Source organism: Micromys minutus, assembly GCF_963924665.1.
Source record: "Micromys minutus genome assembly, chromosome: 21".
In the NCBI taxonomy this organism is placed as follows: Eukaryota; Metazoa; Chordata; class Mammalia; order Rodentia; family Muridae; genus Micromys; species Micromys minutus.
Window position 1 is genome coordinate 15,369,093 of NC_137956.1, and position 288,358 is coordinate 15,657,450.

Here is a 288,358-nt window from a genome sequence, read left to right on the forward strand (position 1 = left end):
GCAAATCCTGTCTATGATGCTTAAGTTCTGTTTCACATCTGTGCATGGTTGAGGGATGCATAGAGAATTCAAGTGGGAGAGGAAGAGATTATGATGAATGGGCCAAAAATAAGTCTGTGTGACATGATCCAGTGAATGTTCATGCATACGCAACAACAGTAGAACTCATGCAAAATTTAGAACTTTTTGTTTCTGTTAACACCTGACACCATGGTCAGTTCTCTTACATGCAAGTTGCACAATCAAATAAATATTATTCCTACTAACTTTCTGTGATCTTGATCTGATAACAAGCACAGAAATAAGCATTCCAGATAAATGAGTTACAGTTTGAGGCCTCAAGATGAACCATACCTTACCTTTTTAACTCTACCGCATTGCGCATGGATACCTGCCAAGGAATTTGGACTTTGGGGAAGATATACCTACAATTCATGCAAGTCTCATGTGGAAATTTACTAGGTGATTTACTACATAATCTGTAGATTTATGTTAAGTCAATACATGATGAGACACGGAAAGGAGGTGGGGAAGAGGAGAGGAAACAGAGGGGAGGAGTCAGGAAGTGAAAGAGAAGAGGAGAAGTGAGAGGAGGAGGAGAGGAGGAACAGGAACAGGAGGATAGTTAATGGCAAATGATAAGGGATCTCCTAGGAGGGGAATAGACAGTGTAGTGGTAAATCTGCCCAAAATAGACGTGCAGCTTGATTTCCTAATTACTGAGCTGTGTTTTCATTGAATGGATTTATTAGGGTTGAAGAGGATAATGCAACAAATTGGAGATTTGGGTTGAAAAGGATATTGGAACAGGAATCCATTTATTTGACTATAAAGCAAAGTACATTTTAATCATATTTCAGCTTCTGTTATTATATACGCTGGTCAAAACAACTTATAGGAAAAAATACTTTGCTTCCAATGACAGGTTGCAATACCATGTTCTGATGGGAGGTCAAGGCAGGAACTCAAGAATCTTGTCATAGCTACAGTCAAGAGTAGAAAGAGAATAAATGAGCCCAGGCTGCCTGATTGCATCAACCTTCCTCCTACCCAATATGGTTTAAATCCCAACCCGAGGAAAACAGCACCCACAGTGAACTGAGCTTCTCTGCATCAGTTAATCAAGAGGAAACCCAATAATTGTCTCCATTTGTCAACATGACCTAAACAGTCCTTCAATTAAAACTCCTTTCTCAGACGATTCTAGCTTATGGTAAGTTAATATTTGAAATTAACCATGACAGGTTTGATAAAGCAAATTCTATTTTTACTTAAAGGTTTTTTTTTTAAATATTTAATTACATAGCATCTTCTCACTGAGAATAAATATTAACAAGCAATGAGATAGTGTTTGGAAAGCCAAAAAATGTTTTCATGTTCTCTATATAAACATCATCAAATTCTTGGTAAAAATGATCATATCTATCCCTTGAGTACCCACAATAAAATGGTACATTCTTATTCAAATAAATGTGAGAATATTACATACATTAAAAACATGAATAGAAATACTTAGGCATTTCTGTACTTCTGATTGTTTTAACAATTTTACTTAATATAAGAGTATTTTATACTTCTTGTATTATTTTGATTACTTTATAGTCTGTGATCAAGCTTGTCATTAACACAGTGACTTCAGATGACAAGAAGCACCATCTAAAACAAAACATTAATAGGATTAGTACTTGCCCACAGTGGAACTTCTGAATAGCACATTCTGAGAAACACATTTTTTCTGCTTTTTGGCTTTTTGTTTTGTTTTGTTTACAACACTCTAAGGTTAAATGCCACTTGATTGTTTATACAATTGATCAGAATCTCTTTTACATTTGAGGCACTGGTAATCCAGTTAAATATATCAAGATTCTGGTCATTTCCAGATACTTCAGGACGCATAAAGATCTCAGTAATATATAAAGCCTAGTTAGCCTTCTCAGCTGTGTGTGTGTGTATGTGTGTGTGTGTTTAAGCCTAACTAGACCCCTCAGCTGTGTGTGTGTGTGTGTGTGTGTGTGTGTGTGCATGTGCCTGTGTGTGCTTGTGTGTGTGTGTGTGCATGCATTGCTATTATGTGTGTTGGAGGATATGTATGAATCTCACGATGATTCTGTGATAAATTTCTGGAGTCTCTTCTTTCCCTCTCCTTTTTAAGGGCTCTAGGAACTGAACTGTGGATCCCAGGATTCAGGTGCAATGACCAAGCTCTCACCCACTTAATCAAACTTCTAGCCTCTCACTTTTCCTTGTACGGAACACCTTTGTTTGAGAATTAACTTTTGTTGAAATATAAAGGAGTAAATGTAAACACAGAATCAACATCCCAGCTTATGCCCCCTTTCAGCATTCCACGACGGTTTCTATTACCATCTCTTTTCAGGTTTTACATGATCTAGTCTAGGGCGTCCACCAGTGACAGCCTCACACTGGAGAGGTTGTGGCTCTGACAGTTACTCATTACACAAGACTGGATATCTCACTTGTTCCAAAATAGTGTCAAAGCGTTGAGGATTCCAGAAGAGCTGCTGATCCTCGGTCATAAATGGAAGCCCAAAGAAGCTGGTTTCAGTATGTGCTGAGAAATGCCTTGACAACAAGATAGATGAATGTGCCATAAAGGACTGAAACAAAACAACAGAAGTACCACCAAGACCAAGGTTGAGTCTCTGCACTCCAAGAAATATGATTAAGAAAGTGCTTCATGGGTGTGGCCAGTCACTCAAGTTTCAGTAGATTCCAGATCCAGATGACAACCCTGCTTAGCCATCATAGTTAGACTAATATTATTTTCTTAGCAATAAGCTGTTATCGTGAAAGTGGATCTGGACCTTTCCTGATTTATATAAACCCATAAAATATTTCTATAACTCATTTCTCCCCCATTTGTCATTTTTGAGTACTTACCTCACGTCATGAAATGGTGCAGCAAAGGAAATCATACCAGATACAGAAAGCATTCTTCCACATTCTGCTCCCTCATGCCAAGCCAAATAAACCTCCTCTTTAAAAAAAAATAAATGATGCAGTCTCCAGAAATCTGTAAATAAATCAAAGGATGGAATGAACCGAGTCAACTGGATTTAACCATTTCAAATGTCTAAAAGTCTTCAAAAGATTAATTTGTAAAAAAAAAAAAAATTACCACTTATTGTACTTTCCAGTTACACCAACACTCTAGATTTTGAATGGCTTTTTTTTTATGTTTTTTGCCTTGATCAATATGTTTGTTGTCTTTATGAAAAAAATCTTCATAGAAAACTGCTTTATCTTTCAGCAGCCAGTTCCTGAGCGCTGAGGAAGCTTGCCTTTTTTTGAGCAACCAGGTCTTTCTTCTGGGCAAGAGACATTTTGGGACAATTCTACCTCTTCTTCTTCACTTCTCTCTTGGGCTTCTCATAGACTGGATGCTCTCAGACAGCAGCATGAGCTTTTTATCCATCTCCTCCATCATGTCTGGAGTTATGTTGTTCTTGATATACTGAGAGAACTGTTTCTCATACACAACTTCACCTTCATTAGGTAGCTCATGTAGTCAGCCACATTCTGACCTGTGATGTGCTTCCAATTTTTGCTTCTGCATGGAACTCCTCGCTTTCAGAGCCATAACCAGGGAATCATTTGGTCCTATGGGGGATATACAAGCATCCGTCCACAGCACCCTTCAGGGCCCCAAAACCTTTATGGCCAGTTGGAGATCAGGCAAGATCTGCATCCAAATAGCAAGTAAAGGCTCCAGGCTGGCCGTCAATGCTTTCCACATGGTGTTTGTCTCCAGTCACCTCCACTTGGCCTTCACAGATCCTGTCCATGCCAAACCTGTTCAGAAGCCTGTGGGCCAGCAGCAGGCCAGTACAATAGGCCAACTTTCACACCTTATTTTTGAAGTTCATGTGCATATGCTGCGCAGACAATCATATCCCCTTCTATGCGGGTGTATGCAATCTGGCAGATGATATTCTGTTTGTTACACGAATTATCATCCCGTATTTGGGTGTTTGTACTTATTTTTGTCTGAGATCACCAATCTCTTTCGTGCGTAGTAGTCAGTTTTACCCTCTCACTGCCTTCTGAATCTCACTTGGTATATTTTAAAGTAGGCATTATTCTTGACAACTTTCACAAACCCCATCCTGTGGAACATAGACCCACAACCGTGGCTCCACACAGACTTGCCGAATGTTTTATTTTTAATATTTGTATTCTAGTCTTTGTGACTTCTCAGGAAATTGATCAAGGGATTATAGTCATCAGAATAATCCATCAAAGTAATTTCCACAGTTTGTTGAATTTAGCCTTTTCTGCCTACCTTATTTATAGGTTGTAGTAAACTAACTGAATAATGAAGTCCTCTGGCTGGTTCTGGCTGTAGGACTTTGGGCCCAGGAGTAACAGAGATTAACTAAGGGCAGATTTGCTTCTCCTAGGAATATTGAAGCAAGGCAGTGCCTCCCAGATTGCACATGGTAAGATTGGCTGATGAAACACCCCATGGGTTTTGGTGTCCTCTTTATCCCCCCCAATTAGGTTATGTGATTGACTGCACTCATTTCCAGTCAGCAGATGATGCTCAATCTAACAAAGATCTGTGTTCAATCTAAGTTGAACTGCAGCAGTTCATAACATCAGACAGGTTGTCCTGTTCTTGGTTCTGTCACTCATGGTGTTGTGACAAATGTACTTTTGACAGTAACATAAGATCCAGACTCTTCTGTCTGCCAGTGAGCCAAGAACTGAAAACTTCACGAACACCAGTTTTGTAATGAAGCTCTCTAGTAAGCCACTGCAGCTGGCCGTGACATTCCTTGCAATGCTCAGTTCTTCAAATTTGTTTTTATAGAAGTATAATTTTAGATTTATATAAATTAGGAAAAGTCCATCAGGGAGGGGGGATAATTCTGGAGTTGAATTACCAGGAGAGTGACATCATACAAATGCTATTCTGGAAGATAATATCTTAACAAGTTTAGTGATGACTGGAGACTATAAACTGAAAGTTTATTGTTTTATGATTATGTTAGCTTTAAAGTCCAGAGGGTATGATAGTAACCTCCCAACAAGGATACTATACCTGTGTTAAGATATCATAGTGAAGCAGAGGAGGAACAGGCTACATGTAAGGACAGAACTTGTAAGGATTCACTAACTACCCTATAACATGTTTAGAGAAAATAATACCTCAATCATTACAAATGTTTCTACTTCACATGGGTAACTAGTTCTTTGTAATTTTGTTAGTTCTTTGAGAATTTTATAAAGTGTGTTTTAGCCATATTAACCCCTCCCCTAACTCCTCTCAGATCTAAGTTCTCTTCCATAAAAATAATAAAACAAAACACATAAAACAAAAAAATAACATCATATCATTTTAATTGTTGGTTTTGTTTTAAACAATGGAGTACAATTTGAGCAGCTCACATTCCAGTTGACACACTTGACAGGAAAAAGCTTTCCTGCAATGGACTCCCTTTGCAAACCTTGTATAATTTATAAACTTTGTATATTTTGTATGCTTTGTATACTTTGGAATCTCTGTTAACCCTTAAGGCAGGAAAGTGGCAAGGTTCTGACTTAAAAGCTCCAAAAGCAAGGCCCCTCCCCAGATCTGTCTAACTGTCCCAATGGAGTTTACAACCTCTGGAATTGTCCAAAGATCATCTCCATCTTCTCAATAGGACCCTTCCCAGATTATGCTAATCTTAGATGAAAATGTCTGCACAAGATCCCACTAGTGACCATGAAACCCTACCAATCCCTGAACCTGAAAATCCACCAATCCCTGAGCTCCCCCAAGCTCAGGACTTGAAGTTTTACCAATTCTCACCCTGAAAACCTCTGCCCTAAAAGCTCCAAACTCACTCCATTCCCATAAACTCTGTATAAAGGCTGTGTCTTTCATCTCCTAGGAGCAGAGATGGGCATTCCTGAATTTGTCCCTCCACGCCCTGAACTGTCCTAATAAATCACTTTTATGAGATTTGATGCCTGATGTGACTCATCAAAAGAAGCCATCAAGAAAAGAAGGGAAAAGAAGTCGCACAGGCTGAGGTTCCTGAGCTCTTCAGCCCAGATACCCTCCACTGGGAGCTTCAAACACTCTGCAGATGATGCTTCTATTCAGAGGTATTGGGTTTCTGGTGTCTGAGAATGCCCTACCCTTAGGAAGTTATTGTACCTCAGAGCTATGCATTTTCTGGACCCTGTGTCTCAGGAAGCCTTTCCATTGGAGTAATTCCCATCTCATAGCCTTGCAGTTTCTGAGCTCCAACATCTCAGGATAGTTTTCCATTGGGATATCTCCTCCCTTAAGATTTGTGTTATTCCTGGTTTTCTGAGGTCCAGGACATCTTCTCATCATTCCAGGAAGGCCAACTGACATACTTGTAGATATGTGGCCATCAATGAAGCATGGTCAGCCTATTGTGGGCCTCAGTACCAGTGAAACCTGACTCTATCAGCCGCTATGAGCTGAGAATAGCTCTAAAGTTAGAATGGGAATTCATGTCTATTTCTGTCTTCATGCTGGGGTTTTGACAGGCTTGAGCATTCAAGGGGCTTGTGCATGATTGCCTCAGATATTATGAAGTCATATTGTAATTTTCCTGTTATATTCCCAAAGTACTGTTTCCTAAACTGCTTTTTACAAGCTTTACACCCCAATCTTCTGCCATGATATCTGAGTCTTGGGAGGAGAGATGTAGCATTGGGACAGGAAATCCGTACTTGCTTCTTCAGTTCACCTTGACCAGTGTGGGTCTCTGTGCTAGCTGTCCTCACCATCTAACACAAAGAGAAACTTTTCTGATGAGGTTTGAGAGATAAACTGATCTATTGCTATGGAATGGAATACTGATTTACTGTCTTATTTTGCTGTGGAATGGCATACCGACTTTATGTTTGGATGCCAGGATTTTCCAAAATTAATTCTTTCCACCTCTTGAAAAAAAAAATACATCTCATATTCTGAGACCATGTTCCAAACAAAAGCAAATTCTATTTAGAATAAAGTAGTCCATGCCTTGATCCAAGTAAATTTTCTAACCTTTATGTATTGAAAGCACTTTGGTAAATAGCTTAGATATTAAGATAGTGGCTTCAAATAACATTCCTTTGAGCACTATTTTTAATACTTAATATGACAGATAACATCTAGACAACAAAATTCTAAAAATAATAAATTAAAGTAAGTAAAGAACTATAAACTAAAATGCACTAATTTCCAGTTAAATGATGTCAGGTTCAAATGTATTTAAAATGTATTCACTGGTAGGATCTAGGAAAGCATGTTGAAAACCCATACAAAGAGTGATTTATAACTGACTGTTCTTGGACAGTCTATTCAATAAATCATAAGCTAGTGGGGGTTTTTAGTGAGCACCATGTCGGGGGTAGATAGTAGTAGTCTGTCAGGTCCCAAATACGATGTTGCTTTAAGGTAAAGCCATGTGTCAAACTCACTCTTGTATATGTTCTATAACAGTTTCTTAAAGATTACCTGGGACCTGTCATAATGTGTGCTCCTGTACTGTTAAGACTTAGAAAACTTATATAAGAATGCAAATATAGGGGAGATTAATAAATTTTCTCTCAAAACAGCATCGGTACCATTCATAGAATAACAAACATTTGTGGCAAGTAGGATGGAAGAAGAGTTTATCATTTGCAATTTAGTCTTTTAACAAGGTTTTAGTATAGAAGCTTAAGAATAATTAAAATAAGGTTTGCAATGAATTTTTTCCCAATAAGAAAATAACTCTAGAAGGCATGTGACATTAAGGGACAAATCTATGAGTTAGAAATAACATATTTTATTTTGGAAATAAAAGATTAGCTTACTGTCTGCTGCAAAGAGAAGCAAATTTAATGTGTGGGTGAGAACCCCACTTATCTGTGAGTGTGATGATGATTATTGAAATTGTAGTAGGGAATTAGCTCGACCTAGTAATATGGCAGTACAAATTTCTTCTCAAGATGCAGGAGATCACTATACATTGTGTTTCTAGTACCCAGAATCATTTTCCTTTTATTGGGTAGGTCTTAAATGCAATTAGAGAGCTGTTGGTTACCTCCAAGATGTGAGTGCCACTGGTGATGCAATGATTTATAAGCATCACAGCTGTGTATGACTACTGATTGTCTCTTCCTTGGATGTTGCATGGCACATTCAAATATTATGAAAACTGGTTTATGGGAAGAGGTGTGAACATAAGCTATAGATCTAATATTCTGATTTCTGTACATAGTGCCCTCCTCTAGACAAAGAATTAAAGGGAACTATGGGGAACTATTAATGTAGAAGGAGTGGAAGTGGGCGAATATCTATGGGAAGAGGAAGCTGCCATTTGATCACATACTTAGTAAGAACAGATCAAAAGAAAATATGAGAAAAGTCACTTCAAGTATATTTGCAAAGTCCCCGCAGCAAGAACGTGTTTGAGAGCTCTTTTTTTTTAACGACTTTATTTTGCAAAACGAAGATAAATGTACAGATTTTAAACATTTTTTGCTTAAAATTATACATTTTTGTCAGTACTGTTTTTTCAACATTAAAATAAATTTTACATAAAACCATGTGAATATGTTTTTTAGTCAGTACTTGATTTTTTTAAAGGGCTTGACATTATGCATTGAAAACATACTAGTTGCAATAAGCGTAAAGTACATGCAAAACAAAACGCAACATGGAAATAGTCAAAGTCTTCTTGTTTTGTGAATATATGCATATTTTTTGTTTTCTTTATTTCTTGGACTTCATACAGTCTGTGAGTTGTTTCTGGGGGAGTGCAAGCCTCTGGGGTTAGCATCCCACTATCAGTGACTGCATATTATGTCTGTTCTTTTGTGACTGGGTTATCTCACTCAGGATGATCTTCTCTAGATGTAGCCATTTTCTTAAGAATTTGGTTAAGTCATTGTTTCTGGTGGCTGAGTAGTATTCCATTGTGTATATGTACCACAATTTTTGTATCCATTCGTCTTCTGAAGGACATCTGGGTTCCTTCCAGCTTCTGGCTATTATAAATAGAGCCGGTATGAACATTGTGGTGAATATATCTTTGTTGTGTATTAAAGTGTCTCTGGGGTATATGCCCAGAAGTGGAATAGCTGGGTCTTCAGGTAGTACTATATCCAATTTTCTAGGGTATCGCCAGACAGATTTCCAGAGTGGTTGTATTAGCTTGCAACCCCACCAACAGTGGAGAAGTGTTCCTCTTTCTCCACAGCCTCGCCAGCATCTGCTGTCATCTGAGTTTTGGATCTTGGCCAATCTGACTGGTGTGAGGTGGAATCTTAGGGTTGTTTTGATTTGCATTTCCCTGATGGCTAAGGATGTTGAGCACTTCCTCAGATGTTTCTCGGCCATTCGGTGTTCCTCAACTGAAAATGATCTGTTTAGCTCTGGACCCCATTTTTTAATAGGGTTATTTGATTCTCTGGTGTCTAGCTTTTTGAGTTCCTTGTACACCTTGGATATTAGGCCTCTATCTGATGTGGTGTTGGTAAAGATCTTTTCCCATTCTGTTGGTTGCTGTTTTGTTTTCTTGACGATGTCCTTAGCCTTACAGAAACTTTGCAATCTCATTAAGACCCATTTGTTAATCTTTGACCTTAGAGCTTGAGCCATTGGTGTTTTGTTCAGGAAATTTTCTCCTGTGCCTATGTGTTCTAAGGTTTTCCCTACTTTCTCATCTAATAGTTTCAGTGTATCTGGTTTAATGTGGAGATCTTTAATCCACTTACACTTGAGCTTTGTACAAGAAGATAGGAACGGGTCTATTTTCATTCTTTCGCATGTTGAGTGCCAGTTGGACCAGCACCATTTGTTGAATAGGCTGTCCTTTTTCCATTGAATGTTTACTGCTCCTTTGTCAAAAATCAGGTGACCATATACATGAGGGCTCATTTCTGGATCTTCTATTCTATTCCATTGATCCACTTGCCTATTTCTGTACCAGTACCATGCAGTTTTCAGCACAATTGCCTTGTAATATAGCTTGAGGTCAGGGATAGTGATTCCCGCAGATGTTTTTTTGTTGTTGAGGATGGATTTCGCTATTCTAGGTCTTTTGTTATTCCATATGAAATTGCACATTATTCTTTCCAATTCCATGAAGAACTGGGTTGGAATTTTGATGGGGATTGCATTGAATCTGTAGATTGCTTTTGGTAGGATGGCTAATTTAAGATGTTGATCTTTCAAATCCATGAGCATGGGAGATCTTTCCATTTTCTGAGATCCTCCTCAATTTCTTTCTTTAGAGGTTTGAAGTTCTTGTCATACAGGTTCTTCACTTCCTTAGTTAGAGTCACACCAAGGTATTTCATAGTTTTTGTAACGATTGTGAAGGGTACCTTTTCCCTAATTTCTTTCTCCACATGTTTGTCCTTTGAGTATAGGAAGGCTACTGATTTGTTTGAGTTAATTTTGTATCCGGCCACTTTGCTGAACTTGATTATCAGCTGTAGGAGTTCTCTAGTGGAATTTTTGGGGTAACTCAAGTACACTATCATGTCATCGGCAAAGAGTGATGTTTTTATCTCTTCCTTTCCGATTTGTATCCCCTTGATCTCCTTTTGCTGTCTAATTGCTCCAGCCAGGACTTCCAGTACTATGTTGAATAGGTAGGGAGAGAGTGGGCAGCCTTGTCGAGTCCCTGATTTTGGTGGGATTGCTTCAAGTTTCTCGCCATTAAGTTTGATGTTGGCTGTTGGTTTGCTGTATATTGCTTTTATTATGTTTAAATATGGGCCTTGGATTCCTGTTCTTTCCAGGACTTTTAACATGAAGGGGTGTTGGATTTTGTCCAATGCTTTCTCAGCGTCTAGTGAGATGACCATGTGGTTTTGGTCTTTAAGTTTGTTTATATGGTGGATTACATTGATGGATTTCCTTATGTTAAACCATCCCTGCATCCCAGGGATGAAGCCTACTTGGTCATGATGAATGATGGTTTTGATGTGTTCTTGGATTGGGTTTGCAAGGATTTTGTTAAGTATTTTTGCATCAATGTTCATAAGTGAGATTGGTCTGAAGTTCTCTTTCCTTGTAGGGTCTTTGTGTGGCTTAGGTACGAGGGTTATTGTAGCCTCAAAAAATGAGTTGGGTAATATTCCATCTGATTATATCTTTTGGAATAGTTTGGCGAATATTGGTGTTATATCCCCAATAAATGTCTGATAAAATTCTGCACTGAACCTGTCTGGACCTGGGCTTTTTTTGGTTGGGAGGCTTTTGTTGACTTCTTCTATTTCTTTAGGTGTTATAGAGTTATTTAGATGGTTTACTTGGTCCTGGTTAAATTTTGGGACCTTGTATCTATCTAGGAATTCGTCCATTTCCTCCAGATTTTCCAATTTTGTGGAGTATAATTTTTTGTAGTAGGATCTGATGATTTCTTGAATTTCCTTAGTTTCAGTTGTTATGTCACCACTTTCCTTTCTGATTTTGTTAATTTGGATACTCTCTCTTTGCCCTTTAGTTAGTCTGGCTAGGGGTTTATCAATCTTGTTGATTTTCTCAAAGAACCAACTCTTTGTTTTTTTGATTTTTTCAATGGTTGTTTTGGTTTTTATTTGGTCTATTTCTGCCCTAATTTTGATTATTTCTTGCCGTCTACTCTTTTTGGGTATATCTGCTTCCTTTTGTTCTAGGGCTTTTAGCTGTGCTGTCAGGTTGCTGAAGTGAGCTCTCTCCAGTTTCTTTTTGGAAGCACTTAGGGCTATGAGTTTTCCTCTCAATACTGCTTTCATTGCATCCCATAGGTTTGGGTATGTTGTGGTATCGTTTTCGTTGAATTCTAGAAAGTCCTTAATTTCTTTCTTTACTTCTTCTTTGACCCTGCTATCCTTTAACAGAGCGTTGTTTAGTTTCCATGTGTATGTGGGCATTTTGTTGTCTTTTTTGTTGTTAAAGACCAGCCGTAGACCATGGTGATCTGAGAGGATGCATGGGAGTATTTCAATCTTCTTATATCGATGGAGGCTCGTTCTGTGTCCAATTATGTGGTCAATTTTCGAGAAGGTGCCATGGGGTGGTGAGAAGAAGGTGTATTCTTTTACTTTAGGATAGTATGTTCTGTATATATCTATTAATTCTAGTTGTTTCAAAGTCTCTGTTAGTTTTGCAGTGTCCTTGTTCAGTTTCTGTTTCCCTGATCTGTCCATTGGTGAGAGTGGGGTATTAAAGTCTCCCACTATTATTGTGTGGGGTGAAATGTATTTTTTGAGCTTTAGTAGAGTTTCTTTTATGAATGTGGGTGATTTTTTATTTGGAGCATATATGTTAAGGATTGAGAGTTCCTCCTGACAGATTTCCCCTCTAATGAGTAAAAAGTGTCCTTCTTTATCTTTTTTAATAACTTTTGGTTGGAAGTTTACTTTATTCAATATTAGAATAGCCACTCCAGCTTGCTTCTTGGAGCTGTTTGCTTGGAAGTTTTTTTCCCACCCTTTTACTCTGAGATAGTGTCTGTCTCTGTCTCTGAGATGAGTTTCCTGTATGCAGCAAAAGGCTGGATTTTGTTTATGTATCCAGTCTTATAGTCTATGTCTCTTTATTGGGGAGTTGAGACCATTTATGTTAATAGATATCAAGGAATAATTGTTTCTGTTTCCTGCCATTTTTGCTATTTTGGGTTGAGTTGTGTCTGTGTTTTTTTCTTCTTTTAGTTTTCTTGTTTAGGAGTTTTTTTGTTTTTACTAGGCTGTATTTTCCCTCCTTGTATTGGGTTTTTCACCTATAATTCGTTGTAGTGCTGGGTTTGTGGTCAGATATTGTGTGAATTTTGATTTGTCTTAAAATATCTTTGTCTCTCCATCGATGGTGATTGATAGTTTTGCTGGGTATAGCAGCTTGGGCTGGCACTTGTGCTCTCTTAAGGAATGCATGATATCTGTCCAGGCTCTTCTAGCTTTCATAGTCTCTGTTGAGAAATCGGGTGTGAGTCTGATTTGTCTGCCTTTATATGTTACCTGACCTTTTTCCCTTACTGCTTTTAGTATTCTTTCTTTACTTTGGGCACTTGATTTTTTTACTATTATGTGTCGGGAGGTATTTCTTTTCTGGTCCAACCTATTTGGAGTTCTGAAGGCCTCTTTTTTGCTCGTGGTCATCTCATTCTTGAGGGTAGGGAAGTTTTCTTCTACAATTTTTTTGAAGATATTTACTGTGCCTCTTAGTTGATATTCTTCTCCCTCTTCTATTCCTATTATCCTTAGGTTCGGTCTTCTCATTGTGTCTTGTATTTCCTGGACATTTTGGGTTAGGAGCTTTTTGTTTTTTGCATCTTCTCTGGCTGTTTTGTCTATGTTTGCAATGTTGTCTTCTGCCCCCGAAATTTTCTCCTCGATCTCTTGTAATCTGTTGGAAATGCTTGCTTCTGTGACTCCTGATTTCTTTTTTTGGTGTTCTGACTCTAGGGTTATCTCTCTTAGCGCTTTCTTTATTGTGTCAATTTCTGTTTTAATTTCCCTCTTCTATTCCTTTATTTCTTTGGTTCTGTTTTCCGCTCGTTCTTTGAGTTCTTTGAGTGTTTTTCTTGTTTCTTCTTTAACAGCTTCTGAATCTTTTTGCTTTTCCTTCCTTTCTTGTTTAAGTAACTCTATCAGCGTCTTGAGGCATGATTTCAGGTCTGTGTCTTCTTTCTCTGGAGTGTTTGGAATTCCGATGTTTGCTACTATCGGAGAGCTGGGTTCTGGTGTTGCTAGATTGTCTTGGTTTCCTTGGGATATACTCTTTCTCTTTCCTCTTGCCATTTTGTTGTCAGTGATATGTTCTTGCCTTTCCCTTGTATCTGGTCTGTGTCCCTGGTACACTTTCCGTGTGCACTCCGCAGAGATCTCTCTACTCCTCGGCAGCCCAGGTTCCGGGTGGCAGCTGGGCCAGGCTCCGCTCTGTGTCCTGAAGTCGCCTCCTGGTGGGAACAGAATTTTCTAAGATCTGTTCCAGGTCACTGGATCGGGGAGGACAGGGCAGGTCAGGGCAGGGGGTGCCCTTTCCGTGTGCACTCTGCAGAGATCACTCTGCTCCCCAGCAGCCTAGGTCTCCCACTCACCAGTTGCTCAGCCTGTACGAGCCGCCTTTCCGGCTGGCAGTTGGACCAGGCTCTGCTCTGCGTCCTGAAGTCGTCTCCGGGTGGGAACAGAAGTTCCTAAGATCTGTTCCAGGTCACAGTTGCTCAGCCTGTACGAGCCGCCTTTCCGGCTGGCCTGTTTGAGAGCTCTTAAGATTAGTATGCTAGATCCACTGTGATGTTGGGAACATCAATCAAAGACCTGAGGTGAGTCATGTAGAATTTTTCTATGTCTGGGCTCCACTTTGGAAAAGAGTTAGGAATTTGGATGTGCTTGGAAGCCATCCAAGGATTTGAACTTGGGAATTACCTGACCTATTCCACGTTTGTACTCTATCTGTCTGTTACATTTAAAATAAAATATAAGATTCAGAAGTACAAGAAGGAAGTTGAATTAGCAGAGTGTTCCATTGAATGATGTTGATTCTTATTTCCCATTAGATTCATTTATGATTTTATTATTAGTTGTAAGTTACTTAATGAAAGACCTTGAAAAACTTAATTTGTTTCTAACTGTCAGACTCCAGAATTGCCAGACACAATAAATGAATACACATTCAATAGGTATTTAATTAAAGATAAAGGGAAGTGATGGAGGGAGAGAGGAAGGGAATGGGGAGGTGACAAAGGAGATTTAGTCACATTGCATCTCTGTGACAAATACCTGATGTCGACAGGTTAAAAGAAGGATTTATTTTAGCTTATGAACTCAGGTTTTATAATTAGCTGGTTCTCCTGAATTCAGTTTATGTTGAGACAGAGAATCATGACAAGCAAAAGGACATAGCAGACAAGAGCTGCTCAGCCTCTCATGGCCTTGAAGCAAAAAGAGATAGAAAAGGTTCAGGGACAATATTTAGGATTTAAATATACACCCAATGACTTAGACCCATTCAGCATGGACCCATTCAATGGACAGACTTTTTAAAAATATGTGTGTATTTATATGGATGTATCTATGTATCTATTATTGTTTGTGTACTGTGTGTATTTGTGTGTGTATACATGTATCCTGACACAAACATAGTAAGTTTGCTGAGTCAGCTTCCTCCTTTCACCTTTACATAGGGTCTGGCAACCAAACTCAAGTCACCTGATTAATATAGGTAATCTATTTATCTTCCGATCCATCTCATTATCCCTGGATAGAAATTTTAATAAAGTTATTGCCTTTGTGGATCCAATTATCTTTCAACAGCTGCACCAACTGGGAACAAAATCTTTAAATAAGAATCTTTTGGGATCACAATTCATATTCAAACCTCAACAAAAGGATTAATGAATGAATGAATAAATGAGTGATAGTTAATTTTAAAATCAATGCATAAGAAACTCAGATAGAGAAACTATTTCTTCCTAAATAATTAGTTATGAAAGAGAATGACAAGGCTTCAGTTTTTGTCTTTGCGGGGAGAGGTACACATGTATTTCCCTTCTTAAAAATTGAAAATGTTGACCTCACCCATGCATCCATAGTAAAGAACAGGCAGCCATAATGAAGCATCCTTCTGCAGACTGACCAACAGGCATTTAATGTTGAAGGACACAGAAAGGAAAACTGTTAAAGTGGAAAGCAGACATTGCCTTTAAGTGAGAAGGAAGAAATGATTTCAGCCCTTTGACTTAGTGGGTGGTGATAAGCTGTTAAAGAAAGTCAGGATTTCTGAGCAGATATTTATTATCCAGGACAGCCAAATGGAATCAGCCTCCCTTATCTGAAATCTATCTTATTTGCACAGAAAATTTTCATGCTCACAGATGTACTTGATGTAAGCACACAAATGAGAGCATGTTGAATTTGAATCAACTGCTTCAAACCTTATGTTTTCTCTTAACTGTTAGTCAACAACCCATCTGTTAACTTTGGCAAAATAGCAATAAATAATGCATTTTAATCTTAAGTAAAATGACTAATCATGAAAGAGGCTATCACGGGACTGGGACTTTTTAAAAAACCTTAATTAACTTCATCCCTAAATGCTTGAGATATGAAAACTCACTGTAAATAGGCATATATAAGGATGTATGAGTCACTTCACTATACTATAAAAAGATGAACAAAAGTATGTAATTTTGCTAATGCAAAACTTAAACAAACTAACACAATAAAAAACAACACAGACAGAAGCTATTGGTTAGCAGTTCCCTGTTGCTGTGAAGTCTTTCATACTGTGAAACTCCATACCAAAAAGGTCACCTTGAACAATTACACCTGTGGAATTTATAAGAAAAAATTCCACATACCTACCCAATCTTTCACCCCAGTATCTCCCACCTTGAGACAGCAGAGTACTGAGCTTCTCATTCCAGCATGTAAAATTCCCAAGTTCCCTGAGACATTTGGAGATGTCTATCTTTTACTTTTTATTTGATTGCCACCGTTATCAATCCTGATCTCACTAAAAAACTGAAACAATCACAGTCAAGGAGAGATGCCTGTTTCTAGGACAAATATAAAAGAAACTTCTGCTCTGATGTCCTTCTCTCTGGACCCCTTCACCCTGACTTTATTTCAACTGTGCTCATGGGATATATTTTAATTCCAGGGTATCTATTGGGAAACAGAAAGTCTGTTAGTCATTCAGATGGAAGTCATGGGAGATCTTGTTGATATCTATTTATTTTTGGATTCTTGTTATCAATAGATCCTGTCAGCTCTATTCTTGAAGCGTCCAGAATCCCCCCCTCTCCTCTTTGCTCAAAGCTTCCATTCTCTCTGTCACCTCCATTCCTGCAAAGGCCTCATAACCACCCACTGTGGTACCACACACCCCTTGAGCATCTACTAAGACATTAAACTGATTGATGCATAAATCCAGCTGCATTCTTATTGATATCCTAAATTTCTGTTGCTTTTTCACATTAAAGTAAAAAACGAAGTTAAAAGGTCGCACGACTGGTAGAAGCTATGGAATCCCATTGTAATTTATTATAGATTTTTAAACTGACTGTAACTAGAATGAATACTAGAAACAAAATGACACACCCAGACACTTAGCACTAATTTGTACTTTTCATCTCTGCTCTTCCTATGTATTAGAATATGGGCTCCTACTCTAAGGGTGTGTCTCTGACTTCATCTTCATAGAAACTGGCGAAATAGCTGACTCCTTGCATTCTTTTCCATAATAGTGCCATACTTACTTTAGTAAGAGTTAGGTACAATGGTAGCACCAGAAAAAGGATGTTTCAACAGTGAAAGAGAGTTTAGAATATTGAATATTTTACAGAAAACAAATAATCCATGGTATAGTATGGAACAAGAACTATGAATTTTAGCATGCACCGCTCATTGCCCTTCCATCGAAATTGAAAAATTAAAAGGAATCAGCATCTGGGTCCACACTTCATGCCCCTTAGATCACCAGAGCTGATTTGTTTACACCATATCATTACATCAGCATTTCCATTATCATCATCATCAATATTTTGAGGTGGGTTTTATCTGTGTTTGGCTAGCTTATAACTCTCAATTCTCCTGTCTTAAAGTCACAAATATTGTGATTACAAAACAGTGCTACACATCTGGTTTTGTGTCACCTCGATGAAACTATATTAAGTGCAAACTTGAGGTTGAGTTTATGTCAATCAACTATGACTAGAGGACCAAGTACTGGATGGAAAGAATATTCTCAGAGAAAGGGAGTTAGCAAGATACCTCCATAATGTCTCCCGGATCTCAGCCCCAGCAAGTATCAACTGAAGTATTTGACATTATGCACAGTTCTACTGTGTGCAGCAAATATCGTTAATCAGATGACACAGCTTTCATTTTTAATAATTGATATTAAGGTTAAAATATTCTACCTAAATTAATATCATTTCCCACTCTCACGATAACTGACCTCAAATTACCATCATCACATTGCCTGTTTAATTACTATAGATCAAGGTAACTTTTACAACATAATTTTAAAAAATTATGACGTATGTATATTTCATCAATTTCCCCACACAATCTAGAGCCCTTGTGAAACATTATATACACTAGATACTCTTCTAGCACACCTGACACACCTGGACCAAACAAGGTAAACATTCCTACACACACAGAAATGTTGCAGTAAATATTAAAAATGGATTGCCTGTCTCTTTATCGGCCGAGGTCTCAGCTTCTAGTATGAAGCCAGCACATGGACTCAGTCACTTAGTCCAAGCCATCCCATGGTCTCACTCCACCAGCAAAACTGCCTCCTTCCTGAATGGAATTTGTGCCCTGCCCAGCACAAACATGACTCTAAGACCTGATAGCTTTTCATACAGGTTTATATATCAAACCCTCAACCCACAAACCCTCTACACAATAAGATTCCATTAAATAGACAAAGATACAAAGATTCCCAACCTCTATCTTGATCCTTCTCTCCCCCTCACTTTCCCTTCCCCTCACCTCTGATTCTTTCTCTCTCCACCTCCCTTCTCCCGTGCAATCACCAGCTTTCGCCTTTATTTTACTAATTAAAATGGGAAGTTTCAGAGGAAGTCACCTGAGTATGTGACTAGACAGCCTTGCTTGGGGAAGTGGAATTAATATCAAAATACAAGCGGCTGCAGGACAATCTACACAAAAGTGTAGTAGTAGACCTAAAGATCAAACCCATGCTGGGCTATAAAACCAGGAAGAAAAAAGAGTAAATGAAGAAAGTTGGGGAGAAAAAAATGAGATAAGAGGAGACAAGGGAGAAATGTATTTGCTAAAGATGCATAATATATTCAAAATTATATAATATTTGTCAAAATGTTGGAAAGTATGGTGAGCACATCATAAATATTATTGTACTTAGTACTATATAACACTTGAAGTAGGTACTATGCTCATGCAACACAGATACATCAACTAGCTACCAGGAAGTCTGAATTTATAGCAAACTTACCCTCATGAGTAACAACCTACAAATTAAATTATTACTATTATACTATAACAGTTAAGTACTGTGAGATGTTTTTGGAGAACAAAACTAAAAGTGAATAACTCCTGGTATTACTTGATTGAAAAATGGTGGGGGTGAGGATATCTTCACAGATGTCATCTAGGCTGTGAAAAAGATGATTAGTAAGAAAGAATCACGTCTCTATGTCTACAAAGGTAATCAGAAAGAGGGTCCAAAGTCATATGAAGAGCCAGAGCACTAAGGTTCTGTGTGCAAAATTTAAAATCTAGACATCTGTAGAGAGAGTCTCTTAAAAGCATCACCTGTCAATAAAACAAGCCAATGGCCAGTGAGCTGAGGAAGAAAACAGAAGGTAGGACACTGGCAGGAAGAGGGAGGATTTGGGGAAATATGAGAGTTAAAATTAGAGTTTCAAAAGAGATGTGTAAGGAAGAAGCCAGCTAAGACTGAAGAAGAGTTACTAACCAAGTGATAAACGCAATAGTTTGGATGGTGTCCCAGGTAAGTCCAAGATCCAGGTATGATGGTACACACCTTTAATCTGGGACACAACTTCTGTTGGAGACCTACATAAGAACATTGGAAGAAGTAAGGCTCTCTCTCTTTTGTTGATTCCCTTGTGGGACTTAGATCCTTGGACTTCCATTTACAGCTTTTGCTGAGCATTACTGGGGAGTTGGACTACAGACTGTAAGTCACCAATAAATTTCCTTACTCTATAGAGACTACCCATAAGTTCTGTGACTCTAGAGAATTTTGACTAACATAAATGGGTTAAATATCTTGCAAGATAGTGGGGAAATGAACCAAAGCTACACCTCTGAAATTAACAATAAATAATTAGTCTCGGTGTTATTGCTGTTGAGAACTAAGTAGCCAGGAGGAGAAAATTTTTTTATTTTACAGACATGCTTATGGATTTGGATATGTACATTCTTTCAAAAGGACTCATGTGTAGACAGTTTTGCTACCAGTTGGTAGTGGTATTTAGAGGTGATTAGATCACTCACTAACCTTATCAATGGATTCACAGAAACCTGAAGGGTCTGTGAGGATGTTTAGCTTAGCTGAAGGATTTATGTTGCTAAGGGTGTACTTTGACAGGTATGTCTTATCCTTGGCCCTTTCTGTCTCTGACTCTGTCTCCCTTTCTCTTGTATACTGGCCACTAGAAAGCAAGCAGTTCTGCTTCAGTAAGCCATCTCTGCCGTGATGCACGGAGCTGGGACCAAATGACGACACCTCCACCTCTGAAACTGTGAGCCAAATAATTTTTTCCTCCTTTATGTTGATTTTCTTAGGTATTTTGCCACAAGTTGCCTTGGATCCCCCAAGATGTTAGAGATGCCAGAGCGTGGGATACCTTCTGAGGGAAGCTGCTAACAAGGAGTGGAACCAGCACAAGAGAAAGAAGGTTTTTGTGGTCATCAACTATGAAAGGATTTGGATATCTGAAGAGCACTTTGACAACAGACATGGAGATACAGAGTTGCACAGCTAGTTTTCTCTTCTACTCTGGTCCAATATTTCCTCACTATTACATTTTGGAATAATATTGTATATCCTGTGACACTAGAAGTATGTGATCTGCGTTTTGATTTTTGTTTTATAGAGAATTGGAGTTAAGAGACTGCATGAATCTCAGAAAAGACTTTGAATTTTGACTTCTAAACAATGTTGATATTGCTATAGACAATGTAGGCTTTTGAATGAAGTTGGAGTAAATGTAATTTGCATTATGCTATAGACAGCTATGGCCCCATAGACTCACATGTTTGAACAAGCCCATGAGAGCCAGAGAACGGACTGTGGTAGATTTAAGTCACTTGACCCATGAGAAGTGGCACTAATAGGAGGTATGGCCTTATTGAAGAAATTTTAGATTTGTTAGAGGAAGTGTGTCACAGTACAGGTGGTTTTAAAGGTCTTCTAGTGGTCAGTCTCCACCCAATACAGAAGAGAATCTTCACGATTGCCAGCAGAAGATAGTCTTCTTCTGGATGCCTTCTGTTCAAGTTGTAGAATGCTTAGCTCTCTACCCCAAGTCTTCCTGATGCTGCCGTGCTTCCTGCCATGACAATAGTAGGCTAAACCTCTGAAACTGTCAGCTAGCACCAACTAAATTTTATTCTTTTTAAGGAAGAGTAGCAGCAGCAGCAGCATTAGTTTCCTCTCCCTTACTTAGCAATGAAGTTGGCACATTCAAATATACTATGCTAACATTGTCCACTGGAATTAGATATTCTGATTCCTGAGCACATCTGGGGATAGTAATATTCCGTACGTTTTTTTATTGTTTCTGATCCCCTACTTTGGACAGTTATGCAAATAAAAGCTCCACAAAATGCCCAGTTAAGGTACTCTTAGACCATATACCCTTGAGTCACATGGCTCTGCTGAATCTCCAGTTTCATATTTTTGACACTGGTGACTAAGGAGGGTAGTGCTTCATGTTTGTCATGTCTAAAAAGTATGAAATGGAGAGAGAGGAGACACACTTGTTAAAATAAAAGACTTAAAATAAAAAAATAATACTTATTTCTTTAATATTGACATAGAAATTTACTAAGGAGTACCATAATAAATAAAGGGTATTATTTTTAACAATATTTATTATACTTATTAAATTATATGAGTACATGTATGTTTATCTGTAAGCAAGTGAATCTATGAATACAGGTGACCAGTAAGTCCCGAAGAAGGTTTTAGATGTCCCGGAGCTGGACTCACTGTAAGTTGGAAGCTTCCTGATGTTGATTCCCCATAAGAGCGATACATGCTCTTATCCTCTGAACTAGTTCTCTAAGCACTCAAGGAGCTTTTAAATCCCCAAGAGATACACATTCTTTTGAGAAGTTCCATTTAATTTATAAATAAAATTAATAAAAATTACAGAAAGCTATATTTGAGAGGAATATTTATATCTTGAAATTCCCAAACCAAAAATTTTTAATCTTTCAGACTGGGGTTCTATGTTCATTTCTAAATTTATTCTACTGATATTTTTCCCCAGTAACACCAGCAGAAATTAAATGTTTCTTAGCTCCTGGGGAAATTTTAGCCTTACTGAGCAGTTTAAATTTGAGGTATTTTTCTTTTCACTTTACCATTATTTCTCCTTGACAAGCTTCAGGCAGAATTTTAGCCAGAAATCACATCCTCCTGTTACAGTAATAAAGCAGAAATAAGCTTTCTACAGAATTTTTACTTGAAATTTACTGCTAAGTAGTACCCTCTTGCATTCCAATGATTTAAATATAAGTTCAGCATTCTTTTCCTAACAGACAACTAAAAAAAATTGAGGAAACATTGAACTCTATATAAATGTCAGCTAAACATCAGTGGTCAGTCACTTAAAAAACATCAGTCTTTCTGAAAAAGGCATATGAAAAACTATTACTGCAGGAGTTTCTATAAATAAACACACACACACACACACACACACACACACACACACATACACACACACACACACAAACAAGTGTTTCTGCTGAAATGGAAGACTATCTTGAGACTCAGAAGCCCAGGAACCTCACAGGTTGGATGTGAGACAGTGGCTTAAGGGAAGGGCATCCTGAGACAGAAGGGCCCAGAAACTACAGGGCTCTGAGTAAGTCTCTTCATCAGAAGCATTGCAGCTTTCAGGGGAGTCTATCACCTGCTGAGCTAAAGAGCTCAGGTGCCTCAACCCTGTTCCTTCTTCTCTTCTTTGTGTCTTTGCTTCTCAGCTTCTTTCAACAAGAGAGTAAAACGTAGTACAGTAACTCTCATAAAGGAGATGTATTGAAGGGAAGAATTCAGAAGGAGGAATGACAAATCTGGAGATGGCTGTCCTCTGCCCCCAGTCGTGGGTAACAGGGAATTGAACAAATGGGCAGCAGTATTTCTATAGGATTTCTAAGGAGGCAGGACTTATCAGAGCAGATATTTCCAGAGTGATAATTGGTAGGATTTCAAGTCCCGAGCGTGGGGGGGCTCAGGGATTGGTAGGCTATTTTGTTCTGGGATTGGTAGGTTGGTGAGATATTTGAGGGAAGGTTAGGGATTGGTGGATTTTAGTGACCAGAAGTTGGTTTTTTTTTGTTTTGTTTTGTTTTGTTTTGTTTTGTTTTGTTTTGTTTTGTTTTGTTTTTGTTTTACCCTTGAACTTTTCCCTTCATCTGAGCCCATAGGTTTGGGTGTGAAGGTTTTTCTGGCTGTAGCTAGCTTTTTCTGAGGCACCATCTATGTGGGGCTGACAGAAAGGCTGGAGGAAAGATGCTGCCCTGCTATTATGGACAGCCTCTAAGTGGTGTTTTACCGAGGCTATAGGCTGAGACAGGAAAGTTGTTACTACCATGAACAGCTTCTGAAAGGGAGCTCCTGCTGAAGTGGAAAAGGAAATCCTCTATCCTGGACAACTCCCTTGACTACTACAGGTTGAGGAGCTGTAGTAGTTGAGTCAACATTTTGACAGGAGCTGCCAATTTGGATAGTTACTGTAGGATATTTCATTGTGCCAAATGTAGGCTGAGGCAAGAAGAAAGGGCCTCCCAGCAGATTGACATTTTACATTGTGTGTGTGTGTGTGTGTGTGTGTGTGTGTGTGTGTGTATGCCCCGGAAGCACAGTAATGAACCTACTAGACATCACAGTCTGACTTATGTTGAGAAATGTGTTGCTTCTCCTGAAGTTGTTGGTCAATGGCTATAGGTCTTAGTAGGTCTAAAATACTCTAATATAGAGCCATAAATCCCAAAGTCCAAATATACTATTAATGGGACTCAATGAGTTTAGAAAAAAGATGACACAGAGTGAGGTAGGTAAAGATTTGGGAGGTGGATTCAGAGGAAACAGAGGTTGGTGGACATGATCAAATCTCAACCAATGTGTGTAATTCTCAAACAATTAATAAAAATATTTAAAATATAAAATATTAATAACTCCAGGAATACTTTTACAAAGGAATGTGGGAATTGTTAATACATGATGTCATAATTCTTAAAGTCAGCTTTTATTCAAACTTTCATTTTCACCTTTCAAGCAATCTGATGTAAGAATTCTACTCATGAAAACCACAAATATAATATGAAGCATGTCAAGGCTTCTAAGAGCCAACGTAAAAGGTAGCAGTTCTAGCTCATAAATAGCCTGAGAGTAAAGATTAGGGTTAGGGTTAGGGCTAGGGCTAGGTTTAGGGTTAGGGTTAGGGCTAGGTTTAGGGCTAGGTTTAGGGTTAGGGTTAGGGTTAGGGTTAGGGCTAGGGCTAGGTTTAGGGTTAGGGTTAGGGTTAGGGCTAGGGCTAGGTTTAGGGTTAGGGTTAGCAAATATTTAATTAGTGGTCTTGTATGCCACTGACCCATTGTCCATCATCACCACAAAGACAATGAGCTAAGATTTTGATTGAAACCTTGAAAACCATGTCTCTGCCTATGATCCAGCCGTAAGTGTGTATTAGCTCACCCAAGAACTTTTATGGAAGATTGTTTCCCATAAAAATCCAGTTACTCTGAGTACTCTTATGTTTATTGACCCCTAATTGGTTTCATTGCACATCAGAGGCAGGGAATCACTGGTGAATGAGGTGGGTAAAGAGAAGTTTTCTATAACATGCACTTTATTCAGCCATATTATGAATTCAATAAATATAATATGTGCATGTCTGCATTTTTCTAAATATGTTACTGCCAAGCTTGTACCCTACTAACAAAGTCATATTAGGCACTGCTTTGTGATTCTAAAAAGGTACAACATTCTATAGTTTAGCTATGAAGTTTGAGTACTGTTTCCTGCTACTCATAAGTGATTATTAATTATAACCAGACCAGCTTCCTAAAATTAATAGTAACAGCAGAGTCTTCAGATTAATCTCTAAGTTATTCTCCTGTCCTTCTGACTATTTTCAGTTTTATCACAATGTTAACCTCCCCAAGATGGGCCACTGGGACCTTATGTATCCACATTTCTAGTTGTAACTTTACCCCTTGGAAATGAGAGTTTGTTCTCAGAAATAAAAACAGGAAAATAAGAGAGCACAAAGCTTCACAAATGGACAAATTAAAATTTCTCTGTGTGCAACTGCCAGCTAATTTCCAAAGCCTTTTCAAGTCAACCCCCTTACCTTGAACACTTACATTCTGGACCTCCAGTGCAGGCAGGATCTGGAATCATATAGACATGTTTTTGGCATTGCTTTAACTCAATCTGCCTCTTGGCATCAAATAAAGTATCTTTACAACCACATATATGGCTCATTGTACCCTGAGGTTTTTTGTCCTTTAGTTAAATCTTAAATAAAAGATTCATTTTATAAACAAACTGAGAAAAGGAATAAGAAAAAAGAACACAGAAAAAAGGTTAAAGGGGTAAATAAAATGAATATTTCTTTTTCCTTTAGCAAAGCAAGCTTCTCTGAAGATGAATTTTTATATGGTTTCCCACCATAAATTACAAAGATCAGGCTTAGCATTAATTCTAACCCTTGTCACAGCTAACACTCTTCCTTCTTTTTCTGACTTTCTAAGACATATACATGAGCTAAAACAACAAAACAAAACAAAACCCCACATATCTCTTGTAACCCTAAACCCCAAGAATGCTACAAAAGTCTATTTAAATAACTTCTAATTGCAGACAATTCCTTTTTAAAGGACAGCTTCCCTACAGAATTTGTAACTTTAGGGCTCTACAATGTAGGTGAGAAACTCTCCAAGCTAGTTAAAAGCAACTCAGTACTAAGAGTACTCACAGCTATGGTCCACTGAGGGATCATTTTTAATAAGGAACTGCTCTAAAACACTCTAGAAATCTAATACAGTTAATCTTTACAGTGTTCTATCACTTAAATGCTCTAATTACCACACATTATAGATGATAAAGCCAAGAAAACAAAAGTTGTCAAAGGTCACTAGCAGGCAATTTACAAAACAGTAATTTTGGGATAGAAAGCAACCATTATAATTAGACAAAGTGACATTAGTGTTAGTGTAATAATTAATTATGCCAGTCAAAAGTGGCTTCCTAACATGAAAATTATGCACCATCTATAGAAAAAATGATCTGGTTTGAGATTTCAAATAGAATAGCCTTGAAGTTAACGGAAAGACTGCAAGGAACTTTTCCAGGGTAAGAAGCAGATTAGCTGAACAATGTCTTCAGTAAACTGAATATTTGGTTCTATTAAGGAAACTTACGAAACCTACCATTCCAGTCTTACCCTGTCTCTCTATAACATTACACAATACCTCTCCTTCTTTGGAGGATCCTCCCTGGGTCCCTCACTAAGTTCTTACTCTTTGTGGTTATATAGATTGTATATCATTGTATCATTGTTTATGTATATCAAATGCTTAAGTGAACAAAAAGCTAAACATATAATAGAAAATACAATATTTGTATTTTTGGATCTTGCTTACCACATACGGGGTTGCTTCGCCTACCTGTATCCATTCTTCTATTAATTTTATGGTTTTTTGTTTTTATTAGCTAAATAATATTCCACTATGCAAGCATTCCTTTTAATAATCATTCATTCATCACTTGACAGATGTATAGGCTGTTTTTAATTTCTAGCTATTATGAGTAGAGTTATGAACAAGTGTCTATGTAGTAGCATGTAGAGTCCTTTGGGCATACGCTCAAGAGTAATACAGCTGAATTTTGAGGTATGTCCATTCTCAGCCTCCTGGAGGGCTGCCAGAGTGATTTCCACAGTGTTTTTACAAATTTTCTGATTCACATATGAATTCATAGAGACTGTGGAAACAGACACATAGAGCTGCAAAGGTTAAAGCCACATGTGGCCCCATTGCTAAAGCAGAAAAGAATACAGACTCTCAGTCTTAACCAAGAAGTTAGCTACAATGGATGGTTTTTTGCAAAGTCAAAAAAATTAGTCATCTCTAAAGGAGTCTTTCTAGGTATGTTAATTGCACTCAGGGTAGGTCACATGACCAAAACTGGGTGGCAATTACAAGTGAACCTAGTGGTGCCGTAGACATTTTGTCTCATATAGTTTTATTTAGGCATTTTTATTCTATTGGCCTTTTGCTTTTATATTTTGGTTTCTGAATTTTTGGTTTTTCTATTTTTTGTGTATTCACATAAATTTATTGCTTTTTTTATTATGGGGAAAGCCAGTAGCAAGCCATCAGATGGATAGGAAGATGTGGAGAATCTGAGAAGCATTGAAGGTGAGGAAGTAAATCAGAATATATTGTTTGAAAACAGGCATTTAATAAAATATGATAAAATTTAATTTAACTTAATTACTCCAAAACTGATTTTGTAACTTTCTGATATGTATAACATGAAGACCTGAGTCAGCATTTAATAAATTTAACTAGATTGTGAAAATTTTTTAAAATTGTTGAAAATGGGGTAGGTATTTTATTATGAAGAATGCCAGCCAACAAGGCTCTCAGATAGTTGCTAAAATCAACCTGAAGGTTTAAGTGAATCACATAAAGAGAGACTGTAGCTAATATGCTTCCAGACTCATTTGAATGAAACAACCTCTTAATACTACAGTTGGAATTAATGCCCTATACCTATTATTCTTCCAAATAGAAATATAGTTTCAATTTTCTAGCTCACTAAATATGCCCTGTTTTTCATTACTGGATTCTATGGCTGAAACTGCAGATGATATGAGAGTATACATAAGTGATCCCAAAAACTGCAACAGAAAACCCCTAAACCTATAAACAACTTCAGCAAAGTGGCTGGATATAAAATTAACTCAAACGAAGCAGTAGCCTTCCTCTACTCAAAGTATAAACAGGCTGAGAAAGAAATTAGGGAAACAATACCACTCACAATCATCACAAACAGTATAAAATACCTTAGTGTGACCCTCACCAAGCAAGTGAAAGATTTGTATGACAAGAACTTCAAATCTCTGAAGAGAGAAATTGAAGAAGACCTCAGAAGATAGAAAGATCTCACATGCTCATGGATTAGCAGGATTAATATAGTAAAAATGGCCATCTTGCCAAAAGCAGTCTACCGATTCAATGCAATCCCTATCAAAATTTCATCTCAATTCTTCATAGAGTTAGAAAGAGCAATTTGCAAATTCATTTGGAGTAATAAAAAACTTAATATAGCAAAATCTATTCTCAACAATAAAAAAAAAAAAAAAAACTGTGGGAAATAACCATTCCTGACCACAAGCTGTATTACAGAGCAATAGTAATAAAAACTGCATGGTATTGGTACAGAGACAGGGAGGTAGATCAATGGTATTCCTGAATTGAAGATCCAGAAATGAACCCACACACCTATGGTCCATTGATCTTTGATAAAGGAACTAAAACTATCCAGTGGGAAAAGGACAGAATTTTCAATAAATGGTGCTGATCCAACTGGCAGTCATCATGCAGAAGAATGCAAATGAATTCATTCTTATCACCTTGAACAAAGCTCAAGTTCAAGTGGATCAAAGACCTCCACATAAAACTTGATTGATACACTGAAATTAATAGAAAAGAAAATGGGGAAAGAGCTTTGTAAACAGAGGCACAGGGGAAATTTTACTGAACAGAACAGCACTGTCTTGTGCTCTAAGATCAAGAATTGACACATGGGACCCCATCGAATTGCAGAGCTTTTATAAAGCATAGAATATTGTCAATAGGACAAAATGGCAAACAACAGATTGGAAAATTTTTTTTGCCAGTCTTATATTTGATAGAGGGCTAATATCCAATATATATATACACATACACACACACACACACACACACACACACACACACACACACACACACACACAAAAACCTCATGGACTCCAGAAAACCAAATAACTCTATTAAAAATGGGGAACAGAGCTAAACAAAGAATTCTCAACTGAAGAATTAAAAAAAAATCCTGAAGCACCTAAAGAAATGTTCAACATTCTTAGTCATTAGAAAAATGAAAATAAAAACAACCCTGAGATCCCACCTCACACTAATCAGAATGGCTAAGATAAAAAACTCAGGTGACAAAGATGCTGGGGTGGTTGTGGAGAAAGAGGTACATTCCTGCATTGTTGGTGGGACTGCAAGGTAGTGCAACCACTCTGAAAACCAGTCTGGAGGTTTCTCAGAAAACTGGGCATAGTACTACCTGTGGAGATACATAGTACAATCAGAGAAGATGCAAAAACCAAAATGCTCCTATCCCAAAATATTGAGGAAATCCAGGACACAATGAAAAGACTAAATTTAAGGATAATAAGTGTAGAAGAGGGTGAAGAATATCACCAAAGAGGCACAGTAAATGTCTTCATCAAAATCATAGAAAACAACTTCCCTAACCTTTAGAATGAGATGAACATGAAGATACAAGAAGCCTACAGAACTCAAAATAGATTGGATTAGAAAAGAAATTCTTCCTGACACATAATAGTCAAAACACCAAATGTTCATATTGAAGAAAGAATACTAAAAGCAGTAAGGGAAAGAGGACATGTAACATATAAAGGCAGACCAATCAGAATTACACCAGACTTCTCAACAGAGACTATGAAACCTAGAAGATCCTGGACAGACATTATAAAAACTGTAAGAGAACACAAATATCTGCCCAGGTGACTATATCCAGCAAAACTTTCATTTACAATAGATGGAGAGACCAAGATATTCCCGGACAAAACTAAATTTACGCAATATCTGACCACAAATCTAACCCTACAAAAGATAATAGATGGAAAATCCTACATAAGGAGGGAAACAAACACAGAATTCTTAACTGAGGAATATTGGATGGCCCAAAAAGCACCTAAAGAAATGTTCAACATCCCTAGTCATCAGGGACATGCAAATCAAAACAACCTTGAGATTCCATCTCACACCAATCAGAATGGCTAAAATCAAAATCTAAGATGACAGCAGATGCTGGCAAGGATGAGGAGAAAGTGGAACACTCCTGCACTGTTGGTAGAGTTGTAAGCTGGTACAACCGCTCTGGAAATAAGTCTGGCATTTCCTCAGTAAACTGGCCATAGTACTTTCTGAAGATCCAGTATTCCACTTTTGGGCATATACCCCAAATATGCTCCAACATATAGCAAGGACACATAATTCACTATGTTTATAGCAGTCTTATTCATTAAATCAAGAAGAAAAAAATCCAGATGTCTTTCGAGAGAGAAATGGATACAGAATGTGTGGTACATTTGCACAATGGAGTACTACTCAGCTATTAGAAACAATAATTTTACAAAATTCCTAGGCAAATGGATGGATCTAGAGAATATAATCCTGAGTGAGGTAACCAGTCATAAAAGAACACACATGATATGCAGTCACTGATAATTGGACACTAGCCCCAGAAAGCCATGAATAACCAAGAAACAATTCACAGACCTTATGAAGCTCAAAAAGAAGAAAGACCAAAATGTGGAAACCTCAGTCCTTAGAAAAATAAATCATGTATTCATCATATATTATTTTGTAACAAATTTTGTGAGTTATATTACATTATAAAATAAATTAATTTATTTAAAAAAGTAACACAAATGGAAAAAAATCAACTGAAATCTTGCTCTCTTTAAAGCTCCTCATTTATTTTCACACTATTAATGGATTGTAGTGTTCATCATTACTAAGGGTTTCCTTGCTATGAAGAGACACGTCACCAAGGCAACTCTTACAGGGGACAGCATTTCATTTGGGTTGGTTATAGGTTCAGATTTTCTGTCAGTTACCATCAAGATGGGAACATGGCAGTATCTAGGTAGGCCTGGTTCTGGAGGAGCTGAGTGTTCTACACGTTATTCTATAGGCAAACAGGAGAAAACTACTGTCTTCCAGGTAGCTAGGAAGAAGGTCTGAAAGCTCATCCCTACAGTGACATACTTCCTCCAACAAGGCCACATCTACTCCAAAAAGACCATATCTCCTAAATATAGATCTCATATCTCATAGTGCCACTCCCTGGGCCAAGCATATTTAAGGCACCACAGTGTTTCATTTAGAAAATACACATGCTATGATGATATTCCATCCTAAATCTCAGTGGTTCAAGACAAAGCTTCAATCTTTAACACTTTTTAATTTTTATTTTTAAAAATTCTAATGTTGCCACAACATTCCCCCTTGCCTTTTTGCCACCCCAAACCTCCCTTATACTCCTCTGTGTGTTTTCCATCAATGCACTGCTTTAGCTCAGAATTCTCTGGGAAGCGCCAGTCACTGCAAAGAAAATGGAATTCAATTTTAACATTCCTGCCTGCTGAATTAGTTTATCAGAAGATTCCAAAACCACCTCAGCACCAAGTCTCAAATGTTTCCTTTCTTAAAGATGACTTCCCAAAGCTTACATTCAAGTATGAAGTTGAGAAAAAAATTGAAGTGTTGTTTCAAAATTGTTAGAGAATTAGCATACATAAAGACCTTAAAGTTAGTAAATTGGTTCATCAGTGCTGTGTTCTATTTATGGTTTTTTACTGATAATTCTTGGGGGAGGGAAGTATATTTTAACAGATGAAGAGGAGTGTACAGGTGCTTTTGTGTCCCCCTCCTCTCCTCCTTCTTTCTTCCCCCTTCTTCTCTACATTTTTTATGTTCTATAATCTTTCCCTCCTGAGTTCTCTGAAAGACAAAAATAAATTATGTAAAAATTTTTCTCTTTCTGTAATTCTTTTATTCAAAACTTTTGATTTCTATTGGGAATTATGAAAACCTTAAATTAGAGAAAACTTTTTCCCTTTACACTATAGATAATTACAGATATTTTAGAGATTTTTTTTTTTTACAAGCTCCATGTTATATTGGTATAACTCTGGTCACAAAACAAACACAGTCAACCTCAGTGAGAGCCAATGCCATATTTCACAATAAAACATGAATAATTAAGTATAATGTGAACATGCTAAATAAAATTATTTCAACAAAGTGCCCCTCACATGGTTTTATTTGCTTTTTTGCCCTCTATAGCACACACCTATCCCATTAATTCCTAGTACATAAACTGAATTTTGAATTAGAGTTCCTGATTCTTTGAGGCTTAATAGTAGACTAACTATTTTGTCTAAAATTCAACTTGTTTTATTTTAACATGTTGTTTTTTGTTATGAGTATGAGTGAGAACAAAACATATATGTGTCTCATTTTTTTACAAAGTATCATATGTTGGTAAAATTTTATATTTTGCATTATTATTCTGAAAATTATGATTTCTTTCCATTAATATTTTTTTAATTATATGGATAACCTTATCCCTAAGATCTGCTAGTCAGTCTCTGTAGTTGGTTAAAGTGTCCACTGGTAATAAATGTGCTAATAATTTGTGACTATGACTCTATTTGGAAACAAGTCACTATTGCTGTGATTAACACAGGTCTCATGGTGAGATGACTGTAGTTTATAGTCAGCCCTATATGCAATGACAAGTGAGTTAAAGGTGATGTGAAGAAGTAGATGTAAACCAGGTTTCTACAGAACCGACTATGCAAATGACCTCGGCAAGAAGCAGGGACAAGCAAAGGAAGATTCCCCTCTAACATCTTTGGAGAGGGTGTTGCTTATTTGACACCTTGATCAGAGATGTCTGACTTTCAGAACTGCAGGGAATAGGTTTTATGTTTTGATCTAATAGATCAATGATCATTTATTATGACAAATATCAGAGCTTCCTATAGTCTTCTTGAAGATATTCCATCCAGAAATGAATTTCTTGAAAAATTTCAGAGAGCTGTGCTATGTTATAATCACAAATGTTAGAAGGTGTTTTAAAAGCATCTTTTATTTAAGCAACCTCAGCTCTCAGTCCTGATACTAATTAACTATATAATCCTTAAATATTTTCTGTTTTTGTTAGAACAATAATGAAAATGCTCTTGTGACTTTCAAAGACTTACATTGGAGAAATCCTTTCTTCTATACTCCCTTGGAAAATGAGTTTTATTGGAGAATATGGTGAAAAGTTACACAACAATGGTTAATATATAAACTTCTTTAATAAATAAAACAATTAAATCCCCCATTATTAATAGTACCCACAAAGAAGACCATCTCCTTTCTGAAGAAAGCGAGACAAGCAAACAAGCTATGAATGTATCATAGAGAAGTTTCTCCTTCTTTTGGGAATAAAAACAACTACTATACAGGAACTATTTTATATGTGTAGAAAATGGACATTGACTGGTGCTCTGAATCTCAGATTTAACCAGGATGGCTTTCCCATTTGGAGAAGCGGATTCCTAGTGACCTGAGACCCCCTACTGTGCCATGAGACTTGAGAACAGAGAACAACTGCACCCTTGTTTCCAAATCCATCATTAACATTTGCAAGGCCCTGAGATCAGAAATAAAGTGGGGCTCAAGGCCTTTCTATGTAATTATTTTGAGTTCAGTCATCAAACTTCATTTGAATTCTTCAGGAAATTTCTCCTTCACAATGCAGTGAGCTGCATTGAGCAGTTTTACAGTCTTAGTGGAATCTAGGCAGGTGATCACGAGAAGAGTTTGTTTTCTACAACTCTCTTCTCATCAAACAGGAGCCTAAACAATCATTTTCTAATACTCATCTCTGGTCTATTCCCCTCCAACTTTCTCTGCTTTATTCTAGTCAGTGTTCTTAACTTACCTTTCTCCCTCCTACAAATACAAAATCACTGATAGCACATGAATCTGTCCTACTTATATGTTGGAGACCTCTATGAAGATCTCTTGTTACTCTATTTTCTGGTAGATGGATTTCAGCTGTTGCTTATTCAGGTGATTTTTCTAATGTTAATTGAGAAAGTGATCAGAAAGACTAAGTCCACATCAGCAATTCTCACTTGTCTACACCTCCAGTATCTCATTTGTAGCCTAAGGAAAATAATAGTTTCTGTTTACAGAATTAGTGTGTGTGTATATATATATATATACATATATATATATATATATATTTGCGTATGCATATGCACATGTATACATACATACGTATGTATAGCATGTGTACATATATATGCATATCCTTATACACAGTATATGTATACTCAAATATATATTATATGTCTAAATGTTGATTAAATGAGTAGCCAAATACAAAGACACACACACGAGGTCATTAGATTTTCACTACCCACCATTCTCCTTCCTTTTCTATTATTCTTTTCCTCTGTCAGGTAATAAATTCTTCCCTCTGGTGGTTCAACAGCACCTTTTCCAAAAACCCTTGTAAGTTATGTGATGTAAGGTTTTATGCTTGTTTCTATTGAATGAGTTATATATTATAAATGCTGGGCCAATTTTCAGTCATTACATTTCAACTTATTCAGAAGTTTCAAGAATTTTTTATTTACCATGAAATTGTAAACATGTTTTTCTTATGTTTTCAGAACACATAGTGAGTAAGAAACAACAAACTAATGTGTGGGAGAGATGTTATTAGTCAGAATTTCAATTACATCAGAAATGCTCTGACAGCCTGCTATTTGGGAAAAGACAGAGAACAAAAATATAATAAGACCTATATTACAACCCAGCACACTAATGATCACTTACATTTCTCCCATGGAAAGTAAAGTGTTAGGTAATAGCAAGAAAGGCATTTCAAATATCTTTAAATAGAACTCCAGACGTTAACTCCAGTAAGAATTACAAAAAAAGGAATAGCTTATCCATATAATATATTTTTGGCAACATAGTTACCTTATCATTCTTTTGTGTGTGTGTGTACTTAAAAAAAAAACCTCATTAAGACTACCTTGTAGTTCAAAGTTATAGAAAAAGTCAAACCATACACTATTAGTCATAGAAGACACCTCTCCCAAAATAGCAAAGAAACTGTAATGCATAGTAGTTTTTAATCTACCTCGTTACTTTATTAGAGGCTGTTATTAGTTACAAATTAAGAAAAGAGGACCAAAAATTCATTAAGATTCCATTTTAAAACTTGACTTTTCATTCCACAAAACAATATAATAGCATTTATAACATACCTTACTGTAATCACTAAATTCATCTTTTGGCTTTTACTTTCATTTCCTCTGAGGTTAAATAAGAGAAGGATGAATAATGACAGGTAAATTCTGCTCCTGTTAGAACAGGGACACTAGAAGTCAGTGTCTCGTGTTAACAGTGTCTGTGAAACTTTTTAGTGTCCAATTTGTCTGCCTATCATGATCTTGAGCTACACATATAGCCTGTGTCCTGGTATTTCCATGAATAAACAGTGAGTGTGTGACTTAAACTAATGAATAAAATGTTAATCTCATGAAACAGGCAGACATTCATGTGAAATTAATGTTTTTCAAGGATTGGAGACAAAGAAAGTCACTGGACCACCATAGGAAAGAATAGAACACTTACAAATAAGAGTTAGGAAGTGGGTGGAAAGAGAAAGATGTCCAACTGAAATCTCCTGGCCCTTGAACGCTCGGCAGCATCAGACATTACTGACAGTTGCAAAGTTTTTGTCTGCTTTGGAGGTCTTATGTAACACTCATTGCTACTTTAACCTAATACACTCCATCTTCATTGTTTACATTTTCAATTCCTGATCTTTTTCTATTTTCTTTCTAAATATAATTTGGTCTTTTAAAAATTATTTTATTAAATATTCTCTCTAATTACAATTCAAATGTTATCTTCTCCCTGCTCCCCAACTTGTTTCCATGAATGTGCGCCCTCTCCCAATCACCCTCTCGACCTCAGTACCTTGGCATTCCCCTACACTGGAAAAATGCACCTTCACTGGATCAAAGACCTCTTCTCTCATTGATGCCAGACAAAAATATACTCAGATACCTATGCAACTGGAGCCATGGGTTTCTCCATGAATGCTCAGTGGTAGACCATGGGAGTTGTAGAGGGTTTGTTTGGTTGATAATGTTGTTCTTCTCATGAGGTTGCAAACCCTTTCAGTCCTTTCTCTAGCACCTTCATTGGGGTCCCTGTGTTCAGTCTGATGGTTAGCCCCAAGCATCTTCAGCTGAGTCTGAATTATTCTGGCAGAGCCTCTGAGGAGGCATCTCTATCTGGTTCCTGCCAGTAAGCACTTCTTGGCACCAGCAATAATGCTTGGGTTTGCTGGTTGCATATGGGATGGATTGCAGGGCGAGGCAGTTTATGATTGATCTTTTCTTCAGAGTCTGCTCTTCTATTTGTCCCTGTATTTCCTCCCATAACTGTTTTGTTCTACCTTCTAAGACGAACTGAGGCATCCACATTCTGGCTTTCCATACTTTTGAGATTCATAAGGTCTATGAATTGATTTTTTTGGTTATTCAGAGCTTTTGGTGGCTAGTATCCACTTATCATATCATGTAGATTCTTTTGTGACTGGATTACCTAACTCAGGATGATAATTTCTAGTTCCATGTGTTTGCCTGGGAATTTCATAAAGTCATTGTTTGTAATGGCTGAGTAGTACTCCATTCTGTAAATGTACCATATTTTCTATATCCATATCTCTGTTGAAGGACATCTGGGTTCTTTCCAGCTTCTGGCTATTACAAATAAGGCTGCTATATTTTGGTCTTTTAAGCTCATTGTCAATATAATGTTTTCAAATGATGAAGTTAATGTTTTTCAATATACTGATATTTCCATTTTGACTAAGCTCTTTCAGAAGAATATTACTATATCATCTTAATAACATGGTACACAACAATATTGATAAATTTTAATACACTTATGAATGATTAGGTATTATTGAATGATGCATAAGCCTCAAAATAGAGAACTAATGTCTCAGAAATGTACAAGAAATATGAAGATCCCTATGAACCAGTAAGGCAAATAAGGACCAAAGGAGAAAATGGACAAATAATAGAAAGGAATCTACTTTTCAAAATATGAAATTCCACTGGCTTGTATACAAAAAGATGTCAAATCTCATTTTAATTAGGAAAATTCAAATTCCACTGGTTTGAAATTGGACAGCTAATTTGTCTTATAAGTGGACATCAAATTGTCTAACAGCAAATGTTGAGAAATGTGAAGCTATAGAACACACATATGTTGATTATGTTACTTCTCTTGGAATGCTCATCAGAGAAAGGCCAACTGCTGGGCAAGAAGTGCTCATTCATTTTGAAATGCAGGTTTTGTCTTTAATATAAAATTGCTATCATATATACCCACCACCTCTACATCAAAGAATAGAGAAAAAGTTGCAAATATGCATAGGAAATAATATACTGTATTTCAAGCTTTATCCTGTTTGACATTTTAAACTGACAACCCAGTGTCATTCTAAACTTGAACCAATGTAGGACACTTACAGTCACACCAAGGCCTTTGCAAAATAAGACAAGTCAACAAGCAATGCTTTCATGAAAAAAATGTTTTGTATGAAAACACAGTTGTCAGCAAGCCTTGGAAGAATGCAAAAGAAAAAAATTAATTTATAAAAAAATTTAAAATCAAGCAAAACTTTATGATATTGCCTTAGGATATGTACAAAAAAGATAAATCTCTAAGAAAGACAGGAATAACTATAGCCAAAGTCAGGATAGCAATTGCTTGCAGTGGAGCTCTTAGTCACTAAAGCTAGGAGAAAGATTCAACCGTTGGGAAGAGGGTGGAGGGTGTGTCTATTGCACCAGTTAGCCTCCAGTATGGCTTTCCAGTGAAGCATACTCAGGGGTAGCCCCTTCCTTTGGAATCTAAGCTTTCACCCACAAAATATAATGAAAATGATGATGTGTGACTACTCATCTATATCATAAGAAATACACTGGTACTTTGTTCTTCTGGAATGTTTGCATTTTAGTTGTTCATATAATCTGGATACAAATCCTTCATTAGATGTGTTACCCCGAAAAAATTCACTCCCATTCTGTGGGCTTCCTCTTCACACAGTATTATTCAGTCTATGTTATTGGCATCTTTGGCAAGCATTAGATGAATGTGTTTATGCAATTTATGTTTGGGTCTACAATTCGTTTAAACTTGATTGAGCTATTTCTTTATATCTTTAACTCCTTGAATACTTGATAAAGTTAGGATTGTTATGTTAATTTCTATGTCATGGATTCACCTAAATGATTTTCATTGGTGAACAATTCTATAGGTATAATGGATTTGGGAGAGAGTGTAGATAATGCTTTTATCATTTGTAGTGGATGAGATATGGGATGTGTGAATTTTTGTTGCCTTAGCTTTGTTTCAGATATGGACAGAGTGGTTGGGGTAGATCACAGTAGAGAAGGAAAAAACAGTCTTATGCAGCTAGACCCTGGGGAAAGATATATAGGATCTAGTTGGACAGAAAGGATATATATCTACTTTTCAAATTTTAACATAAGCATAATTACATAATTACTACCTTCTCCCCCTTTCTCCATCTAGCCCATCCAACATTCTATACTCATTCATTCTCACATTTGATAGGTTTCTTTCTTTATTCTCTCTCTCTCTCTCTCTCTCTCTCTCTCTCTCTCTCTCTCTCTATATATATATATATATATATGTATGTATGTATGTATGTATATATATATATATATATATATATATATATATATATATATATATATATATATCCCTTATTGATTACATATAGTTATTTTTTAATGGGTAAAACTCCTTAAGATTCCTCCCTTCAACAGCATGCCTATTGGAATTTTCATTGATGAGGTTTTGGCTAGGTAATACATTGTTATAGTAGCATGGGTGCATCTTCTCTGTCATTTCTAGAAGACATAATCTTAACGGCAGACTTCCTGGTCCTCTGTCTCTTTTTCTAAATCAATCTGAAAAAAGGGAAACATATTATCCATTTTTAAAATAAACTATTTTTCTAAATTAGTATTTCTGTTCATGCCTGGCTAAACTTGACTCATCTTAGAATCATAATCTGTTTCATTAATTTATGAGATAGACACCAGCTTTCTTCTGTGTCCTTCATCCCTTGATTCATGAGTTCTGATAATAGATATCCACAGAGTCATTATTTGATAAGAATGTTAATGGAATACATTAACTCAAAAAAGAACACAACACCAAGAAAGATGCCAGCATCAATCAAGTTGCCTAGTATAGAAAATGCCATGGTCAAATTCAGGAAACTTGTGCGGACAAAATATGAGCATGGCACATGAGGAGTAACTCGGCATTAATTCACAAGGTGACAAATGAATCATGGTTAGATGGAGGAATGCCACTATTATTTAATAAGCTTTAAATAGATTTTTATAGTTCATTGATTCCAGATGCCTGTTTTCAGCTACAAGCATGTTGTTTGCATCCATATTTCTAGCTATAATGGAATTTTCTCTCAGCAGAAATGTAAGCAAAATAAACTCTTCTTTCCATAAGTTCCCTTGTAAATTGTGTTTCATTACATTTCTAATCCTAAGGATAGTTCGTTGTATCCTATATTTGTGGACATAATTAGGAACAGAAATGTTGCAGTAAATAATAAAAAAAATGGATTTGCTTATCTCTTTATTGGCCCCCGTGGTCTCACTCTGAGGGTGCTGCTTCTAGTATGGAGTCATGTGCACAGATTCTGTCTCTCATTCCCAATAACAATTCTTCTTCACTCTTGAGGTAGTGGTAGAAATGCCTTTCTGTATTGGTAGTGGCATTTTCAACATATAGGTTAATATATTTCCAAATTGTCCTTTCATTAAATTCTTCGGATATTATACAATTTGACAATACACTGTTTTGGGATAAGGCCCTTGTTGTCAGCTTCACAGACAGAAGACAGGGCTATAATGAGGGAGAGAGGTGAGGAGGCAGTAAGGTAGAAAAGGGTTGTATTAAGCACAAAAGGCATACTCCCAGTAACTTAAGTTTTCCAGCTGTCATATATGGAGTTTATCAAGTAATTCACAAGTGAATTAAGTGAAGTTAGATCTCTTATGAGCCAATCACACCCCATTCATCTCTGAATATTGAATTGGGAACACATCTTCAACACATGAGCCATTTTTGGAGAGGCACTTCATATTGAAATTGTAAAACATAACTTTTGCATTTAGGTATTATCCAGGTTATTTTATTTTTGGAAAGTATAATGTAATCAATACATAGATATCTTTCAATTGACTTAAGTAGTTGCATCTCTAACATTTATAAAAATAACTTTTTATTCCACCAAAAAGTTTCTTGGCTTTAAATGCATGGGTTAAAATATATTAAAACTGTATTAGTTAGAGTTTCCATTGCTATGAAGAGACACTATGACAATGGAAACTCTTATAAAGGCAAACATTTAATAGGGACTGGCTTAAAGTTTCAATGGTTTAGTCCATTATCCTTATAGCAAGAAGCATGGCACGTAGCATTCATACAGACATGGTACTGGAGAAGGAGCCGCAACTTGATACTAAGGCAACCAGGAGAGACTGGCATCCTCAGAAAACTACAAAGAAGCTCTCATCTTCAATGTGTAAAGCCTGAGCATAGGAGAAGACCAACAAAGCCCACTCTCAAAATAACACACATCCTCTAACAAGGCCACATCTCCTAACAGTACCACTCCCTATGGGCCAAGCTTATTCAAACCACTACATTCCAATCCTTAGCCCCATAGGCTTGTTAAAACACATGAATATATGGGGGACTATACCTAGCCCTATATTTATCCCTACTTCAAAAATACCCATAGTCTATTACAATCTCATAATTATTTAAAAGTCTGAAGTTCAAAGTCTTTTCAGAGATTCATACAATTATTTAACTGTAATCACCTATAAAATCAAAATAAAAAAGCAGATCACATATCTCAATACATCATGGCACAAGATATACATTACTGCTCCAAAATATCACAGCAAGGAAATACTAGACCAAAGTAAGACCAAAACCTAGCTGGCCAAACTCCAAACTCACCAAGTTCATGTCTTATGTCAATGCACACTTCAGATCTCTAACTCCTTTGTTATTGTTGACTACTGTTGAAAGATCTGGAATTAAGCAGCAACAAACTTTGTTCTCTTAGGCTTGTTCTACTTCCTGTTAGTTTCTTTTCTCATCAAGTATCTCATGCCTTTGACATCTCTAAACTTTAGCCATATCTAAAACAACTTTGACCTCACAGCTTCTTGTTCCTGTGTCTAAGATCCACACATAATTTTTTAGACTTCTCCAAAGGGCTTGTGTCTCTTCTCCAGCTCTGCCCTCTGTCACACTATAGGCTCTGGTTGATGCTACCTCACTGCTTTTTGCTGGAGTTGGAACATGTTCTCCTTGTTCTATTACATTATCACCAGCTTTTTTGATTGCTAACTCCTTCACTGCCAAAACTTCACTGTCCTAGAATATTCTCTGTAGATTGACCTTGAATTTAGAGATCTGGCTCTGCTTCCTAGATTAAAGGTGTGTACCACAAGGCCAGGACCTAAATTTATGAGGCTGGTCTTGAAATAAAAGATCTTCTTGCCTCAGTCTCCTGGGATTGATGGTATGTGCCATTATGCTTCAGCCTAATCTTTACATGGCCACTGTTCCTCAAAATCCAAAAAAAACCAAAAAAACATTATCCCTGATCAAAATCCAGATCAAAAGCCTGTGTCTTTCATCCTCAAAACCTGGATCACAGACATACCCTCCAATTCTGGATTAGATCATTCCAGATATAGTCAAGTTGACAACCAGGGATAGCTATTATGATCCACCTCTTGCCAATTTTATAGACAATCATGTTTCCTTATGTCCAAATGAAAACAATAACTGGGTCATAATCATGCCTAGTTATGATTATCCCTCATTTAACTGCAAACGCATAAACAATAAGCATAGATGATGGGAACTTTCCCAAAGTTGCCATTTCCTTACATTTACCTGTCTAAGATTTTTATGCTCGATCAAAATGCATTCAGCAGAGTAAACCACAGGGCAGTCTTTGCTGGAATTTTCTGAGACTTCCGTTTATCAATGTAATTCATTAAAATCTCTTTAACTTAACCTCAGGCAGACTCCCAGACAAGGGCAAAAATTATCCACACTCTTCACCAAAATATTGTAAGAACAGTCTCTAGGCCACATACTAACTCCATGTAACTTCTGAAACCTCTTGAGCTGGGTCTCCACAGTTCAAAACACCATCAGAAATGCTGTCTTCCATCCTTCTACAACTGTGCCCCATTAAGCCCCACCTACAGCATTCCACTGATTTATAAATTCCTGAAGTCTGCATTCCTCCACTCACAAGCATGGTCAGGCCTATCAAAATATCCCACTGCTGGTAGGAATTCCTATCTTAGTTAGGGATTCTATTGCTGTGGAGAAACATCATGACCCAAGAAACTCTTCAAAAGGACAACATTTAACTGCTGCAGACAGATTCTGAGGTTCGGTCCATTATCATCATGACAAACATGGTGCTGGAAGAGCTGAGAGTTCCACATCTTGTTCTAAAGGCAAAAAGCAGAAGACTGACTCTTCCCCATTTGGCAGAGATTGAGTTTAGGAGCCTCAGAGTTCAGCCGTACCGTGACACATTTTATCTAACAAGATTACACCTCCTCCAATAAGGCCACTCCTAACAGTGCAACTTCCCATGGGAAAAGCATACTTAAGTCACCACAAAAACTCATCATCTTAATTATAGCTCCTCATTCTTTCAGAACCACTGTCTCCAACAGTGTTCTTTAAAGGAATGTTTTTAAAAGTCAACCAAATGTAGCCTAATCCTCCCACTAGAAGCCTTACTGGATTGCAAAACAGACAGGAAAGAGGGAAAGCTGTGGGTGGGATAGAATGTCTGGGAGAAGAATTTATTTTCAATTTTAAGAAATGGATTAAAAAAAAAACAAAAATAAAGTAAAATCTCAAAGCGAGTCTTCAAAGTGCCCACCTTTGTTCTTCAAACTCATGTTTGCTGTTTCTGTTTCCCTGAAGGCTCACATCAATTCTAAAATCTGCTTTTCAATTTTCATTAACAGCCCAGCAGGGACGTTGATATGGACCGTACCGACTCTACAGATCTGCCCAAGGAGAATGGCTGTCCAAACAGAACTACATCCTCCTCATGAAATAACAGGCATCTCGGCAGTCACTTGAGCCTCGAAACATTTCTTTTGAGCTGGAGTTATTCCAGATTCTTTATTCTATGTGTTATGCTAATGAGATTTTTCAAAATTATTAAGTATAGTCTTGATATCAAGTTATATTGTAGTTGTATATACACTGGCCTTTTATATACAAACCAGTGACTGTTAATGGATTTTGATGACTGTTTCCTGTACCGTAAGGCTTTGGTTCTTCAGGAGATTAAAGACATGTGTCTTAAATGATACTTTGCAGAGGATGCCATGTTTTAAAACATATAGAAAGACAGTTTTCTTAAAATACTTTCTTGTCTTCTCTGAGAGTATCCAGTATGATTCCAGAAAGAAGAACCTGCCTCCCTGTCGGTTTCTGACAGATAAACATCACTCCTTGTTGCTACATGTAAATAAAGTAACCAGCAATACTCATGTGCTAAATATTCAAGTAGTTTGATTTCTATTCCATCACACATAATGATAATGAAAACCCAGAGCTTAAGGTCACAGACACTTAGCCAATTCCTTCAGGAATACAGTCCTTTCTTCCATTCTTGTTTGAACAATATAGTTTAAAATAGGCACTATTGCTCTTTAATTGTTAGGAAGGTTTTATATAAAGAAAGGTAATAACGAATACTTTCTAGACATTTAACTGAATTTCTGGAATGAGTGAAACATTACCCTCTGATACTAAGTATCAGGGAAACAAAGGTGTTCCATTCACAGATGGGTGGAATGTACTACAGTGAGGTGGTCCATAACTGAAAAGTGTTAATATGAGAAACCCTCTATTTTCCCATTAACTGAGAGTCCTCATTTACCTTCACAGTACCTATAAGGAGATACTTTATTAAAATACATTCAGTAGTGTAAAGTAGATTAGTAAGTGGTACTTTAATCAAAATATAAGTGCTTTTAAGCATATTTCTGCAGTTTGAAATTACATATTTAAAACCAAGCAACTGAAAGACTAATTAGAACTAATTAGAGCTGAAGCATAAAAACTAATGCGTGTGTTTCAGAATTTTTTCTTTGCATTCATTCATTAATTTATTTACTTTAAACCCCTATACCAGCTTTCCTTCTCTCCTCTACTACCAGTCCCTCCCTCTCATATTGCAGAAGGGGAGCAAGCCCATGCATATAGACCCTCTTTGTTCTATCAAGTTCCAGTAGGATTAAGAGTATCTTCTCCTATTAAAGCTACAAAGGCAGACGAGTTAGAAGAAAGGGATACAAAGAAAGCAGGCAACAGTCAGAGATAGCCCTGCCTGGACAGTACGAATGATATCCTGATATACTAGTAGACAGTGGCCGACTTCATTGTCTCTGTGTTCAGTAAAATTTAGTATATTTTAATGACATCTATTGCATTTTTCTGGGTGATACTTTATTACATTTTAAAGAAAATAAAAAATTCTATTATATCAAATGCTCTGATATTATATAGATAGGAGGCATAAGTTAAATAAAATAAGTTACATTGAAAAGCCCAGTTAAAGTTAGGGTTGGATCAGAAAAGGTCTGCCATTTAATTCCTGATTCTGCCAGGTTCATAAACATCACACTGGGCCTGCCACCTTACACTCAGAACCTGGATTTGCTGTTTATAATTGCATACCATTAAAAATTAACTTCTGTATATTAGAATGTCAGCTACTGAAACTCAACTCTTCACAGAGCCTAGTTATCCCTCCCACCTTTTGTTTTGTATTTGCTTGTTTATCTATTTAATTACATCAGATGGCATTGACTTTGCTATGTAGCCCATGTTGGGCTTGGAAATATGATATTCTTCTATTGCTTCTTCCTCTGGATTGGCACACAATTATGTCAATTCATTATCCAAAGCAAAAAAATTAAATTTCAGATGCACAAAATATGCAAAAGATTCAAATATCAATTTCAATGAGATATATAAACAAATTTGAGACGATTAATTTAACACCTACCATTAGTAGTGACTCATCACAGCCCAATCTTTTTTTTAAATGTCACAAATGTTTGTGTGAGGTGTGTGGTGTGTGTGTCTGCTGTGAGAACAGGATTGGATCTAATAAATCATTTATAAAAAACAGATATGAGCGATCTTTCTTGTTTTCATTGTCTTTCCTTCTTGTATGCACATGAATGCCTGAATTAGACCATGGGAAAGCTTTGCTGTCCTGTGAGTCCTCTGATGATTTTTATGGCAAATTTGTCAGTATATATAAAGAGTATTGTCTTCCCCATTTTATGTGATGAGCTTTTGGATTGTCAGAGAAGAGTAATATTATTTACATTTGTTTTCTTTTAAACGACTTTATTTTACAAAACAAAGATAAATGTACAAATTTTAAACATTTTTTGCTTAAAATTATACATTTTTGTCAGTACTGTTTTTTTAGACATTGAAATCATTTTTACATAAAACCATGTGAATATATTTTTTTAGTCAGTACTTGATTTTTTTCAAGGGCTTGACAGTATGCATTAAAAACCTAATAGTTACTATAAGCGTAGAGTACATGCAAAACAAAACGCAACATGGAAATAGTAAAAGTCTTCTTGTTTTGTTAATATATGTATATTTTTTTTTGTTTTCTTTATTTCTTGGACTTCATACAGTCTGTGAGTTGTTTCTGGGGGAGTGAAAGCCTCTGGGGTTAGCATCCCACTATCAGTGACTGCATATTATGTCTGTTCTTTTGTGACTGGGTTATCTCACTCAGGATGATATTCTCTAGATGCAGCCATTTTCTTAAGAATTTGGTTAAGTCATTGTTTCTGGTGGCTGAGTAGTATTCCATTGTGTATATGTACCATAATTTTTATTTCCATTCATCTTCTGAAGGACATCTGGGTTCCTTCCAGCTTCTGGTTATTATAAATAGAGCCGCTATGAACATTGTGGCGCATATATCTTTGTTGTGTGTTAAAGTGTCCCTGTGGTATATGCCCAGAAGTGGAATAGCTGGGTCTTCAGGTAGTACTATATCCAATTTTCTGAGGTATCGCCAGACAGATTTCCAGAGTGGTTGTACTAGCTTGCAACCCCACGAAAAGTGGAGAAATGTTTCTCTTTCTCCACAGCCTCGCCAGCATCTGCTGTCATCAGAGTTTTGGATCTTGGCCAATCTGACTGGTGTGAGGTGGAATCTCAGGGTTGTTTTGATTTGCATTTCCCTGATGACTAAGGATGACCAGCACTTACTCAGGTGTTTCTCGGCCATTCGGTGTTCCTCAACTGAGAACGTTTTGTTTAGCTCTGTACCCCATTTTTTAATAGGGTTATTTGATTCTCTGGACTAGCTTTTTGAGTTCTTGTACACCTTGGATATTAGGCCTCTATCTGATGTGGGGTTGGTAAAGATTTTTTCCCATTCTGTTGGTTGCCGTTTTCTTTTCTTGACGATGTCTTTAGATTTACAGAAACTTTGCAATCTCATTAAGTCCCATTTGTTAATCTTTGACCTTAGAGCTTGAGCCATTGGTGTTTTGTTCAGGAAATTTTCTCCTGTGCCTATGTGTTCTAAGGTTTTCCCTACTTTCTCATCTAATAGTTTCAGTGTATCTGGTTTAATGTGGAGATCTTTGATCCACTTACACTTGAGCTTTGTACAAGGAGATAAGCACGGGTCTATTTTCATTCTTTTGCATGCTGAGTGCCAGTTGGACCAGCACCATTTGTTGAATAGGTTGTCATTTTTCCATTGAATGTTTACTGCTCCTTTGTCAAAAATCAGGTGACCATATACATGAGGGCTCATTTCTGGATCTTCTATTCAATTCCATTGAACCACATGCTTATTTCTGTACCAGTACCATGCAGTTTTCAGCACAATTGCCTTGTAATATAGCTCGAGGTCAGGGATAGTGATTCCTGCAGATGTTTTTTTGTTGTTGAGGATGGATTTTGCTATTCTAGGTCTTTTGTTATTCCATATGAAATTGCACATTGATCTTTCCAATTCCATGAAGAACTAGGTTGGAATTTTGATGGGGATTGCATTGAATCTGTAGATTGCTTTTGGTAGGATGGCCATTTTTAAGATGTTGATTTTTCCAATCCATGAGCATGGGAGATCTTTCCATTTTCTGAGATCCTCCTCAATTTCTTTCTTTAGTGGTTTGAAGTTCTTGTCATACAGGTCCTTCACTTGCTTAGTTAGAGTCACACCAAGGTATTTCATAGTTTTGTAACGATTGTGAAGGGTACCTTTTCCCTAATTTCTTTCTCCACATGTTTGTCCTTTGAGTACAGGAAGGCTACTGATTTGTTTGAGTTAATTTTGTATCCAGCCACTTTGCTGAACTTCTTTATCAGCTGTAGGAGTTCTCTGGTGGAATTTTTGGGGTCACTCAAGTACACTATCATGTCATCGGCATAGAGTGATGTTTTTATCTCTTCCTTTTTGATTTGTATTCCCTTGATTACCTTTTGCTTTCTAATTGCTCCAGCCAGGACTTCCAGTACTATGTTGAATAGGTAGGGGGAAAGTGGGCAGCCTTGTCGAGTCCCTGATTTTAGTGGGATTGCTTCAAGTTTCTCGCCATTACATTTGATGTTGGCTGTTGGTTTGCTGTATATTGCTTTTATTATGTTTAAGTATGGGCCTTGGATTCCTGTTCTTTCCAGGACTTTTAACATGAAGGGGTGTTGGATTTTGTCGAATGCTTTCTCAGAGTCTAGTGAGATGACCATGTGATTTTGGTCTTTGAGTTTGTTTATATGGTGGATTACGTTGATGGATTTCCTTATGTTAAACCATCCCTGCATCCTAGGGATGAAGCCTACTTGGTCATGATGAATGATCATTTTGATGTGTTCTTGGATTCGGTTTGCAAAAATTTTGTTGAGTATTTTTGCATCGATGTTCATAAGTGAGATTGGTCTGAAGTTCTCTTTCCTTGTAGGGTCTTTGTATGGTTTAGGTACGAGGGTTATTGTAGCCTCAAAAAGTGAGTTGGGTAATATTCCATTTGATTCTATCTTTTGGAATAGTTTGGCAAATATTGGTGTTATATCCTCAATAAAAGTCTGATAAATTCTGCACTGAACCCGTCTGGACCTGGGCTTTTTTTGGTTGGGAGGCTTTTGATGACTTCTTCTATTTCTTTAGGTGTTATAGGGTTATTTAGATGGTTTACTTGGTCCTGGTTTAACTTTGGGACCTTGTATCTGTCTAGGAATTCATCCATTTCCTCTAGATTTTCCAATTTTGTGGAGTATAAGTTTTTGTAGTAGGATCTGATGATTTCTTGAATTTCCTCAGTTTCAGTTGTCATGTTGCCACTTTACTTTCTGATTTTGTTAATTTGGATACTCTCTCTTTGCCCTCTAGTTAGTCTGGCTAAGGGTTTATCAATCTTGTTGATTTTCTTAAAGAACCAACTCTTGGTTTTGTTGATTTTTTTCAATGGTTCTTTTTGTTACTATTTGGTCTATTTCTGCCCTAATTTTGATTATTTCTTGTCGTCTACTCTTTTTGGGTATATCTGCTTCCTTTTGTTCTAGGGCTTTTAGCTGTGCTGTCAGGTTGCTGATGTGAGCTCTCTCCAGTTTCTTTTTGGAAGCACTTAGGGCTATGAGTTTTCCTCTCAATACTGCTTTCATTGAATCCCATAGGTTTGGGTATGTTGTGTTTTCGTTTTCATTGAATTCTAGAAAATCCTTAATTTATTTCTTTATTTCTTCTTTGACCCTGCTATCCATTACCAGAGTATTGTTTAGTTTCCATGTGTATGTGGGCTTTTTGTTGTCTTTGTTGTTGTTAAAGACCAGCCGTAGACCATGGTGATCTGAGAGGATGCATGGGAGTATTTCAATCTTCTTATATCGATGGAGGCTCGTTCTGTGTCCAATTGTGTGGTCAATTTTCGAGAAGGTGCCATGAGGTGGTGAGTAGAAGGTGTATTCTTTTACTTTGGGATAGTATGTTCTGTATATATCTATTAATTCTAGTTGGTTCAAAGTCTCTGCTAGTTTTGCAGTGTCCTTGTTCAGTTTCTGTTTCCCTGATCTGTCCATTGGTGAGAGTGGGGTATTAAAGTCTCCCACTATTATTGTGTGGGGTGAAATGTATTTTTTGAGCTTTAGTAGGGTGATTTTTATTTGGAGCATATATGTTAATGATTGAGAGTTCCTCCTGACAGATTTCCCCGGTAATGAGTAAAAAATGTCCTTCTTTATCTTTTTTGATAACTTTTGGTTGGAAATTTACTTTATTCGATATTAGAATAGCCACTCCAGCTTGCTTCTTAGAACTGTTTGCTTGGAAGTTTTTTTCCCACCCTTTTACTCTGAGATAGTGTCTGTCTTTGTCTCTGAGATGAGTTTCCTGTATGCAGCAAAAGGCTGGATTTTGTTTATGTATCCAGTCTGATAGTCTATGTCTCTTTATTGGGGAATTGAGACCATTTATGTTAATAGATATCAAGGAATAGCTGTTTCTGTTTCCTGCTATTATTGCTTTTTTGGGTTGAGTTGTGTCTTTGTTTTTTTTTTTTCTTTTAGTTTTCTTGTTTAGAAGTTTTCTTGTTTTTACTAGGCTGTATTTTCCCTCATTGTATTGGGTTTTCCACCTATAATTCGTTGTAGTGCTGGGTTTGTGGTCAGATATTGTGTGAATTTTGATTTGCCTTGAAATATTTTCGTCTCTCCATCGATGGTGATTGATAGTTTTGCTGGGTATAGCAGCTTGGGCTGGCACTTGTGCTCTCTTAAGGAGTGCATGATGTCTGTCCAGGCTCTTCTAGCTTTCATAGTCTCTGTTGAGAAATCGGGTGTGAGTCTGATTGGTCTGCCTTTATATGTTACCTGACCTTTTTCCCTTATTGCTTTTAGTATTCTTTCTTTACTTTGGGCGCTTGATGTTTTTACTATTATGTGTCGGGAGGTATTTCTTTTCTGGTCCAACCTATTTGGAGTTGTGAAGGCTTCTTTTATGCTCATGGTCATCTCATTCTTGAGGGTAGGGTAGTTTTCTTCTATGATTTTGTTGAAGATATTTACTGTGGCTCTTAGTTGATACTCTTCTCCCTCTTCTATTCCTATTATCCTTACGTTCGCTCTTCTCATTGTGTCTTGAATTTCCTGGACATTTTGGGTTAGGAGCTTTTTGTTTTTTGCATCTTCTCTGGCTGTTTTGTCTATGTTTGCAATGTTGTCTTCTGCCCCCGAGATTCTCTTTTTGATCTCTTGTAATCTATTGGAAATGCTTGCTTCTGTGACTCCTGATTTCTTTTTTTGGTGTTCTGACTCTAGGGTTATCTCTTTTAGGGTTTTCTTTATTGTGTCAATCTCTGTTTTAATTTCCCTCTTCCATTCCTTTATTTCTTTGATTCTGTTTTCCTCTTGTTCTTTGAGTTCTTTGATTGTTTTTCTTGTTTCTTCTTTAAAAGCTTCTGAATCTTTTTGCTTTTCCTCCCTTTTTTGTTTAATTAACTCTATCAGCATATTGAGGCATGATTTCAGGTCTGTGTCTTCTTTTTCTGGAGTGTTTGGAGTTCCCATGTTTGCTGTTATGGGAGAGCTGGTCTCTGGTGTTGCTAGATTGTCTTGGTTTCCTTGGGATATACTCTTTTTCTTTCCTCTTGCCATTTTGTTGTCAGTGATATGTTCTTACCTTTCCCTTGTATCTGGTCTGTATCCCTGGTTCAACACTGGTTGAGGTGTCAGATGGGTCAAGCCCTGTTTTATGCCTCAGAGTCGTCGGGTCTGAGCAGAAGTTCCAATGTTCTGTTTCTGTTTGCTGGTTCAGGCACAGTTGCTCAGCCTCTATGAGCTGCTGTTTTGTCTGGCAGGTAGGCCAGGCTCCGCTCTGCGTCCGGAAGTCGCCTCCGGGTGGAAGCAGAAGTTCTAATTTTCTGTTCCCAATCACAGTTGCTCAGTCTCTATGAGCTGCCGCTCCGGCTCTAGGTAGGCCAGGCTCCACTCTGCCTTGTTTTTTTTTTTTTTTTATGCAACCAATTCTGAACTTTATTTTTTAACTGAACATCTTCATTTTAAAAAACAAAGATAAATGTACAGATTTTAAAAGCATTTTTGCATAATAATATATGAAGACATTTTTGTCAGTACTTGATTTTTTTAAAGATTTGATAGTATGCCTTAAAATCTTACTAGTTACAATGAGCATAAAGTACATGTAAAACAAGATGTAGCCTCGAAATTGTAAAAGTTTTCTTGGTGTGTAACGATTATGCATAATGATGTTTCATTTATTTAGCCTTTGTTTTTCTTGAACTTCATATAATCTGTAAGTTGTTTCTGGGGATGTTCAGAGCTTTACGGGGTTAGTATCCAATTATCAGTGATTGCATATTATGTCTGTTCTTTTGTGACTGGGTTACCTCACTTAGGATGATATTCTCTAGATGCATCCATTTTCTTAAGAATTTCATAAAGTCATTTTTTTCTGATAACCGAGTAGTACTCCATTGTGTAAATATACCACAATTTTTGCATGCATTCATCCACTGAAGGACATCTGGGTTCTTTCCAACTACTGGCTATTATCAATAGGGCTGCTATGAACATTGTGGTGTGTGTGTCTTTGTTGTATGTTGGAGCTTCTCTGAGGTATATGACCAGAAGTGGAATAAGTGCGTCTTGAGGTAGTACTATGTCAAACTTTCTGAGGAATTGCTAGACTGATTTCCAGAGTGGTTGTAACAGTTTACAACCCCATAAACAGTGGAAAAGTGTTCCTCTTTCTCTACAACCTCGCCAGCATCTACTGTCATCTGAATTTTTGATCTTGGTCAATCTGACTGGTGTGAGGTGAAATCTTAGGGTGGTTTTGAGTTGCATTTCTTTGATGCCTAGAAATGTTGAACATTTCTTTAGATGCTTCACAGCCATTCCATATTCCTCAGTTAAGAACTTTTTGTTTAGCTCTGTACCCCATTTTTAACAGGGTTGTTTGATTCTCTGGTGTATAACTTCTTGAGTTTTTTGACTACCTTGTATATTAGGCTTGTATATTTTGACTACTTTGTATATCTGATGTGGGGTTGGTAAAGATCTTTTCCAAATCTGTTGTCTGCAGTTTTGTTTTCTTGACAGTTTTCCTAGCCTTACAGAAACTTTGCAATCTCATTAAGTCCCATTTGTTGATATTTGACCTTAGAGCATGAGCCATTGGTGTTCTGTTCAGGAAATTTTCTCCTGTGCCTGTGTGTTTGAACGTTTTCCCTACTTTTTCTTCTAATAGTTTCACTGTACCTGGTTTAATGTGAAGATTTTGATCCACTTGCACTTGAGCTTTGTACAAGGATAAGAAAGGGTCTATTTTCATCTTTCTGCATGCTGAGTGCCAGTTGGACCAACACCATTTGTTGAATAGGCTGTCCTTTTTTCATTGCATATTTACAGATCCTTTGTCAAAGATCAAGTGACCATATATGTGAGGGGTCATTTCTGGAACTTCTATTCTATTCCATTGATCCACATGCCTATTTCTGTACCAGTCCCATGTGGTTTTTAACAATATTGCCTTGTAATATAGCTTGAGGTCAGGGATAGTGATTCCTGAAGATGTTTTCTTGTTGTTGAGGATGGATTTAGCTATTCTAGGTCTTTTGTTATTTCAGACGGAATTGCACATTGCTCTTTCCAACTCTATGAATAATTGATGGATTTCTGTATATTAAACCATCCCTGCATCCCAGGGATGAAGCCTACTTGATCATGGTGAAAGATCATTTTGGTGTGTTCTTGGATTTGGTTTGCAAGGATTTTGTTGAATATTTTTGCATCAATGTTCATAGGTGAGATTGGTCTGAAGTTCTCTTTCTTTGTAGGGTATTTGTGTGGTTAAGAACGAGGGTTATTGTTATTTCTTTAGGTGTTATGGGATTATTTGGATGGTTTACCTGGTGCTGGTTCAACTTTAGTATCTGGTATCTGGTATCTGTCTAGTGAGTCATCCATATCCTCCAGATTTTCCATCTTTTTTGTGTATTTGCTTTTGTAGTAGGATCTGATGATTTCTTGAATTTCCTCAGTTTTAGTTGTTATATCTCCACTTTCCTTTCTGATTTTGTTAATTTGGATCCCCTCTCTTTGCCTTCTAGTTATTCTGTCTAAGGGTTGATCACTCTTGTTAATTTTCTCAAAGAATCAGCTTTTGGTTTTGTTGATTCTTTGAATGATTTTTTTTTTGTTTGTTTGTTTGTTTCTATTTGGTCCATGTCTGCTCTGAGTTTGATTATTTCTTGCCGTTTACTCCTCTTGGGTGTATCTGCTTACTTTTTTTCCAGAGCTTTCAACTGTGCTGTCAGGTTGCTAATGTATGCTCTTTCCCGTTTTTTTGGAAGCACTCAGAGCTGTGAGTTATCCTCTTAGTGCTGCTTTCATTGCATCTTATAGTTTTGGGTATGTTGTGTTTTCATTTTCATTAAATTCTCTTTCATTACTTCTTTGACCATGGTATCGTTTAATAAAGCACTGTTTAGTTTCCTTGTGTATATGGGCTTTTTGTTGTCTTTGTTGTTATTAAAGACCAGCCTTAGGCCATGGTGATCTGATAGGATGCATGGGAGTATTTCAGTCTTCTTATATCTACTGAGGCTTGTTCTGTGACTGATTATATGGTCAATTTTGGAGAAGGTGCCATTAGGTGCTGAGAAGAAGGTGTATTCTTTTGTTTTAGGATGCAATGTTTTGTAGATGTCTATTAATTCCAGTTGGTTCATAACCTATGCTAGTTTCATGGCGTCCTTGTTCAGTTTCTGTTTCCATGATCTATCCATTGATGAGAGTGGAGTGTTGAGGTCTCCCACTATTATTGTGTGGGGTGCAATATATTTTTTAAGCTTTAGTAGGGTTTCTTTTCTGAATATGGGTGCTCTTCTGTTTGGAGCATATATGTTAAGTATTGAGAGTTCTTCCTGACAGATTTCCCCTGTAATGAGTAAAAAGTGTCCTTCCTTATCATTTTTGATAACTTTTGGTTGAAAATCTACTTCATTCAATATTAGAATGGACACTCCAGCTTGCTTCTTGGGACTGTTTGCTTGGAAGGTCTTTTTTTTTCAAACCAATTACTCTGAGATAGTGTGTGTCTTTGTCTTTGAGATGAGTTTCCTGTATGCAGCAATATGCTAGATTCTGTTTATGTATCCATACTGATAGCCTATATCTTTTTATTGGACAATTGAGTCCATTTACGTTAACAGATATGAAGGAATAGTGGTTGCTGTTTCTTGCTATTTTTGCTTTTAGAGGTTGAATTGTGCCTGTGTGTCTTCTTTTGGTTTTCTTTCTTATGTACTTTCTTGTTTTTACTAGGATGTAGTTTCCTTCCTTGATTTTCGTTTTCCACCTATAATTCATGTAGTGCTGGGTTGGTGTTCAGATATTGTATAAATTTTTTTTGTCCTCGAATATCTTGGTCTTTCCATCTATGGTAATTGAGAGTTTTGCTGGTTATAGCAGCTTGGTCTGACACTTGTTTTTTCATAGGGTCTGCATGATGTCTGTCCAGGATCTTCTAGCTTTCATAGTCTCTGTTGAGAAGTCAGGTGTGATTTTGATTGGTCTGCCTTTATATGTTCCCGTTGGCAAATGGCCTGGAAACCAAGCCCCTACCTCAGAATTCCTGTTGCCCTAAACCAATCAGGGGATGGGGGGTGCTTTCAGCGCACTTGGTCCAGACATCTCTGTGCTCTGGCTACTCGAAGTGTAATCTCACCAGGCCTCTGTCTGTGGATCTCTGCTGTTTCCAGTGGCAGATGGCCTGACCCTTTGTTCAGCATGCACAGGCCCTCCAGTTGGAAACCGAGTCCCTACAGCAGAGTTCCTGCTCCCCTGAACCAATTGCCGGGGGGGGGTGCTTTCTGTGCGCTCTGCCCAGATCTCTGTGCGCCCCAGCTAATTGTAGTGCAGTCTCACCAGGGCTGAGTCCCTGGATCTGCTGTTACTGGTGATATTTACATTTGTAGATTGTTTGTAAATTCATTTTACATTTGTAAATTTAGGGGACCATCATATTGGGAAATGATACAGTAATTTTTATATTTTTAAAGAGTTTGGTGAGAATCATCCATTGTTACAATAAACATAATAATTAATAATACTAAATGTGTGCTAGTTACTATTCTAAGTATTGCAGATATTGAATTTTTAGCTAAGAAACAATCTTATGGTCACATGTAGTGATACATTCCTTTAATCCCAGTATTTGTGAGGTAGATGATTACAAATTCAAAGCCAATATGACCTATGTAATTAGTAACAAGCCTGAGTTATATAAAACTCAGTGTGTGTGTGTGTGTGTGTGTGTGTGTGTTTGTGTTTGTGTGTGTGTGTGTGTGTGTGTGTGTGTGTGTGTGTGTTCAGGAGGAGCAATAAAATTGATAAAATAATTGATGGAGAATCCCCAACACCTACATAAAAGTTATGTGTAGTTGCATATAGCAAAGCTACTAGTTGAGTACCAGATGTGGTATCTTCAGCAATAGGGTCTCACTATCAGGTTGAGGAGGATAACCAATAGCGCTGCCAATGTAGTATTTGTGATTGTCTAACAGGACCCTCTTGTCCAATGACTTAAAAAGATGTAACATAAACCTAGTACTGTGAGTTTTATTTTATACTTCTGTCACTGAATCTCTCATTGTACAACAACAACATTTAAATTTTTTGTGTATGTGTATGTGTTTTTGGATGTTTCAACAGTAGATTTTTGTAACCTTTTGAAAAATGTTTTGTTTTCCATTCTAAGAAGGACTGAGTCATCCACCTTCTGGCCTTCTCTCTCTTTGAGTTTCTGTGAATTGTTTCTTGGGTATGTGCTTACTAGCAGGAATCTGATAGGTATGCCTCCTCAGAGGTTTTATCAGAGCCATATTGATACAGAGGAAGATGCTCACAGCTAACCAACAGAATAAAGCTGAGGAACCCAATGAAGGAGCTAGAGAAAGGACTAAAGGAGCTGAAAGACTCTGCAACCCCATGGGAAGAACAAAAAGATTGACTAACCAAACTCACCACAGCTCCCAGGGACTAAAACACTGACCAATGAGTTTGTATAGAGAGACCCATGGTCCCAGATACATATGCAGCAGAGTGTAGCATTTTCTGGCATCAGTGGGAGTAGAGGCCTTTGGTCCAGAGAAGGCACATTTTCCAAGTGTAGAGGAATGCCAAGGTACTGAGGTGGGTGAGTATGGTTGGGATAAGGAGCACTTTCATAGAGGCAATAGTAGGGGAGGAGATGTGATTGGGGGAAGGGAATAAAATCTAAAATGTAAATACGGAAAATATCCAATAAAATAAATGTTAATTTCACAGTCTAGATAAGTTGTATGGTTCTGTGCCAGTTGTCCTGAGCAGCCTGCTATCCCCACATGACCTTCATTATCCTGATACCACCACCTCTCATCCCACCTTCATCAGAACTGCTAGATCTAGAACTATACAGGCAAAATTCTCTTCCTGAACCCATTCTTCCTGATCACTGAGTCCTCCAGGACTCATACAGCCCAAGGAGGCCTGCCCCACAGGATCTTTGGGGTTAAACCTTCTTCCAATCCCTACTACAACAGAAACATCCATGGACAGAAGCACTCCACGTGGCTAAAGGCTCTTGAAAGAACATAATAAACAAAAGCCAGCAATTTAATACCTTCAGATCATACCTAGCCCTGCATAGCCTAACACAACCAAAACCAAGAAAATGACCTTACATATAAACTTATAGAGATGACTAAGGTCTTTAAAGAGGAAATAAAGTTCTTTAAATATAGGAAAATACAATTAAACGGGTGAAGAAAATATGTAAAACTATCTACTATCTAAAGGTCGAAATAAATACAGTAAAAAGAATTTAAAACTGAGGACATCCTGGAGATAAAAACTTAGGGAAGAAAACAGAAGCAACAGATGCAGCCATCACCAACAGGATGGGAGAGATGGAAGAGAGAATTTTAGGTGTAAAAGATACCATAAAATAATGTTACTTAGTTTCATTATTTATCTATTTAGTTTTTGTCTGGATGACCTTGTGAATTGGTTAAAAGAAGTGTTAAATCTAAAAAAATAATAATACAAAACAACAAAAATTTGAGATACCTTTAAGAGACCAAAACTAAGAATAATAGAAATGGAAGAAGATAAAGAGTCCCAGACCAAAGGACAAAAATATATTTTCAACAAAATCATACAAGAAAACAATCCCAACCTAATGAAAGTGATGCCTATAAACTTACAAGAAGCTTACAGAATATCAATTAGGCTGGACCATAAAAGAAAGACCTTCCTGCTACATAACAATCAAAACACAAAATCTATGGAAAAATAATATTCAAAACTGCAAGGGAAAAGGCCAGGTAACATAAAAAGACAGGCCTAACAAAATTACATCTGTCTTCTCAAAAACACTCTAAAAGCTAAAGGGTTGCAGATATCTTGCAGCCTCTTAAAAAAGAGATGTCAAATTATATTGCAATACACAGCAAAACTCTCAACCAACATAGATGGAGAAAATCCAAATTTAATGTTTGTCTACAAATGCCGCCCTACAGAAAATACCAGAAGTAAAGTTCCAACCCAAGGAGGATAATTCACTGCATCCATTCAGCATGCAAAAGAATGAAAATAGACCCTTTCTTATCTCCTTGTACAAAGCTCAAGTGTAAGTGGATCAAAGATCTCTACATTAAACCAGATACACTGAAACTATTAGATGAGAATGTAGGGAAAACCTTAGAACACATAGGCACAGGAGAAAATTTTCTGAACAAAACAAAAATGGCTCAAGCTCTAAGGTCAAAGATTAACAAATGGGACTTAATGAGATTGCAAAGTTTCTGAAAGGCTAAGGACATTGTCAAGAAAAGAAAACGACAGCCAACAGAATGGGAAAAGATCTTTACCAACTCCACATCAGATAGAGGCCTAATATCCAAGGTATACAAAGAACTCAAAAAGCTAGACACGAGAGAATCAAACAACCGTATTAAAAAATGGGGTACAGAGCTAAACAAAATGTTCTCAGTTGAGGAACACCGAATGGCCGAGAAATGTCTGAGGAAGTGCTCGACATCCTTAGCCATCAGGGAAATGCAAATCAAAACAACCCTGAGATTCCACCTCACACCAGTCTGATTGGCCAAGATCCAAAACTCAGATGACAACAGATGCTAGCGAGGTTGCGGAGAAAGAGGAACACTTCTCCACTGTTGTTGGGGTTGCAAACTAGTACAACCAGTCTGGAAATCAGTCTGGTGATACCTCAGAAAATTGAACATAATACTTCCTGAAGACCCAGCTATTCCACTTCTGGGCATATACCCCAGAGACACTTTAATATACAACAAAGATACATGCACCGCAATGTTCATAGCAGCCCTATTGATAATAGCCAGAAGTTGGAAAGAACCCAGATGTCCTTCAGTAGATGAATGGATACAAAAATTGTGGTATATTTACACAATGGAGTACTACTCAGCTATCAGAAACAATGACTTTTTGAAATTCCTAAGAAAATGGATGCCTCTAGAGAATATCATCCTGAGTGAGATAACCCAGTCACAAAAGAACAGGCATAATATGCAATCACTGATAGTGGGATGCTAACCCAAGAGGCTCGCACTGCCCCAGAAACAACTCACAGACTGTGTGACGTCCAAGAAATAAAGAAAACAAAATAAAACAAAACAAAACAAAATTTCATGCTCAATCCTTACACACCACGAACACATTGACAAATTCCGGGTTACACCCTGTATTACATATACTATTTGCTCATTGTAAAAAAAAAAAAAAAAAAAAAAAAAAAAGAAGAAGAAGAAGAAAAAAAATTGTATTGATTGGTATTTTCTACAACTTTCTTTTCTTTCTGTTAAACTCTCTAAAATGTTTTTCTAAAGTCTTGGACAACCAGGTGACTATTGCCTGCAAATTTTTCACTGCCTTATTTACCATGTGGAAAGAGTTTGGTTAAATTCTGTGTATTAGAAACACCGTGCTTCTCCTTTAGATGTTTTGTGTACTATTTTTTTTCTAGGAAACCCCATTGTGGTTTTTATTGTTTCTATGTGCCCTTTTACCAATAAAAGATGGTCTATGAAAAAATAAAATTAAATAAATGATTGCTCCAAAAAAAAGATATTCCTTACACAGTAAATACTCACAGACACACACACACACACACACACACACACACACACACACACACACACACCACTAACCCACTAACATCAAAATAACAGAAACTTATAATCACTGATCACTAATATTTCTTAACAACAATGGACTCAATTCTCTAATGAAAAGAAACAGGCTAACAGAACAAATGTGAAAGTGAAAGGATCTATCATTGTTCTACTTTCAAGATACACACTTCAGCAATAAAGAAAGAGCTTACCATAGAGTAAAGGGCTATAAAAGTATTTTCCTAGCAAACAGACCGAAGAAGCAATCTGAAGTAGTCATTTCAATATCTAATAAAATTGACTTTCAACCAAAATTAATCAAAAGAGGCAGGGGTGGACACTTCATACTTATCAAAGGAAAATATCTATCAAGATAATATCTTAATTCTGAACATCTATGCCACAAACACAATGGCACCTCCATTTGTGAGAGAAACATTGCTGCAGCTAATTAATTCGCACATTGAACCCCAACCTTGTTAGCAAGGGGTGGGGATAATATTTGAAATGTAAATACAGAGAATATCCAATCAAAGAAGAAGAAAGCAGAAATGAAGTTTATGGTTTGGCTCCCAGAACAAGCAACTTATGCTGAAGTCCACAGTAGCCCCCAGTTAGATGCTTGATAGGCTAGAAAAACTCAGTCCTTGCCTGCCACTTTGTATAAAACCTATCCTGATGAGTATTCTATGCTTTTTTTCCCACCAGAACCATTCTGTGGTTTGGTGTGAGTTAAGCCCCAATATCAGCTGATAAACAAAGACCCCGGTGTGATTGGACTGGATTTGAATCCGTGGTGGTCTTTTGGAATTAATGAACATATTGTTAGAGAAGATAGAAGGGGAAAGGAGAGAGGGTTCAGGATCAGGATTGTAGAGAAGGAGAAATGGTCAGATGGCCATGAGAATGAATGAAAATCTGCAAATGGTGGGCATTGTGGGGTGAAAGGACACCTCTAGGATGTGCCAGAGAACTGAAAGATGGGAAGTTATCAAGAATCAATGGAGCCTACCTAAGCCAAGACTCACAACAATGGGAATATGAAACCTGAAGAGGCCATCTGTTTGTAGGAAGGCAGGAACTCCAATGGACCATTAGAGACACCAATACAACTACAGAAGTTTGAATCACGCGGGTATAAAATACATTTCAAATAATATAAAGAGATTCATACATTCTATTTTATTGTATACAGAATACATTTATGAATTTTGTACAATGAGTTTTGATCATATTATCCTCTTTCAATTCCTTCTAGATTCAACCTCTATCTATTCCTGTTTCTATCCACTAAACATTGTGCCTTTCGTTTTCTCACCCACAAAGTCTATTTTGTGCTGCCCATGTATTTTGGATGTGTGGCCTGCAGTTGAATCATGTATATCGAACTAAACTGACTCACTTCTCAGAAGTTAACAACACTAATAGCTCCTAGCCTATGGATGGTCCTTTATACCTAATTCTGCTCTTGATTTTCGGACTTGTTCTGGCTTGAACTTGTACAGATCCTGAGTATGCTTGATAACTTCTGTGAGTCATTATGTGCACCTGTGCTATTTATTCTCTTTGAATAATAGTGTTTCATTGTAGTCATTTACCACCTCAGAGCCTTATAAATTTCACCTACCTCTATTTGATAATAAGCACTGGTCTGCAGACACCCTGCTGTATCTGGAGGGCACTGATTCCTTATATTCATCCGCCACCTCTTTTGCTCTTTTCCCTCCTCTTCTGAAATGACCCCTAAGGCTTGACAGAAGTGAGTATAGTGTAGATGTTTTTTATTAGATATTCTGTATTTACATTTGAGATGTTATCCCTTTACCTCATTCAGCTCCCATCTCCCCCTCCCTTCATTTGCCTTTACAAAGGTGCACTCCCTTTTGATCCCCCTTTCCACCACACTCTCTTGGCATTCCCATACATTGGGAAAACCTGCCCTCTCTGGAACAAAAGTCTCTTCTCACATTGATGGCAGACACTGCTATCTTCAGCTACATATGCAACTGGAGCCACAGGTCTCTCAAGTGTGCACAAAGGTTGGTATTTTATTCCATGGGAGTTTTGGAGGGTTTGGTTGATTGATAATGTTGTTATCTTCTCATGAGGTTTCAACCCCTTTCAGCTCCTTAGGTCCTTTCTTATGCAACCTCATTGGGATCCCTGAATTCAGAGCGATGGTTAGTTGCAAGCATGCTCAGCTGTATCTATATGACTCTAACATAGTACCTGAGGGGACATCTCTGTCTGGTTCCTGACAGTAAGTACCTTTTAGGACCACCTATAGTGCTTGGATGTGGTGACTGCATTAGTGCTGATTATTCTTCCTTTTTTATTATCTGCACTTTGAACAGCTATATTAAGCACAACCTACTGCAAATGGAAACTTCTTGAGCTTTTTACATTTAACATTATATATCACCCATGTAAATGTTATAGAGGTAATTTAGCTACTCAAACATCTAGTTTATATAGACAATATTTTTGGTTAATATGTTTAGGAGTCAAGAATATTTTATGATAGAATATAATCTGCATTCCAGGTAAAACACTACATCAACTTTATATATTGATGACATTGTCTCACTATATAGAATCTTGTGTGTCCACATGGATGTCTAAAACGTTCAAGGAAAGGGAAAACAAAAATAACTGTATTAAAAGTCATCAATTAGTTACCACTAAGCACTAATGACAAATGATTAGTGTGCTGCTGTGTCCCTCATTAGCATTAACATACACACATGGCCTGAAGGTCGACATGTAGTCTCTTAGCTCACAAAGAGAAGAAAGAAAATATCTTACTTTATTCTTTATTATTGATAGGGCATAGAGTATTTTGCTGCTAAGGAATATGATACTTTTCCTGGTGATTCTGGCAATATTGCATCTTGTCCAATTAAAAATCTGTCCTTTCCTGTAACTTTAAGAAGTCAGTGCCCACGCTTCACCATGGTGCTTAGCTCTCGGTTATTAATAACTCTCTTGACATCTTATTAATTTGGAGAGGATTTCAGGCTCAGAATCAAATAGAATGTATGAATCTCTTTATATTATTTGAAATGTATTTTATACCTGCGTGAGCGACTATTTTTATTATCTTTATTTCGTATATTGTTATGACTTGTATGAATTATAATCACAAGCATATAATCACTAGGAGAGCCATTTTCCACAAAGAAATTAGTCTGATAAAAATAATCAAAAGTAAAAATTGCAAAATATGTGCATTCCCTGGAAGAATACAATCAAATAATGTCTTATCTCTTTTGTATCAGATCTATGGGGTATGAAGAAATAAATACCCCCCAGCCTCCAATTTCACAAAGTAGACTTATTTTGTCTAAGATTCAGATAAAGCAAGTTAACTCAAAATAAATGTTTGTATTTAAATATTCTGCATTGTGCAAAACTCCAAGCAAGGCACTGAGTAGAAACTACTTTCAGGAGAATAAGGCAAACAAGTTATAAAATTTGTAAGTAGAAGTAGTAACATAATTTGATGTTGGCAACACTCACTCTGTTTTTGTAGTGACTGGAAGTTTTGTTTGTCTCTTCTTTTAACTTGCTATCTTGCAGGCTGTTTTGGAAGAATGCCATAATAGTCTGGGCATGCCCAAAACTAGTTTTATTTTCTTCAAAAGAAAAGTCTACATATGAGATTCAACACATTCCTTTACTGGGGTGTGTCCAAACTTATTATTTACGTAAATTAGTATAGATTCATGGTCATTGCTTCATATGTTTGAGCTATATAAGTAATAAATATATAAATCCACAAATCTACAAATCTATAAATCTATAAACATAAATCTATAAATCTGTAAACATATAAACATAAATATATAAATAAATTAATACTATGCTATTTATTTTTCTGTGTCAATTGTTCAGTTTTGGTGTGTGGAGGTTTTTCAATTGCCTAATCCTTTTCTTTCAGATGTTCCTATAATAAGGGTATTTGTGTGTGAGTATATTTTCTTGTTCTTATATTTTTACATTTCTTTATTCTCTGCCATTGTGAGATGCTTACATTAGGAATACATAATGAGGATTTATCCATGACTTTCATGATCTCAAAGCTCACTCCCTGTTATATATTCAGAGCATGGTATACTATGGTACACTTACACATTCACCTTCTAAAAGTCATCCTGTTTGACTCCAGTTTTTGTCAGCTTTGGAGATTAAAATAACACATATAATTTCAATTTCTATTCCAGATGTTAATCCAATGTTTAACCTTCAAAGAAACAGTCAATATCTTCCTAAATGACTGAACATTTTTCTAACACCAGATACAGCCATCAATTACTTTGTAAGGATTTTGCTGAATCTACATTTTCACATAAAGCATATTTTAATGTCTTTCTCTTTCTTCCCATTTCCCTATCCCCTGCTATATGAACTCCCTTCACATAACCTTCCCTCATTCTACTTAAATTTTACTTATCCTGTGTCATTTTCCACCATCTTCTCTCATCAACTATTATTTTCCTCTCTTAATCTCCTTTCTACTATTTATGCTTTCAATGTTTATGGATATATGTATATACGTTATAGTCCACAAACCACAAAACAGAGAGCACATGTGCTTTTGCCTTTCTGAGTTTTGGTTCTGTTGGATGATATTACAGTTTTGAGATCCATTGCTATCCATCTATTTAATCACATCATTTAAATTTTATTTTCTGTACAATGGCATAAGATTTCTTTGTGTACACATATATTTTTACATATTTATCTGCTGATTGACATCTAGGATCCTTCAATTACTCTATAATTCCATAAAAAGCAGCAGTAAACCTTGATGTTCACATATATCTGTGGAAGGATATGGAGTCTTTATGGTATGTTCCCCGAAATGGTGTATGTCATAGGGTAGTCCTATTTTTAATCTTGTTTTTTTTCCTAGAATGTTTTTAACTGAAAGAAAATGACATCATTCTTACCCCCATCCCCCTTTTGATCCTCTCCCAGCTACATTTCCCAAAACTTCTCTCATGTTTTCCAACTCCCAAATTAGTATGTTTTTGTTCCTATTACACTCATGTGCATGTGAGTGTGCACAAATACCTTTAAACACAACTGGACCAAAGCATTTATTTTACTTTAGTTCTTACATTTTTATATTAAAACAGAACTACTTCACTATTATTGTACTATGCATATGGTTTCAAGATTGCCCTTTCTCATTGGAAAATATAAAGGCTCAATAATGTTATTGCAGTCAGCTGACAAGGGAAGGTAGCAATTAAATATTTCTCTCTATTTTCAGCACCTATGAAGTGATATGGTGTTGAGGGCCGAAGGCTGCGCCCTTACAAGATGGTGCTGGTTTTAGGTGCCATGAATCAGCTAAAGTGTGGTAAATAACCACTGGGCAAATGTGCAAAGAGTGGTGTGAGCCAAGTCACTGCCCATCCTGGGGCGTCATGATCAGACCACTGGTGGGCAGCCAATCACACAGCGACACACCACCCTTGGGGGGGTATAAATTAGGGTGCCTTTTCCTGCTCGGTGTCTTCCTCTTCAACATGCAATAAAGGTTTTTCTGCAGAAGAATCCTGTTGTTGCACGCCTTTTCCTGCCAGCAGGAAGTGGGGCGTGCGACAAGTGGTGCCGAAACCCGGGATCAAACAAGTGGTGCCGAAAATCCCGGGAGTGCCGAGGGGACCCTTCAGTTCACTGAGGTGGATTCAGAACTGCGAAAAGGTAAATGGTAAGCTCCGAGAGACAGGTCTCTCTTTGGAATTTACGGGGTGCCAAAAGAGCGTGCCAAAAACTTAGGCATGTCTCTTCTTGGATTTTCTCCGGAAGTAGAAGGATTATTGATTGCATTTGCGGTAACTGTTGTAACATTACTACTGTGGAAGTTATCTCGACAAAAAGTTGTCACGCAACACCAAAAGGGTGGGTCAGAAACGGGATGTAATGAAGAAGGGAGCGCACAAGAAAAAAGTATAAGAGGTAGTCTCCGAGAGACATGTTCAAAACAAGTCAGAAACGGAGAGATGGCAGAAAAAATTAAAAGAGGTATCTCCGAGAGACATATTCAAAACAAGTCAGAAACGGAGAGATGGTGGAAAATCCGCCGAGAAAAGAAGGGAGCGCACCAGAAAAAACTATAAGTAGTAGTCTCTGAGAGACATGTTCAAAACAAGTCAGAAACGGAGAGATGGTGGAAAAACTGCCGAGAAAAGAGAGGATTGGGTCCAGGGAAACAGAGTACAAGTTTCCTGGAGAGAATGCTTTGTATCTGTTAAAGGAACAAAAAGCCTTAGAGCTGGCAGAACAAGATAGAATCACTGCTAGTTATACAAAAAACCTGGATAGGCTAATGCCCCCTGGATTGCTGGTTGCTGGCCTATTTTCCAGCCAAAGGGTAAATTGTTTATTCCAGCCCAACCTAAGTGGTCACATTTTTGTATAAGAAAAAGAGATTCAACCCTGCATCCTTAGACTGGCTGTCAATCTCCGGGAGTACATTGGGCAGTTAATGGCCTCTTTAATTTTTCTCCTAATATAAAAACTGTTTAATCCTGTTTCAGTGGATGCCCCCAGTAGCTTAGGTTTGTTTAGGGAAAGGAGAGATTTCGGGATTTCTGCCATCATTGTCAGCTTTATTGTCACAGCTGCAGTGGCTGTCTTGGTTATAGCCTCGGCTCTTGCACTCTCAACATCAGTATGAACGGTGGAAACTATCAATGAGCTTTAACAGGCACAGCCTTAAATCAATTGTCAGCCGCAGTGGCAGATGCTGTTGATTTTCATACCTCTGCTAGTGCCCAGTTAAAGGGCAGATTAATGATTGTTAACTAACACCTCGATCTGGTAGAGGAAAGATTAGATTTTCTCTTTCACTTGGGCCAATTGGGATGTGAGAGAAAATTGGGGGCGCTTTGCATTACCAGCGTAAAATATGAAAATTTTACCCAAGCAGCTAATCTGTCTAGATTGTACCTTGCAGGAAATTGGTCAGCAGGATTTGATGAGACTCTCGAGGCTTTGAGGGCAGCAGTGTTGGCTATCAATTCAACACGAGTAGACCTGTCTTTGACAGAAGGCCTCTCCACCTGGATCTATTCGATTTTCTCCTATTTTAAGGAATAGGTGGGGGTGGGTCTTTTTGTGCAATATTTTGCTGTGGGTTGCTGTTCCTGCTGTGGTTGGTTTGCAGACTCTGGTCTCAAAAGAAACGTGACAAGGTCGTTATCACTCAAGCACTTGTGGCCATTGAACAAGGGTCCTCCCCTAAAATTTGGTTATCTATGCTCAAGAATTAGTTGGCTTCTGAGTTCTCTGCTCTTGCACCCCACGGATTTATGGATCCATTGCACTGGGATGAAAGAGACTCAGTGGTCATTGATCAGCCCTTGCACATCACTCAGGTTTCCTCATTGCACGCGATAGGGTGATCATGACTTCCCCACTAATTCATTTTTTGGCTGGCCTCTTTTGTAGAGTTCGCCCTAGGCCATTTAGCAGTTGTTGTCGCACAGCACTGTGGTATCCAGAGACGGGCAACTTTCCTCATGCACAGACCAATCTAAGACACGGGGCCCAGTGGCGATAGGGTCACCCTATGATGGATAAGGCTGCGACATTGGAGGAATGACCTAAGACAGGAGCCACAGCAGATAGACATAACTACAGAGGCCTAGACCAGCCTTGTTCTAGTAAAACAAAAAGGGGGAAATGTTGAGGGCCGAAGGCTGTGCCCTTACAAGATGGTGCTGGTTTCAGGTGCCATGAATCAGCTAAAGTGTGGTAAATAACCACTGGGCAAATGTGCAAAGAGTGGTGTGAGCCAAGTCACCGCCCATCCCGGGGCGTCACAATCAGACCACTGGCAGGCAGCCAATCACACAGAGACACACCACCCTTGGGGGGTATAAATTAGGGTGCCTTTTCCTGCTCAGTGTCTTCCTCTTCAACATGCAATAAAGGTTTATCTGCAGAAGAATCCTGTTGTTGCACGCCTTTTCCTGCTGGCGGGAAGTGGGGCGCGCGACAATATGGTATGACTTTCTTGAAAAGGTTGAAAATCTTATTGCTGCACAGAGATTAAAGAGTGAAAAAGATACTGAGGGTCAGAAAATCAAACAAAGATATGTACAGAGGGGGATGAGGAACTGGGGATAGCCATTGGAGAGTTCCAGACACCAGGGAAATGTGAGGCTCTTGGGACCTAATGGGATGACTTTAGCCAACATGCACAGAAAATGGAGAGATAGATCCTATTGAGACCTCCTTCAGCAGATAGGCACGACCCCCAGTCAGAGGCTGAGGTCACCCACCCATCTCAACGTTTTAAACCCAGAAATGTTCATGTCCAAAAGAAGAACAGGGATAAAATTTGGAACAGAGACTGAAGGAAGGATGAACCAAGGACTGCCCTACCTCGGGATCCAACGTGTCTGCAGACATCAAACCCAACACTGTTGCCATGGGCAAGAGGTGCTCTTTGACAAGATCCTAGTATGGTGATTCCCAAGGAAGTCTGGCCAGCAACTGACCAATGCAGAAGTGAATGCTTGGAGCCAAAAATCAGACTGAACTCAGGGAACCTGGTGGGGGAGCTGTCAGAAGGATTGGAGGATTATTCTCATAAAAGCAAAGGGTACGGGGAAGGCAAGTGTGGGATGGGAAGCTGGTGGGGGCTACCTGGGAAGCAATATATCATTTGAGATGTAAATGAATGGAATGATTAATAAAGAATAAAAAATTACAAAACAAATTTTGGTTAAAATTAGCCAATAATTGCGTAAAAGAAATCAAGGAAGTCTGTCTCATCTGAGCATTCACAGATCATTGGTAACAATGTATATGAAAAGAAATGCATGGTTTTTCATATCCTCTAGAGGACACATTGGAAACGTGACAGAAAAGAAACCAAAACAGTATGAGTTATGAGAAAAGTAGAAACAAGGCACATTTGAAGACCAGGCAAAAGACATATATGTTTGAATCACTAGTATGGATAAGAGTGTCAACTACTGAAACTAAAACTCTAGAGAATAAGATGGCAGTTCACTGGTCATGTTACAAATTTGTGCTAAACTAGGGATTTCATTGGACATGTAGGAAAAAATAGGTGCATTGATTGTCACAAATGTTGATTACATTAAAATAATATACAAGTTTTTCTGAAAATTACACTTAAACACATATTACACAAAAATGATTTATGTTTAATATTTATTTAAACTTTTTTTGAAATATTCTATATGTTTTTAAAACTTGAAATCAAATAAGTATATCTGCCACTAATAAATTTTTCTACAACCATATTTCCTAACAATTTTTAATGAATATGCACCAAAGGCTTAAACTTTAGTCCATTCACATTGAAGAGTAAAGTTCAGAATAGTCTGATGAGACACAATTGCCCTTTACTAATAAATACAGTAGGAGAGGCCTGTAATGATTCTTCAGACCTTTCGACTTATGCTAACCCACTAGACAATACCAGCTCTGCATTTCAGTGGAAGAAAACAAGGACCTAAACACAAACACAATAGGAAAAGAGCAAATCACAGGGAACAAGGCACACAAATATGTGTCCTCTTAGTTCAAATGTCTATAAGCAAGGCTGCAGCTGTGTGTATGAGTTCTCTGTATAACTGCTAACATGGATCCTAATCTATAAAGAAGTGAAATGAATCCTTACAGAGAATTGCTGGTGAACATAGCACTTTTCATTGTCACAATATGTATAGTACTTTAGTTTCTGCAGCACAGGAAAAAGATGAAAATCAAGACCTTGGTTATGACTGGCAAGCCTCCATTGAAGAGAGCTTTAAAAAAAATGAGAAACTGTCATAGAAAGTCAATATATTGTAAAAAACTCAATGCATTATTTATTCTCTGGACATGTAACATTGTCCCTCTTCTTCAGTCCATTGTTAGTCTTCAAGTAAATTCAACTGGTACTTGTTCTAACAGAATTGGATTATCTAGTAAGGTTAAGCCTTTGTGGTACTGTCTGCATGGATAAGTAGGAACATTTGATCTATTGGTTAATAAGCATATTCTTACTGATATTTTGAGAAAGCATTAAATTACATAAGTTAGCACCATTGCAGATTTTATTTTTAGAACTTTAAAGAGCATACTGTATAATTTAATTTTGTTTCTCATGTTTAAAAAATTTAAAACTGTATCAGAATGAATAGTATCCTCAAAACAGAACAGATCTAGATTAAGGAAAGCAAAAAGAAGATCCCTTTGGAAGCTTCGGTATGAGAGCCCAGTGTTGTTTCTCGTTGACTTCTGCAATGGTTGTAGATATTGATTTTGGGGTGCCTGAGACAATCACCATTTTTTTAGAAATCGTAATTTGTCTACTGCAAGAAAAAAGATAGAGGTTGAACTTGCCTTTCCCCTTATGCACAGGAAGCTCAGAGATTACATTTTGCAATCTTCAAGCCTATTTTAAAGAAATACTGAACAAATGAGAAAATCTACAGTTACTTTTTGCTAAGTACTTGCATCTAATTTACAAGCACACATCTCCACACCTACCACATATTTCACAAGTGCAAATGGCTGTTAGGCAGCATTAACATGGCTGATGGTGAATCTGAATATGTGGTACCAATTATGCTGCATGAGAGCAAATGTGTGATCCAGAATTCCAAGTAATGACTTCAACTTGGAATAAACAACTTTATTTAAAAAAAAAAAAACAGAGATAAATGTACAAATTATAACACTCTTTTTTTGAATAAAACTATATGAATACTTTTTTGTCAGTACTTGATTTCTATTTAAAGCTTTGATAGTATGCATTGAAAACTTACTAGTTACAATGAGCATAAAGTATATATAAAATGAAACCTAACATGGAAATAGTTAAAGTTTTCTTCGTGTGTACAGGTTAAACATATGATATTTAAATATCAATGATTTCCACAAGGCTGAATTCTTAGCTCTTTAATTATTAATGATTTAAGGGCTAAGTGTACTACACTCTGAGAGGGTAAAAACACTTTTTTTTCTAAGAAGGACTGAGGCTTCCACATTTTGGCCTTCCTTCTTGTTGAGCTTTATATGATTATGGTCTGTGAGTTGTTTCTTGGTTATTCAGAGCTTTCTGTGGCTAGTATCCAATTATCAGGGACTGTATATTATGTCTTTGTGTTTGTGACTGGGTTACCTCACTCACGATGATATTTCTAGTTTGATCCATTTGCTTAAGAATTTTGTAAAGTCACTGTCTATTTTTAAAAAAAATTAAGTATATTTTCTGTATTTACATTTCAAATGTTATACCCTTCCCTCTACTCCCCTCCCTCCTCCCCCTCAACTTGTTTCCATGAAGGTGCTCCCTCTCCCAATCATGCTCTCCACCTCAGTGTCTTAGTTGATGTTCTTCCAATGAGGGTGCAAATCTTTCAGCTATTTTAGTCCTTTCTCCAACTTTTTCATTGGGGTCCCAGTGTTCAGTCTGATGTTTAGCTGCAAGCATCCTCATCTGTATCTGTATGACTCTAGGAGAGCCTCTGAGGAGGCATCCATGTCTGGGTTCCTGCCAGTAAACACTTCTTGGCATCAGCAATAGTGCTTGGATTTGGTGAATGCACCTGGGGTGGTTCTCAAGGTGAGGCAGTCTCTGTAGATCTTTTCTTGAATTCCTGCTCCTCTATTTGACCTTGTGTTTTCTCTCTAGTTTTGTTGTGCCTTCTAAGAATGACTGAGGCATCCAGAAGAAGTGATGGGTACTACCTTCCCCAAACAAGGATGGTTTAATAATTAATGGAAACACCCAAAAAATTATATGATTATAAATGGTTAACTTATGATTTTATGGAAAATCATTTTGTACATAAATACATTTATGCCCTTTAAAATTGATGTATAATATGGACTTTGAGCATGTAACAGGACATGCATTACCCAGCAAAGGAAATTACAACAGTGAAAACTGTTAATGTACCTACCATTAAAACATAACTCTGAGCATGAATTTGAGAGAGGGAACAAGTGGGTGGTATATAGAAGTTATTAGAAGGAGGAAAAGGAAAGGAAAAATAGTACAATTATGTCATAATTTAAAATATATATTATAAAGAATAACAAAACACTATTTCTTCAAATTCATAATTTATATATAATCAACATTTCTAAAAAATAAAATTTAATCATTTATTAGACCAATATTAAATTTTACTATTGTGATTTTAAATTCAATTTACTTAATAACATTATTTTGTCAGAAGACATCTGGAATCAGTAATGACAGACAATTTGCCTGTTCTTTTTATACTTTTCAGAGGATTTGATTTCTGGCTTCCTACACACTCATCCAGTAATGTTTTTATAGTCAATGAAACAGACATTTTATTATTAAACCTTTTGCTCACACATTATCTAGGTGGTAATGATTATGTTCTGAAAGTTAGTCTGTTGGTGAAGTTCCTGGAAGCCATGGACAAGCCCTGATAATGATTTATAAATAACCCCAGGCGTTTGTCTCTGACTCATAAAATTTCAGCATCCTGTTTCCTTAGCTCTAACTTATAACCATAATTGGCCTGGAATTCAACAGCCTCTTTCAATTAATGCTGTTTTCACCCTCACAATATTCTCTGTTTCTGTTAAATTTGAAGCTTCTTTGTGTTGGAACCCTGGGGCAGAAGGATTCTTGCTTCTTTGCAACATTAGGGACATACCCATTCATCACTTGAGAAACCAATCAACTTTGGGCATACTGTCATTCAGACATTCCAAGCTGTATGATGAATGTTGTTTCTGTAGAAACAAGGGCATAGTTAGTCTGTGTTGTGGAAGAAATTAACCCTGACAAAAAAAATTAGCTGTGTGAAGGAAAATTCCCAGAAAGAACTGGAGCAATCTCTGCACTGGAGGATGACAAGGTTAATCTGATCCATCTTGTGCAGAATGCTGAGTCCTGAGCAGAGTCAAAGCTCAGTAATCAAGCACCGAGGAGAAGTAAATGGCATCAGGCCGAAGGAAGTTCCTGTGAGTGGCCATACTTTCTAGACCTGACTCTTAGCCCACAGTCCATATAATATGTATCTACAAAAGGCTAATGCTTTTTTAAAAAATATATCTGGCTATGCTTTCTGAATATCTGGTTATGGTGACATTCATCTTTAGAAATAGAAAATAAGGATTTGGCAATTAGATTGGACAAGGTACAATCCTTGACCTTACACTAGGAAACAATTTCCTGTGAGCTTCAGAATGTTCCATTGTAAAATGGGAAACCCCGAACCCAGATCATAGAGCTATGATTGAAAAGCAAATGATTTCATGTGGGCATTAGATTATCTGAGCTGTGCTGGGTGCTAAGGTGGCTAATTCAATTGCCAGCTTTGTTACATTAATAAATATCAAGGACAATCCTGAAGCACACCTTTGAGTGTGCCCGTAGAGGCCTTCCCAGAGTGGACTGAGAGCAGAAGGTGTGTGCAGATCGTGTAAAAAGCCTTTCCGTGAGATGGACTAAGGAAAGAGCAAAATTATCTCGGCAGCACTATTTTTAAAAATAATATTTTAAATTATTTCAATTCTAACTTAATTTAAAGGAAAGTTTTCTAGATACAGAAATTTTCCTTAGAAAACAATTGTATATGTAACAATTTTTCTTCATTATTTTATTTATGCATTTGTTTTACAGAAGGAGCATTGCTCCTCCTCCTGTTTTCTCCTTCACAGAGTCTCTCCCCACTTGACCCTATATATCCCCAGTACCCTGGTGCATCAAAGCTCTGCAGGGATTGGCACACCCTTCCCCACTGAGGCCAGAGGAGGCAGCCCAGTTAGGCAATGGATTCACCAGATAGTCAAGAGTTTTAAGGACAACCCCAACTCCAGTTCTTTGGAGACTCACATGGAGTCTGAGCTACATATGTGAGCACTACAATTTTATCTCTCAGTTTCTATTCTGTAGATATCAGGTGACCATGCCGTACCCACCACGAGGGACTCACACTCTCCTAAGTTGGTTTTGCCAGCTTTATTTTCATCACAACAATAAGAGAATTAACTAACTGATAATAAAGCACCCAATAGATCTCAGGGATTACTCTGAAAGTGGACTCATTTTGTGATATCAAGAGCTCATGTGTGACAGAACAATAACAATTAAAACTTTGGAGACTGAGAAAGTTGTTGCCTCGAATCTTATTTGTACGTAGCCTTTGCTTGTGTGATTTGGACAAATCGAACATACTGAGGGCTTCATTTTTGCACCTGTAAAATACTGATAGAAGAATTTATCTTATAGAGCTATTATGAGAAGGCATTTCAAAGTTCGTAGAAAATTTGTGGTAGAATGCCAAGATGCACTGAGTACTCATATTGATTTGCATGAATGTTTTAGTTGTGAGACACACAGTGAATGGAGACACTAGTGGTTGCTTTGCCTGCCAAGTCTCCAGGCTTTGCTCAGCCAGAATTGCTCGAATGAGCATGTGGAAAAGGCCATTTTAGCCATCTGCCTTATACATATTTGGTATTCCGTGTAGAGTTAACTGATACGTTTCACACTACTCCTGATGTCCTTATATGACTGATCAGAAGGCACCTGCTCATCTGTATACATGCCACATGCCGTTCTGCAAGGTTATGTGTCTCTATAGCAATAGAATGGATACAAATGAAAACAGGAGAAATTATCAGGAGCCTTCAGAAGTATTAGTGGTCAATATTAGTGGTATTGATACATAAAATTACAGACTACATTATAGCTAGCTACAGTGATAACACTAGATCCCAGAATAATCAAATATTGATTTATAGGGAATATACATTCCCATGGGTACTGCTCAACTCTCAATGTCACATTCCTCAGAGTCTCCAACCCTATCTACAATTAGCATATGTTCAGTTTTGGGAATGTAAACCATCCTTAACTAATCATCTATTATGGGAAATGTGAGATATGCACAAAACTTCTGATTATCACCACTCCCTATAAGGCAAATACCCTCAATCTTACTCTACACAATGCATGTTAAACTTCAGAAGTATAGAGATACTGGAAGAAAGAGAGGAACTGAAGAGTTAAAGCAGGTCCTTAAGAAGATGATTGAAATGATCAGTAAAGATTCTTCCGAAGAAGTATACGCATCAGTGACTCAACTGGGATGCCAGCTGCCAACACACCATTATCTGCCTGTAATACTTACATAATGTCAGAACTGTCAATTCCTGCCACTGTATCTACACTATAAGTCATCACTAATCTGGTTGAAAACACTTTGAAACTTTGAGTATCAAAGAGCTGCACATATTAAGGAATCTGTTTTCTTTATAAAAACATTCCTTTCTTTACAAAATTTTACAGTGGTTTTTAATGTACTCTGGTGCATTGCAGACAAGCAGAGAGTAATATATGGAAAGGAACCAGACTAAGCTATATATTCTCTAATGCTCTTTGAGTGTTTAGATTTTACATATTAATCCTGAGCAGATTTCTCCAGGTTTTAGACTTGTGTTGTTTATTTGGTTTCAGACATGATCTGCCCATGTAGCCTTAAATTTTCTTTGCTGACACAGATAGACTGACATTAATGATTCTCTGACATCCAATTCCCAAGTACTGGAATCAAAGGTTTGTATTACCACACATGAATGGCTAAATTATTTTTCCTATTTGTGGAGCAACTAAAGTGTTATTGTTTTTATTTGTTCTTTGTTAGCATATGAGAATTCATCTTAGTTTGCATATCAACCTAATAGACCACAGCTTTTTCTTCAACTTTCTTAATTCCAACTTCCTATGCAGGTAGATTATGATTTCATGTAGTTAAAAACACTTCTAATTTATCCTTCTCAACATAGATGCTGTTTGTCTTCATTTTCTTTTTATACTTGATAGTAATTTCTGTATGTTTTGAACAGGGGTCTTGGCTTTGTTGTTGCTGTTTGTTTATTTATTTATGTATTTTTTTCTGTTTTGCAAGAAAGATATCTAGCTTCTCTCTTGCCACTAAGTATGTTGCTCTCTGGTAGGTGTTTTGTACATATTATTTTTTAAATCAAACAATTAGAGAACTACACCTGGAGTGTTAAAGAGTTTTTTTTTCCTAAGGTAAGATTAACTTTGTGAAGTGCCTTTTGTGTCTACTGACAGCATCATTGATTTTTTTAGATGAGGAAGAATGCATTCATTGAATTTCAAATGCTCAATCAGTTTTGTGTACCTGAAATAAGGCTTATTTGTTTGTTGTATGTGATAGTATTTTGTTGAGAATTTTGACATAAATATTTCTGACAAGTACTTATCTGTAGCTGTGCCGTTTTGTGAAATGTTTAGTGCTTTGAACATTATCTGAACAGAGCTTATTTCAACCACTGAGTGAGAGTGTGATAAATTGTTATTTTTGGAAGATATTTTGGAAAATTGGTATTATTTTCTTTTTAGATGTTTGCTGAGATTCACCACTTTGATTTACTTAGATCAGATACATTAGGAAGAGTTTGTATTAATAACTTGATTTTTTTAAATGACATAAACCTATTCAAATGATCAGTTCTTCTACATACAGCCATATATTAAATAAAATTGACCAAACCTTTGTCCATAGACTGTCTCATGATATCTGTTCATCATACCTTTGTGTTCAAAGACTCCTCAATGATGATTCTGTCTTCACTTTTCATACAGGTCATGGGAAATTTGCACCTATTCCATCCTTAGCCTGAATGGATATCCATCATCTCCATGAATCTTCATAATTCTTATTCTTCTCTCATAACAGCACACAACAGAAGCTCCCCTGCCACTCCTGTCAGTTCCCCCCACATCTCTCCTCTCTTCCAGATCCACTTTTCCTCCATTTCCCAGCCTCTTATTGGTTTTGTTACTTTCCACTTCAAATTCCTTTACTTTTGCTTTTGTTTTCATAATTTCTATTGTCTGATCATATTAATATTAAATTTTGTTTTTTTCCATTAGTTCTTTGAGGCGGGTATTTGGATTTGTATATGTGGACTGTATCAAGATGAATACCATGAATATGAATTTTTTTCCAATAGCTTTGTAAGATATGTTCCCTGGGTGAAACAGGGTAATAAATAGATTTGTACTTACATCAAAATAAAGAAAATTTAATAAAACATAAAAATGATGAGGGAATAACAAAGCCTCTTCAAGATTTATAAGAATTGCGACTATCTGTTATTAGCAGCCCTAAAGTATATTGGGACAACAGAAGACAGGTTTACTGAAATTTAGTGATATATATGAAGTGTGTGTGTGTGCGTGTGTGTGTGTGTGTGTGTGTGTGTGTGTGTGTGTGTGTGTGTGTGTGTGTGTGTGTATGTGTATGTGTGTGTGTATGTGTGTGTGTGTGCTAATTCAGAGTCAAATTAGGAGAAAGTAAAAATTGAATCTTATTAATATCTACAAAAATTACTTGAGGCAAAATAAAATGCTTTTTTATAAATAAGCCACATTATAAAATGATGTTTCTAAGATTCAAAGTATAATAGCAAAGCATCAAAGGACACACTGCTCTTGGATTCTGTGATTAAAGGAAACATAGCTGTGCATCATCTGAGATTAATTTAGAACTCATTCGATGCCCTCAAGGCACACGGCAGGATGATATAAGGCCAGAGCTTACAGACAGCAATCACAACCCAGTCCAATTTCTTCATGCTGGCTGCAATTTAGTATTTTTTGCTTTAGAAGCTGCCCCAATTCACAGAGTTAATGGGCAACACATTGTATTTAAACTTTCTAGATTTTATTGCAGACTTCTCATGCCATAAAATATACTAGCAAGATCGTTCTGAAGAAATAACTTAGAAAATAAAAATTGCATTATATAGTCTACATTTAAAATTTTAAAGCAGTGGATATTCGGAGGAGAGCTGTATTTTTATGACATTCACAGCACTCATTTTAAGTTTATATTGAGAAAAACTTGGTTTTACTGTTAAACAAGATCTTCAGTTTTAAAACCAAAAACAAAAAAACGTAAGATGTTAGCCTCTTTATAAATTTTAGGATAGCCTGAGGTTTAAAAATTTGTATTTTAAGAAGACTTTCACTTTAAACTTTGCGAACTTTACTTAAGCAAAGACCAAGGGAGGTGCAAAAATCAAGAAGATTGTTTAATTTATTCAGCAAATATTTATTGAGTAGTGTCTGAAGACATCCATACTTTCAAAGTAAGTAACTATCTTGTGGGAGGTTCAGCAAATAAAGAGGTATTGTAGCACTCCAAAAATCACAGAAGAACTGATTTGAAACATAAAGGAGGTAAACTGAGACAGACATGGAGAGTGTTGTGGTACTTAAAGATTCTTTTGCCTTATCTATCTGTGTGAAGACTGGGACACAAACATGGAGTGTGTGGTGTGGTATTAGAGATGATTTTCTGGTTCATGGCTTCATAAGGACTGAGACACAAACACGAAGTTTTCAACTGTGTCATTTGGGGATTCTTTTTTTTTTTTTTTTTTTTTTTTTTTTTTTTTTTTTTTTTTACTTATCTGGCTGCATGTAAGAAGGGAAGAATGTGGAATGTCATTCCACACTCCAGAGAAGATGGTTTTTCTGAAAGCTTGGGGAATTAGGAAGAGTGGGAATGCTCAGAACAAGTTATAAAACATGAAATCCCAACCACCTAGGCTGTATAGGCAAAACCCTGCCAAAAATGCCTGCTGCAAGGTATCTGTATCAAATCCTAACCGGTGATGGCTGACTTGTGTACATTTGATCAGTGGGACAGGTACTCCATATTCTGAAGGAAAATAAGAAGAGTAACTGAAGATAAGTCTAGATAAGAAGCAAACTATGACTATACATCTCAATACTATCATATTAATTACTTAAAAAGATGGGGAACAATGTGAGCAAAGTTAAAGTCAGTCACTATGTGTGGATCCAGGGGCAGTATCTAGAATGTTTAAAGGTAATAACTATAAAAACAAAGGTGTCAAAATGTTCATATTGTGTACCATGGTCAGTAATAATTTCTGAGAGGTGAGAGAATAATATTGAGGGGTGAGGGAAATCATAAACTCTGTAAAGTGTGCTGGTGCATTCATTGTTTCTAGAAGTTATGTGCAGACGTTCTACTGACTATTCTCAGAAAGTTGAAAATATTAGGAGGTATTATCTATTTTATTCCATGAACCTCATTGATCAACACAATACAACTAATGCAATAGTTGACTGGATTATGACCTAAAATCACACTGTTTGTACACTAAGAAGAAAGCTTTAGTACCTAAACAATTAGAATGAGTCAGACATATGAGGCCACTAAACTCAGATGTGAATATTTTTTAAAAGTTAAAATATTGTCAGTAGTTGGTGGTGTAAGTGTTAAAAATAGGAAACATACATACACACACACACACATATATGTATATGAGAGGTTCTAGCAAAAGAATGCGTTAGTTACATTAGACTCTGTAACAAAAGGAAAGGTTACTCACGACTTCAGAGTTTTCAGTTTGTGTTCATCTGGTTCTATTGCCTTTGGAATTACACAAGAGCATTTGCTGAGGATAGCTGCCACCTGATGGCAGTCAGGATTCAATGAAAGACAGGAAAGAGGAACAAAATTCCCCAGTGACCTACTTCCTCAATCAGGTTCCATCTCCTAAACTCTACCACCTCTGAATAAAACCATCAGTGAATCTATCAGTGATTTAACTCAGTGATTTCATCAGAGCCCGGATGATATAAATACCCATTCTCAGTTCAATGGTTGGCTGTGAGCATCTACCTCTGTATTTCTTTAGGTCTGGCAGAGCCTCTCAAAAATAAGCTATATATGGCCTATGTACATCTTGGTATCACAAATATTGTCTGGGCTTGATGGCTGTATATGGGCTGGATCTCCCAGTGGGGCAGTCTCTGGATGTCCTTTGCTCCATGCACTGCTTCAAACATTGTCTTTCTCTATTTCCTCCTGTGAAGATTATTGTTCCACTTTCTAAGAAGGACTGACATATTTGCACATCTGTCTCCATTCTTGACCTTCATGTGGTTTGTGAATTGCATTTTGGGTGATAAGAGCATTTGAGCTAATATCTAATTTTCAGTGAGTATATACCATGTGTGTTTTTGTGAGGTCAGGGATGGTGATTCCTTCAGAGGTTCTTTTATTGTTGAGAATAGTTTTAGCTATCCTGTGTTTTTTGTTATTTCAAATAAATTTGCAAATTGCTCTTTTTAACTTGATGAAGAATTGAGTTGGAATTTTGATGGGGATTTCATTGAATCTGTAGATTACTTTTGACAAGGTGGCCATTTTTATTGTATTAATTCTGCCAATCCATGAACATGGGAGATCTTTCCATCTTCTGAGATCTTTTTTGATTTCTTTTTTTCAGAGACTTGAAGTTCTTGTCATACAGATCATTCACTTGCTTGGTTAGAGTTACACTAAGGTATTTTATATTATTTGTGACTATTATGAAGGTTGTCATTTGTTGCAGTAAATATTAAAAAGTGGCCATTTTGCACTATGGGGATCTCAATCATGGCACTCTGTTCAACCCCTAAGAATTCAAAATTCACACTACTACCCCTGCTGCTTCTGTCCCGGGTGGATAGACCTGCCCAGCATGTTGTTTTCACTCACTTCCCCTTAGTGTGTTGTTGCCAAGTCTTAGACACATACATCCCTACTCTCTGGTAGGCTTCATGTGTTTTACCACTACATCCTTTAAACTCAATTATGTAGTCACACCAAAGAACACACAAAACTACTCTAATCCAATAGGTAAAATATAATTTGTCAGCCTAGATAAGTAAGATCTTGTACAATTCCATTCTGTATAAAACATTAATAACAACCTTATTTATGAAGAGATGCGCTGAGAGAAACACACACCTGCCTCCATTTTCTTCCATCTAAGAATCTCTGCCTCCCTCAATCTCTTCCACTCTTCCACTCTTTCCCCACCTACACCTCCACTGTCCAAATCATATCACACCTTAGCATCAACCCCCAGTCATTTATTTCCCCAATGTCATTCTCTGCCTATTTATTCTTTGAGTAGAGGAAGACTATTGATTTGTTTGAGTCACATTGCTGAAGTTATTTATCAGCTATAGGAGTTCTCTGGAAGAATTTTTGGAGTCACTTAAGTATACTACCATATTATTTGCAATTAGTAATATTTTGACTTCTTCCTTTCCAATATTTACCCCTTTGACTTCCTTTTGCTGTCTAATTGCTCTATCCAAAACTTCAATTACTATATTGAATAGGTAGGGGGAGGGTGGGCACCTTTACATAGTCACTGATTTTAATGAGATTGCTTCAAGTTTCTCACTGTCTAGTTTGATGTTGGCTACTGGTTTGCTGTATATTGCCTTTACTCTGTTTAGGTATGGGCCTTGAATTCCTGATGTTTCCAAAACTTTTAGCATGAAGGGGTATTGAATTTTTTCAAATGCTTTCTCAGTATCTAATGAGATGATCATGTGTTTTTTTTTCTTTGAATTTGTTTTAATTGAATTATAGAAGAGTATAGAAAGAAAAATTTTATAGAGTACAAAATATTAAACAGATAATATCTACCATAATTAACAAGCTCCATGTGTGCACTGAAAAAGCAGCTCAATGTAACATGTAATCTAAGGATAAGATCATTAATAACACTTGATCATTAAATATTTATTGATCTTCATTCATTTCAAATTAACTTAATTCAATAAGACTGTGTTTACAATTACATTTTTAATAAAGTTTTTAATAGAAATCATGTTATTATAAATACTGATCACCTGTTATATATCACTAATGCTTAGGTCAAAAATATTTAAGAATTGGTCTAATAATTACTTTATCTTACTGAAGTTTTAAAGAGAAAATATTTTTGCAATAAAATTATTTAAGTACAAAAAGGAGAAGAAAAGCAAGGTAGGGGAATAAGTGGAGGTTGGTAAGGCAAGAAAGGGGAGTGGAGCAAAGGGGGAGTAAGGAAAGGAGAGGCGGGAAATAAAAAAAAGTATTTATCTCATGAGAGTTCACAGAGTATGAAGTCATCAGGGCAAAATACATGGTACCTAAATTCTCATACAGGCACACTGTCCCTAAAATTTTCACTATTTTATGTAGAATAGAGTAGGGGAGAGTCACAGAATCTGTAGTAACTAAATCAATTGGTGATGTGTATTTCATGTCAAGAAAGACAGGAATCCCACTTCTATAATTCTTTGCTTAGATGTTATATGAGATTTATTGTAGCATTTCTCTGCAAGCACCCAGGACAGAGATTCACAAAGGATTGGAGATGTTCATTTAGAATGAAAAAGAATAGATACAAAACTTAGATGAGTTTGACAATCATTATCATATCTTAAAACATTGAATCCAAATTGGAAGTAATATTACTGCTATAGAATTTAGAATAAGTTCAATGTTATATTTCTAGTTAGGGGGTATTATGGAAGATGTATCTTCATATGATATATCAATGATATATAGTTCTTGATGAGAGATATTCATTAATGCAAATTAACACACTGACCTCTTAGTTTACAAAAATCATTATATTCATAATCTTAGTCATTCAGGATGGAGTAAAAAGTCTGAAAGTGTCAATTTGTATTTCTATAATTGACAGCCATATTAAACTTTTTGAGAATTTTTTTTCACCCATTTTTGTTTCTTCTGAAATGGAGTAAAGTATATGAGATTGAAAGGTTGGGAATACATCAAGAAAGTCCTTTGACACCATGAGGTTTTTAGTGTTCTCTCTACATGGAGTTTAAAGTCATTGTTATAAATATAGTTAATTAAACTTCACCTAATCATGTTTTGAATTGATGCATAAGATATTTACTTAGGCTAATCTAATTCTGATAGTTTTCATGCTTTCAGTGCCCAAATGCTGAGCTTTTGAAGCACACACCTATGAAAAATCTTAGTTTTAACGTACTCCCCATGGGTTAGAAAGGAGAGGAATCAAAACTACTGCATATATTTAAGCTCTACTTCTCATCTCCCTGTATTGACTTGATGATGTTGATTGAAAGATTTGAGAAAACTCTTTATTGCAGGTTTGGATTGAAGACGAATCTGGATTTGGTCATGATAATATAGTCAATATTATTGACTGGTTGTCAAATAAAATTTTAAATCATGTAGAGAATGTAAAGTGATCATTAACTAGGACATTGATTTAAATGAATTGAAAAATTTGAATTAGGTACAAAATCTGTGGTCTTGATAGTAAAAATTTTGATATGTGGGAGTTAAGAACTAAATAAAAATATTTAAAAGAAATTTAGAAGAAACATTAGAAAGAGCTTTACACAGAGACCCAGCATCCGGAATAATCTAGAATGAAATTTGTAGTTAAAGTGGAAACAATTGCAAAGTTTTGAACATTTCATTTGTTTCTAAGACCATGTAAGACCAGGTAACTTCAGGGTGTTTATGGTTGTCGTCATATGTTTTCACTTGCTATATATAGCACGATAACTGTGAGGCTCAACTAGACCAAGTGAAAATTCATTTTTACTGATGACTTCTGAAATTTGGCTTTAGTCCATAGTTTCTTGGTGCCATTTGTAAGTCCAAGGTAAGACTGAACATCATGGTGAGAACAATGTGCTTCCAGTGACTTATGTGCTTTTACAGTTTGCATTGCTCCTCAATCGCATTCCCTGGCTGGAGACCCAGGCTTTACCACATCACACTTCAGAATACATTTCAAATCCACACTCTAATAAAGATGATAGGACTTTCAGGATACAATAGAGAAACAGGTAATGCGTGAAAATGGACTTGCTTCCAGAGCTATGTGTTTAGAAGGATGAAGGAGAAAAGGATATGGTACTAATTTAGACCAATTATCTGAGCTATAAACAATTGTAGTATCTACAGAAAAGGCTAAGTCTACTGTCTCAGTTACAAATGATTAATGGGAGGTAGAGACATTAGCCAGTTCTTTCACTGTGAAATAAGAAATGTCATCTGCTGGAAATGCAAAGTTATCTCAGTGGTTAAGAGCACTTACTACTAGTGAAGACAATCCATTTTAATTCCCAGCACATGTAATCAGCTCACAATGATCTCTAACTCCAGTCCTAGGAAAATCTACACCTTCTTCTGTCTGCCTTAGGCACTAGGCATGCACATGATACAGTGTGTGTGTGTGTGTATGTGTGTGTGTGTACACAGGCAAAATACTAACACGTAATAGTAAGTAAATTTAAAAAGTTCATAAAAAGAAAATAAGAAATGTCATCTCCCTCCTGAAGATTATTATGGGTGAGGAGTTGTGGGAACTGTAATGTGTGCAAAAAATGAATTGTAATAGTTGCCCTTATCCTGGAGAAGAGTCTAGGTTCTAAGCCTTTTTGATGAGAATTAAGACTATGGATAGAATCAAAGATAATATGTACGTGTTGTAATACCAGAAGACATCATTCTGAGAAAGGAGAGAAAGAAAATTTGCTAAATAAATTCTGGATAGATATCACATAGTGTGTGGATACGCTGAGCAGAAGAGTATAATGTGACATGAATTTGTATTACAATGATGCTTTGTAGAGTTTAATGAATTGTTTGATATAGGAAACCTTAACTTTGGAGATTGTGGCATGATGAACAAACCTCAGGAAGAGAAGGAAACACCTTTTGCTAACAAACTATAGTTCAATAAGATTATGACATTTGATCTTAGCAATGCTTATGAAACTTAACATTACTCTGTATTTAAGAATGAGGTAACCCATTCACAAAAGAACATACATAATATGTAGTCACTGATAGTGGGATGCTAACCCCAGAGGCTCGGACTACCCCAGAAACAACTCACAGACTGTGTGACGTTCAAGAAAAAAACAAAACAAAACAAAACAAATGAACCAAAAAAAAGTCATGCTCAATCCTTACACACCAAGAAAACGTTGACTAATCCCAGGTTACACCCCGTTTTACATGTACTTTTTGCTCATTGTAAATAGTAAGACCTTAATGCAGAGTATCAACCCTTAAAAAAAAGAAAGAAAAAAGCCAAGCACTGACACAATTGTATTTGTATACATTTATGCAAAAATGTTTAAAATTTTTTTTCTTTTATCTTTGTTTTTTAAAATAAAGTTTAAAAAAAAACAAAAAGAAAAAAGAAAAAGTAATTTGGAGCCCCTCAAATAAAACACAAAATATATTAATTTCTGTTGTAAAAAGAAGGAATGAGGTAGTAAATCTAACACAGAATTATGTGGCAGTGCCCCTCAAATAAAACACAAAATATATTAATTTCTGTTGTAAAAAGAAGGAATGAGGTAGTAAATCTAACACAGAATTATGTGGCAGAAGATAGCAGTGTCTGGCATCAATGTGAGAAGAGGCCTTTGGTCCAGTGAGTGCACGTTTTCCCAATGTAGGTAAATGTCAAGGAAGTAGGGGGGGTAGAGGGTAATTGGGAGCAAGTGCACCTTCATGAAGACAAGTGGATGGGGAAGAAGATAACATTTCAAATGTATCTAAAAAAAAGAAAGAGTTATTCTTTCAATACTCCAAATTTATATACTACACTTCTAATTAGGCCTTCCTTACATAGTCACTATGAAACACAGGATAGTGATAATCAAGAGGGAAAATTCTCCTTTAAGAATCCAGATTAATCTTTCTTGTTAACAGCTGTGTTACTCTATTGTAATCACTTTCATATTGAAATTAAGAAATATTATTTTCTTATGCCAAAGATCCTATGTGTAGCTTTGTTGTTGTTGTTTTGTTTCAGAGATGGCTTTTGCCTGCCACTTATAGATATAGAGATACCTTTAATACTGGTACAATAAGCAGCAATTTCTCCAATTGTTAAGTAAAGAGTGTACCCAAAGATGCATAGCTACCAGGTTTGCTGAAGTTCCTTTTTCTTGATGTCCACACTTTAATAAAATCGGTTACTTGAGTATATAATTTACCTCCTCTTAAGGCATTTTCCCAAACACCTTGGGAAAATAACATGCAGTGGTTACATTCATTGTCATGACCCTTTCTGAATCTACTTGATAGAGACAGATCTAAACACTGCTTTTAGCCAGACCTTAAGGTAGTAATTCCTCTGAAGCAAAAACTGCCCTTTTTCCATTTAAATTTTCTACCAACTGACAATTCACAGTGTTCTCTGATATAGATATTAAAGCTGTCTAAAGGTACTCAACTTGAAAATATAAAAAAGTCAATGTGTGTTATTACAATAAAATTTAGTACATTATTTAATATAATATAATTAATATGATACTTTATTGAAATTTGTGTTTTATCTACTTATTTGTATTATCTAAATATACATGATAAACTTTTATAAGTTTTTTTTTCCTCCCAAGGCTATTGACTGTTAGAGAAAAGTTCCGGACTTGTAATTGTAGTACTCAATACACTAATGCAGGGATACTACCCTGCCATGTGATTCTGGCAGGACAGGTTACATGACAAACTATTGACTAGTCTAGAATAATAACAATAAGACAACTGTCTGCTTATTTTCTGTGACTTATATTATGTTTACTTTACTCTTTATTTTAAGATATAATTTGGCCTTTATTTCATATCATTTTCAATATGATTTCTTTATTCTGCTAGATAGGTATAATATTAAACCATCCTACTAATGATATTTGCATGTCACTAGTTCATGGGGCACTCCTCAGAGAAGCCTTTTGTATTATATAAAAGCTAACACTGAAACCCACAACTAGTCAAAATAAATGAAATAGATATTGTAGAATTTTCAGCCCCCTAAAGTGGGCATTTGTATCACAGACCTTCATCCCCTTGCTCATAATTCCTTGTGGAGGAGAGGACAGATAGATTGTAAAAGCCAAAAGTTATGGTTGACTTCAAAAGAAAAAAGTATGAGTACATAGCAGGAAAGTTGTGCACACGGACTCACAGTGGTTATGACATTCTGTGCAAGACCTTTAGAAGCTCAGGAAAGATCTAATCCCACTATAAAGAAGGGAGGTAGGCAGCTTCACCTCTTGAAGAGGAGCCATTAGCAATTGATAGCCTCTGGGAGATGGATAGACAACTCCCTTCCTTCCTTCCTTCCCTCCTTCCTTCCTTCCTTCTTTCTTTCTTTCTTTCATTTTTCTTTGTAAGAGTGCCATCCCTAGTGGGTCAACCATGCTCCAGTGGAAGACAACACATCCAAGAATATAAATGATGGACAAATTGGACTCTTTATATTAAGAAAAAAACAGAGACACAAAGTTGTGTAGGTAGAGAAGGGGAGATGGTGGATCTAGAGTGAGGAAGGCTGGTAAAAAAAGATGAATATTATGATCATAACACATAAAGTGAAATTCTCAAAGAAGTTATAAAAATTAGAACAGGGATTGTTGAAGTAAAATTAGCATAATGGGTACACATAAGCTCCAAAGAGTTAGTGAAATAAAATCCATCCATTTTAAGAAATTCCAAACCATCTAAAATCACATAAAAAATAAAGTGTCAAATGTTACTTTATTTTAAAATGTATAATGATCCATTTTCATACTACAAAGATTGCCAGTTTGATAATATGGTTTCCCATTCTTAACACCCTCATGAGAATGGTACTCATTGCAGAGTTGCTTCATGCATTTAAAGATGAGGAAGCATCATACTTTCAGATCATCTGTTCCATCCCATAGAAACAGTTCCCACTTCCACTATCAGAGAATGCTGACCTTCCTGCACCAGCAGCGATGAGAGAAGTTGGTTGGCTGACATCTTGTAGGCATCACACCAACGTATCTGTTGAAGTGGCCAGTACATTTCTCTTCACTTCCCTTATTTCTTTTTAGAAAACTCAGAGGGAAAAAAAAAAGGTTCTGGCATATTGTCAGTCCTCTGGGGATCTGCTAAGAATTTGCAATGATGCTTGCTAAGCGCTAAGAACCAGGGGAGTAAGTGGAGAGGACAGCATGCAAAATCAGAGGAAGAAGAATCTTTACACTTTGTAAGTTTGTGTTATTGACTTCACTTGTAAAGACGTCTGCAAACAGTAGTTGCTTAATGACATGGTATTTTCTTAATAATATTATCACTCTTCTTAGTGAACTTTTATTCTCTCAGCTCCTTCTCTGATTGCATAGTATCTAATTTCTGCAACAAACTCACTTCCATAAATGTACAAAAGTTCTGCTTTCTTGATGAAGATGCATTTCATTGTACATTTCTCTGTCTTACATTTTATATTTTAGTAATCTATGAATTTACTCAGTAAACATGTAGCAGCCACGTATAATTTTTTCCATCTTTAATCCTCCATTGATTCCTTCACTTTTATCTTACCTTGTTATCAAGCAATCGCCACTAGAGCAGAAACTTCAAATGCTTAGTTTCCCCCATCATACAGCCTGCACCTGTGTCATATCCTCCAACATTTCTGGTAAAATAATAAATTACTGTCGAGTGATTTGAATAAATTCTATTAAGATGGTGATTTAATCATCAAATTATTAGTCCCATGTGTTTTCCTAATGAGCAGTCTGATTAATTATTGAACCAGAGTTCCCTAACACCTTCATTAGTTTTCTTACAGTTAACTGTAAAGCAGTGTTGTGTGACCATAATACAATTTGCCTTCATTTGCAGAGATGTTGATTGCCTCCTGAAAATAATCAATAATGTGATTTTGTAAATAATCATGGGTCTGGAATAATATATAAAAGACTAGATTAAATTAAACTGTCACTATGGTTAGAACATTTGCTCTGTTGTCTTACTTGTAAAATACTTAATTTTCTTAATATTATTTCTCTTTGGATAATATCAAAGTCATTATTCAAGGTTTAAAACCATCTTAAATTTGGATGATGACTTTATTAATGACATTTTAATATTAATAAAAAATAATTTATTTTAAGAAATATGTTTTATTAAAAAGTTTATATGTCTTACCTATATTTACAATTGACTTGTAGAAACCATGCCTCAATGCCCAATTGCATTTTATAGATAATTCCCATGTCAATAGCTAGAATAAGTCTAAAAGAGACATTTAAAAGGAATATGGGAATCTTGCTGCAAGACAAAATCATGTCAAAATGATATATTATGAACCATTAAATGGGCTACTGCAAAGTATGGTTTTAATCCCTTGAGTATATTTTTTGTTCTTTAGAACCCTGTATTACAGGGTTTAATATATATTTTATTTTCTATTTTATATCTCATACCTATTTAATATCTCTTGAGTCATTAGATATATACACTTTTGAAAATACATGAAGTTTTAAATAGATTATATCAAATCTTTGCTTTTGAAATGTAATATAAAGTTATTTCTTTGAACTTTATGAAGTAACTTCACTTTCAGCAAAATAGATGCAATGAAGTTCGTAGCATCATAGAAAATAAGGCTGATGGTGAAAGAAGAATAAAATGAGCTCTCGTGCTTGTAGACCTTAGGTTTTATATAGAAACACAAATTCTTCTGTGACATGAAAGTGCCTGTGAGACTGTCAGTAGGAATGAGAGAAAGCAGCAGGGTGGAGAGGAAGGAAGTTGGGGTGAATATTGTTCAAGCATTTGATATACACCTAAGAAACCATGACAATGTGTAGTAAGTATATGCCAATAAAATCACATGTATGTATGTATATACACACACACATACATACACACACACACACTTACACACAAATTGTGTCACACACACACACACACACACACACACACACACAAATTGTGTCTCTTATTCACATTCAAGCAAAGACCTAGCCAGCCCCATTGTCCTTAGATTAAAAAAAGGAACTGTTTGCTCAGTGGGATAACCTGATATTAGAAAGCTTGAAATGGAACATTTGGAATCAAAGCACAGAGTACATTTTACAATTCATTTTAGGCAAAAATTTAGGCCTATTATTCTCATTTTCTGTTATAGTCTTCCTTACAGCAAACTGTAAAGCAGTGTTTCAGAATCATAAGGCAGATTGCCTTCAGTGCAGAGATGCTGACCACTTTCTGAAAATAAATGATATTATGACTTGTAAATAGTCATGTATCTGTAATAACATAGAGAAATTAATGCTTAAATTAATATCAGATTTTAATCTAGGTACTTAGTGAATGGAGTTGACTGATAAATTAATACTACCAGAAAAGTGACTTTAAAATACCCAGTGTATGCTGGAGTACTCTGCTGCATCCAGTGTAATAACTCGAAGATTTTAAATGTGTATGAAAGTGGAATGAAATGACTCAAAAGGGATGGAGTTATAGAGAGGATGGTATAGAAACAAAAGGGAGATCAAAGGCATCTGAAACATGAGAAGGACTCTGTCTGCCTTTGAAGCTGAATGGAGAAGCCACTGAGGTAAGAAACAGGCATTCTATATGAGCTACAATTATCCCCAGTCAGCTCTGTGTGTGGCTTGATGAACCTGAGTCCTACAAAGATGAGTGACTGCCTGGTGTCAGCAACCTGGATGCACTGGGGAGCAGGTTCATCTCTCAAGACCCTGAGAAGGAATACAGTCCTGTCAATCATGTGGGATCACAGAGCAGAGAGGTATCTGTGCTAAGTCTGCGGAGAATTCTGAATTATAGAACTGTGAGCTAGTTAACATGTGGTGTTTGGAGATGCTAAATTTGTAGCAATTTGTTCCACAAGCAGAAGAAAACTAATCTGTACTTATATGAGCCCAGGAAGAAAAAATACAAAACCAGCAACTGGGGTGAAAAGGACCAGGACTCTTTCCTGAATTTTTAAAAATAATTTTACTAAATGAGGCTTTAAAAACATTCACCAGAATGTCTATATTCAATTATCCAGGTTCATTAATGCAATTTCAAAGTGTCTGGGTTTTGCTTAAGGGAGATCAAGGAGAACACACTATATTATTTGCAAGTGTTTGAACCTGATATCCAACGTTTACTGAAAGCTCATTATTTTATAGTGACGATACAGCTGATTTCTAATCATTTTCACGTGGATTGAAGATGCATGCTATCACAGGTTTAGACTTTGGTTTATAGTTGCATATTGCAAAAGCTTCAAGTCCTTTGATTTTTCTGAAGTAAGACATTCACCTCCATCTGTTGTGGTATAGTGAGGAAATTGCTTTCACTTTTAGTGCAGCTCATTGGAGACAATTCCACACTCATGTCAAAGAATACTTCCTAGATAGACAGGTATTATATGAGAAATAACCAATGTACTTTTAGAAATAGTAGCAGCAGATTAAAGAACAGAATTTAAAATGTCAATTTTTTTATAAGTACATATACATCCATGAATATCTGGTATGAGGAGAGGGGTTCAGGATGCAATAGGAGAACAGTAATGAGTTACTTGGGTCTCAATTTAAACCAGGTTTCTGTCACTTGCTGCTTTTATTGTTCAATGAGCCACCCAAACCCTGGCACTTCTGCAGTTTGTTCTGGGATTACACTTCCCAAAGCAACGATGCGGATTGACCCAAGCTGTAGAGTAGTGTTTATAGCAAAATGAATGCAATTTGCCTAATGGCATATAGTACAAATCTAAGGAAAGTGTACGCATGATAAGTCCACAATTCTTCACATATGTAGAAAAAAAATATTCTTAAATTCATATGGAATAGCAATTGGTACTGGGTATTTAGGAACAATGATGGGGGGATGACCAGACCATTGTTCAATGTATAATACAAATCATAGTAATATTCAATACAAGGTGCCATACCAAAAGAAATACAAAGGCAAAAAATAAACAGAAAAGCCCAGACGTGTAGATCAGTGGAATAAAATTGAAGCTCCAAATATAAGTACATGTATTGCCAAACATCTTATATTTAATATAGATGCAAAATTATGTACTAGAGAAAACAGAACATCTTCCACAAGTGGTGCTGGGTAAACTGAACGTCCACGAACAAAAAGACAGGGGATGAACCTGTATCTTCCACCATTAAAAAATCAACTCCAAATACATCTCAGGTCTCAATGTAAAACCTGAAATCCTGAAATTGCTAGAAGAAAATATAGGCAGTACCTTAGAGGATATTGGTGTTAGAAGGGACTTTCTCAATATGACTCTATTTGCTCAAGAATTAAGGCCAATAATGAAAAAATGATAAGATTTTGTAGAATACAGGAGAAAAAAGGAGGATTAAAAAGCACCGTTTTTTGTTTGTTTGTTTGAAAAAATTAAAAAATTCACATGGAGGCATACTGTTTTATATTTAGTTAATTTAAACACATACAAGTTTATATGTATACAAAAATAAATAATTTAACCATGATTATTCCACTGGAGTATAATCCTTTGAACAGCAATAAACTAGCTAACAAAGTTCCCAGCATTAGGCTGGAAAACTTTCCTTCCAGTTGTTGGTCACACGAGTCAGAGTTTCCTACCAGACCTTGAGAGTAAGACAGGACTACTAAGGACACCACGAGGTTCAAGCACAAGACTTGGAGGAATCAAGTTGACACTGAGCTGGAAGACTTATCCTTAAGACTCATAGTAGCACAGATTCTACAAAAACTTCCAAGGGAGGAGAACAAGTCCAATCCAGTGGTAAAGCCCATGAACCTGAAGGTGAAATAATCTTATTTCTAGCACAAACAACCACAATCCAATTGGACATAAAACCAATTAAATCTCACAGAGAGGGAGACTTTTCTATAAAAATTATATATAGCACTATAAACCTAGCCAACGGCCAGAGAATGATGAAGTCATGGACCCTACTGAAAAAGCCGTCTACTGCTGCTTTTTGAGATAAGTATACCTCACATTCCTCCATTTCTGCCTCTTCTTCCCACTTCTCTTTCTCTGTCTTTCCCTCACTCCCTCCCTACCTTCCTCCCTCCCTCTCTCCCTCTGTCTCTTGCTCCTCCTCCTCCTCTGCCTTCTCCTTCTCCTCTCTCTCTCTCTCTCTCTCTCTCTCTCTCTCTCTCTCTCTCTCTCTCTCTCTCTCTCTCTCTCTCTGATTATGTGTGTACAATAAGTAATAATAACAGTTAAAGAGGAATAGGCCATGGAGTTGAGAGAGAATTGGGGATGGTGGCAAGAATTTTGTAAGGGAAATGTAGTGAAATAACATGAATAACTACTCAAGAATAAAACTCTCATAAACTATTAAAAAATGGAAAGGGTGTTTGTGACCATTCAGAGATTCTAGAGATGAAAAATTATCTTGCACAAGACCTAAAGGCAATCCAAACTTCCCACATAAAAAGTTAACAGAACAGCATTTGGTCAGTGATATAAGCCATTATTAAAATTTGTTTCTAGTTAGTTGAAGCTAGTAGGCCAGTGACTATTTCTTCTGTAGAGTCTGTGGAATGAGCTCAGCCCCACTGATACTTCTGATACCTAGAGTGCAGAACTGTGAGAGAATATACTTTCTGTTCTTTTTTCCATCAGAATTACTTTGTGTGTGTGTGTGTGTGTGTGTGTGATTTGTTATAGAAGCAACTAGAAACACATACAACACAATGTTGTGTAAATATCAATTTGCTCATGTCTTTAAATATGTTTTTCTTTCCTCTGCTTTTTAATCTTCCAATGTGGCTTCTACTCTTAAAACAGAAATGAGTTCTAATGAACTTTGTATTATAACTACATGTAAAGCTATTAAGTTAAAATTGTGTGTGTGCACACTGCCTAATAATGAACTACATGTAGTGTTGCAAATTTGGAAAGACTTAGCTCTAAGGTAAAGACAAAGTTTTATCCTAAAGATAATGGTGGTCTGCTCTGGCAGCCAGGTATGTTAAATGAAATTTATATTAAATCAACATTGTATTTCCCTTAAAAATTGGAAAATTGGGGAGGGAAAGATTATTAAATCTGTAAAAAAGACTTTATGGAAGAACTCATACTTTGATCTGATTCTTCCAAATAGTTGTGCCTTTTATAAATTGGAAGTCATTTCAGGATATAGTAAACATTCACAGAACAATGGGACAGTTTATAAGTAAGGAACATATGAGTTCCAAGAAAGAGTGTAGGGAACAGGAGTTTTAACAATAGGAGTAGAGAGAGATACATGTATTGATAACACATCACTTCTGGATACTCTGTGACTACCCCATGACTTTTGACATTAAGTCTGAGTACTTTAAGATAGTGTAGTATTAACCAAGTGTGATTCACTCTCTTCCTTCTGAGCCATCTCTTCCACCCATAGGACTACATTTAAAAAACAATGGCACCTGGCGTTTCAGTTAGGGTTGGGGCAGGGCAAATATCATGTAGCACTTAATCAGAAATGTCTAAAGAATTAGATAGAAAAATAAAAACAGAAAAGGGATATCTACATGTAGCTGTTTAAAAGTTCATGTTATTTTAATGACAAAATGCCTATGCAAACTTAATAAAATTGAAGTAGATACCAAAATATTCAGTTTTTTATGCATGATTTTGAAAACTGGGTGTTACTACAAAGGCATTGTGGCGTTAAAATATTTACATTGCTATTTTTCTCTTTTAAGAAGATTTGGTGTAGGGTCCAAACCAGACACTTTTTGATATGTTTTTCATTTAAAAGTCTATAAAGCAGGCAGAATTTATACAGCTAAGGTCATGGTTCATAAAGCACAGCTTGCATCTGCTTTCACATTGACCATTTGATTTTTTTTTTTACACCTGATTTTCTCCAACTCAATTCACTGCTGTTCGTGTTATGAGGCTAAATTGGAAGATCAATATTCATTATCCTCTGTGTAGATTATCCCACCTTTTATGCTGATGTAGGCCAGCTCAGGGAAGGAAATGAGAAACAACAAACCCATTCTGGCAGATGAAAGAGAAGAAGCAGATGAGGCCATGGATGAGGACATGGGTGCCAGACAGATTGTCCCTGTACCTCATGTGCATCACCAGTATCTGTAGACGTGAGTACATCTGCTACTCACCCTTCTGATATATTTCTTTAGCACATAGTGATGGAAAGAGAGTATAGAATTATTGTAATCGTCATTATGTCAAGGTAACTGAGAGGCAGGGGAGACCCATTTTGTCAAGGCTTGCCTTGCAAACCTGAGTTTGGATCTGCAGACTCCATATGAAGTAGATGCACGACATAGGACCCATAATCCCAGAGATAGCATTGCGGGATATAGAGACAGATGGATCCTAGGAAACTCAGAATAGCTAACCTGACTTAAGGAGCAAACTCAGACCAATGAGATATACTGTCTTAAACAAATGATGGGAATGACTTCCACATTAATGCACCCATGCATGTGTGTGTGTGCCTGAATGCTCACACGCATGCAAATTTCTCTCTCTCTCTCTCTCTCTCTCTCTCTCTCTCTCTCTCTCTCTCACTCACACACACACACACACACACACACACTCACACGCATGCATGCACGCATGCACTTAAAATATAATTGATTAAAAGGATAGAAGAACTTCATAGGGATTTTAGAGAATTTTATAATTTGCATTCAATAACCATAATCATACTTAACTTCTGTAATGACACAGACAAAGCAGGTGTTGGTCTATTTCCTGGGCAGGAGCCAGACTTATTCACAAGCTAATATTCCTTAATCACTGATTTTCAGATGTTTGACTTAAAGTTAGGTTCAAAACCCTCCGCCTCTTTGTCTCTCTCTGTCTGTCTGTCTGTCTGTCTGTCTGTCTGTCTCTCTCTCTCTCTCTCTCTCTCTCTCTCTCTCTGTCTCCCTCACACACACACACACACTTACACACATACACATATATACACACACACATACACATACACACACTTTTGCTGTTCCAGTCAATAAATCAACAATATTAAAATATAAAGGTGATTTGAGAGACTATAAACACCCAACATAAATCATCAAGATTCTCACCCTTTTTGTTTTGGATAAACCAGATCTCAGTTATTTAAAATCCCTACAAGGCACATCAGGAGTACCTAGAAAACACTATTCTTATGCACAAAGTTAATAGTAAAGAAATAAAATTTCAGATACTCTATGATTACATTTTCAGTCAGTTTTGGCATCTTATTAGCTTGGCTTGCACAGGTCCCATTGTGTCAGAGGGTGAGCCCATGCACAACCTCCAGGGAACATGGCCACCATAGGCAGGCTTAAAACAGACTGGAAAAGTAGCTGAGAGTTTACATCCTGATCAGCAGGTAGAGAGGACAAGAGTGGGCCTGGCCAAAGACTGCCCCCAGTGCCACACTGCCAGCAAGGCCATACCTCTTAATTCTTTCTAAACAGTTCTACTAACAAGGAACAAATATATAAAACTATGAGAGCCATTCATATTTAAACCACTGCAATGGCCAAAGTGATAGAATCCCAAACATTTTTTTAAATAATATTTATCATTTCTTCATTCATGGTAAGGATCCATCAGAAGGCTGTTACCTGGCTCTGTTCCAAGAAATTGTTTGGTATCAAATTTCATCCAGAATTAAAACTGAGGACATGGTTGCTCAGTTTTAAAATGTAGTATTTTAAAACTACAATCCCCCAAACTAAAATAATACTAAAATGACCATAAATTAAGAAGTTTAGATTAGATTACCACTGAGCTCATTGAACCTCTAAAATATACTTCTATATTTCCTCACTCAGAACTTCTATAGCCATATTGACTTTTTTAGTTATTTGTCAGTAGTGAATATTCCAAACTGTGTTGAATATCATGAATAACCTCACATGTTATTAATAAAGCTTGATTTTATTTCTGATCATTTTTAGCATGAATAATTATTCTTCCTTTAGAGAAGACATTTTCATCCTAACATTTACCCTCTAACTCCATTATTGTCATTTTAACAAAATAGATTAAGAGAATTGCAATGGTTATTTTAAGGAAATCAATTAGAAGGGTAAAATATCAAGAATGCCACAAATCTGTGATGAGAAAACACTTTATTATGCTCTTGACAAATGAGAGATTTTACTTAGTTTCCATGAAAAAGAATCACATACATTTCAAAAGAGTTTTACTATGAGTTAGAAAGTGAAAATGAAGCAAATTAAAAGATTATATTAGATCCGAACATTAGATCACCCACAGCATTCACAGTGCTGCAAATGACTTTAGCAACTCTATCACTTCTGTGGTCTGTGCTTTGATATAGCTTGACAACAGCATAATGCACCAAATATACCCCTCAGATATTACAACACAATCTGGAAATGTGAATAGTCTTAAAAATAAACCAAGGATATTTAATATTCTTATGTCTGGGAAAAACAATGGACACAGATTTTTAGAACGGAGCATCAAACTTTTGAAAAAAAAAAGAGTTGCAGTTAGCTTTGTGAACATTCTTAACTAGTAAATTGTCATTTCACACATAACTAACATGTTGTATTTATTGTATGTATTGCTACCAATATATGTAGCTACAAATATATGAATATGCTTATGGGAATGCAAATGTTTACACATGTATTTACCTTCATTTTATTTATATACATATGTTCATTATTTCAGTATGTGATACAGTACTAACCCTAACCCTAACCCTAACCATTGGAAAGATTGCAGACACAGCAGATGTTTCATTACTTTCCAGAACTTCATTTTTTTCTATTTTACAATATCCCCAATATAATATTTTATTAATCAATTGAGAAATTTGAGAATGTCATACAATTCACCATGATCACACACTCTTCCCAAGTCAACCCTTCTCCCATACTATTTCCACAAAACCAAAACAATCAAAACAACCTTACCATGTCCAATTTGTGTTGCCTATGTACTCACTGGAACATTGTCAAAATCCCACTGTCCAGATCCTTGAAGGAAACTGAGTTTTGCCTTACTCCATCCTCCCTTCAGGAGTAATCAACTGTGAAGAGCTACTCTACCACATCTTTACCACAGTTTTTAAGGAATTTCCTCAGTAGCTTACTGTGTAGACTGGTTTTTTGAGGGTGTGTGCCCAGAAGGCTGTGCTGTCTCATTCTTGACTGCAAAAGAAGCTCTAGTGAGCAAAGGGGCTGTGGCATCATGAGTCACCAACTTGCACATGGTTGCCAGCATCTTCTTGGATCATGAACATTAACATGGTTCCCATTGACAGCACATGACACCTTTCATCACAGGACTGTTTAAATAAGTCACCAATATATCGCATTAGAATGATATTCTTTTGTAACAAGGGCAGTGTTTGCTTATTTGTTAACACTCTACATGCACATGTTTTTGTTTGTTTGTTTGCTTGTTTTTACATTTCTTTAAAATGTTTCTTGGCTTCAAGTTCATAGCTTGTTCCATAGCTGGAACATAAATGACAAAGGACATTATCTTGAAAGTGAGGATAGAAATAAAGCACATGGAGGTAGTATCCCTGATGGATTTAAACACTAGCATTGTTTTCTTTTCGTTTTTTTATTGAATGTTCTCTGTATTAATATTTCAGGTGTTTTCCCCTCCCCCTACTCCCATCCCCACTCCTCCTTCCATTGCCTCCATAAAAGTGCCCTCTCTCCCAACCTCCCTCTCCCACATCAGCACCTTGGCACTCCCCTGTACTGGGAAAACAAGCCTTCGCTGGACCAAAAGCCCTTTCTTTCACTGATGCCAGAAAATGCTATGCTCTGCTGCATATGCACCTGGAGCCATGGGCCTTACCAGAAGAACTCATTGGATGATCTTATAGTCCCTGGGAACTGTGGTGGGTTTGGTTAGTTAAACATTTTATTCTTCCCATGGGGTTGCAGACCCTTTCAGGTCCTTCAGTCTTTACTCTAGTTCCTTCATTGGGGTCCCCATATTCAGTCAAATGGTTAGCTGCAAACATCCACCCCTGTATCAGTATGGTTTGGGCAGAGCCTCTGAAGAGGCAACCATATCAGATTCCTGCCAGGAAGCACTGCTTGGCATCAGCAATAGTGCATGGGTTTAGTGGCTGCATATGGGATGGATCTCCAGGTGAGGCACTCTTTGGATGGTATTTTCTTCAATTCCTGTTCCTCTATTTGTCCCTATATTTCCTCCCATGAGTGTCTTGTCCTCCCTTCTAAGAAGGATTGAGGCATCCACCTTCTGACATTTTTTCTATTTGAGCTTAAGTTCTATGAATTATTTCTTAGTTATTCTGAGTTTTTTTTGGGGGGGGGCTAGTATTTGTTTATCAGTGAGTATGTACCATATGCTCTAAGAACAAGAATGGACAAATGAGCACATTTACACAATGAATTACTACTCAGCTATTAAAGACAATGACTTCATCAAATTCCTAGGCAAATGGAGGGAACTTGAAGCTATCATCCTGAGTGAGGTAACCCAGTCACAAGAACACTAGCATTTTTAGGAGGCAATGAAAGTCTGATTTCAAAACTCAAGAGTTGTGCAATTCAAAACCATCAGGTAATACGGTGGTAGGCACAGAAATATGAAAGCCAGTGTGGACACTTCATGATTATAGGGATATTTATAGGCCCTCCAGACAGAGAAGATACCAGAGTCCTTCTTCACCCTGATTTTCCCACAGATAACATAAATGTCTAAATAAAGAAGAACAAGACAAAGCAAAGCCTGTCAATCTCTTAAAAGAAAGAATGTTTAACAAGAAATGGAAGCATTTCAAAGAAATATTTTACGTTAGATCTTAGAAAAACTTCGTGTTTAAGAAGGAAGAAATAAATATAAAAATAAAACATTAAAACCTTTTGAAGTGTTTAAATATGTTTTCTGACTGACCTGATGCAGAAAAGTGGAGCTAAAACAGTGAATTTAAAGCTATCTGTGGAATGAAGTGAAAGAAAAATAGAAAAGGCAGTTGTCAAGAGCTCAGTGTGTGTGTGTGTCTGTGTGTGTGTGTGTGTGTGTGTGTGTGTGTGTGTTGGCCAGAAAAGGAGATCCTTTAGGATGTACACAGTACAAGGAGTTGTTGAAAGGACACATGGACATGGACAGGCTGAGGTGAGAGGTGGAACATGCTGCAATCTCATGCTTTAAGCTGTCCTTTTGTGCAATAACTTAACATAATGACTAGTTTCTTAGCAGAGGATTTTGTTTGTGCTTTCTTCTGTTTCCAATAGTAAATTTAAAAAGATGTGCTTTCCTGTAGAATATAGGGTGTGGATCATATGCCTTCCTAAGGGTCTGCCTATACCCTAAGATGGTTGATCCCTTCTACCAGTAAAACCTGAAATCCTTATTGTCTTCCCTAAAAGGCTTTAGCTACTGATATTACTATTGCACATGACAAAGAACTATTTTTTTATATATATAATCCCTCACCTTCAGTATACAATCCAAGGTTTGTGGGCCCTGGCACTTATTTACTGAAAGATAGCTTTAAGGAACTTAATATAAAACAATAAGGGCAAAATGAAGCAAAGGGCCTTGGGAAGTAAACAACACACCCCAGGATTTATGTTTCATTAACTTTTAGGCAAATTAGCCTTTGTGATGTATTTGCTGCAAATAGCTCCTCTTCTGCCCAAAATTAGGATGTTCTGATTTACAACAGAACATCCTGTGCTAGCCTCATGCCACAGCTAACTTGTCAAAACTGAAGGCAATGCATGACTAATATCTTAAATTCTAACCAGAGTGCTAAGGGATATGCAAGTTTGAACAGAAGGTAGCCTAACTGGTCTGTTTTTCTTTTTTTTTATGCTTTAGAACTCATTTTTTATAAGGGGAAGACAGAAGACTATTGAAGGGAACTTTTTTTTCAGCAAAATCAAAACACAACAAGTTTTCTCTGCATTTCCCCAAAAATAAAAGTATAGGATGTTTATGTGTAAGAGAATAAAGTGATGGAAAATATGCAGATAGTTATCAGATAATGTGTGTCAACAGCTCATAACTTACAGATGGTCAGAATTCTAGACTATTCTGGTCTATGAATTGCACTAGAAAAAATTTTCTAGGCCTGTGTCCTGGAAATTACTCATAAATAAAGAGGGAGGTTATGATTGTTCTCCTTACTAAAGCGCTTAATAGGTCAGGCATGCATGAACTTCAGTGACCTGAACTAAATCAACTTCTTAATGTCTGAACATTAAAATTTAGAGTCATTCTAATGTGACCACCAAAGTCCATGAGCCACAGGCAAGGGAGACTTGGTGCCATGTCATAAGATCATGATAGGAGAAAGAAATTATTTCATTTTGTCTGTGTCAATAAAATTCTTTAAGTTATACTCATTTAAAAGTTGACCTGCATTTGCTTGGGAAAGTCATTCGAGAAAATTAGGCTTATGTATGCATTAGATTGTAACATTGTATACTGTATCTTAAATATTATATTTGTTTTATAATTTCATTTTTGTTGGCTGTGCTAAGCTTTATATCCCTATCAATTATATAATAATGAGAAAAACATTGCTTTTCAGAAAGCTGGTATAGCCTACATCCAGAAGTATTTTTATCTGCTTACTCTGCCCCACTAAACTCTGAGACCTTACATTTAAATCTCTGATTCTTATTTTGTTTGTGCATGCGTGTGTGTGTGTGTGTGTGTGTGTGTGTGTGTGTGTGTGTGTATGCGTGTGTGTGCAATGTTTTGTTTTGATTTGTGAGAAATGAGATGTGTGCATCTATTTTCATTCTTACACATATGTTAATCTAGTTTCACAGTGTGACTTGTTAATGGGGTTGTCTATTGTCAAATGTCTGATTTTTAGCACTTTGTCAAAAGCAGAAGGTGGCAGCTTAGTCCATTTTTTCTTGGTTCTCTGGCCCACATATCTGCACTTTACCAGTGTCATGCTTTATGATACAATTAGAGATCAAGTAATATAGTACCTTCAGCTTTATTCTTTTTGTTGAGGATTATTTTATCTATTAAGAGGCTTTAGTATTTCTACAGATATTATAGAATTATTTTCTTCTTAAGAATCTTATTCGATGAAGAATGCCATTAAATCTGTTATATGGATTATATTGAATGTCTGAATTGCTTTTGTTAATTTAACCATGTTCACATTAATCCTGCCTACTCATGAAGAGAGGACCATGGAAGTTGACAAAATGAGATAAAGGAAGTTAAGACAATTCTGTTCACCAAGGAAACAATCATCAGGGAAAAGAAACATCCCACGCAATGGGGAAAATGTTCACCATGCTTCAGTCAGGAGATTTAAATCTAGGGTATATGAAAAACTACAAAAACTAAACATCAATAGCCAGTTCTCAAATAAGAGAATTATATATTGTCGATAAAAACTAAAACTTGATCAAAATCACCTATCATCTGAGATATACAAGTTAAAACACTGTAGGGCTCCATCTGAATACTGTTTCAGTAAGTTTGGCTGTAATGAAGACAACTGTAGAAAACAGTACCAAAAAGGAGCCTAATTCTTTCTTGTAAGAATAAAATCACAGAGCCTAGATAGGTCTTTCCAGGTACTGCACATACACGTTGTGATTGTTTAAGTTGGGGGGGTTGTTGTGGGACTTCTGGAAATAGTGGCATCTCTGACATTTTTGTCTGATTTTGGACCCTTTCCCTCTTACTATATAGCCTTGTCCAGACTTGATGTGAGGGTATGTGATTCATTATATTGTATATTATTATTTGGTAAGTACCCCTGGAAGTTCTGCTCTTTTCTTAAACTAAACAGAGGAACAGTGGACTTGTGGGAGAGAAGTGGTAGCAGTGAGGACTGTGAAGAGTAGGGGGACTGTAGTTTGGTGCATTGTATGAGAGATGAATAAATAACATAAACCTCGGTGTTTGAAGACAGATCAGCAGTTAAGTGTACAGGTTGATCATACACAGGACTGAGATTGATGCGCAACATCCACATAGCAGCTCACAAAATGTCTGTGAGATCCAGTAACCTCTTCTGGGCCTCTTCAAGGCACAAAGAACATAGTACACACGCATACACTCAGGAAAAAACACTCCCATACATGCAAATGCAAGATTTTGTTTAGTTGGGGTCTTTGTTTGTTTTGTTATGACTACAAACTTTGCAGTCACTATAGAAATCTGTATAGTGGTCTCTTCAAAAAGTTATAATATAACTTCCATGTGATTCAACCACATTATTTTGGGGTCTATACTGGAAGGAATAAATCAACATGCCTCAAATATTTTTGGATGCTCATGTTAATAGCTTTACTGTTGGATCACCATAGTCAGAAAATGGACAAAAAAACCTGAGGTACCATCTATACACCAATATATATTATATAGCCATTAGAAAAAATTAAGTATGATATTTGTAGACTAGTCTCAGAATGACAACTACCATGCTGTTTCTCTTATATGTAGAACCTAACTTTAAAATTGTAGAGGTGTGTGAATTTATGTGTGTGTGTATTTATGTGTGTGTGTACATATGTATGTATGTTTGTATGTATGTGTGTGTGTTTGTGTGTGTGTGTGTCCATGTCTGTTGTATGTACTGATACATCATGAAACTAGAAGGAGAATCAAAACAAGAAAGAAAAATTCTTCAAGGGAGTGAGATATAGAAAGGCTAATGACATACAGTAAAAGGAAAATAGAAGAAGGGTGGCTAGAAGAAGAAAGGAAACCGTCTGGGAGAGAGATGATGAAGGGAGCAATATAGAACAATGTATAATGATGCACACATATGTTGCAATTTAATTAACAAAGATTTAGCAGAAGGAAACCAACACAGCTGACCATATAATTACTATATTATATGTTACTTAATTGAAATAAAGATCATTTCAGAGCCCTGAAAATTAACCATTTATTCAATTCCTTTCAAGTTTTTATTATGGTTTCATATTTGACAATATAATGTAACTACATCATTCTCCCTCACCTTTCCTTCACCTAAATCCTTCCATCTACAATTCTTTGGTCTCATTCAAATTTATGGCCATTTTTCATTAACTGGTATTACATGCATATATGTATATCCAAATGTATATATGACTATATATTCAGAATATATATGTATACATATTCTGAAATATATAAACACAACCAGCTCAGACTTTATAGTATTACTTTTGTGTATGTTTTCAAGTAAGACCATTTGGTATTGGATAACAAAGTAGTGTGTGCTTCCCTGGAGCACAGTTGTATAACAGCACGTAGCCCTCATAATTTAACTATTATTGACCCATGAAACCCAGAGGGATGGAAAGACTAATTTGATTGAGTTTTCTTCTATCCAGTTCCTAAGCATACACTGGAACTGCTGATGTCAGTGCAACCATGTAAAGCCAGCTTTCACTTTTTAGGTAGCACCTGTGAAACTTGACAGTTTCTCTCATTTGTATCAATTATGCTGCTTTTTCATCAAAAGTGGTTGCTTTTGATTAAAGCCAGTGATACTTTAATACATTCAACACACTTTTTAAAGAGATAATTTGGGGCATTAATATAATCATTAAATTACAGTATTAGAGTTACAGTGCATATCAAAAACACTCAGGTGGTCTGGGAAGACCCAATGCATGCAGCTACACGAGGGCTGGATTTTCATTGCTTCTGTGGGCTCTATCCTTATCTCTTCTGCACATGCTTTCATAGTCAGCATTGTCACTACATTATCGTTTCCAATATAAACAAACTGCCCTTTCATCCATCATTGTTAAAAGCGACATTTTGGAATAGAGTATTTGAAGTGCTAGTAAACAGTTATCATACTGATTATTACATAATTATGAGGAATAAACTCAGAAAGTTTCATGGAAACTGATTAAATCAGGGTATCAGTGACTAAAGGCAGAAAAATTGAGAAGAGAATGACCCTATCAGATCTCTAAGTAATAGCATGCTACACTAGAATTAGTTAATTTTAATATCAAGTATTTAAGAAATTAAAAATTGTTATCATTGAATTTGCAAGATAGACATGGTGGTGCACAGCTGTACTCTCAGCACTCAGAAGGCCGAGGAAGGAGAATCTTGAGTCCAGGGTTAACTTGTAATACCTGAATTATAGTCTATCCTAGGCTAGACAGAGAAAGACCCTGTCAAACAAACAGCAAACAACAAAATCACAATGCTTGAATCTGAGCTTCCCTGTATTTTTCTCACTGAACTTTTGCATCACATTATACTCTTGGATATGCCGCAGAATTAGCACCAATTTTTTGTTCTTTGGAAATCAAATTTTTTTTACATTCATGAGCTCAAGTCCAATTTCAGAATGTTAGACATATTTGCAATGTGTACATTCATTCATATGCAAAACAACTGGTCCTTTGGTGGGTAAGACTGCGATCTCATTTGTGGGCATTCCCACAATTCATCATAATAATCTGTTTCTCCATATAATGTGTGCCTTTTCATGCACAAACTGCACCTTCTCTCACCAACCATGAGAGTTTCCATGTTCTTGCATGGGATATTAATAATGTTCTAGGTTCTAGTGCACATGTACACTCCAAAGATCTCGGATAAATCATTCTTGTATCCTCATTGCAATCTAGGGTCTCACTCTGAGATTCTTCCTGTTGGTTCTACAACTGGATAATATCTGTGGTCTTAGCTTCTTCACTTCCATCCTTACTCTTTGTAAAGAGTCTGTCTTCTAGGGAAAGAATATTCTAGATCTTTAACTATAACTTTGCTCTTCAGCCTCCTAGACCCTGGTCTCTTTCACTTTCAAATTCAAGTGGCTAGCTATTTTCTGTCTTCTATGGAAAATAATTATCTTAAAGTTTCAAAACAAGTACTCAAAATCATGCAGAGAACTCTTTCAGATTGGTGTGGTGAATTCTGAAGTAAAACTAAATAGAACTGTATCTACAATGTTCTACAGTCCTGTTAAGAGAACCCATTGGCTTAAGGTGGCAGGTCTATATGTTAAGTTCCAGAATATCTGATTCTCTCTTCTAGATTTTGCAGATAAAATTATGATGCACAGAAGTAGATGCAGACAAAATGCCTAAAGAGACAACAAATTAATACATTTAAAAATGCTTTAAAGTTTCGGAATGAGAGTTTGTGGATTCTGAACAAACTCCCTCATTGTTGAAATAATAAAGTATCCATTGCCAAGAGTGACATTCACACAAATGGTGCTTCTAGTTACATGATGCTTGTCCACATCACAGATACTTAGGTATGAAGTCTTTTACAGAGCTCAATATTCTGTCTGCTGCATATTTGAGTTACTGTGGTATTAAATTAAGCTTTAATGCATGCCTGTCATTCATGAGTAAATCTATGTTTTAAGAAAATTTAGTAATTGATTTAGTAGGAATTGGGTGAAATACTTTAAAAATTACCACATGTAATCCCCATGACAAATCTACAACATAAAGAGTATCACTTTATTTGTTTCAAAAGCGAAGGGACTGAGGAATAAACATGGAGAAGAGAAACATTTTCTGAAATCAGGTATCCTGGCTCCACAGTCCATGCGCTAAACTACTGAAGCAAAGAATTTGCTTTCACCATGAATAAAAGCATTGACAAAAAAATGGATCAGTGCTTTGAATAAATTTACATTGGGTAGGACATGTCTCTGAGTATATGTCATTTATGATCTTTAAAAGGAATAGAAATGCCAGTCACCTCTGAGTGACTGTAATAATCACATGAAAAGTATCTTAGAAAAGTGAGGAAAGAAGTGGATGTAAAATTTAATTATGACAAAGTGCTATTGTCTCATTGTTCTATGCTGCATTTTAGAGGTGAAGAAGCGAGGGTCTTTCTCTTCTGCTCTTACTGCGGGGCTCTCTTCTTTTTACAGCTTCCTTTGTTACTGTCGTTTCTCACATTAAATTTGTGACCCATAAAAGAAAAAAAAAAGAAATTAACTGTACAAATTTTGTGAAATTAACTTATGTGAAATCAATAGTTTTGACATTTTAATAATTCAAAGTTGTCCTTATTAAAACTACTACATAAGTTAGATTAAAATTCTAAGTCATTATATCAGACTCTAAATATTTACATGAAAAGAAAAACTTTTTAAATTAGGAAATATTTAAGTTTAATTTGTGCATAAAAAGTATTGTTAAATCTAGAGGATCTGAATGCAAAATCCTGAAAAATTTATTGATTTGATTCCTAGACTATAAATGCATATCATTTTTTACTAAGTCAAGATACCAAAAGAGTAAAGCACCTGACACAAAAATTGATGCCTAAAATAACTTTCTAACACCAGGCTTCCAATTTTATATGATACAGAAGAGAAACATATTATTTGATAAGAATTGAAGGAGCAGCAGAGTTCTTAGTGGTCCTGGTCTTATGGGAGAAGGCACAGAGGTTCTGAAGTACTACATATAGACAATATGTTCTGCAGATCAACTTCATACATATGACGGCCCTTTTCATTTTCAGGATAAACAAGTTAGCATTTGATTACCATAAACACACATGTGAGTGTGATTAAAATATAGATCATGTGCTGGAGCTAACTCTGCAGACTGTTGGTTTTGTGTTGAATGAATACTTAAATAAATAGATAGATACAGAAGTTATTGGACTGTTGTTAATTATTGGGCAATAGAGATATCACAGGTAATACATTAATTCCCTTTGAACAATGTAAGATGGGAATAAATAAAAATGTGTCTCTTAGTCAGGTACTGTTCATTTTCAGGGTTTACAATTCTTACATTTTTATAACTTGCCTTTCATTACTCTTCCGTCTCGAAGGGAATTGTCAATGAAGTTCTTTTATTCTATCAGCACAGTTCTCTTCAGTTGTTTGAATGTTTATACTAGTTACATTGAAATCTGTTGGGTTTATCTGACACCTTGGTCTTAAAAGCATCTTTTATTACTTGCTTTTCTTCCTTGTGTATGTGTGGATTCTCTCTGCCACTCTATCCACTCCTCCCCTTTGCAAACAACATCACATTTCAAAAAATTTACTGTGGCTACTGTGAATTTGGTCTTCCATTTACCATTTCCTTTATGGAGTGTATTGTTTGCTTTATCATTTATCTAGTGACTGAATGGAATATTTTATTGAATACCATTTTCTTTTAGAATAGAGGCTATGAAGTTGCTTCTCAGAAATAAAATTCTGCTTGTCTAGCTGGCACAGGAGCAGTCAGCTAGCAGTATCGATTCAAAGGAATTCATAACACAAACTAAGATAATCAGAAATCCAATTAAAGCAAAGCAAAGCTTCTGTATATTTTATCAATGCAGATTTAGAGAAATAGGGCAATGTTTCCTTTAAACAGAAATATGTCTGAAGTACCTAAGTCAATATACATCAGATATGTCCAGAGATAGAAAAGTTGCTGGAAAACAAACATGTTCTGTAAAATTTTAAAAACCTTAGGGCTTGAATGCTAAGAATTCTAAGTTACATTCCGTATGTTGAGCTCAAAGTGATGGCTTTGGTGTGGTGACTCTGGGTTATTTATGGAATTCTTATTTATTAAGCTGTTTCAATGTTTCAAGCTCTAGCTATGGGAAAATACCAATGGTGGCACAAACCTATTGACATGAATAAATTCCACTCAAATGAGCATGCATACACATATTTACCCACACACCTGAGGCAGCAAGAATCTCTATTTCACTATTTAGTTGCTTTTTCTTTTATTTTAAACTTTATTTTAAAAAAACATAAAAGAAAAAATTTTTAAACATTTTTTATAAATGTATACAAATACAGTTGTGTCAGTGCTTGGCTTTTTTTTCTTTTTTTAAAGGTTTGATATTCTGCATTAAGGTCTTACTAGTTACAATGAGAAAAAAGTACATGTAAAAGAGGATGTAACCCAGAATTAGTCAACCTTTTCTTGGTGTGTAAGGACTGAGCATGACGGGTTTTTTTTTTTTTTTTTTTTTTTTTTTGTTGTTGTTGTTGTTGTTTTGTTTTTTTCTTGAACTTCACACAGTCTGTGAGTTGTTTCTAGGGCAGTGCGAGTCTCTGGGGTTAGCATCCCAATATCAGTAACTGTATATTATGTCTGTTCTTTTGTGACTGGGTTATCTCACTCAGGATGATATTCTCTAGATGCAACCATTCTCTTTAAGAATTTGGTTAAGTCATTGTTTCTGATGGCTGAGTAGTACTCCATCGTGTAAATGTACCACAATTTTTGTATCCATTCATCTTCTGAAGGACATTTGGGTTCTTTCCAGCTTCTGGCTATTATAAATAGAGCTGCTATGAACATTGTGGTGCATGTATCTTTGTTGTATATTGGAGTGTTTATGGGGTATATGCCTAGAAGTGGAATAGCGTGATCTTCAGGTAGTATTATGTCTAATTTTCTCAGGAAACGCCAGACTGATTTCCAGAGTGGTTATATCAGTTTACAACCCCACCAACCATGGAGAAGTTTTCCTCTTTCTCAGCAACCTCGCCAGCATCTGCTGTCATCTGAGTTTTGGATCTAGGCCAATCTGACTGGTGTGGTGGAAGCTCAGAGTTGGTTTGATTTGCATTTCCCTGATGGCTAAGGATGTCTAGAACTTCCTTAGATGTTTCTCAGACATTCCATATTCCTAAATTGAGAACGATTTGTTGAGCTTTGTAACCCATTTTTAATAGGCTTGTTTAATTCTCTGGTGTCTAGCTTTTTGAGTTCTTTGTATACCTTGGATATTAGGCCTCTATCTGATGTGGAGTTGGTAAAAATCTTTTCCCACTCGGTTGGCTGCCATTTTGTTTTCTTGACAATGTCCTTAGCCTTACAGAAACTTTGCAATCTCATTAAGTCCCATTTGTTAATCTTTGACCTTAGAGCTTGAGCCATTGGTGTTTTGTTCAGGAAATTTTCTCCTGTGCCTATGTGTTCTTAGGTTTTCCCTAATTTCTCATCTAATAGTTTCAGTGTACCTGGTTTAATGTGAAGATCTTTGATCCACTTACACTTGAGCTTTGTACAAGGAGATAAGAAAGGGTCTATTTTCATTCTTCTGCATGCTGAGTGCCAGTTGGACCAGCACCATTTGTTGAATAGGCTGTCCTTTTTCCATTGAATGTTTCCTGCTCCTTTGTCAAAAATCAGGTGACCATATACATGAGGGCTCATTTCTGGATCTTCTATTCTATTCCATTGGTCCATGTGCCTACTTCTGTACCAGTACCATTAATTTTTTAACAATATTGCCTTGTAAGATAGGTTGGGGTCAGGGATAGTGATTCCTGCAGATGTTTTCTTGTGGTTGAGGATGGATTTTGCTATTCTAGGTCTTTTGTTATTCCAGATGAAATTGCACATTGATCTTTCCAACTCAATGAAGAACTCGGTTGGTATTTTGATGGGGATTGCATTGAATCTGTAGATTGCTTTTGGTAGGATGGCCATTCTTAAAATGTTGATCTTTCCGATCCATGAGCATGGAAGATCTATCCATTTTCTGAGATCTTCCTCGATTTCCTTCTTTAGAGGTTTGAAGTTCTTGTCATACAGGTCCTTCACTTGCTTAGTTAGAGTCACACCAAAGTTTTCATAGTTTTTGTGACTATTGTGAAGGAGTCCTTTCCCTAATTTCTTTCTCCACATTTTTGTCCTTTGAATACAGGAAGGCTACTGATTTGTTTGAGTTAATTTTATATCTAGCCACTTTGCTTAACTTGTTTATCAGCTGTAGGAGTTCTCTGGTGGAATTTTTGGGGTCACTCACGTATACTATCATGTCATCGGCAAAGAGTGATGTTTTTCTCTCTTCCTTTCCAATTTGTATCCCCTTGATCTCCTTTTGCTGTCTAATTGCTCCAGCCAGGACTTCCAGTACTATGTTGAATAGGTAGGGGGGGAGTGGGCAGCCTTGTCGAGTTCCTGATTTTAGTGGGATTGTTTCAAGTTTCCCTCGGTTAAGTTTGATGTTGGCTGTTGGTTTGCTGTATATTTCTTTTATTATGTTTATGTATGGACCTTGGATTCCTGTTCTTTCCAGGACTTTTAAGATGAAGGTGTGTTAAATTTTGTCAAATGCTTTCTCAGCATCTAGTTAGATGACCATGTGATTTTTTTCTTTGAGTTTGTTTATATGCTGGATTACATTGATGGATTTCCTTTATTAAACCATCCCTGCATCCCAGGTTTTAAGCCTACTTGGTCACGGTGAATGATCGTTTTGATGTGTTCTTGAATTCGGTTTGCAAGGGTTTTGTTGAGTATTTTTCCATCAATGATCATAACTGAGTTTGGTCTGAAGTACTATTTTCTTGTAGGGTCTTTTTGTGGTTTAGGAACGACGGTTATGGTGGCCTCAAAAAATGAGTTAGGTAATATTCCATCATATTCTATTTTGTGGAATAGTTTGGAGATTATTGGTGTTATGTCCCCAACAAATGTCTGATAAAATTCTGCACTGAACCCATATGGACCTGGGCTTTTTTGTTTGAAAGGCTTATGATTACTTCTTCTATTTCTTTAGGTTTTATGGGATTATTTAGATGGTTTACTTGGTCCTGGTTTAACTTAATATCTTGTATCTGTCTAGGAATTCATCCATTTCCTCCAGATTTTCGAACTTTGTGGAGTATAGGCTTTTGTATTAGGAACTGATGATTTCTTTAATTTCCTCAGTTTCAGTTGTTATGTCTCCAATTTCCTTTCTGATTTTGTTAATTTGTATACTCTCTCTTTGCCCTCTAGTTAGTCTGGCTAGGGGTTTATCAATCTTGTTGATTTTCTTAAAGAACTCGCTCTTGGTTTTGTTGATTTTTTGATGTTTCTTTTTGTTTCTATTTGGTTTATTTCTGCTCTAATTTTGATTATTTCTTCCTGTCTACTCCTCTTGGGTGTGTCTGCTTTTTTTGTTTTAGAGCTTTTACCTCTTCTGTCAAGTTGCTGATGTATGCTCTCTCCAGTTTTTTTTTATTTTTGGAAGTGCTCAGGGCTATGAGTTTTTCTCTCAGTACTACTTTCATTGCATCCCATTGGTTTGGGTATGTTGTATTTTCATTTTCATTGAATTCTAGAAAATCCTTAATTTCTTTCTTTATTTCTTCTTTGACCCTGCTATCACTTAACAGAGCATTGTTTAGTTTCCATGTGTATGTGGGCTTTTTGTTGTCTTTGTTGTTGTTAAAGACCAGCCTTAGAACATGGTGATCTGAGAGGATGCATGGGAGTATTTCAATCTTCTTATATCGATTGAGGTTCGTTCTGTGTCCAATTATGTGCTCAATTTTTGAAAAGGTGCCATGGGGTGGTGAGAAGAAGGTGTATTCTTTTACTTTAGAATGATATGTTCTGTAGATATCTATTAATTCCAGTTGGTTCAAAGTCTCTGCTCATTTTACAGTGTCCTTGTTCAGTTTCTGTTTCCATGTTCTGTGCATTGGAGAGAGTGGGGTATTAAAGTCTCCCACTATTATTATGTGGGTTGAAATTTGTTTTTTGAACTTTATTAGGGTTTCTTTTATGAATGTGGGTACTTTTCTATTTGCAGCATATATATTTTAAGGATTTAGAGTTCCTCTTGACAGATTTATCTTGTAATGTGTAAAAAGCATCCTTCTTTATCTATTTTGATAACTTTTGTTTGGAAATTTACTTTATTTGTTATTAGAATAGCCACTCTAGCTTGCTTCTTTGGGCTGTTTGCTTGGAAGTTTTTTTCCCACCCTTTTACTTTGAGATAGTTTCTGTCTTTGTCTCTGAGATGAGTTTCCTGTATGCAGCAAAATGCTGGATTTTGTTTATATATACAGTCTGATAGCCTATGTCTTTTTATTGGGGAGTTGTGTCCATTTATGTTAATAGATATCAAGGAATAGTGGTTGCTGTTTCCTGTTATTATTGCTTTTGTAGGTTGAATTGTGTCTGTGTCTCTTTCTATTGTTGGTTTTCTTGCTTAGGAGTTTTCTTGTTTTTACTAGGATGTAGTTTGCCACATTGTGTTTGGTTTTCTACCTATAATTATTTGTAGTGCTGGTTTTGTGGTCAGATATTGTGTAAAATTAGATTTGTCTTGAAATATCTTCGTCTCTCCATCTATGGTGATTGATAGTTTTGCTAGGTATAGCAGCTTGGACTGGCACTTTTGCTGTCTTAGGGTCTGCATGATGTCTGTCCAGGCTCTTCTAGCTTTCATAGTCTCTGTTGAGAAACCAGGTGTGATTCTGATTGTTCTGCCTTTATATGTTACCTGACCTTTTTCCCTTACTGCTTTTAGTATTCTTTCTTTGCTTTGGGCACTTGGTGTTTTGATTATTATGTGTTGGGAGGAATTTCTTTTCTGATCCAACCTATTTGGAGTTCTGAAGGCTTCTTTTATGCTTGTGGTCATCTCATTCTTAAGGGTAGGGAAGTTTTCTTCTACAGTTTTGTTAAAGATATTTACTGTGCCTCTTAGTTGATATTCTTCTCCCTCTTCTATTCCTATTATCCTTAGGTTTGGTCTTCTCATTGTGTCCTGGATCTCCTGGACATTTTGGGTTAGGAGCTTTTTGTTTTTTGCATCTTCTCTGGCTTTTTAGTCTGTTTACAATGTTGTCTTATGCCCTTGAGATTCTCTCTTCCATCTCTTGTAGTCTATTGGAAATGCTTGCTTCTGTGACTCTTAATTTCTTTTCTAGGCGTTCTACCTCTAGGGTTATCTCTTTTAGTGTTTTCTTTATTGTGTCTATTTCCGTTTTAAATTTCTTCTTTCATTCCTTCATCTCTTTGGTACTGTTTTCTTCTAGTTCTTTGAGTTCTTTGAGTCATTTTCTTGTTTCCTCTTTAAAACCTTCTGATTCTTTTTGCTTTTCCTCCCATTCTTGTTTAAGGATCTCTATCAGCATCTTGAGGTATGATTTTAGGTCTGCGTCTTCGTTTTCTGGAGTGTTTGGCATTCCAATGTTTGCTGTGATGGGATAGCTGGGTACTGGTGTTGCCAGGTTGTCTTGGTTTCCTTGGGATATGCTCTTTCCCTTTCCTCTTGTCATCTTGTTGTCAGTGATATGTTCTTGACTTTCCCTTGTACCTGGTCTGTGTCCCTGAATCTCCACTGGTTCAGGTGGCAGATGGTCCCAGCCCTGTTCTGTGCCCCAAAGCCTCCGAGTGGTAAAAGAGGTCTCAATGCTGGGTTCCTGGTCCCTGGTCAGGCAGGCCAGGGGCGCGCTTTCCGTGCGCACTCAGCAGAGATCTCTCTGCTCCCTGGCTGCTCAGATCTCCTTCTCACCAGGCATTAAGCTTTGGGAACTGCTAGTCCAGGTGGCAGGTGGTCTGAGCCCTGTTCTGTGCCCCCTAGTTGCTTTTTCTTAAAGCTTTTTTCTGTATATGTTTTTGTGAGTGTGAACATGTATTTTCTCTACAATTCATATTATTACATTTTCCTTGTTATTAATATTCCTTAGATTGCATGTTACTTGATTTTGAATAAAAAGGTTTTCTAATTCTGTACAACAATTTTATTCATCAGTTCCTCCTAATTTCTCCTAATTACCACATCCACCTGGCTATTATTTGTAGATAATGTCTCATGTAGCCACACATGTTCCCTACAACTTACTACATACCATGACCTTGAACTTTTGCTCTCTTGCCTCCACTTTTCAAGTAAGAAGAAAACCGTAGACATGTAGCACTGAGGCCTTTATTACTCTTTTAGAAATTATGATGGCTTGAATATAAAACTGGCTTGCATGGGCTCATATGTGTGAATACTTGGTTCTCAGATAATGAGATCTGTTTGGGAAGGTATGGCCTTATAGGAGCAAGTGTGTCACCGGGGTCTTGCTTTGAGGTTTCAAACACCCATGGCATTCCCAGAGTGCTCTCTTTGCTCCTGACTGTATGTTAAGATGTGAGCCCCAGATCCTGCTTCAGAACCATTTCTAAATTCTGCCATGCTCCACATGTTGGTGATCATGCACCATACTCTTTGAAACTATATACCTCAAATAAACTCTCCTATAATTTGTCTTTTTCACTTGTCATGGTATCTTTTTACAGTAATAGAAAAGAAACCAGGACAAAAAATGAGAATTTTGACTCTACATCCATATCTTGTACATTTCTATGTAAGACGAACTCTTGAACCATTTAAATATTTTTCTAGAATATTAGTCTTCAAATGTATTATTTCCAGTTGCCATCTTTAAATATGTTTTTTTCATTTTTTTCAGTTTCTATGGGCTCTTCTTTTCCAGAGATTTCAATATATAACCTGAGCACTATATAGCCCACTGTGTTCTTGAACTCACAATTTTTCTTCTTTTACATTTTTCCTGCAATGGAATAATCTTTGTATACCACCACTTAACAGTTAAATTTTCCCTCCCTAACTATATTATTTCAAGATATATTTTCCTGTTACTGCATCATAGGATTTTAAAATTAATCAGGTTTTTGTTTACTTTTAAGTCTGGTGGTTTTGAATGTTATATAAGTCTTTTAATAAAACTATTAGGTCCAATATTTTATCTATTAAGAATTTTTAACATCTAAAACAATATAGATAAGCTATTGGTGTTAGTTTCCTTCTAAAAGTTGGAAGAAAAAGTCCCTATTGTTGAAAACACCATCTATTTATTAACCTAAAATTTGGGGAATCAATTTGGGAAGTAAAAGTTTTATTTCATCTTACAGTTCCCATGTCACACTCCTACTGAGGGAAGTCAGAGCAGAAACTGAAACAGATGCTACAGGTGAACACTGCTTATTGGCTGGATACTCATGGTCTGCTTCCTTATATGAATCAGGGCCACCTGCCCAGAGATGGCACTGTACTGATAGAGGTTCTCTTTGCTTAGATATGCCAATGTTTCTGTCAAGTTGACAAAAACATAGCAGGACATTCTTATATCAGCAGATAGGTGCAGCTATCCCTTAAGTTTCTTTATGTATCAGACAGTGATCATTAAAGAGAGGCAAATCTATTCAGCATAAAAGCAATAAATACTGGGTGTCCATACCAACTTAACTTACTTAGAATATAAGCCCAGCAAACTGTTGTGGACAAGGGGCAGAAAGATTTTGTAACAGCCAAAGGACCGGAAAATGTACTGAATGTTGTGTGTGTGTGTGTGTGTGTGTGTGTGTGTGTGTGTGTGTGTGTGTGTAAATAAAAAATAATTGAGGCTGAGAGGCCATAACTTTGAGAGGATGTTAAAAGTGAATAGAGGAAGTATTGGGAAAATAGGGGTATTAAGTTAATGATATCTTATTGAAAATAAATTGCCTATAATTTTTTAAAAAGAATTTAAAAGTGAATTAATAAATTGATATAGCTAGAAACTCGGTAGTTAGGGAGTCCATCTTATCCTGCACAAAAAAAACCCAAAAAAACAAAAAACAATGATATCCCTTACTTAAGAAAGCAGGGTCATGATGAAAGAATTGTCTCTTTTGTGCACCAATTTTCCTACCCCCAAAAGCAATGACATAATATTAGATTCTCAGAGCTTCTATGGTGATGGCAGGGATGAAAAAACAGGAAGTGCCTTTTTGTTGAAACTCATTTTAATAACTATGACTTTGAACGTTGTTTTCTGTTAAAGTGGGAATCATTTCCTTCCATTCTAAACTCAACCTTGGTTGAGGTGGTCCCGCAACCTCTCACATCAAAAGAAGGCTTGTTTCCTAGTAGGTCTGTCTTACCCAGGGTCATAGGAGATCTGCTATAACTAGGATCACAGGAAGTGTGCCCTAACTTGGGACACAAAAGGCCCACATAACCATCAACCGCACTGTTTGCCTCCCACAGAACTTGCTTTAACCTGGCTCACAGAGCTCCATCAGCCTACAAGAAGGGACAGGCTCCAGTATGAGACAACAAAGCCAGTTAACATCAGAGATAATCAGATGGCAAGAGGCAAGTGCATAAAGATAAGCAACAAAAACAATGCTACTTGGCACAATCAAAACCCAGTTCTCCAACACAGCAAACCCTAAACACCCTATAATGCCCGAAAAGCAAGATTCCGACCTAAAACCCTATCTTATGAAGATGATAGGGGACTTTAAGGACGACATAATAAACTTCATTAAAGAAATAAAAAAAAAAAACTGAAAAAGCTGGATGAAATGGAGGGTTTTCTAGACAGATCCCAGGTACCAAAGTTAAGTCAGGATTAGGTTAAATACCTGTACTGTCTTGTAATCCCTAAGGAAATAGACAAGTAATTAAAGTTTCCTGCCAAAAAAGCCTATGGCCAGATACTTTAGGGAAGAATTCTATCAGCTCTTCAAAGAAGACCTAATGCCAATCTCCTCAAACTACACCACAAAATGGAAACAAAAAGAACATTACTCAATTTATTTTATGAAGTACACTTTTATGTTGATACCTAAACCATACAAAGATATAACAAAGAAAAAAACTTCAGACCAATTTTGCTTATAAATATCAATGCAAAAATACTCAATAAAGAAAAACTGGTGACTTTGTTGTTGTTAAAGACCAGCTTTAGACCATGGTAATCTGAGAGGATGCATGGAGGCATTTCAATTTTCTTATATTGATTGAGGCTCATTCTGTGTCCAATTATGTGGTCAATTTTCGAGAAGGTGCCATGGGGTGGCGAGAAGAAGGTGTATTCTTTTACTTTAGGATAATATATTCTGTATATATCTATTAATTCTAGTTGGTTCAAAGTCTCTGCTAGTTTTGCAGTGTCCTTGTTCAGTTTCTGTTTCCATGATCTGTCCATTGGTGAGAGTGCGGTATTAAAGTCTCCCACTATTATTGTGTGGGGTGAAATGTATTTTTTGAGCTTTAGTAGGGTTTCTTTTATGAATGTAGGTGATTTTTTATTTGGAGCATATATGTTAAGGATTGAGAGTGCCTCCTGATAGATTTCCCCGGAAATGAGTAAAAAGTGTCCTTCCTTAACTTTTTTGATAACTTTTGGTTGGAAATTTACTTTATTCGATATTAGAATAGCCACTCCAGCTTGCTTCTTGGAGCTGTTTGCTTGGAAGTTTTTTTTCCCACCCTTTTATCTGAGATAGTGTCTGTCTTTGTCTCTGAGATGAGTTTCCTGTATGCAGCAAAAAGCTGGATTTTGTTTATATATCCAGTCTGATAGCCTATGCCTCTTTATTGGGGAGTTGAGTCCATTCATGTTAATAGATATCAAGGAATAGTTGTTTCTGTTTCCTGCCATTATTGCTTTTGAGAATTGAGTTGTGTCTGTGTCTTTTTCTTCTTTTAGTTTTCTTGCTCAGGAGTTTTTCTGTTTTTACTAGGCTGTATTTTCCCTCATTGTATTTGGTTTTCCACCTATAATTCGTTGTAGTGCTGTGTTTGTGGTCAGATATTGTGTAAATTTTGATTTGTCTTGAAATATCTTCATCTCTCCATCTATGGTGATTGATAATTTTTCTGGGTATAGCAGCTTGGGCTGGCACTTGTGCTCTCTTAGGGTGAGCATAATATCTGTCCAGGCTCTTCTAGCTTTCATAGACTCTGTTGAGAAATCGGGTGTGAGTATGATTGGCCTGCCTTTATATGTTACCTGACCTTTTTCCCTTACTGCTTTTAGTATTCTTTCTTTGCTTTGGTCACTTGATATTTTGACTATTATGTGTTGGGAGGTATTTCTTTTCTGGTTCAAAAATTTGGAGTTCTGAAGGCTGCATTTATGCTCGTGGTCATCTCATTCTTGAGGGTACGGAAGTTTTCTTCTACAATTTTGTTGAAGATATTTACTGTGCCTCTTAGTTGATACTCTACTCCCTCTTCTATTCCTATTATCCTTAGGTTCAGTCTTCTCATTGTGTCTTGAATTTCATGGACATTTTGGCTTAGGAGCTTTTTGTTTTTTGCATCTTTTCTGGCTGTTTTGTCTATGTTTACAATGTTGTCTTCTGCCCCCGAGATTCTCTCTTTCATTTCTTGTAATCTATTGGAAATGCTTGCTTCTGTGACTCCTGATTTCTTTTTTAGGTGTTCTACCTCTAGAGTTATCTCTTTTAGTGTATTCTTTATTGTGTCAATTTCCATTTTAAATTCTCTCTTCCATTCTTTCATCTCTTTGGTTGTGTTTTCCAGTAGTTCTTTGAGTTTTTTTGTTTTTGCTTTAAAAGCTTCTGAATCTTTTTGCTTTTCCTCCCGTTCTTGTTTAATTATCTCTGTCAGCATCTTGAGGTATGATTTCAGGTCTGTGTCTTCTTTTTCTGGAGTGTTTGAAATTCCGATGTTTGCTGTTATAGGAGAGCTGGGTTCTGGTGTTGCTAGCTTGTCTTAGTTTCCTTGGGATATACTCTTTCACTTTCCTATTGCCATTTTGTTTTCAATGATATGTTCTTGCCTTTCCCTTGTATCTCGTCTGTGTCCCTGGATCTCCACTGGTCCAGGTGGCAGATGGGCCGAGCCCTGTTCTATGCCTCAGAGTCGCTGGGTGGGAACAGAAGTTTCAAAGTTCTGTTCCTGGTCGCTGGATCAGGCAGGGCAGGGCGAGGCAAGGCAGGGGATACACTTTCCATGTACACTCAGCAGAGATCTCTCTGCTCCCTGGCAGCCCAGTTCTCCCACCCACCAGTTGCTCAGCCTCTATGAGCCGCCATTCTGGTTGGCAGATGGGCCAGGCTCCGCTCTGTGCCCTGAAGTCACAACCGGGTGGAAACAGAAGTTTCAAAGTTTTGTTCCCAGTCACTGGATCAGGCAGGGCAGGGCAGGGCAAGGCAGGGGGTGCACTTTCTGTGTGCACTCCGCAGAGGTCCTAAACAACGCTCTGTTAAATGATAGCAGGGTCAAAGAAAAAATAAAGAAAAAAATTAAAAACTTTCTAGAATTCAACGAAAACGAAAACACAACATACCCAAACCTATGGGATGCAATGAAAGCAGTACTGAGAGGAAAACTCATAGCCCTAAGTGCTTCCAAAAAGAAACTGGAGAGAGCTTACATCAGCAACCAGACAGCACAGCTAAAAGCCCTAGAACAAAAGGAAGCAGTTATACCCAAAAAGAGTAGACGGCAAGAAATAATCAAAATTAGGGGAGAAATAGACCAAATAGAATCAAAAAGAACCATTGAAAAAATCAACAAAACAAAGAGATGGTTCTTTGAGAAAATCAACAAGATTGAAAAACCCCTAGTCAGACTAACTAGAGGGCAAAGAGAGAGTATACAAATTAAGAAAATCAGAAAAGAAAGTGGAGACATAACAACTGAAACTGAGGAAATTCAAGAAATCATCAGATCCTACTACAAAAACATACTCCACAAAATTGGAAAATCTGGAGGAAATGGACGAATTCCTAGACAGATACAAGATCCTAAAGTTAAACCAAGACCAAGTAAACCATCTAAATAACCCTATAACACCTAAAGAAATAGAAGAAGTCATCAAAAGCCTCCCAACCAAAAAAAGCCCAGGTCCAGACGGGTTCAGTGCAGAATTTTATGAGACATTTATTGGAACTATAATATGAATACTCTCCAAACTATTCCAAAAGATAGAATCAAGTGGAATACTACCTAACTCGTTTTTTGAGGCTACAATAACCCTCGTACCTAAACAACACAAAGACACTACAAGGAAAGAGAACTTCAGACCAATCTCACTTATGAACATTTATGCAAAAATACTCAACACAATCTTTGCAAACCGAATCCAAGAACACATCAAAAAGATCATTCATCATGACCAAGTAGGCTTCATCCCTGGGATGCAGGGATGGTTTAATATAAGGAAATCCACCAAGCTAATTCACCATATAAACAAACTCAAATATTAAAATCACATGGTCATCTCACTAGATGCTGAGAAAGCATTTGACAAAATTCAACACCCCTTCATGTTAAAAGTCCTGGAAAGAACAGGAATCCAAGGTCCATACATAAACATAATAAAAGCAATTTACAGCAAACCAACAGCCAAAATCAAACTTAATGGTTAGAAACTTGAAGCAATCCCACTAAAATCAGGGACTCGACAAGGCTGCCCACTCTTTCTCTACCTGTTCAACATAGTACTGGAAGTCCTGGCTGGAGCAATTAGACAGCAAAAGGAGATCAAGGAGATACAAATTGGAAAGGAAGAGATAAAACAACACTCTTTGCTGATGACATGATAGTGTACTTAAATCACCCCACAAGTTCCACCAGAGAACACCTACAGCTGATAAACAAGTTCAGCAAAGTGGCTAAATACAAAATTAACTCAAACAAAACAGGAGCCTTCCAATACTCAAAAAGCAAACATGTGGAGAAAGAAATTTGGGGAAAGGTACCCTTCACAATTGTCACAAAAACTATGAAATACCTTGGTGTGACTCTAACTAAGCAAGTGAACGACCTGTATGACAAGAACTTCAAACCTCTAAAGAACGAAATTGAGGAGGATCTCAGAAAATTGAAAGATCTCCAATACTCATGGATTGGAAAGATCAACATCTTAAAAATGGAAATCTTACCAAAACCAATCTACAGATTCAATGCAATACTCCATCAAAATTCCAACCCAGTTCTTCATGGAATTGGAAAGAGCATTGTGCAATTTCATATAGAATAACAAATGACCTAGAATAGCAAAATCCATCCTCAACAACCAAAAAACATCTGCAGGAATCACTATCCCTGACCTCAAGCTATATTACAAGGCAATTGTGCTGAAAACTGCATGGTACTGGTAAAAAATAGGCATGTGGATCAATGGAATAGAATAGAATATCCATAAATGAGCCCTCATGTATATGGTCACCTGTTTTTTGACAAAGGAGCCGCAAACATTAAATGGAAAAAGGACAGCCTATTCAACAAATGGTACTGGTCCAACTGGCACTCAGCATGCAAAAGATTGAAAATAGACCCTTTCTTATCTCCTTGTACAAAGCTCAAGTGTAAGTGGATCAAAGATCACCACATTAAACCAGATAAACTGAAACTATTAAATGAGAAAGTAGGGAAAACCTTAGAACACATAGGCACAGGAGAAAATTTCCTGAACAAAACACCAATGGCTCAAGCTCTAAGGTCAAAAATTAACAAATGAAAATTAATGAGATTGCAAAGTTTCTGTAAGGCTAAGGACATTGTCAAGAAAACAAAACGGCAACCAACAGAATGGGAAAAGATCTTTACCAACACCAATCATATAGAGACCTAATAACCAAGGTATACAAAGATCTCAAAAAGCTAGACACCAGAGTATCAAATAACCCTATTAAAACATGGGGTACAGAGATAAACAAAACATTCTCAGTTGAGGAACACCGAATGGCCAAGAAACATCTAAGGAAGTACTCAACATCCTTAGTCATCAGGGAAATGCAAATCAAAACAACCCTTAGATTCCACCTCACACCAGTCAGCTTGGCCAAGTTTCAAAACTCAGTTGAGAGCAGATGCTGTCGAGGCTGCAGAGAAAGAGGAACACTTCTCCAGTGTTGGTGGGGTTGCAAACTAATACAACCACTCTGGAAATCTGTCTGGCGATAACTCAGAAAATTGGATATAGTACTACCTGAAAACCCAACTATTCCACTTCTTGGCATATACCTCAGGGACACTTTAATACAAAACAAAGGTATATGCACCACAATGTTCATAGCAGCTCTATTTAAAATAGCCAGAAGCTACAAAGAATACAGATGTCCTTCAGAAGATGAATGGATACAAAAATTGTGGTACATTTACACGATGGAATACTACTCAGCCACTAGAAACAATGACTTAACCAAATTCTTAAGAAAATGTCTGCATCTAGAGAATATCATCCTGAGTGAGATAACCCAGTCACAAAAGAACAGACATAATATGCAGTCACTGATAGTGGGATGCTAACCCCAGAGGCTTGCGCTCCCCCAGAAACAATTCACAGACTGTATGAAGTCCAAGAAATAAAGAAAACTAAACAAAACAAAAAATAGTTACAAAACAAGAAAACGTTGACTACTTCCATGTTACATTTTGTTTTATATGTTCTTTACCCTCATTGTAACTATTAAGTTTTCAATGCATACTATCAAACCTTTAAAAAATCAAGTACTGACTAAAAATATATTCATATAGATTTATGTAAAAATTATTTTAAAATCTGAAAATAAGTACTGACAAAAATGTATAATTTTAAGCAAAAAATGTTTAAAATCTGTACATTTATCTTTGTTTTGTAAAATAAAGTTATTTATAAAAAAAAAAGAAAGAAAGACTGGTGAGTAGGAGATCTGGACAGCCAGGGAGCAGACAGATCTCTGCAGAGTGCACAAAGAAAGCTTGCACCAACCCTGCCTGATCCAAGGAACAGGGACACTGCATTGGAACCTCTGTTTCAACACGGTGACGTTGGGGCACAGAACAGAGCTCGGCCCATCTGCCACCTGGACCAATGGAGATCCAGGAACACATACCAGATACAAGGGAAAAGCAAGAACATATCACTGACAACAAGATGGCAAGAAGAAAGCTAAAGAGTATAACAGCAAATATTGGAATGCCAAACACTCCAGAAAAAGAAGATGCAGACCTGAAATCTTACCTCAAGATGCTGATAGAGATCCTTAAACAAGAACAGGAGGAAAAGCAAAAAGAATCATAATCTTTTAAAGAGGAAACATGAAAATCACTCAAAGAACTCAAAAAACTAGAGGAAAACAGTACCAAAGAGATGAAGGAATGGAAGAAGGAATATAAAACGGAAATTGACGCAATAAAGAAAACACTAAAAGAGATAATCCTAGAGGTAGAACACCTAAAAATAAAATCAAGAGTCACAGAAGCACGCAATTCCAATAGACTACAAGAGATGGAAGAGAGAATCTCAGGGGCAGAAGGCAACATTGTAAACATAGACAAAACAGCCAGAGAAGATGCAAAAAACAAAAAGCTCCTAACCCAAAATGTCCAGAAAATCCAGGACAAAATGAGAAGACCGAACCTAAAAATAATAGGAATAGAAGAGGGAGAAGAGTATCAACTAAGAAGCACAGTAAATATCTTCAACAAAATTGTAGAAGAAAACTTCCCTACCCTTAAGAATGAGATGACCACAAGCATAAAAGAAGCCTTCAGAACTCCAAATTTTTGAACCAGAAAAAAAATACCTCCGACACATAATAGTCAAAACACCAAGTGCCCAAAGCAAAGAAAGAATACTAAAAGCAGTAAGGGAAAAAGGTCAGGTAACATATAAAGGCAGACCAATCAGAATCACACCCGGTTTCTCAACATAGACAATGAAAACTCGAAGAGCCTGGACAGATATTATGCTCACCCTAAGAGAGCACAAGTGCCAGCCCAAGCTGCTATACCCAGCAAAACTATCAATCACCATCGATGGAGAGATGAAGATATTTCAAGACAAATCTAAATTTACATAATATCTGACCACAAATCTAGCACTACAACGAATTATAGGTGGAAAACCCCATACAATGAGGAGAAATACATCCTAATAAAAACAAGAAACCTCCTAAGAAAACCAAAAGAAGAAAAAGAAAAGACACAACTTAACCCAAAAAAGCAATAATAGCAGGAAACGGAAACATCTATTCCTTGATATCTATTAACATAAATGGCCTCAACTCCCCAATAAAGAGACGTAGGCTAGCAGACTGGATACATAAACAAAATCCAGCATTTTGCTGCACACAGGAGACTCATCTCAGAGACAAAGACAGACACTATCTCAGAGTAAAAGGGTAGGAAAAAAACTTCCAAACAAACAGCTCCAAGAAGCAAGCTGGAGTGGCTATTCTAATATCAAATAAAGTAAATTTCCAACCAAAAGTTATCAAAAAAGATAAGGAAGGAAACCTTTTACTCATTACCAGGGAAATCTGTCAGGAGGCACTCTCAATCCTTAACATATATGCTCCAAATTAAAAAGCACCCACATTCATAAGAGAAACCCTAATAAAGCTCAAAAAATACATTTCACACCACACAATAATAGTGGGAGACTTTAATACTCCACTCTCACCAATGGACAGATCACGGAAACAGAAACTGAACAAAGACACTATAACACGAGCATAATTTAAACCAACTGGAATTAATAGATATCTACAGAACATATCATCCTAAAGTAAAATAATACACCTTTTTCTCATCACCTCATGGCACCTTCTTGAAAATTGACCACATAATTGGACACAGAACGAGCCTCAATCAATATAAGAAGATTGATACTCCCATACATCCTCTCAGATCACCATGGTCTATGGCTGGTTTTTAACAACAAAGACAAAAAAAAAAAAAGCCCACATACACATGGAAACTAGACAATGCTCTTTTAAACAATAGCAGGGTCAAAGAAGAAATAAAGAAAGAAATTAAGGATTTTCTAGAATTCAGTGAAAATGAAAACACAACATACTCAAAACTATGGAATGTACGGAGAGGAAAACTCATAGCCCTAAGTGCTTCCAAAAAAAAAAAAAAAAAAAAAAAAAAAAAAAAAAAATTGGAGAGAGCTTACATCAGCAACTTTACAGCACAGCTAAAATCTCTAGAACAATAGGAAGCAGATACACCCAAGAAGAGTAGATGGCAAGAAGTAATCAAAATTAGGGCAGAAATAGACCAAATATAAACAAAAAGAACCATTGAAAGAATCAACAAAACCAAGATGTGGTTTTTTGAGAAAATCAACAAGATTGATAAACCCCTAGCCAGACTAACTAGAGGGCAAAGAGAGAGTATAGAAATTAACAAAATCAGAAAGGAAAGTGGAGACATAACAACTGAAACTGAGGAAATTCAAGAAATTATCAGATTCTACTACAAAAGCATATACTCCACAAAGTTGGAAAATCTGTAGGATATGGATGAATTCCTAGACAGATAAAAGACCCTAAAGTTAAACCAGGACCATGTAAACCATCTAAATTATCCCATAGCACCTAAAGAAATAGAAGCAGTCATCAAAAGCCTACCAACCAAGAAAAGCCCAGGTCCATTCGGATTCAGTGCAGAATTTTATCAGACATTTATTGTGGACATAACACCAATACTGTCCAAACTATTCCACAAAATAGAATATGATGGAATATTACCTAACTCATTTTCTGAGGCTACAATAATTCTCATTCTTAAACCACACAAAAACCCTACAAGGAAAGAGAAATCAGACCAATCTCACTTATGAACATTAATGCAAAAATACTCCACAAAATCCTTGCAAACCGAATCCAGGAACACATCAAAACCATCATTTACCATGACCATGTAGGCTTCATCCCTGGGATGCAGGGATTGTTTAATAAAGGAAATCCATCAATGTAATCCACCATATAAACAAACTCAAAGAACAAAATCACATGGTCATCTCACTAGATGCTAAGAAAGCATTTGACAAAATTCAATACCCCTTCATCTTAAAAGTCCTGGAAAGAACAGGAATCCAAGGTCCATACATAAACATAATAAAAGCAGTATACAGCAAACCAACAGCAACATCAAACTTAATGATGGGAAACTTGAAGCAATCCCACTAAAACCAGGGACTCTACAAGGCTGCCCACTCTCCCCCTACCTATTTAACATAGTACTGGAAGTCCTGGCTGGAGCAATTAGACAGCAAAAGGAAATAAAGTGGATATAAATCAGAAAGGAAGTGGTAAAAACATCACTCCTTGCATATGACATGATAGTGTACTTAAGTTAACACAAAAATTCCACCAGAGAACTCCTACAGCTGATAAACAAGTTTATCAATGTGGCTGGATACAAAATTAACTCATACAAATCAGTAGCCTTCATATTCAAAGGACAAACATGTGGAGAAAGAAATTAGGGAAAGGATACCCTTCACAATAGTCACAAAAACTATGAAATACCTTGGTGTGACTCTAACTAAGCAAGTGAACGACCTGTTTGACAAGAACTTCAAACCTCTAAAGAAGGAAATCGAGGAAGATCTTGAAAATGGAAAGATCTCCCATGCTCATGGATTGGAAAGATCAACATTTTAAAAATGGTCATCCTACCAAAAGCAATCTAGAGATTCAATGCAATCCCCATCAAAATTCCAGCTCAATTCTTCATTGAGTTGGAAAGATCAATATGCTAATTCATATGGAATAAGAAAAGACCTAGAATAGCAAAATCCATCCTCAACAACAAGAATAGATCTGCAGGAATCACTATCCCTGACCTCAAGCTATATTACAAGGCCATTGTGCTGAAAACTGCATAGTACTTGTACCGAAATAGGCATGTGGATCAATGGAATAGAATAGAAGATCCAGAAATGAGCCCTCATGTATATGGTCACCTGATTTTTGACAAAGGAGCCTTAAACATTAAATGAAAAAAGGACAACCTATTCAACAAATGGTGCTGGTCCAACTGGCACTCAGCATGCAAAAGAATGAAAATAGACCCTTTCTTATCTCTTTGTTCAAAGCTCAGTGTAAGTGGATCAAAGATCTCCACATTAAACCAGATACACTGAAACTATTAGATGAGAAAGTAGGGAAAACCTTAGAACACATAGGCACAGGAGAAAATTTCCTGAACAAAACACCAATGGCTCAAGCTCTAAGGTCAAAGATTAACAAATGGGACTTAATGAGATTGCAAAGTTTCTGTAAGGCTAAGGACATTGTCAAGAAAACAAAACGGCAGCCAGCAGAATGGGAAAAGATCTTTACCAACTCCATATCAGTTAGAGGTCTAATATCCAAGGTATACAAAGAACTCAAAAAGCTAGACACCAGAGAATCAAACTACATATTAAAAAATGGGGTACAGAGCTAAGCAAAACGTCCTAAATTGAGGAATATTGAATGGCTGAACAACATCTGAGGAAGTGCTTGACATCCTTATCCATCAGGGAAATGCAAATCAAAACAACCCTAAGATTCCACCTCACACCAGTCAGATTGGCCTAGATCCAAAACTCAGATGATAGCAGATGCTGGTTAGGTTGTGGAGAAAGAGGAACACTTCTCCACTGTTGGTGGAGTTGTAAACTGATACAACCTCTCTGGAAATCAGTCTGGCGATACCTCAGAAAATTGGATATAGTACTACCTGAAGTCCCAGCTATTCTACTTCTGGGCATATACCCCAGAGACACTTTAATATACAACAAAGATACATGTACCACAATGTTAATAGCAGCTATATTTATAATAGCCAGAAGCTGGAAAGAACCCAGATGTCCTTCAGTAGATGAATGGATACAAAAATTGTGGTACATTTACACAATGGAATACTACTCAGCCATCAGAAACAATGACTTAACCAAATTCTTAAGAAAATGGCTGCATCTAGAGAATATCATCCTGAGTGAGATAACCCAGTCACAAAAGAACAGACATAATATGCAGTCACTGATAGTGGGATGCTAACCCCAGAGGCTCGGACTGCCCCAGAAACAACTCACAGAATGTGTGAAGTTCAAGAAACAAAGAATACAAAACAAAACGAAACAAAACAAAACAAAACAAAAAAACAGTCCAGCTCAATCCTTACACACCAAGAACATGTTGACTAATCCCTGGTTACACCCTGTTTTACATGTACTTTTTGCTCATTGTAAATAGTAAGACCTTAATGCAGAGTATCAAACCTTAAAAAAGAGGGAAAAAAAAAGTTAAGCACTGACACAATAGTATTTGTATACATTTATGCAAAAATTTTTAATTTTTTTATCTTTGTTTTTTAAAATAAAGTTTTAAAAATTTTTTTAAAAAAAGGGGGGAAAGAAATCCAAAAAGATTTTACTAGGGAACACCTACCGCTGATACATAACTTCAGCAAAGTGGCTGGATATAAACTTAACTCAAACAATCAGTATCTTTACTCTACTCAAAGGACAAACAGAATGAAAAAGAAATTAGGGAAACAACACCCTTCAAAATAGTCACAGATAACATAAAATATCTTTGTGTAACTCTAACCAAGGAAGTAAAAGATCCATAAACTTGCGGTACAGAGGTAATCAGAATTTTCCAGTGAGAAATCTTAAATGGCCAAGGAATACCTACAGAATTATTTAACTTGCTTTTTGATAAGGAAAATGGAAATCATAACAAACCTGAGATTGCATCTTATGGCAATCAGAAAGACTAAGATCAAAACTTTAGGTGACAGCACATGTTAGTGAGGATGTGGAGAATGAGGGAAACTCCTCCATTGCTGGTGAGATGGCAAACTGGTACAACCACTTTGGAAATAAATCAATTTGGTGATTCCTCAGAAAATTGGAAGTAGTTCTACACAGCTATATCAGTCCTGAGAATATACCCAAACTATGGTTCACCATATCACAGGTACACATGCTCCACTGTGTTCATAGAAGCCTGTTTATAATATCCAAAAGCTGGAAACAACCCAGATGTCTCTCAAAGGGAAAAATAGCTACAGAAATCATGATACATTTACACAATGGAATATTTTTCACCCATTAAAAATGAGAACATCATGAATTTGAAGGCAAAAAAATGGAGCTACAAAGTATAATTTTGATTGAGGTAATCAACGCAAAACGGCATTCCTGGTATGTACTCACTTATAAGTGGATATTAGCCAAACGCTCAGAATCCCCACAACATAACTCACAGACCTCATGAAATTTAACAAGAAAGAAGCCAAAATATGCATGTTTCAATTCCACTTAGGAGGAAGAACAAAATAATCATGGAAAATAAAGAGAGTGAAGAGCCTGTGTGGGAGAGGAGAGAGCTAAAGAGAAGAGGGCAGGATCAGGCATGGTTGGGGTCATGAGATAAGCCCAGAGGGTAAGGAGAGTCAATAAAAAATTACACAACAGTTTGGTGTGGGAATTGTGTGACAGGCACCAGGGATGTGAGAGGCTCCCAGGACCCAAAGGGGATGACATTAACCAAAATGCCCAGCAGCTGTGGGACAAAACCTTAAGAGACCACGTCCAGTAGATAGATATGGACCCCAGTTGATAGATGGTGTCACCCACCCATGTTAAAGTATTTAACTCAGAACTGTGCTTGTCTAAAGGAATTGCAGGGGTGAAAGTGGAGGGTGAAAAAAAGACTGTCCAGAGATGGCCCCACTTTGGGCCCATCCCATGTGTAAACACCAAACTCTGACACTATTGCTGATGCCAAGATGTGCTTGCATAGAGTGGCCTGGCATGGCTCCCCTCTGAGAATCTCTGCCAGCAACTGACTAAGACATGCAGATAGATACTCACAAAACCATTGGACTGAACTCAGGGAGGCACGTAGAAGAGTTAGGTGAAGAGCTGACAGAGTTGAAGGGGATTGCAAGTCTATAGGAAGTACAGCAATACCAATTAACCAGACCCCTCAGGGCTCCCAGCGACCAAACCACCAACCAAAGAACATGCATAGGCCTTTCAGAAGACTGCTGTATTTGTCCTCAGTGGAAGGGAATGTGCTTTGCCTTGTGAAGGTTTAGTGCTCCAGAGAAGAGGAATGCTTGAGGTGAGGTACATGTGGGTGAGTGGGTAGGGGAGCACCCTCTTACAGGCATAAAGGAGGATGGAATGGGGACATGTGAAGGGGGACTTGAAGGAGGACAGCACTTGAAATGCAAATAAATGCAAAGATAATAATTAGTAAATAAAAAGGAGAATCACTTAATAATAAGTTGATTATTTTATAACACATTTTGTGTGTGTGTGTGTGTGTGTGTGTGTGTGTGTGTGTATGTGTGCGGGCATGTGTGTTTGTGTTTGCATCTTTGAAAAAGAAGTACCTAACCCTCTAGAGACTTGATACCCCTGAGATTGGGGAAGTCTGGTAGGGTGAAGGGTCGGTCGAGTGTAGACATCCTCTTGGAGACAGGGGAGAAGGAATAAGATGAAAAACTGTTGGAGGATGGACAGGAAGTGATTAATGACTGGGCTGTAAAAAAATAAAAAATATAATGATAAAAATAGAAAAAAAGAACAAGGAAAAAAGTGATTTTAAGAACAGAAATGTCACATGAAAATAAAATAGAGATTTTTATTTCAATCAGTATAGCCATACTTACAATAGGGAAACTGGTCATTTGAGAAACAAAGACGAGTAAGAATTCCAATGCATTTAATGTTAGGAAACAAGAAACGATAGTTATTGATCATGCTACCTATAGCGAAGGTTCAGATTTTCCTGTTAAGATTAAAACTAAGATGTTGAGGACTCTAAGCCAGCCAGATAGAACAGTTAGACTGTCAAAGAGGCTGGGAATAAAATGAAAATTACTGCAGTACTCTTAGGACAGATTCCTGGGAACAAACACCTCAAATGACAGAAAAAGAAGCTGAAAGAGATGACAGAGAATAAAGCAAAGGAAGCAGAAAGAAAAAAAAATACAATTTTGTTGTAAGAGTTACGGTGTAACAAGTGATATAAACAGGCTTTGAAAAGTTTTCACTTTCCCTTCTATTTGTTATAAGGATAGTAGTATATAGAACCCTGCTCTGAGATTCAAAATGGAATCTGAAAAAGCCAAACATGAGTAGAAAAGGCAAGCCTGGGGGGGGATAGAGTAAACCAGGATATGCAGGGCTCTCTTTATGTGGAAAGAATATCCACTGAAAAGAGAGGAGGGAAGCAGGCAGTCAGAATAGGAAGATCTGAAGACTCCTTTACAGACTTCCACAGGGAGGTTAATGCAGATGAGAAGAGGGAGACCTTACAGCCAAGCTAAGCATCAAAGACAAGGCTAAGAAAGCCAAGATGGCTCTTGCCTTTTTTCAGAATGAGTTTCAAGTACCTAATTTTGGTTATTGTGTAAAGGTCAGTTAAGACAGTGATGGGAAATCTACTTAACATGACGTGCATTTTCTAGAGAAACGAAAAGCAGGTGAAGAGCAGGCGTGGTCTGTTGTTTGGGCAGAAAAATAGTGCAATAGACAAAAGAAAAGGTGTCTCTTGCCCTCTCTACATACCATGGTTTTCTACTCAATGTGTACCTCACAGGAATAACAACCTGCATTGCCACATGGAGGCATATGTAAAGTTGGCCATTCATTATTTGTAATTCAGATATGATGAGTAAAACATAAGTTAGCACAAACACAATTAAATAACTCTCATTTACAACTATGTCACTCTCTAAAGTAACACATAAATTAAATGAATAATACCAATCATATTTTAAGGGATCAAGATTAAAGTGTAAGTTAATATGCAGTAACCAACATTCTTATATAATAAAACATATGAAACATCAATAGAAATAATCTCTGTGCAGCAATTTTTAAATATAGATGAAATATACAGTTGATAATTATGTAGATCCATGAAATAGAACAGACAATGTAAGAGACTATCACAAGTATTAAAAATTAATATAAGTGAATAAGAGTTCAAAGTTTTTAAAAATGTTAAATAAATTTGTGCTACTAAATAAAAAAAACCATTCTCTGTTAATGACAGAAGAATACTTACTGCTACTAGAGACAAGAATTATTGCAAAATTGAAACCATATTACTTTAAAAGGTGAAATATATAATTCAAATATCACAAATCATGTCTTAATCAAAATGAGAAACCCAGGTAACTTAACTTTTCCTCTTCATTCCTATGCTAAAGAACATGACCAAAAGCAGCTTGGGGAGAGAAATGCTTATTTTGGCTTACAGCCTCATGCTTATTATGAAGAAAACTCAGGACAGGAGCTTAACAAAGGAACCTAGAGACCAAATGGATGCAGAACCATGGGGGAAGGCACATACTGGCTTGCTCTTCTTGAATGCTCAACTTGCTATTTTTTTTACAACCTAGGACCACCACTTAGAGGTCATACCACCCACTGTGAGCTGGGCCTCTACATGTGTACACACCAGAATGTACTTATTAATGTACACACCTCTCCACCCCACTCATTCCACACATTGCACACCACACATACATCTCCTGAAATCATATATCGCCTGAAATAAAATTTAAATTCTTACTATTAAAAGAGAGGGCTATACAGATATTCATAAAGAGCCAAATAGGCAAATGAAAGAAATATCTACAATAGTTCCTAGGTATATGATTAAATAAAGACCTATATTACCCAGCTAAACAAGAACGACAAAGAGAAAGCCACAAAAAATATCAACAGCCCACAGGAGAACACTTCAACTGTCAGCCAGACACAACAAAACCCCAACTCACCACCACTAATGGAAAGAGAAATAGAAGAGAGATGTCATTGCAGGCAGTAGATTGTTAAACGCTAAATGGAAATCGTACCCATGGCTGACAGGGAAGGGCAAAAACACGTGTATTTCTATGAAAGTACAATTTGTCACTACATCTGGAAAGAGCAAGCTAACTACATTAATCAAAATTAAAAGTACATGCCGTGTCACCCAGCAATTTCAGTCCTGGAAATATGCTCCATGGAAATAAAAGCAGCAGTGAAAATGATAAATTTACTAGGGGGTTTATTATAGTCACGTTCAAAGCATAGAAGTGGCAGTGAAGTCAACGAACATCGGAGACACAAAGCAGTCCATAAATCAGGGTTCTCTGCATCGCAGAAGTTTATTACCATTAATAAAATGAATTGAAGATTTGCCTGTTATCCAAGGCACTCCTAGGGAGTAAGATGAGTTAACATTAGAGAAAGATTTTGGGTAGATCCCATTCATCTAAGTGATGAAGTCACACAGTACTCTTATGTCTACGTGTGAATGCAAATGTGTGTGTGTGTGTGAATTTTTTCCCTCCGTGAAATGTTAAATGAAGAGAAAGGGGAAGAAAGGCGTTAATTTTAATTTCATATTTGGTGGGCAGAATAGGTGTCAGTGAATTATTAAGAGGGGTAACACAATTCAAAAGGATTGCTTCTAATGTTAATCCACCTTGAAATTATATACCTTTGTGTATGAAAATATGTCAGAAGGATATAATACTGCTAATTTAATGAAAAATAAATTATTCTGTGCCTGTATTCTACACAGGCACTTGAAAGCAAAATGTTTTGAAGAATAATGTTTAGAGTGTCATTTTCTTCAAGATATTTTTCTTACCTTTTTAACAAATTTTATTAAGTGCTTACTAGAACTCAGACTCCATGATAGGTCCTAAATATTCAGTAGTAGCTGAAACAGAGAGCTTATCCTCACAGCCTGTAATTCAGAAATGAGGAAAACTAATAATAAATGAACTTTATAGTAATATGTGTGTATACAAATTTCCTGCTCAGAATTATATAATGAAAGAGAGCAAATCTGTGCCCGGAACATATTTCAGAGTTAGAGTAGTGTAAATATCATAGCATTTGTAAGGCTATATTTTGATTTCACTGTTGGGTTCTTTGGTGTGTTGGGGGAGAACAAGAGTGGAGACTGAAAATGCATAAGCATACTTTCTTTGAGTCAGCACTACATAAGGTCAGGAGAGGAAAGATTATCCCAGACAGAAAGGAATGGATGCATACAGGTTCTCACTTGAAAACAAATGTTCATTTTTAACAAGAACAAAAAGAGATACTTATATCCTTTGTTGATTAAGAACCTTTAATAAAAATGTTTTTGGAGATATAGTAAAGGCAGAGAATAGAACACCTTATGGAGCAGAGGAAGATTTTTGGTGTCTCCTTGTGAACCATTTCAGACTTTGAAGTACCATAATAATCAAATTACTTTACAATGCTTGTGCTGGCTTTTCTGTAGAGAAAGGTATGCAAAGGGGTGGAATTGTTGGGTAATGCTTCCGAAGCTCGAGAACTAGCTTATGTATTGGAACTAGGTGACTTCACTGCTTCTACCAAAAGATAGCCACTTGTGTGAGGTCCAAGAAGAGAAGAGCATACAAATCATTCTGCTCTTCTTAGTTACAATGTGTGAGCTCACAGGCAGGGAGAAAAGAAGTGGAGGGAAACAATAGTTGTCTATATTTCCAGACTGATTAATGAATAAAGCATGGGAAAATAAAATTTCGTTTAGCTTAGCTCTCAGTCTGCTTAGGAGGTTATCTAAGGACACTTAGCTCATTGACAGGCAAGTAACAAGGGGATGCAAATAAGTCGATAGTGGGTGAGTTAGGTCTTAGGTTAACACCATGACAAATTAATCAAAATGCCACAGATGAACTCTGGAAGTCAGCATAATTGTTTGAGAAGCACACAAATTAGGAATCCAAGGATTGCAATTTACATACTAATTCCCACCTGTACTCACTGTGGCCCTTTCAAAGGTAATTAATTATCTAACATCTGGCCAGAGATAATCCATTGTCAAAAGTAAGCCTTTAAATAACAGATACAGGGCTGGGAATGTTTGCTATTACATTGGCAGGGAGTAGGATAGAGGAGTGAAGAGTTTCCAGGCATCCACAGTTTAGGCTACAGGTCTAAGGTCATAATTTAAAGCATGAGCTTAGGCTTTAAGTTTCTGAATTCTATGAATCACACAAGAGGCACACTAAGCACACTATCAAACCTTTGGGGAAAAAAAAAGCCAAGCACTGACAAAAATGTATTTGTATACTTTTATGCAAAAATGCTTAAAATTCGTACATTTATCTTTGTTTTTTAAAATAAAGTTGTTCAAAAAAAAAAAAAAAAGAGATGGTTTAATGAAAAGGGCATAGAGGTGAAAATAAATTGGTTTTGTATTGGTTCTCACTAACTCCAATCCAAGGGTTTATACTTTAAAGGAAGAAGCCAGCAAAGGAGGCTACAAGAGATTAGTCAGAGAAGGAGGAGCTTTGATAGCAAGAGCTTTGAAAAACTTCCTCTGGGAGACTAATTAGCAAAATGGGAACCATGGAGTGAGAGACATCAACCTATTCTTCCTCCAACAGAAAGTTTGGCTTCCAGCTCTCTGTAGATAAGAACAGCTTAGTGGGAAGTCCAACATGCAGTGAATAAGCTGGAAACAGTCTTTTGTACCATAGACTGAATAAAACCTGCATCAGAAAATGAAGAACCGCTTTTACTTTGTGCTTACCCTGTGTTCCTCTCTTTTGGTAAAATATCCAAGGCTTCCCCTAAGTCCTCTATTTTGTATAGTGGTAAAAGAGACTGAAGATCGAAATAAGACTTTCCTAGCATCCCAAGGTGTCCTTTAGGAAGATCACTGTGATGTCAACTCAAAGGGAATTCTGGGAAAACCTGAAAAAGCCAGACCAAGGGGTTAAATAGAAATGAGAAACCATCTTGGAGACAGTTCTTTCTCATTACAAGAGAAATGTAATCAGAAGGGTTAGGGCACAAAACATCGGCAAAATTGATGTGGAGGTTTTTTTTAATCCTCAGGGGAATGAATGCCTTTAGCATGGAGATGAGCTCCTATGTCAGCCAGCCTCAAGGTCCACTCTCAGAAACCACCTAATGGCCAAAAGTGGAAGAAAGACACCCATTTCAATGTGTTCCAATAAACTACAGTCTAGACTTGTCTCCTTGTCTGCTGAAAAAGGCTCAACACAACAGGAGAGCCTATTCACAGCCTCATGGAAGAATAGGACGCCACAGGTCTTAAAAACAACATAGAGTTGATTAGTTATTACCTCAATTTTTGAGTGACACTTGGGTGGGAGTTTGTAAACCTCTCCTTACAGTATCTCATAGCACACAACTCAGCTAAACTCAGAAGTTACTGCCTTCAGGACTGCCTGCCTCCCCATGAATGGCCCCTTCAGCTAGTTACCCAACAATATGAAAAACTACACACACTTTCAATGTAGAAATATCCCTTAGAACCCATGTCCTCATACATAAGCTAGTAGAAGACATCATACATCCAATGCATGACAATGAACATTTGCATTCTCGCTTAACAGTTATAGCGAGTCTTTGCTATGAGCTCATTTCCTTGCACCGCCCCCTTATTTTGCTTCATTCAGCCACCAAGCATTTCCTTAATTTGTTTTTCACTTAGAAAAGCAACTTTTTGTTTCACTGATGGTTTTTTTATCTTCATTCTCAATTTCATTTCTTTCTGCTCTGGCCTTTATTTCTTAAGCTCTGCTATTGTCAAGGGTGTTTTGTTCTGGATTTTTCTAGATCCTAGAGTCTCATTATTCATTGTGTAAGTTTAAACTTTCTATATTTAGCTTTGTGTTTACTGTTTTAAATCTCCCACCTGCCATTGCTCCTGTGGTATCCCACCGGCTTTGTAATGCTGTGTTTCCATTTCCTGAAAGCTATTTCTGAACTGCCATTTTAATTCTTTCAATGACTCATTTGTCAGCTCAGAGTGGGTTGTGAACTTGCCTTGTATTGTTTTGCTTGTATTTTTCTTATCGTTAATTTCTCGGTTTTTTATATAATAGTCAGAAAAATATGTTTAGCATAATTTATTTCTCAAGTTGTTTAGACACATGGATTATTAAAAATCAAAGAATAATGGCCTCTCCAGAAAAAAAAAAAAACAAAACTAAAAATAACAACAAAAGAGAGATTTGCTGGTATTGGCTCAACTGGCACTCAGCATGCAGAAAAATGAAAATAGACGCTTTTTATCTCTTTTTACAACACTCAAGTGCAAGTGGATCAAAGATCTCCACATAAAACCAGGTACATTGAAATTATTAGGAGAGAAAGTGGGGAAACCTTAGAACACATAGGCACAGGAGAAAATTTCCTGAACAGAACACCAATGGTTTGTGCTCTAAAATCAAGGATGAGAAATGGGACATAATGAGATTGCAAAGTTTCTGTAAGGCTAAGGACAGTGTCAAGAAAACAAAATGGCAGCCAACAAATTAGGTAAAGATCTTTACTAAAACCCCACAGCTGATAGAGGTCTAATATCCAATATGTATAAAAAACTCAAGAAGTTAGACTCCAGAGAATCAAACAATCTTATTAAAAAATGGGGCGCAGAGCTAAACAAAAAGTTCTCAGTTGAGGAATATGAAATGGCTGAGAAGCATATAAGGAAGTGCTCAACATCCTTAGCCATCAGGGAAATGCAAATCAAAACAACCCTGAGATTCCACCTCACACCAGTCAGATTGGCCAAGATCCAAAACTCAGATGACAGCAGATGCTGGTGAAGATGAGGATAAGAGGAACACTCCTCCACTGTTGGTGGGGTTGTAAGCTGGTATAACTACTCTGAAAATCAGTCTGGCAATTGCTCAGAAAATTGGACATAGTTCTACCTGAAGTTATTCCACTTCTGGGCATATACCCCAGAGATATTACCACATACATTAAGGACATATGGACCACATTGTTTATAGCAGCCCTATTTATAATAGCCAGAAGCTGGAAAGAACCCAGATGTCCTTCAGTATATGAATGGATACAAAAATTGTGGTATATTTACACAGTGGAGAAGTACTCAGCTATTAGTTACTTTATGAAATTTTTAGGAAAATGGATACATCTAGAGAATATTATCCTGAGTGAGGTAACCCAGTCACAAAAAGAACAGACATAATATGCAGCCACTGATAATTGGATACTAACCCCAGAAAGCTCTGAACACTTCAGAAACAACTCACAGACTATATGAAGTTCAAGAATAACAAAGGCCAAATAGTGAAAGCCTTAGTTCTTTTTAAGAAAAAATGTGCATAGCACCCTCTCATAGTGCGGTACACCTAGACCTTAAATTATTAATAATCCAAGATCTAGGAATATAGCCTTGTGGCAATTTGTGGTATTCAAAGTTCATAATGTTTAATCTATACACACCAAGAAAACTCTTACTGTTTCCATGTTACGTTCTGTTCTACATGTGCTTTGTGCTTATGGTAACTAGTGGGACTTCAAAGCATGCTATCAAACCTCTAAAAGAATTGCCAAAATGCTTTTAAAAATCTGTACATGTATCCTTCTTCTTTAAATAAAGTTGTAAGGGAAAAATATATAAAAAAGAGATTTGCCACTATTTTTTTAACTTTAAGTCAAAAATTATAAAAAAGAAACAGAGATCATTAGCAATGACAGAGGATTTATTTAATAAGAGTTTGAAACTAATATAAATACATATGCACTAGGCATTACTCAATTCCAGAGCATTCAAATACAGAAATCTAATAGAAAACTGCAGCTGTTAATCTGTACTATAAACAAGAATGCACAAAGAATTATCAACAGAGTCATTTAGGTACAGGATACAAAGCCATTTTTTCAGGACATGGAAAATGTCACATTCCAAAGCAAGTCTCAACAACCTGAGAAAGAAACCATTAAAACCTCGGGCATCCTTTTACAGAAATACTAAAAGAAATCTTAAAGTCAATGTGGAACTACAATAAACTTATAATAGCCAATTCAGTTCTTAGCGAAAAACAAGACTGGAATCAATTGATTACAAACTATATTTGCTACAGTTACGATTATTAAAACAGCACAGTAATGGTATAAAAAGAAAACCAGTGACTCATGGAGGAGAACAGTGAGCTAATGAATGAACTTATGTATTTACAATTTCGATAACGTTGCACATTTACAAGTGAGAATGAGATCTTTTCAATAGTGTACATTAGAAAAGTGATAAACTATTTACAGAGCAAAGAAATTAACTTACCTTTTATAGTATATGACATAAATTCAAAATGCATTATAGACTTCGATGTAAATTTTAAAACTCTAAAACTAAAAGACATATGTGTAAGAAAAATATTCCAGCTTAGTCTAGAATACAAAAACACACAGACATATATACACGGAAACACAGACACACACACACACACACACACAGAGAGGGGGGGCATAAATAATCACTGATCCCCACGATATGCATATGAATAAGCTCAATATCTAATGAGAAATGAGGCCATGATTTTGAAAGAGAACAAGGAGAGAAATTTGGGAAGGGAAGAAAAATTGGTGGTAAAAATTGTGCATTAAAATTTGAAAAGTAATGTTTGAAATAAATATAAAGCACTAGCAGATAACCAATCCATGGTTTGGAACCAACTTGTTAACCATTTGAGTGATTAAAAAAATACTATTATCTAAATCTATACTTACCAACTATGATAAATGCGATATTTTAAGTTGTATCTTGTCAGAGAAGAGCCTATCTATATGGTCAAGACTTTTGTAAATATGCTTTTAGTTTGAGTCTTATTTCCACAAGCATGTAGTAGAGGGAAAACAACAAAAACAGCAAGCAATATCAACAACAAAATATAAACAACAACAAAGAAAAACCAACTTCTAGGTAATGGTGCCCCAATATAGTAGCAAATGTGCTGCCTAATGTGGGGTAATTAAAACCCAAGCTTATGGCCTAAAAAAGCCCAAGTAAAAAACCACAAATAGGGTAGTAGAACAAGAGATATGGCCTCCCTTTTAAATACTGAACAAAACAAAACAAAACCAGACCAGAACTAAAATGCCCCCAAACAATACGGAAAAAAATGGCTGGGAGGAAACTTTCTTAGGCAAAGATAAAAACCTATAAAGAAATAGTACAAAAGGCCCATTTGAAAAAACAAACAAACAAAACAACAACAGCAATAAAAAGACTACTAAATTTAAAGTAAAGCACAAAAGTTGGGGTTTCCCCCAAGGCCAAAGCTGCTGAAGAAAAAGAGCCAGGCTCCCTTTTATACACAGCTAAATGCTGCCAATACAGTAGCAGATGACAGAAACAATGGAGACTTTCCAAAACAGCACATGCAGAATAAACCACTTCAGCTTCTCCTAAACTTGGCACTATTGGTGGGCCTAATTCTACCCTACGGAAATTAATGCTCTCTTGTTAGTGGCTTACAAAACTGTGACCCAGTGTTGACTGCTAAGACAAATAAAGTCCAAAGCAACTCTCCCTGTAAACAAAGAGATGGGGGTATGGGCATGCACAGCACAGTCTCTGAGCTATATAACCACAAACAGGGGGACAGAGACAGGCAAATCTCTATAAATTCTAGACCAGCCTGGTATACACAATAAAATCAGGTTGGGAACCTCTGCTGGTGGAGACAGCCACTTACAAACAACAGTCTAAAATTCAAAATAACATTTTTTTCCTTAAGGCTACCATGCAAAATTTGAATAATAATTATAAGTAAAAATATCCTTAACAATATAAAAAATAAATACACATCAATCTTAGATTTACACAAAGAGAAAAGGAAGTTTACTTCCATATATCCGCATAGATATTAATCTTCAAAGGAGGGAGGACAAAAATGAAAATTGATATAATTGTTTTCAAGGATATATAGATGATATATTCAGACCTTTGATCTCAATACTTGAAAGACAAAGACAGGGACAGATAGGTTCCTTATGAGTTTAAGACCAGCCTAATCTACAAAACAAATCCAAGTTAGCCCAGGCTACACAGGCAGCCTTATCTCAATTAATAATAATATATACTATTTATATTATGCTATATATCACTATATGATATTATTATTATGGGCTACTAGATTAAATCAGCTATTTTTGGAGTAAGTTTCTAGGTTTGCATTAACAAAAAAAGGTAAAGGCTTTGAATTTCAGATTTGGTAGAGAATGACCCCAAAATTCTTGGCTGCAGATAAGAAAGTAAAAAGACCAACAGGATAGGTAACATGATTTGCTGATCCTTCTACATGGGAACAGCCATAAAACTGGCTGAGACATAAAATTTCTCCAGCCAGAGCTTCAGCTATACCTGGCTACACAGTCCTCAAGATTAATCACACCATCCTTTTATAATATATATATTCATGTTACAATTTGGTTATATGATCACACTAACTGTTAAAGAAAGACAGATGTGTTTTTCTGTTCAAAGAACAAAATTTTATCTTTAACCGAACTGTGTGTTACGTTAATATAAAAATAAATTATCTCTAAAAGCTTCATGTTTGAAAAAAAACAAGCAAACAAACAAACAAACAAAAATCAACAAGAGGATAGCCCTAAGAGAATCCACTCTTAGGGATGCTTAGATGCTGCTGTTCTAGGTCTGATCTCATTTATCTTTCCTCAAACTTGTTTCTAAAACAATTTCAAAAGGGACTGATAATCCCAGATGACTTTGATTCATCCAGCCTTTCAGACTGTTCCAGGCAGGACTTCAGTTAAGCCATAAATTTGACCAGCACATAAAGGTTACATAATTACATAATTGTTAAAGATACAATATAAAGTTCTAGTACTTTAAAATGTGCTATTGCAAACAATTCTGGATGATAAAACATACAAATAAAAACTATTAGGGATGGTTAAGAATGCAAGTTAATAGTCATGGTCATACTAGATACTGGTTTACTTAATTACAATAAAATTATTTAAAAATTATTCAGATAGAAAATACCTAAACATAAACAACGTTTGACAATTCAGATATGCTATAAATAGATGGTTGGTGTCCAAAAATGTCAGAGATCCACAAAAAAATGGCATTTACAATTATTTCATTATTAAAAGAAGACAGGTCAACTCTTGGTAGTACTCTCAGTCCATTTTTAAAAAGATGATGAGCATCAAACATCAATATGGAGGAAGTCAGTTGTGGCAAGCTATCCAGTGGACAAAAAAAAAATGTCCATGTTTCAACTCCTGACAAATGCTGTCCAAAAACGACAAGTAGATGCAATGTAGATGATTGCTAAGCTCTGCCAAGACAGGATAAGCAAATGATACATAATTCCTGCTTCACAAAATATGTGTCAGATACACTGCACCAGAAGGCTAAAGGTTGATAATCCAGTGCTATAGAGACAATATTATGGACTGTACAGGCTGTCATCTGTTACTGTCATTTCTATAATCTTTGGAAGCTATATCCCTGCACTTCCTGCATACTCAGGTAATATTTTTTTTCCTTCTCAGGTCTCTGATGGTGTTGAAGACTAGATAGTCATAGTCTTACTATCAGCTTCAATTATTTATGTCTAAGATTTTAGGATGATAATACAAGTTAGGATAAAATTTAAATCTGGTACCAAACTTTTAAGTATACCAAGATAAAATAGATAATAAAAATGTTTACTTAGTTGCCAAATACTATAGAATGGACATTATAAGAATATTTCATACATTATAGTTTTCATGATTGTTTTATAATTGTTATAATTATGTTCCATTTATATTTGAAAGAAAAAGGAGCCTTTATTTGGACTAAAAAGTGGAGTTGTAATAGGAATATTTTGCATATTGTATGGATGCATCACTTGCCAATTAAAAAGTCTTTGGCATATGGCTTAGACAGGAAATAGTGGTGGAACACCCTAGAGAAAGAAAGGATTCTAGGAGAGAGCCAGGAGGGAAATTCACTGGTAAGATGTAAAATGATGGACCCATGGCACCTGAGCACAAATAATCAGCCATGCAGCAAAATGTACGCTAGAATAAATGGGATATTTTATTATGTCTAGTAAGAAAAGAGCCTAGCTATATGGCCAAGATTTTTGTACATCACGGAGAACAGGGTAAAAACTCAGCAACAGCAACAACAAAACAAGCAAGGACTACTTACTATAAATGTTTTTAACCATGAAAACCATGGGAGAAAGGGCAGATTTTGGTTAGTTGGCACAAAGTTTCAGAAATACAAGGAAAATAAACATATTTGAATGATGTGTGTTCACTAGTTTGTATCATTCCACACTATATTTTTATAAATTATCAAAATAAAAATTATTGCACAAGTAAAAGCTGTACAATAGAATTGCCAGTTGACAACCAAATACGGATGGGTAATATCTCACAAGGCATTAATCCTTAATAAATACCGGTAGATAATCTGTGGCTGCTGAGAGGAAGTAACAATATCTTCTCTTGGGACAGTCCCCAGTTGCCTACTCTAAACACATACACATATAAGCAATACTTAATGGACTCAGTAGGTTGTATTTATATATACACATGCACATATTTATGTATATGAATGCATACAAAATAATTAAAGAAGTTATGTGAAAACAACTAAAGATGAGGTGAATTATGTGAGTGAATTTGGCCATAGAAGGAGTTGGAGGGAGAGGGTGGTAGGTTGGAAATGATGTACATACCATAGTAACGTATAAAATCCAAAGGCTGATAAGCCATATGGGTGCTGGGAATTTAGCCTGAGTTTTCTAGAAGAGCAGATAGTATTCTTAACATCTGAGCCATCTTCCTGGCCTTTTTCTAGTTTTCTCTTTCAACAACTACATTAACATCTTACATCTGAGAACTTCATTCCTGATGTCTATGTATTTTTATATTTTTTTGGATATAGTTCTATCTACCTTGCTACAGCATTAGTCTTTACATCAATCAGTTCACTAGTTTTAGGCCATTTCTTTAACCTATTAAGTGCTGTACATCTTAATGGTTTTATTTTTTAGATATTAACTGTGAGATTTTTCATAATTATATGTCTTTAAAAGCCCTTAGATCATGTAAATGATACACTCATATGATTATAAAACAGCAAGAGGAGAGAGATGTTGAATGGCTCCATCCATTAATGTACTGTAGCCTAGTGTGAGATCTCTGAGACTATATTTAGGGTCAGCAATTTACCAAAAGGAATAATAAATTTCAGATAGAACTTAAAGTTTATTGCAAGGAAATATACAAAGTATAATTAGCCAGAAAGTCAGCAAAGAGGTACACAGAACAAGATCTAGGGAGGAGAGGATATGAAGTCATTGTCTGCTCTCAGGATTCTGTGCTAAGTTCTCATAGCAGTAATGTTTGAGTATGGAAATAGTAGTGTCCAAAATGAAGGCTTAACCAAGCCTTAGTGAACAGGGCTATTTACTGGCCTTGGTCATGCATGTATGATACATGCCACCTATCTGATTTTAGTCTCTTGTCTTTCTGAAGCTCAGTCTTACATGGTATTAGCCTAAGTCATTATCCTAAATCACATTTTGGCAGAAACTACTTGAATTGTTCAAAGCTTCCAAGTAAACACACACAGTTCTCGAACCCGTGATGTTCAAAAGGCTTAGTGAGCTTGCATTCCTGGAATCATGTAAGTGCCAAAGGGTAATTTTAGCAGAACTAGTTGCAGAAACAGATTCTAAGTTTGGTTTAGTGAACATTACGGAGTAAGTATATTATGCTTTGTTTAGATACACTGTTGGCCTAGTTAAACCTGACACAGTATATAAAACCAGAGAGACATTAGAAAATATTCATAGCCTTAGAAAACCAAGACTGATAGATTTAAAACATGAGACAGTCATATATACCTTAGAAATGGTTTTTGAGACAGATAAGCCCTTATGAAAAAAATGATTGTTATATCTGCTTTTCCATTCATTTCCTCTTAGCTATTGAGTAGAACCATGAGCCCAACATATTGTAACGCAGTTTAATCATGAGAAAAAGAAGCATTCTCTGTGCCATAAAGATCATATTTTAGTAGAAGTGTGACATAGGGAAGAGACATGCTGTGAAAACAAAAGAGAACACGATCAGTCAGTCAGTGCAAACTGTGTTAGGAAAGGATAAGTACCACATGAAAACATGAAGACAGTCCTGAGTAAGTATCATGTGGGTGTATTCTACCATATCTTAAATATGCAATGTACCCTAAACCTATAAGTACCATAATTATTGAAAGGGAGAAGGATATTAAAGGTAAATCATTGAAATGAACTCTCTGCCTTCTTGGAAATCAGGAGGTAACAGATTTTTCAAACAGTGGTGCCTCACTCCCACAGGTGGATGATGGGAAATGGCACAAAGACAAAAGAATTATAAGACTGTTTAATGAGGAAAATAGTTATTATGACTTTGGAGACATTAGAACACAAAGCCTTTTTATGATCTATACTAAAATATGCTACTAGCCTTCTTCCAGTATTGCCCTAAAATGGAAGAAATCAAAATATCTAGTTTGAAAGGAATTGATGTTGACCTCTAGCTCTCATATAAAACTAATTTTCAGGTCTCAAAAATCTCAGGTAGCAACCAGTCAGAGTAGGCTGGTAGGTCAGATATATAGAAATGTGGGTGCATTACATTTTAGAGGCTGATCAGTGTTGTTAATCTCCAACTGTATAAATGAACATAATATGCTTATGAATGTGCAGAAACTCCATATTAACTTCCAGTTTTACATAGAGCTCAGGTGAATAAAAGGGCCAGATGGCTGTCAAATCATTCTTTTGAAACTTATTTTTATTTTTTTACAAATTCACATGCTTAAAGAACATTTGCTCATTTCACTTTTTAATCTATCCTCAGTATGTTTCTTTGATTACTATAGCCATACAACATGCTTTGCCTTCTAATACAAAAAAAAAAAAAAAAAAAAAAAAAAAAAAAAAAACCTTTCTCTTCCCTCCCCCTTGTATTAGGGTCCTCCAGAGGAAGGATACTTATAGAATGAATGTATATATGGTCCATCAAGTTTAACAATGGCTGTCAGTCAGCAAAAGATTCAAGAATCCAATAGTTTCTCAGCCTACCCACAAGGCTGAATATTTCAGCTAGTCATAAGAATATGCTAGAATCTCAAAGAAGTAATAATACGATTTCAAACACAGATGAGACAAATAACTTTTAAAGTTTCTTCAACTCTCTTTAGAGGTCCATAACTCAATTTTTTTTTCATTAGACTATGGTTTAACCTTGAAAAACAGCAACAAATAAATCCCTACCACTTGGTTCCTGTGGTTATATTTCTTGGCAGCATTTTGTTTGTTCTCTTGCAGAGCTCTTATCAGTCCAGACAAGTGTCTGTTAAGCCATTTTAAACTAAAATGACTATAAGCCTTTGGGGAGAAACTGTCACAAAGTGTGCAATACCTGTGACATTATTTTACCTTATAGTAAGAGGTGGGAGGGTGCTTTATCAAAGTCCATGTTTTTCTCTGTTTCTGAGTACTCTGTGTGAAATAATATCACCCAAGGCCCACATCAAGAGGTAGAGATTTTTAAAGGAGAATCTATGAACTTCCTTTAGAATTGATTCTGTTAACACTGAATGGGCATCCACCAGTTGCCAAGAATGTGGTGAAATTACAGTATCACATGAAAGAACCCTGCTTTCAAAGGACTTGTCTGAATTGAATATCAAGTGTTTAATTATAATAAAATAAAACTGGGAAATTAAGTTAAAGTACAGAAAAAAGGCATAGCTAGAGAACAAGATATTTGGAAGAAATTATAGGAAATAGCCCTGGAATTGAAGTGTATATGAAACACAAGATCCGTGTGCTTGAGAGGTATCAAATTAGGAATGTGCTCATCAGACACAAGATTCTGAACTTCAGAAAGACAGTAATTATGTCTCCATCAGGGTTTCCAGAGCCCAGGAATCAGTCTAGATGGTCCAAAGACATAGGCTAGAACCAAACATGATTGGCAAATAAAATCACTGAAATAATCCCTAATGATGGACTGGATCCCAGCATAGCCATTATCAGAGAGGCTTCATCTAGCAACTAATAAGAGCAGATGCAGAGAGTCACAGTCAAAAAGCACAGGGAGTTCTGGATTTTCCACAGAAGAAGGAGTTGTAGGAACCGGAGGTAGTCCAAGACACCAGAATAACATAACCTGTAGACTCAGAGATCAGCACTAACAAGATCTCATAGAGACTCATGGAGATTTAAGGGACAGTCAAGGAAAACTATGTGGATCTAACCTACTCTTCCACAAATATGCTAAGATTGTGTAGCTTGTGGTACTTCTAACAGTGGGAACAGGGGCTGTCTCAGACTCTTTGTCGGGAATTGAGACCCTTTCCTCCAACTGGGTTGCCTAGTATGGCTGTAATATGAGGGAGGTGTCTAGTCTTATTGCAGCTTGATATTCCATGCTATCTCTAAGAGGCCTGCCCTTTTTTAATGAAATAGAAGAAGAATGGATGTGGAGGAGACAGTAAGTGGGAGGGGGAAGGATTGGAAGGAGTGGATGGAGGGGATACAATGGTAGGGATATAATTTATGAGAGAAGAACAAAATTTTAAAAATGATAAGAGTGTATTTGTGAAGGAGAGGATTGGATAAATTGAGGGGTAAATCTCCTCAAGGAAATCAACAAGAGAAATATTAAGTCCTTAAACATCAAGTTCAACGTCTAAGGTTTTACCTCCCTAGTCTTGGGCAGCCTGTCCTCTGGGCTTTGCTGGCCACAGCCCACACAATGGAATCCATATGTTGCACACAGTTGACTGCAGATTCTAAGGCTGGCATGGCACATTGATGATCACTTTGTTTGTTGTTGTTTGTTTGTTTTTTTTAAGGCTCCTAGATTGGCTAAACTTTCTGGGTCCCACTAAGCAGCATGCCACCAATTAGTCCTTGCCAGAACTCCAAAATCACAGCAAACACTCTGGACAGAAGTACTTATTTCATAACCTTAATGTTATGTTATTTTTAAATCTCTTCTGCTAGATAAATTATTCCATAACTTTTTGTAACTTTCTACAAATCCTTTGGATACTATACAGATAACTGTCTGGCACATTGTAATTTTTCTTCAGTCTAATTCCCAATAGGATCCTCATTGCTGAGACCATATCAGCCTGACTTTTACTCTCTACATTGTCATGAATAGCAGCACAACTGGTGACCAACTTCCAAGTTGTTCTACCTCTCTAGTTTTCTTGTCTTTTGAGCCCTCACCAGAATCTCTGTTCACAACATTGTAGGCTTTCTGTAGCTTTCTCCTCCAAATTCTTCAAATTTCTGCTAGTTTTCAGTTCAAACTTGGTCTTCATATTTTGTTTCACAGATGTGGAAATCAAGAATAGAATCCAAAATCAAGCTTCTGTAAGATTCAGGTTTGTATTAACAAAACAAAAATGTAAGATGCAGGTTAACTTTACAAAGAAAGAAGGCTTGTGTACTAGGCATTTAAAATATTTTGAAATCCATGATAGTAATAAATTAGTGCACTGTTGATGATCTAAAGTCAAGAACTTCTGAAAGAAAACAATGACAAAAATGTTGAAGCAAGAATATAAAGTAGTAAGGAAAGAAAAAGAAAGAGGCACAAAACAATTACTTCTTCATTTAAAGAAATTACTTGCTCAATTTCTTTATGATTTGACCATTTATAACCTGTGTTTAGTTTTTAGAACTCAGGTTTAAAAAATATTTCTCAGATTTATCTTGATTTTTGTTCTGATAATCCCTTTTTTACATTTATTATAACTTCCTTTCTCATTTAGAATATTTCTTTAGAAATTAAGCCTTATTTTTCATGTGGTTTCTCTACTATCTTCAAGCTCCATTACATTGAGAAAATGAATATTTGATAAAGTGCCCCAATGAGCTCTGCTCTCATTAGAGAGCACCAAGTGTTTCCAAATGCGACAACGAACTCAATAATATTTTATTTGTAAGGTTTAGGGAATTTGAAAACATCTTTGCTCTTAACACATTTTTGGTATTCTTATACTTCTAGTCATTTATTCTCCTTCTAAATTCAAGGTCAAGCAACCCCCTCCCTCTCTGTAAAGGTGATGATGTAATTGCTTGGGCATATGACTGACATGTCTCTTATACATGAGGCAGTCTTAACTAAAAGTTGCTGGCAGTTATCAAAAAAGTAGCACTGTTATGCAATTTTTGTTGTCCTTAATTATATTTCTCAATCCTCTGTGACTGTTACAGAAAATTAACAGATCTGGATAATCTTGACATTGATTATAACTTTTGTGCTTTAGGTTTTCTTCTGTGCCTTTGGATTTTTCTTTTGAAAAGTAAAATGCTAATCTTTTTTTTTTTTTTTTTGCTAACTTGCTTATGCTCTGTCTTAAGCAATCAATCACATTAAAAATTGAGCTTTGCATTTGTGCACTTCTAATATTTCTATGACTTTAATGAAGATTTGGATCATTCTTGCTCTAGGTATTTTGGATGCTGAACAATTCAGAGGCACTGGTTATAAGGCAAAATTTTATGGTTCTTAAAATATGGGGCTGGGAGATGACACTTGGTCAAGAGTATCTGATGCTTTTCTAAAGGATATGAATTGTCTTTGCAAACCATATGTGGCAGCTTATACTCATCATAGATCCCATTCTAGTGGACCAACCACTGTGTTCTGGCCTTCAGGGGGTGCATATGTGGTGCACAAACATATATCTAGGCAAAACACTCACTCATGCACATAAAAAAATAAAATTGTCACCAATTCAAAACTTTAAAATATACTTGCAATAACATTTAAGTACACGTATCATTTCAGATTATTAATAAATCAAATACAATCCATATGTCTTTAATGAGTACACATAGAGAAGTAACATTGATTCTCTAATATGCCAACACTACCCCTAAAATGTGCCATTATTTGGAATCAATATAAATCCACAAATGATTTGAAATCATTTGAGAATTGAGCAGTCCTAATCATTTTATCTTAAGAATCAAAATCTCATTTTACAACACCGTCTGCTCTGTCACTTGCAAAGCATTGATATTTTTTTCCAGTGGGCTTTTCTGAGCATGATGGAACAAATTGTGCTGTTATTATTTCAATTAAATCAAATTTCTATTTATGACATTAGATGCATATAAATTAGAAGTTGAAAAAGTCTGGCAATTTTGGGAAACATGACATTTGATTTAAAACTTTAATGCCTTTTGTATCACTGCAATCACTGATTTGTGGACATGCTTAGTGTGGATTAAATAAAGGATGTATCTTAGCTATTTTTCACTGCCATATCAAAATACCACGCTGAAGGTAACTTGTCAAAACACTTCATTTCAGGGTTCATGGTTCCAGAGCACTAGATTCAAACATGATCTTGGTGGGGGGCATGGCAGCAAGTAGGCAGCTGTGGTGCTGGTACAGTAGCTGAAAGTTTAAAAAGTTTAAATAATTATCATTTTAATAATTATCAAAACTTCCAGACTCTTTGCCCAGATAATTTTATGAATTCTAGGCAAGTACTTGGCTGACAGAAACCTCAAAGACCACTCTAAGTGACAATTTCTCGCAAATAGATCCATAAACTTGGGACCAAGTATTCAAGCATTTGAGCCTATGGGAGGGCATTCTTACTCAAATCACCACAGGAAGTAAAACTTGTCATTTATAATTCAATTTCTGGGATTCCAATAAAGGATCTAGAGAAAGAACTGAAGGAGCTGAAAGGGTCTGCAACTCCATGAAAATAACAACATTATCAAGCAACCAAACCCTCCAGAGTTCCCAGGGACTAAAACACCAACCAATGAGTTCACATGGAGAGACTCATGACCCAGTTGCATATGCAGCAGAGGATAGCATTGTCTGGCATCAATGGGAGAAGAGGTCTTTGGTCCAGTGAAGGCATGCTTTCCCAGTGTAGAGGAATGCTTAGGCTCTGATGTGGGAGAGGGTATGTGGGAGAGGGAGCACCTTCATGGAAGCAAGAGGAGGGAGACTGGGAGTGGGGGGAATATAACATTTGAAATGTAAATACAGAGAATATCCAAAAATAAAAATAAACGAGAAATAGAAACCAATAGTGTTTACCTTTGATACTTTTATAGGCTATTAGGAACCTAAATCATTACTCCCTATTGTTTCATGCTTTTCTTAACTCTAAATAATGAAAGCATATTTTAAATTTCATAATTTAGAAAAAAAATGAAAAGAAGTGGATAATTTTTTCAATGTGTACCTCTTACCAAAGTTAAATCAAGATCAGATAAAAAATTAAATAGACCTATAACCTCTTAATGAAATAGAAGTATAAAAGCTCAGGGCTGAATAGATTTAGCACAGAAGTCTACCAGACTTCAAGAAAGAAATAAAGCCAATACTCCTCTAATTATTCTACAAAATAGAAGCAGAAGGAACACTGAACATTTTCTTTTAAAGAAACAATTATTTTTATACCCAAATGGCATAAAGATGCAACAAAGAAAGAAATTCCTGACCAATTTCCCTTATGAATATAGATATGATCTGATTGTTAAAGACATCTAGTAATGATAAGTCAGGGGAAACTTAAAAATCTTTCTCCTGAGGAATTATTTCTAGGCCTGCTGCTTTTAAAGGACATCAGAGGTGTCATAGCTTTGAGGCTGTATTCTCATCCCGTGGAGCAGTGTCGGCAGCATGCTTTTGGCTGAAAGTCAATACTGCCAAGCTTCAAATGTAGAAATAGAGCTCCCTACTGAGAGTATATTAGTCAATACTGATAGAAGAGTCTGGTCACCCAGAGTTAACAGCAGTCAGTGTGAGCAACCGTAACAAGATATAGACAGTGTTGCTAGTCCACAACAGAAGTCCATTTCTTTCAGGTATGAAGGACAAGGGGTTCAAAATAAAGGAGCTGGTAAATAATGTGAAAAGAAAGAAAGAAAGAAAGAAAGGAGAAAGAAAGAAAGAAGATAATGAAAGAAAGAAGGAAGAGAAAGCATTGAAACCCAAACTTCAGTTACTTATAGCAAAGAAAATTAGAAAAGCTCTGGAGAAGAAAAATTCTGGGTATGATTTATTTCTATGATGATACATTACATTTATTGGTAGTCTATGAATGTGAAATGCATGTAGCAAGTATTTCTGTTTTCTTCTCTCATACTGTCTGCTATGCGATTAGAGTTTCTAGCTGCTCTAACACAAACTTTTCACTGTCTCCTTTATTTGCAGTCTTATTGACTAAGTAACAATCCAGGTCAATGGAATTTAAAGAGAAATGTCACAACATTGCTGTTGCAGACTTCCTTAAGACGTAAATGGCGCTTTCCACTTCCCTCTTCCAGAGTTTCCATTATCATGCTTCTTGGTCCTTCAGGCCAAATGTCATATTTTAGGGAGTCCAGGATTACATATGAAGCTTAGATCAGAGTTTCAGTGGTTCTACGGAGCAGCTCTCGATCCATAACTAGACAATTGTCTATTAAATCTGAATTTTGTACATGTTCAAAAACTGCTCACATGTGTTTCTTTCCCATACAAACATTATCACCTCTCCCATTTTCAATAATTATTGGGTATTTACAGTATACTAGCACAGTAAACATTGTTCCTGCTCTAGAGGAACTGATGTCATAAAAGGGAAAAAATGAATTAAAGTGGCATTTTTATTTGCTGTTTTCTGAAAGCACTGGTGAAATTTATCAGGGAGAATGTGAGGTTTTGTTATGACATAGTCTCATCATTTTTAAGAGAGAAGAAGAGAGTGGATTTTAAGGGCAGGCACTGCCAGGCCATTCAGGAGATGGTTTCTAGGAGATAAACACACCAACTAAAGAAAGAAGTGAAGTACAAAAGAGTAGAAGAAAAAAAGAAAGCACAGGATCCTAGGCACTGAGGAGAATCAGGAGTACCAGGAAGCCTTGACTGTGTACAGATCCCGAGGCACAAAGGGTTTGTGGTAAGACAGAAAGAGAAGGAGGAAGATAATCTTGAGTACTGACAGAAAAAATTATCAAAATCAAAGGCGTGTTGCAAGGTTATATGAGATCTTTCAAACCACACAGAACTTAGGTTATAAGCCAAAAAACACAGTGTCTTGTGAAGTTAAAAGTGCAATAAATCAGACATTTAACCGAAGCACTTTGCTTTGTTTAAATCAATCTTCTTCTTCCCCAGGACATGCATTTTAATAATTGTTATTAGTATTGTTATTGCCATACTCCATATTTCTCTGTCTCTGTTTCTGTCTCTGTCTCTCTGTCTCCTGTCTTTCCGTCTTTCTCTGTCTGTCTGTCTGTCTGTCTCTCTCTCTCTCACACACACATATACATGAGTTGCGTGTGTGATTTAACAGTACAGATTTACTTAACAAAGTTGCCATAAAAATAATACCCAATCATAATGACTAGTGCTTACAGTTCCTAGTCCACACTGTGTTCTTTTTAGGGTAGAAGAGAAGGAGAAATGTGGAACATATTTGAGAATTTAGGTATTGAAACTTGTTGTTATGATAAAGTTTGCATTAAAACTTGATAAATCCTATTATTACCAAGAGATAAAAAGTTAAGGAAAAATGTACAACTTTCCTATAAGCAAGTATTCAAACCAAAAGTTTAACAAATGCAAGAAAATGCAGAGAAAGCATTTGAAAGGAACATTCATAAATTTTTATCCTATTTATATGAAGATAACACCTGTGTTTAGATTTTTCATAAAAAATTTTTATCAGACATTACACTAGACTTCATCAGAATTTATTTATTCATTAATTATTTTTATAGCACATTCGTGTTAGGCAAGCATAAAATGAACAAAATCAAAATAATAACCTAAAAATCTTTAGGTGCATGGGAATTTTGTTTATTTGTTAACTGCTGTTCTCAATATGAATGAATCAGCGATACTAAGAAGTCATTCTGGCTACATCTTTGCTTCTACATTTGTTCTCTTCCTAAAATATTTAAATACCCCAATATATATCAAAAATGATGAAGGGCAAATGCTTGTGCCTTTACAAACTATTAAGTGTGAATGATTTTTCACATATCCAGAATTGATTGAATCACAACCTTGTCCCAAGTAATCTTTCTGAGGACACTTTCAAAGCCACTCACCACACAGAGACTATGTCACAGCAACATGTTTCCAATGTACAAGATACACAACACTGTAAGTGCTCCAAAACCTAACATATTCATAACACCTCCCTAATTTTCCTTTTGGTATTCCAGTGGGAAAACCTACCTTGTAGAAAATTTTAACATGGTGAAGCCAAAATGTACCAAAAGTACTATGAAAATGTTCATAATTTGTATAAAAACTTCATAGCACCAGAATAGCCACCTCACGATGATTTAAATAACTCTACAAATGTTAACCCAGTTCACTCATAACATTACAACACTCAAAACTGTGTTAAATGTTGAAGTTCAAATGGAAGTAATACAAGGTTTTGACATAAATCGTAAACCACAAACACCTGGTGGGGCGGCATGGATGAGGTTGATCTACTGGGTAAATTTTAAAGTGTGACGAATATTAACTTTGAACCCCTCTTGGGTCGGCTTGTCCCCTTGAGTATACGTTGTGTACCGTCAAGTACTCAGGAGCTGCTTCATATCATGCTTGCTGCCTGTGACACTCCGCTTATTATACCAAGTGTATCAATGACTTCACCAAAAGCTGTTTGTGCAGGAGGGCAGGCTTCGTCTGGGGAGTTCAGCATCTCATGATAGGACACAGAGAAGTTAAGGGCCAGCCCGATCTGGTGGGAGGTGCTTCTCTCATGTCCCTTTTCTTGCTATTAAAGGCTTTCTGGTATATATGTCACTTATCCACAAGCCCCTTCTTGTTAGACCCAGCAGGCACCTCAGGAAAGTGAGGATGGCAGTCACCGTTCATTTTTAATCAGAAAACATGGTGCTTGCAAAACTTGGGGAATCAAGACATTTCTCTACATTTTTCCCAACATCTGCTGTCACCTGAGTTTTTGATCTCAGCCATTCTAGCATGTATGAGGTGGAATCTCAGAGTTGATTTGATTTGCATTTCCATGATGAATAGAGATGTTGAGAATTTCTTTAGGTGTTTCGCAGCCATTCATAATTCCTCAGTTGAGGACTGTTTGCTTCACTCTGTACCCCATTTTAAATAGGATTATTTGATTTTCTAGAGTCTAACTTCTTGAGTTCTTTGTATATATTGGATATTAGACCTCTATCAGGTGTAGGATTGGTAAAGATCCTTTCCCAATCTGTTGACTTCCATTTTGTTTTCTTGACAGTGTCCTTAGCCTTACAGAAACTTAGAAATTTCATGAGGTACCATTTGTCGAATCTTGAGCTAAGAGCATAAGCCATTTTTGCTCTGTTCAGGAAAAGTCCCCTGTGCCTATGTGTTCTAAGCTGTTCCCCACTTTCTCTTCTAATAGTTTCAGTGTAACTGGTTTTATGTGGATGTCTTTGATCCACTTGCACTTGAGTTTGTACAAGCAGATAAAAAAGGGCCGATTTGCATTCTTCTGCATGCTGACTGCCAGTTGAACCAACACCATTTGTTGAAGAGGCTGTCTTTTTGTTCCATTGAATGTTTTTAGCTTCTTTGTCAAAGTTCAAGTGACCATAGGTGTGAGGATTCATTTCTGGGTCTTCAGTTCTGTTCCATTGATCAATTTGCCTATCTCTGTCCCAACACCATAAAGTTTTTATCACAATTGCTTTGTAATATAGCTTGAGATCAGGGATGGTGATTCCTCCAAAAGTGATTTTATTCCTAAGAATTGATCTTGCTATTCTAGGTTTTTTGTTTTTTTAGATGAATTTTCAAATTGTTTTTCCAATGTATGAAGAATTGAGTCAGAATTTTGATGGGAATTGCATTAAATATGTAGATAGCTTTTGTTAAGATGGCCATTTTTCTATGTTCATCCTTCCAATCCATGAGCATGGGAAATTTTTCCATCTTGTGAGATCTTCTTCAATATCCTTCTTCAGAGTCTTGAAGTTCTTGTAATACAGATCCTTCACTTGCTTGATTAGGGTCACCCCAAGGTCTTTTATAGTCTTTGTGACCATTGTGAAGGGTGTCAATTCTCTAATTTCTTTCTCAGCCTGTTTATCCTTTGAGTAGAGGAAGGCTACTGAATTTTTGAGTTAATTTTATACTAGCCACTTTGCTGAAGTTGTTTATCAGATATAAAATTTCTCAGGTGAAATTTTTGGGGTCACTTAAATATACTATCATGTCATCTGCAAATTTTGACTTCTTCCTTTCCAATGTTTATTCTTTTGACTTTATTTTGCTGTCTAGTTGCTCTGGCCAGGACTTCTAGTACTATGTTGAAGAGTTAAGGGAGAGTGAGCAGCCTTGTTTAGTCCCTGATTTTAATGGAATTGCTTTAAGTTTCTCTCCATTTAGTTTAATGTTGACTACTGGTTTGCTATATATTGCTTTTACTATGATTAGGTATGGGCCTTGGATTCCTGATCTTTCAAAAGCTCTCTTTCTTTTTACTGTCTTTGTGTGGTTTAGGTATAAGGGTAATTGTGGCTTTGAAGAACGAGTTGGGTAGTGTTCCTTCTGTTTCTATTTTGTGGAATAGTTTGGAAAGTATTGTTATTAGGTCTTCTATAAAAGTCTGATAGAATTCTCTACCAAATCTATCTTGTTCTGGGTTTTTATTTTTGTTGTTGTTGTTGTTGTTGTTGTTGTTGTTGGGAGGCATTAGATGACTGCTTTTATTTCTTTAGATATTATGGGACTGTTTAGATGGCTTATCTAATCCTGATTTAACTTTTGTACCTGGTATCTATCTAATTTTTTTTCCTCTAGATTTTTCATTTTTTTTTAGTACAGGCTTTTGTAGTATGATCTGATTATTTCTTGAATTTTCTCAGTTTCTGTTGTTATGTCTTTTCTTTCCTTTCTGGTCTTGTTAATTAGGATATATTCTCCATGCCCTATAATTAGTTTAGCTAAGGGTTTATTAATGTTGTTGATATTCTCAAAGAACCAGCTCTTGGTTTTGTTGATTATTTGTATGGTTCTTTTTGTTTGTACCTGGTTGATTTTGGCCCTGAGTCTGATTATTTCCTGCCATCTACTGCTCTTGGGTGTATTTGCCTTTTTTTGTTTGTTCGTTTTTGTTTTTGTTCTATAGCTTTCAGGTGTCCTGTCTAGCTTTTAATGTATGCTCTCTCTAGTTTCTTCTGGAGAAACTCAGAGCTATGTTTTCATTTTAGTACTGCTTTCATTGTATCCAATATGTTTGGGTATGTTGTGCTTTCATTTATTTAAAATTCTAAAAAATCCTTAATTTCTTTATTTCTTTTATGATCATGTTATCATTGAGCAGAGCATTGTTCCACTTCTCTATGTATCTGTTAAGGCCTGTTTTGTCAAATTTGGAGAAGGTACCTTGAGGTGCTTAAAAGAAAGTATATTCTTTTGTTTTAGGATTGAATGTCCTGAATATGCCTATTAATTCCAATTGGTTCATAACCTCTTCGAGTTTTGCTGTGTCTCTGGTCAGTTTCTGCCTCCAAGATGAGAGTGGAGTGTTGAAGTCTCCAACTATTATTGTGTGTGGTACAATATATCCTTTGAACTTTAGTAAAATTTCTTTTCTGAATGTGGGTGCCTTGTATTTGAAGCATGGATGTTTAAGATTGAGAGTTCATCTTGATAGATTTTTCCTGTGATGGATATAATGTTTCCTTTCTTATTTTTTTTATAAATTTTGGCTTAAAATCTTTTTATTTTATATTAGAATAGCTACTCCAGCTTGTTTCTTGGGACCATTTGCTTGGAAGGTTTTTTTTCCCAGCCATTTATTTGAGATTGTGTCTGTCTTTGATCTAAGAGAGTTTCCTGTATGCAGCAAAATGCTGGATCTTGTTTATGTATTCATTCTAACAGTCTATATTCTTTTATTAGGGAATTGAGTCCATTTATGTGAAGAGATATTAAGGAATAGTGATTGTTGTTTCCTGTTATTTTTGTTGTCAGAGCTAGACTTATGTTTATGTGCTTTTCTTCTTTTTTTTTTCTTTGCATGATTATTTTTTGCTTTTTCTTGGGTATACTTTTCTTCCTTGTGTTGATTTTACATATATTATTCTTTTTAGGGTTGGATTTGTGGACAGATATTGTGTAAATTTATTTTTATCATATCTTGGTTTCTCTATCTACGTTAATTCAGAGTTTTGCTGGATATAGTAACCTGGGCTGTTTACTTAGGGTTGGTATGATGTCTGTCCAGAATCTTCTAGCTTTCATAGTCTCTGTGGGGAAGTCTGGTGTAATTCTGTTTGGTATGCCTCTATATGTTACCTGCCCTTTTTCCCTTACATCTTTTAGGATTCTTTTTTTTTTTTTGTTTTGTTTTGAATATTTGTTGTTTTAACTATTATGTGTCAGGAGAAGTTTTTTTCTGGTCCAATTTATTTGGAGTTCTGTAGGCTTTCTTGACATCCTTGCCAGCATCTGCTATCATCTGAGTTTTTGAATTTAGCCATTCTGACTGGTGTGAGGTAGAATCTTAGGATTGTTTTGATTTGCATTTCCCTGATGACTAGGGATGTTGAGTATTTCTTTAGGTGTTTCTCAGCCATTTGATATTCCTCAGTTGAGATTTCATTGTTTAGTTCTGTGCCCCATTTTTGATAGGATTGTTTGATTCTCTAGAATCTAACTTCTTAAGTTCTTTGTATATATTGGATACTAGCACTCTATCAGCTAGCTATACCACTCCTGAAAATATACCCAAAAGAAGCTCCAACATCTAACAAGGACACACGTTCCACCATGTTCATGGCAGCCTTATTTATAATAGCCCAAAGCTGGAAAGAACCGAGATGTCCATCAACAGATGAATAGATACAAAAATTGTGGTACATTTACAAATTAGAGTACTACTCATCTATTAAAAACAATGACTTCATGAAATTCCTAGGTAAATGGGTGGAATTTGAAGTTGTCATCCTGACTGAGGTAACCCTCTTGTCACTCATGAATATGTACTCAATGATACTAGCAGATTCAAAACCAAAAAGCTCAGAATACCTAAGAAACCATCCACAGAACTTATAAATCTCAAAGAGAAAGAAGGCCAGAAGGTGGATGCCTCAGTCCTTCTTAGAAAGGAGAACAAAACCCTCATGGGAGGAAATAATGGGACAAATAGAGGAACCAGGATTGGAGAAAAGATCATACAAATACTGCCTCACCCAGTGATCCATCCCATATGCAGCCACTAAACCCACATACTATTGCTGATGCTAAGGAGTGCTTACTGGCAGGAATCTGATATGGATGCCTCCTCCTTACTGCCAGAACCATACAGATACAGATGAGAATGCTTACAGCTAACCATCAGACTGAACACGAGGACCCCAATGAAGAAGCTAGAGAAAAGACTTAGGGAGCTGAAAGGGTCTGCAACCCATGGGAAGAACAAAATTGTCAACTAACCAAAACCCACAACAGCTCCAAGGGACTAAAATATTAATCAATGTATTCACATAGAGAGACTCATAGCTCCAAGGTGCATTTATAGCAAAAGATAGCATTCTCTGGCATCAGTGGGAGAAGAGTCCTTTGGTCCAGGAAGGCTCATTTTCCCAGTGTAGGTGAATACCAAGGCACTGAGGTAGGAGAGGGTAGTTGGGAGAGGGAGCAATTTTATGAAGGCAGTGGGAGGGGGAGGAGGGATGTGGTTGGGGGAACGGGTATAACATTTTAAATGTAAATATAAAGAATATCCAATAAACAAAAATCAGGTAAATAAAACAATGGTACCATGACATGTACTTGGAATTAAATACAGCCATCTATTAGAGTATTTTTGCTTGGCTACTTTCTATTACCTCTGGCTTCTTCTTATATATGTCTCCTATTAAGACAAATATAAGTCAGTGACCATTTATCCTAGTTTGTTTTACTATTATCTATCATCTATCTATCAATCATCTATCTATCTATCTATCTATCTATCTATCTATCATCTATCTATCTATCATCTATCTATCTACCTGCTATCATTTAAGTATCATTTGCCTATATTTCAATTATCTATCACCTATCTATCAATTTATATCATTATCTACTTACTATTTAACTTCCCTATATTTGTTATCAATTTTATTTATCTATTATTTGTCTGTCTTATATTATCTACCTATTCACATCCATCATTTTGGCTCTTCTGTTTTGAAATTTACTGATATAAAAACTGTTTTATTTTATATTTCAACATCTCTCACAATTCTAAAGTATATAACTTCCTTGCTAGGTTTCCAGCGCCTAGCAAGAAATGTTGACTCTTATAGAAACTGTACTGGAAACAAATTCTCCTTTTCCAGGTACTCTGTCCTTGCTGATGTTTCTCTATCACCTGACACTTTGTCCCCACCCTAGAGAACTCTATTGCTTTATCCTAAGGCCTTCAAAGTATCGAACTGATACTTTTGTTCTCTGGAGTTTTCTAGGCTCTGAAGCAATTAATTCTGCTTTCTTTGCAGCAGTGAAAGGAGTGCCTCTTCAACCCCTTTAAATTGTATTTTTGTGCCCTGGATGTCTGTCAGGGTAAGTAGCTTTTCCAGTTCTTACTTATAATAAAATACTTCTACCCAGAACTCAAATTTAAGTTCTTGGCATAGCACAGAAAAGGGTAATGGTCAGTATGGGAGCCAACCTAAGTGACAGGCACAATTTTTCATTTAAAGTTTCTGCTGTATCTGCATTAAGAGGACTCTTTCAGGGCAGACTTGTATGTCTGCCTCCTTCTTCCTGTACATCCTTCCTTCCCAGCTATCTGTAAGTACTTCATAAATTTACCAACTTCTGGATGTGCTATAGTACATATTTCATACATACAGAGGTGTGTCTGCCAAGGTCAGAAGAAAGGGCATATCATAACACTGATGTCTTTCTGTGGAGTCTGATTACCAGTAATCATCCTCCAAAGGTTACGTTATTCTTTTGGTTCATCAAATATTGATTGAAATTGGTTTGAATGCTACATCTCCATAAGACCTTAGTAAAATCTGGATATTGTAACCAAAGTATGGTAGTTTTCCCCAGACTACCTCACCTACAGCCTGGGTGCAGAGACTTTTCATAGCACCCGCAAGTAAAACTTTTTGCATCAAATCTTCATTTGAAGAAAATGCATGCCCTCAATATGAATGTTAATAATCTGCCAAAACTACTAAGACAATGAGATGCTGAGTAACTTACTTTCTAAGTAGTGCATTGTCATTTATGAATCTGGAAGAGGTACTTAAGAAGGGCAATGACATTGGTCATGGCTTTCCTCAACAAGAAGGAATCACAGGTCACTGTGGGGTTGCCAAGGGCTTGTGTTGATAAAGCAGAACAAGAAGGGTAATTAGGAAAGGACTGTCAAATGAGGTGGCCACATATTCAGGGGCACCTTCTGAGAAACATAAAAAAAATGCTTTAAAGAGTTTGAAACTTCTGCAGTGGGCAAATTAATGTGACTTTTTCTTTTTTTTTTTTTTTTTTGCTCTTGTTCTTATGGAATCTGTCTTTAGGAAAATAGCCACGTCTTTTAATGCACATTGAATTGAATCTTGTCTAGGAGCCGTTTTGAAGTGCAGATCTCACTTTCAAGCTGAGCATGAGGAAAAAAAGAATGAGGCTACCTCTCAAGGCCAGGGTTATATAAGTCTCGCAGAATGAAGTTTTTGTCCTCATTACTGAAGGCTGGTTTCTCCACGTCACGTGTATGAAAAGCTATAACTCCAGTAACATTGCAGAGTTTGCCTGCCTAGGTTTTTTAATAATATGACATACATATAGGCACCTTCCAAAAAATGACTTTTATGCTTAGCTTACTAATGTAATTCTTAGTTTATTATTATAGATATATTTTGCTTTTCCTTCAGACATCTTAATGTTTGCTAGAATATTTTTAATTCATCCATTTAAAGAATTTTGCATATTCCAGTTCTAACATATTTGGAATGGAGAGGTGTTTCCTTTGGCTGAGAAAAGTTTAGTGTATGTTGAGAAAATTCCTTCTTTTAGTTCTACTAAAGACACAATTAAAGATTTTTTTCTGTCAGTCTAGACAATTGGATAAAACGCAACTGTCCAAACACACTGGTAAGAAGTTTCTCTACCTGAGGGTGGGCATGAGACAAAAGCTGTGGCAACTTTGATAACTCTGCTAAACACATTTCTCTGGAGCTGACAGAAAAGCCCATGTGGACAAGGCACAGAAATGACATTAACAGCACCTGAGATAATATGGGTCAACCTTGAAATTATAAAAAGAAACATGCAAGAGAGTGAAGAGAGGTGCTGTGCCATCTAAGAACAATTACTAAGGAAGTAGCATTAAGGTATTTCATTTCATGGTGGAAGGGCATGTGACATTTACCTGAAATGATTAACGTTCTTCTCAAGATGTTCTCTCAGCCTGAAGCTCAGGTGTTGCATTGTAGATTCACCTATTAGGGCTGGGCAGTTCAATAATCCATTGATTTCTATATTTTGACCAGTTGTGGTTTGCTGAAATGGTCTTGGTCTACAGAAAAGCTTCTTTAATGGGGGATTAGTTACCTGGGAGTATAAGGTTAAGCATTTAGAAATAAATATAGTTTTGGAATAGACATTATGTACCATCTAATCTATAAAGATGTTTACTTATGTGAATGATTCATTTATATTGAGAAAATGAGAATTTTAATGAGTCATATTTTCTTTAATCTAGTTCTTATTTATTTCTTCTTTCTTGGGAATAGAGTTTTATCAGTTTGACTCCTAGAAGCTCCGACTTAAGGCAGGCATAGCAGATCAGAAGTCTTCTTCTTCTTCTTCTTCTTCTTCTTCTTCTTCTTCTTCTTCTTCTTCTTCTTCTTCTTCTTCTTCTTCTTTCTTCTTCTTCTTCTCTTCCCCCCTCTCCTGTCTTCTTTATTTTCTCTAAGATAAATTCATCATGGTGAAACATTAGATCACCAGTGTAGACATATCCAGCCTCTCCTTTACTCTTGAATGCTCTGATTAGATCATAAATAAATAGAAAAAAATAATCTTTAAAAAAGTAACTTTATTTTCTTCTTCTTTGTATGCCTCATGGGATACATGTGTGGTATACAGAATGTGCTTTAATGTACATAAACATGACTCAGATGAATAAGGGGTTAGATGATGCCTTGATCTTGCTTTTGAAGCTCTTCTCAGAAACCACAGACATAGTCTCCTCCAGTCATACTCATATCATGTTTAAAATAAAACACTTGCACATTTGTTTTCTTTATTTGTTTGCTTCATTTGGACTTTTGAAATATTGTATACAATGTAAACTAGATACTTCCATTTAGTATGGATTTTACTCCTTCTCTTCATTTGCATTTATATCTCTCATGATATCGTCCCATTTCAGCAAATGACTGTGTCTATGAAGATTTGCTGGCAGCATTCAGGCTTAAAACAAGATTGCTTCTAAGTGATAGCAATCACCTGCAGCTAATAAAATGAAGGGGCAACAGTGACAGTCTTTTGCAACAGTCTTTGGTGATTTCTTTCTTTTCTGCATTTGGGTCAGCCTTTCCCACATCTAAATGCTTATCATTGAGAGAGCTAAAGATAAAAGCTCAAAAGAGACAAATCTTTGTACTTTTGTGATGAGAAACAAGTCATAGACCCCAACACTGAGATAGTACAACAGCCCTGGGAATCTTGCCATTGACAGTCACGTTGAGTTTGTGTTCTGAATTTCTAAGTCAGCATTTGTGGCATAGCCAAGGAGACCAAACAAGTACTCCAGACAGATAGCTACCTGGGAATAAATGCCACATATCACAAGTTAAGCAAAAATCCATGCTTCATTTGTCCTTGAAATACCTTATTATAACAAAGTAGAAAACAGGGAAGAGTAACTTTGATAATGAACTCAAAAGACTTCCAATAAGGCTTTCTCTGTAGTAATGTGATTTATTTTTCCTGAAGCACTTGTATATTGAAAGAAGTTATGCCTTTTAACAATGAAGGCAACATTTAATGACCAAGAGTATTATAATTAATTTTGGATAAAATTTTATTGTTGATGATTGGGAGTAAAATCTCAATGCACTTCAATAAATTTCTATAGTCAAAAGTAATTGAAAACAGGTACTTTTATTAACCTTACATAATTGAGAATTGCAGTAAAATGGGCAAAGCTCTGAAAGCCTCTTGATTTTTAAGTTAATTTATGCCTCTTTAATTCTTTGTCTAATAGTAATATACACGAATCTACATACAAGGAAAATTTGAACAAAATCAGTCCTGTCTGTGTTTAGTATTTAAAGAGCTCCTTTTATCTTTATGTTTAATTTAGTCCTACCCAAAGAATATTTATAATGAGTTTTTCCTTTAATATATTCTTTAAAATTGTGCATCTGTGGTAACTCATAAATTTATGCGCCATAATAACGCTTAGCATTTATATGAAGGTTCATCTTCAAAGTGCATTGTATACATTAGGACTTTCATCATCTTTGTGCATCCTAAGGAAGGTAAATACTGTTATCTCTATTTTACAGATAGGAAAAGTAAAAAAAAAAACAACCATTCATAGGCATAATTAGAAGAAGCATTAGCTTTTTGGATAAGGCAGGATAACAAAATTTATGTCCTAATTTTAAATTTTACATAACATAGTGCAGTAGAGGTTTCCTTGAAAATATCATATACCTAAATTCTTATTTTTCCTTCAAATACAGATATGGTTTCAAATATAGTACAGATTAAAATCTATTTATATTCCCTTTTAATTTTCGTTTTCATTTTTAAAAAGGTTATAAACTTTGCACACTAGTAAGAATCTTGACTTGTGTTGCTTCTGTATTTCTCTTCAAAGCTATCGGGCATTTATGTTTGGCATATATTTGTGAGAAACTGAGAATTTTATGTTTTAGTAGTCTGCATATTGATACTTCTTTATGATAAAATCATTTATCTCAGTAACCACAATAAGCCTGGCAGTGTACAACTACTTAATCATTCTTTTGGAGTCTGAATGGCATTTAGGGCACGTAAACACAGATGGTTTCTAAGCATGTTTGCTTATCAAAGTGTGTTGCTCCCATCTGCAGTAATGCTTAGTCCATGTTCAACACTGACTTGTGAATTTACCTAAGATGTCATGGCTGATATTTTCTTTTTCAGAAACATGGCTTTGGAGTCTAAATAAAAAACAAATTGAAGATGATCATGATTGTCTATGTCTAAGCCCAATAAAAAGGTTAGTATGAAGCTTCTGTCTGAGTATTGTTAAAATGATGAAGAAAACAGGCTTGATCAGGGGCAGGAGATGGTGTGTCTTGTGGGGCACCGCTCTACATGCCATTGCAAGATGGCGCTGGTTTCCGTTAAGGAACAACGGTAAATAACCAGAGCATGCCCGCCTAAAGCCTAGCCACGCCCCTAGACCCGGGTGCTCGCTTCTGACATCACATCGCATGATTTGGCCCTAGCCCATCAGGAGGCGCCACGTCCGAGGCGAGACAAAACCCCTATATAAGGGGAGGGTTTGGTGCACTCAGGGTCTCCGCGTTGTATAGCTTTGGCTCTCCCTCTCAAGAGTTATTAAAGCTTGCTACAGAAGGATCCTGTGTGTGCCGCATCGTTCTTGCGGGCGAGACGGTTGCGCGGGACAGTGTCTATGGTACAGTGGAGGCAGAGACTAGGAGACTTGCAAAACTGAAAATGTACCTGATATTTCTATCATATTATTATAGAGGTATTAAACTATGCCTCAAAAATATTGAGTAACAGAATAATGGGACCCAGGTCAAAATATAACAGATAAGACACATTCATCTATCCAGACTAATATTCTCAGAGTCTATCACTGAGCTAGCTTAGACTCTATTCATGATTTTAAAGAAAGATTTAGATAAAATATGAGATTTGGGTAACACTTTCACCATAGAAAGAATTAGGTATATAAGTAAGAAGAAGTGTTTGTTCTGAGTCTCTACTGAGGTCAGACCCTGGGCTCCCTGGGGTCCTCATGATACCCTGTGCCTAGAAAGTGTGCAAAATTGATTAGAAGCAGAAGTAGACTTGAAGTGCAAATGAGAAGAGACCAAATTTGAGGGTAGCCACCTTGACTTACAGGATAGAATATTCTTTCATGCAGTTGTGCTTCTTAATAATTCATTTCCTGAGCTGCCAGATAGATGTCATGGTGCTGCAAAAGAAAAAAAAAAAAAGAAAAAAAGAAAAAAAAAAGACCAAATAAACTAATAAACAAAGCCCAGGATTAAGACCCTGGGTACAAAGGAGTAAGGAATCCATAAACATTCAAAGGGCTGCTTTAAGCAGAACTTCCTAGGCATGTGCAACTGATCCTAAGATAAGGAATGTGTAATGTCACACCTGGAAAAAGCCACATCAAGAATGAACCTAAGAGAAAAGAAGCACAGGTAGATAAATTCAGAAACTGAGAATAATTAAAACCAAACTAGGAAATATCAACTGAGAAGCGGTTGATTCCTCAAAGTTGCTAGAATCATTTTCTCCATATCTTAACTCATCCTTCTTGTTTGGATGCTGCAGTATATAGTGTTAGAGTTGAAATTATGGGGTAGATTATAAGGGAAAGCACTCCAATGTCTTTAAAAGATCATTTTTGTCAGTACTCATCAACTTTTAACTTTTTTTTCACTCAGCAAGTGTAGGGAATGTCCCCTGAAGGAAACAAAGGAAACAGGTGTGAGTGGAACAAAGATGGATAGGAAGCAAAGTGTGGAGTGTGAAGCTGAGAAGGCCTGGTGGGATTTTGGACCATTTGCATCAGCTTCTGACTTTCAAGCCCAGTAAATACATAAGGTTAATGACATAAAGAGGGAAAAGTTTGCCCATGCTGATCAAGAAATTATTCAGAAGAAGTAAAACTGAGAGTCACAATTGTCTTGGCATTTGTAAGGAACATTAATGTTTCATCTAGAAATCTTATGGAACTTGAATTCTGGAGGGAGTAAGCCCAAGACCAGTAGTGGGAGTTGAGCATTCCGATCTTATTTACCAAGCTTTCTGACACCATTGGGCAGAATACTGACCGGAAGGTCAGCAGAAAGAGTATCAGCTTTCAGTTTTGTTTTCCTTTTTTCTTTCAAGAAATGTTAGACTTATTACATCTTTGACAGAGAGTTGGTACTCTGAAGCTCAGTATAAAGAATGTAATAGCTCAAAGAAGTCCTGAACTCAAGGATAAGTTATAAGAAACACACAAATGAGCTTTTCTTGGCTTAAAAAGTCACTCCCCTGGGCCTGATATGGACTCTAACAAGCATCAGAGAATTTAGTATTTCCATCACTGGCTCTTATTAAATTGATACCTGTTCCATTCAATGTACCTGGCCTCTGACCTTGACAAAGTCTCTTTTTAAGTGGAATGAGAAAATGCCATGTGCAATACAGAATATAAGGCATGTGGCTTTAGAAAAGCAGTCTGTAATGTAGGAGAGTTCACTACTGTGAATCTTTTATCTATGAGTCACAGCTCCTGAGAAGGGCAGTGTGAGAATGACCCTCATTATAAGTGGGTTATGAAGCTAATGTGTGCTCTTTGTTGAGATGTTAGTGGACTCGATCCCACTGTGTTCAAATTTCTTGGCAGAACTAGTTAAAACAGCAAGGAATAAATATAACCTGGTTCTAGTGTGGCTCATTTCTCTTTGATGTGAGAAGTTAGGTGAAAAATAAACAAGTCATGGACATTCCTTTCATCATCACCTGAAGTCAAAGCAGACACAAAGAACTGGGCTTTGATGAGGCAGCCACAGAGGTATCAGCAACAGAAAACATGAACTCACTAGCATGACTGAAAGGCAAACAAGGAAGGTCACATTTTCATTCTGACCTTCTTTCTGTACTGCTACTGAAAACTACATTCCACCCACATTAAGATGGTATCTTTTCCCTTTGGATTACCTATCCAAGAAAATTACTCACAGGTATCCGCAGAAACTAAGAGTAACCTAGCCAAGCCCTTGTGGGTATACTAGAAGCTCATCTCTTCATTGATTCCAGATCCATCTGAAATCAAAGCCATGATTAGTTGTCTCTGTATCTCTGGATTTAATGATTTCTTGTGGTTGTTTGTTTTTGGATTTTTGTTTGTTTGTTTTTGTTTTAAATTTCTTTACTGTATACCATTCGTTCTAACCATACTTTATACAACATTGGTAATCTCTTACATTTTGGTAACATCTACTCTAACTGATTTGAAGTGAATACTCAGAATTCTTTCAAATAATTCTCCTCTCTTCATAATTAGTGATGCTTGGGAACATTTTTGATTCATAAATTTTCTTCAGAAAAAATACCCACTCAGGTTCTTCTCATTGAACTATTTCTATTTTTGTTGTTATCTTTGTTTTTTCTGCCAGGTTGCTTAACCTTGACTTATGTGGTTTCATTTTGGGGCTCTCTATTCTGCTTGCTTGGTGTTTACATTGGTTTTCATGCATTCTCTGTCCTTTTAATCAGGATAGTCTGATACTTTACTTTGAAATTGAGAAGTGTAATATGTTCAGCTTCATTTATCTGTCTCAATATTTTTTTGAACTCTGTGGCTCTTTGTGAAACTGGTATGAGCTTTGTTTTTTATTCCTTTAAGATAGGGCATTGGCCAAACCTTTGGGTTTGATCTAGATTGCATGAGACATAAGTATCATATAAACCTACAAGACATTTACCTTACTTTAAACCTCTTCTCAGATCCATGATCTTCTATGTATGAAGATTTACTGTGAGAATAGGCAGAGGAGATGGTCCCTGCGTCTGCCTTGCCTTTCTTCCTTCCCATTTAGTCTTAACTTTCCCTTGATGATTTCTGTTGTCTTACTTCACTTTCCAACTTGCTTGGTACACTGAGGGCTCTAAATCACTGGGGTAGTGGTCAGAGAATTGTCTGTTGCTTGTGTCCTGTGCATGGTCAGGAAAAATGGTAAGGCTGCTTTCTCTCTTCCTCCTCTGCCTCATTCTCAGGAGCATACAGAACCTATTCAGGCTACAGAAGCCTCAGAATTAGCAACCAAACCCACAGAAAACAAAAGCCATGAGTCAGCTGGGGTTGAGTGGTGGATGAAAGCTGCCACTGTTTTCTGTCAGAGGTCAGAATCATGAGTGTGGAATAAAACCCTCATACATTCATTTCTTCACTAATACTAAAAGCAAGCTGTTGTGACACACCAGGAAATGGTGGAAATAATGCAACAATGCTAGTTTAAATAAATTTCTTTATTTTAAATCATTTCTTGTCCACTTAACTCTGCTTGTTTCTTTAAGTAATAATCTTGTAACTTAACCAAAGCTGAATGATATTTTCCTGTGATAGTAAAGATAGAACACCAAAAACATAGAACAAACTCCAGTCACAAGCTTCACAATGTGATAAGGATATAAAAATATGTGAAATGCATAATTAAGTAAGTAACATACAAAAATTTTTTATCCCTAGAATTAAGGTCAGACTAATTAATAACTGACCAGCCTAATTACTGAGAAAAGAACAAAAACAACAATATAATTTTCATGGGTTTACAAATATGTTGCCGTATCATTTTAAATTAGAGAAAAACTTTTATTAGGGAAACTCCATTAAGAACTACACATACTCACAAAGTGGAGTAACAGCTGTGTTTGGATAAGAAAGGATTCTAAGCATTTCAGGAACATGCTTTTGGAAAACCAAGAGGTTTGTGTGATAAGGGTTATTTAACACTCCATCTTGTTTTCCTACATGAAGTTATTGCTGAAACCAAGGGTCAAAATAACCATCACCATGAGTTTCATTCTCACAGAATTGTGTATTTTATTGTTAGTTTGTCATGGCACTAAGGTGGCAGAGTTTGCAAAGTGTGTTGAGGAGTACTCTGTAAACACTGAGATGTCCTTCCTATTGGAGATCATTTATTCTCAAAATAAGCATAAAATCTGCCTCCAAGAATCAATACCACTCTGGGTATAATGTTCATGTTTTATGTTACAATACTTATCCATTAAAAATTACAAGCTTGTAGTGTTCATTTTAATATTGAACAATTTCTATTTGCTAAGTTTCAATATCCCATAATTTATCTGAAAAATCACTTTTATAACTAGTAAGCTCTAAAATGAATAATGCCTTGCCAACACCTGATCTGGACATTGAAGGGTAGTAAATGCAGAGACTGCTTAAAGTTCTGAGAAATTAAGACAATGATATGTTTAGACTTGAAGTAGAGACTAATATTATGCCATATAAAGTTCATGGAGAATCCTCGAAGTAGCATAAGAACATGAAGATAGCAAAAAGGGCTGCAAAATTGTCTTCAGGGCATAGCCAGTACCAACAGGAAGTCTCAATACAAACGTGCAGAGGCTCATGGTACGCTATCCCTCCCTACTGAGCACTTAGGCATTGATACTTTCTAAGAGTTGATTAGTCTTTCTCTTCATTTATAAACCCACTGATGAGCCCACCAGTCTTCAATGAGTAATTCCAGCCCATGACCACATAAGAAGTATCAATTAAAATTAGTCAACCATAACGCAAAATAAAGGGAAGGAAATTGTGGGGAGGAAGGATGAATCAGCAGTGATGTGAAAGAGGTAACCATTGTTATACAACCAGGAAATGTTCAGCACCTTCTCTGTTAAGTATTCAATGAGTGAAACATCAACTCTGCCTCCAAATAATCCTCAGAGTCTTTGAGTAGGGAAACATAGCTAATTGCACAAAGTACATGTCTTAGTCAGGGTTTCTATCCCTGCGCAAACATCATGACCAAGAAGCAAGTTGAGGAGGAAAGGGTTTATTCAGCTTACACATCCATATCACTGTTCATCACCAGAGGAAGTCAGGACTGGAATTCAAGCAGGTTAGGAAGCAGGCAGGAGCTGATGCAGAGGCCATGGAGGGATGTCACTTACTGACTTGCTTCCCAAGGCTTGCTCAGCCTGCTTTCTTATAGAACCCAGGTCTACCAGCCCAGGGATGATACCACCCTCAATGGGCTGGGTCCCACCCCTTAACCACTAGTTGAGAAAATACCTTACAGCTGGATCTCATGGAGGCATTTCCTCAACTGAGGCTCCTTTCTCTGTGATAACTCCAGCTTGTGTAAAGTTAACATAAAACCAGCCAGTACAGTACATAATGTGCTAAGTTTTATGCATGACATGTAATTACTATAAACTTTTGAGTAGACTCTTTTGATATCACCCTTAGTGTACAGCCTTAAAAAATAGTCAACAAATAATTGTTTCTCCAAACAAATGAGTGCTATGAAATTTAGTGCTTTTGTCCACAATCTTCATGTCCTCTTGTCCCAAGAAGAAGTTTCTTTAAATAAATATATATCACATTTTGAAATTTCACAATCCAAGTTCATCAGAGCTTATGTAAACTATGTATGGTTCTTTTACACTCACAAATGTAAGGCTGACAAATACAGTTCACCCAAAACTATGTGTGTATTTCGTATTTAATGCTTCTGCCCTTGTTAAAAAAAAAGTTATCACCTGTCCTATATTTTATTTCCTCTCATTATTCTACATGAACACTCTGGTGGTTGTTATCTAAGGTTTGCAATGATTCCTTTTTTGTCTTAGGAGTTTTGAAATATTTTTCTTCCTATAGATTAATGTAGGATGATATCATTATGCAACAAGGCAGGTCAAGGAGCCTATCATTGGATAAGAAGGAAGGGTAGGTCGGGAAATGATCTAGGACGGAGGGAGGAGGATGAAGCCGAGGAAGCCATGTGGAGGCAGAAGTAGATGTTCCTCTCTGCAGATTTCTATATAGATACAAATTGTTATTAATATTTTATAAGGGAAGGAATTGTACAGGATGATCTGACTTATCTAGGTGGGCAAATTATATCATACCAATTGGATCAGAATTTATTGTGTGGGGTTTTCCTTTACTATGGCAGCTTAATGCCAAGAGAATTGTGAGAGGGTAGCCACTGCTGGGACCAAGGAGTGGCAAGGAGAATGTGATCAGAGTTCCTCGCTTTCCCAGCTAGCAGAGAGACTGTGTGAGAGTTGCTAACAGGATGGCAACAGTCCTTAAGATGAATTAATGATAGTTCTCTGTGGCCTTATGGTACCGGAACTAACATTCCGGGAGCCACCACCTGGGTCAGAGAGAGCTGGGGGCAGTGTGAAACAGCTAAGTTTGGAGTCAGGTGCAGCAATTTTTACTTTTACTGAAACAGATTAGGACTAGTATGAGATTAAAAGTGGGCAAGCATTCCTTCTTCCATGGCTTCTGTTTCAAGTTCTTGCTTGATTTTTTTTTTTTTTACCCTGACTCTTCTCAATGATAAACTATGTAACCTGATAGTATATGCCAATAAACCCTTTTCTCCTGGGGTAAAAAAAGACTAGTGCTTTTAAGGGCCTGCAAATTAATGCCTGTCTGAGTCTTATTCTCCTGCTGTGATAAAATACAAAGCAACTTAAAGATTAAAGGGTTTATTTTAGATCACATTTCAACGCCGAGTCCATCATGATTGGGAAGTTGAGGAAGGAGGAGCTAGAAGCCATTTGTCACATTGAGTTTATTGTCAAAGAAAAGAGCCATGAATGTCTGTATGCCAGTGTTCAGCAGGCTGCTGCCTAATAAAGAAGGAGATCTCAGTGAGGGGACAGAGTCACACAAAGTAGGTGTGATTTCCCACCTCAATTAACATAATCTAAATTACCAACACAACCCCTGACCTCAACATACACACACATACACTGATGTCTAGAGATCAATTTCCCAGGTGATTAAATTAATGATAACAAACTTCACCATTCCTGGTAAACATGACACTCAAACATGTGTGCATGTGCGTGTGTGTCTGTATGTGTGTGTGTGTGTGTGTGTGTGTGTGTGTGTGTGTGTGTTTGTGTGTGAGTGTTTCTGTGGGTAAGTATGTATGTGATTAGTGCAGATACTGATAGAGGCCCAAAGAGAGTATTAAATCTTCTTGAGTTGGAATTAGAAGCCACTGTGAGCCCTGTGATGTGAGTGTTGGTATCTGTGATGTATCATATATGCTTGACCCAGGGAGTGGCAATATTAGGAGAATAGATGCGGACTTTTGGAATGGACGCAGTCTTATTGAAGCAAATTTTTAATTGTGGGTGTGAGCTTTAATACTATAGTCCTATCTGCCTTGGAGTCAGTCTTCTGTTTGCCTTCGGAATAAGATGTAGAACTTCCTACCTGATGCCTGCCTAGATGTTGCCCTGCTCCTACCTTTATGATAATTGACTGAACCTCTGAACCTATAAGCCAAACCTAATTAATTGTTGTCCTTATAAGAATTGTTTTGGTTACGGTATCTGTTCATAGCAGTAAAACCCTAACTAACACATTACCTGATCTTAGGTCATCTCTATGTGCTTGTACCTGCTTAACAGCTTGTATCTCCTAGCATCTCTTTAGGCCTACAATTGAACTTTAAATATTTATAGTGTTTAACAAGTGTATCACTTTAAAAGTTTAGTCATTTAACTGTGAACTTCTATAAAATAAAAATGCAGGTTATATACGACCAACATATACTAGCAAAGAGTAAACATTGCTATTCCAAAATGGAAGAACCAGAGAAAAGAAAGAAACAATTATAGTAAAGCAAAGCCACCTTCACCAGGACAAACAAACCCTAAAGCTCCGTCTGCAGCATCAGGAGCTCAAACTGAACCATATGGGTGTCCAGAGAACTTGAGTAGCCTCATTCTTCTATTTTCACCATTGGCATCATGCAGATTTTATGTTGGACCTGCTCTACTCAGTCCCTTCAGTATTCCTTAATATGTGTTCCACAGCTCTATCGCCAAGGCACCATAGAATCCCCACTATACCCCAAGCTTCACCTCTACAACCTCATGTGCAAGTATCACTGAGGCTTCCTGAGAGACCTCTAACCCTGCTATGTTTGTCTGTGGAACCACAATTCCATCTTTTTTTTAAAAATATTTCTCATATATGTTACTCCATTGTACAATTTTTACAAGGTGAGTTATGAATTATTAATTAGATGCTATTAGGTAGTGGAGGGGAATTTGGTGATTAGGTAATGGAAATTTATTCTCATGGTCAGGATTAGTATCTTAATAATTGGGCCACAGAGGATGTTTCTTCACCTTATAAGGAACCAGCCAAATGCAGCTGCTGTAAACAAGGAACCAATTCTTCATCCTGGTAGGTGTGCGCATCCAGTGATCTTGGGAATACCTATGCCTCAAAACTGTAAGCAATAAATATCTACCATTTACATAAAAAATATTTCTCATCCCTAACACTAGTGTCAAGTGGACAGTGTTGCTCAGTTTGAGATGAAGACTCTGAGAGATGGAGAGATGGAGTATTTTCTCAAGATACTTTCCACAGGCACTTTCTCTGCTCCAAGATGTTTCTCTTTAGAGGTGATGATCTCTTTTAAAATTAGTGATACTTTCTCAGTACTGGCCTGAATCCTCTCCTGTCATGAAATTTACTCTACCACCATTTCATTCTTTATCTTTCAGTCAGCCTCACTTAAACTTTCCATCCACAAGAAGAATAAAGTAGAATTCTTCACCACTATGGTACTTGAATGCCTCTCTCCCACACACCAAAAGAGTACTTATTGTACCCCAAAGCTATGAGCCAGGTCTACTGATGCCATTAATCAGAGAATACCTCCTTATTCTAAAAAAGAAGAAAAGATCTGACTGTGTTCTTCTTAAAGTCTAAAACATGACGGGACTAGGATAAAAATGAAATTAGTGTTTTAATTTATATTGAGACACAGATCTTATAACTGAAAGTAATTTGGAGTACAAAATCGGTTGAGGTGTTAAAATCAGGATTTGTAATCTAAATGTTTCATGTTAATTCCCATCTACTTGGGCTTGCTAGTCTCTGCTTCACCTCTGCCCACCGCTTCTTTACTCCTCAAAGTCTTAATTTTTCTCCCAGGTAATATTTGCTGGCAGTCATAAAGTTTTCTGAGTTACTCTGCTATTGCTGTGGAATTTTACCTTGAATTTATGTGTACTTTGCATTAATTTGACACTTTGCATAAGAGTGGTCAGTATGGTCTTTCTTTAGCTTAATATATAAGCAAATCTTCTTATCCATTCTATAGGAAAACCTCTTCTTTTGCTTAGCACCATGCAAAATTTTTATACAAATCAAGAAGGAAATGTCCTCAGAGGTTTGCTGTGACCATGGACATTTGGTATAGGGTTGGATATATGGGACCCATGAATACTTCACTTTAGGCTGTAATGCATTGTAGTACCAAAGTCTGTTTGATTCATTTGTAAAGCTATAAAAGCTATTTTTATTTAAGGAATGTGAAACGTAGCAGAGAATCTATTGTTATTCACAAGAAAGTGGTCTTTCACTCAGACTTACAGCAGAGCTGTCCATTCTAATAGAGGGGTGAAAAACAGTCAGTAGTTCATGTCACATTCACCTCATGTAACTGATGATAAGGTCACATTATTTACACAGCCACCTTTAACTAACTTTCATTTTAGAGACTGAAAGAAAAAAGATGTGAGATTAATCGAGTTGAAAGTGCAAGCCAGCTTATTACACGTGAATAAACATTCTCGACTAAGTAATGAGAAAGTTGTTGAAATGTCTCCTTGTATCAATGGGATTTATAAGGTTGCTGTTTGAAACTCTGTATTCATGTGCTCAATGTGCCTCTAAAATTGCTGTATTCTCTGAGCATCTATCCTCTTGGTTTCGCACAGGCTGTCTGCATTTCCAGCTCCTGCTGGTACATGCACATGACTTTCTTGCTCCCCTTTACAGTCTTTTGACTTTACTGGTTGTAAGGTGTACCTCCCATGCTCTCTTATCTACCTAAGACACAAGGGAAACTGCTTCAATTAATAGTGCACAAGACTCTATGACAAAATCCATGTCCTAGGAATGATGTGAACATAAAATCTACTACATTCAGGAATAAAGCAGAATTTCTATACAAAGTCAGACACACAAGAAAGTTAATTGAAAATGCTACTTGTTAACTGTGAGTTCATTTGAATGTATATTCTATCAGAAACCACAAGATGGGGGCTATAGACTCCACATAGACTCAAAAGTAGAATAGCTTACTGTGACTAGGATTTCTCCAAAAGTTTCAAAAATGAACAAGATTGAGCCTAGTCACAGGATATAGCAGAAATCAAAGCTTGCTGCCCCATTTCAGTCCCATTTTCTTCTTGTCCAAAGTGAGAGACTTGGATGCAGAGTTGCCAAGGGTCATGGGGCAATTTGTGTTAGATGTCTCTGAGGTGTCAGCTGCATTGCCTCCACTTAATCTTCCCTTCTCTGACTGTACGTTGGAGCATATGATGCTAATGGGAATGCTTATTTCCCCCCCCAGTTACCAAAGGCAGTTCTTATTTTCTCTCTTACCTTTTGGAAAACAACATAAAGGGAGACTGTGATCTATAACTCTTCCCTCGAGCTTTGCCAGGTGCCTGGGGTTTACTGATGGCAGTGGGAAGCATGCCAACACAGAGAACACATTGTACATTGTGCCTTCCAGATTCCATCTGAAACCAGTTTGCATTAAAATGTCATTTCCTCAACATGCATTTCTTTTCACCAGATCCCAGGTTTCTGATCCTCCGGAGATGAGTTGTTCTCGTTTTGTTTTCTAGTGTCTATTTTTAAAAGAACCAGATAATATTCATGTTTCTATTTTGCCCTCTGCAGGCCTTTTCCTTTTGGACATACCCTGACCTAGGTGTGACCTTGAAGCATAACTGCCGAGTTTGATCAATATCGTTTTAACTGCTTACGGTATAGTCATCTCTGTCCCAGGAACTGCCGTAGAAACCCCCAAAAGAACACACAGAGTGATTTGCTTACTTTAGGGGGACTATATGAAAACTTCTGAATTAGAAAATCATTAGGAACTGAACTGTGGGAATAAAGGTAGCAGGGTATGGAAGAGTTCAAGGGAGCACAGGTTTATTCACACTCCTTTAATAAAATTCACAATGAAGTCAAAACTTGGTCAGGGTATAAAAGAATGAACGGAAGCTGATAGGTGAGAGAAGCAAAGGGAGTCTTTCTGAGAAGTGGCGAGCAGGAACAATGAGTCAGCCGTGGGAAAAATCTTTCATCTTAATGGCACGGATATTAGAGAATACGGAGATAAGTGTGGATGAGGTAGACTGCTGCATCACACAGAACTTATATACAATGGTGGGGAGTTCTCACAACAATGACATAATAACGAACTATGAAAATCATGCTATTCAAAATACAGCTGTAGACTGCACACCTGAGAATATGTATGCTCGGCTTAAGGCAAGATAATGTTGTCACCACAAGATCTAGAAAGAACAGCACCATCAGAGACCACTCCCCAGGACTAATCTTTTATGATCTTAATCTTTGGTCATGACTATGAAAAGGTTGAAATTCACAAAACATTTCATAAAGTTCATCTGACCACAGTTAATTTAAGATGCTTGAAAAGGACATGGAGATAGAATCCTTCTCACAGGAATAAAATGATACTGCGTTTCTGGTTTCAAATCACATTTACTGAATAAAAGTATCTACAGCATCAAACCCAAAATCTGCATTACATGAAATCTTTGCCATTATAGACAGGTAAATTTCAACCCCTCTCTGCTTTACCTTCCCTGCTGCCTCGAAGCAGAACTATGTCAGTATTTTCGATTTCTATACTACAAAAAGAAAATGTATTACTGTCTCTTGCTGCACCAACCAAAAAAAATGGTATTTTCAGGAGGTGCACATTTATCTGAGGAAAACACAGTGATGTCCTTCTGTTCTGGCTCAGCCCAACCCTTTGTCCTTAGAAATGCAACCAACATTTATATTGTCAAGGGAAGACATACACATTTCTCTGTAAACTCTTTGAATACATTTTTATTCTGCAAGTTAAAAGAAGACATGTCTCATCACAAGGTGTAACTGCTGCTTATTGGAGAAACTTCCAGTATTTTTGCTATTTCCACAGGCCCACATTCCTCAAAGTAGGTTAAATCTGGGTTTTAAAGATAATGTTTGGGACAAGCAAACATGATTATCTCTGCTCCAATAGATCCCATATCCAGATGAGAATGACAGTTATATAGAAAGTCAAAGAAATATACAATGTCTGAGAGAGTGTCACATGCTACGGGAGCCTGGATATGATTGCATCTGTCATATGCAGGTTCATGCAATTGAATGATTAGTTACTGGAAGATTAACTAATTGATGGGATTACAAAGCATGGTCTTACTGGAGAAAGTGTATCAGTGGGATTTGATGTTTCAAAATCACATGTATAGATCCCCTCCTCTGTCTGTCTGTCTGTCTGTCTGTCTGTCTGTCTGTCTGTCTCTCTCTCTCTCTCTCTCTCTCTCTCTCTCTCTCTCTCTCTGTGTGTGTGTGTGTGTATGCATGTGTGTATCCGGATGTAACTTTTAACTACTGTTACCTTACCATGCTTACTTACATGCCACCATGTTCCCCATCATGATAATAATGAACTAAACTCTGAAACTCTTAAGTAAAGTAATAGTAAAAGCTTTATCTTCTTATAAGAGTTGCCATGGTTGTAGTATCTTGTAGGTGGTCCTACAACCATTGGTATTTTGTTATTAATCACACTTCCCCGAGAATGGTTGCCTAGTTATGTACTCATGAAAGTGTCTGCATCTGAACCTTCCCATTTTAACTAGTAAAATCGAGGCAAGAGCTGGTAATTGTGCAGGGAAGGGAGGTAGAGAGAGGGTGAGAGATCAGAAGATAGAGGGAGAGAAAAGTTCCAAGATTGACCTCAGGAAAGATGAATTAGATCCAGGTGGGCTTTATTGGTGTTAGGTAGCTATGAACATTTAAGGATTTTATAGGTCTAATATCTCATATAGAAAGACAATTTGTATTTTTGTCTATTTGATGTTATCTTATTGTGTAAAAGGTTTTTAGATTGAGAGTTGAATATATAAACTTGTATGAAAAGCTATTGAACCTTAGAGCTGTGTTTGTGTTGGGGTTTGGGATAAAGAAACGTCCTGAGATGGAGGCAGTAAGGCAGGAGGAGTAAATCGCCAGGGAAGAAAGTTGTGTGGACAAAGTGAGACCTTGGACATGGCTTGGACCAAGTGACAGAGTCAATGCATTCGGTTCTGTACTAAAAGTGGCTCCTGCAGAGTGAGACCTTGGGGACCGATATAGGGATAATGAATTCAGTTTTTGATATTTACTGTGATAATGTCTCTTCACAACACTAGAATAGTGACTTAGGGATATGGTGTAGAAAAAAAAAAAAAACAGAAAATAATGCAGAGATTTGTGGGTAATAAAATATAGGTTATCTTACAGAAGGTGATATGGCCTGGTCTCTTAGGATTTTACTATCTCTGCTATGTAAAAGTCAAGGCCAAAGATTCTGAGCATAAATATGCTAGAAAAGATTCATAAATCCTGAAAAGATATTGAGATTAGAAGAAAGTGAGAAGGTAGAAGAATAAACAAAAACAGATTGAACACCAGCCAGGAGCCATGGCATTTAGATACTGGGGGGCCATGACATGCAACAGCTTGTTCAGTTCTCTATGTTTAAATGGCATAATAGACATTCTGTATAAAGGAATAAGAGGAGTTTGGGAGGCTCCCTGTACTAGGTTACCCATGCGGCCTTTATAGCATTGTGTGAAATGGATCAGTGGAAAGGGAAAATCAGTTTTCTTCCACGGAGTGGCACTGAGTATCTCAACAGTGCCCCAGAGTAATCTGCATATCAGCAGTAGCTAGCCAACACAAAATGGACTCCATGTTTTATTGTTTTAATTTTTGTTTTCTTTTTCTTTTTGTTAGTGGTTTGTGTGTGTGTGTGTGTGTGTGTGTGTGTGTGTGTGTGTGTGTGTGTGTGTGTGTGTTTGTTCATATGTGTGTTCATTTTGCTTTGTATTGGTTTAAGAGTCTAAAATATTTAAAAACATGGTTCATTTGGGACTCTAATATTTTAGAGGTTTTTCTTCAGGTTTGAGGAGTTGTTCTATGTGCTCTGAGCCTGCAGCTCAGTTGTAATTCAGAAACTGCCTTTATCTGCTGGTTGTTTGGGTAGTTCTGAATTTGCCTCATTGTTTACTGATTCATATTAGGGAAAAAGTCTTTAGAATTCTTATCAGTTTGAGGTTTATTGTATTATTACATCTGTCTGATAATTGGTCTTCATACAAAATTCAAGAATTAATTTTCTTTCAGAACTATCAGGATACTTTCTCATTGTCTTTCAACACCTGGTGTTGCTGTATTAATCTCGTTTCCAAAGCTGTAATGGAACACTGAGGCTAGACAGCTTTCCAAAGTGGGAAAGTTCTCTTTAGCTCTTGGGTTTGAGGGCTCAGAGTAGGGTATGAGTAGGGGTGTGACTTCTGTGAGGCTCTCGGGTGGATAGCACGGCAGGGCAGATATAACCTTGAGAGATCACATGACAAGTATAAAATCAAGAAGGATTCAGGTTATATTTGTCCTCTCACTGGTGACTCATTTATAACAACTTGCTCTGGTGAGAATGACCACAGGTCCCACAAAGTGACCCAACACTGACAGATCCCCATCTATCAATCCTCTGTAACTTACGTTTCCCCTATCTGGCTGCTATCCTGTGACTGCCAATGATGGGTTGCAGCTCCTTCATTTTGCTTCATCAATCAACATCCTCCAATAGTTTGGTTCTAGGTCTATTGCTGTGATGACAAACTACACCGAACACAATACTATAAGCAACACAAATTTATTACCTGATGGGTCTGGCTGGGAGTTAGTGAAAATCAATTATTGTCAGGTTTTATACCTCCCTGTAGGATCTGGGGAAGGATAACTTTCCTGCCTTATCCCACTTCAGAAATCCCTTTGAATTCATTGATTTAAATTAGCAACTCCTTTCTTCACCTCAAACCCGGTGGCCTTTTTTCTTTCTTATGCTCTCTAGTTCCCTCTCTAGTCTCCCTCTCCCTCTCCCTCTCCCTCTCCCCCTCCCTCTCCCTCTTCTTCTCCCTCTCCCTCTTCCCCTCCTTCTCCCCCTCCCTCTTCCCCTCCTTCTCCCTTTCCTTTTCTCCCTCCCTTTCTCAAGACAGGGTTCCTTTGTGTATCCCTGGCTATTCTGAAACTTGCTTTGTAACAATGTGGCTTTGAACTTTGAGATCTGCCTCTGCCTCTGCCTCTCCCTCATGCATCCTGAAAGACAGGAACTTTCATACTAAGAAAAAGATTCAGAAGTATTTAAGCACACTTATCTAGTTTAATTAAATTTGGAAGTGGTGGAGTGGGGACTTGAACTCAGTTCTTTCAGACTTATTTCTTTATTGAACTACAATACTACATTGAAATAGAACTTAATGTGCTTGAAATAAATACTTTGCTTCACCAAGAAAGGGAGGGAAACAACACTGCTGACTGAGGGAACCATTATTTCACAGTTGATAACTTAGAAAATTCAGATATTTAAATTTTCCTCTGATACTCCAGGGTCTCAAGCCTTATTTCCATTGACATATAAGGTGACCTTTTTCAATGCCAGCCTTTGTGTCATCCTTCAAGGGTGGTGTGTCAGATTTACCTTTTGAATACCAGGGACAGTTGCTTTCACAGGAGACCAACATTCTTTCATTTATTCTGTGAGCTCTCAGGTGGTATTTGAGTTGACAGCTGGGCCCCCAGTCTTCTCCTTGGGGATTACAGCTGTTGAACTACTTTCAGCTTTCTTTGCCTGTGTATGTTTTTAGTGATAAAGGATCAAGAAGACTGCATCCTCCTCTCCCTGGCATTCACAGTGAAATGTTAGTTGGAAAAATCAGCCTTCTACAGTGGCAGTTAGATAATTGAAATTCATTGCAGTGGGGAGAAAAATCACTCCTCGAGGCTTATTTCTCTGCAGATTCATTATTAGGATTTTGACCCTGGGTTTACAGTAGTCAAGAGTGAATAGGGAGGGATTAGAGTTAGAGGAGGGGAAGGGTCTCCTGGAACCTTGCAAATTGTGATTTCATCCCCAAGCCCTTGCTATGGAGACACCTCTTACCTTAAGCATACGCCTCTGGTTTGCTCTCTAGGACCCTCTTGCAAGGCATCTTAGCAAATGCCTGTGACGGTTAGCTGTGCAGTGTTTGCATTTACATGAAGGCTTATCAAACACAAACATCTTTCTCTTTTTTTTTTGCTTTTAACATTCCTAAGCAGTATGACAACCTTATCACCCACTTTCCCCGCTTCTGCAAGGCTTTATCAGGCATAATGTTAACAGGATACATTTGTCGGTGAGAATGTTCTTTTTTCATAGGAAATGTGGTTTTTAAATATATGTTTTACTTGACAAGTATAACTGACATTAGTAAAAAACATAAAGTCTAATTTTAAAGTTTAATTTTCTGATTCAATGAACTCAGTAGACAGAAGGGAACACAGACTTACAATGTTATAAGGATTATTATCATCATTATTATTATTATTATTATTATTAATCCTTTTATAACAATTCTGTTATCCCCTATCCAGTCTACCCTCAGACAGTTCCTCTTCCCATACTTCCTCCTCCATCTCCAAGAGGATGTTTCTTCATCCCCCCCCACACCCACATTCCACCAGACCTCTGTATTCCCTGGGGCCTCAAGTCTCTCAAGTGTTAGGTGCATCTTCTCTCACTGGAGCCAGACCGGAGTCTTCTGCTGTATATGTGTCAGGAGCCTCGGACCAGTTGGTGTATATGCTGACTGGTTAGTGATTCAGTGTCTGAGAGATCTCATGGGTAGAGGTTTTTTGAAACTGCTAGTTTTCCTATGGGGTTGCCATAATCCTCAAATTCTTTCAGCCTTTCTCTAATTCAACCACAGGGATTCCCCACTTCAGACCATTGGTTGGGTGTAAGGATCTGCTTCTGTTTCAGTCAGCTAGCTGCTTGTTGGGCCTCTCATGCTAGACCCCTGTCTGTAAGTACATCATAGAATCAGTAATAATGTCAGGCCTTGGAACATCCCCTTAAGATGGATCCCAATTTGGGATAGTCACTGGACTTGAGGGAGAAGAAAACAGAAGGGAGAAGGAGAGAGAAAATTGGGTGGGAGTGGGGAGTAGGAGGGACATGGAAAGGGGAACATGATCACATATTGGGAGGATCAGGACTGAACTCCCAAGGGTCAGAAGAATAAATGGAAATATACAACCTTAGGAGGTGAGAGATGGGGTGACTCTCTAGAATTTACTGAGACCTGGGAGGTGAGAGAATCTCAAGACTCAAAGGGAAGGACCTTAGATAAAATTTCCATTAGCTCAAAAGAAAAATAGTTAACTCGGAGAGAATCTTAAGACAGAAAATATGCAATGACAATGTTTACATGGGTGCATGAATCAACTACATATTTTATAGAATAAAAACACTTGACATATGTGCAACTGGGAGTTAGGAATAAAAGAAACAGGAGAAGGTTCAAAGGCCAACATTATCTCAGAGATAATAAATAGGAATCATTAAAGATGGTCAGGAATGATTCAAGAAGAGAGAAAAACCTAGAGCAGGATAAAAGTAAAATTGTTGAAAATTAAAATCAACAATATTTTGTGAGCTACATTACCACCAGAAATTGAAGACAGTGAAGAATAGACTAGCATATTACACACACACACACACACACACACACACACACACACACACACATACACACATACAGTCAACCTAAAATGCTGTATCCTGTGAAAATATACAAAATTAGGTCAGTCAGAAAAAGAAAGTAAAGAAAACACAAGAACTGTTTTGTAGAATGAAAATAATTTTAAATTGATGTTCAAGTTGAAGGGAATGTAAGTACTGGGAATTATATACATTTAGAAAATATAGGTCATTCTATGTTGATAGAATATCAGGATTATGGTAGGATTAAGTCTGTGTACAGAATTAGGTGCATGATACCAACTTAAAGAGAAGCAAAAATTAAGTGAACTATAAAACTTGTAGGTACAGAAGTTGTTAAAAACTCAAAAAATACTAATTTTTGCTTAATGTTAATTTTTTATTTTTAAACTTTATTTGTTCACCTTACATCCAATATCAGCATCCTCTCTTCCCTGTGTCCCTTCACACAGATCCTCCTTTTATGTTTTCTTTGCCTTTGAGAAGGGGGAACGATCCTCAGGGCATTACTCCCTACTGCCACCCTTCCCACCCTCTCCTCATTCCCCTCACCCCACTGGCATATCAAGTCATTGTAGAACTAGGCACATTCTCACACACAGAGGTCAGACAAGGCAGGCCAGTTAGGGGAATGGGATCCACAGGCAGGCAGGCAGGCAGGCAGGCAGGCAGGCAACAGGTTCAGGGGCAATCCCTACTCTTGTAGTTGGGGATCCTGCATGAAGATAAAGCTGCACTCCTACTACATATGTGCAAGGGGCCTAGATCCAGCCAATGACTTCTCTTTGGTTGGTGGTTCAGTCTCTGGGAGAGCCCAAGAGTTCAGGTTAGTTGATTCTTTTGTTCTTCCTGTGGAGTTCCTGTACTCTTTAGATCTCTTGATCCTTCCCCCAACTCTTCTGTTAAATTCCCTGAGCTCCATCTAATGTTTGGATAAGGGTCTCTGTATTTAGTTCCCTTGGTTGCAGATGGGACTTTTAGAAATCTGTTATCTCATGTCTGCAAGCATAACAGAGTATCATTAGTAATGTCAGGAATTCATTCTTGCCAGTGGAATGGGTTTCAACTACAGTCAATCATCTCAATTTCATAGGGAAATGCACACTCCCCCGCCACGATATCTATAACAATCCTGAACAATAAAGGATCTTCTGGATATATCACCATCCCCAAATTCAAGCTGTACTACAGAACATTAATGATAAAACTTCATCGTATTCATATAGAAATAGAAGTTGATCAATGGAATCTCATCAAAGACCCAGAAATAGAGCCACATAACTACAGCACTTGATTTTTTTTTATTAAGAAGCCTAAATCATGAAAAGGAAAAGAGATATTATCTTCAAATAATGGTACTTCATGTTAATTTTGAGGATAGATTTTAATGTCTGTAGGATAACACCGAAGAATGCAAACGAGCAGAACTAAAAAGGCAAAATAAGAACACTCTGACTAACTAAGAAACTCACAGCAACAGGCACAGAGTCAGAAGTAATATTAGACACATCTTCCCTTCATTAAAACACTCTCACAGATACAGTGATATATAAACAAATGACCAACAACATGGAACTAGACATTATTAAAAATAAAAAACATACAATGTAAGCCCAGACACATCTTAGGTTTCTTCCTGGGGATACTTTTAAATATGATTATGAGGTCCATGTTTTTAATGTTAAAAATAGAGGTTTATGAGAGGTGAAAGGTTGAGATTTTGAAGATTCACAGAAGAAAAGACATTTTATTCACTCCCTGAGAAGGCTGCTAGGTAGGGAGCTGCCAGCATGCACTGGACTACATGTCTACACATACAGGCAGGCAAAGGCACACATGTAGGCTAGCGCTCAGGCCTACAGATAGATAAGCACAGGCAGCATTTCAAGGGCATGTTTATCCACAGTCGTGCAAAAGTAACCTCCGTCAAAACTAGTTTATGATTAATTATGCTACTGTGTACCTTTTCTATCCCTAGACAGCTGATATCAACCTTTTTGTGGTTACTCACTGGCCCTGGATGTCTAGTGTTATCTGTTTCAGCTTACTCATGCAAGATATCCACATCTGTGCCATGTTGTCTTAACATAAATATCAACAGGTATTTACAGCATAATCTTCAACAATAACACAAGAAAATAAATTCCAAGAGTAAAAGACCTTGGCCTTGGCACTCCTGGGGCAGTTATTTTGTGGCCCCCCACCATGCTCTGCTTTTCCAGCAAAAGCCTAAAATTCATGAGTCTGGCTACTATTGACTAGAACCTTAAAAAAAGTCAGGCAAATCATCTTTATTCTTTACATGGTGAGTAGTTTGACTATAGACATGGGAAGCAGAGCTGACTCACATGTAGTTATGAGCAGGATTCTGAATGTAGAATTCATCCTGACGTGCACACATTTATTTTTCCTTCTTCTTCTGCAAGCCCACATGCATTCCACCTGAAAACTTTTATTAAATTGCCATTTCATTTATTGTTACCTCCACATCTCAACCCTCATCTAAAGCATCAGCCAAAAGCTCAAGAGAACTAGAAAAATGCCAGAGCCAGAGTGGCTTAAACTTCCCACAACTGATGATCCTGAAGGATCCAGGATCCCAAAGGCAACAAAGAGGAAAGCTTGATTCAGCCCAACCTTTAAAAAAAGAACTATTTTTTTCTGCTTCAGTATTTTACTGATACTCTTTCTGTGACTGAGCCAGCTTCAACTTGCATCCAAGTAGCCAAATGACACATTCCAGAGAGGGTTATCCAGACTTAGAAATTTTAGCAGAGGATTGCCCCAGATAACTTCATTTGTTGACTATATATGACCAAGAGAGTTCTGAAAAGAGAAGCCTCTATTGAGAAAAGATGTAGATCAATTTGCACTGACTACTAATTAATAAAAGAGGCTCAACCCACTTTAAGCAGCACCATTTCTGTGCCAGATGGCCCGGTATGTATAAAAGAGTTAGCTAAGCATGAGACACAGACTGCTAGCAAGCAGCATTCCCCCATTGTTTCTGCTTCAATTTCTTGCCCTGATTCCCTCTATGATGGACTATTACCTGTAAGATTTGCAAAGCCTAACGGCCTGCAAGTTGCCTTTGTTTTGAGTGTTTTATTTTATTTTTTTTAAACGACTTTATTTTGCAAAACAAAGATAAATGTAAAGATTTTAAACATTTTTTGCTTAAAATTATACATTTTTGTCAGTACTGTTTTTACAGACATTAAAATAAATTTTACATAAAACCATGTGAATATGTTTTTTAGTCAGTACTTGATTTTTTTCAAGGGCTTGACAGTATGCATTGAAAACATACTAGTTGCAATAAGCGTAAAGTACATGCAAAACAAAAGCAACATGGGAATAGTCAAAGTCTTCTTGTTTTGTGAATATATATATATTTTTTGTTTTCTTTATGTTTTGGACTTCATACAGTCTGTGAGTTGTTTCTGGGGGAGTGCAAGCCTCTGGGGTTAGCATCCCACTATCAGTGACTGCATATTATGTCTGTTCTTTTGTGACTGGGTTATCTCACTCAGGATGATCTTCTCTAGATGCAGCCATTTTCTTAAGAATTTGGTTAAGTCATTGTTTCTGGTGGCTGAGTAGTATTCCATTGTGTATATGTACCACAATTTTTGTATCCATTCGTCTTCTGAAGGACATCTGGGTTCCTTCCAGCTTCTGGCTATTATAAATAGAGCCGCTATGAACATTGTGGTGCATATATCTTTGTTGTGTATTAAAGTGTCTCTGGGGTATATGCCCAGAAGTGGAATAGCTGGGTCTTCAGGTAGTACTATATCCAATTTTCTGAGGTATCGCAAGGCTGATTTCCAGAGTGGTTGTATTAGCTTGCAACCCCACCAACAGTGGAGAAGTGTTCCTATTTCTCCACAGCCTAGCCAGTATCTGCTGTCATCTGAGTTTTGGATCTTGGCCAATCTGACTGGTGTGAGGTGGAATCTTAGGGTTGTTTTGATTTGCATTTCCCTGATGGCTAAAGATGTCAAGCACTTCCTCAGATGTTTTTCGGCCATTCGGTGTTCCTCAACTGAAAATGATTTGTTTAGCTCTGTACCCCATTTTTTAATAGGGTTATTTGATTCTCTGGTGTCTAGCTTTTTGAGTTCCTTGTACACCTTGGATATTAGGCCTCTATCTGATGTGGTGTCGGTAAAGATCTTTTCCCATTCTGTTGGTTGCCGTTTTGTTTTCTTGACGATGTCCTTAGCCTTACAGAAACTTTGCAATCTCATTAAGTCCCATTTGTTAATCTTTGACCTTAGAGCTTGAGCCATTGATGTTTTGTTCAGGAAATTTTCTCCTGTGCCTATGTGTTCTAAGGTTTTCCCTACTTTCTCATCTAATAGTTCCAGTGTATCTGGTTTAATGTGAAGATCTTTAATCCACTTACACTTGAGCTTTGTACAAGGAGATAAGAACGGGTCTATTTTCATTCTTTTGCATGTTTAGTGCCAGTTGGACCAGCACCATTTGTTGAATAGGCTGTCCTTTTTCCATTGAATGTTTACTGCTCCTTTGTCAAAAATCAGGTGACCATATACATGAGGGCTCATTTCTGGATCTTCTATTCTATTCCATTGATCCACTTGCCTATTTCTGTACCAGTACCATGCAGTTTTCAGCACAATTGCCTTGTAATATAGCTTGAGGTCAGGGATAGTGATTCCCGCAGATGTTTTTTTGTTGTTGAGGATGGATTTCGCTATTCTAGGTCTTTTGTTATTCCATATGAAATTGAACATTGATCTTTCCAATTCCATGAAGAACTGGGTTGGAATTTTGATGGGAATTGCATTGAATCTGTAGATTGCTTTTGGTAGGATGGCCATTTTTAAGATGTTGATCTTTCCAATCCATGAGCATGGGAGATCTTTCCATTTTCTGAGATCCTCCTCAATTTCTTTCTTTAGAGGTTTGAAGTTCTTGTCATACAGGTCCTTCACTTCCTTAGTTAGAGTCACACCAAGGTATTTCATAGTTTTTGTAACGATTGTGAAGGGTACCTTTTCCCTAATTTCTTTCTCCACATGTTTGTCCTTTGAGTATAGGAAGGCTACTGATTTGTTTGAGTTAATTTTGTATCCGGCCACTTTGCTGAACTTGTTTATGAGCTGTAGGAGTTCTCTGGTGGAATTTTTGGGGTCACTCAAGTACACTATCATGTCATCGGCAAAGAGTAATATTTTTATCTCTTCCTTTCCGATTTGTATCCCCTTGATCTCCTTTTGCTGTCTAATTGCTCCAGCCAGGACTTCCAGTGCTATGTTGAATAGGTAGGGAGAGAGTGGGCAGCCTTGTCGAGTCCCTGATTTTAGTGGAATTGCTTCAAGTTTCTCGCCATTAAGTTTGATGTTGGCTGTTGGTTTGCTGTATATTGCTTTTATTATGTTTAAATATGGGCCTTGGATTCCTGTTCTTTCCAGGACTTTTAACATGAAGGGGTGTTGGATTTTGTCGAATGCTTTCTCAGCGTCTAGTGAGATGACCATGTGATTTTGGTCTTTAAGTTTGTTTATATGGTGGATTACATTGATGGATTTCCTTATGTTAAACCATCCCTGCATCCCAGGGATGAAGCCTACTTGGTCATGATGAATGATGGTTTTGATGTGTTCTTGGATTCGGTTTGCAAGGATTTTGTTGAGTATTTTTGCATCAATGTTCATAAGTGAGATTGGTCTGAAGTTCTCTTTCCTTTTAGGGTCTTTGTGTGGCTTAGGTATGAGGGTTATTGTAGCCTCAAAAAATGAGTTGGGTAATATTCCATCTGATTCTATCTTTTGGAATAGTTTAGTGAATATTGGTGTTATATCCCCAATAAATGTCTGATAAAATTCTGCACTGAATCCGTCTGGACCTGGGCTTTTTTTGGTTGGGAGGCTTTTGATGACTTCTTCTATTTCTTTAGGTGTTATAGGGTTATTTAGATGGTTTACTTGGTCCTGGTTAAACTTTGGGACCTTGTATCTGTCTAGGAATTCGTCCATTTCCTCCAGATTTTCCAATTTTGTGGAGTATAAGTTTTTGTAGTAGGATCTGATGATTTCTTGAATTTCCTTAGTTTCAGTTGTTATGTCACCACTTTCCTTTGTGATTTTGTTAATTTGGATACTCTCTCTTTGCCCTTTAGTTAGTCTGGCTAGGGGTTTATCAATCTTGTTGATTTTCTCAAAGAACCAACTCTTTGTTTTGTTGATTTTTTCAATGGTTTTTTTTGTTTCTATTTGGTCTATTTCTGCCCTAATTATTATTATTTCTTGCCGTCTACTCTTTTTGGGTATATCTGCTTCCTTTTGTTGTAGGGCTTTTAGCTGTGCTGTCAGGTTGCTGATGTGAGCTCTCTCCAGTTTCTTCTTGGAAGCACTTGGGGCAATGAGTTTTCCTCTCAATACTGCTTTCATTGCATCCCATAGGTTTGGGGATGTTGTGTTATCATTTTCGTTGAATTCTAGAAAGTCCTTAATTTCTTTCTTTATTTCTTCTTTGACCCTGCTATCCTTTAACAGAGCGTTGTTTAGTTTCCATGTGTATGTGGGCATTTTGTTTTCTTTGTTGTTGTTATAGACCAGCCGTAGACCATGGTGATCTGAGAGGATGCATGGAGTATTTCAATCTTCTTATATCGATGAAGGCTCATTCTGTGTCCAATTATGTGGTCAATTTTCAAGAAGGTGCCATGGGGTGGTGAGAAGAAGGTGTATTCTTTTACTTTAGGATAGTATGTTCTGTATATATCTATTAATTCTAGTTGGTTCAAAGTCTCTGCTAGTTTTGCAGTGTCCTTGTTCAGTTTCTGTTTTTCTGATCTCTCCATTGGTGAGAGTGGGGTGTTAAAGTCTCCCACTATTATTGTGTGGGGTGAAATGTATTTTTTGAGCTTTAGTAGAGTTTCTTTTATGAATGTGGGTGATTTTTTATTTGGAGCATATATGTTAAGGATTGAGAGTTCCTCCTGACAGATTTCCCCGGTAATGAGTAAAAAGTGTCCTTCTTTATCTTTTTTGATAACTTTTGGTTGGAAGTTTACTTTATTCGATATTAGAATAGCCACTCCAGCTTGCTTCTTGGAGCTGTTTGCTGGGAAGTTTTTTTCCCACCCTTTTACTCTGAGATAGTGTCTGTCTCTGTCTCTGAGATGAGTTTCCTGTATGCAGCAAAAGGCTGGATTTTGTTTATGTATCCAGTCTGATAGGCTATGTCTCTTTATTGGGGAGTTGAGACCGTTTATGTTAATAGATATCAAGGAATAATTGTTTCTGTTTCCTGCCATTTTTGCTTTTTTGCGTTGAGTTGTGTCTGTGTATTTTTCTTCTTTTAGTTTTCTTGTTTAGGAGTTTTCTTGTTTTTACTAGGCTGTATTTTCCCTCCTTGTATTGGGTTTTCCACCTATAATTCGTTGTAGTGCTGGGTTTGTGGTCAGATATTGTGTGAATTTTGATTTGTCTTGAAATATTTTTGTCTCTCAATCGATGGTGATTGATAGTTTTGCTGGGTATAGCAGCTTGGGCTGGCACTTGTGCTCTCTTAAGGAGTGCATGATGTCTGTCCAGGCTCTTCTAGCTTTCATAGTCTCTGTTGAGAAATCGGGTGTGAGTCTGATTGGTCTGCCTTTATATGTTACCTGACCTTTTTCCCTTACTGCTTTTAGTATTCTTTCTTTACTTTGGGCACTTGATGTTTTTACTATTATGTGTCGGGAGGTATTTCTTTTCTGGTTCAACCTATTTGGAGTTCTGAAGGCTTCTTTTATGCTCGTGGTCATCTCATTCTTGAGGGTAGGGAAGTTTTCTTCTATGATTTTGTTGAAGATATTTACTGTGCCTCTTAGTTGATACTCTTCTCCCTCTTCTATTCCTATTATCCTTAGGTTCGGTCTTCTCATTGTGTCTTGTATTTCCTGGACATTTTGGGTTAGGAGCTTTTTGTTTTTTGCATCTTCTCTGGCTGTTTTGTCTATGTTTGCAATGTTGTCTTCTGCCCCCGAGATTCTCTCCTCGATCTCTTGTAATCTGTTGGAAATGCTTGCTTCTGTGACTCCTGATTTCTTTTTTTGGTGTTCTGACTCTAGGGTTATCTCTTTTAGTGCTTTCTTTATTGTGTCAATTTCTGTTTTAATTTCCCTCTTCCATTCCTTTATTTCTTTGGTTCTGTTTTCATCTCGTTCTTTGAGTTCTTTGAGTGTTTTTCTTGTTTCTTCTTTAAAAGCTTCTGAATCTTTTTGCTTTTCCTCCCTTTCTTGTTTAAGTAACTCTATCAGCGTCTTGAGGCATGATTTCAGGTCTGTGTCTTCTTTCTCTGGAGTGTTTGGAATTCCGATGTTTGCTACTATCGGAGAGCTGGGTTCTGGTGTTGCTAGATTGTCTTGGTTTCCTTGGGATATACTCTTTCTCTTTCCTCTTGCCATTTTGTTGTCAGGGATATGTTCTTGCCTTTCCCTTTTATCTGGTCTGTGTCCCTGGTACACTTTCCGTGTGCACTCCGCAGAGATCTCTCTACTCCGAGGCAGCCCAGGTTCCTGGTGGCAGCTGGGCCAGGCTCCGCTCTGCGTACTGAAGTTGCGTCCGGGTGGGAACAGATGTTCCTAAGATCTGTTCCTGGTCACAGATGCTCAGCCTCTCAGAGCCACCTTTCCGGCTGGCAGGTGGGCCGGGCTCTGCTCTGTGTCCTGAAGTCGTCTCCGGGTGGGAACAGAAGTTCCTAAGATCTGTTCCAGGTCGCAGTTTCTCAGCGCGTACGAGCCGCCTTTCCGGCTGGCAGTTGGTCCAGGCTCCGCTCTGCGTCCTGAAGTCATCTCCGGGTGGGAACAGAAGTTCCTAAGATCTGTTCCCAGTCACTGGATCGGGGAGGACAGGGCAGGTCAGGGCAGGGGGTGCCCTTTCCGTGTGCACTCCGCAGAGATCCCTCTGCTCCCCCGCAGCCTAGGTCTCCCACTCACCAGTTGCTCAGCCTGTTCGAGCCGCCTTTCGAGTGTTTTATTGAGTAACACTCATTTCCTTATTCTCTGTCTCCATGTTGGAGAGAAAAAATATGTTTTTCGTTTGCTCTTTCATAGGTCCTAGACCAGAACCTTATATTAGTTTTAGTGTTAAGAGGCAAACTATAATGAACAATCTAGAATTGATATAATTTTTTTTGCCCTTCCTTCATATCACAACCAGGCACAAGTTGCTGTGGGTTGATGTCCTGATTTTGTTCTGTTGTAACAGAGTACATGAGACTGGGTGTTTATGAAGAGCATAAATTAATTTTCACAGTTATGGAAGCTAAATGTTCCAGATCAAAAAAGCTTCATTTGATGTCCGTATGAGGACTCTTTTTGTATCTTCCTGAGGATGAAATCAGAGGTACAAGAGAAAGTTCTAGTTAAGAATGAAAGAAGCCCTTTTCTGCTAGGTTCTTTCTGCTGACACAGACTGCTAGCTAGTCTGCTGCCCTGAAGACACCTTGAGGAATAGCTTGAGGCATTACAGAAGATTTGCTGCACTCAAAGAATTTGGCAAGGACCCTTGAAAAGTTCCACAGCTGCCAATGGGAGCCCAGCGATGTCCGGAACCCATCACACTCCAAATACCTACACATTGAATACCACTCTCCATCCACCTGGTCCTTGGTTCTTTCTGCTGAGACAGACTGCTAACTAGTCTGCTCCACTTAAGATAGCATAGCCTGAGGCTTCCTAGTTCTGCAGCACTTAGGGCATCTGACAACACAGCTGGAGACATCCCAGGAGATCTACTGCACTCAGTAAAGCACAGTCTGAAGACCTCCCAGGGTCTCTGTGTCATGCAGGAAAACTGACCTAAAAGACTAAAAGCCTTCTTGGAGTTCTGCTGCACACAGGGAAGCAGAAACAACAGTTTATATATACCCTCTTCAACCCCGGAGTACATCTTCACACAGGACAGCTTAACAGGTCCTCTGAAGACCCAAAAGTCTGAAGGCCTCATAGGGAATCTACTGCAGCCAGGGCAACAGATCAGTAGCTTCCCTGACCCTCTGAAGACCCTCCAGTTGAAAGGTGCCACAGGGGTATGCTACAGCCAGAACCACTGTTGTACCAGGAGTCCTGAAACAACTCAGGCATAAAAGAGGCAGACTCCAGAGTTACCCACACCAGTGAGCACCAGGGAAAACCAGATGGTGAGTAGCAAGCACAAGAACCTATGCAACAGATGTCAATATACATGGGCATCATTAGAACCCAGTTCTCCTACCACCGCAAACCCTGAGTACACCAACACACCTGAAAATTAGAAAGCTGTCCTAAAATCCTAGCTCATGAAGATAATAGAGTCCTTTACAGAAGATGTAAATAACTTACTGAAATAAATACAGAAAAGCACAGGTAAATAGTCTAAAACCCTTAAAGAGGAAACAAATAAAACACTTGAGGAAATACAGGAAACACAATCTAATAGGTAGAGTTGCATAAGCATGTGTAAGACCTAAAAGTGGATGTAGAAACAATAAAGAAATGCAAATAGAAACAAACCTGTGAATGGAAAACCTAGGAAAGAGGACAGGAATTACAGACATAGAAGATACCATAGAAGAGATTTTTATCAAAGAAATTAAAAACATAAAAACTCATAACCCAAAACATCCAGGAAATTTTGGACACAATGAAAAAACAAATATACAAATAATTATAAAACATACAGACAAAGATTCCTAGCTGAAATGACCTGAAAAAAATGTCTGCAACAAAATCATAGAATAAAACTTCCCCAACTTAATGAAAGAGATGACCATAAAGGTAAAAGAATTCCATAGAATAGCAATCAAATGGGACCAGAAAAGAAAATTCTTTTGTCACATAATAATCAAAACACTAAACACACAGAAAAAGAAAGGATATTAAAAGCTGCAAGGGAAAGGGGCCAAATAACATAGAAAGGTAGACCTATCAGAATTACATCAGACTTCTCAATAGAAACTATAAAAGCCAGAAAAATTCGGCAAAAGTTCATGCAGACTCCAAGGAAACAAAAATAATAGCCCAGGTTACTATACCCAGCAAAACTCTCAATCAGTATAGGTGAAGAAACTAAGATATGCTAAGACAAAATCAAATTCAAACAATATCTACATACCAATCCATCTCTACAGAGGATCCTAAAGGAAAACACTATCACAAGGAAGGTACCTACAAGAGAGAAAAGACAAGATATCAAGCATCTCACAACAAAGCCAAAAAGAGAGAACTGCAAGCACATAAAGCCTAACTAAAAAAAAAAAAAAAAAAAAAAAAAAAAAAAAAAAAACAAATATAAAAGTAACCAACAATAATCTCTCTTTATTCCTCAATATTAATGGACTCAACTCAGCTATAAAAAAACATAAGCTATCAGAATGAATATGGAAACAAGATCCAACATTTTGCTGCATACAGGAAACACAACTCAATAACAAAGACAAACACTATCTCAGAGTAAAATGATGGAAAAAGGACTTCCAAGCAAATGGTCTCAAGAAACAAAATGCAGTTGCCATTCTAATGTCCAATAAAATAGGTTTTCAATCAAAAGTTATCAAGTGTGATGAGGAAAAACACTTCATATTCAGCAAAGAAAAAAATACACTTAGAGAAAGTCTTAATTTTGATCATCTATGCCCCAAATGCAAAGATAATTAATTTCATAAAAAAAATTTTACTAAAGCTCAAAACACACATTGAACCCCAAATAATAATAGTGAAAGATTTCAATGGCCCACACTCAGCAATGAACAAATCATTGAAACTGAAACTAAACAAAGGTTATGAACCAACATTTTATTGATTTAACAGATATCTATAGAACATTTTACCCTAAAACAAAAGAATACCTGTTCTTCTCAGCACCTCATGGTACCTTCTCCTATATGAACCATATAATTGGGTATAAAACACCCTTCATCAGAGACAAGAAGATTGAAATATTTCCATGAATACTATCAGACTATCATGGTTGGTCTTTAGTAACAACTAAAACAACAGAAAACTCACATACATGTGGAAACTGAACAGCTCTCCACTCAATGGTAATTCAGTCAGAGAAGAAATAAAGAAAGAAATTAAAGACTTTCTTGAACTTAATGAAAATGTTGACTCATTATACCCAAACTTCTGGGAAACAGTAAAAGCAGTGCCAAGAGGAAAATTCATAGCACTAAGTGCCCTAGTAAAGAAACTGGAGAGCTCTTACACTAGCAAATTAACAGCACACCTGAGAGGTCTACAACAAAAAGAAGCAAACTTACTCAAGAGGAGTAGACAGCTGAAAATAATAAAACTCGGGGCTGAAATCAACCAAATAGAAACAAAACGATACAAAAAAAAAATCAACAAAACCCAAATCTGATTCTTTGAGAGAATCATCAAAATAGATAAACCTCTAACCAAACTACCTAAAGGGCACAGAGGCAGTATCCAAATTTACAAAATCAGAATTGATAAAACAGGAGGCATAGCAACAGAAATGGAGAGAATTAAAAAAAAAAATCATCAGATGCTACTACAAAAGCCTATACTCAGCTTGAAAATCTGGATGTAATCAGTGGTTTTCTAGAGAGATACCACATACCAAAGTTAAATCAAGAGGAGATAAACTACCTACACAGGCCCATATTTCATAAAGAAATAGAGAAAAGTATTATAAACCTCCTAACCAAGAAAAAAAAAAAACCCTGGGTTAGATGGTTTAGCAATATACCATACCTTCAAATAAGAACTGATACCAATATTACTCAAACTATTCCATAAAGTAGAAACAGAAGAAAATCTACCTAATTTATTCTATGAAGCCACAATTACTCTGATAACTAAACTACACAAGACACCCAACCAAAAAAAGAGAACCTCAGACAAATTTTGTTTATGAATATTGAACTAAAATACTCAAAATTCTTGTAAACCGAATACAAGAATACATCAAAACCATTGTTCACCACAATTAAGTAGGCTTTATCCTAGGAATGTAAGATTAATTGGTTCAATATATGAAGAAGACCCATTAATCCAGCATATAAATAAATACAAAGGAAGAAGAATCACATGATCATCTCCTTAGATGCAGAAAAAGCATTCAACAAAATACAGCACCCTTTCATGTTAAAAGTACTGGATTCATCAGGAATTCAAGGCTCATACCTAAACATAGTAAAAACACTTTCCTGCAAACCAACAGCCAAAATGAAATTAAAGGGAGAAATATTGAAGAAATTTAACTAAATCAGTGACAAGATACTCTCCCCATATATATTAAATATACTACTCGAATTGCTAGCTAGAACAATAAGACAACAAAAAGAGATCAAGGGAATACAAGTTGGCAAAGAAAAAATAAAGGTATCACTATTTGCAGATGATGATAGCAAGCATAAGCAACCCAAAATTCTACCAGAGAACTTCCCCAGTTGATAAACAACTTCAGCAAAGTGACCTGATAAAAAATTTACTCAAATCAGTATCCTTCCTTCATACAAATGATAAATAGGCAGAGAAAAAAATTAGAGAAACAACTGCCTTCACAATAGTCACAAATAATATAAAATATCTTGGGGGGTAACTCTAACCAAATCAGTGAAAGATCTATACAAAAATAATTTCAAGTCACTCAAGGAAAAAAATGAGGAAGATCTCAGAAAATAGTATATCTCTCATGGTCACTGATTAGCAGAATTAACATCCTACCAAAGGCAACCTACAAACTCCATGCAATTTCCATGAAAATTCCAACACAGTTCTTCAAAGACTTAGAAAGAGCAATTCTTTTAGGGAAAGCTGGAAGAAGCTGAAGAGGAGGGTGACCTTGTAGGAGGACCAGCAGTCTCAATAAATCTCGACCCTGAAGATCTCTCAGATACTAGATCACCAACAAGGCAGCATACAGTAGCTGATATAAGGCCCCCAACACATATATAGCAGAGGTCTGTGTTCAGTCAGAGTAGATGCTCCTAAGGCTCAAGAGACTGGGGACCTCAGGAAGCTTAGAGGTCTGAGGGGGTGGGTAGGGTGTGGATATCAGGGTGGAGGGAGTGGAGGTAGGAGGAGGTATGGGGTGTGGTACAGTCAGCAGGTAGACCAGGAGGGAAATAAAATCTGGAGTGTGAAAATTAAAAAAAAAAAAGAATAATAGCTATCTTAAAACAGAAGAATGAATGAAGCCTCTTTTATAAGGAAAGTTATATAACTTATTCATGCTGTTACCTCCAACACTCTCAAATCTAAGCACCATCTCACTGATAATGCCTAAATATCGGAAGGGGGGCATTCAAACCATATCTGGGCTCTGCCGACTCTAATTCCAAGTGCCCAGGAACAGATATCTATCCATGTAGGCAGACCAATAGTATGTTCCCTCTATTGTATCTAAGAAATTTCTAGTACACAACACTTTCACAGTTTCCATCTTATTTATACCAATAACTTATATTCTGTGATTGACTCTGAAGACATTGTGAAAGTGAAGGGTAGTAATATTCAAGATGCATCTTCAAATGTTCATTTCTTGAAGCTCTCTTCAGAAACCCTTTGTTTTTTTCCTGTCAACATCTTTTTGTTAGTGTTACAGATCCCCTGGTGTTTATGAAGTTGTTTCTCATACTATATAATTCCAATCAGTGTGGTATCTAGCTGTCTGCCTTACATTTTGATTTTCTTTCATTGATCTAAAGGCTTTCTCTGCATTGTTATCTGTCAATCAATGTCTATTTTAGGATACTTTAAAGGAAATAACTTTACTTTTGTAGCACAATCAATATCTCAATGAGAGTAATCAATATTCTGCCATACATAGAAGAATAAATAAGTGGTTATAGTTAAAAGAATAGTATGCTTTCAGAAAAAAAATGTTTTTATTTCTCTCAGTTAAGATATATAAGAAAAATGTTCACAGTTTCGAATCATCAACACTGCATGTACACTTAGAAATAGAGACACAAAGGAAGATTCCAGACACACAAGACAAAATTTTGTTTACATTGAGATCAATTATGGCATCTAATTTGCTCAGAATTATTAGGCTTTAAACAAATATGGGTCACAACCAAAATGCTTTTGAACATAGCAAGTACATGTTATACTCTTATTCCTGCCAGAATCTTCCTGATTCTTCTTAAAGTTTCCTTATTTGCTAGTCAACAACATATGCAAATACCAACTTCTTTACCAACTGACATGTTTTTATGTGTTTAATCTGCACTACTGCAAACTAGGATTATAATATAATTATGGTATTTCTCTTTCTTCATGGTCTCTCATAGACGCCTCTCCTTGCTCTCCTTCAAATTCTTTTTTACTTTAATTGTTGTTTTACACACACACACACACACACACACACACACACAAACCTGTTAATTTCTATAATGTTACTTGTATGTATGTTTTCAGAGATGACCATTTGGTACTGAATATCAATTGTTCCATGGGAAAGCTTATTTCTCCCTTTTGCCATCCCTTGATTGCCTGAAATTCTTTGAAAACACACTAATTTTTATGTTTGATATGATGTGGGAGTTTCAAATATACATTGTATTCCTCAGCACTTGAAAGTCATATTTTTCATTTCTGCCTTTTTCCTAAACAGGTAAACACAAACATTTTAAAGCATGACATTCTAGCCTCTTCATAGCTCTGAAACTGCAGTGACTAACATATTTCTAAAGAAATCAGAAACAATTTTTATAACATTGATATTACCTAATTACTGCTATTTCTAGTTTAAAAAGAATTATTAACATGATATGTAATACTGTTTAGTGCCTGCAGTGGTATCAAACGTGGCATTGAGACTGGAAGATTGCTCTATGTAGAATAATAAAGCAATATCTAGCCACATGGATGGGTGGAAGCTAGTTATCTCAGCAATTTCACTCATTACCTAGATGTGTCCATCTTACAACCCAGTTGGGGAGCTACTTACAGGTAAGAAAATTTGTGTTCATAATTCAGGGTCTTCTGACTGGAAAACATGGTTTAATCATGCCTTGTGTTCTTACTGCTAATTGACAGTTCATTTTCTCTGGAGTAGAGGCAAAGGACTGTTACCCCCAGCAGAACATTATAGCATTTTAAATAAAACAGTATTCCTGCCAAACAGTCCCCTTTTATTACAGCATGTTTGTGTTTTATGTCTCTGGGGACGTTTCAATGGAAGAGAGAGACAGTAAATCTTCGACTCTCTTTCTCAGTAAGATGGCTTTTGAACTGAGCTGGATAAAGCCCTATGTTGTCTTTCAGATCAATTTATAAATATCACCATCACATGCTCATTGTTTAATTCACAGTTAGTAAATTATCAAGTGTGTATTTTATCTAGGAACAGGGTTGTGACATTGATACACAGTTATTAAAAAATGTTTTGTGAAAGAAATATATATACCATATCCACGACACATCTCTAAAAGTTTATGGTAGAGCAATGTCACTGAGACTAAACACTGGGTTGCTATGTTCCAGAGACCTTTATGAGGATCTCAAGGTCTTCTGTATTGCACAGCTGATTTCAGAGTTTACTGTGATTTGGTCCCACCTGAAGCAGTGCCCACTTATCCTCCAAAAAGGGAGTGGATTTATGTCTCTTTGAATATGCTTTTTCCTCAGCATAATAGTGTTTTCTAGGTCTGTTCTTGATTTAGTTCTTGCTGATTATAATCAAGTTAGAGGGCCATCCAACTTTGGTTTGACTAGATAACTTTTACTATGCAAAACTTCTTTTCCAATTGCATAAAATACTATAAAGCAAAACAAATTCAACAATAACCAAAGAAAGAAATAGTTCCCCAGACAGTATTAATTAAGCTTTGATAAAATTTTAGAATGAGTAAAATATATTGTCAAGGTCCTCAGGTACTGTTTTGATCTTTCTTTTAAATAGCATCTGTAGCAGCTGCTAGAACTCAGGGCCCCAGGTAACCACCTAACTCTACCTCTCCAGTTCTGGGATGATATCAATCTTATTCCAACCGAATGTGTTACGTGAGTTTTTAGTGTTGAACTCAGGCCTTGCAAGGGAGCATTTTAGTCTCTCACCCAGTGATTCCTTATTGTTTTATGCCTTGATGGAAGGATTCTTAAGTGCATCAGTACATATATATGCTAAAGTTATGCTAAGGTGCCAAATTTTTTCTGCCCATTGCTACCAATGTTTCCTTGCACTTTCTTTCAATGGCTCTTTCCTGTCCTAGGAGTGATACACTAGTGCCCCTTGATTTCTCCACGAAGACACACATCAATTAAACTTGCACTGTTACAAGTCTCTGGCTCTATTTTGAGTAATCTGAGAGTGGCAAGAAAAAGATTTAGAAGCCTCTAAGCATTAACATTTGGAAAATCTTTTCCCCCTATTTTTTCTGAACGGGTTTGTTACATTCTAATCTATTTTTCTTTTCCCATTTACAACACAATAATTCTCCACATTTAAATTTTTTCTTTTTAATAGTACATACCAGAACTTTGTTACTATCCATTCCTTATCTCTTTTAAATATTTATTTACTGTTTTCACATATCCTCTAAATTTAGCATCAGAATCACTTTATATTAGTGACCTATTTTCTGTTTTACTGTCATTAGTGATGTACTCAATCAATTTTAGATTTCTTTCTATGACCGATACACTTTGGTGGTGTACAATTGTAGTTTGCTTTCTCTTTTCCAAGCAATACTAGAACCTGAGTACCCAGTGTGGGCTGCTCAAAAAGAAGATTGATAAGCAAAACAAAAATATATATCTGATGACTAAGCCTATAAATTATATCACTGAGGTGAAGTGGAAACGTACGGTTTCTTTGGAAAGTCAACTGAGTTGGATGTGTTTTGCCAGGGCAGACACATGAAGGAGTGTTTTCCTGAAGTGGATACTGGTGAAAGGATGTTTCACTAAGGCAGACATATAAAGGAATCTGTCCCTGAAGCAGACATAGGTGAAAGGATGTTTTGCTAACGCAATTCCATGAAAGGACACGATGGATAATTCTTCACAAAGATGTACAGGGATTTGTTTGCCTTTCATTGTTTTGCTGAGCTCTGCTTGTGGTGACACCATAAAGAACAACTCACCAAAGACCTTCTTCTGAGGTTTTCAGCTGATTGGCAGAGTGATGTTGGTCAGGTGATACAGACTGGTGGAGTTTTGCTAAGACAGATTCATGTGCTGTTTGCTGAGGCAAGACCCATGGAAGGACACATGATGCTTGGGGGGAGCCAATGGACAGTGACAGATGGCTTACATAACTAGCTTTATATCACTTCTTGGTCTTGTGTCTTTGCTGATATTTACTTTCTTGAAAACTTGTACAACCACTCGGGAAATCAGTCTGGCGATTCCTCAGAAAATTGGACATAGTACTACCTGAATACGCAGTTATTCCACTTCTGGGCATATACCCCAGAGATGCTCCAACATACTACAAAGACACATGCACCACAATGTTCATAGCAGCTCTATTTATAATAGCCAGAAGCTGGAAAGAACCCAAATGTCCTTCAGTAGATGAATGGATACAAAAATTGTGGTACATTTACACAATGGAGTACTACTCAGCTATCAGAAGCAATGACCTTATGAAATTGTTAAGAAAATGGATGCATCTAGAGAATATCATCCTTAGTGAGATAACCCAGTCACAAAAGAACAGACATAATATGCAGTCACTGATAATGGGATGCTAACCTCAGAAAGCTCTGAACACCCCAGAAACAACTCACATACTGTGTGAAGTTCAAGTAAAGAAAAAAAAAAGAAAAGAAAAAAAAAAAACATTATACTTAATCCTAACACACCACAAAAACTTTGACTAATTCCAGGTTACATCTTGTTTTACATGTATTTTATGCTCATTGTAACTAGTAAGATCTTAATGTACACTATCAAACCTTAAAAAATTGTACATTTATCTTTGTGTTTTAAAATAAAGTTGTTCAATAAAAAAATAAAAAGATATGATTGGAGACTAAAAAAAAAAAAAGAAGAAGAAGAAAAGAAAGAGGTACTCCAATCTACTGCGACATGATGACTCTGTAGGGAACTTAAAATCAAGAATTGTGTGGCTCCAATTGTAGCACTGGGGACCATATTAATATATTTAAGTATATGAACATAAATGTACAGATATCTGTGAAACTTATACATGTAAAACTTTAGAAAACTCCTCTCACCCCCATCAGAGGTTTCTAATAAGTTATAGGAATTAAGAAACTAGAGATCTATCTGTCATTTTCACTACGTACATTATTTTGGGTGTTCTAGGGTAGAACTGTCACTCAGACATATATCACATGCAAATTAAACATGATACAGATATATACAAAGGCGCCACATTTGGCCCTATATGTATACCTCACCAGTGCACAACACCTAACTGTGAATGTGAACCAGTGTAAGGCAATTCTTTTGTGAAGCAAACCCTACCCATCAGGGCAGGGCACAGTCCATGACCAGCTGGCTTGCTGTCTGTCCTTGTGCTAGTCTTTGTGATAAAATAATCTCAGGAGGCAAGAAGTCTATTCCACTGACAAAAGATAGTGAAGAGTTACTCAAAGAGTTGATTCTGAATGGAGAATCCATTCAGGAACCCACACTGGATGCTACTCAAGAGAACACTACTGGCCTTCTGTGATCCTACAAGACTTAACTGAGAACCCAAGAGTACTCCAAGGAGACTTATTGCTGAGGGCCAAACGAGCGCATGATTCACCCACACAGGATGCTATCTGCCACTCACTCTGAGAAGTTCTTCATTCACTGAAGAGGCTTGTCTTCTTTCTCTGGGTATTGTGGATGTTTGCTTTTAGATGAAGAGGCACCTATGCCATCAGCTGCTTTACCAGTTGAGTGGTTCTGTTCTACTTCACACAAATATACCTCAGTGGGTCTGGGAAGCATCATTATTGTGTTAAGCCTCTCTTGTTTTACAAAAGATTGGAAGCATCTTGAAATAGCAATCATGTATACATGGTATGGATCCAAAATTAAAATTAAACGAGAGAGAGGGAGAGAGAGAGAGAGAGAGAGAGAGAGAGAGAGAGAGAGAGAGAGAGAGAGAGAGAGAGAGAGAGAGAGAGATATGAAGGGGGCTTGTGACTGCAAAGAACTCCTGGCATTCTTGCTGGTACTCATCGCTCCTGTTGGCTGGTGCCACTTTGGCTGTAGCCTGGCTGGTTTTGATGGTCATGCCACCACTGCTGATTCGTGTTTGCTATCCAAACTCTACTGAGATGGACTGCTGATAAATTTGTGAAACATCTGAAAGTGGCTTGAGCAGTTGCTGCAGACTCCTGTGAACTGAGCTGCTGATTACCTGACAGTGCAGATTGAATTTGCTCCAAAGAACAATTTCTAAACAGGTTTAATTCCCATGTATCCTAATAACCTTTCCTATCCACTACCTCTAGTGGGTGGTGGGCTAGAAGGAGGGCAAAGCATTTAAAAGCCATATTAAAGTAGGTTTTTGAACAACTGAAGCCTATGCAGAAGGATCATGCAAAGGCAAAGGCAGCATGGCCTTCCTGAAGATCATAACTCTGCACCTACAGAATTTAGAAATCCCGAAAGAGTTGAGATGCCACATGAAGAGTTCAAAAGCTTTCTAGTAAAACTGACACTGATCTCAGAGAAGAAAGTCATATGAATACCCTGTGGGTCCTAAATGGGAAAGCAAAAGCCTAGAGAGTAGATTCGAACTCAGTGATGCAGACCAGAAACTAAGTGACATCAATGAAAAAGAACTGAGGATTTTGAAAACTGAAGAAGGTTGAAAACAAAGACCCTGTTGATTAAATAAAACATTCAAGAGTGCTTAACCATGAGCATAAACAAGAATGAAACCTGAATCTGATAGACATGCTAACATAGAGGATAGAAACTTTTATAGATTTTTTTAACCCTACACAAAGAACTACAGGCAACTAAAGAATGCTGAAACCTGGAGAAATGTTCTTCCCCAAGGAAGGAAGAGTACACCAATTAGTTATACAGGACCAAACAGTCTGCCTTAAAACCACACATACAATTAACATTTTATATACCTGACAGGTTATATTTATATATTTGGGAATATATGTGTGCATGCCTGTGAATGTTGTGTGTGCAAGTTTGCAACAACAAATAAAGACAAAACAAGTCTGTGACTATGAAAGAAAGGGGAAGTTTAGGGTAGAGTTCAGAGGGAGAAACATGAAAATTATATAATTTATTCCAATCTTAAAAAATAAAGAGATTAAAAACAAACAAAAATAATAAAATGCAGTAGACAAGCAAGGGATAGAGAGTTGCACTTCTTTCTAAGCTGGTACTCCATAAGGAAGTACCTGTTCAGCTCCAGAGCCAAGATTATGAAGCCCACTGGTGAGAAGCCAGATGAGTTCAGTCTGGCATCTCTCAGGCACTGCTCGAGCTGGAGATCAACTCAGATCTCAAGGCGCAGCTGCGAGAACTCAACGTCATCGCGGCCAAGGAAATCGAGGTTGGCGATGGTCGGAAAGCTATCATAATTTTCGTATCACTTCCTCAGCTGAAATCTTTTCAAAAATACACGTCTGGCTTGTTCGTGAATTGGAGAAAAAGTTCAGTAGGAAGCATGTAGTCTTCATTGTTCAGAGGAGGAGTTCGCCCAAGCCAACCCGGAAAAGTCATAACAAAATTAAGCAAAAGCGCCCCAGAAGCTGCACCTTGACAGCAGTGGATGATGCCAAACTTGAGGACTTGGTCGGCCCAAGTGAGATTATGGGTAAGAGGATCCATGTGAAACTGCATGGCAGCCGGCTCATAAAAGTTCATGTAGACAAAGCACAGCAAAACTACATGGAACACAAGGTCGAAACTTTTTCTGTTGTGTACAAGAAGCTCACAGGCAGCGATGTTAATTTTGAATTCTCAGAGTTTCAATTGTAAAATAAAATGACTAAATAAAATTCCATTCATAGGAAAAAGGAATATTAATATGAATAGAAGAGGAATTTGGTGAGTAAATACATTCACGTATTGGCAAAGAAGTAAAATGCATATATAAATACAGACATAACTCTGGTACATAGTCAAAAAAAGAACTAAGAATAGATGAAGCAAAAATAAGACCTCATAAACACTAATGAAGTATTCAGTGTAATTAAAAACAAAAGCTTTTCTAAATCTAAAGAAAGACACAAAGCGATAGATAAGAGGCATTTAGAATCCTAACTAGGCATGGCCAGAGATTATGCCTTCCATAATATTTCACAGCCAAGATATCAAAAATATAAAACAAAGAAAAGTGGTAAAAATTGTAAGAGTAAAATGCCAATTCTCTTCTGAAAGAAAACCCATCGCAACATTTTCCTCCAGCAACTCAAAAGCAAAGAAAATATGCAATGGCATATTTCAAGTCTGGAGTAAATAACTGGCAAATAAGATTGGTCTATCCAATGAGGTTACCTTTTAGGACTAATTAATAAGTAATTACATTTCAAGACAAGAACAAACTAAAGCAGATTATGACCAGCAAGCCATAACTTCAAAAATACTTGAATAATATTCTCTGAGGATGAAGAAAGACTCTCTTGCTATGAAAGTACCTAAAAGAATAAACTTCATGATAGGAACAACTGAACAAGGACAGCTAGAGAAGCCTTCATATGTTCAATACAGCAAAGCAGCAAAATCATGATATTAACAAATAGAAAAACAACCAACTCATGAGAATTAGTAAAAACTCCTGATAATGGTCTTAAAAATAATTGGCCTCAAATCATTAATAACAGAGGCCATCAAATTATATTGAACAAGATCCATCTATCTATTTTCTTCAAGAAACATAACCTACTGGTGAAGAAACCCAAAATCAAAGGGCAGGAGTGGACCTATAAGTACATAGAAGCTGAAACCGTGGAAGGCATGGAAGTGATGCCTCAGTGGGAAAAATGTTTATTAATAAAACATGAGGCCATTGGTTTTATTCAAGATACTTTCATACAATATTCAAGTATGGTGACACATACCTGTAGAACCTATCACTGAGGTGGGGCAGAAAGAGGCACATCACAGGGACTGACTGGTAAACCAGTCTAGCTAAAATGAGGGAATTCAGGATCAGTGATATATTCCCTTAAGCAAGAAAGTAGAGAGAGATAGAGGAAGGTACCTAGTATTGATTGTTGGTATGCACACATGCATGTGCATATGTGCACATACAAACAGCTGTATAAAACACACACACACACACACACACACACACACACAAACACAAACACACACATTCAAGTGCTATAGAGGATATGGAGAAAAAGTATTATTATTTTCTGCTGCTGAGGACCAAAACAGTCAATCAATATAATGGAGATGACTCTAAAATTAAAAATAGAAGAACAAAGTAATATAACTATGCAAATACTCTCATGTGCATGGGACACTCCATATTATCATGACAAAGAAATGCTTGCATGCTCATCTTTATTGTTGTACTATTCAATATTGAAGATATAAAATGGAGTCATATTCTTTTTCTTTTAACTTATCTCTTTATTTAAAAAAAGAGAGGGATACATTTACAGATTTTTAAAGGCATTTTTGCATAACATTATATGAATATTTTTGTCTGTACTTAATTCTTTTAGAGGTTTGATAGCATGTATTGAAATCACACTAGCTACCATAAGTATAAAGTATATGAAGGACAGAACATAACATGGAAACAGAATTCTTGTTGGGTATAGATTAAGCATAATGATCTGTGAATACCAAAAATTGCCACAAGGCTATTATTTTAGCTCTAGGATTATTAATAATTTGAGGTCCAGGTGTACCACACTATGAAAGGGTGCTATACATTTATTGTTTTTCCCTAAGAATAACTGAGGCTTTCTTCCTTATTTACGTTTTTGGCCTTTGTTTTTCTTGAGCTTCATATAGTCTATGAGTTGTTTCTGGGGGGTTCAGAGTTTTCTGGGGTTAGTATCCAATTATCAGTGACTGCATATTATGACTGTTCTTTTGTAACTGAGTTACCTCACTCAGGATGATATTCTCTGGAAGCATACATTTCCTTAGGAATTTAATAAAGTCATTGTTTCTGATAGCTGAGAAGTAATTCATTGTGTAAATATACCACAATTTTTGTATCCATTCATCTACTGAAGAACATCTGGGTTCTTTCTAGCTTCTAACTATTATAAATAAAGCTGCTATGAGCACTGTGGTGCATGTGTCTTTGTTATATGTTGGAGCTTCTCTGGGGTATATGAGAATAACTGGGTCTTCAGGTAGTAATATGTCCAATTTTCTAAGGAACTGCCAGAGTGATTACCAGAGTGGTTGCATCAGTTTACAACCCCACCAACAGTGAAGTGTTTCTATTTCTCCGCATCCTCGCCAGCATCTGCTGTCATCTGAATATTTGATCTTAGCCATTCTGACTGGTGTGAGGTGGAATCTCATGGTTGTTTTGATTTGCATTTTCCTGATGACTAAGGATGTCAAGCACTTGCTTAGATGCTTCTCAGCCATTTGATATTCCTTTATTGAGAAAGTTTTGTTTAGCTCTGTACCCCATTTTTAATAGGGTTGTTTGATTCTCTGGTGTCTAGCTTTTTGAGTTCTTTGTATACGTTAGATATTAGGCCTATAACAGATGCGGGTTTAGTAAAGGTCTTTTCCCAATCTGTTGGCTGCCATTTTGTTGTTTTGTTTTCTTGAAACTGTCCTAAGCATTACAGAAAATTTGCAATCTCATTAAGTCCCATTTGTCAATCTTTGACCTTAGAGCATGAGCCATTGGTGTTCTGTCCAGAAAATTTTCTCCTGTGCCTATGTGTTCTAAGGTTTTCCCTAATTTTTCTTCTAATAGTTTCAGTGTATCTGGTTTAATGTGGAGATCTTTGATCCACTTGCACTTGAGCTTTGTACAAGGAGATAAGAAAGGGTCTATTTTCATTCTTCTGCATGCTGAGTGCCAGTAGGACCAACACCATTTGTTGAATAGGCTGTCCTTTTTCCATTGAAAGTTTACAGCTTCTTTGGCAAAAATCAAGTGAACATATACGTGAGGGTTCATTTCTGGATCTTCTATTCTATTCCATTGATCCATGTGCTTATCTCTGTACTAGTACCATGCAGTTATTAGAATAATTGCTTTGTAATTTAGTTTGAGGTCAGGGATGGTGATTCCTGTAGATGTTTTCTTGCTCTTGGGGATGGATTTTTGCTATTCTAGGTTTTTTGTTATTCCAGATGAAATTGCAAATTGCTCTTTCCAACTCTATGAAGAATTGGGTTAAAATTTTGACAGGGATTGCATTGAATCTGTGGATTGTTTTTAGTAAGATGGCCATTTTTACAATGTTGATCCTTCCAATCCATGAGCATGGGAGATCATTCCATCTTCTGAGATCTTCCTCCAATTTCTTCTTCAGAGATTTGAAATTATTGTCATACAGTTTCTTCACATGCTTAGTTAGAGTCACACCAAAGTATTTCATATTTTTTATGACTATTGTGAAGAGTATCTTTTCCCTAATTTCTTATTCCACATGTTTATCCTTTGAATACAGGAAGGCTACTGATCTGTTTGAGTTAATTTTATATCCAGCCACTTTGCTGAACTTGTTTATTAACTGTAGGAGTTCTCTGGTGGAATTTTTTGGAATCACTTATGTACACTATCATGTCATCTGCAAACAGTGATGTTTTTATTTCTTCCATTCAAATTGGATCCTTTTGATTTCCTTCAGCTGTCTAATTGCTCCTGCCAGGACTTCCAGTACTATGTTGAATAGGTAGAGGGAGAGTGGGCAGCCTTGTTGAGTCCCTGATTTTAGTGGGATTGATTTGAGTTTCCCACCATTAAGTTTTATGTTGGCTGTTGGTTTGCTGTATATTGCTTTCATTATGTTTAGGTATGTGCCTTGGATTCCTGTTCTTTCCAAGACTTTTAACATGAAGAGGTGTTGAATTTTATCAAATGCTTTCTCAGAATCTAGTGAGATGACCATATGTGTTTCTTCTTCTTCTTCTTCTTCTTCTTCTTCTTCTTCTTCTTCTTCTTCTTCTTCTTCTTCTTCTTCTTCTTCTTCTTCTTCTTCTTCTTCTTCTTCTTCTTCTTCTACTTCTTCTTCTTTTTTGAGTTTGTTTATATGGTGGATTACCTTGATGGATTTTTGTATATTAAACCAACCCTGAATCCTAGAAATGAAAATCCTAGAAATGAAGCCTTCTTGATCATGGTGAATGATTATTTTGATGTGTTCTTGGATTTGTTTTGTAAAGATTTTGTTGAGTATTTTTGCATAGTGTTCATAAGTGAGATTGGCCTGAAGATCTCTATCCTTGTAGGGTTTTTGTTTGGTTTAGGAATAAGGGTTATTGTGTTCCTGAAAAATGAGTTAGATAGTTTTCCATATGACTCTATTTTGTGGAATGGTTTGGAGAGTATTGGTATTAGGTCGTCAATAAATGTCTGATAGAATTCTGTATTGAACTCATCTGTACCTGGGCTTTTTTTGGGGGGGTGGCTGGGAAGGTTTTGATAACTGCTTCTATTTTTTTAGGTGTTATGGAATTTTTTAGATGGTTTACCTGGTCCTGGTTTAATTTTAGTATCTGGTATATGTCTAGGAATTCAACCAATTCCTCCACCTTCTCCAGCTCTGTTGAATATAGGCTTTTGTAGTAGGATCTGATGATTTCTTGAATTTCCTCAGTTTCAGTTGTTATTTCTCCACTTTCCTTTATGATTTTGTTAATTTGGGTACTCTCTCTTTGTCCTCTAGTTAGTCTGGCTAAGGGTTTATCAATCTTGTTAATTTTCTCAAAGAACCGGCTCTTAGTTTTGTTGATTCTTTCAATGGTTCTTTTTGTTTCTATTTGATCAATTTCTCCTCTGAGTTTGATTATTTCTTGCCGTCTGGTCCTCTTAGGTGTATCTGCTTCCTTTTGTTCTAGAGCTTTCATCTGTCCTATCAAGTTACTAGTATATGCTCTCTCCAATTTCCTTTAGGAAGCACTCAGAGCTATGAGATTTCTTCTCAGTACTGCTTTCATTGCATCCCATAGGTTTGGGTATGTTGTGTTTTCATTTTCATTAAATTTAGAAAATCCTTAATTTCTTTCTTTATTTCTTCTTTGACCATGGTATTGTTTAATAGAGCATTGTTTAGTTTTCATGTGTATATGGGCTTTTTGTTGTCTTTGTTGCTATTAAAGACCAGCCTTAGTCCATCCTGATCTGATAGGATGCATGGGATTATTTCATTCTTCTAATATCTATTGAGGCTTGTTTTTGATCAATTATATGGTCAATTTTTGAGAAGGTGCCATGAGGTGTTTTAGGATGAAATGTTCTGTAGCTGTACATTAATTCCAATTGGTTTATAACATTTGCTAGTTTCACTGAGTTCTTGTTCAGTTCCTCCTTCCATGACCTTTCCATTGATGAGAGTGGAGTGTTGAGGTCTCCCACTATTATTGTATGTGGTGCAATGTATTTTTTGAGTTTTAGTAGGGTTTCTTTTATGAATATGGGTGCTCTTGTATTTGGAGCATATATGTTAAGGATTGAGAGTCCCTCCTTATAAATTTTCCTTGTAATGAGTAAAAATTGTCCTTCCTTATCTTTTTTGATAACTTTTGGTTAAAAATCTACTTTATTAAATATTAGAATGACTACTTGAGCTTGTTTCTTGGGGCCATTTGCTTGGAAGGTTTTTTTCCCCAAACTTTTACTCTGAGATAGTGTCTGTCTTTGTCTCTGAGATGAATTTCCTGTATGCAGAAAAATGCTGGATTCTGTTTATGTATCTAGTATGATAGCCTATGTCTTTTAACTGGGAATTGAGTCCATTTATATTAACAGATATTAAGGAATAATGGTTGCTGTTTCCTACTATTTTTGCTTTTAGAGGTAGAATTGTGCCTGTGTGTCTTTTTTATTTTTGGTTTTCTTGCTTAATTATTTTCTTGTTTTTAATCTGATGCAGATTCCCTCTTTATATTGGGTTTTCCACCTATAATTCCTTGTAGTGCTGGATTTGTGGTCAGACACTTGAGCTGACACTTTTTTTTCTCTTAGGTTCTGCATTATGTCTGTCCAGGACGTTCTAGCTACCATAGTCTCTGTTGAGAAGTCAGGTGTAATTCTGATTGGTCTGCTTTTATATGTTACGTGTCTCTTTTTATTTACTTCTTTTAGTTTTCTTTCTTTGTTTTGGACACTTGGCATTTTGATTATTATGTGTAGGGAAGAATTTCTTTTCTGGTCCACTCTATTTGGAATTTTGTAGGCTTCTTTTATGCTCATGGTCATCACATTCTTAAGGGTAGGGAAGTTTTCTTCCATGATTTTTTGAAGATATTTACTGTGCCTCTTATTTGATAGTCTTTGTTCTCTTCTATTTCTATTATCCTTAGGTTTGGTCTTCTCATTGTGTCCTGGATCTCCTGGACATTTTGAATTAGGAGCTTTCGGGCTTTTACATCTTCTTTGACGGTTTTGTCTATGTTTTCAATGTTCTCTTCAGCTGCTGAAATTCTCTCTTCCATGGCTTGTAGTCTGTTGGAGATGCTTGCATCTGTGACTCCTAATTTTTTTCTTGGTTTTCTACCTTCAGTGTTGTCTCTTTTAGTGTTTTCTTTATTGTTTCCATTTCAATTTTCAATTCCTTCATCTCTTTGGGTCTGTTCTCCTCTAGCTGTTTGATTTCTTTGAGTGCTTTTCATGTTTTCTCTTTAAAAGCTTCTATTTCTTTATGGCTTCCCTCCTGTTCTTGTTTAAGTGAGTTATTCACACTCTTCTCACAGATCTCCATCATCATCTTTAGGTATAATTTCAGGTCTGAGTCTTCTTTTTCTGGAGTGTTTGGCATTCCACTGCTTGCTGTGATGGGAGTTCTGGATTCTGGAGTCACATTCTTATCAATAGAGAAAGGAGTAGAGAAAGTGCTTTCTTTTCAATTCTTTTACATTTATTTACTTTTAGTGTACACAGATGCATGCCAGGGTACACATAGGGATGTCAAAAAGTATGCAGGTTCTCTGATTCAAACTTACCAGGCTTGGATGCCAGAGCCTTTACACCCTGATCCATGTTTCCTGGCCAATATCTGCTTCTTTCTTGGAACGTGAAAAACCTTGGCTTGATCACACAACACCTATCCAATTCGTTTTGTGTTCCTCACATGTGAGTGTTAGAAATCAAAATCTATTACCCAGAAATCTAAATACTTTTATACCACCACTGTTTTCATAGATGAATTCATGGGTAACTCAGGGACCTGAGGAAGAGACATTATACAAGGCAAAAATTATTCTTGCTCATACAACAATCCCCATGAAGAGAATGAACAACAGTGGGTGGGGGCTGGAAATCGCTGATGTCTTTCTTGTTTGAGCTTAGAGGGAAGCAGAGGAGCTATGGAGAATAGAATTCCTGCATCCTAGGAAGACTGATTTTTTTCTGTTGCTATGGAAATAAAGCAATCAGAACTTATTTTTAACATGATAAGTAAATGACATCTCTTTAGTTACAAAAAGTAGACCACTGAAGACAGATTCAAATTTTCTTAATCAACTGGTAAGGCTTGCCTTTGGCAAACATGTCTTTGCAAAACAAGCAAAGGCATGATTGTGCTTCTGAATCAGGAGTTCTTAGCCTTTCTTAAAGCTGAGACCCTTCAGTACAGTTCCTCGTGTTGTGGTGCCCCACAGTCATATAATTCTTTCAGTGTTACTTTGAAACTCTAATTTCTATAGAGTTATAAATTGTAATGTAAGTGTCTGATACACAGTGTTTCTGATTTTTGGGCCCCAAGAAAGGGTCACTTGATCTCAAAGGGGTTTCGACCTAAAGTTTGAGAACCTTTGACATTAAATTTGAATATTTGAGGAGTAATGGCCATATTGAATAATCCTGCTATTAACTACAGTGAGAAATCATTCAAGCATCCAAAATTCTCCTATTCTGCTGGCAGGTTGTAAGGCTGGAGGATGTGGAGTAGGAAGAGGAAGATGAGTGGAATTGAGAGACGTTGTGAAATTCACAAAAACCAATAAAACGTTTATAAAAATTTAAAAATGAGAAAAGGTAAAGGACGTGATCAAAACACATATTGTTAATACATGTATTATCATAATGTAACTTACTGCTTTGTAAGTTATTATGTTAATACGTTTTTTAAACATCTTGAAAACACACAAAAATATGCTAAACTATTAAATAGAAATAACGTGCAAGTTTGGAGAAGGGTCAAAAATAAAGCAACTTACAGTGTCTTAGGTTATTCAGGGGGAACCCAGAGATACTGGGTAGTTTGGTGAATCAATCACTGTTAAAATTTTCTAGAGAAATTAGTAACTAAAGTACATATAATGTATAGTTTCCATTCCTAGGTGGGAGAAAAATAAAACATGGATGCTGAAGGAAGGAAAAAATAAAAAAATTATGCTGAATCCAGCTTAAGCTTTGGGATCATGAAAGTATCTATAAATATCTTATACATCTCCTCACCCCACAGCAGTCTTCTTCTTCTTGTGTGAATTCTGCCATGGGCTACTATTTACAGCAGCAATGAAGGCAAATGCCGCAAATTCGGGCTTTTGTTTCAGAGAGCTTGGATTTTATCCATTGTTATAAATATTTGACATGGACTGAAACTGAACACTTCAGGTAAATTTCTTGGATAAAACACAATTATTAATACAAAAATAACAGCAAAAGATGAGTCATTGATTAATATTTGTATATAATCCATATGTTACTGTGACAAATGTCAAGTTTAAAATGATTTCATAGGCAAAGTGTAATAATCAGATGATAGTGCATTGTGCCACATGGACACTGGAGCCTATGAAGCCAGAAGAGAGCATTGGATCCACAGAGCTGAAATTACAGGGACTGAGAATCATCTGAGGTGGATGCTAGAAAATGAACTCAGATCCTCTGGAAGAATAGCAAGTGTTGACCTTGGAGTCGTGTACCTAGACTTCCTGTAAATGAGATTTATGAGTTACTGTGAAAAATAGATTGGAACATTATAACATTTCTTTTAGAATATAATACATTATACTGGCAAATGAACATATTGACATGAGTAATTGTGCTGAATGGTCTGATATACATGCACAGAAAATTAAGATTAAAAATTAAAAAAACAAACAATTTTGAGTCCATGTCAAATATTTACTAAGTAATCTTAAAAAAAAATTCCAGACACCAAGTAATTGGTTTATATATCCCACATCCAAATTATTACCTGAAAAAGAAATATATAAAGAGATAAAGTTGAGAAGCCACCCAGAACTCTCAGGGCACAGGTGGTGTTGTTGCCTGGGAACAGACACTTTCAGACCAAGGCTACACCCGGCCCAGTTTCATCAAACTGGTGGTCTTCTTACAGTCTGCTGGACACCTGGAAGAGCCATAGGAGGCCTTGCACTCCTGAGCACAGAGGTGGGTTCATATTCCCTCCCCAATGTCTATCCAGAGCGAGGCCACCTGGAACTCTTAGGATGCAGATGGGAGAGATGCCTGGAAACAGACACATCTGGCCCAGGCTCAGTGCCAGCCCAGTTGCATCAGTACTGGGCACTGCCATTAGAACTCACAGCCTACCCAGAGAGCTGAACACCTAGGAACTATCTCTCTCTCTGGAGACCACAGACCCACAAGAGAGAAAAGCTCCAAAAAGAGACAACAAAATCCCCTAGCATCACCGATAAAGAGATGACAAGAGGCAGCATAAGAATCTAAGGAATGGAAACCAAGACAACCTGGCAACATTAGAACCCAGTTCTCCCAACATGGCAAATAGCTGAATATCCCAACTCATCAGAAAAACAAGATTCAGACATAAAATCATACTCATGATGATCATAGAAATGAACGAGAAGCAGATAATGACACACTTAAAGAAGTACAATAGAACCCGGAGAACACACATAAACAAGTTGAAGCCCTTAAAGAGGAAACACACACACACACACACACACACACACACACAAAACCGCAAAAATTACTTAAAGAGCTAAAGGAAAGCAGAAAAAAACAGGTGAAGGAACTGAAAACATAAATACGAACAATGAAGAAATCACAAAAGGAGACAACCCTGAAATTGGAAAATCTAAGAAAGACATCAGGAGTCACAGATGCTAGCATCACCAACAATATACAAGAGATGGAAAAGAGAATCTCAGGAGTAGATGATACCATAGAAAACATGCAATAATCAAAAGTATTCTATCCCAAAACATCCAGGAAATCTAGGACATAATGAGAAGACCATACCTAAGGATAATAGGTCAAGAAGAGAGCAAAGACTCCACATAAAAGGGCTAGTAATTATCTTCAACAAACTTATAGAAGAAAACTTCATTAACCTAAAGAAAGAAATGAACAAGAACATAGAAGAAGCCTACAGAACTCCAATAGATTGGACCAGAAAAGAAATTTCTTCAAAGAACCACATTTTCAAAACAAAGGAAAAAACTAAAAGCAAAAAGGGGAAAGGACAGGTAACATATGAAGGCAAACAGATCAGAATTACACCAGACTTAACAGAGACTATGAAAGCTAGAAGGTCCTGGACTGATGTCTTTCTTGTAGACCCCAAGACAACACAAATGTCAGCCCAGCTTACTATATCCAGCAAAACTCTCCATTAGCATAGATGGAGAAATCAAGGTATTCCAAGACAAAATCAAATTTACACAATATCTGTCTATAAATTCAGCACTACATAAAATAATAGATGGAAAACACCACAAAGAGGGAAATTACACCATAGGAATAGCAAGACATTAATCTTGCAAAAAGAAGAAAGGCCAGAAAGTGGATGCCTCAGTATTTCTTAGAAGAAAGAACAAAATGTACAAGAAAAAAATAAAGGGACAAATAGAGGAGCAGGGATTGCACAAAAGATCATGTAGAGACTGACTTACTTGGATGCCTCCCCAGAGACTCTGCCAGAGCCATACTGATACAGAGGAGGATGCTTGCAGATAACCATCAAACTGAACATGAGGACCCCAATGAAGGAACTACAGAAAAGGACTGAAGGAATTGAAAATGTCTGCAGTCCCATGGGAAGAACAAAATTATCAACTAACCAAACACACCAGAGCTCCTAGGGACTAAAACACCAACCAAAGAGTTCACATGGAAAGAGCCATTGCTCCAGGTGCATATGCAGCAGAGGATAGCATTTTCTGACATCAAAATGAGTCCAGTGAAGGCTCATTTTCCCAGTGTAGGTTAATGCAAAGGTGCTGAGGTGGGAGAGGGTGGTTGGGAAAAGGAGCATTTTCATGGAGGCAATGGGAGGGGTAGAGGCAGAGGGCATGGGATAACATGTAAAATGTAAATGCAGAGAATATCCAATAAAAATGATAAAGGTAAAGTATACATTTAAAAACAAGGTAAATAACTTTATCATTAGTCAAAAAGATCTGAGCAAAATTGTACAAAATATTATGTTTTTTTGCCTTTTATTGGATATTTTATATATTTACATTCCAAATGTAAATTCTCTGTCCCCCCCTCATCCCATTCTCCCTACTCCTATTTCTACATGGATGATCCACCTCCCATCCAACCACTCCCACCTCATCAGCCTGGCATTTCCCTACCCTGGAGAAACAAGCTTTCACAGGACCAAGGGCTTGTCCTCTTATTGATGCCAGACAAGGCCATCCTCTGCTACATATGCTGCTGGATCCATGGCTCCCCATTGAATACTCTTTGGTTGGTGTTTTAGTCCCTAGGAGATCTCTGGGGTCTGATTGGTTGATTTTGGTCTACCTATAGGGTTGCAAACCCCTTGAGCTCCTTAAGTCCTTTCTTTAACTCTTCCATTGGGATTCCCATGCTCATTTGATGATTGTCAGCAAACCCTTCTTGGCATAAGCAATTTGATGGTTGCAATTGGGGTGGATGCCAGGTGGGACAGTCTGGCCTTTCCTTCAGTCTCAGCTTCACTCTTTGTCCCTGTATTCCCTCGGGGGAGCATTGTGTTCCCTCTTCTAAGAATTACTGAGAGATTCACATTCTCCTCTTCCTTCATGAGCTTCATATGCTCTGTGAATTGTACCTTTCGTATTTCATATTTCAAACCTTTGAAATAAAGTTTGAGTGCTCGAGGAGTAATAGCCATAGCAATCCTACTATTAACTACAATGAGAAGTCATTCAAGTGTGGAAAATTCTGCTACTCTGCTTAGAGAAATTGTGCTTAACAGCCATAGCTTACCAGCATAAGGAAAACTCAGCAAAGTACTGTGTGCTTGTGTGTGTGTGTGTGTGTGTGTGTGTACTATGTGCATTCTTTCTTTAAGTGCTTCTCAGCCATTCGATATTTCTCAGTTGCAAATTCTTTGTTTAGCTCTGTACCCCATTTTTAATAGGGTTATTTGGTTCCCTGGAGTCTAACTACTTGAATTATATATATAGGATACAAGCCCTCTCTAGGATGTAGGTTTGATTTTTTCTAATCTGTTAGTTTACCTTTTGTTCTATTGACGCTGTCCTTTGCTTACAGAAGTTTTGCAATTTTATGAGGTTCCATTTGTCGATTCTTGATCTTAGAGCTTAAACCATTTGTGTTTTGGTTACATTTTTTTTTTCTCCTGTGCCTATGTGTTCCAGGCTCTTCCCCACTTTCTTTTCTAATATTTTCAGTGTATCTGGTTTTATGCGCAGGTTTTTGATTTACTTGTACTTGAACTTTGTACAAAGAGATAAGAATGGGTGAATTTGGGCTGGAGAGATTGCTTACTGGCTAAAAGCACTGACTGTTCTAGAGGTCCTGAGTTCAAAATCCCAACAACCAAATGGTGTCTCACAACCATCTGTAATGAGATCTGATGTTCTCTTCTTCTGTGTCTGAAGACAGTTACAGTGGTTATATTAAATAAAGAAATCTTTAAAAGAAAAAAATGGATGGATTTGCATTCTTCAACATGCTGACCACCAGTTGGACCAGCACTATTAGTTAAAAATTCTGTCTTTTTTCTATTGAATAGTTTTATCTCCTTTTTCAAAGATCAAGTGACCATATGTGTGTGGGTTCATTTTTGGGTCTTCACTTTTATTCCATTGATCTACTTGCCTGTCTCTATACCAATACCACACAGTTTTTAACATGATCGCTTTGAAATACATCTTGAGGTGAGGAATGTGGATTCCCCCAGAAGTTCTTATAATGCTGATAATAGTTCTTTGCTTTCCTGATTCTTTTGAAATTCCAAATGAATTTGAAAATTTCTCATCCTAACTCTATAAAGAATTGAGTTGAAAGTTTGATGAGAATTGCACTGTATCTGTTGATTGCTTTCAGCAAGATGGGCATTTTTACTAACTTAATCCTGTCAATCCATGAACATGAAAGATCTTTCCATCTTTTGAGATCTTATATGATTTCTTTCTTCAGAGATTTGAAATTTTTGTTATATAGATTTTTTACTTGCTTGGTTAGTAATACTTATTATTTGTAAGTATTATGAAGGATGTTGTTTATTTCATTTCTTTATCAGCCAATTTATCCTTTGAGTAGAGAAGGCTACTGATTTGTTTGAGTTAACTTTATATTCAGGCACTTTGCTGAAGCTGTTTATCAGGTTTAGAAGTTCTCTAGTGAAATTTTTGGCGTCACGTAAATATACAATCATATCATCTAGAAAGAGTGATATTTTGACATCCTACTTTCCAAATTGTATTCCTTTGACTTCTTTTTGTTGTCCAATTGCTCTGGCCAGGACTTAAAGTACCATATTGAATAGGTAGGGAGAGAGTGGGTAGCTTTGCCTTGTCTCTTAATTTAGTGGGATTGCTTCAAGTTTCTGTCAATTTAATTTGATATTGGCTACTGATTTGCTATATAGTACTCTTACTATGTTGAGGTATGGGCCTTGAATTTCTGATTTTTCTAAGACGTTTATTATGAAGTGGTGTTGAGTTTTGTTAAATGCTTTCTCAAAATCTAATGAGATGATCATAAGATATTTTCCCTCTAAATGTGTTTATACAGTGGATTACATTGATTTGGGTTTTTATATATTGAACTATCCCTTCATCTCTTTGATAAAGCCCATTTGATCATGGTGAATGTTCATTTTGATCTTCATGACTTTTCACTTTTGTTGAATATAGTAGGATATAATTGTAGTAGGATCTGATAATTTTTTTAGTCTCCTCAGTTTCTGTTGTCTGGCTAAGTGTTTATCTTTTTTGATTTTTATCAAGGAACCATCTCCTGGTTTTGTTGATTCGTATGTAGTTCATTTTGTTTCTACTTGGTTTCAGCTCTAGGTTTGATTATTTTCTGCCGTCTACTCTTGGGTGTATTTACTTCTTTTTGCTCTAGAGCTGTCAGGTGTGCTGTCAAGCTGTGAGTCTATGCTTCTTCCAGTTTCGTTTTTGAGGTGCTCAGAGCTATGAGTTTTTCTCTTGGCACTGCTTTCATTATGAGCATATTGTACCTTCATTTTTATTAAATTCTAAAATGTCTTTAATTTCTAACTTTATTTCTTTCTTGACCAAGTTGTCATTGAGTAGAGCATTTTTCAGATTCCATGTGCATGTGGAAATTTTGTTGTCTGTTTGTTTGTTTTGTTGTTATTGAAGAATAGCCTCTATTTTTGATGGTCTGACAAGATACATGGGATTATTTCAGGCTTGTTTTGTGACCAATTATATGTTCAATTTTGGGGAAAGTACCATGTGGTACTGAGAAGAAGGTATATTACTTTGTTTTAAGATGCAGTATTCTATAGATATCTATTAAATCCATTTGGTTCATAACTTCTTTAGTTTCACTGTGTCTCAGTTTAATTTCTGTTTTCATTATATGTCCATTAATGATAGTGTGGTTTGGAAGTCTCCCACTATTACTGCGCAAGGTTCAATATATGCTTTGAGCTTTAGTAAAGTTTATTTTATAAATGTGTGTGCCCTTTCATTTGGAACATAAATGTTCAAATTGAGATTTCATCTTGGTAGATTTTTCTTTTGATCAGTATTAAGTTTTCTTCCTTATCTTTTGTGATAACTTAGCTCTGGGTACAGAAAGAGATGGGAGGAATCCTGTTCCAGACTGCTCTAAGGTTTCTGTGCTCTGTGACCTCGTTTTGGTCTCTCTTTGCACAATTATTGGAGCAAAAGTGGGAACTCATTTGTGGGCTTAGAAGTGAGAGTACTCCTGGGAGCCTTGTTCTATTGAGGCAAGATTTGGGTACAGACTGAGTTGTGAGACTACCTTATCTCTGCTTGCAGATGGAGACAGGAAGAATCCTGTCCCAGGATACCCAAAGACACTATCTTACAACTCTGGTGGGATGCAATTAATTAAGTATATAATAACAAAGACATACGACTGAAATATCACAAAACAGAAGCCTGACAATAAACTATCTCTGTGCTTTTTTATAAAAGTTAAAAAATTGTAATACTCTGAGTAGAAGAAGAAAAGGGCATTCATTCAGGGAGTACAGCTTTAGTGTGTGTGTGTGTGTGTGTGTGTGTGTGTGTGTGTGTGTGTAAGATTTCTTGTGTTCATTTCCAACAGCATTTCAATTTGGTTGTAGATTCATAGACCAGTGTCTTAAGACATTACACACACTCAAATATACATATTCATGGCAAAATGACATGTGCCTAACGTTCTGAGAAAAATCGAGGTAAAAAGTGTGAACACCTCAAGAGTAAACAGAAATTACTTTCAGAGATAAAACATTTAAATAAAGTTTTGGTGATGTAGCTGCCACATAGATGAATCATGTGTAATATGATAGTTTGCTTTTATGGTAAGGGGAAAAATGGGCAACTGTCCCCCTCTATGATATGCATTTTATAGTGCTCCAAACAATACATCTAAGAGTACAGGATTTATACGCAGAACTGTACATGTTGTTTATTGTTTACTTTTCTGCGATCTTCTTAACAGATAGGTAAGCAGCCATATTTCTGAAAAGAACAATTTTAACATAAAAAAGCCATATGTTGAATATTAGTATCAAATAAAATGCTTCAGTTGGTTTTGGCATTAAATTCCAGTCTCACTCTGAAAGATTATTTGTACTTGACTGCATGTGTACTTTAAATTCTTTGAATCTCATGATGTACAATTTCCCTAACAAAATTTTACAAAATAAGCAAAGCAGTAATTGATTTTTCATTAGCTCATAGGATATGCAAATTAGTTACCCTAATTAGATAATCCTATTATAAGTTGAAAATAGTAAAATAAACAATGCATAGCAGCAGTACTCAAACTACCTGTACTGGCTGGTTTTGTGTATCAACTTGACACAAACTGGAGTTATCACAGGGAGAGGAGCCTCCCTTTAGGAAATGCCTGGCTGAGATCCAGCTGTAAGGCATTATCTCAAGTAGTGATCAAGGTTGGGAGGGCCCAGCCCATATTGGATAAAGGCATCCCTGGACTGGTAGACCTGGGTTCTATAAAAAAGCAAGCAAAGAAATCCAGAGTAAGCAAGCAAGTAAATACCATCCCTTCATGGCCTCTGCATCAGCTCCTGCCCTTGACCTGCTTGAGTTCCTTCCAGTCCTGACTTTGGAGAGGAAAAAAATTGTGGAAATATAAGCTGAATAAATCCTTTCTTCTACAACTTGCTTCTTGGTCATGATGTTTGTGTAGGAATAGAAACCGTGACTAAAATACTACCTAATGGTGTGACCTTTTAATATAGTTCCTTATGTTGTCACAATGCCAATATTTTTGTTGCTACATCATAAATGTAACTTTGCTACTTTTCTGAATTGTAATGTAAATATCTAGTATACAGATATTTATATTATAATATCTGATATGGATTCTCCAAAGAGATCATGACCCAAAAGTTGAAAAACACTTTTGTATAGCTTATAGGAAAAGAAGCTGCACCTTCTAATATGAACCTGTACCTGGAGCAGACCTGGGGTTCTGGCTCTGTACCCATTCTTACAACACTCAGGACTTCCATGTGCTCTGACATGTCCAGTATCATTATATACAGCAAAAATACTCAATAAAAATCTAAAACATCAAATCCAAGAACATATCAAAATAATCATTTATCATTATCAAGTAGGGATCATCCAAGGGATCAAAGAAAATCCATCAATGTAATTCACTATATAAACAAACACAAGGAAAAAAAACCCCACATGATCTCTCATTAGTTATTGCTAAAAACCCAATACCTCTTTATGTAAGAGTTTTGGAGAGAATACAATTCAAGGTCAATATGTAAATATAATAGAAGCAATATGCAGCAAGCCAATAGCCAACATTAATATAAATGGAGAGAAACTTGAAGCGACCTCACTAACATCAAGGAAAAGAGAAGGCAAACCACTCTCCTGCTATGTATTCAATATAGTACTGATGTTCTAGCCAGAGCAATTAAACAACTAGGAGATCAAAAAGATACAAACTGGAAAGGAGGAAGCCAAAATTATTACTATTAGCAGACGATATGATAGTATACATAAAAAATCAACAATTTAAAAAAACCATCAAGAATAAAAGAAATTGTGGGGGAAACAACATTCCTTACCTCAAGCTATACTACAGAGCAACAGTGATAAAAACCATACAGTACTGATACAGAGACAGACAGGTAGATCAATTAAATTGAATTGAAGACCCAGAAAGGAACCCACACACCTATGGTCACTTATCTTTGACAAAGGAGCCAAAACCATCTAATGGAAAAAGAAGCAGCATTTTCAACAAATGGTGTTGGTTCAACTGGCTGTCAACATGTAGAAGAATGCAAATTGACTCCTTATTATCTCCTCTACAAAACTCAATTTCAAGAGGTCAAAGACGTCCACATAAACCAGATACAATGAGTCTAATAAAAGAGATAGTGGGAAAGAACCTCAAACACAGAATACATTGGAATAAAGGAAAATATTCTGAACAGAACACAATGGCTTATGCTCTAAGATCAATAATTGACAAATAAAACCTCAAAAAATTAAAAAAAAATTGTAAGTCAAAGGACACTGTTAAATGGACAAAACAGCGACCAACAGATTGGAAAAATATTTTTACCAACCCTACAGCTGATAGAGGGCTAATATCCAAAATATACCAACAACTCAAGAAGTTAGACTCCAGAGAGCCAAATAACCTTTTTAAAAATGGGGTACAGAGCTAAACAGAGAATATTCAGCTGAGGAATCTCAAATGGCTGAGAAGCACTTAAAACATGTACAACATCCTTAGTCATCAGGAAAACTCAAGTCAAATCAACTCTGAGATTCTACCTCACAGTAGTCAGAATGGCTAAGGTGAAAAACTAAGATGACAGCAAATGCTGGCAAGGATGCTGAGAAAGGAGAACACTCCTCCTTTTCTGGTGAGATTGCAAGCTGGTACAAACACTCTGGAAATCAGTCTAGTGGTTCCTCAAAAAAAAAAATTGGAAATAGTTCTACCTAAGGACCCAGCTATATCACTCCTAGACATATACCCCAAAATGCTCCAACATATAATAAGGACACATGCTCCATTATGTTCATATCAGCCTTATTTTTAATAGCCAGAAGCTGGAAACAATTTAGATGTCCCTCAACAGAGGAAAGAATACAGAAAATGTGGTACATTTAGGCAATGGAGTACTACTCAACTATTAAAACAATGGTTTCATGAAATTCTCAGGCAAAATGATAGAACTTGAAATCATCTACCTGAGTTAGCTAACTAGTCATAAAAGAACACACATGGTATGTATCCACTGATAAGTGAATATTAGTCAAAAAGAAGTTCAGAACACACATGCTACAACTCACAGACCATATGAAATTTAAGAAGACCACACTAAAATGTGAATGCTACAGTTCTACTCAGTATAGGGAATATAATAATCTCTGGGAAGTAGAGCAAAAGAGGGATCTGGGTGGGAGAGTGGGGAGAAAGGGGACTAATCCAGATATGGGAGTATATGTGGGAGAAGTAAAGAGGCTCAAGAATTTGAAAGTAGGGATGTAGCAGTTGAGTGGGGGAAACTGGAGGTAGCCACTCAAAAGTCCCAGATGCCAGGGACCCATTAGTGAGGACTTTAGACATAATACTCAACAAGGGGAGATATAACCTGTACAAACCATATCCAGTGCAGACATGGTCCCCAGTTGAGGGATGGAGTCACCTACCCACCTCAAAAATACTAATCCAGCAGTACTCCTGCCAAAAGAAAATTCAGGTTAAAAGAGTGGAACAGAAATTGAGAGAAATGCCATCCAGAGACTGCCACACTTAGGGATCTGACCCAACTGATGACACCAAACCCACACACTATTGTTGATGCAAAGAAGTTCTTACTGATAGCTTTTCCCAGAGAGACTCAACCAGAGCCTAACCAATACAAAGGCTGATGTACACAGCTAAACATTGAACTAAGAACAGGGACCCCAATGAGGAAGTTATAGAAATAACTGTTGGAGCCAAAAGGGTTTGTAGTCTCATAAGAAGAACAACAATATCATTGAACAGAACCCCCAATGCTCTCTGGAACTAAACCACCAACAAAACTACACGGGGGGTACCCATAGCTCTAGCTGAATATGTAGCAGAAGATTGCATTATCTGGCATCAGTGGGAAGGGAGCCCCTTTGTCCTGTGGAGTCTTGATGACCCAGAATAGGTGAACATCAGGCAGGTGAGGCAGGAATGGTTGGGTGGGTAGGGGAGTGTCCTCATAGAGGCAGGAGGAGAAAAGAGCAGATAGGAGGCTTGTGGAGAGGAAACTGGGAAGGAGGATAACATTTAAAATGTACATATAAAATAACCAATAAAAAAGAGAAGCTGCATGTTGTAACATGCACTTATTTCACATAACATATTACCCTTCATTTTTTTAAATTTAGGTTTTATCCTATACCAATAATTATTTATTACTGAATTTCATAAAGAAAACAAATTTTTTTCATGGGTTGAAACTTTTTCAAAAGCAATCATTTAATAAGCTTTGCAACATGAGTGATGTTTTTGAAAAATATTATTTCAGTCCATAATGAGTTGAAGAAATACGACATATTTGTGGTCAATATCAAAAAGCCTATTTGAGATGTTATTTTGCTTCAACATGAGAGCTATTGCTAATTCCAAGATTGACTTTATGTATTCTTTCAATAGTTTAATTAAAATTAATGGTATATTAGAGAAAGCAGAAAAGCCAGGATGTCCCTTGTTTTGTTCTGCTTTGCCTTTATATTTATCAGTATCCTATGACAATAATTTCAGCTAAATTAGATCTCTAATAGGCATACCATTTTGCTACTGTTTCCATTTGAATGTGAAACAAATCAATTACATAATGCAGAACAGAAAAAATAGGAAGCTGACACAAATCTTAAAATAGTAAGAATAAGGCATTGGGAGTCACAATCCCTGGTATCGATGATGCTGGGTATGCGTCTATTGTCATAATCTTGCCATCACATGTTCCTCTGAGTCTACATTTGAGATTTGTGGCTTTGATTTTCCATCTATGACTGCATCCAGATTTACATTTATCTCTTATCACCATTTAACATTAAGAAGTTACCTCTATGAAATCAGAAAATAAATAAACTCAAACCATACAAACTATTTTTCAAAAAGTGTGTCTCACAGAAATTAAGTCATTATAAGTTAATTATAATGTAAACCACACCTGGTAGTTAATGTGGTCAAGGCACAGCAGAATAGGCCAGTTTCATTTATCTTGGCTTCCCAAACACCAATATTCTACTGTGCAGTCTGTAACCTACAAGAGAGTAACTGCATGCACCAAGAGTATGTGTACAGGGACTTCTGTTTTAAAATTGTCCTTTGAACAAATAGAACTGTGTGATGTACTTCTGTGAATACTGACTCCCACAGTATAGAAGCAGCATGTACTACCTAGTTGGGCTACTGACTCCACCATTATGTGATAACTATAACTCCTCAAATTTCTTTTATATATACACATATTTTAAGGAGTTTTTTTTTAGAGGAGTTATGTTCCACGCAACTTTTCCAGGGTCACTAATATTAGTTATCCTTCTGATATTCTCTCCTTGACACTACCCTCTCATCCTCATAATTCTCCTAATTTTCTTTTATTCTTTTATACCAATAAATTCTATTTCCTTTTCCTTGGAAGATATCACCCCAGCCCTATCACTTACTGGCTACTTATCTCCTTGTATATATTCCATGTGAAATGTGCATATCTAAACTTTAAAATCTAATATTGATATAGAGAAAACATACAATGATTATCTTTGTCATTATGGGTTACCTCATTAAGAATGATTGTTTCTAGCTCAATTTCCATACTTACAAAATTCATTTTCTTAACATATGAAGAATATTCCACCTTATAAATGTTCCACATTTCATTAACCATTGTCAGCTTATAGACCTTGGCTATTACCAAATTCTAATGATTATGAACAGAGCAGCAAAGACTGTGGGTGATTCAGTAGCTCTGTAGTAGGATATAGAGTCTTTGGGCTATATGGCCAAGGAGTGATATTTCTAAATCTTGTAGTATATCTATTTTCAACTTTTTGAAGGACCTCCACACTGATCTCGATAATGACTGAACCAGTTTACACTCTCACTAGCAATGATTAAGTGGCCCCCTTTCTCTGAATACACACTGGTGTGAGTTGTCATTTGTTTTTTTAATATTGACTATTCTAACTGAAGTAAGAACAATATTCAAAGTAGTTTCATATTGCATATCCCTAATGGCTAAAACTGTTGAATATTCTTAAGTGGTGATCTTGAATTAAGCAATCTTAGTGTTATAGAAAGATATTGTTTTTCTCAAATCATAAAGGCAAATGAATGGATGCAATTATTGTTTAATTTGTGGTCACTAGCAAAGACCTGAAAGGAATATGGGAGCTAACAGACTTATTTTAAGTCATATTAATCTCAGAGGAGACAAGGAACTTAGCAAGTGGCTAAATTTATTATTCTAGAATAGTGTTATACTAAAATCACAAATTTCTTGCAGGTATAATTTTTACTATAATTTATTAGACACGATCCAAAACTAATTGAGTACAAATCTCTTAGGCATTTGGCCAAAGTATAAACACAATGGATGATCTTATAATATAAAATCAAGTTAAAATCTATTATGGTTGCCTGAGAAGGGAGTCTCAGTGGAGGATTGATTTAGATAGATAGGTCTGTGGATATGTCTGTGGAGGATTGTTTTGATTGTTAATTAGGTTCACTGTGAACATGGGTGCTCCTTTGTTAGAGGCTGGTGAAATATGCATAGTGAAAATCAAGGCATTGCAGCCTACTATAGAGAAGCCAACCACATCTGGCTCTGGTAGCATAGACACTATGATTTTTTTTTCTGTCCTGCAAGTGTAGACTATAAATAATGTTATTAGAACAACTTCCAGGATCTAGAAACCAATTAAAATCATTCACTAAGAAATACATATGAAGGAAGTTAACAAACGTCTAAGAAAGAATGTCCTGTAGCTTCCTGGATTGGGCCCACAACCACTCTCTATAACAGACCACATTCCAGACTCTACTGAAATTAGCATAAATGGATTGAAATGTTATAATGTACGTGCACAATTCATAATAGAATTAATTAATTTAGAGTTAAACAGCAGAAGCAAAGACAAATGTAAACAATTGGAAATCAAATAAAGTCATTCTAAGTAACTGTGCCATAGAAGACATCAAAAGAAAAGTTAGAAAGCATTTTAATTGAAAAGAAAATGACTTCACTATATCTAAATCCACAGGAAGGAATTCATATCTGACACTCTAAACCCCCAGAAAAGCCTGTAACTGGGGAAGTCATACACCACAGTGGGGTAGAGGAAGATGCTTCTGCTGTTTAGCAAAATGGATATGGTGTGCTTGTCTAATTTCCTTATAAATTAACTATGTTTCTGACTCTAGACCAATGCTGCTGTCAAGGTTTGTTGGAGAAATTGCTTTTAACAGGGAATTGTAACTGAAGACACTCAACTAGTTGAAGTCATGAGAAGTGATGCTTGGAAGATCTATAACTGAAACATCTATCATACCTCTAAGGTTCTCTGGGCATCATAGAATAGAGGGGAGAGCATAAGAGGCAGACACTGGGAAGAAGTGTTGTGGAACCCTATATTCTGAGCATGAGCAGCTATTTCACTATTAGCAGCTGTGATAGCCACACACCTTTTCACAAGATTCGACTCATCCATAGACTGACAAACAGAAAGTAGCACACACCATTTTATATACCTCATTTGAAATGTATAGGTGGTTAATATTAACAATAGAGGAAGGACTTATCTTTCCAAAAACTTCCCTATGGAGATTTGTGAATATAATAGTTGATGGGAAATTAAGAGACATTGTCTCTTTTTCTTTTCTTTTTGATTGGATATTCTCTGTATTTACATTTCAGATGTAAACTTTCTTTCCCAACTTCCAACTCCTTCCCCCTCCCATTGTCGCCATGAAGGTGCTCTGTCTCCCAAAAACCCTCTCCCACCTCAATGTCTTGGCATTCCCCTACACTGGGAAAATTAACATTGGCTGGACCAAGACCTCACCTCTCATTGATGCCAGGGAATGTTATCCTCTGTGACACATGCACCTGGAGCCATGGGTCTCTTCATAGGAACTCATTGGTTGGTGTTTTAGTCCCTGGGAGCCATAGTGGGTTTGGTTAATTTATCATTCTGTTTTTACCATTGGGTTTCAGACCATTTCAGCTCCTTCAGTCCTTTCTCTAGTTCTTCAATGGGTTTTCCATGCTCAGTTCAATGGTTATCTATGAGCATCCTCCTCAGTATCAGTATGGCTCTGGTACAGCATTCTGTGGCGGCATCCATATCAGGTTCCTGCCAGAATGCATTGCTTGGCATAAGCAATAGTACATGGGTTTATTGGATGCACATGCAATGGATCCCCAGGTGAGGCAGTCTCCAGATGATCTTTTCTCCAATCCCTGCTTCTGTTCTTTCACGAAGTTTACTAAAAAATAAGAAAGAAATTGAAATGAAATTACCAAATAGCAAGGGAGACAAGATAGCACTAAGACATTATTACCTGCCATGTAAAACATCCAGTGCCAGAAAAGGATTAAATCTAATTGAGTTGTTGGCCAAAGTTGTTTACACATTTAAACCCCCCCAAACAACTCAGGCTATTCCAAGGATATTCGTTACTGTTCACAAATTGATAATAAACCCCTATTTCTGAAGACAAGTCTTCTTTACATATCCCATTAAATATAGAGAAATAATGCTGGTGCCTAACTAAAGCTTATATATTCCTGACTAGTATTAATGGTGCTGGATGCTACCAGAGGAGAAATGTACACACCAGCCAAGTTACAAAGCATTTGGTCCAAAATGATGCCCTGCTTGCATGATACCATGATGCATAAGACAAAATTGTGGGAGTAAAAAATCCCTGACTGGATTTAAGGCCAAATTTATTAATTTATAAAATGAGATTAATTTATGAGATGACACATACATGTAACACTGCTTAGGTGGCCAATAACTTGAAACTAGATAGGAAATGGACCTAAGAAAATACCAGATGCTATTGTTCCCTAAAGGAATGCAGCAATAAAATGACTTCTAACCACATTCTACTATACCCATAAGCCATTTCACTCAACCCATCCTCAGAGAAGCTCCCTCCTGCAGGAGATATATGAGAACAAAAACAGAGATCCACCAGTGAACAATATGCAGAGAATGAGAGGCCTGGTAACACTCAGTCTCAAATAGGATGTTTCTACCAAACCCCTCTCTTTAAATTTCTAAAGGGTTTTCAGAAATGGAGATGGGCAGATAGTAAGAGCCAGTGAAGATGGAGGACACCAAGTAAACAGTAACCTCCAGACAAAACTGGACTGGCACACATATTACATCTCAGATACTATGGAAGCATGGTACATATAAGACATACACAGTTCCAAGACTTGCATCATCTCAGTACTGAGAGGGGAAGTTGGCATGAGCCTCTATCCCTAAACAAAAAGTTATCTCCAATTAAGAATTGCTTGCAAAGGAAAAGTGAGGTTTTTTTTCACTAAATTCTCTCTTGGTTTGCAAACCACAATTAAGAGCATGTCTGATGCCCAAAACTAGCTAAGAACAAAATAAACTCAATGGTACTTTTGAGGTATTTATGTCTCATAATGCTTTATTTGTGCTTTTTCTTTTTGAATGTTACTGTATGCTTTGTATTGTAGTTTCTAATTTTTTGATTGTATATGGTGTGTGTGTGTGTGTGTGTGTGTGTGTGTGCACATGCGTGTACATGTATGTACTTTCTTTTTATGTATTCCAATCTTATGCTGTCACTTCTAATGTCTGACTTGTCCAAGAAGTTATTTTCTTGTAAACATTGTAGCAGTAGCCTAGAATTCTTATAAATACACCCTCTTTATTCTAGGTTAAGTGTATAGCACACGTAGGAATCAGCAAGCAGATCAATTTACACTTGTTGTTACAATAAGAAACATCCTTATAAAATTATGGACTTAAACCTTTCTGAACCAGGAACTTTGAAACACCAGGCCAGTTTTAGGGCCAGTAATAAAAGAGTCACTGGATGATACACCTAGAAGAGAAAATCATCAGAGGTGTAAAATCATTGCTTTGCATAAAATTACTACAGCCATCTTATGGCAAATTGAGAAGGTGATTCAAGCATTCCAGAGGAATCTTTAGGGACGCAGAAGTGCATCGCTGAATTCCACTTATGACTCTGAAGAGTGATTAGCCACAAAGGACCCTGATGAGCAGTGGTCTTGAGAAAGGCAAAAATCGGTAAGAGCATTTTATTACTAAATGTGCCTCTGCTATGCTTAGCCACTGTCTGCTCCATAGTTCTTATAAAGAGAGACTGAAATTCTTAACTTAGTTTTAATATCCTATGCAGATGCATGTAGGATTGCATTGGTGTGGAGAAGTGTTCCACTGCTTTGACATGCACTGACCTGAGAGTCATTTTCATTCAAGGAAGCACCCTTCTAGAGAGCAATCTTTAGAGTAAGAAAAGCGAACTTTCTGGTCCACCAGGTGGTCAGTGGAGTGCTGCATTCTGACTCATCTGCTATAAAATTATTTCCTAAAGAAATTTCGTCCTTCTGCAAACAATAGTAAAAATCTGACTTATTTTATACAAGGTTATGCAAGTTTAGCCAAGAGAGTAGTCAAAGGTAATAAATCCATACTGTTAGATATGAAGGCATGATCCAGACAGAGCTTTTCCAGCCATATCTTAGTCTCTGGATGAAGTAATAACAAGAGAATAGAAGTATTTAATTTATGAAGACTGTTGAGATGCCATGCTTACAAGCAAAGAAATGGCAGGCTGTGTGATGATAAACTATCCTCAGTCATTTGAATCTAAGGATTATCTGGGGAGACAAAAGTCCAATTTTCCAGAAATCAGCAGCATGAGGATACAGGTTTTGCTTCTTTGTAGACAATTCATTGGATGACTATAGTTATATATGTCATCTTCTTTCTACGTAATGATGTTGTCAAGCTTTTTTTTTCTTACCTTATCATCTGGGTAAGTAATCTTAGCCCACACCCTATGAGATAACAGATGATTTAGTATAGTTCTAGAAATAAAAATATTTGAATATTCGAAGTTCTATTCTGATAGGGAAGTGAGAATACATCTACCTAATTTTAAAAAGGATTACATTCTAATAGGATATCATATTGAAGAAATGTTGAGGTGCTGGTTTCTGTCTGTCACAGCAACTTCTACAGATGAACTAGAGAACAAGTCACTGATCAGACGCTTCTCCCAGCATTAATAGGAAAGCCTCATATGAATGTTCAACCATGATAGTTCTCTATGTGTGTTGCTAAAGTTTTATTTCAGCTTTGTTAAATTCCAGAGGGGCCCAGCCCCACTCCCTAAGATTTATAGTTACTGCTCTTCTGATGTCATTAGAATTTCAGAGCACAGCATCATGGTTTTCTACCATTGTTGGAAATAACTCACTGTGAATTCAAGTCCTCTATTGTGAATTTTCTAGCAACTATCACCTTCTGAAACACCCACAGGCAGAATTAAAATTTGGTTTTTCTGACTCACAGCTTCAAAGCACATGCAGGTCTCTGTAAGTATTTTCTCTCTGTTGCCATATAGCTGGGTGCATATTTGTATTATGTCTGTCCCTTGTTTTACCTGCAAACCCAGTAGATGAAGAAAGCATTGTCCATTTCCTTTCATTTTCATAAGCACCTTGTAATTCTCATTCACTTACTTGGTTTTTGAAAAAGATATTTGCGGAATTATTTAGAACTGAATCAAAGATAAAACAATAATTCATCCTTCGCAATAAAGAATGAGAAACAAGTCTTGTTAGTTCATTGCTTCTAACATCGTGTGCTCTATATATTAGCTGTGAATTTATATTGCTATTTACAGCTCATCCTGTGTTTCTAGAGTTAGAAATAAGTCCACATTTGAAAATATTTTATGGATGCTTGGGGCATTTTTTCTGGAAAAATGATTTTTGTGATGACCATGGGAGGTATTATTGTAAATACTTACATTTTTAAAGTTTCGATTATATTAACTCATATATAAAACCCTTGGGAAGTAACCAAGCGATATTTAGTGACATATGCAATACAGAAAACACCTCTGGCATCCAAATAAAATACATAACAAGCATCATCATGGCTGCCTCTGAAGTGTGTGTTATTCTTAAATAAGAGCGCAGAGTCCCCATTGTTTACAGTGCTAACATTTTCATATTCTTCTTTAGCCTAGTTCAATCCTTATATGGATCATATAAGGGAGAGAAGTCGCTCACTTGAAGGATTGTGGAAAAACAGTGCAGTAATGCAATGTCCAGTGAACTTTATTGACACTGTGTCCACTGTGTCCACTAAAGTCAGAAAGAAAGCAAGATGTTATTTGGATACATGTACTGTCTTCACGAAAGAATAAGAAGAATTTTACATACACCTAAAGAATAGTAAAATAGATCTTTATTTGCAGTACATGTGTTTACTGGATTGCAAGTGATTATTTTGCAAATAATAAATGGCAGTAATCTATTCCAAAACTTTTAAGATTGATATAATGTGCTTCCCTTGTTGTCAGTGAGGTTCACAAAAATATTCAATTGTTTTGTTACAGAGACAAACTAAGCCATCCCAGACAAGGAAACAACAACAACAACAAAAAAACAGAATATATATGGAGTTTGTAGATCCTCATTTAATTCTCCCTTGATTTTCAGGACTACCTACATGTGAGTATCATATGCACCAGACTGGATTCACCCACAGGTTGCAAAGTCTAGAAAATGAATGTAAGAAGAGGGCTATAAAGAGGATGTTTGAAAAAAGGGTCATTTCCAGCCCAGAGAGAGAGAGAGAGCCTGGTCTCCACAATCAAGACTCAGTATCTTCCCATAGGAGGCTGAGCTCCAAGAACAGCTGAACAAGAGCTCTCACACCTGAATCCACAGGGACAGAACTGACTCACTGCCATCAGAACTCACTGCCTGCCCATAAAGAGCCAAACACCCAGGAGCATTCTCCCTCCTGAGTCCACAGGCCCTCAGACCCACAGGAGGGACAAGCACCAGTCAGAGACAAAATGATCACCTATAACTACAGACAACAAGATGGCAAGAAGACAGCTCAAGAACCCAAACAATGGAAAACTAGACAACCTGCCAATATCAGAACCTAGTTCTCCCACCACAGCAAGGAGTGGATCGTCCAACACACCAGAAAAACAAGATTTAAACTTAAAATCATACTTAATGATAATGATGGACATTTTAAAGAAGGGCATGAATAACTCCCTTAAACAATTATAGGAGAACCAGGAGAAATCACTCAAAGAACTATAAAAAATACAACCAAATAGGTGAAGTAATTAAAAAAATCGAAATAGAAACTGTAAAGAAATCACAAAAAGACACAATCCTAGAGATAGAATAATCTAAGAAAGAAATCAGGAGCCATAGATGCAATCATCAAAAGACTACATGAGATGGAAGAGAGAGTCTCAGGGGCAGAATACAACATAGAAGACATAGAAAAAACAGTCAGAGAAGATCCAAAATCAAAAATCTCCTAACCCAAAATTTCCAGGATATCCAAGACACAATGAGAAGACCAAACTTAAGGATAATAGGTGTAAGAGAGGGCAAAAAATATCAACTAAAAGGCACAGTAAATATGTTTAACAAAATTATAGAAGAAAACTTCCCTACCCTTCAGAACAAGATGACCATGAACATATAAGAACTCCAAATGGATTGGACAAGAAAAGAAATTCTTCCTGACACATAATAGTCAAAACATCAAATGTTCAAAACAAAGAAAGAATACTAAAAGCAGTAATGGATAAAGGACAAGTAACATATAAATACAGACCAATTGGAATTTATACCAGACTTCTAAAAAGAGACTATGAAGACTAGAAGATCCTGAACAAAGGCCATACAGACACAGAGAACACAAATTCCAGCCCAGGTTACTATACACAGCAATACTCTCAATCACCATTAATGGAGAGACCAAAATATTCCAGAACAAAATCAAATTTACACAATGTCTGACCACAAATACAGCCCTACAAAGGATAATAGATGGAAAATTCAACACAAGAAGGGAAACTACACCCTAGTAAAAACAAGAAAATGATCATGCAAAAAACCAAAAGAAGAAAAGCACACAAACATAATTCTACCTCTAACAACAAAGATAGCAGGAAACAGCAATCACTATTCCTTAATATTTCTTAACATCAATGGACTTAATTCACCAATAAGAAGACATAGACTATCATGTAAACAGGATCCAGCATTTTGCTGCATACAGGAAACTCATCTCAGACACAAAGACAGACACTACCTCAGAGTAAAAAGCTGGGAAAAAAAACCTTCCAAGGAAATGTTCCCAAGAAAAAAGCTGGAGTAGCTATTCTAATATCAAATAAAATAGATTTTCAACCAAAAGTTATCAAAAAAGATAAGGAAGTTCACTTTTTACTCATAACAAAAAAAAAAAAAAAAAAAAAAAAAAAACAATCAAGATGAACTCTCAGTTCTGAAGAGATATGTTCTAAATTCAAGGGTACCCATATTCATAAACAAAACCCTACTAAAACTCAAAGCATGTATTGTACCACACACAATAATAGTTGGAAACTTCAACACTCCACTCTCATCAATAGAAAGATCATGGAAGCAGAAACTGAACAGAGACATAGCGAAACTACCAGAAGTTACAAATGAATAGGAATTAACAGACATCTACAGAACATTTCATCCAGAAAAAAAATAATATTTCTTCTTCTGAGCACTTCACGGTACTGTCTCCAAAACTGACTATATAGTTGGTCAAAGAGCAAGTCTCAATAGATATAAAAAGATTGAAATACTCCCATGCATTCTATCAGATCACCATGGACTAAGGCTGGTCCTTAATAACAACAAAGTGATCAAAAAGCCCACATACACATGGAAGCTGAAAAATAGGCTATTCAATGATAACATGGTCAAGGAAGAAATACAGAAGTAATTAGGGATTTTTTAGAATTTAAAGAAAATTAAAGTACAAATACTCAGACTTATAGGATGTAATAAAAGCAGTACTCAGAGGAAATCTCTAGCTCTGGGTGCCTCCAAAAAGAAACTAGAGAAAGCATACACTAGCAACTTGACAACACAGCTGAAACCTCTAAAACAAAAAGAAGCAGACAAATCCAAGAGGAGTAGACAGTAGGAAATAATCAAACTTAGAGCATAAATCAACCAAATAAAAACAAAAAGATCTATACAAAGAATCAACAAGACCAAGAGCTGGTTCTTTTGAAAAAATCAACAGGATCAATAAACCCTTAACCAGACAAACTAGAGGGCACAGAGAGAGTATGCAAATTAACAAAATTAGAAACAAAAGGGGATACATAACAACAGAAAATGGGGAAACTTAAAACATCATCAGATCCTACTACAAAAGCCTATATTCAACAAAACTGGAAAGTCTAGGGGAAATGGAAAAATTTCCAGATACCAAAGTTAAATCAGGATCAGATAAACCATCTAAACAGTCCCATAACAATTCAAGAAATAGAAGCAGTCATCAAAAACCTCCCAAACAAAAAAAGCCCAGGACCAAATGAGGTCAGTGAAGAATTCTATCAGACTTTCATAGAAGATCTAATACTAATACCTTTTAAGGCCAAAATGTGGAAGCCTCAGTCCTTCTTAGAAGGGAGAACAAAACAGTCATGGAAGGAGATAGAGATTCATGTTGAAGAGCAGGATTGAAGAGCAGATCGTTCAGGGGCTGACTCACTTGTGGATATACCCCATGTGTAGGCACAGGGTACAAGCACTATAGCTGACCCTGGGAGGTGCTTGCTTATAGGAACCAGATAGGTATAACTCCTGCCAGAGTCATGAACCTGAGCATGCTTGCAGCTATCACACTGAGCACAGGGACCCTAGTAGGTGTGTGGGGGTAAGGGGGGGTGAATGTTGAACAACCAAATACTCCACAGCTCCCATGGACTAGAACACCAACATTGAGCACACATTGAGAGGCCCATGGCTCCAGTTGCATATGCAGCAGAGAATAGCTGTGTCTGGCATTAATGTGAAAAGAGGCCCTAGGACCAGGGAGGGTACATTTTCTCAATGTAGTGGAATGTGAAGGCACTGAGGTAAAGAGGGTGATTACCAGCTGGTACAGCTTTGTGAAGACAAGTAGAGAAAGGCAGATGGGAGGGAGCAAGGTGATCAAAGGGGATAACATTTCAAATGTAAATACAAAGAGTATCTAATAAAAATTTAAAAAAAGAGGATTGTCAGTAGGCAGAAGCTCCAATGAGTCAAAAAATAAGCTCTGGGATTTTTATTGAACACATTGATGGACTGTGGTTTACAGTAAAGTACTAGATTTTGTAATGGCCATAAGAGAAGACTTAAAATATTTTTATCGTAAGAAATAATACATATAAAAGAAAAGTAATTTGCTAAATGTCACAATTTAACTATTATATAATCTATAAACACATCATACTGTCAACCATTAGTAGATGTAGTTCCTATGCCGATTAAAATAAGATAAAGTTTAGAAAAAATAAAAAGAACTGATTTAAAATCACTAGGTTGTGTTAGAATTTTTATTGCAATAGTAAAATACCATGTCCAAAAGATAAAAAACAGTTGATTTCATCTTACAACAATTAGTTGATTTCATCTTACAACTCTATCACCAAAGAAAGTCAATGCAAGAAATCAAAACATGAACCTAAGAGCAGGAACTGAAACAGAAGTCAAGGGATGATGTTCCTTGCTTGCTCATCCTACTTTCTTACATCATCCAGGAACCCCCGTTCAGGGGGTGGTACCCCGCTCAGTGAGCTGGACCCTCTAACATCAATTACTAATCAGGAAAATACACATTTGACTACTACACTATCTCATAAAGAGATTTTTCTCAATTGAAATTTTACTGTTTCTCAGGAAATACTACCTTATAACAAGTTGACAAACAAAACAAGACAATGTTTCATTTGTTTATTTCTTTTCCTTGTTAGTATTTCCATATCTTATTTACACAGATTTCACAAACATTTCATGCCACCTTTTGCCAAATTCCTATAGTTAATGATATATAAAAACCTTAACAGCATGTTTTGAAGCCCTATAAATGTCCTAAATTTACAGAGAAATCAAACAAAGGAATAAGTGTGAGCTTTCCTGGTCTCACTCCCTAGCAATTTGTCCAGGTTTTACTGCTTCCAGTAAGTAAAATCTTTTATTCTTACCCTAGGTTGGAAACTAATTTAGGATAAAATTCTTAGTAACAGGTACATTGAAATCAAAATGTCAATTAAGTGATGAGGACCCAATGAGAGACCTTGTTTTTGAGTCGGCTGTCACAGAAGTTAATGGATGCTCACTGAGATTTAAAATGTTTCCCTGTTAGCCAGCTGTGGGTAATTATACTCAGTCATCTGAGAAAATAAATGTATGGGAAAAAAAAGATCTATATAGCTCAATCTCTAGAGAATTCACTCCTAACTTGTGCAAACTTGTTGTTTTGGGTTCTGGGATGGATGGGTAGAAAGCAAATGACAGAGGATATCTTCTACTTGTGAAGTAGAATGACAAAAATGAAGCCTGAGTGACCTAATCCTATCAAGGGTGCACATCTCCCTCTAGTGACTTAGGACACTGTTATTAGTCCCTACCTTAGAAACCTCTTACGGTTTCTAACCCCTCCTTAAGAACACAAGAACACCTTTCTGGGGTCAAACCTTTAACCCTCCTCAGGGTAATGAGCTAACTGACAGACAATGAGTAAAGTACATTTAAAATTAGCAGAGCAGGGATTGAAGAAAAGATCATTCAGAAGCTGCTTCACCTTGAGGTCCATACTATATGTAGCCATCAAACTCAAGCACTATTGTTGATGCCAAGAAGAACTTATTGGCAGGAACCAGATAGGGATGTCTCCTCAGGGACTGTGCCAGGGTCATAGAGACACAGCTGAGTATGATTGCAACTAACCATCAGTCTGAACACAGGGACCCCAATGACGGTGCTAAAGAAAGAACTGTAGGAGCTGAAAGGGGTCGCAATCTCATGGGAAGAAAGACATTATCAACCAACCAAACCCTCCACAGTTCTCATGGATTAAAACACCAACCATTGAGTACACATTGAGAGACCTATGGCTCCAGTTGCATATATAAAAGAAGATTGTAGTGTCTGGCATCAATGTGAGTAGGGACCATTGGTCCATTGAGGGCACGTTTTCCCAACGTAGGGGAAGGCCAAAGCACTGAGGAGGAAAGAGTGATTAGGAGGGAGTACACTTTGATGAGGACAAGTGAAGGGGGAAAGATGGGAGTGGGTTGGTAAAGGGGGATAACATTTCAAATGTAAATGCAGAGAGTACTGAATAAAAAAGAAAAATAATAAAATTACCATTCTCCATCTTCCTTAAATTTTTAATTAAAAAAATACAATGCTACCATATTACAAAATCTTTCTTTTCCCTACTCTTCCCATCTATTACTTTGCTCTCTTTCAAATCAGTGCCCTATACTTCTTTGTTATCACATATATAATATATGTGTGTTCTAAATATGTAAATACAGCATGCTCAGTTCATATAATACTACATTCATAAATATGTCTTAAGGGATGAGTGCTTGGTATTGGATAACAAATTGGAGGATTTTTCCATTTGGGAAGAGTATTTCTCCCACCCTTTAGTTGCCTATAGTTCTTGGTCTAGTTTTGAAGCCATGTATATTCTCCCCTTCCATGCTAGCTTGTCAATCGGCATCATCCTTGTTGTATAGGCAGGCATGCTAATGTGATTTTATGGCTATTACTTACCTGTCATTTCTAGGAGATAAAATCTCACAGCAAATCTCCTGTTGATCTGGTCCTTTGTCTCTGTAATGATACCTAATCCTTAAGTACAAAATTTGTCTTGTAGAGGTTTGAGTTGTGGCTAAGTACTACATAGTCACTTCTTTTTTAATTCATTATAAATTAATGTAATGGTCCCTTTGTATGGCAAACAGATTCTGTAATGGGAGATGAGACCTATTTTTACCTGTGGGTATAAAAATAAATATTTATAATGTAGTTAATGATTAAGTTGTTTAGTAAAGTGGTAGTAGAAGATTCTCTTCTAAGGCCCAACATCTTACTGGTCTTACTTAGTTGGTTAGGTTTTCAGCACGAGGCATGATTTCTCTGCAGTGGTACAGACCTTAAGTCTGATTATAAATGTACTAATTACCACAAAAGTATGCATAACATTATTGAAATATTAAGGATTTTGTGCCATAATGGTAATTGTTTAGTTAATAGATCATAGCTAGGTATGCAGGGCTGTTGGTTGTTTACCTTCCTTGCAAGATTGCATGACATCTTCTAGTAACATGAAAGATAATCCTGAGGAAAAAGGTTCAAATCAGTTGGTTCCTGTGTTCAAAGTGCATAGTGTCTACCAGTAATAGGAATTACCTTCTACCTTTGGGAGATAATCAAAGCCAACAGCAATAGCTTACATGGTTTTGGTAATCTGTTAGAGTCTCCCACTCAACAACCTGAAGGGAGTTTCTCTTAACAGTGGCTGTTTGAAGAGTTCCTTGTTGGAGAAGTTTAACTTTTTGCCATCATGATAATTGAGTTTTCTTCTGTAGCAGATTTTCTTGTGTCTAGCTTGTGTCTCCATCTTTATCTGCATTTATGCAATTGGGTTCTTTCAGTCTTTTGCATCTTATTTTTCTGCCTTTTATTATCTCTACCAATGGAATTATCTCTTAAATTCTTTCTTTGTTTTATCAATAGTTCTTCCTCTTCTGGAATTACACTTGCTTTTATGTTAGCTCATTGCATGTCCTCTCATGTGTTTTGCACAGTCTAGTTTTCTATTGTTTCTATAGAGTTTCTATTACTTAGATTTTATTCTATACTGTCACAAGAACAATCAGACTAACGTCTTTCAACATTTTTGCAGCAATTTGACTAAAGATATTTTTTATTTCATGATCATTGCTGGGTTTGTCTTTCTGCCATGGATATTGTACATCATTTCCCACATATCTCTTAGCTCACTAGTCATAGTTTGTTAAAGATCATAATTTTCTTTCTCTGATTTTTTATTTATTTTAACAAATTTATTCTTAATTGTGATGTGTGTGTGTGTGTGTGTATGTGTTTTATTGGGAAATTGAGTTTATTGATGGTGTGAAATGTTAATGACAAATTTTAAATTCCTGCTATTTTGATGGTAGTGTTCAAAAGGTGTGTGTGTGTGTGTGTGTGTGTGTGTGTGTGTGTGTGTACTCAAACATATATGCATGTGTGCATGTACACATATAGAATTTTGTTCATCCAGGTATTAGTGATCAACTAAGTCAATCTAATATTTTATTGAGATAATTTGAAAATTTTTGTTTTCACACATTCTTTTTGGCCATAACATTCCTTTAGGTCCTTCAGTTTAGAGATTCTTGTATTTGTCCTGATACTTTATATAATACCAGAAGCTAAACATCAGGATTTCTAATTCAACTTTAGCTTCTAGCAAGAGCTTCATGCATGAAACTAAGAATTGTCCCCATTGGCAAACATTAACATAGTAAAGAAATGAAGGTAGGAAGGAAGGAAGGAAGGAAGGAAGGAAGGAAGGAAGGAAGGAAGGAAGGAAAGAAGGAGGGAAGAAAGGAAGGAAGGAAAGAAAGAAAGAAAGAAGGAAGGAAAGAAAGAAAGAAAGAAAGAAAGAAAGAAGGAAAGAAAAAATGGAAGGAAGGAAAGAAGGAAGGAAGGAAGAAGACTGCTAGTTCATTTGGACAAACCTACTGTAATTCACAGTACAGATGATTCCTTGGTTTTCATTTGTATGATATGTAATGCACAGCTTATAGATGTGGTTCTCATGAACATCTTTTTCCTCTTAGGAAAAAACAGAATATTCATTTTCCTTACCTGGCAATAACTGGTTTGTTTCTTCCCATATCCTTACGAATAATGGGTCTTTTTCTGTATTTCAGTCCTCAGTTGCTTGAGGTATATGCTTCATTTGATGACATTGACCATGATATAGATACATTTTTATGTCGATATATAACTAATGGTAGCTCCTTCCTTCTCTATCCCTCCCTATTCCATCTTATAAGTCACCAGCAGTAGTCCATAGACTGTAGATGTGACTTCAGAGTTAACAGGTGTTCTTTTTCACACTAACTTCCATCCAAGGCATAATAGTGAGCTAAAACTGAGTTATCCTCATTTTAACATTCTTTCCCATAGTTATCCATTAATCCCATGTTTTGTTGAAGGTGAAATTATACATTGCACCCTATCTCCTCTGAAAAGTCTGCCTATCACATTTTGGAATACTTTGGTTTCCTCAAGGCCTCCACTTGAATAAATCACTTATACATGTTTAGGTTATTTGTTATTCCTCATATTTGAGGGCAGAGTAATATTACCCTGAAGTTTTCTACCTCCTGTGTGAAAGCACACCTCCTTATTGAAACTCTTTGGAGATATTTTCAGATATGTGTACCTGAATTAGCTGATATACATAAATTCAAAACAGGAAAAGAAATAATATGTTAAGATAGCTAAATGCCTTGACAGAGGAAACAGTGAGACACTCTGCATAGAGAGAGCCAACAAAATATCTTTAAATCATGACCTTTCAATGCATTCTTTTCACATTTCAACTTTCTCATGATTTAAGTATAGTTCAAAAGTAAACAACAGCACACAAAATATTTTGCAATTATTTTGTGTGAGATTTGTTTGTTTTATAGTTATACTTAAAGAATGAACCTAGGATAATAGAACTTGTGTTTGTTTTATGAGAATATACCAGACAACAAGTACCTCTTATTAATTTGAAGGAATAATTTCTCAAATCTTCAAAGTAGTACCAGTGCACTCTGAGAATTTCTAGATAACCAGAGTGGTCATAAAACATCATATAGAAGAAGTTGTAAATAAAAAGAATCAAAAGCATAGACAATACATTTTAAAAACCATGCAGTTAAAAGAGTATAATTTGATATGCTGTATGATAGATCAATATCCCCCAGGCTACCCATTCACTAGAAACAGAAAAGATGAGAAAACTAAACAGTAAGTGCATCAATATCTCAATCTGGAGGAAGCAGAAGCTTTCTGTGGGGGAAATGCTGAGTCTGTAGAACAAAGGGGTCACTGATGGCTCCAGCAACTCCAGGAAACCTGCAGTGAATGTTCCTCTCTGAAATTCCCCACCGAGGGTGTTCTTGTTGGAAGAGGACACTCAGGGTTTGAAAACTGCATCTGTTGAAATCTAAGTGAATGGTGGAATATTTACCCCTTCAGACAATAAATCATCAGGGAGTATCACATCAATGAGATATTTTGTTAAATGGCTTCCCACAAAAGACACTCTGAATTAGATAGCAAGAAAATGTTAAGGTAGTTGAGAATGATCTAACATTTGAGAACTTTTGTTCAGCTTTACAAATATCTCTGTTCCAGCACATAGTTCTCCAGTGAAATTTGTATAAGAACAAACTGACAAACTTGTATTACCATATTAAAATTTTTTCTAGTTGAATTTTTTTAAGCTATTAACAGGAAAACTGAACTTAGGAGACCTTACGGTTTCATGTAATTTTTTTCTAACAACATTGGGAGAATCTTGAGGTGAGGCACAAAAACGCAACACCTTTTTTCTTAATGTTAATGCTTGCACTGAGTTTTTTTTATATGAACATTTAAAATAATAAACATTAGATAATTATTTTCATTTTACAGTCGTATTGGCACATTATTGGCATACTATCTGACATATATCAGAACAAAGGCAGCACAGTACAGCACTCTTATGCATAGATTGGTAAAAATATTAAATTATTATTTGCAGCAAAAATGTTTTTGAAAAGAAAGAATTTCATTTGGTTTTTTGCCTTTTTAAAAAAAATCTTCTACCTTCAATCCTCAAACATTAGGTTTTTGTATATCTTTGAGAATATATTTTTAAATCGGATACATGGCTATATTAGATATAATTTTTTATTGAAGATCTTTATTTTAAAAACAAAGATAAATGTACAAATTTTAAGCATTTTTGCATAAAAGTATTTTAATACATTTTTGTCATTGCTTGGCTTTTTTTTAAAGGTTTGATAGTGTGCATTAAGATCTTACTAGTTAAAATGAGCATAAAGTACATGGAAAACAGGATGTAACCTGGAATTAGTCAAAGTTTTCTTGGTGTGTAAGGAGTAAACATAATGTTTTTTACCATAAAATAAATGGATCCATGCTTTCAAACATAATATGGTATATTTGAAATATTTAAAACATTCTTATAGCAAGATAAACTTGGTCTGTCATTTGATATTTGCTTTTATAACTATAAACCAAAAAGTCTATGACTATAATTCTATGTTTAAATATAATCTCTGATGTAAATTGCAGAGATTCATGCATGTAACCTCTGTTATTTTTTTCTGAACTAACAGAAATGATAAGAACCAATGGAGAAAAGTTGGCTCATTGGGTACATAACTTCTGTGAATGTACATAGTCCTGCAAGAAATACAGTATTTTAAAAGGAAACCTTAGAGAATAAACAACATTAGGAATAGATGTATTTTTGTAAGCCAAGAGTCTGACAGAAATAAAAGACATGCAGAAACTGAAGTCAAAACTCACTTCAGGTCAGGTTAGATAATATGCAATGGGAGACTGAAGCTCTATTTCTGAAATTTAGCAAGGACCAAAACATTCCCTATATGCTTAATGTCTAATGTTGGTATTGATTAACAATAAGTGTTGATTACTAACTGTTACTAGTGGGTATTTGCCCTAAGGTTCATAGAACATATAGGTTCAGAAGATGAGCGATTCTGAACAAATAAAAGAGATTTATTATTATTTATAATAAAGAAATAACAAAAGGAGAGAGAGAGAGAGAGATATGATGGAGAGAGAGAGAGAGAGAGAGAGAGAGAGAGAGAGAGAGAGAGAGAGAGAGAGAGAGAAATAGTGAGGGAGGAAAACCCATAATAAACTTGAATCTGAATATGAGTTAAGATAAATTAGAACATGGCCCAGAAAAAAGAATGGAGAAAAGGACAAGGGCAGATAAGATGAGGATAGGAAAGGGGGATAAAAATCTTTCAATCAAAATAAGACTGCAATCCATTTTTAATTCTTAGATGAATTAAAGACCCCACAACAGAAATGCAAAAATATCTTTAATATTAATTTACTTCATATTCAGTAAATCAATAAAGTTATTATTGGCATGGAATCAACTGGCAGTAAATCAATAAAGTTTACATTGCTTTAAGAGTACAACATTGACTAAACAATTGATAAAGAAGAAACCTCTAATAACAAAACAAAAATTTGTAAGAAACTATAGATACATATGAAAAAAACTATAGAACTTGTCAAGTACAGTCATAGTCCACTTTTTAAAATCATTTACATAGCAGTTTGTATAAAATATGTTAAATTAACTATAACAAGATAAACAAAACTTATTTGTTTATAGAGTGAGTCAGTTTAGCCATTCCTACAGCAAATTGTCTTAGGCAATGTGTATAAATACAATCTAACTCAACCTTATAGGTTAATTCAAATTTCTATTCAGGTACTGCTATAAATTTTTCATAGCTTACAAGTACTTATCATAGATTTCTTTCCAGTACAATATGACTAGAAGTTACAGTCTTTGCACTTTCTATTCAGTGACACACATTGCAGTCTGGTCACAGGCCTCTTATTCTTAGTAGCATTTTACTCTAAATTTAATGGTATTTTTAGAAACTTAAACATCTAGAATCTAAAGCACTAGCCTCTTTCTCTTTATATAAATCATCTGTCCTGGTATTTACTTGTATTATTCCCTATAGCTATTGAAACATCAATAAATGCCTTTGTGGATACACACACACACACACACACACGCATGCACGCACAGACACACACACACATACATACATACATACATACATACATACATACATACATACATACATACATACATACATATATATATATATATATATATATATATATATATATATATATATCACTGTAATAAAACTCAAGAAGATCGCTTGATCTCAATTTCTTTTGAATGAGTTTGACTCCCGACCCATACTCTTTTGATTATTTGTTAAAAATTCTTTGTTCGTTGTTCCTTGTGTTGACTAGACCTCTCTTTTGTTACCTGGAATATTGAGATTTGACATGACAACCCAATACTCAAATATATATATATATATATATATATATATATATATATACACACACACACACACACAGACACACACACACACACACACACACACACACACACACACACACACACACACACATATATATATATATATATATATATATATATATATATATATATATATATATATATATATATATATATATGTTGCGTGGTTATGCTAGTTCTTAACAGACTAGGAATTACTGCTTTCTATTATTTGGAATGAAACCCTCACTATGAGGAGCAATTTGTGAATATTGAATGACAAGAGGCCACACAGAAAACCCACAGAAGTACAGGCAACAGTAAACAACAACCATTATATATGTAACTGAAGCACTTTGAAAATACCCACTTCTATAGAGGTAAAAATAAAACGAGCATCTACCAATTCCTTTGCTCTTACTTCACTGCTTCTCTGCCACATGGTTCTGCCCCCTCTTGGCTGACTCTCTGTCTTCTGGGAACTTTATCCACATCTTCTGTAGCCTGGCAAAATCAAAACTTGTAACTTATCTATCAGATTTTATTTTAAATTCTCAATCCATACAATAAACTTGCAACCAGTTGACAAAGATATAACCCACCGAACTAGATAAGATAAATTGACCTATAGAAATCTATTCCTTAGAAATTACCTATGGCTTTACTCAGAGCTGTGCCAAATGAGATAGGTCATCTTTAGCTTCCATCTTCTCTCTCCCGCCTTACCCAAACATTGTTCCCAACCAGTTCTCTACAGTCCAATCATGTATCGCCTTGACATCACCTGTATACCTCAATTAAAGTTCATGTGTAAGCTGTGAGATTAGTGCAAGAATTGCCTGGCTGAAAAAAAAATTAAACAACCCTGTGTTATTTTCTTTCTCAGATGCTACAACTTTGGAGTGGCCTGTTACATAGTGTGAGCAACAAACATAAAAAACAACATCAAGGAAGATGTCATATCAAATCTTAAAACTTTGGGTAGAGACTGTAAGGCAGAAAAGGTAGAAACAACAAGATGTGGTAACTGTAATTTTGCTACTGTTATGAATTATAATGTAAATATTTTTAGGATAGTGATGTTCCAAAGGGGTCGTGGCCCACAAGTTGAGAACCACAGTTCAAGGGGGCAGAAGCAAAACCTTCTCTTCTCCAGAAAAATTCATTAAGTTCAAAAGTAAACAACTCAAAATAACTTTAGTAAGTTCATGAACTGATCAGATTAATTAGTACCCTCTACTTCCCCAAGCATACATGTGCAAGGTACTGCTGAAAAATACTGTCAGACAAGCTGCCTAGAACAAGATCATACCAGATCTCCAGCCTGGAGGATGAAAAACAAGCTAAAGTGCCTAGAAGAATCTAAGCTAACAATCTAACCTTATTGTAATAAACTCATTGTTTTACCGATTTAATGTTTGTAATATCCTTACTTTGGTTTATTATTAGTTCCCTAATTGGGGTGAAGAGATGTTTGTTCTCATTTCTTCAGGAATAGACACACAAAAAATGGATAAGGAGATAACAAGGAGACCTAGAAATGAACAGTGAGTTTTTTATGTTTCTAGAATTAAAAAGTGGGATGAAACAGATACCTAAAAAGAGAATGCTTGTGCTCACAAGTAAGATTTGGCCCATTTCTCTATTGGATATTTTATGTATTTTTAATTCACATATTATCCCTCTTCTCAGTTTCCTCTCCAGAACCTTTTTCTCTTATCTCCCTTCTACCTGCTTTTATGAGAATATTTCACCTCACCCCAACCCATTCCCACCTCACCACACTGGCATTCCCCTACAATGGGGAATTGAGTCTTCACAGGACCAGGAGCTTATCCTCCTATTGATGCCAGACAATGCCATCCTCTGCCTACATATGGGGCTGGAGCCATGGGTCCCTCCATGTGTACTTTTTGGTTGGTGGCTCAGTCCCAGGGAGGTTTGGGGGTTCTGGTTGGTTAATATTGTTGTTTTTTCCTATGGGGTTGCAAAACCCTTCAGTTCTTTCTCTAGCTACTCCATTGTTGTTCCCATGCCCAGTTAGCTGTAAGCATCCTCATATGAAAGGCTCTGGCAGAGACTCTGAGGAAACACCACATCAGGCTCCTGTCAACAAGCAATTCTTGGCATCAGCAATAGATTATTAGGTTTGGTGGCTGCATATGAGATAGATCCCCAGATAGGTCAGTCTCTGAATGACCTTTTCTTCAGTTTCTGCTATACGCTTTGTCCCTGTATTTTTTTTAGGCAGGAGCAATTCTGGAATAAATTTTGAGACAGGTGGGTGACCCCATCCCCCAAACTGGGGCCTTGCCTAACCACTGAATATAATCTCTTTACATTCTCCCTCCCCTTTGCTGGGTATTTCAGCTAATCTTATCCCTGTTGGGTCCTGAAAGCCTCTTGCTTTCGTGAAGTCTGGGCCTTGCTGTTAGCTACCCCCAGTTCCCCATCCCACATGGCTAAATGCCTGTGGTGAAATTCCTGACCATCTGCATATCATCCCTGTCTCCTCCCATACCTGATCCTAATCCCCCTTTCCCCCACCTCTTCTCTCTTCCTCCCAAGTCCCTCCCACACTCTACCTCTCCAGAGTATTTTGTTGCCCCTTCTAAGAAGGACTGAAGCATCCCCACTTTGGTCTTACTTCTTTTTGAGCTTTATGCAGTCTGTAAATTGTATCTTGGGTATGTTGAGCTTTGGGCTAATATCAACTTACCAGTGAGTACATACCATATGTTTTCTTTGGTGACTGGGTCACCTCACTTAGGATGACAGTTTCTAGTTCCACACATTTGCCTAAGAATTTTATGAAGTCATTGTTTTTAATAGGTGAGTCGTACTCTATTGTGTAAATGTACCACATTTTCTATGTCCATTCATCTATTGAAGGACATCTGGTTTCTTTCCAGCTTCTGGCTACTATAAATAAGGCTGCTATGAACATAGTGGAGCATGTGTCCTTATTATATGTTGGAGCATCTTTTGGGTATATGCCTAAGAGTGGTATAGCTGGGTCTTCATGTAGTACTATGTCCAGTTTTCTCAGGAACCACCAGACTGGTTCCAGAATGGTTTCACCAGCTTTTATTCCCTTTAACAATAAAGGAGTGTTCCTTTCTTCACATCTTTGACAGTATCTGCTGTCACTGGAGTTTTTGATCTTAGCCATTCTGACTGGTGTGAGGTGGAATCTCAGAGTTGTTTTGACTTGCATTTCCCTGATTACTAAGGATGTTGAACATTTCTTTAGGTGCTTCTCATCTATACAGCATTCCTCAGTAGAGAATTTGTTGTTTAGCTCTGGACATCATTTTTAATAGTGTTACTCAGCTCTCTGGAGTCTAACTTTATGAATTCTTTGTCTTTATTGGATATTAGTCCTCTATCAGATGTAAGATTTGTAAAGATAGGTTTCTGTTTTGCCATATTGACAGTGTCCTTACAGCAGCTTTTTAATTTTATAAGGTCCCATTTGTCGATTCTTGATCATAGAGCATAAAAAAATTCATGTTCTGTTCAGGAAATTTTTCCCTGTCCAGATGTGTTCAAAGTTCTTCCCTATTGTCTCTTCTATTAAATTTAGTGTATCTGGTCTTAAGAGGAGATCATTGATACACTTGGACTTGAGCTTTGTACAAAGAGATAAGAATAGATCAATTTGTATTATTCTACATGCTGACTACCAGTTGAACCAGCACTGTTTGTTGAAAATGCTGCCCCCTTTTCATTGGATAACTTTAGCTTCTTTGTTAAAAATCAAGTAACCATAGGTGCGTGGCTTCATTTCTGAATCTTCAATTCTATTTCATTGATCTACCTGCCTGCCACTGTACCAATACCATGTGTTTGGGGGTTTTGTTTTTGTTTTTTGTTGCTGTTTGGTTGATTGTGCTTGGTATTTTTTTTCCCTGTAATACAGCTTAAAATCCTACCGATTTTTTTTTGATGTTTGAGAATAGTTTTTGCTATCCTGACTTTTTTTTTATTATTTCAAATGAATCTACAAATTGCTCTTTCTAACTCCATGAAGAATTGAGTTGGAATTTTGATGGGGATTGCATTGAATCTACAAATTGCTTTCAGCAAGATGGCCATTTTTAACCATTAAACCTGCCAATTCATGAGCATTGAAGATTTTTAAATCTGAGATTTTCTCCTATTTCCTTCTTCTGAGACTTGAATTTCTTGTCATACAGGTCTTTCACTTGTTTGGTAAAATATCTTGATGTGGCACAAATGTAAATGATCAAGACATTACAGATTAGAAAATGAAACAAGTTTGCAGATTTTTTTTATTTGTAGTAATTTGAGTTATTAGCCCTGGTACACAGTTATAAGATCCTCAGTTGAGAACAGAGAAAACATAAGCTAGGATTTATTTGATATTAACAATATCACAAATGGCTAAATAAAATGATAGGTAGATCTGGTTTGGGGCACAGAGGAAACCTCAAACAGAGTTTTAAGAATTCAGACAGTGCATGTAATGAAGCCATAGCGACCTCTCCTCTGTAACAAATAAAGATTAGTTCAAATAGCGAGAAGCTTTTTTTTTAACAACTTTATTTTAAAAAACAAAGATAAATGAACAAACTTTAACCATTTTTGCATAAAAGTATACAAATACATTTTTGTCAGTGCTTGGCATTCTTTTTCAAAGATTTGATAGTGTGCATTAAGGTTTTACTAGTTACAATGAGCAAAAAGTACATGTAAAACAGGATGTAACCCTGAATTAGTCAAAGTTTTCTTGGTGTGTAAGGATTGAGCATAATGGTTTTTTCTTTTCTTTTCTTTATTTTCTTGAACTTCACACAGTCTGAGTTGTTTCTGGGGTGTTCAGAGCTTTCTGGGGTTAGTATCCCATTATCAGTGACTGCATATCATGTCTATTCTTTTGTGACTAGGTTATCTCACTCAGGATGATATTCTCTAGATCCTTTTAAGGTCACAGATTTCCAGGATTAGAAATTGGGCTTAGAATAGGTTTCAGTTGCAGGCTAGACCATCAATTATTAAAGGGAAAAAAAGGAAAAAGCCTTAAATGGCAAATTCACAAGCTTAAGTTTGAAATAACAACAAAAAAATCTGTAGTCTATCTAAACTTTTTGAAGTGATTTATTATTAGATATATGAGATTTTTTGATGTGACTCCTGTCTGGATGGAAACCACTACAACATTAAAAATCAGTGCTGGTTTATTCAAAAGATTCACGGAGCTTTTTTAATGTTTGCCTTCCCCACTCTGAGCCTATTCCCACCCTGTCCTCACTCCTCTTGCCTCGATGACAAGTTTCTATGAGGAAATGGAGGTGAAAAGACACAGTTCTTATGTTTTGAGTTTACTTATGATAATAAAAATAATAGAATACTAGAGCCTAAAATACTACTAGCAATATATTATTGAAATATTGTTTTGGCTTAAAATCTTCATTTCTTTTGTATATAAAGCTCAATGATAAGACTAGATTTATGTACTAATCATACACAATCTATTGAAATCATCAATATCATTCTGAAACTTTAGTACTATCTTTTAAATCAAAACCTACTATACAGGATTAATTTTTTTAATTTATGGTACTCTTATTTCTATGTTGCTTAACTTATTTCTTCTGATAGAATATGTACCTTTAAATGCAGGATTCAGTCATTAATCAGTATAGAATTTAGATAACATAGCATGCCCATCTGTTCTAATTTTAATATCTTCATAATTATTGGAACGAGACTACATTTATGAGATTACTATTCCTGGATAGTTACTTGTATTCAGCAGAGAAATTGAGTATATCTAACATATGGAATCCTCATGGTTGCTATAGTTCTTTCAAATGTTATTCATCAAAATTAAAACTAGTGACAAGCACAATTTAAAAACTCTTTGGAATCATATTCTCCAGTTGCCTGTTAGATATTTCCTGTTGGTATCTTGGAAATGAAATAATACCACTGAAGATTTATCTCCATAAACTCATGGTTCCAGCTAGTGCATTTCCCCATTCAGTTGTAAATAATTTTCAAAACTTAATTATTTTAAATGAATAGTCTCAGCAATTTGACACATTGTGGTTAACTTTCTTCTGTGACTGCAGTAATGTTTGATTATTAACATGCAAGCACCTTACAGTTATATGATTACAAGACTGTGAATACAAAGCTACTCAAATGTTTGGGGAAGAAAATATACAAGTCAGTCCTGAGTGAGGTATCCCAGATCCACCAAGATAAATATGGTATGTATATGTGGATATTAGCTATTAAATAAATTATAGCCAAGCAATAATCCACAGACTCAGGGAGGTTAGTATAGAGAAATGGACTAAGGAGGGGGAACATATATCTTCCTGTAATGGGGAAAGAGAATAGATTTTGTAGGTGGACTGGGCTGGTTTGGGATGTAAATATTAGGATCACATGAGGAGAGGAAGAGGAGATGGAGAGGAAATGACAGGAGAAATAGCAGCAATTGAGAAGCATGTGAGGAATGATGTTGAAACCCAATGAAATGGAAACTTCCTAAAATATATTAAATTGATTCTAAAGACATCTAATAATGAAAGACATGAAGATGGCCACCTCTTGTCACCAAACTAGGCTCCAGGTACGTAGGATTAGTTTGCACCTAGTTAAATTGTTTGCAGAGGGGGTAACCACGGAAACCCCCAAACAACCCAGCTGTTGCTAAGCCAAAGGGTTTGCCTCTGAAAATTGACAGCAGAACCACATTGCCAAAGACAACACACACATAACTCATTGAATATCAAGATGTTGAGTTGGTATCTATATGAACACTTCACCCCTACATTATAGCATCTTTGTGTGGGAGGGTAATTTGAAAGGTATCAAGAATAAAACAAACACCAAGCCAGCACAAAACTTTTGACGTAAAATCTGCCTGCTTGTAAGATATGGTAACGCAATGGAGTAGGCAACTAATACATGATTTGACTTAAGGCCCACTCCACAAGAAGGAAACTATACCCACTGCTTGTGTAGCAAATAACCAGAGACTAGAGAGCCCAGAGATCCAGTATAAAACCAAACAGTGCAGGTCTAAAAAAATCAATAAAATGACTCCTAATGATATTCTGCTATACTCATAGGTCAGTGTCTAGTTCATTCATCATCAGAGAATCTTCCTCCTGTAGCAGATGAGACTAGATGTGAAGACTCACGGCTAGATATTACATGGAGAGACAGTGATGGGAACATGTATCTTTAAATGGAATATCTCCATCATATCCCTCCCCTAAGAGCTCAGGGAATCCTGGAAAAGAGGAAGGAAAGAGTGTGGAAGAGCCAGAGGAGGTGCAGAACAGCAGGATAACAAGGTCTCTGAATCAACTGAACAAGGTTCATATGGACTCAGAGATTGAAGGAACAAGCACAGGGTCTGCATAGTTCTGTATCGGATTCTCTGCATATGTATAATAGCATCAGCTTATTATTTTTATGGATTTATGACTATATGAACAAGTAGGCCTCTGATTTTTCTACATGCTCTTAGAGATGTTTTTCTTCTGTTGGATTACTTTGTAAGGCTCAATGTGATGGTAATTGTTTTACCTTACTATAGTTCCTTTTGTCATGCGTGATTGCTACCTATTAGAAGCCTGTTCTCTAATGAAATTTAAAAAATGGAGGATAGTGAAGGGAAAACTGAGAAGACTATAGAGATGGGGAAGTGTAATCAGGACATTATATGAAAACAATAATCAATTTTCAATAAAAGGAAGAAATGAAGAGGGAAGAAAGAAAAATGCTACCAATCAATGGTATAAATAATTATAGATTGCACTTTCCATATTCTAGGAACTATTCCAATTATCAATGTATTAATTATAGTTATCAGAATAACCCTATGAAAGGTTATTTTATCCTTTCTAGTTTACAGGAAAGGAAACTGAAGGGCTTATAAAGTTCACATGCAAATGCTTGGTAAGAATGAGACAGGATTTATCTTATTCTAGACAATCTCTAATTTATCTAAGCATTTATTTTCCTTGACCCAAACTCATAAAACCTGCAGAAAAACCTCAGTAAATGACATGTATACTTACTGTTAATTCAAAATGTAATTTGATCTTTATGCATATATTTATAAAATAATGCTATTATATCACTTATGGCAAAATGTATTGAACCAGAAAACCATGCATTATGTGAAATAAACTAGAAAATTCAATAACTTCATTTTTGCTTTCATATATAAAAATATAGTGAGTCGATGGTTACTATATATTGAGAACAGTATAAAGTGGTGTGGATAAGAATGTACATAAATTTGATTCTATATTGTATGTACAGAAATAACATACTGAAACCCACTGGTATATAGTATCAATGTATGACATCCATAGGTATATATTAGAAAATTTACGGAACCTCTAAAATAGTGTTGTCATTTTTTACTGATATCAATGGTCAGTGCTACTGAAAAAAATAATAAATTCAATAAGGAAAATAACTTGAAAAAATATTCCTCAATTTCAGAAAAGTGATTGAAGTTTTAATGGCTGACAATTTCCCTGATGGGAGCAAAACAAAACTTGGAACATAGCTTAAATTGTCTGGGATTATATTATAATCTCTAAGCCAGTTACTTAGTACATAGTGAGGAAGATTTACCCATTTTTAGAACCTGGTCACTTTGCACTTTTGAGATAGAGTTGTACGTTTTATTAAAAAGGGTAAAACATCTCAGAGAATAAATTAATCTAGAAAAATTCTAATCAAAGACATTTATATGGTTGTAATAAATTCTCAGTGTAAACTTGTACAGCCACTACAGAAAGTCACCCAATGCTTCTTCAGAAAATTAAGAATCCATTTGCCCCAAGACTCAGTTAAACTACTCCTGAGAATACTCTATCCTACCACAAAAAATGCTTGTTCAAGTATGTTCATAGTGACTTTACTCATAGTCAGAAGCTGAAAACAACCGAGACTTCCCAACCAGAGAATGGATGTTAAAATGCAATGCATTTACACAGCGTTGTGTTACTCAGCTTAAAAAAAATAACATGAAATTTGCAACCAAATAAATTGAATAAAAAAATTATCCTGAATGAGATAAGCCAGAACCCCAAAACACAAACACAATATTTATTTACATATAAGTGGATATTAGCTGTTAATTAAATGGCAATTTTAAAAATAATTTTATTCACCAAATGTGACTGTCTTCTTGGAGGCTTCCTGCTGAATAAACTCACCTTTTCTACCTCTATCTGAACTTTGACTGCCTGGTTCAACTCAGCTCAGCTGTTCTGGTCCACACTCCTCTCCAAGATAAGTAATTCAAACTGACTTCTTTCAGCTTCTGACTGAATTGCTCTGCTTGGCCTCAAATTAACTTTGGTAATCTTTCCTATTCTCTTATTATTATTATTATTTATTCTCTTTTCTTATTTTCTCACTTTTTTCTTCATCTGTACCCAGTTTCTGTAAAACTGCCTTCCCACCCCTTTTTCTGAGCTGCTCCCTTGAGTTTCCCCTCTTTCCTCTCTGTTTTCCTGAGAGTTAAGGGTATCTTAACTATGGCTCATTCTGACAAATCTTTCTATAATTCATCAGTTTGTCTGCCCCTCAAATAGAAGTTGCTTTGAAACATGGCAGCTTCCTTCTACAAACTAATCTTTTTTTTTCTTACAACTTTATTTAAATAAGAGAAATACATGTACAGATTTTTAAAAGCATTTTGGCATAAAACTATAGGAATATATTTGTCAGTACTTGAATTTTTTTAAAGGTTTGATAGTATGCACTGAAATCTCACTAGTTACTATAAGCATAAAGTACATGTAGAACAGAATGTAACATGAAAATAGTCAAAGTTTTCTTGGTGTCTATAGATTAAACATAATGATTTTTAAATACCAAAAAATTTCCACATGGCTATATTCTTATCTCTTGAATTATTAATGAATTAAGGTCTAGGTGTACCACACTCTGAGAGGGTGCCATACATTGATATTTTTTTTTCTATGAAGAACTGAGGCTTTCACTTTTTGGCTTTTGGGTTTTTTGTTTTTGTTTTTTTTTTTTTTTTTTTTTTTTTGAGCTTTATATGGACTGTGAGTTGTTTCTGGGGGTAATCAGAGCTTTCTGGGGCTGGTATTCAATTATCAGTGACTACTGCATATTATGTCTGTTTTTTTTTTTGTGATTGGGTTACCTCATTCAGGATGATATTCTCTATATATATTCATTTTCCCAGGAATTTCATAAAGTCATTGTTTCTAACAGCTGAGTAATAGCTATTAGTAATATGCACCATTGTATAAGTATAACACAATATTTGTATCCATTCATCGACTGAAGGACATCTGGCTTCTTTCCAGATTCTGGCTATTATAAATAGGGCTGCTGTGAATATGGTGGAGCATGTGTCCTTGTATGTTAGAGCATCTCTGGGGTATATGCCCAAAAGTGGAATAACTGGGTCTTCAGGCAGGCCTATGTCTAATTTTCTGAGGTATCGCCAGACTAATTTCTAGAGTGGTTGTACCAACTTACAACCCCACCAACAGTGGAGGAGTGTTTTTCTTTCTCTGCATCCTCTCCATCATCTACTATCATCCGAGTTTTTGATTTTCAAACTAATCTTAAATATATTGTTTGGGATTAAATGTAAATATTAAGGGCACATCTGTATTCCAGCCACAAGGATTAAAGGTGTGTGGCATGTCTGCATTTTTGCTGGATCACACAGATCTAGCAGATCTTTAAATATGATCCCTTGCCAGAGCAGCTATGTTGCCAAGTTAAAATTCTTCTATAGATAATAAAGCTATAATCCACAGATGAAGAGAGGTTGGGTAAAGAGGATGGCTTCAGTGGAGGTATATGAATCTCCTTGAGAAGGGGTAATGAAATAGAGTTTACAGGTAGACTAGGGATGATTGGGGATGGGAGCAGGAGGGATGGGGAATATTGAAGGAGAGAATGCAAGGAGAGATGGCTGTATAGCATTTGGAGGGTGGTGTGGAAACCTATTGCAATAGAAACTTCCTGGAATCTATGAGGGTGATGTCAATTAAGACCTCTAGTAATGGAAGATACACCAAGTCTCAACTAGCAATCTTTTGTAAACAAGCAAGTCTTCCAGTGATAGATCAAGGTGCAACCAGTGGAGTAGTTGGTGAGAGAGTCCCATGGAAATCCCCTAAACAATCTAAGCTGATACCAGGACAAAAGTTCTCTCTCTGAAAACTGACAACAGAGTCCCATGGCTGCAGACCATATTCACACAGCTCATTGAACATAGACGTAGGGCTGGAGCGTGTTGTGGAGTACTCACTGCTGTATTTTAGTCTCTTTGATGCAGGGAGGTACTCTGCAAATTACAAAAATTAAAATCCAGACATCATTAGAGCTACAATATCTTCAACCTATAATCTTTCTTACTATTTGTGCTGGGACAATGGTGGAGCAGAACTTGTGAGAGTAGTGAGACATATTCTCGTTAAACTTGATGTCCATACATGAGAGGGAGACTATGACCAACACTGCTCGGATGGCCAGAAACTGGAGCACAAATAGCCCACAGAAGTAAGATGGAACCAAACACAACTGGTCTTTGTAAAGAAATCAATGAAAAGATTCCTAATGAAGTTCTTCTACACTCAAAACTTAGTGTCTTGCCCTGTTCTAACCAGAGGTTCCCTCTGGAAGCAAATGGGAACAGATGTAAAAACCTACAGCCAGAAAGTAAGCAGCAACAGTCTAAACTAGAAGTTTCCATCAGGACCTTCTCCTTGAAGATTGGGAAGGCCCATGGAAGAAAGGGAAGATTGTAGAAATCAGAGGGGATAAAAGACACCAGAAGAGCATAGCCCACTAAATTAAGTAAGAAGAGATCATATGGACTCACAGAGACTAAAAGACCAATCACAGAACCTGAACAGTTCAACACCAGGTCCTAGGCATATATGTTATAGCTGTTAGCTTGGTGTTTTTATGGGGCTTCTAACAATTAGAACTAACATATCTCTGACTCTTTGCTTGTTATTGGGTCTCTTTTTTCTCCTGTTGACTTGCCTTGTCCTGCCTCTATTTGAGTGCTTCTGTCTTGTCTCAAAATATCATGTTTTGCCATGTTTTATTATTATCTCTTGAAGGCCTGCTCCTTTATGAATATAAACAGAGCGAGCGATGTATCTAGGGGAGAGGAAAGGTAAAAAGAAGCTAGGAGGAATGGAGGGAGGAGATACTATGTATGAGAGAAAAATCTATTTCTTATAAAATATTTTTAATGAATGATCATGGAACTAATTTAAATGAACTAGCTAATAGCACAGATAATGTTTGCATTGAGGATATTTGTGGCCCAAACATACATTAATGTAGGTAGATATAGGTGGTGCTAATGACATAAAAATTGCCTCTTCACTTTTAAGACATAATGAAAGAAGTAAAAACAAAACAAAACAAAAATTGGTCTGAACATTAAGCTCTTTGCATATTTTCAACTATACTTGTTGCTGAAAACATAGAGTCCTGTCAAGAACTCAAATGAGAGAGAAAGGTGTAGAGAAGTAGTAATTGATTCAATAATGTTTATAAAGCTGGACATTAGTGTGCCTTAGTTGATTAATGCATGTGTTTATATAAGGGTGAGGGGGAAAAGAAATTTCTATAATTGTGAGGAAATAAGAGAGCAGGAGATGCAAATAGAAGGTAAATACCTATCTTATTCAGTCATTGCTAAACACATTTTGAACAAAAAAAATGAAAAGCAGAATCCTTGCCAACAATCTTCCAAGTACACTGACTTCATATACATCTATTAGCAGCACCTAAAACTCTAGTCATGGCCAATAGACTCTTCAACTAAGCAGAGAGTGCTTTTTTGATACCTGGAAAGACATGTAAAAGACAATGACTATAAAATTAACTATGATCCTGATGATATTAAAATAAATAAATCATCATGGAAATACCTAATGGGCACCCTAACCTAGCTTGCTAAATAAAACTAAACAAATAAAACCAAAATGATCTAGTGTTTCTGTCTAGATCTGAAGGATGAGTAAACTTAAACTATCAATGAAGAGAAGGTGAGAAGAAGCTGAGGTAATGTTGAGTATATACTCTAAAGTTTTCTTTTCAGATGAGTAACAAGGAAGATAATTCATGCCAGTGAATGTATTTGTGACTCTAACCAGAATCCTGAGCTCCACATGCTCTGTACATGTAGCTGAAGTCTAGCTGATTCAACAGTTTATGGGAAATGTAATAAAGACAAAAGGCTGTAAACTATGTACAGACAATGGTGTGGAGATTCAAATACAAAATTTCCCATAAATATATTCTAAACTCTTCCATACTAGTAGTTCGCCATAAAAACAGGGTCAACAATCCGAGACACCACTATGTGAACTATTACAGAGGAGCCTGTCTAAGACTTCTATTCACTTTTGATGTATCTATCATCTTGAACAAAAAAGACTTCACAAGAAAAAGATATTCTCCAAGTTGAAATTGAAAGTGATTGTACTTAAAATACAAGTAATTTTATCCAGAAAATGTATAGTTTCTTTTTTCCTTTAAGATGCAATATATCAACCTGGACAGGCATATTGTGCAGGACAGTTCTCTTGAGACCCTAAAATTCTTCTCATACTCACAAAAGAAATGTTGTAAGAAGTGAAGTTACATAAAGATCAGAATGAGTCATATAGAAAAGGCCATTGAATTTCACTGAAAAGTAAGTGTCAAAATTTACCTCAAAATATCACACAATCATACTGCTAGACTTCACTTTTCTCATATCCCTCAAGGAGACTATGCAAACATTCCCAGAATGCACTGCTCAAAGAGAGAAAGCTCACCAGTCCATTCATCTTGTTAAGAAGTGTCAGCTTGAGCTTTAATATGTATTTCAGTTACAAGAAAATGAGACATTTCTTTTCTCCAGGCAAGTAAAACCTAATCAATATGTTTGATGAATCTAAAATTATGTGTCTTATTACTGATAAAAGTAAAAAACCACAATTTTCATAACAGAAACTATGGTTTTTATTTGAAACTCCTTTTTTTACAATTAATATTATATAGTGTCTTGATGTTGTTTGTTAATTTGTTTTGTCTTCTTTTTTTTCAACTAAGATTCATAATAACTGCTTAGGGATAAAGCTAAAAGTATCCACCCTTAGAAACATTCACAGAAGATTTAATTTAGGTTATAAGGATTTGATATTAGGTTATAAGTTGCCTTATCAACTTGATTGTGCATGCTATCTGTTTGGTTTGTCACACTTTAACTGATATTGAACTTAAGTTTTTACAATAAAGATGTGCTAGTTAGCTTTTATCAACTTAATACAAACAGACATATCTGAGAGGTGAAATCTCAACTGATGAGTTGATTGCATAAAATTCGTCTATGGGCATGTCTGTGGGGCATTGTTTTGATTAATGATTAATGTAAGCAGGCCCAGGCTCTTATTGGTAAGGTAAACCCTAGATAAATAGTCCTAAATGGTATAAGAAAGCAAACTGAGCAATATATTAGGAGAAAGCCAATAAGCAGCATACCTTCACAAACTCTGCTTATGGATTTTTGTTTTGTTTTGTTTTTCTAAGATGTATTTATTTATTTATATGAGTGCAGTTTAAATTTCTTCAGACACACCAGAAGAGGGCAGCATATTCCATTACAGATGATTGTGAGCCATCATGTGGTTGCTGAGAATTGAATTCAGCACCTCGGGAAGAATAATCAGTGTTCTAAACCAGTGAGTCATCTCTCTATTCCCCTTTGCTTCAGTTTTTACCTCCAGGTTTCTCCTTGGTTTTCCTAACTCATGAATCCTAATTTATAAGCCAACTAAGCTATCTCTACATTGTTTCATTGCAGTGAAAAGGTACCAGGACCAAGGCATCACTTATAAAAGATGGTTTTTAATTGGAGGCGTTTCACCAGTTTTAGAGAGTTGGTCCATGAAAAATATGGGGAAGCAGAAAGACATGATTCTGGAGCAGTGGCTGAGAGATTATATCCTGATCCAAAACCAGTCAGGCACAGAGACATGGTAGGCATTACATGAGTTTTAAAACCCAAAATCTCACCTTAAGTCACACAACCCCTCCAACTAGTTCATATGTCTCCCAAAAACACCACACTCCTAATTCTTTCCAGAAATAATCACTAACTGGTGAACAAGCATCCAAACATATGAGCCTATGGGGCTCTTCTTTGTCAAACCATTATGTTCTCAAACTTGGCTTTTGTTAGTGTATTTAACATAAGACATACTAATCTTAGAATTTCATACCTGGAGCTGGGTGATGTTATAAAGACCTGTCTGTTATTTTGGGAGTAGTGTGAGGGAATTTGGAATTGGGCTAGAAAGTGGTGAGTGTTCTATGTAGATATTAACAGGCCATCCTAATAGGATTCAAAAAGCCTGTAGCAGGGAGAGTAATGTGGACTGCTGTTTCAGAGTTCAGCAAGGATTTGAACAGCAAATAGGCTAAAGGACATTCTCGTGATATTTGGCTGATTTCCTTCCAAGTCCTATATAGAGCTAGATTTAAAAACAATTGAACAATGTTTCTGGTCAAAAAACGTTTAAAATTGTATAATGCTGAATCTGTAGTATGGTTAATATTGATAGCAATTATGGAGGTCTACAGTTAAAATTACCAAGTGGGACAAAAAGGAGATTAGTGCCATTAAGAGAAGAATATAGATTAGATAGAGACAGAGATAGAGATATGTAAAGACAGACATAAAGACAGAGGAAGACGGAGATAGAGATAGAGAGATATATATTCCAGTGAGCTACTCTATACTGGAATACATGTAAACATTTCTTAGGCGAAAGACACTATCCAGATAAGCCTTCAACTCTTAAAAGGAAGTGCAAGGTTTTGTGTGCTTCTAGAAAGCAATTTCTTTTCTTTTTTTTTAGTTATTATTCTGAATTTATTTTCTTTTTTTAATTAAATTGAACAACTTTATTTTAAAAAACAAAAATGAATGTACTTATTTTAAGCATTTTTGCATAAAAGTATATGATTACATTTTGTCAGTACTTGATTTTTTAAAAGGTTTGATAGTGTGCATTAAAATCTTACTCGTTACAATGAGCATAAACTACATGTAAAACAAGATGTAACCTGGAAATAGTCAAAGTTTTCTTGGTGTGTAAAAATTAAGCACAATGGTTTTTCATTTTCTTATTTTTTTTTTTTTTTGGCCTTTGTTTTCTTGAGCTTCACATAGTCTGTGAATTGTTTTGGGGCTGTTCAGAGATTTCTGGGGTTAGTATCCAATTATCAGTGACTGCATATTATGTCTGTTCTTTTGTTACTGGGTTACCTCACTCAGGATGATATTCTCTAGATGCATCCATTTACCTAGTAATTTCATAAAGTATTGTTTCTGATAGCTGAGTAGTACTCCATTGTGTAAATGTACCAAAATTTTTGTATCCATTAATCTAATGAGGGAAATCTGGGTTTTTTCTAGCTTCTGGCTATTATAAATAGAGCTACTATGAACATTGTGGTGCATATATCTTTGTTGTATGTTGGAGATTCTCTGGGGTATATGCCTAGAAGCACAATAGCTGGGTCTTCAGGTAGTACTATGTCCAGATTTCTGAGGAAATGTCAGACTGATTTCCAGAGTGGTTGTACTTCACAACCCCACCAACAGTGGAGAAATGTTACTCTTTCTTCACATCCTCGCCAGCATCTGCTGTCATCTGAATTTTTGATCTTAGCCATTCTGGTTGGGGTAAGGTGGAATCTCAGGGTTGTTTTGATTTGCATTTACCAGAAGGCTAATGATGTCAAGACTTTCTTTGTTGCTTCTCGGCCATTTGATATTCCTCAATTGAGAACCTTTTGTTTAGCTCTGAACCCCATTTTTTAATATGGTTGTTTGATTCTCTGGTGTCTAATTTCTTGAGTTCTTTGTATACTTTGGCTATTAGGACTCTATCAGATATGGGGTTCAAAAATATCTTTTCCCAATCTGTTGGCTGTCTCTTGGTTTCTAGACAGTGTCCTTAGCCTTACAGAAACTTTTCAATATCATTAAGTCCCATTTGTCGATATTTGACCTTAGACCATGAGCCATTGTGTTCTGTTCAGGAAATTTTCTCCTGTGCCTATGTGTTCTAAGGTTTTCCCCACATTATCTTCTAATAGTTTTATGTACCATGTTTATTGTGGAGATCTTTGATCCACTTGCACTTGAGATTTATACAAGGAGATAAGAAAGAATCTATTTTCATTCTTCTGCATGCTGAGTGCCAGTTGAACCAACACCATTTGTTGAATAGGCTGTCCTTTTTCCATTGAATGTTTACAGCTCCTTTGTCAAAAATCAAGTGACAATATATGTAAGGGCTCATTTCTGGATCTTCCACTCTATTCCAATGATCCATGTACCTATCTCTGTACGAGTACCCTGCAGTTTTCAGCACAATTACCTTGTAATATAGCTTGAGGTCAGGGATAGTGATTCACCCAGATGTTTTCTTGTTATTGAGGATGGATTTCGCTATACGAGGTCTTTTGTTATTCCAGATGAAATTGCACATTGCTCTTTCCAACTCTATGAAGAATTGCATTGCGTTTGAATTTTGATGGGGGATTGCATTGAATCTGTAGGTTGCTTATGGTAAGACGGCAATTGTTACAATTTTGATCCTTCCAGTCCATGAGCATGGGAGATCTTTCCATTTTCTGAGATCTTTCTGGATTTCCTTCTTTAGAGGTTTGAAGTTCTTGTCATACAGGTCCTTCAATTGCTTAGTTAGAGTCAAACCAATGTACTTCATATTGTTTGTTACTATTGTAAATGGTATCTTTTCCCTAATTTCTTTCTCCACATGTTTGTCCTTTGAGTAGAGGAAGGTTACTAATTTGTTTGAGTTAATTTTATATCCAGCCACGTTGCTGAACTTGTGTATCACCTGTAGAAATTCTCTGGTGGAATTTTTAAGGTCACTTCCATACACTATCATATCATTGGCAAACACTGATGTTTTTACTTCTTCCTTTCCAATTTGTATCCCTTTGATTTCCCTTAGTTGTCTAATTGTTCAGGCCAGTACTTCCAGTGCTATGTTAAATAAGTAGGGGGAGAGAGGGCAACTTTGTCTACTCCCTGAATTTAGTGGGAGTGCTTCAAGTTTCCCACCATTAAGTGTGATGTTGGCTATTGGTTTGCTGTATATTGTTCTTATTATGTTGAGGTATGGGTGTTTGATTACTGTTCTTTCCAAGCCTTTTAACATGAAGGGGTGTTGAATTTTATCAAATGCATCTCATCATCTAGTGAGATGACCATGTGGTTTTTTTCTTTGAGTTTGTTTATATGGTAGATTACATTGATGGATTTCCATATGTTAAACCATCCCTGCATACCAGGGATGAAGCCTACTTGATCATAGTGATTGATCGTTTTGATGTGTTCTTGGATTTGGTTTGCTAGAATTTTGTTGAATATTTTGGCATCAATGTTCATAAGTGAGATTGCTCTGAAGTTCTCTTTCCTTGTAGGGTCTTTGTGTGCTTTAGGTACGAGGGTTATTGTGGCCTCGAAAAATGAGTTAGGTAGTTTTCCATCTGACTCTATTTTGTGCAATAGTTTGTAGAGTATTGGTATTAGGTCATCAGTAAATGTCTGATAGAATTCTGCACTGAACCCATCTGGACCTGGGCTTTTTTTGGTTGGGAGGCTTTTGATGACTGCTTCTATTTCTTTAGGTGTTATGGGATTATTTAGATGGTTTATCTGGTCCTGGTTTAACTTTATTATCTGGTATCTGTCTAGGAATTCATCCATTTCCTCCAGATTTTCCAGCTTTGTTGAGTATAGGCTTTTGTAGTAGGATCTGATGATTTCTTGAATTTCCTCAGTTTCAGTTATTATGTCTCCACTTTCCTTTCTGATTTTTTAAATTTGGATACTCTCTCTTAGCCCTCTAGTTAGTCTGGCTAAGGGTTTATCAATCTTGTGAATTTTCTCAAAGAACCGGATCTTTGTTTTGTTGATTCTTTGAATGGTTCTTTTTGTTTCTATTTGGTCAATTTCTGCTTGAAGTTTGTTTATTTCTTGCCATCTACTGCTCTTAGGTGTGTCTGCTTCCTTCTTTTCTAGATCTGTCAACTGTGTTGTCATGTTGCTAGTGTATGCTCTCTCCAGTTTCTTTTAGGAAGAACTGAGATATATGAATTTTTCTCTCAGTACTGCTATCATTGCAATAATGTTTTCATTTTTATTAAATTATAGAAAATCCTTAATTTTTTTCTTAATTTCTTCTTTGACAATGCAATTATTTAATAGAGCATGGTTTAGTTTCCACGTGTAAACTAAATATATGGGCTTTTTGTCATCTTCATTGTTATTAAAGACTAGCCTTAGACCATGGTGATCTGATAGGATGCATGGGATTATTTCAATCTTCTTATACCTATTGAGGCTTTTATTGTGTCTGATTATATATTCAGTTGTGGAGAAGGGGGCATGAGGTGCTGAAAAGGTGTATAATTTGGTTTTGTTTTTGTTTAGGTGTATACTTTTGTTCATCACCTTTCCTAGTTTCACTGTGTCCTTGTTCAGTTTCTTTTTCCATGATCTGTCCACTAATTAGAGTGGGGTGTTGAGGTCTCCCACTATTATTGTATGTGGCGCAATGTATTTTTTGAGCTTTAGTGGGGTTTCTTTTATGAATATGGGTGCTCTTGTATTTGGAGGATATATGTTAAGGATTGGGAGTTCTTCCTGACATATTTTCCCTGTAATGTGTAAAAAAGTGTCCATACTTGTCTCTTTTGATAACTTTTGGTTGAAAACCTACTTCAATTTATATTAGAATGACCACTCCAGCTTGCTTCTTGGGACTGTTTGCTTGGAAAATTTTTTCCCAACCTTTTACTCTGAGATAGTGTCTGTCTTTGTCTCTGAGATTAGTTTCCTGGATGCTGAAAAATGCTGGATTCTGTTTAGGCATCCAGTCTGATAGCCTATATCTTTTTATTGTGGAATGGAGTCCATTTATGTTAACCATTATCAATGAATAGTGGCTGCTGTTTCTTGCTATTTTTGCTTTTAGAGGTAGAATTGTGCCTGTGTGTGTTTTTCTTTTTTTGGTTTTCTTGCTTAGGTATTTTCTTGTTTTTACTAGGATGTAGGTTCCCTCCTTGTATTGGGTTTTCTACCAGTAATTCATTGTCGTGTTTGGTTTGTGGTCAGATGTTGTGTAAATTTAGTTTGGTCCTGGAATATCTTGGTCTCTCCATCTATGGTGATTGAGAATTTTGCTGGGTATAGCAGCTTGGGCTGACACTTGTGTTCTCTTAGGGTCTGCATGATATCTGTCCAGGATCTTCTAGCTTTCATAGTCTCTGTTGAGATTCCAGTGTGATTCTGATTGGTCTGCCTTTATATGTTACATGACCTTTATCCCTTACTGATTTTAGTATTCTTTCTTTGCTTCAGACACTTGGTGTTTTGACTATTATGTGTCAGGAGAAATTTCTTTTCTGGTCCAATCTATTGAATTTCTTTAGGCTTATTTTATGCTCATGGTCATATCAGTCTTAAGGGTAGGGAAGTTTTCTTCTATGAATTTGTTGAAGATATTTACTGTGCTTCTTAGTTTATATTCTTTGCCTTCTTCTATTCCTAAAATCCTTAGGTTTGGTCTTTTCATTGGGTCCTGGATCTCCTGGATATTTTGGGTTAGGAGCATTTTTGGCTTTTGCATCTTCTCTGACTGTTTTGTCTATGTTTTCCATGTTGTCTTCTGCCCCTGAAATTCTCTCTTCCATTTCTTGTTGTCTGTTGGAAATGCTTGCATCTGTGACTACTGTTTTCTTTTTTAGGTTTTCTACCTCCAGAATTGTCTCTTTTAGTGATTTCTTTATTGTTTCTATTTCAATTTTAAATTTTTTCTTCAATTCCTTCATCTCTTTCGTTCTGTTTTCTTCTAGTTCTTTGATTTTTTTTATTGTATTTCTTGTATTCTCTTTAAAAGCTTCTATTTCTTTATGCTTTTCCTCCCGTTCTTGTTTAACGATCTCTATCATCATCTTGAGGTATGATTTCGGGTCTGAGTCTTCTTTTTTCTCGAGTGTTTGGCATTCCGCTGTTTGCTTTAATGGGAAAGCTGTGTTTTGGTATTGCCAGGTTGTCTTGGTTTCCATTGGATAAGTTCTTCTGCTTTCCTTTTGCCATTTTGTTGTCTGTGATTATATGTGGTCTTGTTGTCAGTGATTGGTTCTCCTCTCTCCCGTGTACCGTGCCTGTGTCCCTGGATCTCTTCTGTTTCAGGTGGCAGATGGGCTGAGCATGTGTTCTGCATGCAAGGGCCCTCTGGGTGGATGTTGAGTCCCTACTGCAGAGTTCCTGCTCCCCTGAACCCTTGGGGAGCATACTTTTTACGTGCTCTGCCCAGACCTCTATGCTCCCTGGCTACTCACAGTGCAATCACACCAGGCCTGTGTCCCTGAATCTCCACTGTTCCTGGTGGCAGATGGCATGAGCCTTTGTTCTGCATGCAAGGGCCCTCCGGGTGGAAACTGGATCCCTGAGGCAGAGTTCCTGATTTCATGAATAAATTGGGGGGTGTGATTTCCACATGCTAGGCCCAGACCTCTCTGTGCCCGGCTACTTGCAATGTAGTCTCACCAGGCCTCTGTCCCTGGATCTCCACTGTTCTTGGTGGCCGATAGCCTGAGCATTTGTCAAAAGCAATTTCAAGAAATAACTGATACTAATGTGGTTCAACAGTCCAAAGTTCCATCATATGAGGGCAGCCAAAACTGACAATATTGTCCCTGTGAGCTTTAATATAAAATATGATGCAAGAGGAAAGGGTTTATTATTCTTCCTTCCTGGTTTCAACTTGCTACTAACCAGGTACTATGTAGTAGCTGAAAATGCTGAGAGTCAATTGTATAAAGATGTGAAATGACGCTGGGGACAAGAGACATTTGTCAAGGAGAGCTACACAGAAGTTGAAGCAGCCCAAGACAGATATGTATGTTTAAGGAAGCAAAGCTGAAGGGGTTAAACTGTCTAAATGGTTTACACTGAATAATGAGTTACCAATTTGGTGTTTGTCCTTTTGTGTTCTGGTCTCAGTTTGAGAGAGCATTTTCTCACTATACCTCCATTTCTACACTTTAAAATAGTAATGTATATTCAATATCATTATCTAGAGAATATGAAAAAGAAGTATAAAATTAGCTTTTTGGATTTACAGGTGACTACAATTAAGAAATCACCTTAAATAGGTGGGATTTAGACCTAAACAATGTCGAAACTGAGAAGGACATGGAAATTTTGAAGTTGGATTCAATGTATCTTTTATTATATTATGGCAAGCCTATAGAGGGCAAGTTGTGGAATGTGTGGTCTGAATGAAATAATATCTTGCATAGTCTCAGATATTCAAAAGCTTAGTCCTCAGTCAATGACACTGGGGAGTTTATGGAATCTGGAAACTGAACCTTGTAGGAAGAAGATCATCACTAGGTGTAGTTTGCAGTGTTTATCACTTCGCTACATTTCAAGTTACTTCTGCTTCATGCTAACAGTTGAGGATATGAACTCTACTTTCCTTCCAGGAGGAATGTTTACCCTAGTTCCATATAAACTCTTCTGTCTCTAAGTTTTTTTTTTTTTTTTTTTTTTTTGGTCTGGTGAATTCTGTCATAGCAACAAAAAAATAACTAATATACATTTTTGTCAAGCTTATATGTAAGCAACATTCAATAGTTACATTTTAGGCTCTATTAGTTCTGTACAACTGGTGTTATTGACCTTATGGTTGTCCAATTAGTACACCTGAAATCTAGAGACCATGGAAATAAAAAAGTTAAAAGGACATCTACCATTTTGGTCTTTGTAATACATCTAAATCTAATTTATCTCCTTAAGAACCCACCATATATTTACATACTCCATTAATGGAGAACATTAATAGATCCCTTGTACAATTTCTCTAAAAAATTCTGAAATGAAGTACAATTTTAATTTTAATTATAATGTACTATGTGACAATATCTTATAAAACATTTCAATCATGAATTTCTTAGAAATGTTTACATTTGAAAGTTAAATACTGCAAAGCAAATTATTTTAACATTAGATTCGATGAATTAAAATTTCTCCTTCAATTGTTCTAAATATAAACTTTTTCTATTAATTTTGATATATTACTTATCATGAGCCATTAAGAACAAGTTCACAAATGAGGGAAAAAAAACATTCAGGAACTCAGAACTAGAGAAAGAAAGAGATTGCCTAAAGAACATTACAGAATTTTCTGGAAATGTTATGCAAATAATGAAGTTTTGTCCTATTGGATTAAAAGTGAAGATAGTTATTCTAATTAGGGTTCAGAGAGGAATACAATCAAATGGCTAAGTTTGATGAAAGTTGGCATATTTCTGATAGATGATATCAGAAGTCAAAGTGATGAAGAATTTGCAAGGACAAAATGACCACACTTTTTCCCTCAAATTTTCTTCACCTTATTTTCTGAGATTGAATTCCTTCTGAACATTATCAATTTTACTAGAATGGCTGGCCAAGAAATTCTAGGGACATTGTAATCCCAGTGTTGGGAATACAGCACAACTTCATTACATCTCTTTTTTATATGAATTTTGGAATCCAAACTTTGGTCCACATGCTTGTGAATCAACCACTTTACTAACTGAGCCACTTTCCAAGTCTTATGAACAATTTTATTTGCATTATAGTATTATGAAAAAGATACATAATTATTACTCTATTTCAAAAGGAAGAGAAAAATCCAAAAGAGTTTGTATATATTAGATATCTATCTTTGCTAGTGGTAGAGAAAGATAGATAATTTTATTGTCATTTTTCAGATAGAAGAGTGGCTAAAGGTTAAGAAAAACTTTTAATGCACATTTCAACCAGTAAATGATGAAGTTTGTATTTGCACTCAAGTTACTTGGCTTCAACTCATCTGTCCAATTACCATTTCAGACTATCAAAGGATAAAAAGCCAGTTTAGATCTCTTACAAATAAATAAGAGGAAGTTAACATTCTGTGAAAAGTTGGGCACTGAACCTGAACAGATGATTCAGAGGACACCTCTCCCTTCTGTTCTTTGAAGTATTCATTATGTCCAAAGGTAATGGTCTGGACATCTTTCTATGAAATAATACAAGTAGGAAATTCTGTAATTTTCAAAATAATAACAACCGCTAAATTGTATAAACAGGATAATAGAAGTGTTACAATCTCAGCATAATGTCAAACTGAACAAAAAAAATTGTTTATACCATGTAATGGCACATGCAGTTCAAAAGCTAAAACAGTTGTGTTTATTTTTATAGGCTTTTGAAAACATTTTTATTGAATAATCATGTATTTTAATCATTTGAAAATTGCTGTAAAGTTCATTGTGAAGGCACTGGATATAATATAATGGCTTAAGGTGAAGAAACTAAAATATATTTACGATTACTTTATCTAAACCATTACTTTCAATTACTCTATAAAAATAAAAAACTAATAGAAAACTATTAGGCAGTTGACACAATGAAACAGAGAAAGCTAAAATGTCATGTTTAAATATAATTCATGTGGAATTTTATTCTATAACTAATATAAAGGCTATTCCATTCTAGTATAAATATTGAATGTACATTATTTATAACACACAATTCTGTCCCTAAAAGTTTTAAGTTATTTTTAACCAAAAAAGACATAAAATGATGGATACTAATAAGATATAAGGCAATATTCAACATATGTACATATTTTAAAATATTAGGTCAGAGTAAAGGCATTTGTTTTCTTAAACCTTTATATTTAAAATATATTTAATTTTAAAATATTTTTATTTATATATGAGAATCTTACACATTTCTACAATTCTGTTTGGTTCTACCTATCCCTGACTCTACTTCTCAATTCTCTGAGAACATCTTCCAATAAATTGTTATTTCAATATAATATACTCTTCTTCCATTTTTGTTTAATATTAATATTGCAATTAATGCTGCTGCCCACATGCACATGGGAGGGGCTACCCACTGGAGCATGAGCAACTTATCAATGGCCAAATACTCTCCAAAATTTCACTCCCACATCTAGCAGCTGTCAAGTGACAAAAGCATGTACCATTTTGCTCATGGCATTGGCAGTTGTGTGTGAGTCCAGAATTTCAGGACATTTTCCCTCATCTTTCAACTCTTGCGTTGTTTCTTTCCTCTCATTTACATTGATCATAAGGCTTCTGTTTTGGGAGAAGAGGGTTGATATAGGGTTTTTTTTTTTTAATAGTGGTCACTCAAAGTCACATTTTCTCAGCATTTTGATTAGATATGAGTCAAAAATTACTATTGACCCATACTCAAAAACCTTCCCTAGCCAAGGTTTATAGCAGCAGTTCAGAGCACAGAAATATATGAGTATAAAAGTAAACTTTTAGAAAGGCATTTTTCCAACATGAACATTTAGAAAAACAACAACATATGTTCCATTCTAGGCCATATGGTACCCACACCACTGGGCTTCTAACCAGGTTTACAGTATAAGGAATGCATTCACTCCTAGAGAGAGGGCATTAGATCCTAGACGAAAAGGATTGGGTTTCCTATAACCATCACGCCATTATAGCACAAATTAACTCTCCTTACGTGTCAGGTAAGGATTGAAGTATGCAGGGTCCAGCAATTTTTAAGACCATTTATGTCTTTTCTCTTTTCTCCCTGATAAGCCTTCATAGTACCACAACAGCTAGCAAACCTGCTGGAAGTTCTCCAATCATTTTCCTTCCATATTCATTCCATGCTTAGAACTTTCTGTACCAAATAATCTTCCATTTAGTTTCACTTACGGTCTACTATCCCATTTCCTTTAATATATCACCCATGATGGCCAATAGACCCATTATTAGTTACTAGTTATGTATGTTGCTATAATAATAACAGTAATAACAACAACAATGACAACAACAACAACAATAATAATAATAAGCAACTATGACCAGAAGAAACATAGAATGAAGAGTTTATTTTTCACTTGTTTTCTAGGAGAGTCCATAATTGCAAGGGAAATAGTGGGTGGCTGGAAAAAGAAGCAGAGAGATTGTTTCATCAACTATGTTCAATAAAAATCTGGAGCAAATAGGCAGCCTACCATGAGTGTTGTACTTCTTCTTACAAGGTAGTACCTTTAAAAATAGTGGTTATCGATCTTCCTAATATAGATCCTCATGTTGTTATGATCCCCAACCATAAGACCATTTTGTTGCTATTTCATAGCAATAATTTGTTATTATTATAAATATTAATGTAAATATTTGCTATACAAGATGTCTGAAAGGAATTGTGACCAACAGTTTGAGAACCTATGTAAGGTTCCATCACCACCAAACAATACCACCAGCTATGGACCAAGTGTTCCAGTGATGCTACAAGGAATATTTCTCATTCAATCTATCACAGCCCCTTTCTGGTTCTATGGCTTCCAGGTGTAGTGGAAAAGCACAAAATGTTGAAGAGTCAAAGAGAGCATCCTCTTATGAGGAAGCACACAGTTATTATATAATTATAATATATTGTTACTTAAAAAAAACAGACAACTTTTAGCAAAGCCCAGAACCTATGATTATGATAGTGAAAACAAAACATTAAGTAAACGAGATGGAAATAAACAAACACTTTCTGCCCAAAGACAGAACAGGCACAGTTTCATCAGGTTTGGCAGCCTGCCCACAGGTTGCTGGACACCTGGAAGAAACTCAGCAGGAAAGTTCTCCTTCCTAAGTGCAGGAGTGAGTCCACATTTCCTCCCTACTGTCTATCCCAGAAGGGACCATCCTGAACTGTCAAGGCGCAGGTGGCAGTGCTGCCTGGAAACAGACACTTCTTGCCCATGGTCAGAGCAGTGCCCAGTTGCAACAGAACTGGGCACTGCCATCAGAACTCACAGCCTACCCAGAAAGCCAAATAAACACCCAGAAACAATCTCTTTCTGGAGATCACGGGCCAACAGACACACAGGAGAGAAAAGGTCATGTAAGAGAAAACAAGTTTGCCTAGCTTCAACAATAACAAGATGGCAAGAGGCAAGCACAAGAATCTAAGGAACGGAAACAAAGACAACCTGGCAACATCAGAACCCAGTTCTTCCAACATGGCAAATAGTGGATATGCTAACTCACCAGAACAAACATTTAAGACTTAAAATGATACATCATAATGATGATGGAGATCCTCAAGAATCAAATAAATAACATACTTAAAGAAGTACAGAAAAGACAGAAGAACACATGCAAACAAGTTGAAGCCCTTAAAGGGAACACACACACACACACACAGACACACACACAAAGAAAACAAACACAAAAATTACTTCAAGAGCTAAAGGAAAGCACAAACAAACAGGTGAAGAAACTGAAAACAGAAATGCAAACAGTGAGGACATCACAGAAGGTTACAACCCTAAAGATGGAAACCCTAGAAAAGACATCCGGAGTCATAGATGCAAGCATCACAAACAGAATACAAGAGATGGAATCGAAAATCTCAGAAGCGGAAGAGACCTTAGAAAAAATTGACACAACAGTCTGGGAAAATGAAAAAAAATCAAAAAGATTCTAAGCTAAAACATCCAGGAAATCCAGGACAAAGGACAAAACCAAACTTAAGGATAATAGGTCGAGAAAAGAGCAAAGACGCCAAATTAAAAGGACCAGTAAGTATCTTCAAGAACATTATAGAAGAAAGCTTCCATAACCTAAAGAAAGAGATTACCTTGAACATTTAAGAAGTCTACAGAACCCCAAATAATTGGACCAGAAAAGAAATTCTTCCCGATACATAACAGTTAAAACAACAAATTTTCAAAACAAAGAATACTAAGAGCAATAAGGGGTAAAGGACAGGTAACATATAAAGGTAGACCAATCAGAACTACAACAGACTTTTCCACAGAGACTATGAAAGCTAGAAGATCCTGGACTGACATAATACACACCCGAAAAGAACACAAATGCCATCCCAGATTACTATATACAGCAAAACTCTAATTGCCATAGATGGAGAAACTAAGATAGTCCAGGAAAAAAACAAATTTACAGAATATCTGTCCACAAATTCAGCACTAAAAAAATAAAAGATGGAAAACTCCACAATGAGGGAAATTTCACCATAGGAAAATCAAGAAAGTAATCTTGCAACAAACACCAAAGAAGAGAAGCAACAAACATAAATTTACATCTAACAAAATAAATAGCAGAAAACAACAATCACTATTTCTTAATATCTCTTAATATCAATGGACTCAATACCCCAATAAGAAGACATAGACTATCAGAATGGATATGAAAACAGGATCAAACATTTTGTTGCATACAGGAAACTCATCTCGGCAACAAAGACAGGCACTACCTCAGAGTCAAAGGTTGGGAAAAATGTTTCCAAGCAAATGGTCCCAAGAAACAAGCTGGAGTATCCATCCTAATATCAAATAAAATAGATTTTCAATGAAAAGTCATCAAAAAGAGAAGGTAGGACACTTTTTACTTATCAAAGGAAAAATATAATAGGATAAATTCTCAATACTGAACATTTAAATACAAGGGCACGTGCATTCATAAAAGAAACTCTACTAAAGCTCAAAGCATATATTGTACCACACAATAAAAATGGGAAACTTCAACGCCCCACTCTCATCAATGGAAAGATTATGGAAACAGAAACAGAACAAAGAAGCAGTGAAACTAAGAGAAGCTATGTATCAAGTGGATTTAACAGACATCTATAATGTATTTCATCCTAAAACAAATATATATACCTTCTTCTCAGCACCTCATAAACCTCTCTCAAAATTGACCATATAGCCAGTCACAAAAAAAGGCCTCAACAGATACAAGAAGATCGAAATACCCCCATGCATCCTATCAGATTACCATGGACTAAGGCTTTTTTTTTTTTTTTTTTAATAACAACAAAAACAACAAAAAGCTCACATACACATGGAAGTTGAACAATGCTCTGCTCAATGATAACATGGTCAAGAAAGAAATAAAGAAAGAAATCAAGAATTTTTTAGAATTTAACAAAAATGACACCACTCCATACCCAAACTTATGGGATGCAATGAAAGCAGTATTGAGAGGAAAACTCATAGCTCTGAGTGCCTCCAAAAAAAAAAAAAAAAAGAAAGAAAAAGAAAAAGAAAAAAGGAAAAAGAAAAAGAAAAGGAAAAAAAGAAAACCTGGAGAGAGCATACACTAGCAGCAAACTGGGCTTGATAAAATTGCAAAGTTGTAAGGCAAAGGACACTGTAAACGAACAAAATGGCAACCAACAGATAAGGAAAAGTTTTTTACCAGTTCTATATCGGATAGAGGTCTAGCATCTAATATATACAAAGAACTCAAGATGGTAGACTCCAGAGAATCAAATAATTCTATTAAAAATGGGGTACAGAGCTAAAAAAAGGAAATCTCAAGTGAGGAATATCGAATGGCTGAGAAGCACCTAAAGAAATGCTCAACATCCCTAGTCATCAGGGAAATGAAAATCAAAACATCCTTGAGATTCTACCTCATACCAGTCAGAATGGCTAAGATCAAAAACTCAGATGACAGAAGATGCTGGTGAGGATGTCCAGAAAGAGGAACACTCCTCCATTTTTGGTGGGATTGTAACTGGTACAACCACTCTGGAAATCTGTCTTGTGGTTACTCAGAAAATTAAACATAGTACAACTTGAGGACCCAGCTATACCACTCCTAGGCATATACCCAAAAGAAACTCCAACATCTAACAAGGACACATGTACAACCATGATCATAGCAGTCTTATTTATAATAGCCAGAAGCTGGAAAGAACCCAGATGTCCTTCAACAGAGGAATGGATACAGAAATTGTCGTACATATAAACAATGAAGTACTACTCAGCTATCAAAAACAATGACTTCATGAAATTCCTTGGCATATGGATGGAACTTAAAGCTATCATCCTGAGTGAGGTAACCCAGTCACAAAAGAACACTCATGGTATGTACTTATAAGTAGATACTAGCCCAAAAATCTCAAAATATTCAAGGAACCATTCACAGAACTTTGGAATCTCAAAGAGAAGGAAGGTCAGAAAGGGGATGCCTCAATCTTTCTTAGAAGGTAGAACAAAACATTCATGGGAGAAAATAAAAGAGCAGATAGTGGAGCAGTGATTGGAGAAAAGATCATCCAGAGACTACCTCAGATGGGGATACACCCCATATGCACCCAATAAACTGAAGCACTATTGCTGATGACAAGTAGTGCTTACTGGTAAAAACCTGATATAAATGCCTTTTCCCAGGCTCTGCCAGAGTTTGGTAGATACAGTTGAGGATACTGACAGCTAACCATCTGATTGAGCACAGGGACCCCCAAAGAAAGAGCTAAAGGATTGAAGGAGCTGAAAGGGTCTGAAACCTCATGGGAAGAACAAAATTATCAACTAACCAAACCCACCACAGCTCTCAGAGACTAAAACACCAACCAATGAGTTCCCATAGAAAGACCCATGGTCCCCGATGCATATGCAGCAGAAGATAGCATTTTCTGACCTAAATTGGAGGAGGGACTTGTGGTCCAGTGAAGGCTTGTTTTCCTAGTGGAGAAAAATAACAATTTGCTGAGGTAGCAGAGGGTTATTGGGAGAGGGAGCACCTTCATGGAGGCAATGAGATGGAGAGGTGGAGTGGGATTGTGGGAAAGGAACAACATCTGAAATGCAAATGCAGAGATTATTCAATAAAAAGAATAAATATATAAAATAAATAAACACTTTAATTTCAGTACTTGGTTGGCAAAGGCAGGAACATTTGGCTCCCTTGCAAATTTGAGGCTAGCCTAGTCTGAACCAAAAATCAAGGTCATCCTGGGCTGCACAAAACAATGAAACTATTTTTCAATAAAGAATAGTAATCTTTTTAAATAAAAAAACACTAAATACAGAGAATACCCAATTAAAAATAAAAGAAAATACTTAGAGAAAGATTAAGCAAGAGAAAAGACAAAAGAAAAATCACTGGTATAATGCAATGGTATATAAGATACAAAAGCATATATTTTGGCTACTTGCAGTAATGTGACACACAATTTAGTTTATATTAACAAGTTTGTTTCATTAGTGTAATTTATATAATGTATGCTATTTTTAATTTAAAAGAAATAACATAAAATTCATTGTAAATAGCCCAGAAGTAAAAAACTTCTACCATTTCAATCTTTATTTATGAAAGGGTCCAGGAAGGGAAATAAAGATTTTTAAATAAATTGCCTATAATAGGCCCAAAATGGCAGCTATTTAGAATGTTTGGCAGTATTTAATTATGACACAGAACTTGTGCATTTCTAGCCTAGGATCCTTGGGTAACACCAAATAATATTTGTATAAAATAATTAGTAATATAATGCCTTCTAATGATGTTCTGCTATAGTTACTGATCAGTGCCTTGTTCAACCATCATCAAAGAAGCTTCCCACTGCAGCAAATGAAAAGATACATAGAGACCCACAGCCAGACATTATCAGTGAGGGAACTTGGAACACACAGCCTTGAATGGAATGTCTTCAGGAGAAGGAGAAGGAGGAGGAGAAGGAGGAGGAGGTGGTGGTGGTGGAGGAGGAGGAGGAGGAGGAGGAGGAAGAGGAGGAGAAAGAGGAGGAGGAGGAGGAGGAGGAGGAGGAGGAAGAGAAGAAGAAGAAGAAGAAGAAGAAGAAGAAGAAGAAGAAGAAGAAGAAGAAGAAGAAGAAGAAGAAGAAGAAGAAGAAGAAGAAGAAGAAGAAGAAGAAGAAGAAGAAGAAGAAGAAGAAGAAGAAGAAGAAGAAGAAGAAGAAGAAGAAGAAGAAGAAGAAGAAGAAGAAGAAGAAGAAGAAGAAGAAGAAGAAGAAGAAGAAGAAGAAGAAGAAGAAGAGGAAATACAGAAGAGTGTATATGTCAGAAAAGGCAGAGGACACTCAAAAAACTGGCCCTTGTAATCCACAGGAGCAAAGCTGGTGTGAACCTACAGAGTATGAAACAGCAAGCAAGGATCTGCACCAGGTCCACAGCACTCATTATTTATGGCTTCCAGTTTAGAGTTTTTATGGGATTCTTGAGAATGAGAATGAGTGAGTCTCTGGTTCTTGTGCCACCTCTTTGACACTTTTCCTTCTGTGTGGCTCTACTTTGGTGTGTTACTCTTGGTCTTATTTTATTATTATTCACTTTGTTATATTAAAAAAGAGTGAATAAAATCTAGTTAATAGGGTAGAGGTAAACAACTGTTCTGTCATGTGTATCTGCTCGAAAGGAGAGAACCAATATTTTTTCCAATAGCTATGCCAATTACTACAGAGCAGGCCTCATGGTCAGTAGGTGACCAACATATAATAGAGTCCAGTAAATTTTGTAGGTTTTTATGTTGCACCATTTTGTTATTTTATTTATTTTGGTGTGTTTTTTTTTTTTTTTTTTTTTCCTTATTTTGTTGGACAGGTCACTGTTTTTGTATGGGGAAATTTGTTCTTGAGAAAAGTTAAAGTTGCACAGGTAGGAAGGGAGAAAGATATGGAATTACATGAAAAGAGGAAAGATATGACCAGAATATATTCTAATTTAAAAACAGTTTTAAATAATAAAAATATAATAAAATTTTAAAAAGATGGAAAAATCCCACTTCTTCATATTCCTAAAGATAAACAGAATAATTCAATAACCTGAAGTGATTATTCAACAAGTACTTGTAATTAAAATACTACTAATAAAAATCTTCTTACTGATTTAAAACTGTATTCAAATGAAAATATGTAAATGTTTCTAAATGCTCCTATGGTCTGTTCCAACTTTAACCAGAGATAAAGCCTAAAGATATCAATCCTAATAAATTCCACAGAGTCTATCTAGTTAATTCATCTATATATCCCGTCTCTCAAATATTTATACATTTTCATTATTAGCAACATGAAGAGAAAAAACAGTTAGCCTTCAGAAAATACTATTACTTTTTTTGCCAGGTTGTCAAAGGACCTACAATGAACCAGTTAAGGCTGGAAGAATGTAGTCTCAGTTTCAGAGAGCTCGGGCTTCCATTATTTCTTGCTAATAGACTTCTGTTTTTAAAAGAAGTATCTGCATTTCATACTTTTATCATAACTTTTAAATCACACATCCATTCTTTTGACAAAAGACATAATAGACTATTGAAAGAGGAAAGAGTCATGCTGCCTCTTCATTCCAGAGACTTTGGTTAGTCATGGTGGAGCAAAGCAACTTGCAATTCCATAGTCATAAAACAGCAAGTGAAACATAAGTATAGCTTTTACTAACTGCTTTTCTCTCTGTAGTCACAGGGGACTTGATACTCCTCTCTGTATTCCTGGCAATTATATCCTCTCAGTCAATACTTTCTAGAAATACCTTTTCTAATATACATAGATGCAATCTTTCCTGTCTCCAAGGCTCTTCTCAATCCAATTATTTTGAAGATCAAGATTAATCATCACAGTGTATATGCAGTTTTCTTGGTTATGAAATACTAGGTTAGTGCAAACAGAATAACAGCTTCAGGGTATGAAATTTAAATTATTGTATTTAGGTTAAAAACACATACATCAAACAAAATACAAATCATCACAAGCAAAAGTATTATTGCCCAAAAGAAATTAAGATTGCTTATTTCTGTAAGCCTCCGAAACCACGTGTGCTTTTGGTTCTCACTGAACTCTTTGAAAGCATTTTTGCATCCTGTTGCTTGTGGTAGCACTTTTCCTATATGAAGTGTGGAGATGCTTAGAAAATAAATGACATCTTGTTGCTAAGAGACCAGATAAATATGTTGGATAAGAAAAATCTTCACAACAAAATTCATTCAGCCTTTGAAGCATTGCTTGTCTAATTGTGAGTGAATATTGAATTGGGTACTTTCTGTTTTAGTGTGTCTTGTGGATTTGATGAACAAAATTTCCAGACCCCCAGTGGATCAGATGATGCTAAGGTCCAGTTTGAGCATGAAGAGAGTCCAGAGAAAACTGGAGATGGGAATGATGCTGACTCAATAATGACTCAGAGTCAGTAGTGTATGCAAGCTCTCAGTACAAGCCCTCTCTCTGTTCTCTGAAGATTCTCATCATGCATTCTTCTCCCTTTTCCTTGTGTTAGCCTTCTCCCAACCAGAAAGCTTGAACCCAGTCTTTTGTTGACCAAAGTTACATCATTAAGACTTTGATCGTTGTTAATAGCCTTCAAAAATTCTTAAAATTACAAAAATACTATGAATCCTGAATCAATATCCCCACCCCCTGTTCCCTTAGAGCAGAAACTAAACACAAAGCAAAGCACATTTTTTTTATTTGTAGGTTTATACAGCCTGTTCTTCATGGGTAGCTTGTGGATTCCTGGTACAGTAGACAGCAGTCTTTAATAAGTATTTTCATGTAAGAAGAAAAAAAATGACAAACTACTGAAATTAAAATGATTTCTTACTAAGTTTTGAATTTATGTAAGTCAAGTGGTTAAGCTCTTTCTAATACCTTTCCAACCATTATCATATCCCACTCTTCAAATAACTAAGAGAACAAAGTACTAACATTTTATATGCTTCTACAACATCATTTTATTCTTTAATTTTCTTCATCCTAGCTATTCCATTGCCTCAAGTGTGCTCCTTGAAATACTATTTAATTCCAAAGTCATATAAAAATTCCTATTTTCCCACCCATTCCTTTTCTTCTTGAGACCACTTTAACTCTTTATCTTTGATGTTCCCTGGTATTCCCTGGCTAATGGATGTAGCTGTCATTTTAACCAGAGGTGCATATGTTTCTTTATGATTCCAAATTTAATGACAAGTATGGCAATAACTATTGATAGAAAGGGCCATGTAAGCTTTTATTGCTTCTGTAGTTATGTTTTCTAAAATCCAATGCCAAGTGGGAGGTGCATTCCTTGTTCTCCACAGACTTGTGACCATCTCAATTCTTCATTCCTGAAGAACTGCACCTGTTTCATTTATTATGGTGTAATTAGCACTGAGTAATGGGGAAAACATATTCTTCAGAAAGAAAGATTGAAAGTTAAGATAGCGCATCAGCTGCAGGTCAACAGCTACCATCATCACACATAGGAATCATGGGGACTAATTGCTTGGCAATGCTCTATGGACAGGAACTGTGTCACACCTTCCCTTATACAGCCATGCTGAAGCAGGCAGGACGATAAGGCAGGACTATTATATTTGAAGTAAGGGCAAATTTGGCCTTGTAAGATGCTGTACTGCTTCTCAGTACCACTACTGAGATGACATCACCAGCTGTCATTAATGTTCCATCATTCACTGCACATTACTTTGTGACAGATATATGACTCATTGTTGTTGCACAGATAAGAGACAGCTAAAAGTGTACAATTAAAGAGCATGATCAGTTCATGAGGCACACAAATACTGAACTCTTTAGCCTTTGTAGTTTGATTTAAATATGGAGGCTCATTGAATGTCCCTCATTGAAATCTTTAGCAAATTTTTATGCATTTATAGGCAAATGAGTCTTAATGATTAATATTAATTATTAATTGTCAAATTCTGGTGGTCAACTGCCATGTTTCTCATTCTTATGGCTCTCCTTTGTGAAATGCCTTGAACCACTGCACTCTGTTAATCAGAAGTTCCAGGAACAATTATCTTGTTGATATTGTGAATGGTGCCACTTCTTTACAACTCATTTACAATCCATATATCCCTCTAGTTTGCTTTCTTGTCTAGTATCATTTCCGTAGCATAAAATAACTATGAAACAAACAACAATTAGTAAACCATTACCAAAAAAAAAGAAATAAATCACATTAACATGATAAATAACAGTAGCATTTAATAAGAATGTATTTAGAAATTAAATAACGAAAATTAACAATTTAAAACCTACAATTATTTTTGTAACTATACTAATATCATAACCATGGCTCTTCTACACATACCACAGCTTGCATAAAAACTTGGTGGCTTATGATTATTTACAAACACTGGGCTATAAGCTAGGCTAGTTCACTAACTCTAAACTTAATATATCATTTATTCTAACCTGAGTTCAGCAATTGCTTGTTTTCTTTACTCAGATTCTTGGACCCATCTCTTTTGCATCCTGATCAAAAATTTCTGGGATGACTCTCTAAGCTGGAAGTCTTATCCAGATTTCCTGCTAGAAGTTCTGCTTCATCTTTATTTCCATTGGATATTTATTGACAGATGATTCCTCCACACAGTTTATCCCCTCTCTTATTTAATAAAAAGTACCTTTTATATCAATCAACAAATTCAATAAACTAAATACAAAAGGAACAATAATAAAAACTATCAAGTATAAATTACGCTGGCAATGTCTGGTTCATATGCATTTGTCAACCCTGGAGAACATACTCTGCTATCTATTCTATCTTGGTTAGCCCCAAGTTCTGTTCATAAATTAATTTATATCATAGCTTGCATTTATTAATCTATAAATATTCCTTTAGACCTTAAAACATTTTCTCAAATCCTATAAACTAAAGCTTAATTGTAAGACTATAGCAATATAGTCTTAAACTGTATCAGAAACCTTTGAAGAATAAATGTTACAGAAAAAACAGGAAATATAGATTAAAAAGCTTTCAAACAATGAAAATGGCAGAGATTTATAGCTGCCTGAACAATCACTAAAATACCTCTGCAATGTTGGAGCATCATCTTCAGCTTTCTGGCTCAAAGAATCTGACAGACCATTTTGTGAATCAAAAATTATTTCTTTTAGGGTGTTTCTATTAATTTCATCCCCAACCTCCATAAACACTGTAAGCTCTTTGCACGTGTTCATATTCTGCCAACAATGAGCTAATCTTAGCATTAGTAAAGGGTATCATAATTTCTGTTGTGTCTGTTCCTGTTAATCAACAAAGTCTATTTTTTTTCTTTCAGAACCAATTCAGAAATCATTTCTACATTAATATTTAATTTTTTACTATGTGTGCTAAAAATGTCTATCTTGAGATATAATCTTCTCTTTTTGTAAGAATTCACATGGGAGAATGTGTAGAATGAAAAATAACCAAAATGTGAAACATCTTTGACCTAAACAATCTACATGTGAATCCTGTAATTTCTGTTTTTTACCAGGGCCAATTTTCTCCCAGCCTCAGCTGATTATTTTTTTAAATATTTAAGTTTATATCACCTTATAAGATTTAAAACAAATTATTTACCTCTTTAGTGGTAAATCCAATTATGAGACATAGCCAATTAACATCTCTACCATACTTTTGAGAGTCATTAATATTTCTTAATTGGTCTCATCTAATTTGTACTTTCTGTGGTCAAATCTTTTTTGGACTTATCTTATATCCTACATAACCAATAGAATCTCCTTTTTTATTATTTTAGGAGCAATTTGTAATGCCCAACAAAACAAAATTCTCTTCATTTCATCCAACATTTTTCTAAGGTATTTGCATTTGAATCAGTCAGTAAGATATCATCCATATAATGGTAAATTTTAGACTGAGAAAACTGCCTATGAATTATTTCTAGTGGATGCTGTACAAAATATTTGCTTAAGAAAGGATTATTTAACATTCCTTATGGCAAAATTCTTCAATGTTATCTGCTTACTAGACAACTATTATTACAAGTAGTACTGAGAAAGCAAACTAATCCCTATCACACCATGCAAAGGGATTATAAAAAAGCAAACTTTTGAATAAGTCAATATGCTAGGCCATGCCTTAGGTAACAAGGAACGCAATGGGATTGCATGCAGTAAAGAACCTAGTAGCTAAGTGAATTTATTTATTACTTATATTGTTAGTATTTTTGCAAATTTAAGATCTCTTATTAATGACAAATAAAGAAGAATTTCTAGGGCTGCTGTACTCTTCTATATATTGAGCCTCCTGCTCCTCTTGGACTAGCTGTTTCCTGACTGCATTTTTTTTGTTATAGGCCATTGTTCTACCCAAACATATCTGTCAGCTTGCCACTTTAATGGCAGGGAAGCCTGTGATCTACCAGCAGTTGCTCTTATATATAAAGTTGAAGAGTTAGCCTCTGCTTTATCCTGCTTTTGGATATCTTAAATAGTCTGTAACTGTCCTAATTTTAATTTTAAAATGTCTTTATTAGGAAATTCTCTTTTTATATAACTTGGTTTTAAAACTAAACAGTGCTAATCTTTGCTTCTCTTCATTGCAATAGATCTCTTCCCCATATATTTATGGCTATGTTGGCAAAATATCTATTTAGCTTTCCCATTTTATAATCTGATCATATGCGTTTAAACCATTTTAGACTTTTTTTAAACCTGAGACAATGTCCCAATTCTTAACAGTTGTGTAGTAGTCAGTTAGATTACAGGAATGGTGTGGTATTGTAGTTACAGCTGCTTCTTCATCCACTAATCATTATATACAAACCCATGTAATTCCATCTAACTGTAATTTTAAATTTGGTCTTTTATCAGTTATAGTAATTTTACAAAATACATGTTTCTTGATAACTTTAAAATATCTTGTCCTATCTAAAGGAGCTGCTTTATCTCTGGCAAATAGTTTATTTAAGTTTTGAGCAGCTCTTTTTATCATACCGGGCTTTAAGTTTTTTTTTTTTTGTTTTTTTTTTTTTTTTCTAGTTGCTTTTCAGAATAATTTGTTCTTGGGGAAATTTCTTAGACAGTTTACTAATGTTAAATAAGTGGCTCAAATATATTTGGATGACCGACATTCATGAGCCTTATGTCCATTCTATATACATCTGCATTTCACAGGAAACCTCCACAAATTATTATAGAAGAATTTATCCCAAGAAACTGTTTGTCTACAGTTTTTTGGGAGAATGACCTGTTCTTTCACAGTAGTAAAAATGGGAATTTGGTGTTTTTATATCTACTGTAATGGGTTTCTAACCACAACTTAATCATGAGCATTAAATTGTGTATCTGCAGAAGTTTTGATTATAGAGAGGTGAGGATCTAGCTACTAAATATCTAGTAGCAGTTTTGCATTATGCATTATCATTTTCAAATACTAAAGATTCAATTTTTGTTCTATAAGTTGTGTCTAATATTGCCTTATTTAGGGTTAGAGTGAACCTTTGTAAAAAGTCAGTGAACGATTCATTTGAACCTTGAGTTATTTTGGTAAATGATTCAGCTGAACCCTGCTGCTTAAACTTGCCCAAGCATTTAAGAATACTGTATAGCATTGTTCTAGGATAGCATCATAAATGATAATCTGTACTCATAATTCAAAATATGAACCTTCACCTGGTAATTGTTCTCTGACAATATTAGTGCCTCTAGTTCTATTTGATTGTTCCATGATTGAAGCCTCATCTGTTCATCATGCTAATCACTGTATATAAGAGCTAGGCTATACAAGGGCTGTCAAAAAATATCTCCAATCTTTTGGAATTATATAAATTTTTATAGCCCAATTAGTGTTATGCCAAAATGCCTTTAAAAATCTGTATATGTACCACCTTTTTAAAAAATAAAGTTTAAGAGAGGAAAAAACTATGTTTTACAAATGACAAGAATAACATTACTGCTTCCTTAAATCTTTTTAAATCTTGTGCCTCTGTAGGTTACCACCAAATTTCCTGGTAACCCTTTGGTGATCTCTAATCTTCATCTAATTCCAATAAAAATTTAGGAAAATCAGTTTAGGTTTTGTAAAAATATAGGTTACCTTTTGGTAGTCTTGTTATATGGTAGTGTTTTAGACTTTAGGTTAGATATATTTAAACTTTTCATGATTTAAAGTGTTGTCTAAATTTTGTTCTAATCTTCATAACTTAACAAAGACTTTTTTCAGTCTCTTCCTTATCTAAGTCTGACTTCTTATGATCTCTCTTTAAAAGGATATATAAAATTGCAATTGTTACTTGAAAAAAAATTGTATGCAGATAAATGAAACAAGATCATATGGAATCCAGATACATTGTCCCATTGGGTTTCTTTCCACTTTTAAAATAGAAAATGCTTTTCTTTATTAATCTCTAAATCTTTTCTTCAGAGAGTTTCTTTCTATAACTTTCTATATTCACCTTTTTTCTTTCTTTCTTTCTTTCTTTCTTTCTTTCTTTCTTTCTTCCTTTCTTTTCTTCTTTCTATAGTATTTAGCATATTTTCAAAGATACCTAGATAGAGGTTTGTATCTGGGCTTGAATTCTTTCTGCATGTTGTTTCAAATGCTCATTCTGTGGTTCAGGTAGCCCATGATACTGAAGACTGGCTCTATCCCCTCAGCCTGGTCCAGCAAGTTGCCCCACTGGTACTTTAGGCCTTCACCCACAGACACCTGCCAGTATTCTCAGACTCATGTGACCTGCTAAACTGAGCTGAACTGGGCTGGCACCTCTCACTATGCACTCTTCTGGGGGTCCAGTGGGCCCACACTGGGCTGTTGATTCTGCTATAGGCCACAAGGAGGGCCATGCCTCCCATCAGACAGCATACTAGCTTTCCAGAGCAGCAGGGAACTCTGAGAATTGTTTGTCTGTAGGGCTATGCTCTGAGGCTCCACTTTCCTGATCTTCCCACTGTTCACAGGCTTCTTCTTTCTCTGTATCAGGCAATCAGTGCACGTATAATGAAGTGTCTTAGTCAGTATTCTATTGCTATGAAGAGACACTATGCCCATGGTAAATTTTAAAATGGAGAACATTTAATTAAATATAGCTTACAGTTCAGAGGTTTAGTCCAATTTTATCATGGTGGAAAGCATGGCAGCAGGCAGGAAGATGTGTTGGGGAAGATGATAATGCACACAGGCAGGAGGAAGACATACAGAGGAGAGAGAGAGAGGGAGGAAGAGAGAGAGAGAGAGAGAGGGAGGGAGGGAGGGAGGGAGAGAGAGAGAGAGAGAGAGAGAGAGAGAGAGAGAGAGAGAGAGAGAGAGAGAAATAGAGAGAGAGGCAGAGGCAGGGACAGACAGGCAGAGACAGAGACAAACAGAGTGAAACTAGACATGACATCGGTTCTTAAAACCTTAAAAGCCCATCTTTAGTGACTACTTCAAAAAAACTATACCTACTTTATCAAGGACACTCCTCTTAATCCTCTCAAATATTTCTTGATGACAAAGCATTCAAATATATGAACGTATGATACCATTTTTCTTCAAACCATAACAGTGAAGGAATATAAAAATAGACAAAAAATTATTTTGCCCTTAATTACCATAACTATAATGATCATAAACAGCAAATTTTAAATGGTCCCCAAAAAACTGAGATATATGCAAAAGCATGCAAACAAATTAATCAACCCATGAACAGAAACCAAAATCATTTCTTCAGGAAGAACCATCTAATGGAGTATGCCTAGAAAATATCTAAGGATACAGTTATACTACCTGACTTACAGAATACTTAAGAAATCTATAGGTATGTTGGTTGAATACTAAAAATCTTTAAAGGAAGTAAGAACCATAGATTCATAAGCTTGTATTTAAAAAAATCTGTAAGTATTTGACCTTAAATCATTTTCCAGGGAATGGTGCCCATAACTATAATCCAAGTCAGTATCAGGAGGTTGGAGAAAAGGATTGTATGTTTAAATCCAGGCTTAACTGTGTGGGGAGATTTGTAGGATTCAGGAGCATTTGACTACAGAGGGACACTCCATTTCAGACAAATAAAATAAAGTAGCATTCAGATGCTCCAAGAGGAAGTAGGAGGCAGACTGTTAATGTTCAAAAACTATCAAGTGTGGCAGACATTCACTCTACCACCAATTTGCAATGCAACTGAAGAAGAGAAATGGGGAATCTTCTCATAACTATGGAGAAAGTTCTTCCCAGTAGATAGAATTGAGTCTGTCTTTGCCCTGCATAGCTGTGGAGGCTCACATGAGGATATTTTCATTTCATCTAAAAGAGTAGGTTAGTATCATCAGTAAACATCTCCATAACCAATAAATAAAAATGGCATTCAAAACAACTGGGAGCTAATTAAACACAGACTTAAGTCCCTCATGCCATGAAGGCTGACTCAACAGTCACAGAGCAGCTTCCAAGAATATGGGTGTCTCAAAAATTTCCAAATGTGGTAACAGAGACTGAATGACCACATTAGGTTACTATTAATGGACATGTAGAATTCTTAGGGAAACCTCAAATCTCAGATTCTTCCTACATTGTCTGTATTTTTTTTAATTCACTTGTTGCATTTTTTAAATTTTTCTGTTTTCTCTTTTTAGCTTTATCTGTTTTTTTCATTAAAAAATCAAATGCTGGGTTAAAAAAAAATGTTTTTCAGAGAAAAATTCTCAGGGGGAAGAGCCCTCTGTCTACAGTCTCCTCACAGAAGCCTCCAGATACTTTATTGCTTCTACACATCCTTGAAGGAATCCTTTGTCTAAAATTCAGTACTTAATGAATTACCTATTGATTGTTGAACATGGTCTATCAATTTTCTAGTTTACTATTTTCCCACATGAAGTAAAATTGAGCTTTCTTTTTCTTATTTTTTAGAAGAATTTTTTTCCAAAATTTTTATTTTCTTTAATCATTTTTACTGTCCAGTTGTGTTCCCCTTCTTGTTCTGTTATGCCCTCCAATAGTTCTTTATCCATTCCTCTCCTGTCTCCAAGATGTTCCCATACTCCTATACTCCCACATCCTGCCAGACCTCCCCATTTCCTGGGGTCTTAAGTCTCTCAAGGGTTAAGTACCTCTTTTCTCATTGAGGCCAGACTAGGCAGTCCTCTGCTCTATATGTGTTGGGAGCCTGGTTCCAGCTACTATATGCTACCTGGTTGATGGCTCAGTGTCTGAGAGCACTCGTGGGTACAAATTTGTTGAGATTGCGGGTCTTCCTATAGGATTATCCTCTTCCTGAACTCCTTTCAGCCTTTCCCTAATTCACCCACAGGGGTCCCCTGCTTCTTGGGCAGCTGCTTGGAAGGTAGACATGCTAGGCTACTGTCTGTAAATACATCAAAGCATCAGTAGTAGTGTTAGGCCTTGGAACCTTCCCTTGATCTGGATCCCAATTTGAGCCTGTCACTGGACCACCTTTCTTTCAGTCTTGTCTCCATGTTTGTCCCTGTAGTTCTTTTAGACAGTAAAAATTCTGGGTCAGAGTTTTTGACTGTGGAATGACAAACCTATCCCTCCATTTGATGCCATGTTTTTCTCCTGGAGGTGGATTCTATAAGTTCCCTCTCCACTTTTGGGCATTTCATCTAAGGTCCCTCCCTTTG

General features: G+C 36.4%; 2 pseudogenes across 2 annotated transcripts; one reads left to right on the forward strand and one right to left on the reverse strand.

The window, feature by feature from the left end:
- Nucleotides 1-3,260: 3,260 nt before the first annotated feature.
- Nucleotides 3,261-4,126, reverse strand: LOC308434196 (large ribosomal subunit protein uL18-like; annotated as a pseudogene). Its single transcript has one exon. The product of its transcript is annotated as a large ribosomal subunit protein uL18-like (transcript).
- Nucleotides 4,127-7,373: 3,247 nt separating this feature from the next.
- LOC308434197 (small ribosomal subunit protein eS7-like) lies at nt 7,374-204,279 on the forward strand (annotated as a pseudogene). The gene is made up of 2 exons: nt 7,374-7,429; nt 203,690-204,279. The product of its transcript is annotated as a small ribosomal subunit protein eS7-like (transcript).
- The last annotated feature ends 84,079 nt before the right edge of the window (nt 204,280-288,358 follow it).